Source organism: Hippopotamus amphibius, chromosome 17, assembly GCF_030028045.1.
Source record: "Hippopotamus amphibius kiboko isolate mHipAmp2 chromosome 17, mHipAmp2.hap2, whole genome shotgun sequence".
NCBI lineage: Eukaryota > Metazoa > Chordata > Mammalia > Artiodactyla > Hippopotamidae > Hippopotamus > Hippopotamus amphibius.
The window spans coordinates 50320293-50608650 of record NC_080202.1 but is presented as its reverse complement, the minus strand read 5'-3'; the positions used below and the strand labels follow the sequence as shown (position 1 = coordinate 50608650).

The 288358-nt window shown below is 44.7% G+C and overlaps 4 protein-coding genes across 8 annotated transcripts; 2 read left to right on the top strand and 2 right to left on the bottom strand.

The window, feature by feature from the left end:
* Positions 1-19524: 19524 nt before the first annotated feature.
* Positions 19525-38919, bottom strand: WNT9B (Wnt family member 9B). Its single transcript, XM_057716817.1, has 4 exons — positions 38796-38919; positions 22608-22864; positions 20827-21092; positions 19525-19998 (listed from the first exon to the last, which is right to left on the bottom strand). The coding sequence occupies exons 1-4, from the start codon at positions 38873-38875 to the stop codon at positions 19525-19527; spliced, it is 1077 nt and encodes a 358-aa protein (XP_057572800.1). The 5' UTR covers positions 38876-38919.
* A 25792-nt stretch (positions 38920-64711) lies between these two features.
* Positions 64712-115737, top strand: WNT3 (Wnt family member 3). 2 transcript variants are annotated; one of them, XM_057716208.1, is made up of 5 exons: positions 64712-65085; positions 104916-105157; positions 108737-109002; positions 109583-110070; positions 113605-113739. In XM_057716208.1, exons 1-4 carry the CDS (start codon positions 64712-64714, stop codon positions 110060-110062), a joined length of 1362 nt encoding a protein of 453 aa, XP_057572191.1. In that variant the 3' UTR covers positions 110063-110070; positions 113605-113739. The 2 variants fall into 2 exon arrangements, with proteins under 2 accessions (XP_057572191.1, XP_057572192.1); XM_057716209.1 differs by having other exon boundaries at positions 64864-65085; positions 109583-110058; positions 113605-115737.
* A 3175-nt stretch (positions 115738-118912) lies between these two features.
* On the bottom strand, positions 118913-262030 carry NSF (N-ethylmaleimide sensitive factor, vesicle fusing ATPase). 2 transcript variants are annotated; one of them, XM_057715741.1, is made up of 21 exons: positions 261901-262030; positions 237019-237104; positions 235060-235159; positions 232719-232758; positions 223441-223607; positions 220621-220728; positions 220078-220153; positions 217624-217779; positions 183219-183418; positions 169932-170097; positions 169039-169113; positions 168665-168852; positions 162159-162254; positions 158076-158232; positions 155137-155270; positions 146775-146841; positions 144618-144697; positions 125484-125618; positions 124124-124237; positions 121035-121090; positions 118913-120585 (listed from the first exon to the last, which is right to left on the bottom strand). In XM_057715741.1, exons 1-21 carry the CDS (start codon positions 261910-261912, stop codon positions 120546-120548), a joined length of 2253 nt encoding a protein of 750 aa, XP_057571724.1. In that variant the 5' UTR covers positions 261913-262030; the 3' UTR covers positions 118913-120545. The 2 variants fall into 2 exon arrangements, with proteins under 2 accessions (XP_057571724.1, XP_057571725.1); XM_057715742.1 differs by lacking the exon at positions 261901-262030 and adding an exon at positions 257272-257393.
* Positions 262031-271058: 9028 nt separating this feature from the next.
* Positions 271059-287278, top strand: LOC130840720 (ADP-ribosylation factor 2). Of its 3 annotated transcripts, XM_057716483.1 has the most exons (6): positions 271127-271177; positions 272014-272090; positions 273243-273409; positions 276206-276316; positions 282308-282432; positions 284332-287278. In XM_057716483.1, exons 3-6 carry the CDS (start codon positions 273262-273264, stop codon positions 284491-284493), a joined length of 546 nt encoding a protein of 181 aa, XP_057572466.1. In that variant the 5' UTR covers positions 271127-271177; positions 272014-272090; positions 273243-273261; the 3' UTR covers positions 284494-287278. The 3 variants fall into 3 exon arrangements, with proteins under 3 accessions (XP_057572465.1, XP_057572466.1, XP_057572467.1); XM_057716482.1 differs by lacking the exon at positions 272014-272090 and having other exon boundaries at positions 271059-271177; XM_057716484.1 differs by lacking the exons at positions 271127-271177; positions 272014-272090 and adding an exon at positions 273039-273060.
* The last annotated feature ends 1080 nt before the right edge of the window (positions 287279-288358 follow it).

Here is a 288358-nt window from a genome sequence, read left to right as displayed (position 1 = left end):
TCAGGACCTCGCCTTTCTTACTCCCCCTTGTCACCTTAGGTTCAGTCACCCTGGCCTTCTTTCTGTTCTTTCAGTGTGCCAGGCTTGTTCTCTCTACCTCAAGTGCCGTCCCCCTATCTTAGCTCAGAAGCCAGCTTTTCAGAGAAACCTTCCTTGAACACCTATATAAGGAAGTCCCTTCCACCTTTGTTTGATTTACTATAATTGCATTATAACTGATCAGAAAATATATTCTTTATAGATTCACTTCTTTCTTATCTTCCTGCCCCCACTAGAATAGAAGCCCTCTGAGGGCCAGACCCTGGACTGTCTTTGTCCCTGGAACACAGAACTTGACTTGCAGATAGTCAACAATGAATGAATTAGGGACTTCCCTGGTGGCACAGTGGTTAAGAATCTGCCTGCCAATACAGGGGACAAGGGTTCGACCCCTGGTCCTTCAGGAAGATCCCACATGCAGCGGAGCAACAAAGCCTAAGCACCACAACTACTGAGCCCACGCGCCTAGACCCTGTGCTCTGGAACAAGAGAAGCCACTGCATTGAGAAGCCCGTGCATTGCAACAAAGAATAGCCCCCACTAGCAACAACTAGAGAAAGCCCACGTGCAGCAACAGAGACCCAAAGCAGTCCAAACAAACAAAAAACAAACAAAACAAAACAAACAAATAAAAAACCCAATGAATAAGTTAATGATGTCTCCAGCCCAGACCACTTTTCTGAGATGAAATGAAAAAACAAAACCAAAGACAGCAAGAAAAAAGAATAAATGTAAATCTTCTTCCAAAGTGCCTGATAGAAATTCGCTACAACTGCAGTCACCCCACCCTGCAATGCTGATCACTCAGGAGGGAGTTGACGGAGAAAAGCAGGTGTTAAGACTCTCTCATAAGTGCATCTCCTTCTCCTCTAAGTGTGACTGAACTTCAGGGGGCTTGAGAAATAGAAAATGATGGGAGAACTGTGTGAAGGAAGCATCTCTAATAGTGGTGATGCCTATGCACTCCAGGCACTGTGCTGTGTGCATAACATACAGATCAGTGTGCCCATTTTACAGATGAGAACTCCGAGTCTCATGAAGCTTGAGAGACTTGTTCAAGGTCCTTGAACTAGTAGAAGGTGGAGTTGCTGTTGTACATTAGCAATCACTCCCATTCCGTCTTCCCTCTAGTCCTCAGCCACCCTGCTCTATTTCTTGCCTCTGTGGTTTTCTCGATCCTGGCCATTTCATATAAATGGAATCATACAATTTTGTATTTTGTGACACCACCTGGATTCTTCTACTCAGCAGGATATTTTCAAGGCTCACCATGTTGTAGCAAGCACTGGAACTTTTTTTCTTTTGATGGCCTATTAATATTTCATCATACGGATGGACCATGTTCGTTTATCCATTCACCAGTTGGTGGACTCTGAGTTGTTTCTAGCTCTCCACTATTATGAATAATGCTGCTAGAACATTCTCGTACAAGTTTTTGCATAGACATGTGTTTCAGTTCTCTTGGGTAAACACCCAGGAGTGTAATTGCTGAGTCATATGGTAGCTCTATGTTTAACATTTTGAGGAATTATCAAAGTGTTTTCCAAAGCAGCTGCACCATTTTATGTTCCCACCAGCAGTGTAGGAGGGTTACAGTACATGAAGGATGCTAGATGCTGTTATTATTACTGTTGAAACACACAATTGACTAGAGCCTCCTGAATTTTGAGGTTCCACAAGGTAAGAACACCCAGCACGACTATTATTTTTGTGCAGTTGTCTCTCCCCTTCACCTGCCTTCTTACTTTCCTCTGTGCCCTAATCTCTAACTCTCCTCCAATCCTTTTGTCTCCACGGTTCTCGCCTGTGCCCTGCTCACACACCATGGGGTGACTGAAGGCCCTGGTGGACCAGAGATGAGGCCAGGTTTCATGAGAACAGCCATGGGCACAGGCCATGGCCAGAGTCGGGGGAGAGCAGCTGAGTAGTCCATTTCCTGGTGAACCCTTGAACTTGGCAGTGGAAACCCTTGGGAGTAGCAGGCCAAGGCACCTGATGCGAATTTTATTTAAAATGTACAATTTTAAAATCAATATTACTAAGATTTCAGTTAAGAGCTTGAATCTTTTGCTGTGTACATTTGTGATATTTTGAAGCTGTGTATTTGTTGGCTGGGGACAGTGGGGATGTGGAAAGAGAAAAGTCCTATCCCACATTTTCCCTGGGATATCTCAGCAAGGTCGCAGTACTGTCCAAGGCTGAAAAGTGTGGAGAAGTGTTAGCCCTGGGGTGGGTGGGATGGAGAGGGTGTGATTTAGAGAGGCCCTGGCCCCAGTGACCAGTTCCTGATAATGTTCTGCTCCATCGCTGGGACATGAACGCTGCCTCCTCCAGGAAGTCCTTTGAGCCTACTCCCGAGAGTACTTTCTGGAAAAAGAGGGGACTACATTAGGAGGTCACACACTCCCTCCTTCGCTGAACAGGCCCCACTCAGGGATGGACAATGGGTGTGCGGGATTGACCGCTGTGACACATGCCACCTCTTTTTTTCCCTGTGGAAAGTTCACAGTGAGAATCCAGGACCCAGAGAGTCCTGGGTAGGCAAGGAGCCCTTCAGTTCAGGCAGTGGAAGACATGGCCCAGGAGCGTCCTGGATATTTCATTGCCCAGCAGAGTCAGTAAAGGGAAATATTCCCAGAGCCTATTTGAGGGAAGTGCCAACAGGAGCTTACTACAAATGTCCTCAATCCAATGTGCGTCCCAGGATGGACGACACATTGGTGACCCCATTGCTCCACATGCTGGCTCACGGTGGCTCTAGAGGTCTACTTTACGGCAGCCCTGGGTGGGCCCTTCTGGGGTTCTAGGTGCCTGTGTGCTGTGGGTCTATGTGGCTCCAGGTGTCAACAGCACCAGGCAAAGGTAGCCCTGGGTTTCTAGGTGACGATGACCTTGGCTAATGGTAACCTCTGAGTCTGGGCATCAGTGGCCCTGTTTAGGACCCTGGGAGGCGGTGGCTCCAGACGTTGGTAGCCCTGGGCAATCTGTGGCGTTGGTGATGGAGGCCGCATGGTTCTAGGTGCTGCAGCCTCTGGCACTAGGAGACTACTGAGTCTGTGGGCATTAGCCTGGACTGGTCACAGAAGAAGGGAAGAGGAGCTTAGCCAGAATTGTCCCATGCTCCTAGCGGGGGCAGCTCCTGAGCCTACATGGTTAAGGTCTCGGCCGCAGATACCTCTGAGCTGAGCGATCTGGAAGCACTTCTTAAGGGACCGGCCCCGCGCACAAGTTAGTTATTATAAGTCACTGAGGGGCGGGGCCGGGGGGGATCCCAGCCAGCAGCCTCTGCACTGACCGGTGGCTGAACCCAGGCTGGGCTCCCTGCCCTGGAAGCAGGGCGATGCCTGGGGATGGATGGCCCCGTGTCCTCTCGGCCTGGCCCCGTGGGAGCCTGAGGCTACCTCCCAGTGGGCTCTGTCGAGGTACAGGAAGGGGCTGCCGCGGAGGAAGGTGGGATCCAGCAGGTCTGGGCAGGTCTGCTCTGCCGAGGCCGGGCGCTGTCCCGGGTGGCTGGGGCGCCCCAGAGCGGGCGGGCGAGCACGTCCCGAGCACAGGCCCCTGCCCGGGAGGCCCGGCTAATGACCCCGCGCATTCCGGCCTGCATGGGCCCGAGAATTGGCTGAGGGCAGCCCTCTTAGCTGGAATTCTCCCAATGCTCACACATCAGAGCGGAGCGGGGGGAGAAGTGAAAAGTTGAAAAAGAGCTAATTATCGCTTTTATCAGAGCGGGTGGGTTGATGGGTCCTGCCCGAGGGCAGCTGGGGCTGCATTAAAGATTAAACGCCAGGTAGGGGGGAGCGGGGCTCGTCATTCCGCAGGAGGGAGGCCGGCGGGCCGCCCTATGGAGACCCGGTGGCAGGCGGCAGCCTTAGATCTGTCAGCCAAGCCCTCTGCCCCCGCGCCCACCGTGGCCACATTCCACCAGGGCACCCCCGCGGCGCCCCGCGCTTCCGCCCACCTCTGTGAGGAGGGCAGCTGAGGTCCACGTCTGCTCCCTCAAGGGATGAGGGGTCGGGGCGAGCCTAATTATCCAATTGGTAGGTTTCCTGGCACCTGTCTTAGGGGGACTTCAATGATTCCTGCACGTCACCCAGTGACCTTAAGTGCAGAACCTACATTGGAATTACATGAGGCCTGGCAAGGACTCGGGGTCAAGAAGTCTGATGCTCTCTGCTATCACAGAGCAGGAGCCCAAGGCCCAGAGAAGGAAAGGGACTCGGTCAGTCAGGTTGCCGTGTGGTTAGTTCCATGTGGTTGTAAGACCCTTGAGGATGGAGGCTGCATCTAGAATTCTTCTCTTCATACCTAAAGTATTGATGTTAAGGGAACTGGGGTTATTAGCTTACAGTAATCAAGGCCAGGGGGATGACCTTGTATGGATGATAAAAAGTTTGCACCTGAGAAGCATAATGATCATTTGGACATTCTGCAAACCCTGGGAACCAATTCGCTGGCCGTGCAGAATGGGTGTAGGTGGGTACCATGGTCTGGAGTCACCAGGACAAACCCAGGCACAGGTGGGGGCTGGGTAGCTGAGTGCCACACGCAGACTGACTGTAGGCAGGTGGTGTCAAGGAATCCAGCTGTGCCAGTCCGGCTGTGCTCGTCTTCACGTTGCGTGTCTTGACAGAGATGTCCACTAAGCCATCTCCACCCCCACAGAGGCCCTGGAATCATGACGTCCCCTATCTGGCCCCACTAGGGATCCACAGCCCTGTTTGGCCAACTGGGCTCTGAGGATCTGCTCTTGCCCAGGAGAATAAATTAGTCTCCTTGTTCTCTCTTTCCTCCCAGCCTCTAGAAGCCAGAGCCTCTCCATTGGGTTCCATAGGCTTCTAACCTCAGCTCTAAATTTGCTGCTGTTCTCATCTCTCCCCACAGTGAGCAAATCTCACAAACAACATGTAGGTAGAGACCTGTTCAAGTCAAAGAGGCTCTGGCCTTCCCAGCATTCCCCATATACTGCCCCACTGATCTGGTCTAGACCAGGCTAGTAGATCCTCTAGAAAGCGCCTGTTGTGGGGGAATGAATGAGCCTGAGCAAGAATAGATGGAAAGGATCTGGAATTCATAAAGGTCCACAAGCTGAAACTGCACTGGCCACATGGATGTTCTGAGAGTCAGGCCAACAGGATACTGGATTGCTAGGAAAGATTTGAGGGTAGCAACCTGCTCTTCACCATCAGCTCCTTCTTAAGAAAGCTCAGATAGTTCTGGCCCGTAGAACCCAGTATGCATCTTTTTTTTTTTTTTTTAAAGGTTTTCTTTTCTTTTTTTTTTAAATAAATTTATTTATTTATTTATTGGCTGCATGGGGTCTTTGTTGCTGCACATGGGCTTTCTCCAGTTGCAGTGAGCAGAGGCTACTCTTTGTTGTGGTATGTGGGTTTCTCATTGTGGTGGCTTCTCTTGTTGCAGAGCACAAGCTCTAGGTGTGTGGGCTTCAGTAGTTGTGGCACATGGGCTCAATAGTTGTGGCTCACAGGCTCTAGAGCGCAGGCTCAGCAGTTGTGGCACACAGGCTTACTTGCTCTGTGGCATGTGGGATCTTCCTGGACCAGGGATCGAACCCCTGTCACCTCACTGGCAGGTGGATTCTTAATCACTGCGCCACCAGGGAAGCCCCCAGCATGCATCTTCAACAGACCATTTAACCACAGTGCTAATCAATCTTTTGACTAATTGTATGAGTATTTGATTATCTATCTACATCCTCCACTAAATTGTAAACTCCATGACTACTAGGACTATGTCTTTTTGCTCACTCCTGAACCCCAGCACCTGGCTTGACATGTTGCAAGACTGAATATATATGTATCGAAGGAGAGAGGAGAGGAGAGAGGGAGGGAAGAAGGAAGGAAGAAGGGGAAGAACTTTTTCAGGAACTGAGGTGGATGAGAGTCAGGCCGTGTGTACAAGAAGCTCCCAGTCCAGTGAGGGAGAGAGAGAGGGGTGGACCCACAGATGCCCACCATGCAGGGTGGTTGGTGCAAATGGAAAAGAAAAAACAGTCTGATGATGGGGGCTCAGAGAAGAGTGAATCACTCTGGGGAGTGTTGGAAGTTTTCTATAATTGAGTCTCTAATTGCTGAGCAGGACTGAGTCAGGTGGACACAGGGAGGAGAGGCGTTCCCAGCAAGACTGGATGGCAAAGGCACAGAGGTGGGAAAATGGGCCATGCTCAAGGGGAGGTGAAGCGGCTCAGCCGAAAGTGATGTGGGGCGCTTTGAGCAGGGCCCGGAGACGTGGACCAGGAGGGCGGGGAAGGCTGAGGAGCTCGCCTGGAGATAAACAGCCAAGGTTTTCAAGCAGGGGTGTGACATGTCCAGCCACCAAGAAGTGTAAAGGGAGAGACTTTGAAACTTGGAGGACTGAAATTAAACTTCATTAAAAACAGAGACCATTTCTTTTAGAGCCAGGAAATCTCTGGGGTCCCGGAAGCCCCTGCAGAGAGTGGCCTGCTTGAGCAAAGCACAAAGAAGGACTGGGACCTGGTGGCAGGGCGAGATGGGGCCACCTGTGAGGGTGTTTCTGGCAGGAAGGCTGTTGGGATGGGTGGAATGGGAGACATTTCCCGGCAATCATTCCCCCGGTGTTGTCTGTTGACATCCTCCCAACTGAACCGATGGACTGGGACAGGAGAAGTTTTCAGGGGCCCAGACAAGATCCCACTCCCACTTGGGTACCCACAGGAAGCCTCTCAGCACTCAGGACACTCCGGAAGAAGAGCCATGGAAGATGCTTTGTAAATGGGAACGTCCTGCACAAAAACCAGCTGCGATCATGAACACATCACACCTGAGTCACAGAGCGGGGACGACACAGACACGGAAGGTCAGGGCTCTGTACCCAGATCTGCTAGGGGCTGGGGCTAGCCAGAGGGAGCCCCCAAGTCTGCTGGGGTCCTCCTTCTGTCTCTCCTCATCAGATGCTCTGCAATGGAGACCGACCAACCTGAATTGCCATCCTGCTTTTCCCCTTCTAGCTGCGTGACCTTGAGCAGGGCACTTCATATCTTTGCACCTCCGTTTTCTCACCTGTGCAGCCCTGACAGGAGAGTCTACCACAGGGGGCGGTTGTGGGAAACAAGAGGAAGCCCGCAAAGGCCCAGCACGCTGCTGGCGCTGAAGGCCTTCACCAAAGTGGTCATTTGTCTTCTTCCCCTCCTCACACTCAACCCCCTCCCATTCCTCTGCTCCCACGTTTGTCTCTTCCCGGGAGCCTCCCCAGGGTTCCCGAGGGCTCCCAGTGGCTAGGGAGATCCCCGGAGCTTGGGCCTGAGGAAGGCAGGCTTGTGATGAGGTCTGAGCAGAGAAGCCACACCTGTGGCGGAAGGAGCTGGACTCCAGCAGGAGGGCTGGGCCCGGTGGTATTGCCAGGAGCCCCCCAGGTACAGAATTCCACGACTCGGGACTCTTCTCAGACTGAGCGACCAAGACACCGTCCTCAGTGTGGTTCCACCTGTCATGGACACTGGGCTGGGAATCTACCCCAGGGCAACGAGGCCGACATCCTAAGACCTCCAATTCCCTGGTGTCCTGAGTGCAGCTCACGGAGGGGTCGGTCCTCCTGGTGTCCGCCCCCTCCCAACGCCAGCCCCATCTCTAATGGGCAGGAATCCAGGAAAGCTCACCTGGGGAACTCACAGACACACATTCTTCCTCCTGGAGCTTCCTCCAGCTGGGCAGCCCCTCATGGAGCACTTAGGCAGAGCTGAGAAACCACAAAAATGTTAAGCTGAGATGAAGGCACGTAATGGGCTCTAATCTGAATTGACAGTAGCATTATTAGCCAGCCGAGGGCCACAGGAGCAGCAGGATAGCAGGAGGGAAGGGGAGAGAAGAGAAGGAGGAACGGGGCCAAGACGGAGAGCAGACACAGACGGCCAGAGTGAGGCAGGGCCTTGGGGATGGAGACTCCAGCAGGGCTGCAGTGGTGTGAGACAGGCTGCCCGGGAGCCCAGGGGACAGTCTTATAACAATAGCAATGATAATAATAATAATAATATACTAGTAATAATAATAGCAGCTAATGCTTCAGACAAGATTGGGAGCGTTCAGGGTGCTGTGCTTCTTTAGAGCGGCAATGGACCAGACTCTGTTCCAAGTTCTCGTATTAATAAACGTAATCCTCACGGTGTAGGTGTTGGTATTATTACTACCCTGTTTTACAGATGATTAGAAATTATGGAACAGAGAGGTCCATCAGTAAAGAACACCCATCCTAATTGCAAGGCTGGGGTCTGGCTGCTCACAGAGGCCTTCTTCTCCTGCCTAAAGGTCAAAAGTCAAAGGCCTAGCTCAGAAATCAGTGAGATGCTAGGCTGTGTGGGGTCTCCCTGTCCAGGGTTTGGAATAGAAAAAAGGACATGTGGTCATAACCACCACCCCGGCCTGACTGATGGGGGCCACGTGAGTGCCAGGGAGAGGAGGGACCAGGAACCCAGAGGTCAGAGGTCTTCATTAGCCCTTAGGAGTTAGAGGTCAGAGGTCCATGTAGCCAACCAGAAGCTGGAGGCCGTGACCAGTTACTGCTGGCTGAACTCTGCTGAGGCCGTGACAAAGCAGTGGGTTAAGATGTGACTCCCACTTTCTACCGAGGAGAGAGGGGACATGGTCTCCAGCACGGCTTCCCTGGGGTCAAGGCGCTTCCTCTCTGGCCCCCAGCCACCAGGAGACATGCTGAGCCCCCTCCCGAGGGAAGCACTTCCTGTCGGGCTGAGGCTGTCCGGCCCCACAGGGCCTGATTCGGACGGGAACACCTCTAAGTGAGAGGTGCACCCCCACCCCATCCTGCATCGAGGTGGCGTCAGCTCCCGACCATCCGGCCTCCCTGGAAATCAGATGTCGACAATCTTATGGATGTCATCGTGGCTTCTACGTCCAGGACACAGAGAAGGTTTCAGTTATGCTTAGTGGGCTCTACTGAGTTGGAGGAAATGGTTTTCTTCCTGTTGCAGGGAGGCGAAGTAGGGCAAGCAGAGAAAATCTGAGATAGAGAGCTCTGCTCAGGGCCAGTAAGTGGCTAAGAGGCCACCTGGGGTCAAAAGCCTGATCACATGACCTCACGAAGGTTCCTTAACCCTTGCACGCCTCAGCATCCTCACCTGTCAGATGGAGGTAGTCATCACAGTGCCTCCCTCCTGGGAGGGCGGTTGTGAGGATGAGGCGTTAGTGCATCATCCATGCTCACAACACTGGTTCTTGTTTGCTGTGCCAGGTACCGCCTCGAGCTGTGGCTGGGAGGGGATCCTGTCCCTTCTCTTCCCAGCCTGGGGAGGTTTCTTGGTCTGTGACATGAGACGAAATAACCTGGGCAGCTGTGCCCTGCGTCGGACAGTCCGGGCTCGTTCAGTCCGGGCTTGTTTTGGTGCTGTGTCTGAAGGGGAACAGATTCTAGACGAGCCAAGGCCTCCCTCTGAACAAGGCGGTGCCCTGAGCTTAGGCCTTCTCCCTGACTTCCTGCCCCTGGGGCTGCGTCCTCGTGAACCACAACATGCTGCAGCAGTGCCAGGAGATCCTGTCGCCATGGGACCCCTAGATGCCCGGGAACACATCCGAGTCAGTGGCAGCATGAGGGCTCCCTCTCCCCAGCCCCTGCCAGAGGCAGCAGTCATAACTGGGGCTACCAGGCTACATCCTCTGTGCCGGGCACTTTCTAGAGATGCCCTCTGATGCACCCCATGACCCTGCAAGGTTGGTTTTATCACCCCATTCGGTAACCTTCCCACGGACACCTGCATCCACTCCCCCTCAAGCCCCTCCCCTGGCCAAGACCCCATTAAGCTTCAGGCTGAAGCTGGGCTATCCCTCCTCTGGGGAGCCGGGTCTCACTTCCCCTCGGCCAGGTCTGCTCACACCCCCGACACAGCGTCCCCACCAGCAGCCTGTACTTACCCATTGTTAACCCTCATCACCCTTTATTGATATCTTATTTTCAATTTTATTTATTTGAGCGGTAAGCGATGCATTCAAGTGATTCAAAATCGCAGAGCCATAACCAGGGATACAGTGGACAGCCGTCCTGCTCTCCCACCCCTGTTCCCCCGCCACAGCGTTCAGCCGCCTGAGGCCCAGGGCTGTCAGTTTCATCACACCGAACAGTGATGACTTGTTTATCTGTCTTCTGTCCTTTAGGAGCAGGGACAGGGCCTGCCTTGTTAACTGCTTCATCCCCAGGGCCTGGCACAGTGCCTGGCATATAGAAGTTCTGTGTATGTGATCTCTCTTTCTAAGAGACATCTGTACAGAGTTTTTTGTTGTTTTGATGAATGAGGCTCAGAGAAGAAAATTAACTTGGCTGCTTGCCTCTAACTCCCCAGACTGTGCTCACCCAGGGACTCTGTTTAACCTGACTTTTGTTTGTTTGTTTGTGTCTCACCGAGTGGCTTATGGGGTTTTAGTTCTGTGAGCAGGGATCGAACCCGAGCCCTCGGTAGTGAGAGCTCAGAGTCCTAACCGCTGGACTGGACTGCCAGGGAATTCCCTGTTTATCTGATTTTAAAGGCAACCTGTCCCTTCTTCTTGGACATTTGGCCACCCTCTGAAATGATTTCCTTTTGTTAAGTTTAGTTTTTTAATTGAAACAGAACTAGTACACCTCAATAAATTATCACAAAGCAAAGAGCTATGGTTCAGGAAACAGAGCATCATCACACTTCAGAAGTCCCCCTGGTCCTGTCCAATCCTGGCTCCAGTGTTGCAGCCCCAGGATGTGATCGCCGCTGAGGCTGCTCACGTTGGGCCTCAGCCTCCTCATCTGTAAAATGGGAAGGGGCTCATTAGGTCTGAAGTTCTATGGATCGTTTAGGTCTTCTCTATCTTTACCCCTTCCGGATGGTGCTGCTCTATCCCGACACTAAAGGAAATGATAGCTGTGAAAGCCTTTTGATTAAAGTTAATATCTGATACCAAGGCAACGAGTGCATGATGTGGGACAGTTTTCTTCTCACCAGCCAACCTGGCCATTGGCCTTAGCTCTGGCCCAGGTCAAGGGTCAAGCACACACAGCCATAGGTCCTCTGGAGAGCTGGAGGGAGAGGCAGGAGGGAGAAATTCATCCTGGAGAACAGGTGGAGCTGAGTGGTGAGGACCACCACGGGGAGGTTGTGTTGGCCCACGCACCATCTTTACCATGGGGCCAGTAGGCTGCTTTCCAGCCAGGGTAGCTCATTCCCTGCCTGGGGATTCAGCAAGCAGCCCTCTTGTTGTGAAAGCTCCAGGTTCAGGCTTCTGCATGGCCTTGTTCCTGGTAGCTGAGGCAGCCAGGGAGTCTGGGGGTTGGGGTGGGGAGACAAGAGGGAATGAGGGGAAGGAAAGGAGGAGAGAAAGTGGCAGGAAGCATGGTTAGTGAAGAGCCATTGTGTCAGGGAGGGACATGGTTCCAGGAAGCTTGCTGTGGTAGGGCGCTGCTGGGGAGGGCAACGGAGATGAGGGAACAGGACGGAGAGCACATCGATTCATTTGTTCATCTTTTCATTCATTCATCCAATAAAAGGAAGGATGTCAATGTTGCGATAATTGCTAATCAAGATACAGGTATATGCAAAATGCTAAGAAAAGTTAAAGAAGGAGCAAGTAATTCTTTGGTGGGTTGCAGGAGTGGGAAGTTAGGGGAGCAGGCAAGTTTCACGGAGGATATTTAGGTCAAGCCATGAAACAAGCGAAGGAGAAATCAGCCCCCAGTCCTCCCCAGGTCTGTGGCCCATCTCTTTCCAGACCTCCATATCCCAGTCCGGCTATTGCCCTCACTGGGTCTGAGTCTGAGCTCTGCTGCGTGCTCGCTGTGTGACCTCGGGTAAGTGATCTGACCTCTCGGAGCCTCTGTGTTCTCAGCTGTAAAGCGGGGACGACACCGACTTGGAGGGCTGTCGTGAGAGTCACATATGATGGTGGCGCACGGCGGCCACTCTGCGGGTGCCTGGCCCCTGTACGGAACATGCCCACGATGACCCCCCGTTGACGCTGTCAGCACCAGCAGCGGCAGCGGCTTCATCCCCCCCAGTCAGGGCCTCGGTCTTCGGGCAGAGAGGAGAGCGGACGCTGTCCCCATCAGCCCCCATCTCTGGCCCCCCCGGCCCTTGGGGAAACATGAGAAGCAGAGCTTGAGGCTCTAATGTGCGCCCCCTCCACGCCCCCTAATCCCTCCTGAACTTGGGGGGTTGGGTGCAGGCTGGGGGCGGCACCGCTGTAGCACCTGCACGGCTCTGACATCTCCTGCCTCTGGGCAGAGAAAGCAATTTCAGAAATGACATGTTGCCAACAAGCAGAAATCAGCTTCTGAATTAAAATGTGCCGGCGTCAGGTGACCCCGGGCTTGGAGGGCTGGCTGCACGAAGACAGCTGAGATTAGGGCCTGTCAGCCGGGGGAGGGGCGGTGCGGGAAGGGGTGCGGGGACCCCAGGGGCTACCGTTGGCCGCCCTGGACTTGTTCGGACAGAGGGGCTGGAATTCGGACACTGGGTCAGGTTCTCCCGGGGCTCGGAACGGCCACCACCTCGCAACTGTCCTCTCTCCCCGAGGTGGGGGGCGGGGCGGGAGAGTCCAGGCTCCCCTGGGATGGCTCCAGCGTAAACACACTAATGGGCCCGAGAGAGCCAGGGAGGAATGTGGGCCCCACAGCCCCTGGGGACTCGAGGACGGATGGGAGTAGAGGGGATAAGACACCCAAGAGGCTGTCAACCTCAGCTCTGCAGGTATGCAGGGAGGAGAGAGAGGGAGAGGGAAGGAGAGGAAGATGAGGAGGAGGAGGCCCGAGGGAGAGGGAGGAAGATGCCACCGGCCACACTGAACCCTTGCAATTCCCTGATGCCGCCTTCTCCCTGGTGTCCAGGCCTTTGCACAAGCCGTGCCCTACACTGAGGGGGGAGACGTGTGAAGAGGCTGTTTAATTTCCAGCCCTGCTGTTTATTGTAGGGCTTTGGGCATGGCAGGGAGCCTCTCTGAGCTTTAGTTTCCTTCTCTATAAAATGGGATAGTGGTTGTACGTACCCCTAGGGTTGCCATAGCAGTTATATGAGACGATCCAGGGAGATGGTACCAGCGTTTCGGGGCAGTCGGTCACCTCCCACGGTGCTTAACCCTTAGGGCTCTCTTTCCTTGTCTGTCTCCTAGGTCTTGTCACCACGGCACCCCGGTACGTGCCTGGCACACTGTAGGTGGCCAGTCAGTGTACGCTGAGCCAGCAGTTCCATGAAGGGCCCAGGTGTGAGATGTGTAAGTAAAGAGTGAGAAATGAAAGGGAAGAGTCGGGGTAGGCAGGGGACCCCACTGCCACTGTCCCTCCAGAATGTCCCCACTCTGATCACAGGTCGTCCCCCTGGCCTTTCTTCTAGAGCAGTGCTTAGGCAGGGTACACTTGCTGGCCAGACGGTGACCATACCTCCCCACTGGAGATCAGATGTAGGAGTCATTGGGCAGTCATCAACCTTGGCTCATCTGAGGAGCTCCAGGACTTGGGGTCACCACAGTCATCTTCCAACAGTGCCAGGAACTCAGCAAAGACCGGGGCTGGCAGGGGTGGGGGGCCCTCAGGGGCAGCAAAGAGGGAGGTTGACGCATTGCTGAGCCTCTAAGGTGGGAGGCAAACGGGGAGGCTGGAGCAAGGCTGTCCCATGATTTTAAGAGAGGAAATCTCCCTCCCTGCTCCACCACCAGGGCTGCTCTAAACTCCTTTACCACTTGCCACAGGAATTCTACCAGGAGAAGGCATGGCTTCTCCCCCCTTGCTCAGAGCTAAGTCATCAGAGAAGAAACCCAGGCATTGGAGAAGATTCTAGAAAGCAGTGGGTATAAGCTCAGGCACAACAAAGGCCTGAGTTTGAACCCTAGCTCTGCCACTCACTCAGTGAATGTTTTAAGCTCCCTGAACCTCAGTTTCCTCATCTGTAAAATGGAGGTAGCGATTCTTACCCAGTAGGGTGATTGTGAAAATTAAAAGGAATAGTATGGGATTAACAGAGAAGGAAAAGCTCTTCTTTGTAGAAGAATGCTAACTAAAAAATAGTCAAGGAATGATGGAATTAAAAAATCACCATTTGTGGGACTTCCCTGGTGGTCCAGTGGTTAAGATTCCACACTCCCAACGCAAGGGTCACAGGTTCAATCCCTGATCGGGGAATGAGATCCCACGTGCCGCAACTAGGAGCCTGCATGCCGTGTCAAAGATCTCACATGGGGCAAGTAAGACCCAGCACAGCCAAATAAATAAGTAAATAAATACATATTTTTTAAAAATCACCATTTGCAATTGATTTGGGTGAGGATCTCCAATGGGTGCTGAAACGACTGGGTAAAACGTTGCTGGGCAACAGAATGGTCCCAGAGTCTCCAAGCATCACCCCACAGATGACTCATGAACCACAAAGGGAAAAAGGTAACTTTACATGGGAGAGAGCTGGGGGAAACCACCTTAACCAAGTGATGAAATTCAGCATCACTGGTAACGTTGACAAACCGTGGCTGATGACAGCACACACAGAGAAGGGCACACGCCACCAAGTAGACCTCTTGTCAAAATGTTTAACCAGGATCTAATCACAAGGAAACAATCAGACAAATCTCGGTTGAGAGACGTTCTACAAGATATCTGGCCCGAACCCTTCAAAATATCAATGTTGTGAAAGCAAAGAAGGTGAGGAGGCTGTACTAGATTAGAGGAGGCTAGAGAGACATGACAGCAAATTCAATGCCCAGTTCTCGAGAGGATCCTGGATCAGGAAAAAGCTATGAAGGATATTTTGAGGCACAATTAGGGAAGTTTGAATAGGTAGTGTGTAGTAGATAATACTGTGTCAGTGTTAAATCTCTCAGATGTGATGACCGCCTTGTGATTCTTCTGGAGAATGTTCCTGTTCTTAGGAGACCGGTGATCAAGTATTTGTGTCTTAGTGTCTGCAATGTTCTCACAAATGGATCAACAAAATCTGCATGTATTTCTCTCTCTCTCTCTCCCCGTATCTATATAGGTATAGATATCTGCTGTGTCTTGGCACTTCTGCCACTGCTCGGAACCAGCCATCTCCGGGCCCAGGAACACAGGGTAGAAGGAATGTGTCAGAGCAGGCATGCAGGTGGAGATGCAGGAGCCCTCGTGGTTGGACTGCAGACCTCCCTCTGCCTCCTTCCCTGGGGGCCCCGTGTGGGTCCTAACAGGCTGAAGAGCCAGGGCAGGGCAGGGACAAGCCTTCTCTGCTGACCTTTGCTCCAAAAGGGGCCTCCTCCCCCATCAGACCCCCCCAGGAACAGCTGGTTGAGGACATCACTTGCACTTCCCAAAGCATGCGGGGAAGGCAGTGGCCAGGGAGGGACTCTGGGGCTGACGCGTAAATGACCGAAATCATTGCCTGGCTGTGTGTCTCATTTCTCCTATGGGACCATAAGTCCCTGAAGGCTCCTGCTATGCCTTAACTTGCCCCCACCCCAACCTGCATGGCCGGCCATAGGATGTGGGCGCTAGAAACACTTATCTCCAGGTGGGGACCCAGGCTCTGGCCTGGTCCTGCTTGGTGTATAACCTTTGGTGGGTCACCTCCTTCCTCTGGGCCTCCGCTTACGCAGAATCCATAAATCCATGTACTACCTACCTCTGAGGGGAGGCAGCAGTGCAGAGAAGCAAGAACTCATACTGTGGAGGCCAGCAGCTCTGTGTTCTAATCCTGACACTGTTGCTTGCTGTTGGAGCCTTCACACCTCATAGCCTCCATTTCCTTGAGCATGAGAGGGGGGTGGTTGTGTGCAAAACGCAGGGTTATCGCAACAAAGTGAGACAAAATAGGTACAAATAGCTGACGTGGTTTATTGGTTTATTGTCTCTCTCTCCCAACTGAATGGCAGCCTCACGAGGGAGGGACTTGGTCTCCTTCACTGCAGGACCCCAGCACCCAGGGGGATGCCTGGCGCCCAGTAGGAGCTTCCTAAACCGTGGTTGACTGAATGGATGAACAGAACAGGTGCGCAACATACAATAGCTCTCGTTGTGATTCTAAAATGTGCGGAGACAAAAGCATTTGAAGTTCGTGGTTGTTGAGAAAAGAAATTCTAGGAAGCAAGAAATAATCTTCGGGGCTGGCATGGGTGCGTCTGTCGCTCTGTCGGCCAGTGGAGGACACCAGGGAAGCTGGGTTTATCTGGACCAGGGGCAGACATGATGTGCCCATGAGAGCCAGGCGGCAACACACGTGAGTGAGGTGGTGGGGTACTTGGCAACCTGGGGAGCCCCCATGCATCCTGTCTGACAGCTGACTGTGGCCAAGGTGGGAATGCAGGACCAATTTGCCAGTGCAACTGATTTAACAAGAGAAGCCAGAAATGCGATGGAAAACAAATCATTTTTCAAAGAAAAACACAAATGAGAGCAAACAACACCCATCTGCGGGCTGGGGTGATGTAGCCCAACCCTCTCAGACGGTGTGAGCAGAAGGAGGGAGGGCCCGGTGGTGGGAACCCTGGAGCAGCCTCCACGGAGCCCTCATCTCTCCAGGCCTCTCAGGCAATCCCAGTCTCTGAGACACAGGAAATGCTGACGTGCTGCCCAGATCCAGAGGGCAGGGTAGCAGCCACTTCACTGGGTTCTTGGACTCAAGGTGGATGCAGACTTGGGGCTCCCAGGCTCTGGATAATTTGGCTCCCACAACCCGGCCCATGTTCAAGTTCAGTAAATATTCAGTGGAAGAACCTCTTCAGTGTGACTTTGAGCACAGCCCTCCATCTCTGGGCCGCATCTGTAAAATGGGTACAATATGTAGCCACACCTACCTCACAGGAATAATTGGAAATGAAGTGAGATTAAAGGGACAAAAATGTTTCTGAAGGTCAAAAGTGCTTTACAAATGCAAAGTGTGGTCATCCTTGTTATCAGTATTGTCATGAGCAAGACAGTTTTGCCAGAGCAGAAGAGGGGGCCTGGGACCCGGAAAAGCAGAGAATGTATAACAATGTCGCAAGGAGGACCCGGATCAAGCCCATCACAGCTCATGTGCAGAGGTGACGCTGCTCACTAGCTCTGGGACAGACCTGACCAAGGGACACGAAGCGCGCAAGACCTCCTCCTCAGCCACCTGGTGTCCAGCTCAGTGGGGGACCCAGGCAGGCCAGCTGTATCTCCCCAGATAGACGGCTTCCAGCAGAATACACAAGCCCCACAGCTGTTGCCCATAAAATATAGAAACTATATAAATAACATAAATATTTTCTCATATATCTTAGCTATATAAATTATTCTCTTTTGCCCTAAAAACTATATACGCGAGGTAGACAAAAAAATACCCTGTGAGTGTTTCCCTTAAAGCTGTAGAATGAGGGGTCAGTGGTCACTGGTCCCAGGGGCCCCAGCAGGGGTGAGGTGGACCTTTGGGGGCAATTGGAAGAGAAAGGGGTAGGAACAGGGAAGGAGAAGAGGGGAGAGGTATGGACAGGGAAGACCACACAAGCCAAGGGGCTCTCAAAGCCTGACCCATGCCCTTGGCCTGGTCAGTGTTAGTGGCCAGCCATGGCCTCAGTCCCTCAGAGTCTACGCTTTATCTTCCTGCCACCCCAGCACTGCCGGCCATGGACTTGGAATGCAGACGGCATGTCGGTGGGTCAGGCCCCCTCTTCCTGCTGCCTTATGCCTAGGGCTGAGCCAGGGAGGAGGCAGAGTTGGGATCTCAGAGGAGGAGGATGGAGCGGGCTGGCAGAGAGAAAGTCTCCTTGCAATGGGGGAGTGGAAGAAACTAGGGAAACAGCCCTCTATCCTTTTTCTCTTCCCACCAAGATGTGGGCCAGCTGCTTGGGTCGGCAGAGTCACTCTGGGGAGGGGTCTCAGGTCAGTTTGGCTTCTCATCAGAGCTTCTGCAGCCAAAGATCCTTTCAGCCTCCCTCAGGAGGCTGCCCGATCCACCCAAGACAAGGCAGCTTCTCCTCACCCTTGCAGAGCACAGGGAGCCCCGGGGGCTTCTTCCTGGGGCTTGCACAGATGGTTTCTCAGCATTCAGCTGATTCTGAAGTTTCCTGTCTCAGCAAAGGGTCAGCAACTCTGGGTTCAGGGAGAAAGGAAGCTGACAGAGGGCGCGGCAGGGCCAGCAAAGCAGCCAAGGGCGTCCCAAAGGAGGTCACTTCCTCCCAGCTGGCATCGGGCCCTGCTCTGGGAAAGCACACAGCTTCCAGCAAAGTGACCCCTGCGAGGGCTTGATCCTGAACCAGAGAGGTATGTGCCGCTGAATGAGAGCCCTCAGCCTGGCAGGTCCAAGGGGTGCGCATGCATGTGGTGGGGGGGGAGTTGCCTGTGTGCACCCGTGGATAGGTACCAGCTTCTCTCTCCTCCCTCCCAGGGCCTCAGTAGGCAGCACTGGAAATGTCCACAGGATCAGAGGGAATTAGCAGTCACTTCTCTTCCTCAGGTAAGAGCCAAAGTGGGGGGCCATTAGTAAATAAAGGGGGCCCCCAAGGAGCCCAGCTTAGCAAAGACTTTCCCACGCCTATAACTCCAGCCCAGGCAAAAACCTTAATTAGGTGAGTAGCCGTAAGAGTACAAATGTAACCGAATCAGAACTCATTAACCAACTCTCCTGTATCACGAGTGCCAGCTGTGCTGGGGCATCACAGCACAGGTGGACCCCGGCCACAGGGAGTAGACCAAAGTGGGCTCAAGGGGGAGCTGAGAAACTGAGTGGTCACCGTCTCCCTGGGCGACCTCGGTGTGCTATCTGAGCCCCACCCTGGGGACTGGCTTTTCCTACTGGTCTTGCGTCCACTGGTGTTTTTACTGAGGAGGGCTGGGTGAGTGGATAACTCAGCTCTTGGGATAAGAATAAGGGCTCTGTGCAGGCATGTTCTAAAAACCAAATTGAGGGCACAAGGATACAGGGCATGTATCTGACTTAAGCTTTCCTTTCTCCAGACCAACAGCTGCTACCACCTGGCCTCTCTTTCCATCTATAGCACAGCAGAGCCATGGGTGGGGGGAGGATGAAGGTGCATGGCTCCCCGAGTTCACTGTGACCTGAGCAGGGCTCAAGGGCTGGACTGACCCATCCCAGCCAGACTCCAGCCTTTGCTTCCAGCTGACCCTGCTTCCCCGGGCCTTCTTGGTCCAGAAGCTCACCTCCCAGCATCTTGCTGGCTTTAGGCCACTAATCCCAGGAATCAAGATGGCGGGATGTACCCCCTCTCCTCTCTGAACGTTCAGTCCTGCCCTCCTCTTGGTCTCCCCTATTTCCCTCCACATCCTTTCCACTCTGCCCTCCTGCTCCACGTCCTCAACAAGGCTGGGGGCCCTCGGGTTCAGGGCTGGGGCCCCCACTTCTCGCGGCTGAGCGTTGAGGGAGGGGAAGGCTGCTGGGACCCAGTGGGGAGAGGAGCACGTGCGCCCTGGCACACACACATGGGTGAGCGCACACACGCTGCGTGCACCTGCCCGGGGCGGGGGCTGGACAGCTGGGTGGCCTCAAGGCGGCCCGGTGCCGTGGGAGGTCCTGGCAGCGCCCGGCTGGCACGCTGGGCAGCGGGCCTAGTGCTTACAGGTGTACACGAGCTCCTCCTGCACGCACTGCTGGCACTCCACATAGCAGCACCACTGCACCTGGCAGTGGCAGGAGAAGGCCACCAGGCGGCTCTGGGTGTCATAGCCCCGCCCGCAGCACAGGCTGCTGCAGCTGGCCTCCCGGGAGCACAGCCTGCCCGCCGTGCCGGGCGAGTACTTGCTGGGCCGGCAGAAACTGGGTGAGTCCTCCATGTAGACCAGGTCCCCAGGCCTCGGGGCCGGGCCCTTGGTGGGGCTGCCGGGCCTGGCAGGTGCCCACAGCTCCAGGTGGCCCAAGGCCTCGTTGGTGGCACTGGACACCTTGACGGCTGAGTCGTAGCGCAGCTTCAACACCTGGCCCGTGTCTCGGAAAGGGGAGAGCTGCTTCCAGCAGGTGCGCACGGCACAGGAGCCCGACACGCCGTGGCACTTACATGTGGTCCTGAGGCCACTCTTCACGGCCTGCGAGGAGAAGCCGAAGGGAGGCACAGTTAGAGACCTGGGCCCGCAGCGCAGACGCTGGTCGGGGAGCGGCAGGAAGATGGAAAGAGACAGGGGAAGGTCCCCATGAGGGGAGCAGATAAGACTCAAGCTGGCCCGTGTGACACCTTAGCGCAAACTAGCCCTAGGCGCCTGAGAGCAGTGTGGGCGGGATCTCAACCCCAGCTCCTCCTCTCGCCCAAAGCTCTTGTGCAGTAGACAGTTTGCACAACTGAACACAGCAGCCCTGGCTTACACCAACTCACTGATGAGGACACACAACACAGAACTCCATTTCTTAAAGAAATGGAGTTCTAGCCTCTCCCAGCTTTCTCGTCCCAATAGGCCTAGGGAGTTTTTACCCTCAGCCCTCCCACTGCTGTGTGACCTCAGCCAAGTCCCTTCTCCTCTCTGGGCCTCCTCTGTCTTCCCTTCTAGAAAATGGAGGAGGGCAAGGGGTTGTACCAGATCAGTTTTCAAACTACATTGTCTTCTAGGACCTCCAGGAAGGCCGGTGCTTGGAATAGAGACCCTTCTCCAAACACGTTCCTGCCTCACCATCCTGAGCCAGGCTCCCACCTGCTGCTCAGCTGCCAACGATGCCCGAATCCTTCCCTGCTTCCTGGTACCTGGTAATGGTCCAGAGTGGATGCCCAGAGTGTAATATCAGTTGAAAGGATGAGGTTGATCCTGGGCCGGCTCGGTGTGTGTGCGCCCAGGGGCAGGGCGGGTACTGGCCTCCTAGATACCTCACTCCCCAGCCCTGTACCCTGGCTGGGAAGGGCTTGGGTCACCCCAGAACATGCTCACCTTGATGCCCACGTGGGTGTTGTGGGCGTCTACCCGCGCCCGCAGGTCTTTGCTTCCTCTCTTGGGCCCCAGGAAGTTGTTCAGGAACTTGGTGCTGTACTTGAGGTTGTCACCGCACACGCCCCACTGCCAGGCCTGCCGGCTCTCCAGGCCCGGAGAGTCATCACAGGTGCAACGCTCCATGCGCCCGGCGCTGCAGGCCCGGGCCAGAGTGTGCGTGAGGGCGGCCGAGGACACCGCGTACAGGAAGGCTGTCTCCTTGAAACCTGGGCCGGGCCCCGGGGGGATCGGGAGGGAGGAGGAAAGTGGGTTCAGGGGCTGTCCACTGCCCTCTGAGGATAGAGGGGGTGATGGGGCCACCGTGGGGAGCAGGACAAGGGGGCGCGTGAACCTGAGGATACCGTTTGGGGCAGCCTCCCTGCTACCTGCCCCTTACACTCAGGCTGCGAGGTGCTGCCTAAATGGAACTTCCAATTCCCTAGGGAGTGTGTGCCCGGGTTCTGAGGGCGGCAGGGCAGGGGCTGTGCCCTCTGCTAAACAGGTGAGAGCACCGGTGCAGAGAAAAGTGACTTAGGCACCCGGAAAGCAGTGAGGCTGGGTTAAGCCATTGACCTTGACTCCAAGCCGATGTGTGAGCACATTGGACCAACCTGTTTCTGAGCCCCTGATCCTCTGAAAGATGCCCTGTGGGCTTCCTGTGCTTCCTGGTGCCTCTCAAATATCACGCTCTGCTACCTACTGGGGAGCAGACCCAGTGGTACAGTGACCTCGGGCCTCCCGCCTGACTGGTCCCAGACCCACCATCCACGCACTTCCAGGATAATCACAGCACGTGCACTGTGGGGTGCAGCCCAGACCTGGCCTCCCCGGTGAGCTTGCTGCCTTCTGCCTGCTCACCTGGGGTGCTGGGGACACCGAGTGGGGGGGCAGCAGCTCTCCCCCAGAGCCTCCCAGCCACAGGGAGCCGTGGCCTAAAAGAGGGCTGGCTGCTCCGATCCGTCATCCCTGCCTTTTGTAAAAGCCGCTTGCTGCTTGGTGATAGAGTCACAGGACGACCTTTCTCCCCCTTGGGCTGAATGCTTTCTGAGGGCGGATGGGGTCTTGTTGGGCTTTGGATCTGCAGCATCCAGCACAGTGCCTGGCTCACCAACAGCCTCACCGGGTGCTTAGTGAAGGGATGGCCGAGCGGAGACGTGGAGGGAAGCAGCGAGGGAGGGAAGGAGGGAGGGTGGGAGTGGAAGGGAAGGAGGGAATGATGGACTGGTACACGTGATGAACAAAGAAACAGGTGAGTGAATGAACAAACGAGGTCTGTTGTTGGCCTGTCTCGTGTCACTTGGCCGGCTCTTAACTGCCATCCATCCTTATCGGCTCTCATACCTTTGTGAGTGTGTGTGTATGTGACTGTGTGTGTGTGTGTGTGTGTAGGAGGCTGAGGGAAGGGACTGGGGGACCACTCATCTCATCTGTGGGCTCTTCCAGGAATGAGTTGTGCTCCTCCCTTCCTCTCGTGTGTCCTCCTTGCTCCCCTGCTCCCCACAAACAGGGAAAATCTGGGCCTTGTTAACTCCCAGGACCCTTCTCACTCAGGACTGTGCTAGGCTCATAAGGGCAGTGTGGCCTGGGCACAGGGGCCTGAGCAGTGGGAGAGGCAGCCTCCTCCTCCCCAACCCTCCAGCTCCCCGCCCTCCTCCTCCTCCGTCCTCCTCCTCCTCCTCAGTCCTCCTCCTCCCAGCCGTCCTCCTCCCAGCCGTCCTCCTCCCCCCAGCCCTCCTCACTACCTCTCTTGAGCAGCCCTGTCCTCCCCTCCAGGCTGCAGTTCCAGCGCTCATGCCGGAACTGAAACTGGCACTCAAGCAGGCTGAGGTGTGCGGCGTCCTGCAGGGTCTCGGCCAGGCCTGGCTCCCTCCGGCAGAGCTGCTTCTGCCGACGGGACAGCTTCAGGAGGTCGCACTGCTTCAGGTGGGCCCCACTCTGCGCCGGGGAGGTGGCGGGGCCCAGCCCCGGGAAGGGTGTCAGGACCTCCCGCCCAGTCAGGCTAGAGGGGGCAAGAGAGAAGGGAGACCAGTGACTCTTGGGGGTCGTGATGGGGAAGGATGACAGATGACAGTCCCTAAGGATGTGGGGCAGGTGAGGAGAAAAGCCTTCCTGGGGGCTGCATTATTTGCCCTCCTGGGATGGGAGGCTGGCCCCCTGGGGTCATACCCCCATTTTACAGAGTAGGAAAGCAAGGTGCTTATAACAAGGGCTGATGCAAGATCACAAACCCACATTTCCCAGAAGCCAAAGTCTCTGCTCTTCTTATCCACCTTATTTCCCAAACTTATATAATTGGGAAAATCATCTGGGGTGCTTATTAAAAATACATATGCCCTGGATCTATACTTAGCAATTCTGCTTCTCCTGATCTGGAATAGGACCTGGGAATCTGTATATTTTCCACATTCCCTGGGCAGCTTTGAGAATCAGCGCAGTATGGGAAATATTGCGTGTAGCTTTGGCTGCTGCCCGGAGGGGAAAGCCATGTTCCTAAGAAGGGGCAGGAAGAGAGATGTAGACATTGAGAAGACGTCCAGCCAATTTCCCTCGTATCCCTCTCTCCCTTCCGTTAGGTTGCTGCCCAAGTAACGCCATGCCAGCCTAACTTGTTTCCATAATCCCCAGATAGGTCTTTAACCATCTGGCTACTCCATGCCTGTTACAAAGAGATACTTAGGGACTACCTGAATGGATGAAAGGTGGAAGGATGGAGAGATGAAGGAAGGGAGGAAGGATGGGTGGATGGACTGACAGGTGGATGAAGATGAAGGAGCTGCATTTCCATCAGGCCTCAGCTCCAGACTCCTTGTTCCATTGTATCTGAAATCCATGGAGTCAGGCTTTCACGTTCCAGTGGCCTGTCACTTCCTAGCTGTGTAACCTAGAAGCATTAATTTTCTCCTCTGGAAAATGGAAAGAGTGATCCTCTCTACCTCCTGGGGCTGCTGGGAGGATTATATGAAAAGTTATTAACCACAGGGCATGGGACATGCTGCTTCACTTTCCTGCTAGCTGGAGTTTCTCAAAACTCTTTCCTCTTGCAAGATGCTTTACTCTCTAACCTGGGCAGAGTCCTCTCTGTCCAGATAAGGAAACAAATGTTTTACAAAGAAGCAGTGACTAACTTGAGTCTTACAGCAGACCAGCAGCATGGTGGGGACTACATTGATTTTTTTTTTTTTTTTTTGGCTGTACCCTGCAGCATCTTAGTTCCCAACCAGGGATCGAACCCGTGTCCCTGAAGAGGAAGCTCAGAGTCTTAACCACTGGACTGCCAGGGAAGTCCCAAGGTGGGGACGACAAATAGAGCTCACCTTCCCTCCCCCCAGAAACGATCCATGAGCTGTTTCTGCCAGTTCAAAATATCTGCTGTTCTGTACCTTGGTGGCCTTCAGTGTGGGTGGAATATACATCATCCTGGCACCCAGGCTGGAGGAAGCAGCCCCTTTCTGGAATTTGCCAGCCTTCTGGCCACGGTAAAAGATCAAAGGTGGCACCAGGTGATGGCTCTTAGAGCTCCTGCTTGGATGTGGCCCTTGTCCCTCGTGCTTAAGTGCCACCACCCAAGGCAAGCCCTGTGGCCAAGCCCTGAGTGCTCAGAGAGGCCCACATCCCACAGAGCCAAAGGCACAGCTCTCCTGTTTGGAGCCACCTGCCCCAGCCAGGACGTCTGGCTGGGTGCCACACCCTCCCTGTCTGCCCCGGGGAGGGTGCGGGTCCTGGCCAGGCCCAGGTGCCCCAGAAAGCGCCTGCAGATTCCACATCCATCAGGTGCAGCCAACCCCGTGTGGAGAAAATCTCCGAACCCCCCCGAGCAGAGACAGATGCTATCAGGCTCCCCCTGGCCCAGCCTGGCCCTGGGCTCCCCTCTCAGACAGGGTGAGGGCAGGGACCCGTTAATCATTAATCTGGGGGCAAATGGGTAAATTTCCAGTCCACCAGGTCTGCACCCAAACCCCTCCCTGGGGTCTGGCAGGAAACCCTTAGCGCTTGACCCTCGGCAGGTCCAGAGCAGAACCTGATGTCAACTCCAGCCCAGGAGGCCCCACCCTGACTGGCCTCCAGTGCGGAGGGCAGCTTGGGGGCTACAGGAGCCAGGGGTGCCGCAGCCATCTAGCCGCTCAGATGTCTCCCTCCTCACCCCAGGGGCTGGTGTGAGGGGCAACTTCTGTCCATGCAATTCTCATGTTTCAGAAATTGGGACCTCCCTTGTAGAAGTAATTGACAGATGAGAGAACCAGCAGGGAATGATGAAAATTTTGGCCAACAAGGCTGCACCCCCTTCAAGGCCTGTCTCAAATGCCATTGTAAGAACAAAAGCTATTATTTTTATATCATTACAGCTATATGATATGTTATATAATATGTAATTTATATTCTATTATATAATATTATCTACAATGTTTTTTGGGGGGTTTTGGGTTTTTTTTTTTTTTTTTTTGGCTGTGCCACTTGGCTTGTGGGATCTTAGTCCCCCGACCAGGGATTGAACCTGGACCCAGCAGTGAAAGTGCTTATTCCTAACCACTGAACCACCAGAAAATTCCCTTACCTACCACGTTTTGAGTGCTTATTACTAAGCCCCTTAAATTACTCTTTCAGACACCTGTTGGGTTGGTTGCCTACCTGTTCCTTCTATCTATATGGTTACCCCATTGGCCATTTGATACCATATGATCTTGTCACTCTGGCCTGTTGATTGGACCACCGAAGGATCACATGACCCAAATTGGGCCAATAGGTACTTTCTCTGGGAATTTGGAATTTGACTTAAGAACGCATACAGTTGTTTTCTTTCTTTGGGCTTGTAACTCAGGAGATAAAAAGAGAAAGCTGGTCCAAAGAGAGAGAAAAAGAGTGAACCAAACACAAAGAGAGAAGCAGAAGTGAGAATGGGAAGGAGAATTTGGGTGGCTTTTCAGCCCCCGGCCCCAGAGCCTTCCTGTGGTCATCAGGTCGAGACCCTCCCACCTGTAGAACTGGGTCAAGGCTGGGAGTCAGTTTGTCTAATCAAGGGTGCCGTGCCTGATCACCACCTTCTGACAGCTGTGGAGAACCAGCACACTCTAGGCTGCATCTGTGAGCCAGGCTCGGCAAACACCGTTTCCCCCGTCAACAGGCCCCCTTCTTTTTGAATTTCATGGAATAGACCCTGTGATTGACGGCCCCAGGAGTCCAGTATAAAGTCGGTTAATTTTATTAGCAGTAATGACACTTAGTAGCGATTAATGGTCAGGAAAGGCAGCCAACCGCACAGGAACTTCAGGCCACGCTGGGCCCTGGTCTGCCCCTGCCCAGGGCTCCTCTCAAAAAAGGTCCCTTCACACTGCCTCAAGGGCCCCCACAGGGCCCAGGAAGACAACTGAGAGACATACCAGAACCCAGTTTCCCTTTCAGTTTTCTATGTTGCAGTGTATGATCCTTTTTCCTTTGAAGAAATACTGCCATGATATCAAACTTAGAAAATACCTCAACTGATTTCCTTAAACAGTGCTAGTAAATGCTCTGACACACACCCTACAGATGCCATGGCATCTGCTAGAGACGGTTTCTTCTTGGATCTCAGAAGAATTCTAGGTGTTGCAGGTTCCAATCTGTTCCAGGGTCCGTGGGCATCATCGGTTCCCCTTGAAGAAACCCTTCTCTCTGGCACCCCAGGCCTGAGAACCCCACCCACCAGGCCCTTCGGCAAAAATCTCCATTACCCACGTGTTGGCTGAGCATCTTGAGGGTAAGATGTGCAACCAGAGAAGATCGAGTGAGCTTCGTGAGTCTAATGAATGCAGACAAAATCTGGGGCTTTAATGAAGATACTGCCCCACGGTCAGGTCAGATGCTGTCAGCCAAGCAAGTGACCAGTGTTCTGAACTGAAGAGCAGAGGATGGATAATCTGTGAACTTGCTAATTGCACTTCTGGGCTGAGGGATAAGAGCACCTTCAGGCCCCTGCCTGACTCAAGTGCCCCTGAGTCACCTGGGACCAAACCACCCCCCCACTATCAGTTGCAACTGCTTGGGCCCAGCTGGTCGCCCCCATTCCTGTTTCCTGTCGGACTCTCCCAGGCTGACTCCCAGCCTCTCATCCCATTAGGGAAGCAACAACCCCACATGACCAGCTCCATTCTCCTCCCTTCTTTGCCCCCAGCCTCTGCCCCTCTACCCTTTGCATGCTAAGCCCATGGCCCTTGGTGGTCAGGTTGATAAGACTGGAAGCCCCCACTGCCACACAATGAGATGTCTTTGGCTTTAACCCCAGAGCCTCCCCAGCCACTTCCCAGGCCACCTTTTTTCCCTCCAAAGGGGGAAAAGTCAAGGGTGACCCTCAGGACTTCATCTCACAACCCACCCCCCCAGGCCCCCTCTATCCATGCCTGGTCTTTCCCACCCCTGTCTTCTTTCACCCTGCCCAAGGCTCACCCTACCTACAGTTTTGGTTAAAGTTGCCCCATTTGGGATGACTTTGAGGGAAGCAAAAGTAGGTTCTCCCAGGTTTGGGGAAGCCTCCCAGGAGATTGCTTTGGTCTATCGTCAACAGGACTCCAGGGACCACAAACCGCCTGAGCAGAACTAGAGTTCACCCTGGAATGACCACCTGCCACCTACTAGAGTGTGAGGACTCAAGGACCTCAGGTCCCCAAGACTGTTCTGGCCTGGGTAGTCTGGTCCCACGTCTGCCCTCACTCACTGGTGACCCTGGGAAGGTCCACGCACCCCCTAAGCACATTCTATCTAACAAACACACCTTGACTCATAGGAGAGCATGACTGGAGCCAGACTGACTCCGTTCAAATCCCATCTCCACCCCTTACTAGCTGTGCTACCTTGGGCAAGGCACGTCACCTCTCTGTGCCTCATCTGTGAAATGCAGAAAATCACAGGACCTATTTCACTTGGTTATTGTGAGGATTAACTGAGTTAACAACTGTAGAGCTCTTAGAACAGTGTCAGGCACACAGTAAGCTCCAGGTAAGTGTCATTCTTAAGCATCTACCACATGCCAGGTGCTGTGCTGGGTGCTGGGACACACGCTCATAACCTCAAGGAGCGCACAGTCTGGAGGGAACTTGGCTGGATTCAGGAGCACTGCAGACTCTCCCCAGGCCCCAAGGGGCAGGGAACGAAAGGCTATGCACCAGCCCAGCTCCTAGAAGAACAATCAGGAGCTGCTCAGGGACCCGGATCAGATCTGCTAACAAACACCATGTGAGTAAGAACCTGACCTCAGCCAGTCCCCTCCTGCCTGCAGTGGGAGGCCCGGGGTGGAGAGGGGGCAGAAGGAAGCTCTTGGGAGCTCTCTTGGGAAGGCCTGGCAGGTGTAGAGCACTTCCCATCACCTGAGGGTACCCCAGCTCTGTTCTTCCCCCACCCCCAGCCTTGTTTCTGCTCGAAAGGGTCTGATGGTTCCAGAGGAGGCCGCTTCCAGGATGTGGGTGGGTGAGCAGGTGGGTGGCACAGGACAGAACTGGCGGTTCCCAGGGCACCAGGTAATGCCAGCCTGTCTGGACCCTTAGCTGGAGGGACCAGGAGCTGTGCCTGGCACCAGGGCCAGTGCCAACTGCAGGCAGCTACCTGGGAACCAGGAAAACCTTACCCTGGAGCACTGGCCTTGGCCCCGCAAAACCCTATTAGATGCTCTGATAACAGGCTTCCGCTGTAGGGCCATTTGCATGGTAAGTGTGCCTTTTGTGCTTTCATCTCAAATATCTTAGCCCACCTCTCCAGCCTTCACTAAATCCCCCTACACACACACACACACACACACACACACACACACACTCTCTCTCTCTCTCTCTCTCACATTGACACATATACTCACACTCCCCACCCCCACCCGCCCTCTCAGCTCTCCACCTCTTCCCAGCAGGGGAGAGTTAGTGAGGCCAGTGCCTGGCCCAGGAAGAGAGGACACGTGGCTCCGGGCAGTCCTTTTTCAGAGGGGGGGCCCCCTCCGCATCCCTGGCCCTCCTCCCCTCCTCTCGTCATCTGATGGGCCCTGGGGTTTCGCTGCTGAGAAGCACATCCCTCCCTCCATCCTTCAGACTCCTCTCTCCCTGACAAGACCCGCTGTCACCTCGTATTTCCTCCAACAAGATGTCCTTAGTGAGAAGCCTTAATGGCAAGTTTGGCAGGTACCGTTTCCCACCTTTACTCCAAGTCCTCCTCCCTCCTCCTTTCACTCACTCATTTATTTAAATATCAATACTGAGCATCAGCTTCAGGCCAAAGAAGACCAAGACAAACCAGACTGTTCACTACATCCCTGTTTGGGTCCCAGCCTTCCTTTCCTCCCCAGCTCTTAGCCTCAAAACCCACCTCGAAGACTGAATCAGCACACGTCCCCCCCACCCCCGGACCAGCTCGCCCCAGAGCCTCGTCCCCCACCCCACGCCTGGCTCAGAGAGGAAAGAGCCTGGCCCAGCTGTGGGCTTTGTCTCTCCAAGAACAGCTCCACTTCCTGTTTTGCAGCCGCCTGACTGGGCTGCCTGCTGAGGACGGCACCATGGAGAGTGTGCGCTCACGAGCTAAGTGGGCAGTGAGCAACCCACCCAACCAGCTCGCTTTGCATCTCAACAATCTTGGGTATTTAGAGCGTAGCTGGTGAAACATCTGTGGAGGAAATGCTTCCCCCTTCCTCCTCCTGTCTCCCTCCCACTCCACTCAGGCTCGGGCTGACGCTGAGGAGGGGAAGACTTTGTCCCTGGCATGTATGGATCAGGTGTCTAAAACTCAGTTTCTTTTCAGTCAAGAGTCAGAAATAAAGCTTAAAGATGTGGCCTGCCGATTCATACTAAAGTGTGAGAGTCTGATATAATAATGCCAGTGCCTGAGAACATACTTTGCTAGCAGAGGAAGCTCAAAGGAGAGAGTCTGGGATCATGAAGAGAAGAGAGAAAGGGGAAGCCTGGGGAGAGGAAGAGAAGAGGAAGAGAAAAGAGGGGCTGGAAGTCTTAAGATAAGCGTCCCCAAACTCTTGGGTTCACAGGCCCAGCCCTGACCCAGCAGAGGACTAGTTCAGGGGGCATGTGGTGGGGACAACAGGGAAAGGCAAGTAGTCGCTGAGGCTGCATCATCTTCGGGCAAGCAACACCCCCACTCAGTTCTGCCCCAACCATGGAATCCTGGCTCAGGGGCTGGGTCACTTTGGCCAAGTTTTTTTAACCATGGTAATTTGACCAACTAACCAGCTTGGCAGGCTCTTGAGCTGTCAGTCTCATCCCTGTGGACAGGCAGGCTCGGGCTGGGCTGTGGGCCCCGGAAGGGCCTTGCCCCTGGTCAATGCCTTGTGTGTGATCACCCTGTGATGTGGACAATTCCATTGTTTGCAGCTGCTCTGGGAGGAAATATCCCATGCTGCAGATTCCATTTGTCCTCTTGCAGGTCCCAGGGATGGCCCACATCCCTCCTTCCCCCTCCCCTCAGCTCTAAGGATAGCAGCAACCTCCAGCCTGGCAAGGAGCCATTCCCTGAATATGCCTGGTGAGGGCCCCACGTGGTCAGGACAGCCCCAGAGGATAGATGGAGTTGTAAGGGGCTTCCTTCGGAATCTTCAGGGCAGGACCAGAACAACGTCCCACGTCGGACTGTCCTGGAGGCAGAGCCAACCAGGGTTGTAGCAAAGGGCCCCTCCGCTCATGCCAGGTCAGCTCTTCCTTGTCTTCCTGCCTTGGCTAACTCAGTTCAACCTCCGTGCCTCTCTTAGTGCTGTAACCGCTACCTGGGTTGCCTTTCCCAGGCTAAAAGCCCTCATGGATCCCCGCACTCTTATAACTACAGACTTTTTCAACACTTGACTCAAAATGCAGGGAATGGGAAAGGTGATCCTGAGACCTTATGCAGCTCTAGTGGCCTAAGATGTTTGTCTGACTCTTCCAGGAAGTCCTCCTTACTTGCCAGCCCCATCCCACTCTAAGCATCCAACTTCTTTGTCTTCTCCCAGTTTTTCGGATGCGGTACCATTAGTTCTGCACGGTTCACTTTTTTCGTTCCTCCTCAGGGCTGTATAGACCATCTCTTCAAGTAGCCTGTAAACCCCTTGGCAGAGGTCCTGGTTTCTCAACCTCTGAGGCACCCCCATCCCCAGCCCAGACACCAGCTGACTCCACACATCCCTCAGATATTAACGCCAGGCAGAGTATAGCTCTCCCCCAGTCTCCTCCACCCCTTGGGCCCAAACCACTGGACCCTCTGCTGTCTCTCTCCCAGGCTGCAAGGGGTCACTTAATGTCCCCCACCCCCACCACCAAATCTTCCCAAGCTCAAGCCCAGCAGGCTCTGGAAGGGCGTGGCTCTAGAGGGACGTGGCTCTGGGGAACGTCCCTGTGGCCACGCCCTCCCAGGCCCTCAGACTGGGATCCGGAGCAAGCCCTCCCCGGTGCCAGAACTCAGGGCAGTCTGCCCTCAGTCAGTCAGACCCTGACTCCTCCGACCAGCTCAGCCTTTATGGGGACAGGGAGAGCCAGGCTGTTTCCCTCTCAACCTGTTTCTGGGGACAGGCTGTGCTTAGGCAGCCAGAGCCTCCCTTTGATACACAGTGAGAACTTGGCCCAGGTCTTTCTTTAAAACTCAAGGTGCACAGCCTCTTGTGTTGACACGTGCTGAAAGTTTACTGCAGGTTCACAAAATTTTATCCACGACTCTGGACTCTAGAAAGCTCAGACAACTACAATTTTGGGGTACAGTTGTGGTGAACTCGTATGGCAGCAAGACTTGACCTGAACCGAAGTGAGAATATTGATGGTCTATATTTAGCCCAACACGGAAATGTTCTTCTGCAAAAATAATGGTGTCCGATTACTGGGTGCTGTCCTATACCTTGCTAGGGATGTTATGTTATACATGGTATACATATTATATTATCTTTCTAACGTTTGAAAACTCTTGAAATCTGAAACATATCTGGCCTCAAAGGGATTGTCACTATGGGGAAAGCAGACCTTGTCTGCTTTTGCCCTAAAACTAGTCTTTTTGGAATTTCCAAGACTGAACATGGTGATTCAATTTTCTCTTGGCTCTTTGAGACTCTTTGGTCTCTCCAGCAAGAGGGTCTGGGCTTGAGGTGTCTGCCCCACCCCCAGTCATCTCCGCTGCCCCCAGGATTCCCACGGAAGGTCAGGTGTGGCTGGTTTCCGGAGTCTGATGGGGGCAAGCGCCTCCTCTCGGCTCTGCTTCCCATTCCTATCCTGACAGAGGCCAGGTCACGGCCAAGCAGCATGTGCCCGAGAGGCCCATACAGAAAGAGCAAACACGATGGGGCAGAGAGGGAGGTTCTGGGGGCCAGGAAGGGTCAGCAAAAGGGAGAGGGGGCTGCCCGCCCCGACACTCACTGTGGACCAGGAGACAACGCTAGGGACTGTGGGGGACATGGACCAACAACGGGGCCCCAAGACTTCCGTTTAACGGGTGCAGTGCAAGAATCTGAGACAGGAGAACATAAAAAATTAGGTAACAAACCAAGAGTTGAAGACACGCAGGGCGAGAGATACCTACGACATATGCCAAGTGAAAGGTGTAGGCTACAGGATGGAGGGCTCAGAGGTCAGAGCTGCCCAGGGGAAGGCAGGCCTCAGCTGGGAGTCAACAGGTGGCAGGAGGAAGGGATGAAGAGGTTGACTCCAGATTCTGACAGACTAGAATTCAAATCTAGGTGCTGGCAACCACTGGCTCTGTGACTTTGGGCAAGGCACTTGGCCTCTCTGAGCTTTCCCCCCCACTCACCTGTAAATGAGGATAATTCCACCAGCACCTACCTCCTGGGATGTCACAATGGTTAAATGAGATTATACACATAAAGGGCTGAGCATAGGAAGCATTCAGATTATACAGTGACTGGGATAAAGATGGAAGAGAGGAAGGAACAGATGTCAAAAAGATAGTCCTTAACTTGGGATACTCTAAACAGGCCGCTAGATTTCTTGGACTCCATATATGTGGATAGCACTATGTATATGTGGATAATACGTAAAACCCTCACAACAACCCTATGAGGTAAGGATTAGCCCATTTTATAGATGGGAAAACTGAGGTCAGAGCAGTTAACTGACTTGCTCTGGGTCACAGTTAGTAAGTGGTTGGCTGGAGGATTTGAACTCGATCTGTGTGGCTCCAAGTCCAGTTCTCCTTATACTATGGGCCTTAGGCTGCCTCCCATTCTGCTCAGGCTGATTCCAGGGTGAGGAGTCCCCCCACCCCCAACTTCTCTTTTCTCTCTCCTCTGTTTTCCCCCTCAGCCTCAGAAACTCCACCACCATCCCCTGAGGAGGCTGGTTTGATCCCGACTCTAGAGCCCAACTCCTCAGGGGTTACAGCTGAGCCAGAGACAAGCTAGCCTAAATTCCTTCCCCTGATACAATGATTCTTATCAGGGATGTTTGGCTTGCAATCTACCACCCCAAAGCAGTGAAATTTCTTTTATCCTTTCCTCCCTCCAATCCTGTTTTTCTCAGGACCCAGTCAATTCCTAAAACTGTTTTTAAAAAACATCCATGGACTTCCCTGGTAGTCCAGAGGTTGAGACTTTGCCTTCCAGTGCAGGGGGTGCGGGTTCGATCCCTGGTCGGGGAGCTAAGATCCCACCTGCCTTGCGGCCAAAACAGACAAACAAAACAAACAAACAAAAAACCCCAATACATAAAACACTTAGGAGTAATTTTTTAAATGTTTGTAAGACCTGTATACTGAAAATTACAAAACACTGCTGAAAGAAATGTTAAAAGTTCCCAAAGGGGAGATATAGCCGGTTTATAAACCTGTAGACTCAATATCGTTAGAATGCCAATCGTCTATAAACTGATTTCTAGATGCATTGCAATCCCAATCAAAATCCCAGCAGTCCTTCCTGCAGATATTGACAAGTTTATACTAAAATTTATGTGGAAATAGGAAGGATCTAGAGTAGCCAAAACAATTTTGAAAAAGGACAGAACTTATAGTACTTGGTTTCAAGACTTACCACACGGCTACAGTAATTAAGACTGTGGTATTGGCCTAAAGATAAGCTAATGGAATAGAATAGAGAGTCCAGAAATAAGCCTTCATATATTGGGTCAATTAATTTGCAACAAAGATGACAGTGAAGGAAGGGTCATTTTTGTGACAAATTGTGCTGGAACAAGTGGATATCTACATGGGAAACAATAAACTTCAACCCTTACCTCACACTATCCACACAAATTAACCCCAAAAGAATCATAGACCTAAGTGTAAAAGCTAAAACTATGAAGTTTCTAAAAGAAAACACAGGAGGAAACCTTTGCAACATCTAATAGGCAGAGATTTCTTGGATGAAACACACAAAAAGCACAAACCACACAAGAAGAAGTTCAAAAGTTGCACTTCATCACAATTAAAAACTTCTGTTCTTCGTAAGACAACAATAAGAAAATGAAAAGGCAAGCTACAGACAGGGAAAAAACATTGCCAATACTTTCTGACAAAGGACTTATATCCAAAACATGTAAAGAACTCTTACAACTCAATAATAAGAAGACAAATAACCCAATGCAAAAGACATTCAAATGACCATATGATCCAAAAATCCGGTCCTAGATGTGTATCCAAGAGAAATTAAAAATATATGTCCACAAAAAGGATGTTCATGAATGTTCATAGCAGCCTTATTAGGAACAGCCCCAAACTGGAAACAACCCAAATGGCCATCAACTGGTGAATGAATAAACAAACTGTGGTACATCCACACAATGGAATACTACTCAGCAAGAAAAAAGGAACGTGCTACTGATATATGCAACAACATGGATGAATCTCAAAAACAATATTTTGGGCAAAAGAATTCACATGCAAAAGGCTATATACCATATGATTCCATTTATATGAAATTCTACAATGGGCAAAACTAATCTGAAGTGACAGAAAGCAGGGAAGTGGTGATGGGGAGCTGGTGACTGCAGAAGAGCACAAGGGATCCTTTGGGATGATGGCACTGTCCCCTACAGTAATTGTGGTGGTGGTTACATGGGGTATACATTTGTTAAAACCCAAACCATGCACTTAGAATGCATGCCTTTTATTATATGTAATGTTGATTTGGAAAAAAAAATTAAGGTTGTGTTTTGCTTCTTCACAATGATGACACTTCCACAACCCAAGAAGATGGTTAGAACTCCAGCAACCACCAAACGTGAGCCTGCACTGAGCACTTAATATGTGCCAGGCACCCTTTCAGGCCCTTTCATGCATTGTCTCAATTGTCTCATACCAGCCTTTAGGATGGGTATTATCTTCACCCAAAGCTCAGAAAGATTGACATGTGCCTGAAGTCACACAGCTAGCAAGAGGTAAAACCAGGATTCAAACTAAGGGCTAGATGACTCAAAAACTTGTGCTTTCATAAACTGATTTGTACCATCCCTAGATAGGAAGGAAACCCAAACAATGCAGAGGTCACACATTTAAAAAATACCACCAAAGTCAACTACGATTTTAAAAGTTGCATCCACAGGAACTATTTCTAGATACAGAATTCAGTGGGATGACAAAGACTGCATTGGATGACAAACCTAACATATACCCAGCTCATCACATAATACAGTGAGTGTTCATTTATAAAACACCACAGAAGTTAATATTTGCAGAATTCCCAAGCCATCTGAGTCAAAACATGAGTTCTTGAGTAATCCTAGACTTCTAAGCCAGGACAAGCTGATTAGGGAAACTTGGGCCCTCCAGGTGCTAAATACCTCAGAAGCAAGTGATTTGACTGTGGACAACACTGAGAGTGGTCCAGAGCCAGGACAAACCTGGTCCACTTCACATCCCCCTGTCATTATGCCATCCTCTGGGAGCCCACCTGATACCCGAGCAGGGCTCAGTGCATCCTGTCTCATTGCTGAAGACAGAGAAGAATGTTGTGGCCCCATCCGTCCACTACAGCCAAGAGAGTCTAACAGAGTTAACCAAGTAGGAAGCAACCCTCTACCCCCTCACCCTCTGCAGCTCCTTTGCACCTGCAGCTCTCCTGGATGACTACACAGTATTAACGCTAGTGGCTAATACTCTCTGTAGAACAAAGAGCCCAGATTGGCAGTGGGACCTGGTTTCTATCCTGCCTCTCCCACTAGCTTGCTGTGTGACATAGGGTGAGTCACTAAAATTTTCTGACCCTCAGTTTCCTTTTGGGAACTGTTTATACCCATCCTGTATATCTCAAGAATGGGACTGAGGATCAGATGACAGAGGGGCTGAACAAGAAAATTATTTGTAAACCACAGTACTAGTTATGTTATTAACAGCATCACCAGTATTAGGGGCTAGGCTCATGTAAAAGCACCAGAAGCAGTTGCTGGCTCACTGATATGGGGATGATGGTCCTTTCATCTAAAAAATGGGAGTAATACATGACCTGCTTGAAGCAAGGAGTTAGACCAGAGAAACTTTGGGGGTCACTTCCAACTCTTCCAAGTCTGATTCTACGATTTCAACAACCCCAAGAAGATTGGCCTCACCTGCTCCCCTGATATTTGAATTTTCTTTTATCAGAATGCCGAAACACTTGATCTTAGAATCAGAAATGAGACTTCAAATGCAAATGACTTAGAGAAGGGAGAAGCACATTGGCTTGCATTTTCACTACAGTGTGAATGACTGATATAGAGTCTTTCTAGAGAGCAAATTTGGATAGGAAAATGGAAAACCTGGCCTGCCTGAGTCACAACAGGGCTTCCTCGGTGATAATTCAGGCTGAATTCTGTCTGTTCTCTGAGACCAAACGCATAACAGCACGAAGCCCCAGTTTTAGCTTATTCTCTGAGCATTTGTCCTCCTCCCCAGACTGGGGTGGTGGTGGCTTGAGTGTATCTTGCCAGCTCTGTCCAGGAGGAGGTTTTCACTCCTTGAAAGAGGTGGCTCATACTCACGTGATCCTTCTCAGCCCCAACCCATGCCTGATCCACCATCTCCCTTTTCATTTCCAAGACTGCCCCCTTGCTCACAGCCCTCAAATTCTAACCCTGTGCACTGCCGCAAACTCCTTTCCCTTCCAACCACACCAGCCTGGTGGTCCCAGCTTCCTGGAGACCCTCTCCTCCCATCCTCCCATCTTGGGGAGGATGGGCCCCATCCTCAACCCCCAAACCCAAGCAAACAAAAGGATTGTGAAAATGAGCTGAATCCAAGAGGATGCAGGCACCATTTGTCTACCCACCCCTCATCCCTGCACTCTCCATGCCAGCTTAGAAACCCCTGTCAGGGCTGGAATGTCAAGACACTGTACCTGGTCTCCTTAATAATCAGTAACATTAGTTGAGCATTTACTGTGTGCCAGACCCTGTTCTAAGTGCTTTACATGTACTAACTCACATGATCCTCATATGAAATAAGCACTATTACCCTCATTTTACAGATAAGAAACTGAGATACAGAGAGGTTAAGTGACTTGGCCAAGAGCACACAGCTAGCAAGTGTATGGATTGGGGATTGAGCCCAGACTGTGTGTCCTAACCATTTTATCCTGTCTGCTGAGACAGCAGCAGTGCCTTTTCAAGGCTGAAATCATTGGGAAACAAACATGAATGCACAGTGCTCTTGAAGTGGATAGAGAGGCTCAGTCACATCGAGTTCAGCCCCTTCTTGGTACAAAAGGGGATACTGAGGCCAGAGACTAAGTGGTCTTCCCAGGTCACCAGCAAGCTGAGCCCAGAGCTAGGGTCTGGGCTGACACCACCCCCACCCACCTCTTATATATTTCAGGAGAGGCCATTGCCCACAACCAAGGCATGTTTTAACCAGGGGTCATGACCTGGAAATTAGCCCACAGCCCTTATTCCAGTCTGTGTGGGACCTCTCAGACCCTCTCAGACCCTTCTTTGCCCCTCCCTGCCAGGTCCTTAAGCGCCGTCTCTGGTGGGTCACTTGATTGGTGGTTTATGTTTTTTGGGTTTTGTTTGTTTGTTTGTTTTTGCCTTTGCTGGGGTCAGACCATAAACCTCACCTTAATTTGGGGTGAGGATCACAAAAGGTGGCATGATTTAAAGTAAAAGACTGTATATATTTAGAACAGGCTTTGGGTAGAGGTCAGGAAAGTCCCTTCACACTCAGGACCCCATTTCCCACCCCAAGTCCCTGCAATTCCGGGTCAGAAAAGGAGAGAGAACTGCCCTGTAACTTGCTCTCCAAACACTGCCCGCTCCCAACCATTCTCTCCCCAGATGTCACCCCCAACCAACTCTGATCCTTCTTTTCCAATCATGTACACCGCCTCCCCTCTTACTCTCTTCTTCGTCCTCCTGAGAATTCACCCGACCCCAGGTCTGAGATTTGGTTGGGTTTCCCCCAGGGACGGTTCCCTCCCGCTCTCCAGCTGACACTCCCCACGGTCCGCAGGTTCCTGCATCCCTCTTGGATCGGCGCGATCCCCTCCGCCGGCCTCCGTACAACCCACCCCACCCATCCAGGCAGCCCTCCGGGTCTCCGCTCATCCGGGCAAAGGCAGAGGGTGGGGAGGGAGCCCCAGGCAAGGACTGGCGGCTGGACAGAGCCCAGGATGGGGGCGGACAGGGCACCAAGTGAGGATCAGAGAGGGCATCCGAGCGCGGGAGGGACTCCTTGCAGGGTCAGGGCGCGCCAGGGCGGACGGGTGCAAGGTTCGAGACGCCTGCAGAGTCGGCGAGCTTGGGCCGGGGTCCGAGACCCGGTGGAGTGGGAGGGATGAGGTCTCGGACAGGGCAGGATAAGAAGAGCCGCAGTGAAGGGGACCAGAGCTCCGACGCTACAAGGTGCGGTACAAGCCTGAGTCGGGGAAGCCAGAGAAGGAACTCTGGGCGCGAACTCCGACAGCGAGATGGGGCTGGGTACCACCGGGGCTAAGGTCTGAGTTCGAGATCCCTCCAGGGCTGGGGCCCGCGGGAGGGAAAAGTTGGCGGTGCTGCAGCGGGAGGAGGGGGAGGCAGGCGGGCCGCGGCGCGGCGGGCACTGACCCGAAGTAGGCGGCGGCGGCGGCGGCGGGCAGCGCCAGCAGGCAGAGCGCGGCCAGGGCCAGCGCGGGCGGCGGGCGCATGATGCCGGCGGCGCGGCGCCCTGTCGCATCTCCTCGCGCCGCTCTGCGCTCGCAGCGCCGCCACCAGCCACCCGCGGGGCTTTAAACCCGGGAGGGGCGGAGCGGGGTGGGGGGTGGGGCGGGAGCGGCGCTGCAGGCTCACCCCTCCCGGGCGGCGAGCCCCCCGCCTCATTGGCCCCGCGGGCTTTCCCCGCCCCGTCGCGGGTGGGGCCATCGCACCGGGACCGCCCCTTCCCCGCCCCCAGCTCCTCCTCCCACCCGCCCCAGGTGAGCGCTCACCTGACGCAGGGCGGGCCGGGAACGCGGCGGCTAAACGTGAAGGCCCCCGGGCCTGGAGAGGCGAGGATGCGGGTACGAGTCGGAGACCCGGGAGTTTTTGCCTGTCCGGGAGGGGTGGAGGGGCCCGCAGGATACCTTCCCCCAGGGAACAAGGGGGCGTAGACAGAGGGGGGCGCCTGAAGTCTGAGGAGAAGTCCTGTCTCGTCCGCTCTCCAGCCGGGCGAGTGCGGGTCCCTCTGCCCAGGCTCCGCGACTCTGAAGGCAGGGCCGGCTGTGGACGCAGAAATGCACGTCTAACGCCAAAGAGAGGCTGGGGGCGCGGGGCGGGGGCGGTAGTCCCTTGGTCAGAGCATAGTGGGGGGAAGGGAGCCCAGTTTCTAAACAGGACACTGTCTGTTCAGGGAGGAGGTCTCAGTGAGCATTTACTGATATTCATGGAATAAAAATCCAGATTCTCTGCTCAGCGGGGCAGGCAGAGCCAGCGTAGGTGTGGGGAGGAATCTGCTTTCCAAAGTGCGTAATGTCAGAATTTCTGTCAGACAGGATGGAAATGTCCAGTGTTGGGCTACAAAGCTCTGTTTAACCCCATTCCTGCAGCGAAGGTACAGTGAATCAAGGCAGTGAGTGGCACCCATCTAGGAAGGAGACATACAGCAAATCACCCAAGCAAGATTTAATATGTTTTTGAGAGTCTTGAACATTGGGTTAAATCAAGCAAATCAAAATATAACTTGCACTGAATGTCAAGATCTGCATGTAAAGTTTCCAAAAAATCAACCATGCGTGCAGAACATCAGGTGACAGCGACCTTGGCTTTGTGGACACAAAGGCGCTGGGAGACTGGTGGGAGGATGGGAGCTGCAGTGTTAATAAAGGAAGCCCCTGGCCATAGTGAGCCTCTCTGAGCTCAGTTTCCCTGTCCAATGAGGAGAGTGATTAGCTAATCAATGATCTTTAACAACTCTGCCAGCGCTATCACATCTCATGGTTCTGTTTATTGAGGCACACGGTCCAGTGTGGTGGGCAGAGACCTGAAGCCAAATCATGTAAATTATGAACCTCAGATATGAAATGGGGGTGATGACAAATATCTGACAGGATTTTTGTGCAAATAAGAGTAATGCCGTGGGAATTCCCTGGAGGTCCAGTGGTTAGGATTCCCCACTTTCACTGCTGAGGGCACGGGTTCAATCTCTGGTCAGGAACTACGATCCTGCAAGCAGCGCAGAACGGCCAAAAAATAAAATAAAAAGAGCAATGCCAAATGCCTAGCAGGCAGGTGCTGGCACTCAGTACCAGGGGTTGTTAGAACTGCAGGCAGGACCAGTAGTGCACCACTTTGTGGGGTGGGTGGGAGTTTGCAGATTCCCATGCTGCAAATATTGCCACCGTGGCTAATTTCAAGCTACCAATGTGGCATCATCCTTGATGTAAGGAGTTAGGAAGAGATTTGCACCGGTGGCTCTGCAAGCCAGTCTGAACCGGCTCCAGCCCACCACTGGCAAGACCTTGAACCAGACTCAATGAGCCTCAGAGGAGGGGAAGCCAAGCTGGGCCAGTGGGAGTCAGAGAGGAGGAAGAGCCCCCAGCACCAGGCTCCAGCCACCCCAACGGGCACCTGAGTTCGGATGGGTGAAGAGGGAGCTGCCCCAGCTGCCCCTCCTGCCCTCGTGCCCATGAGCGGGTGCTATACATGTAAGCACACACAAGCACACACGTGCCTGGACAGGGCGGGGGAGGGGAGACACATTCTCCTAAAGGGAAACATATCCCCGTTTCATAAAAGTTACATGTTGGCATCTGGTAGTTAAGGCTGTGATGCAGGGAAATTGGAGAAAACACCAAAGATTCACCAGGGAAATCAGTGGTTGAACAGTGAGATACACATGGAAATATCCAGAAAGAGGGTTTTTTTTTTAAATTTATTTTATTGAAGTATAGTTGATTTACAATGTTGTGTTAATTTCTGCTGTACAGCAAAGTGATTCAGTTGTACATATATATATACACATACATTCTTTTTCATATTCTTTTCCATTATGATTTATCACAGGATATTGAATATCCTGTGCTATCCAGTAGGACCTTGTTGTTTATCCTTTCTGTATGTACCAGTTTGCATCTGCTCATCCCAAACTCAGAAGGAAGTTCTTGAGCCTCTACCAGCCAATAGCGTGCACCCCACTCTTGGGTTAGTATGTCTCACTGAAGCCTCAGGTTTCCTGTGAGGTTAGGGTGATCATTACACCCATTGCACAGATGAGTTAACTGAGGCTCAGGAAGCTTAAGTAGCTGGTACACGTGACCCAACTGTAAGTAGTGAAAGCAGGAGTTAAGCCCAGCCCAGTGGGTCTGTCACACTGGTTGTGGCTCACGACTGGTCACGGCTGGCTAAGAGCTGCCCAGGCGTACCCCGACTCACAGTGGCCTTTACATAATTCATCTTTACAGAGCTTCATGTACCTCCTAAGTGCTGATCATTAAGGGGCTCCCATCTGGAGGAGGAGGCGGTGGTGAAAAGAGATCCTCTCCAGAGTTGTGATATTGGGACACCAAGGAAGGACAGGAGGGTCGGCCCTTGGGACTTACAGAGTGGGCCATAATGATTTGTTCCTCATACCTCCCCCCTCTGCCCTGTGAGCTCCTCAACAGGGGGCCTGAGTTTTACTTCTTACTGTATCTCCAGGGCCTGGCACAGGGCCCAGCACATAGTACGTACTCAGGTAATATATGTTGTTGCCAGCTTGTAACTTAGGTCTATGGCCTTTTTATGGGGCTGCAGAGATACTATCATTCTGACACAATGCATGTTCACAGAAGCAGCCCCTCCCATGCCCAGACACATGCTCCATCACACACACACACACACACACACACACACACATACACACACACACACACAAAACCCTTGACACTCTACAACACAATTCCAGGCATTCAGTGACACACAGACTCCCCCACACCTCCCCCATGGCTGTCTAAATTCCTAGGCAGACCCACAGCTGCTCCCAGACCTACACGTTCACACAGGTATGCAAGAGAAGCATTCTTAGACATCCACATGCAGCTACCTGTCTCCATGAACCAGCCCAAGGCAGCCACGACTTGGGAATGGAGTTCTCCTGGGCCCCTGCACGTGCAGGCGCACAGACACACACACCACGGAGGTCACAAATGAGTGATCCGAAAGGCTTGTGCAGGCTGTATCAAATCCAGCTCCAGGCCTCTTCGTCCTCCCCCCAGCCCTGCCCCCAGACCAGGCCACCCTGACTGAAGCAAAGCCCCAGGAGCCATTCATCCTTGTCTGGCCCCAGGTTCTCCAGGGCTGCAAAGCCAAGCCCAGGCCCCAGGCAGAGCCCAGCGCCCACACAATCCTCTAGCTCACCACCAGGCCTGAGCTAGTGGAAATGAGGTATTCCAGGCTGGTTATCTCCCTCTAATCGCCCTCAGGGCTGCACCAGAAATGGACTCAACAGGAAGTGGGGCAAATAATGCCCAGTGGCTGGGAGGGAAGGCACCAGAGCCCAGGCCAAGCCCAAGGCCTGCTCAAGAGAGCTGGTCCTGGGGAGGACCCAACCGGACTGCTGTGGGTGTGCTCATTTGTCCCTCTGCCTGGGCTCCTCCACTCCCTGCGACCCAGCCTTCTGTGCTATGGCCACGTTGCAACCAGTTCTGTTCTGACCACTCGCATCCGTCCTACCCCTGCCACATTTGAACTGGCCTTAACTCTTACTCTTTCTCTGATGTGGCTCCAGGGTGCTGCGAGGTATCACATTGGGCACTGCTGTCCCCACTCTGCAGACAGGACACTGAAGTTCAGAAGGTAAGTAACTTCCTCAACATCGTGGAACTCACTGGCACTTGGTGGCTGGGTATTTGATCTTTCCAGGACATCAGGCTGAAATAGGACTGCAGCTAAGTGGGGAAAGTGGGCCACAGAATCCCACACGTGGGAGACTAACAGCTATGTTTGAAAACAACGAAAAAATCGGAGAGAAAGATACCAAGATATTTTGTAAAAAGTGGGTGCCTTGGAGGTTGAGAGTGTGTTAAAAATGTTTTTATCTTATTTGTATTTTTCAAATTCTCTATCGCAAGCGTATTTAACATTTACAATGAAAAATTTTTTTCTTAAAAGGGGGAGGGGACAAAGGTACAAGAATAAATCTCTGATGGTAAAACTTTAAGCACTGGAAGGAAAAATATTTGGGACAGGACAGGGAAAGTATTCCTGGACATCCTTCTATGGCATCCATCCACCTATTCTTCTTTTTTATATACATAAATTTATTTATTTATTTATTTGTTTGTTTATTTATTTATTTATATTGGCTGTGTTGAGTTTTCATTGCTGCGCTCAGGCTTTCTCCAGTTGCAGCGAGCGGGGGCTACTCTTTGTTGTGTTGCTTGTGGTTCTTATTGCAGTGGCTTCTCTTGTTCCAGAGCATGGGCTCTAGGACATGTGGCTCAGTAGTTGTGGCTCATAGGCTCTAGAGCACGAGCTCACTAGTTGTGGTGCACAGGCTTAGTTTCTCCGCAGCATGTGCGATCTTCCCAGACCAGGGATCGAATACGTTCCCTGCATTGGCAGGCAGATTCTTAACCACTGCACCACCAGGGAAGTCCCCCACCTATTCTTCTGTAGAAAGACTCCTGTCCTCTCTTGGGGAGCTTGTGCTACAGCTGGCAGAACACACCCCACCCACGGCAATTCCAACTTGAGGCCTTCTTGCCTCTGTTCCTCTCTCCCTTCCTCCCCTTCTTTGCTCCTGAACAATGCTCTGAGTGGAGGCTGTGTTGTATGGAAGGTGATATGACGCTTCCCTGCCCCTCTGCCTGCCTCAGGCTCTTCTCCAGCCTTGATATAACAGCATTTTTTTTTTTTTTTGGCCACACCATGCGGCATGTAGGATCTCAGTTCCCTGACCAGGAATCGAATCCGTGCCCCCTGCAATGGGAGCATGGATTCTTAACCACTGGACCACCAGGGAAGTCCCACAGCAGCATGTTTGAGCTTAGCCAAGGAAGGCTGAATGTGCAGGTAGGTAGTGAAACGGCAATTTGGGTGGACAACTCCAATTTCAAACAGCTTGCTCCACTGTCCCCATCAGTCAGCTCAGAACTGTCAGGTGACACACATGTCCGTGTTCTGCCTGGGCACTGGGCTCACCATGAATATATATACCTGCCCCCTGGGTTCCCACTTCCAGAAGCATTAGAACACAGTGACATGACCGGGCAAGGAGCACCAAGCAGCATGCATTCCCCCTTTGACTATTGAGAATCCCCTCTAGAGCCATCCTACTGGCAAAGTACTAATAAAAGCCTCTACATTCATGCATTTTATAACAGAAAGGTGTTCCAGACAAGCCACGGCTACTAACATGGCTAAAGAAAAAGGGGAAAAAAGAAAAGAAAACAAGGAAGAAAGTAAGAGTAGAAGGAGAGCAAGAAAAACAACTTTCTTAGGAAGTAGAAATGAGAAATCATCCAGAATTTACTATCAATAACATTCTGAAGATTTGACTCTGAACAGAGGCACATTTCATGTATTCTTGTTACGTAGTATGTTTTCATCCACATAACTTCTTGCTTCTGAGAGGGAAGGGTGAGAGGAAAGGATTCCCATCTTAAAGTTCAGAATATTCAGCTGGTACCTGGAGGAATGCAATCCCTTGCATAGTTCTAGAAGGTGCCCATCACAGACCACTTCCTCCAGGTCACCTTTGCACAACTGCAGGTACAAATAAGTTTGCAGGAAGTGCTCATTAACAAAGCCTTGACTAGTAGATAGTTGGACCACAGCATGTTTTCCCCAAACTCAACCTGCCGTCCAGCGGCCCAGCCCGAGGTCTTTCTTTATACTGGGAGAGACTCAAATCTTCATTTATCTCTGGGAAACAGTAAGCTCAGGCTTAACTCCTCACCCACCCACCCACCCACACACACAAAATGACTAATTCCATTTTACTACAAAATTTCCTTTTCATAGAAAATATGATTTTATGCTATTCAATTTAACAAACTTTTAGCATCTGGTGCTAAACCTCGGAGTAAGAGATGATGAACCAGGTCCTGTCCTTGAGGAGCACAGAGTTTGGTTGGGAAAGATGTGTCTATAAGTACATAGAGCATTTTGACATTTCTATATTAGTATAAGCTAGTTATTGAGTACTTGCTATATGCCAAGCATTATTCTAAGTCCTAGAGGAATGTTAACTCATTTCATCCTCACAACATTTTACAGATGAAGAAACTGAGGCACAGAGAGGTTAAGTAACTGCCCAGTTAGTAAATTTGAGATTAGAACCCAAGGAGCCGGTGTGTGTTTCATCACTGAGCTTCAGTAAAGAGAGAAAAGAGCTGGGAATTCCCTGTGGTCCAGGGGTTAGGACTCAGTGCTTTCACTATCAAGTGGGATCAATCACTGGTTGGGGGACTAAGATCCAAATGTGATGGTGAGAGGACAAGCCATTCACTGTTCCAGGGAAGGTGTGTCTGGGACCATCCTGAGACGTAGTGATATTTGATCAGGATCTTGCAGAGTGACTTTTTTTCAGTCCACCTCTCTTCACTTTGCCAAATGGCAGAATCCATCCTAATTTTCCATATAAATATTTGAGAAGGAATCAAGTTTTACCACTGGTTGTCATTATAATCCCAAGAGATGATCCTACAGAGCATCCCTTTGCTATACCGAGTTCACGTTTGGAGTGAGAAGTAGATTGAAAGGGTGTTGGGGACTTTAGAATTGGAAATGCCTATGAGACTTGCTGAACCTTGTCACTCTGTTATTGACTCTGGAACCTCATGGTTAGCTCCCAGCTCCGATGTCAAGGTCTACCCCCGTCTCTCCCTCTCTGGATTTTGCACCCACCTTGTGCCTACATGTCTCCTTACGATTAGGCCTTGTGTCTATGACCTGGATGTAATATCAGGTCTCCAATAGGGGTCGCTGATTACAACGGGATGGACACCTATAGTTGAACGGAGAGAACCCTGGGTCCTAACTTAACCTTGTCCTGTGACCTCGGTTTCCTCAACCGTAAAATGGGTATAACACTCCCTATCTGCCTTCCTCACACAACAGTGATGAGAAATGTGAGGATGAAGGAGGACAGCTTCCAGTGTGATTCAGAAGAGGCAACTCCCGTCTGACTTTCTCACAGGTCCTGTCTAGATGATTTCAAAAACCCAATCATACCACAACTACCTGTTGAGCCTCACTCATTGTGCCAGGAGCCGTACATAATCCAGAAGCCATTTCTACCTTTGCCTAAAAGGACTTTGAGTAAAAGTTTAAAGCAAACTCTAACACTGACGGTGAGGGGGTGGCTCTGGTTCTCCCCGGTGGGCAGTAAAATCAATATCCCATCATAACGGGGTGTGAAATGGTAGGACATCTACTTGTCCTGGACACCTATTGTGGTTGGACATCTCTCCCACCCGATAACTCACCTCTTCCTCCCATCACCCAGAAAACAGAGGCACAGACAAGGGAAGTGACCTGCCCCCCAGCCTGGATTCCAGGAACCTCCCCGCCAGCTAATCCCAGAAAGTGGGGTGGGAAAGGGCAGTGCGGGAAGGCGAGTGACCCGAGCGGGCTGGGAGGGACCGAGGAGGGAGGACCTTCCTGTTCTGACACCCTGGCCAGGCAGACGGAGCTGAGGGCGGCCGCGGCGGCCAGCCTTCTGCAGGAGCGCCCCCTGCTGGTCACCGGTGCCGCCGGTTGGGGAGGCTGCTCGTGGAGGCGGATGCTCAGCGCTGGAGGGGCTGTTCTCTAGGCGAGCCCGAGATTCCCCCAGAGTAGAACAGTGGGGGCCCAGAGGAGTCGCCCCGATGTCTTCACTTTGCACATGGCAAATGCGAAGCTCGGAGGAGGAAGTGACTTGCTCAAGGGCTCTCAGCGAGCCAGCAGGATGAGGGTCTCTTAGATGCCCTGCCTGACACCGCAAGAGCCCTCCATCTCCTCTCCCCTCCTGCTCTGCTTTCCTGAGCCCAGGGGCCCCTTCCTCCGTGCACTGCACCTGGCAAGCCCCCATTCCTCCTCTCCAGTCCCTACCCGAGCCCACAAGCCTATCTCCTCCAGGAACCTTCCAGCACTGCAGCCCCAGAGCTCTCCCTTTTCTGAAGACTTATTGCCTCCAGGGGGCCGCGATGGCTTTCAATTCTGAGACACAGCTTTGTCAGGCAGTTGGGACCGTCTTGAGAACCACAGACGAGGCCTCTTTCTTTGGAATTCTCCACTTAACCCACCCAGCCTTTCCCCACCCAGAGGTGCTTGGTATAGGGCCGAACTCACTGGTGCTGAGTATTAATGAATGTCTTTTTCTTCTTCCCACTGCAAAGCAGCTCAGCAGTGTCTATAGCCCTGGGCAGCTAGGATGCCTGTGCCTGGCATTGGAGCTCTCCTTCTGAGCCAATGACCTTGGGCAAGTCACTTAAAACCTCTCAGAGCCCTGGTTTCCCTGACTGTAAAATCAGGGATAAAGCTACTCTCTGGGCTGGTTGTGAGGATTAAACGAGATAATGTGTACAAGGTGCCTGGAACATTGTAGGTGCTCTATAATCAGCAAGGTTGATTAGTCAGGCTTCCAAGGAGCCTTCGGCTGGTCTCTCTGGCCTCATCCATCTCCTAGTTGGCATCCTCTTTCCTAGATGTGAACCTTCCAAACCTAAGCCTCCCCACCCCCTGCCTTCTGTTGAAAGCAGCATCAGGAAGGGAACACACAGTGGCTATGGAAGGGTCATAGGAAAGGAGGATGCTGTTAGAAGACAGAAGAGGCTACACAGTGGAGGGTAATCAAGTCACGCTGCCAGGCTGATGCTTCTACCAACAAGGCTCTCAGGTACCTGGGTCTTCCTCTCTCGTTCCCCTCTTTGTGCTGGCCTCCTCCCCCTAAATGTGTCTTTCTGCTTCCGCTTCTATTAACTCCTGGTTCCTGCTGCTCTCAGAACTTACAGCCTGCATGTGGCCCATCATGGCTGCTGTGACACCCCCATGATGCCACGGCCCTTCAGCCCTGGGGCCCCATGTATCCTAACACATGTCTGAGGGAAAACGGGGACCCCACACTGGCACTTCCGGGACCTGTCAAAGGCTGTGGCCAGTTGTGAACTGGCCGCCCAAGGGTCAGGGGGCCACACCTGGTCCAACTGGCTGCGGTCGTAGGGACAGGGTAACTGTTTCAAGCATGGCCACAAACATAGTTGCATGTCTAATGGAATAAATATTCAATAAGCACTGTTATTAATAATAATAACAAAAACAATACTAGAAACTCATGGAAATTCATTTGAAATTCATTAGTAAAGGAAACAACCTCTTGTGAGCTGTTCTATGTGGTGAATAATCCCCTCTATCTGTACAGACTTCATGGCAAATTATCTGTGTCGCACACCCAGATTTTTATGGGCCGCATCTGCTGCTGGAAGCTTGATATACTCACATTCTTATTACAGCAAATACTGCTCCAGGAAACAGTCCCAGGGTCCCCAAACTTGACTGAGGCTATTGAGAAAAGAACTTTCTCCTTTCCCCAAATGATCTTTTTGATGTTATTTTAAAAATGAATTTGTGACATGAAAAAAAAAAGGCAGCCCCTGCTCTGCATCTTCCCTTCAGCTCACCCATAGGGCTCCAGACTCTTCCTCTCCTCTCCCTTCTTCCTCTCTTCCTTCCTCCTCAGTTATGAGGTCCTGCCCCAGCAAGGAGAGCAAAAGCCTGAACCTTCAGCTAGGAACCTCTGAGAGGAAACAGCTGGACAGGGGGACAGTGAAGGCTTTTGTCCCCTTTTGCCCCTCTGATGACTGCTGGGAGCAGTGAGATGGGGCAGAAAATGTTCCTCCACTCCCAACATCTGCTCACTCCCTTGGGCAGAGGTCTCAAGGAAGATGCAATGTACATGTGGGAAAGGCTGGTAGGGCACTGGCCACCCACCATGAAGCCCCCCTGAATGATTTAGAAACAGTTATCTCCTCCTCCAGACACTTTATTTCCAACTGTCAGAAACAGTCACTGCAGATATGCCTGTGATGCGGATGTGCCCTCCTATGTGGGGTACCCTTTTGCAGTGCACAACCTGAGCAGTTGTACACAGCAATCCTAACGGTGTCTACCGGGTTATCCTCTGCCCCATGAATGGGAAACTGAGTCTTGCTGACCATTAGACAGCTAACCTTCTCTCATGCCTATTCCCAGCAGGGTCACCACCACATTTCTGTGTACCCACCCCAGCCCTTTGGAGTCACCCGTCACTCCCTGGCTTCAGAGTGAGGTAGGCCTGGATGCACATCCCAGTTCCAGCACTTACTAGGACAGTGACCTTGGCTAGGTCACACAGCCTCCCTGGGCCACAAGTCCCTTATTTGTTGTCATTGTTTTGGCCACACTGTGTGGCTTGTGGGATCTTACTTCCCCGACCAGTGATCGAACCCAGGCCTGGCAGTGAAAGCACGGAGTCCTAACCACTGGACCACCAGGGAATTCCCACAAGTCCCTTATTTGTGAAGTGAGAGCAATGCCAGCTCTCATGTGGGGCTTTACTGAGGATTAGATGGGAAAGCAAATGAAACCCACAAAGACAAGGGTCTGGTGCCTGCTGAGTCTGCAACATCAGTCCCATCCCCCAAATTTTCCCATTTATACTCCAGACTCTGCCCAAGGAAGGAGCATCCGTATCAGGCTACATGGATAGGTTATCTCTGCAGCCCTGTCATTGCCGGTGGAGTTTGATTATACAAGTTAAGGGGTGTAAGGGTAAAATAGACAATATGTGAAATACTTGGAAGAGTCTTAGACTGGGTTCTTCCTGAAGTGAAGGGTTATTTGGCAAACTGAAATCTTACCTCTGGATTTCTGTATTTGCACATCTCACTTTTTATGTATCCCAAGGAGTTACTGAGCAGCACAGCCCCATGTTAGAAGGACACAGGTCAGTGGGTTGCTTCCAACCAAGACATCACCCTGTGGCCCTGGGCACCTCTGCTCCTCTCCAGCCTGGCTCACCAGGGAGGCTGATGACTCTCTACCGTGGGTTTCCTTTTATCAAGGATTTGCCATAACGTATGGAGTGTTTATCAGGTGTCAGGCACTGTGCTAATTCATTTCACTATCTTATTTATTCCTTCCAATTTCTCCAGAAATTGACGTTACAGTGATCACCTGGACTGTTTTTAATCATTGACATTTGCAGTATTACATTTCTTCCTCTCATGGAGGCAATGCAACACAAAGATAATACAAAGCGTGTCCTTGTTCTTTGCCCTCAAAACCATTCCACTTAGAAATGCAAAGAACAGGGACTTTCCTGGTGGCACAATGGTTAAGAATCCACCTGCCAATGCAGGAGACACGGGTTCGATCCCTGCTGCGGGAAGATCTCACATGCCGCAGAGTAACTAAGTCCATGTGCCACAACTACTGAGCCCGTGTGCCGCAAATACTGAAGCCTGTGTGCCTAGAGCCTATGCTCCACAACAAGCGAAGCCATGCAATGAGAAGCCCATGCACTGCAACAAAGAGTAGCCCCTGCTCTCCGCAACTAGAGAAAGCCCAAGCTCAGCAATGAAGACCCAATGCAGCCATAAATAAATAAATATAAATAAATAATAAATAAAAAGAAATGCAAAGAACAATCTCAGACTTCCTCTGGGTACATCCCTAGAAATCAGACGCTGTGAATGACATTCAGAAAATACCACCGATTCTGAGGAATGCAGCTCATGTCCCTGGGAGCCCCAGGAGGAATTCCGACGGCCCCATTCCCTGGGCATCTTCGTGTGCTTCCCTCCTGGGAAGGGGATGAGGGTTTAATATCTGAGGCCAATTTCAAGATCTGCCATGAGATGTTACTAATTGCCCTTAACTCGGCCCCCACACTCATTGTCTGCATCTCCCCAGCTGCTGTTCCTAGAAGCCCCAGCAGGTGTCACTGTGACCCTGACCATCCTCACAAGCCCCTGTTCTGGGTCCATGCACACAATGTGTTTGTGGCCTGGGGGACTCTCAGAGGTGGGACCTCACCACTAAGGAGTCCCACAGGGAGGATCTTGTCCCAGAGAGAAGGGCCTTGTCTCTGCTTCACTCTCTCCCAGGACCATTTTAGGGAAGGGCTGTGGTTCAGTGAAGGTTCAGCCTCATGGTCAAGGGGCTGAGGGTGAGGGAGGTGGATAGCGAAGGGGGCAGAGGGGATCTAGACCCTCTTCCCCTACCTCCAACTCAGCTGGACCTCTTCTTCCATTGTATTTGGAGAGTGTCCCCCCCACACCCCCCCCCCCCCAATTCTCCTTCAACACCCCCTGAGCACCAGCCCCGAGGTTTGGGGACAAATCTTGGTGACTGCTGAGGACCACTCAGGGTCAAGAATCACTACATTGATGAGGAGCCAGAAGGCACAAAGAGGGCTGTAAATCAGGGAGGCTTCCTGGAGGAGGTGAGTGTGGACCCAAGAGATTAATTCATGGCTCTGCCCCCCATTGAGAACAAGGGAAATGAGGAGCCAATCTAGGGGGTTCAGTACTGTCTTGGGGGAGGAATGCTGATGGGTGAGTTCATCAGTGGCCATTTGGGGAGATGTTTCTGGGGTCAGGGTGGGCTTCCAGGGACTCTTCCCCCACAAATCAGAGAAGCAGGAGCCACAGAATAAGAGAGAGTGAGGGGATGGGAGGAGCAGGCCAGGAGTTATAAGGGTAAAACAGGATGCTGAGCTGTGAAAGGGGAGGGGGAGACTTTCCTTCCAGGCTAAAATTGGGTCCTCTGAATGGAGGAGGGGTGTGAGAGCCTGGGGATGGGGAGGAGCAGGGAGGAAGGACCCAACTCTCTGCCCAGCCTTCAGAACAGCGCTGAGCCACCAGGTGTGTTTGCTTCCTTGTGCCCTTGGCCATTTTTTTTTTTTTAATAAATTTACTTATTTATTTATTTTTATTTTTATTTATTGGCTGTGTTTGGTCTTTGTTGCTGCACGTGGGTTTTCTCTAGTTGTGGGAGCAGGGGCTACTCTTCCCTGCAGTGTGCGGGCTTCTCATTGCTGTGTCTTCTCTTGTTGCAGAGCACAGGCTCTAGGTGTGTGGGATTCAGTAGTTGTGGCACATGGGCTTAGTTGCTCCGAGGCATGTGGGATCTTCCCGGAGCAGGGATTGAACCCGTGTCACCTGCATTGACAAGCAGATTCTTAACCACTGCGCCACCAGGGAAGCCACTTGGCCTTTCTTGGGATAAAAATTCAGTGACAAGCCAGGGAGACAGGTTTTTCCACGAAAGACCCTCAACACCTCCTGTTTTAAAGCCCAACCAAACCTGAGAGGGCCCCGGCAGAATTTCCTGTTCCCTAATGGCCCATCTCTCCACCCCTCACAGAGCCCTGCTGCCTCCCCCTGCCCAGCCAGCCCGCCCTCCTCCAGAGACCTTCAGGCAATCATTACCAGTCACCACCCACCCTTCCAGCCACTGCACAGGACACCACCCCGCCCCCTACACCCACACCCCATTCTCCCCTCTGAGAGTTGGCAAGTTTGCCCTTTTGGTTATCACCTCATGGAGATTTGGCTCTTCTGGAAGTACATCTTGACACCTGGGGTGGGGCCTGGCCCCGGATGGATGGGGACAGGAAAGAACACAACTAGTAGAAACACACACTTCAGAAGGAACAAGATGCAAAAGAAGTTGGAGGAAAGCAAGCCTTCGCAACAGGAGCTGCAGACAGACAGCTTCTAGTGGGCAGTCTCACACGCCTGCTTCCTCCAGGAGTCCCGTTCTCCTGGACACAGGCTCGCGTGGAAAACATCTCAATGCACACACATCTGCAGAGTAAGAGATTTCTTAGAAGATACAACTGACGTCTCCATTTTGTCCAGAACTGGCCTCTGCTGAGCTATTTCACTCCCTCATTCACTCCTCTAGCCAGCCCTGGCGGGGCAGCGGGAGGGTGGGGGGCATGGGCGGGGAGGGGGTGGGCAGTGGCGGGAAAGAGGTGTTCGAGCCCAGGCCAGCCTTCAGCAGTGCCTCTGGAGTTGAAGCAGAACTACCCAGACGACCAGCTGGGAAGCTGGGGTGGGCTGGCTGGCTGTGTCTTTCCAATGCTAACACTTTGATGCTTCGAAGGGGCTTGGGAATGCTCACAGGACTAGAACTCAGACCTTAGTGGCTTCCAGAGGAGCAGAAGAAACTGCTTTTTCTCTAACTGGACTACTACACAAAGCAACAGATGTGGCAGCCTGTTTTCAGCGGGGCAGAAGAACACAGTGTTGAAGGAGCCCTTATACCATGGAGCTCACACTCAAGTCCGATATGACCCGTCAGGGCTCCAGCCCAGCCGCCAGGCACACCTAGCAGAGGATGGCCTGGTCTAGTTTACTGACAGCCCCTCGGCTGAGTGCACGGTGCACGATCCCATGGTTGACCTCTGTCAGTTGACAGCCAAGGCCTGGGACACCGGAGTCCTTGTGTTATCAACAGCCCTCACCCTCCATCTACCGCTGTGTTTGCGTGGCAGACTCCTTGTGGAAACAGATGCAGGCACCGACTGACCAGGCTGCAAAGACACTGTCCCCAGGGGCTAAGGCACCACCCAGGGCAGCCTGTTCCCACCATGGGAACTGTGACAAGGACCAAGTGGCCAGAGTGCAGGCTGGGGGACTTGTCAGCTCCACAGCTCACCCTTCTAAGTCCCCTGTTGAGGATTTCTGGAAACCTGGACATCCCCAGGCGCTGGTGGCCCAACCTGAGCCAACAGAATACTCTGACCAGCACCCCCACCCCGATGCTGCTGGCCTTGCCAACGTCCTGGGGCCCCCGGCTGGTGAACAGCACCCCAGAGGTGGCTGCGGTATTTTGATGGCCAGGGCCACCGCTTTCCTGAGTCCTTTTCCATGGCTCTGTAGCCCAGTCGCATTCATCCATAACCCTCAGGAGCAGGGGGCAGGGCTGGGGGCGAAGGGGCTCTCTCCAGGCAGTGGTGGGGGCGGGGCCGGGAGCTCCCCTAACTGCAGAGGCCAGCCTTACACACCCAGCAACACATGTCCCCCTTTACGGACAGGGCTTTCTCTCCTTGCTTAAAGGCAACTGTGAAAAGAGCAGGGCTGATTCTGGCTGCCTAGCCGTCTCCTGGCAACAGGCCTGGCAGGAGGTCTTTCTTTCTCCACCCCCCCACCTCCCTTCTCTCCTCCACCACCCCCCTCTTTCCTTTCCCCCCTGTGTCTTGTGTTGTGTATCATTAAAACTTCCCTCCCAGCCACTTCGCAGCCAACAACCAGGCCCTTCTGGGGCCAGTTCCCTTGGGGACAGCTCAGCCAGTCGGCCCTGGGGGTGGGGGCTCCGAGGGGTCAAGCCCCCAGAGATGAGGCTTTGTGTTCTGGAACCAAGGCTTAAACTCAGTGTGGCAACCTTCGGCCTGTTCAGGAGGGCAGCCACTAGAACCACCCCAACCCAGGCACCTCTTCCTTCTCTCCCCCCACCTCCTTCCCTCCCAGGTCCCCGTCTCTTCTGTTAGTGCCTTAAGCCTACCAATAGAGCCCCTGGGCACTACCCAGCCCTCCTAGAGCCTCACCGGGCTGGACACCAACAATCCCTCACCTAGGACAGCCCCAGCTACACGTCTGCAGCCAGCTCTGGCCAGTGTCCTGGTCTGCCCTGAAAGGGGCGGGAGCACAGAGGGTGGTGGTCACCGGGAGAGTGGGGAGGTGGACTATCCAATCCATGATGTCGGGGCCAGGAGGACTGCTCACTTGGCCACTGTAATCTAGAGGGACACTGAGACCCAGAGAGGGTAAGTGCCTTGCCAAGGACACACAGCCAGCTGGGAGATAGCTGGGGCTGAAACCCCGGTTTCTGGTCTCCCTCTTCTGTGGCTCTTTACACACCTTACAGGAGGGACACAGGTGGCTCTCTGAGGCCGGTGCACCTTCTGGGCCTTGACCTGCCCTCCTCCAAGTCCCTCCGCCTTCCCCATGTGGAAAGCATCTGTCAGGCCTGGACCGGAGACTCGGCTTCCTCCTCCACCCCTCCCCTGACAGGAGTATCTGGGTCACCCTCTCATCCAACACATTCGTAAGGCTGGAGGGCTGGCCCCAGGGCTCCTATCTGATACCTCAAAGCAGGGAGGATGCTGGGGTGAGTCTCAGCTCATGGCCAGGGTGGCTGTCAGTTACAACTCCAGTGCCCTGCCGTTCTGCCAGCTTCTGGAGCTAGGTCACCACCGGGGCCCTGGCCAATCAGCAGGTGCCAGCCCCCAAGAGGTCCTGACCCACCCAGTGGAACGTGCAGGGCACCCTGACTGCAAGCACTCAGCTCTGCTCTCCCCGCGATCCGGTGTGTCCAGACTCCAGGCATTTCCACGCCACTTCCATGTCATAGGTGTTCTGCTAGTAACACCTTTCTTTAAAGTGATTTGCTTTCCATTTCTTTCTTTATTTGTTTGTTTATTTTTGGCTGCGTTGGATCTTCGTTGCTGTGGGGGGGCTTTCTCTAGTTGTGGAGAGCGGGGGCTACTCTTCGTTGTGGTACACGGGCTTCTGAGTGCGATGGCTTCTCTTGTGGTGGAGCTCCGGCTCTAGGCGCACGGGCTTCCGTAGTTGTAGCTCACGGGCTCAGTAGTTGTGGCACGCAGGCCCTAGAGCGCAGGCTCAGTAGCTGTGGCCCTCGGGCTTAGTTGCTCTGCTGCGTGTGGCATCTTCCCGGACCAGGGCTCAAACCTGTATCCCCTGCATTGGCAGGTGTATTCTTAGCCGCTGTGCCACCAGGGAAGTCCTGCTTTCCTTTTAATAACTGCAATTACAGAGTAAATTTTAGATGGCTATGATTTTCAACAATTTCTATCTAGATACTATGCCCCTCCAAAGACTGTGTGACCTTCTCTCTCTATTACAAAGAGAGCTTAGTGTTGTATCAGCACCAAACAGACTTTCTCCTCCCTCAACAATACTCAGGAGGAAGGAAGGGAACTAGAATAGGAAATATAAATAAATGAGCTTTCTCACGCGTGACTCCACGTGATTTAACACCACACTTCATCTCATGGGGCATCCATGGTCCTCTCCAGCCTCTGAGAAACATTACCATTAGCCATAAAAATGCTCTCGAAATTCTAACCTTTGGCCAAACTATATTTCAGACTCTCTTAAATTCTGGAGCAGAAAACAAAAAGATAAAAGAAAAGAAAGTAAAAGAAAAATATTTTGGTTATGCCACAGTCTCTGGTTTGGGTTTCAGAAAATGATTTCTCCTCTTAGCACTACCCCCTTAAATGTGTAGAACAAAAGGCAGAGAGGGCCTGGGGAAGGTCAAGGTCGGGATAGGTGAGGAGGATGAGGGGAAGGGTGTCTTCTGGGCCACGCAAAGCAGGAAAGCTAGCAACATCATCATGGCCACCACTGGCCTTCAATCATGAGACAGTCTGGTCAAGATTTTGCCATTTGTTTGGTCACAAGTTAATAATTAATAATAAGTCGTGGGGAACCAGCATTTGTTGTCGACTATATGCCCCAAGCTCTTGGGGTAAGTTATGCCATTTGACCCTGTGAGCTGTGGAGTTAGTACATGTACCCATTTGCCAGATGAGGAAACAGGCACTCAGAAGTCTAAATAACTTGCCCAAAGTCACAGCTAAGCAGTGGAGCCAGGGCTGGAAATTGCCCTGTCTGATCACAGAGCCCATGCACCGCCACAGTATTATCCTGACACCCTCCCCCCAACCCCAGGCCATCTGGCCAGTGGGGACAGACCTGAGGAGATCCTGGCCCCTCAGATAAAAGGGTGAGGCTGATGTGCAGAGGCCTGAAAACGGTGGGTAGAAAGCAGAACTCAGTCCTCTGTTCCCGGAGGAGCCTTCCACCTGCCCCTCCGAGCTGCAGACTCAGAAAGTGGTGTGGATGTGTGGGAGGCAGAGTCTGAGGAGGCCAGTGACTGCAGGGCTGAGATCACAGGTGGAGGGGAGAGTGTGGAAGGAAGGCAGGGGAGTTGCTGCCGCTTGTTTTTCTTTTTTTAAAAAATGAAGATACTATTTGCACACCATGAAATCCACCATTTTACAGTGTACCAGCCAGTGGTTTTTGGTATATTCAATAAGTTGTGCAACCATCACCATTATCTAATTCCAAAACATTAGAGGTATCACCTCTAAAAGATACCCTACACCCATTAGCAGTCAAGCTGCAGTTTCATAAGGAAAAGGAAAAGGCAACACCAGGTGGATTAATCGTAAGCCCCACCTCAACCCTACACCCTCCTTTTTGTTGTTTCCTTCTTTTCCCAAGCCGTCTCAAAGTGAGTCTCCCAGCTCCAGGCTCCAGCTGCAACCTCATTCCCAACCAGACTAAACCCCAAACCAAGAAAAAGAAAACTAACCAGCCCTAAAATTCAAGCAACTCAATATGTAAAGTCAATCAGCTACACTTTATCTAACTGCCCTATCCTGGACACTATGGGCAAGAGAATACAGAATTCAGTTAGGAGGACTTTGGCTGCAAGTAACAGCCAGCAGTAGCCTAAACAACAAGGAAAATGTATTATTTCACATAAGAATTTCCAAAGCAGGACTCCCCTGAGGTCTGCTAATATTTCAGCAATGGTTTCAGAGACCCAGTTTCCTTCTCTCTTTTTATTCTGTTCTTCCTCTGCTAGTCAGCCTCCTCCTCAGGCAGCTTCCCTCATGGCACAGGATGGCTGCTGCACCTCCAGGCATCACACCCAGACACAATAACATCCAAAAACAGGAAAAAGGGACATGTCTTAGTATCATTTTAAGAGCCCCAAAAAACTTAAGGCAGAAAAGTTTTTGTACCCTCCAGCAGACCTCCTCTCATATCTCATTAGCCTAAACTGGGCCCCACGCCTACCCTTAAATGAATCCCTGGCAAGGGGATGGGTTTCCATGATTAGCCTTAGACTAATCAGAATTTATCTCTGAGCCACGTTGGGGAGCCAGAACAAACTGGGGACCCCTGCCAGCCTGGAGGAAGAGGCCACCAGCAGTATGAGCTACACTACAACCTAAATAGAAGTCTTTGCCCTCGAGAGGCTCAAGAAAGAGCAGCTGACTGTCATAAAGGAATGAAAGGGGCACTTACCCATCCCTTAACATGTCCCAGGTGCCATTTCTGACACTTCAGAAATCACTTCACTGAACAAGCAACAGCCCTTTGAAGCAATACCCATTTGAGGAAACAGGCTCAGAGAGGGTAGGTAATGTGCCCAGTGTCACACAGTAAGAGGCAGCACTGGGATTAATTGGGGTTGTGGCAGTGACGTGAGATTTGGGCTGTAAGACAAACACTCAGACAGAGGGTCTCTCCAGCCAGATATAGGAAACTCCATTTAGGCCTTACCTGAAAGCCAAGGCGAATGAGCAGAGGAAATGTGCTATGCCAGGTGTGGGACAATGCCAGACAGGTGCCCCTGGTCTGCCCAAGGACTCCCCTACACCTGTGCCAGCCATAGCCACCTGTTCCTGGGCACCTGCTAGTGAAGCAGCTCCGACCCCACTGCCAGCCCACTGGGTCCACATCCATGTGTCTAGGCTCCCTGGAGCCAGAGCCAACGGTTGGGCCCAGGTGAGTTTCCAGCTGCTGCTCGCTGCACAGGTTTGTGGGGAAAATAATTAGCTGGCAGAACTCTGGAGGGTGCAAAGCAGGATTTGACCAGGAATTTCTGCACCATCTCCAAGGATAATATTAGGCTTGTTCTATCCCATCTCCCTAATGTGCCCCCACAAAAGGCTCCCCCACAAGACCCCTGAGATGAGAAGAAACTTCACAGCTCTTGGTTTAAAGGAAACATTTACTTGATTGTCTGTTGGATGACTGTCTCCCCCACAGATGGCAAGGCCAAAGCCTGGATAGTTTTTGGTCATCAGCGCGCACCCTGTGCTCTATGAAAATGTGTTGAATGAATGAGCCACCCTCTCCCCCCCCCCCCCCGTGCACATAGAGCACCTACTGTGCTCCTAGAGTCCCCTTGAGGATGCACCATTCCTCCCCCAGAGCTCAGCCCCACGCTTTGCCCACGTACACACATTTGTGGGTGATGGGAAGAACAGAAACACTTTCCTGCCCTGGAGCCCAGGTGAGAGGGGGCCTCAGCTTGGCTGAGGTTGGAGACAGAAGAAAGCAGAGGTGGCTCTGGGGTGGCAGCTGGGGCTCCTCTTCCTGGTTATGTCCCACCCACTGGGGAGTGGAAGGAAAACTGGGAGCAATGGTCCTGACACGCACAGACAGGCACGCAGAGGTCCGGCTTGAATTCCCCTGGGAAGCAGCACTTCCCTGGGCAGGAACTGACCTTGGGTTAGGGCCCCGAGGCCTCGGGCAGGCCAGTCATGTCTGGCTGGGGGTTCAGGGCTCCGAGACAGAGGCAGGACCAAGAAGGATGGAAAAAGACTGAAGAGCTGGAAGAAAGGGAAAGTGAGGGAGCGAAAGAGGGGCGGGTGGGGGGGAGGCTGGTATCATGAGGCCCACTAAACCCCAGGTGTCCTCTGTGGTGGCAACTTCCTGACAGGCTGCCAGCCCCTGATCTTGGCCCACTTGGGGCAGTGCAGGTGTCATCTGAGAAGGGAGTAGGAGCCAAAAACCAGAGTGGGGAAGCTGGGGTGGGTGGGGAGCCAAGATCTACTCAAGATGGGGACCCCAAAGGGCCATTAGGACCTCAGACAATGGTCCCCCCATCTGAGGCCTCAGCCTCTGCCTCCTCCCTCCCTCCCTCGGCCAGTCATCAGCAATGTTTATAAGGGGCCTGCTCTGTGCCAGGTTCTGCTCCGCGTGTTGGGGATTCAGCAAGCTGAGATTTTAGAGGAGGAAAGAGACAGCATCAAGTGGGCAACTTAACATGCACATTCGATATGGACTATATGGAATACAAGGTCAGTGTTTAGGGCTATGCAGAAAAATAAAGCGGAATAAGAGGCCCAAAGGGACAAGGTGGGGGAACAGCTAGTAGTATGGAGCGGACGTCTCACTAAAGAGGAGATTTTGAGGTGGGTCTCAAGCTGGGATGTCAGACAAGACCTTCTTGAATAAATCCTTCTGGAAGAGGCTCCTGGGCACCTGAGGAGCTGCTTAGCTGAGGCTGACACGAGCAGAAGGAGCCACCCGAGACAGCTGCCTATTCCTCAGCCCCTAAGAGGAGAAGAAAGAAACCCAACATTTATTATTCACCATCCGCGGTCTGGCATTCTGTCAGCAGGGTTCTCATTTAACGCTGACAACCCCCTACGAGATATAAAGTATTATCTCCACCTGGGATGGCACAGAGGAGGCTCAGAGGTAACAGAGAGCTGGCCAGTGGTGACCCCCACCCCATTTTTCCATGGCTCCCTCCCTTCTAAAGGATTTTGACCCCAAATCTCTTTCCAAAATGCCCTTGGTTAATTAGAGATGACTAAGACAGGTGGAACTACTGGGACAGGGAAAACCCCTTGTGGCCCCACAGGTGGCACCTGTGATCTTGGGGTGCTGGTGGGCCAGACCAGGAAGGATTTAGTGACATCACCCTGCCGTTTGCAGCCTCCCATATCTTGACACAAGGTTGAGGCAGCCGCACGGTCCCCGCCTAATGGTGACCAGGAGTGGGAACGCCGGGGCTTCACATCACCTTGGCTCGCCCTGGTCCTGCATCTGGGGCGCGGTCCGCTCTCCCAGGGGAGCCACCTGGGTGGGGAGGAGAGGGGAGCCTGAAGCCACGCACACTTTATCCCCAGCTAAGCTTGGGGATTGAGAAGTAGATTAAAGGCATTCACTCACAAGGATGCCTACTTAACCGGGATCCCCAAAGATCCGGGCTGCTCACCAACAAAGGCTCCGGCTCCCAGCCCGCGGGTGCCGGCGCGGGGCGGGGCCGCCGTCCTGCTTTATTATCAGCACCGCCGCCAGGGGGCGCGCCAGGGCCGGGCGACGGATAGGCTGGCGGGCTCCGGGGCGCCTTTGTGCGTCCGGTTGGCATCTGTTGCTCACCCACGTGCTTGCCCTGAGCAGGCTTCCAGCATTTCCAGGACGCTGCCTCTACACTGGGCAGTTTAAAGAAATCTTGTGCGGTTAATTCCTGCGCCCACCACCCACGCCGTGGGCCACCTGCCTCCAGGTTGCCCTCTCCCGTTGTCTAGCTTTCCAGCGGCCTCCAAGGAGAACCTTGCTTGAAACCGTTCTGTGGCTCCTGTAGCTCTCGGGGTAAAGTTAAAAGCCCCTTTCTCTGTCGGAGACCGTGGAAGGAGTCCCCGTGAGCCCCCTTCTTGCGGTTCCCCGCGGGAGTCGCGAGGTTGCAGGCTTTCCACCCTTGCTGCTTCCCCCGCCCGCATCTTTCCCAGCCTGGTCTGGGCCCCAGGAGCCTTCGGGCATGTTCCAAGCCAAAGTGAAGCGCACAGCGCTGGATCGAAGATGTCCTCCTCCCTCCCCGCGATAGACGGGTAGCCCCCTGCGGGCGGGCGGGCGGGCGGGCGGGCAGGCTGGGTCCAGACCGCCCGCTCCTTTGTCTCGGCAGTGCCTCCGCAGGGCATCCGGCCTAACGGCGCGGAATACACAGCGGCCGGCGCGGAATACACAGCGGCCGAGGGCGAGTCCCGGGGGAGCGCACGTCAGAGGGAACCTCGGGGCAGCTAGAAGGGTGGGGGTGGGATGGAGATGGGCAGTCACTCGGCAGGTCTAGGTCCCCGACACTCACACACACAACACAGAGTGCTTCCCACGTGCCACCCCTCAGCCCCCAGGCCCCTTTCAAGAGGCCACCCTCCCACTCAGGCGGAGGTCTCGGGGTCCAACGCCCGGACGCCTCCACCTTACCCAGCCTGGCTGGCCTTAGAGTGAAAATTTAACCCTTTCCCCATCGCGTGCAACCCATCGTGCTGTTCGGGTGCCCATGAGAGAGAGAGTGTTTCCGTTCATGACATGTGGCTCGGGGGTGCCCTCCCCCTCCCGGGCAGGGACCATTCCTGCGTTCCCACCGGCAGCGTTGGGCAGGCAGGAGGAAGGAAATTAAGCCTGTGTTGAAGGAAGGACACCTGGCAGGGGAGGGGAAAGGGCTCAGGAATCCCCTCCTCTGGGGAGCTTTCAAGTGGGGGGAAATCCCCACACAGCTTCCATTCTCCAGGGCGCCTTGCCCGGCGGCTAGCAGGTTCCCACATCGCCCCCTCCAGTCCTCTCCTTCCCTTCCTCAGGCGGCGAGGCCAGGAAAAGTCCGGGACTCCACCCTACCACCCACTTGTGTCCCTGTCTTTCTTCCACTCCCTGCCCCTTGCTCACCAGCGAGCCGGGCCTCCCGGTGCTCCCAGGCTGCCTGCAGGAGGCATCAGATACTTGCACCCCTTCAGGGAATGGTCAGCCTTGCCTACACAGCCCAGGACCGCTGGCCAGGCAAGCCAACCCCCCACCCCACCTGCAGTCTCAGGGATCTCCTGCCCCCACCTCCCAGGCTGGCACCTATGGAATCTTGGGACCCAGAAATGACCCCCCAAATGTCATCTAGTCCACCTGCCCCCCGCCTGCCTCCTGGCCACCCTGAATCCACAGTGGTGTCTTGGTGGCCAGGGAAGGGTAGCCCCCCTCAGCTCTCAGAAAGATGACTGTGGGGCTTCAGACCCCCCCAAGCTGTCAGGTGGGATTGGAGTTCCAGCAGGCACATCTCATCAGAAAACCAGCTGAGAGCCCCCATGGGGGAGGACAGAGGTCCGGGGAGGACAGAGGTCCGGGGAGGACAGAGCTCCGGGGAGGATGCAGCGGGCCGCGAAGGGTGTGTGTGGAGGGCTCTCTACCCCTAGAGTCGGGGCCCTGGGGTTCCGCGGTCAGGGAGAATGGCAAATCCTCTGCAACCCCCTTTCCAGGTGAATCAGAACTATGGCACCCCAGAATCAGCCCGCCATGGGGCCATCTCTAAAGTTCCCCATCTCTGCAGCCTCCACCCCATCCACTGTCCTGGGCAGGTTGGGGCGTTCTCTTCGCCTTGTTCATCCTTCCCCATCTCTGCCTCTCCCTCCCTCTTTCTTCCTCTTCTTTCTCCTTGGGCTCCCTCAGCTAGTCTCCCCTCCCTCTCCTCTCTCTCTCTTTCTCTCTCAGGCCCTCACTGGTGCTTGCTCTCTTTTTTTCACTACTCTGTCTCTTCCTTTTCTCCCCTTCCCTCCCCTCCTCTCTTTCATCTCCCCCCACAACCCCCTCCAGTCGAGCACCAGGCTAGGAACGCGGCAGAAGCCGTGACAAGCCCAGGCGGCTCTCCCGACCCTTGATGCCCCGGGGCCAGTTTTCCAAGCTCCCCGCGCCCATCACAGCCTTATGTGGAGAGGGCTCTCAGGATGGGCAGGGGCAGTGGGTTCAAGCTATGGGCACGGGGCCCAGATCAAAGGCCAGGAATGTCTGGCCCCCTGGTGTGGACATCCTCCAACCATGCCCCCACCTGGTGGAGAGCCTGCCATTCCCGGCCTTGCAGCACTGGAGGGCAAGCTGTCTGAGGCCCCTTCTGCTGCAGCTCTGGGAGTCACTGCCCTCAACCCCTCTTACTGGCCTTGCTTTCATTGCCCCAGACCCAGGGATGCTCCAGCCGGAGGGCCTCTGGGGGCCTTGAGTAGCCTGGGAGCAGGGTTGGGAGGTAGGCGCCCAGATGACAGGGGTCAAGGTCCCCCAAATCTGGCTTCAATCTCAGCATCACTCAAGGCAGACCTAATTCCTTGACCCTGGAGAGGAAGAGGAGAGAGAGAACCCAGGGAAGCCTTGGAAGGACTTTTCTCCTATGGCGAGGGGTGGAGTGTTTGGATGCATTTGGTGTCCACACAGGAAAGGGGGCATTATCACCAAACCCCAGGTTGGCGTCCAGGACCTCAGGCAGGGGATTTGGCAGGGAAGGGGGTCTGGATGGCAACGAGGTCCTCTGAGGACCCCAGTTGCTCCCTATTGGGGCTATTGCGTTTCACGCGCCCCAAACGGTTCACCCACAGGATCCAGATAGGACTGCGGGTCGTCCTTCTGACCTGAGCTTGAGGCCGGGCCTGAACCCCTCGAGGAGGAGAAAGTGACCCGGCTCCGCGCGCAGGAAATGCAACTGGCCGCTGGTGTCAGTTGCAGGAAATGCAAAGGCAGCAGGAGGTCCCGATACCGATCTGATCCCTGACAAAAGACTCAAATGACACTCGGCTCTGTACCCCGGCGCCGCCCGCAGCCAGACCTTCGAGCCTCCGCGGACCCTTCTGCGCGCCTCTTGGACACCCGGGAAGCGACCTCCCGCGGCCGGGGCGAGTGGCCAGCCCGCTCGCGGGCTCGGGCTGTTGGGAGGGGTTGCATTTCCCAGCCTCCTCCGAGACCCTCGGATCCTGTCCTGCCCCAGCGAAGCTTCTGGAAACATCCCCGTGCTTTCTACTCTCGATTCCCCACGAGCCCAAGTCCCAAGAGGTCACGGTCTCCCGAGAGAAAAGGAGCCACCCATCAATACCCACGCCAAACCGGCACCACGTGAACGCCCCAGTCACAGCCCCGGCTCCCTAAACCTGGCTGACGGGGGGCCGCGGCGGTCCCGGGCCAGCAGAGGGTCCAATGTGCCGTGTCCCCCCAAGTTTCCACTGTGTCCGGGGCGCGGGCTTTGCCCAAGTTTGCTGGGCGATGCCCTTCCCGGAGCTCGACTCGTGGGCCGGGCGGGAGGGGCGCGTGATTGACAGGCTGAACTACAGACTCATCTCTTACCTTAGGCCGCGGGCGCTGATTGGCTGCTCGCTGACATCCTCAAACCCGGCTGCTCCGCGCTGGGCTCGGGAGGGGGGCAGCTGCGGGTGGAGGTGCGCTTCTGACAAGCCCGAAAGTCATTTCCAATCTCAAGTGGACTTTGTTCCAACTATTGGGGGCGTCGCTCCCCCTCTTCATGGTCGCGGGCAAACTTCCTCCTCGGCGCCGCTTCTAATGGAGCCCCACCTGCTCGGGCCGCTCCTCGGCCTCCTGCTCTGTGGCACCAGGGTCCTCGCCGGCTACCCAATTTGGTGGTAAGACTCGCCTCTTATCTGCCCGCGGCCCGATCTCTCCGCGGAGCCTCAGGGAGGTGGGGGGGCGCCAGCTGGGGGTGGGCTGCGGCAGGGCTGGGGCTCCTTTCTTCTTCCCTCCCTCCAGCCCCCCACTCGCCCACCCATCTGGATTTTCTGCTGGTGTCGCCTTCAGAATCCAACTCCTGGCTTCTCTGATAATCACCATTTTCCCTGCTACTGGCTGCAGAGGCTGGAGGACTTTCCCCGTCTCAGAAGGTCTCTTATTCTTAGATTCTAACCCTCCACCCGTCCCAATCTGGGGGCCCCAAAGACCCTCCACTTGCTTGCAGTTGGGTTTCTGGAAATCCAGCGATGTCCCTGGGGCCCAGCCACTCCTCTTCTCCATTTTGGGGTCTTCATGGGCAAAATCATCCTGTTCCTTGATAGCCACCCCCACCTCCTCTGGCGCCTCCATCTAGAGATTTCCCCACAATACCCCCCCTGTGCCTTCATATTTTAGACCCCAATGGCTTCAGGGATCCCTGGGGCAGGGTGGTGGGGGGGGTGGATTTCATCAGATTCTCCCCACTCTGCTCTAGATTAATCTTGAGCCTCAGAAGTGAACATGGTATTTGCTGATCCGAGATGCCATTGAATTCGGATTTAATTCATTTCTTGCTTGTCCATCCTGGCAAAAGCGGGGCTTCTTGAAAATGTAGTTGTTTGGGAGGGGGTGGGTTTGTTCTTTGACCAAAAACCCAATTCTCCATGTCAAATTCGTTCCTTTTGGAAAAACCGAGGACCGAGGAGAAAGGGAGAGAGGGAGAGGAGGATTCCGTCCCCGAGAAATGCGGATACAAAAGACATTTTTAGTAAATAAGGCTGGGAAACCAGGCGCGGTGTTTTGGGGGGGTTGTGTGTGTATGGGGGAACTGGCCGTGGAATAAACAGCCCTTTGGGAGCCCCAGTTCCAGGGAGTCCCCTTGTTTTCCAAGCGGCCTCATCGCCACCCGGCAGGTCTCAGAGGCCAGAGGGGAAAGACACACGGAAACCAGTTCTCTAAATTACACCCCGCCTCTCCTCAGTCTCCAGCCCCCTGCATTCCGGAAAACTTTAATTAAAGAATCTTCCCCTCCTGGATGTAGGAGAGCCTTGGCCAGGGGTGGGGGGTGGAAGGTGAGGAGGAGGAATTTGGGATCTGTGAGCCAGCAGGACTGTGGCCCCGGAATTAAAGTCAGAGAGGAGTGCCACCTGCGTGTCCCCCTTTCCCCGCCTTAACCACCCCTTGCCCAGCTCGGGATAGAGGGAGCAGAGCCAGGAGATTTGGGGGCCACACCCCAAGTCTGCCTCCAGCTGTTTGGGGGTGGCAGCATCATTTGTGTCTGGGGGTTTGGCGGCGGGGGCGGGGGGGGGGGGTGGTCAGGATAGGAGTATGAGCAGAGCATGGCCAAGGGTCTCCATTTAAAGGATACTGAGAGTTGCTCCTAGGACAGACACCCAAGCCGAAGTCTTTCTTCTGCCCGGCCTTTCCTTCCCGTGGCGGTGGGCTGGCCTGAGGCCTCCTGTACATAAAGAAGTCCCCGGGGTGGCTGGGACAGCCAGGGATTCCAGGTTGGGGGCTTTGCCAGCCGGGGGGAAGGCTGCTCCAGAAACCAGTCCTGCCCCACTGGCCCTTCCTGACCCTTTTCTCATCCCCTGCCCAAGGCCATGCTGTTCTCTGCTTTCACAGGGACCTTGGGGGTGGGCGGGGAGGGTGGGAAGAGAAGGCTTGGAGCCCCATGGGCTGCAGGAATCAAGGGGGAAGGACCAGCTTCCCCTGTCGTAGGAACTGGACGAGGGCACTTCCTGGGGCAGTGCTGGTGGGAAGGGGGTGAGGGGTCTGCTGTGTAATGGTGTATTGGGAAGCATCCAGATAAGGACCACCCAATAGGAAGATGTTGGAAAAACCTGGAAAGCCAGGACATTGGCCCTAACGTAATGCTGGACACATGGCTTGTTTGGGGTTAGGGGCCACAGGGATGCTGCTTTGTCTGAGCATAGGGTGTGTGTGTGTTGGGGGTGTGTGTGTGGGGGTGTGTGTGCTTAGGTTTTTGACCCTAAGGAGTGTCATCTGTACACCAGTGTGCCTCTGTGTGAAGGAGTCTGTGCCTGCAACCGGGTGACTGCGGACGTGAACTTGTGTGAGATGTGCCTGAGGGTTCCATGGCCCATGACAGTAACTGTGTGCTGTGTATCTGCACACAAGTGTCAGCAAGCGGCTGATTCTATGGTGTGTGTGTGTGTGTGTGTGAGAGAGAGACAGTCCAGAAGTATCTATGCCCATGTAGAGGTCAGCACCTGTGTCTGCTTACGACACTGTGTGACTGTGTTCATGACCGGGCATGTGAGTGGTGTGTGTGTGCGTGTGTGCATGCGCGTGTGCACATCTTCATGACCGTATAAGGGGAAAGCTCCCCAGATGTCTTTGTGCATGGATATCAGTGCTTATGGCCATGGCCTGATTGTGAGTAGAGCGGTGAAGGCTGTGTCTGGGTTTGCCTGTGACCCTGTCTTCAAGTGCCAGGGACCATGGCTGGGCCCACGGCAATGGGTATGTTTGCAGACACATGACCTGTAAGTGTGAGTGACTTCCCAAACTTGGGTGCTTGGTGGGCATCCATGACGGTCCTGGAGGGACAGCCCAGCGGACCCAGACAAGGGTCTACCGCGGAAGCTGCAGGGGGCACAGTGACCTGGGATCTGAGGCTGGCAGCATGCCGAATGGGGGGGGTGGGGCAGAGCCTTCCTCGGCACAAGCTCATCCTGTCTGTCTGAGGACTGTGGTCACCAGCCCTCGCCTCTTAGGCCGTTTGTCTTTGGTACTGGAGCTAGGGTGGAGGGTGTCATGTTCTCAGGGCCAGGCAGGGGGCCAGGGCCGGGACAGGGACAGTGGAGTAGATGGGCCTCAGATTCCTGTTCCTACTCTGCCCCCAGGGCAGCCAGATTCCAATTCTTTAGCCCATCACGGCCTGCCCTCTCTGGCCCACCCAGCTCACACATTCCCTAGGAGGGACTTTAAGGGGAAATCATTCAGCTGGGATTTCTGCCCGTGCCACCCCTCCGGGAGGGCACTCCACCCCCAGCGTTCTGCACGGCTCAGGCCCCAGCCCTGAGAGGAGGTAGACCAGAAGGCCAAGCGACAAGGGGCAAGAGGCTCATGGAGGGAAGAGACCTGTTCCAGGGCTTCGCAGCCAGGTAGCAGCTGAGCGAGGAGAGGAACAGTGGCAGCAGCACTGATGTCTATATTCTTCTTGTCAGTCCCAGTTAGCGCCTGGTGGAGGAACTTGTCTTTCTTCTCCTTCTTCGGGAAAGCATGAAAACATGAACGATCTTATGAGGGCCCAGCCTGCTGCATTCCAGAGGCAGGGGCCCGGATGGAAGGGGTCTGTGCTGGAGGTCTGGAGCCCGCCTCTGTGGGACACAGCCCTCTGGGCCTCTGTTTCCTCACTCAGGAGTCGCCAGCCTGCCCTGCTTCACAGCTTGGGCGAAAGTGCTCAGCAGAAGTCAAGGGCAGTGAGCTGGGAAATAAGAACAGCTGAGTCCTCTCTCCACCGTCCTGGGAGCCATTTCCCCACTCAAGCACCTGCCCTAAGCCCTGCCTCAGTTTCCCCATCTGTCAGATGTCCCGCTGCCTCCCCCACCCACTCCCACCTCTACCTGCCTTTCAGAGGCTTGCGAACATGTTCAGTCAAACCCCGTGGGGGTCAGTGGGCTGGGCCCAGGGAGGCACCTGGAGACTGCGGGGGAGGAAGGCCCCAGGCCAGGTGGTAACACTTGTATCAGGCAGGAGTTACAGCTGGCTGGGGCTGGGGCTGGCGGAGAGCTGAGCTGGCTGGAGGCTGTTGATCCCACAGACAGACAGACAGACAGACAGACAGACGGGCAGATACCAGATCGGATGGCCAGGCTTTAACAGGGTGGTCTCTCCCTTCCAGGGCAGGCCTTCCCCTGGGGGGGTGTGATGGGGAAATTAATCCACGTCTCTTAGAAGTGAGTTAACAGCCCTCCTGCCCCACCCCCACCCCCTTTGTGGGCGGGGCTTGCTGTCCAAAGGGAGCAAAATTGGTTTCTGATCTGTTTGTCTTCTGACGGGACTACCTTTTGCTTAAAACACAAAAACAAAAACTAAACAACCAAACAAACAGCAGCAACAACAAAACCTGGGTCAAATGTTCTTATAATACCAGGAGGCTGGAGCTGAGGTATGTTCTTGGAAGAACCTGCTTTAATTTGTGGGGGGAAGGTATGGGGGAAGGGGTAGCAGTCAGGGAAAGTTCTCCCAGAATCTCAGAGTGTTTATCAACAGCTCTGGGGGCCATGAGGTGAGTGACGGGTGGTATCTGGCCCTCAGCATCACCCTTACTCGGCATCCCGAGAGCCTCTGGTCTGGGAAGGGTCTGCGACAGCTGCCTGGTGGGAAGAACTTTGGGGGGAGGTCAAAAGAGGCAGGAACTGGGCCGTGGTGCCAAGTCCTTCAGCAGGCATGTGACCCTCCCTCCCTGCAGCTTTCCCAGTGGCAACTCTGCCCGACCCCACCACCCTCTACACCCTCTGGCGTCTGGGTGCTTGCTTAATCACTGGCGCAGGTGGAGAAACTGAGGCGGACAGAAATGGCTCTAGGTGGAAATCCCCAAAGAGGAGATTCAGCCAAGCAAGCATCTCCCATCCTGCCTGCTACAGAACCTAATCCTTATAAACGTGAATGGCACTTGGGCAAATGGAGAATGGAGAAGATGCTACGGACATGAGGTGGGGGAAGGGAGCTATGAGCTTGGGGTTTTCTCTAGACTCTGACTAGGTCTCTCCTGGGTCTGGGCAGGAAACAAGGAGCTTGGGGTTGGGGCAAGAGAGCTGGCTCTTCTCAGAGGAGTATGTAGCTAACGGACCATACCAGGGAGCGTGGGAAAAAGGAAGACCCATCTGACCGCAGAACGTGGCCAGCCCAGGGGCTGAGGAGGACCTATTCTTCTAAATTTTTCTGTCCACCCTGCCATGAGCCATAGAATCCTTCTAAAGCCACCAAGGAGGGAAAGGACCTTCTCTACCCCTTATCCCTAGTTGGGGGAGGAGGTTAGCCTAACCCCTTCCTCCAGGATTAATGCCATCCTGATGCTATGTCTACACATTCATGCTACTTGTGTGCCAGGAAGTGGGCAGGGCTTGAGTAGAGAGACCTGTGTCTGAGTGCAGAGTTTACCACTGACTGGCTATGTGACCTAGGATGCGTCCCTTTCCTTTCCTGCGCTTTAAGCCCTGCCCTCCCTCTGGGCTTCATTTTTCTTGACCAGCCTGAGGGATCCCTTCTGCCTCTTGGAGACTACAGGACTGTGACAGGGACTTGATTCATGGCTGTGAAGCAGGGAGCTCCAGGTGGCCCCAGTGCCACTCCTCCCCGGCCATTCAGACAGTCAGAGCCTGCCTTAGGTAGCCCAGCCCTTTCGTTCTGCAGCCCCATCTAACCTCAGTCCCCAAGCTGGCTGCTCCACCACGGCCAAGCCTGCCTGCTCGCACCTCCAAACCTCATTTTCCCCAAACACTCACGTTCCTCTGGTGCCAGGCTGCCTATATTCACATTCATGTAGTACCTGGGTAACCTAGGGCCTCAGTTTCTCCATCTGTAAAATGAGAACAGTGACTGTTTCTCCCTCATAGGGCTGTTGTGAAGATTAAATGAGTGGATACACGTAAAGCTCTCTGAATAATGCCTGGCATACCAGAAGTACTATATACGTGTTATTTTCACTCCCTGTCTGCAAGCTATTTTGACTCCTTGAAGTCCGGGATCTAAACTTGCCTCTTCCAAGAAATCCTCCCCGGTTGGCCCCACCTGGCTCTGTTTTCTCCTTATCCTTAGAGCCAACTTGCCCCACTATACGTGGTACTGGTGACCACGAGCCTGTGGCTTTATACTTAACTTGAAGAAGCTAGGCTAGGCTAGCCTAAGCTCAGCTGCTTGCCTGCCCGGGAAGGGGTGGGTCGAGAGGGCACTGTTCGTCTCCCCTGACCCTCCTCCCATCCTACAGTGTGCCGGCCTCTTGCAGACACTGCCACTTCCAGCTGAGACCTGGGGCCCCCTTGGGCTGGGCCAGGGAGGGGTGGGGGAGGCAGGTTCACGGCGGGGGGGAGTGGCACTAGGGCCGCCTGGAGCAGCCCGAGCAGAAGTGACGCCTCCAGGAGCTGAGGGATGATTCAGAAGGTGATTTATAGACGGAAGGCAGAAAGCTTGGCTCCTGGCAGAGGCCTGCTGCTTAATTACATTCTTTGGGGGGTGGAGGTCTGAGTGGGGTAGCAGCAGGGGAGTGCCTTCCACCCCCTCCCCCTGCAGATCCTGTCCCTGTAGCTGCCCCAGCTCCAAGCAGGGTCCCGCGGTCTCGTGCTGCGGGGAAGGGAATTCCCTGTTCTCAGTGAGAGACTAGGCTGGGGAGCAGGAAGAGCTTCTGGGGGTCGAGAGGGTGGAGAAGAAGGGAAACGGCCAGAGTCCCAGCTGCTGGGACTCCTGCAGGGGAGTCTGGGATGCAGAGGGGGCTGGGAAACAGGACTGCCTGGGGAAGACCACTTGGTCTCCTTCCTGCTCCTGAGCAGGTGAATAGCTACCCCACCTAGGCAGAGGGTTTCTACAGTCTTCCTGAGGGTGCAACCCATACTTTCCCTCCAGGGGCCTATCCTACAGCTGCTTCTGGGGTCTTCCTTCAGGCTGACTCCTTCTCAGTGGGCTGGGGGCTGGGGGCTGGGGACCTGGCTCTGTGCTCAGAGGTCGAAACCCCGTTCTTCGGCTTTAAGCAACCCGTGGTACGTGGCACAGTGGTCCCTTCAGACCCAGAAGGTTCTCCAGGCAGGGTCAGCCTTTCATCGGAGGGAGAGAAACTTTCCTATCCTCACATTAACCTAATGTCTCAAGGAGTCGCCACAATTCAACTGCTGAAGCTAAAATCCCTTCTGTGCTACTGAGAAGCAGCCCCCGTTTTGTCGGTTACCGGCTGTGGTGACATCCGTATTCGCTCTGTGGACACTGACCCGTGCGGCAACCAGCCTGACATCTCTCCACTGGTTCTTAGTTCCAATGCAGCCTCCATCCCAGCTTTGAAACCCCCAAACTCCGCCTCTAGTTCTTGAGGCTAGCAAGGTGTGTCAGGGGCAGGGGTAGGGAAGCCCAGGCCTCGGGAGTCTATTCAGTGTGTACAGCCGGGAGGAGTTGGCAGGGGTCAGGATGGGGACACTAGACAGCTCTCTGGTTCCCCCTGAGGCGGGCCTTCTCAAAATGGCCTCATTATGTGTGTGGAGTGAATTCCAGAAATGTCAGGCACACCCATGCATCCAGGGGAAGTATGTTGGGAGACAAGAGGGGGCAGTGTGGGGTGGTGGGAGGGTTTCTGGGCAGAGTCAGGGGACCTCGGACCTGGCTCTGCCACTGGTTGGCGTGTGACATTAGGCAAGTCCCTTCGCTGTTCTGGGACTCAGTAAATAGGGGAGTCGGATGAGCTACGGGCCTTGGGCTTCCAGCTATTTGGGACATCTGTGTCTGCTGGGTGGGGGGGAGGTGTCACTGAGAGGGCAGGGTGGGGAGTACTGAGCATGAAACATACTCAAACAGCTGTGAGAGCACGGAGGAGTCTCTAACCTCCCCAGGCCTCAGTTTTCTCATCTGCAAAATGGGTGATGATAAGGAGGCCACTTGCCCTGCCTACCTGCAGGGCTGTTAAGAGCTTCAGAAGGAATAATCTTATGAAGCCCTTGAGAAGCATCAAGTTCTTTCCGGAGAAGCTCTCTATGATTGCTGATCCTACCAGAAAGGAGGAGTGAGAGCCAGTCCCTGGTTAAAGTGTGCTAAGGATGGACCTGGCAGGACTCTCTGAGTCTTTGAGCTTGAGATTTGGTATTTCCAGCAGAGAAGAAAGGACTGGGACCTGGACAGGGGAGTTCTCAGCCCCTTCCCGTGGGGGTCTTGAGGCTCAGTGGAGAACACTGAGGGGAGGAAGCAGAGGCCAGAGGTCAAATGGCCACAGGGCACACCCAGGTTCACCTGAACTAGTGCAGAGATGGCAGGCCTGACCTGGGCTCAGCCAGGCATGGGATTTCTCAGCCGGGACACAGAGGTGGGAGATGCAAGTAGCGGTGAGGAGGGGTAAGGGTAGAGGGCGAGGAGCTGGAAGGCGCTCTTCTGAGGCCCGTGGCCGTTGGGAAATCCTATCACCTGGATGCGGACAAGCAAACTGGGAGACCATTCACTTAAGCTCGGCTGGAAAAACAGGAAGGACCGTGTGTGTGTGTGTGTGTGTGTGTGTGTGTGTGTGTGTGTGTGTGTGTGTGTGTGTGTGTGCGTGCGCGCGCGCGCGCGCGCGCGTGTGCGTATGTGTGTCTTGGGGGTGGCGAGGTGGATGGGAGCAACAGGACCAAGCGCCCTGCCCCTGGGCACAGAGTCCCACTTATCTGCCAGAGCCAGCTGGGCCGGCGAGGAAAACCAATCTCTCCTCGCAGGGCCCATTAGGAATGCAAACAGGGGCTGTGGCGGCGGGGACAGCCAGCCTCCTGCATCCTGTCCAGCTGCTTACCTCGTGTCTTCCTAACCTGGCTTTCTGAGGCTCTCTCTCCTCCGCTCTAAAACCTCCCATGGCTCCCCACTTCTTGTCGGGCACCGAGGCTCCCTAGGCTTGGCCTCTATCTCAGTTGTACCTTTCCTAAACCCCCACGATCTCCCCAACATCCCTCTGGGCGTGCTCATGGAAATACCTCTCTACCTCCTCTCTCGCCTCCCCACACTCAACTGCTGAAATTCCATCTTGCCTTCGAGACCGGCATCAAAACCCTCTTCCTTTGGGAAGTCCTCGTAGATTCTGGAACCGCTGCCCCGCAAGCAGGAGATAGGTCCTCATTCTCGTCCCTTCCCAATGTCCCGCCCGCCCCCACCCCCCAGGACAGCCATGCCATAGGTTCCCACTGCCTTCTCCCATGGGCTGTGGGCGTCTTCTGCTCCTCTGCTAGACTGCAGGTAACTTTTAGTCACCTCGTGCTGCCCTCCCCCAGGGCCAAGCATATGGTGGGGTCAGTAAACAAAAACACAGCTCTGTGCTGCCGGTAATACACTCACACTCTGTAAAGGCGTGTGGGCAAAAGAGGTTCCTAAGAGTGCCAGGAGCACACCTGAACCACCACAGTGTCATGAGCAGACGGAAAGAGCAGATCGAATGATAACCTCATCCCTGGGCGTGACCCCGGGGCTCGGAGCACGTTGCTTCTGCTGACTTTGAAAAGCAGCTGAACCTGCTTCCTGTTGCTCGGCTCAGGCCCCACGTGGCCAACAGCGCCGGGGAGCTTCAGGGGGCACCCGAGAGGATGGGACCCCTGATCTGAGTAGGCTGCTATCACAGAAGCTGAGCTGAGCCTTGTCTCCATGGTCTCCATTCCCCTGAGACTGTTTTTTCCATCCCAGCGCCATTTGCAAATATTTCCTATCAGTGTCCTACAGCTCACACAGTGCTTAGGTGTCTGAGTCTTTAGTTTAAAAATCCCGTTTGGCGGGACTTGTTTCCCCATCCAGGAGTGGGTCAGTGTGTTTTGTTGATGGTGTGTATGTGCCAGTCCCTATACACACATCATGATTTAGAACGAAACTCTGCCCATTCTACAGATGAGGACTCAGGTCATAAAGCCTATGCTCTGTTGGGCCCAAGGCTTTTTCCTTCTACCATCATTCAGACTCAAAAGTGGACATCTTGGGAATTTACTGGGGGTCCAGTGTTTAGGACTCCGTGCTTCCACTGCAGGGGCCCCAGATTCCATCCCTAGTCGGGGAACTAAAATTCCTCAAGACGCGAGGCAAGGCAAAAAAAAAAAAGTGACTGATTACATGGGGCACGAATTTTCTTATTGGTATTCTACGTTGATCCTCAGAGGATGGCTTTGAGTCAAGATTACATTTGACCTTCAACTTGAAAGCTGCTGCTTTGGGTTTGTTGATACTGTTTCTGAACCCCTGGGAGGTCTCTTATTTGGGGATGTGTACAAGTCACTGGTAAGCTTTCCGCACGTATAAAGCTGGCAGTTGTGGCCCTAGTGACTGTTTCATTGCCTGGGTCGGGGTGGAGGGTGGGTGGCCTTGGGCAAGTCACTGCTTCCTGGGCCTTTGTTTTCTCAGCTGTGAAAGCGGAAGAAGGTAGAGTCATAACCTGTCACATTACTTCCAGCTATGAGTTCTCATTCTAAAAAGAAAAGAGATTTCTCATTCTACTTAATCCTTTTGCATCCAGCCCCCATCACACAGACCAGAAAACAATCAAACAGAATCCTCTTCCTTGCCCACAGAAATTCTTGTGTTGGTATCTCTGATATAGATGAGTTTTCACTTGACCTTTATAATTCAATATTCACCTTCATTTCTCCCTGAGGAACTAGCATGATCTTTCCTTGCAGTTAAAGTGTGTTTCTCTTTATGTCCTGACTGTTAGAGTCAAACGTGAGCTCAATCCTTGCACCTGTATTGACCTCGACTTGGCGTGTTTGTCTTCTCCACCTTGATCCTGATTTTCTATTTTCATTTTGTTATTCGAGCCCATATGTTTTGTGTTATAAGCTCCTTGAGGTCAGGCACTGTCTCCCACACCGCTGTCTTCTCTGTGCCTGACAAGTACATAGTAGATGCTCAGTAAATATTTGTTGTCTTTGGAATGAATATTTGCTGTCAGGCACCTCACATCCTTCTGGAATGAGGCAAGGCATACACCAATTTTTTTTAAAATCTTGCTATATCGCAGGTTGGCCCTGACCAGATAGTTCTGGGTTGCAGGAATTCTGATCAGTTTCTGTTTCTTTATCATCAGCGCGTCCCCCGAATCTATGAAAGCTTTGTCTTTGGGGAAGTCACCATCTTTTCTTTTCTTCATGATCATCTTCGTTCTAAACGTGAAGTTGGTACATCTTTTTCCTCTTGGGAAGCTCTCTTGTTTCCGGCCAATAATTGTGCTTTCCTCTCTACCTGGCTCCCTTCACATCTGGTTCCTCCCACCTTCCCTTGCCCTGGAAGCCAGCCAGTGCTATTGCAGTGGCCATTCTGCAGGTGACAGGATGCCCTGGTAGCATCCACCCTGTCTCTCCAGCTGAGCCACTCCCCCCCCACCCCCACCCCCAGCCATCACGTCACTGTGGGCACAGGTGGGAAGGAAGAGGGAAGCCCGGCCGAGCATCACACAGGACAAGCGCCAGGGTCCCTCACTGCCAGCCAGGCCCTTCCCATCAGCAAAACCCCAGAGGGGCACTGGCTTGACTTGGGAGATGCCAAGCCCTCATCTGTGGGATGGAGCCTCAAAGAGAGCATGCCTGGTGAAGGCAGCCAGGCTGGCCTCACCCATCCGCCAGCAAGGTGTCCTCTCAGCCTCGCACCTCCTCTCTGCTTCTGCACCACTGGAGACCACCCTCCTCAGCCCCCAGACTTCAGGAGGGAGAATGGCGAACCACAGGCTGGGTGGTCCTCCATCTTAACGGAAGCTTCTGCGGAGAGATTCTGGAGCCTTCCTTAGCTATGATAAGGATGGAGTCTATGACCTCGGCACTGTCCTCGAAGCTGAAAGAGCCCCATGAGACCGGCATCTTCATCCCCATTTCATCTTTGAGAAAATCGAGGCTCCAGAGCCCAAGCGAGGAGCTGGGAAGTAAGTGAGGGAGGCAGGATTTAGCGGTCAGCTAATAACGCACCGTGTATGGCGTGTGCTGAGGAAACACAGCACACACACGAACTCATCATCCCAACGGCCTCAAGAGGCAGATACTCTTGTCATCCCCATTCTACAGATGTGGAAGCTGAGGTCCTGAGGAACCCAATTCATTGCCCAAAGCTCCACAGCTGGCAAACCCCAGAGCTCCAAACACTACACCAACTGCCTGAAGCCAGGCCTGCCAGGCTTCACAGCCCTTTTAGTGAAGCCACATCTCAACAGCCAGGAAGTTCGTCTTTAGGTCTGACTGCAGTCTTTCCTGACTTAGTCCAAGCCCAGATTCTGTCATTTGGTCTCCTGGAGTCATGAGCATCATGGGTGACTTTCAGCTTGACTCAAGGACCAGGGTGCATTTCTCCCTGAGTCTTCCTTTTTCCAGAACAATCCCTCCCAGATGACCCAGTCTCCTGCACACCTTTAACCATCTTGTTCTCCTTCTGATCTCTCTCCAGCTTCCCTACGTCCCTTTGCAAGTGCTGTGACTCACAGCACTGCTGTTAGACCAGGGCAAAGGGGTCCTGCCCGGCCCTTCAATTTACAGGGCTCCGCTCTGGAGCCCTAAGGCTGCGCCCCTCCCCACAGGGCAAGGAATCTGGGGTCCACGGGGTCATACCCACAACACCTCACCCCCAGCCATGCTCTGGCTACTCAGAAGTATCCCCGAGGTACCCTGAAATGCCGAGCTTCAGTGGCTGTGAATTTACTTCTGGGCTGGGCACACCTCTGCCTGGAATTCATCCTATCAGGGTAGGCCATGCTGCTGGCGTGTGTGCCTCTAGGGACCAGAGTGGTCACGGGGAGGCCGTTTGCAGGGCCTGTGAATGGAGCCTGGAGCTTCAGTCAGGGTGTCCAGTGTGGGACGGAGCAGGGACGAGCAAGCTATGGGCTGGGGGCTGGGGGTGGCTCTCTCCATGTCACTTTCTAGCTCAGAACACCGTGGAGCACCTAGCTTTCCAGGTGGTGAATAAGATGGAGTTTTTTAGCTTATAATTGAAGAATATCTAAAGGAAAGTACATGAATTATAAGTGTACAGCTCATTGAGTTGCATAGAATATATATATATTTTTATTGACGTATAATTACAATGTTGTGTTAGTTTCAAGCATATAGCAAAGTGATTAGTTATACATATGTGTGTGTGTATATATATATATATATATATACATATTCTTTTTCAGATTCTTTTCCATTACAGGTTATTACAAGATATTGAGTATAATTCCCTGTGCTAGACAGTAGGTCCTTATTGTTTACCTACTTTATACATAGAAAATTTATTTAACAGTTTGTTAACCTGACATGAAACTTTTAAATATAGGGCACCTGGTGGATGAGGCTTCAATCAGTACTCTCACCCCAGGCCCTGTAAGTCTTCCAGGCCTGGGGACTTGGATGGGAAACGGGGTTCCGCAGGGTCTGGAAGAAGCTCTGCTTTCTCCGTCTTTGCATCATCTTACATTCCCACCTTAGTAGGCCAACTTCCTTCTGCTTCAGCAACACTCCCAGCTCCCTTGCGGTCTCCGGTCATCCCTTACCTTCAAGTCCCTTTTGGGAAACTGGGACTTTGTCTTACCCACTCTTGGCCTCTAAGGGTTTTCTTTCCTATTTGGTCGGTTTTGTCATTTTTTAATGGCTCCACAGAAGACCATTCAGCCAGCAGCTCTGACTGTGATGTTCCTCCCTCTCTTTTTTCTTTTTACATTAAAATTTTTTTTACTTCTTTAAAAAATTTTTTTATTGAAATATAGTTGATTTACAATGCTGTGTTAGTTTCAGGTGGTATTCCACCCTCTTTAGCACGGCCTCTGAAACCCAGAATGATCTAGCCCCTTCCTGACTCTCTGCCTTAACTCACCTCCCACCCCCACATTCTCACCCAATGACCTACTTTCACCTGCACAGGGAAGAGCGTGGACTTTGGTTACCAGCAGTCCTGGGCTCTAGATGGGTCTACCTTTAATATCTGATGACCTGAACCTGTCTGAGCCTCAGCTTTCTCTCTGTAAAATGAGGAGTAAAGGCCATAACACATGAGAGACTTAGCATAGGGTCTGGTGTCCACACTTTGCCATCAACGTTGCTTTATCGTTTGGGTTGTTCTTACACTACCTCACATCTCCAGGCCTTAGCATTTGTCCGACCTTTGGAATGACTTCTGTGAACTCCTGTTGATTCCTCAAAGCACAGTCCAGGCACCACCTTCTCTGTGCTGCCTTCTTTCACATCTGGTCCCAGCTCAGCCCCTTCTGGGTGGATCCATTTCACTCATTAGATGGTGAGCACCCTGCAGGCAGGACCCGGTCTCCATCACCTCTGCGCCCATTTCTCAAAGATAGCGTAGGGCACACATCTCATCCTCTAAGACGTTTGGTAGGAAGAAGGGACACCGTTGAGAATCACCTGCCAGTCACAGGCTCAGTCTGCAGCCCTAGCTAGATTCCCATTGCCTCTGTGAGGCCCTCCCGGAAAGACCTGGGGCCCCTTGAGAGCAGGATTCTGCTCTGTATGTCTTCACATCCTTAGTGAGCCCCACATGTCATCCTGAATATTGCAGGAGCACAGCTGGTAATGGTGTTGGTTGGTTGGCCAATGCACTGGGCTCCTTCCTAGGCAAGCTCGCATCCAGGCTCAGCTGGTTCCTACTCTCTGGGACAGCTTTTTCCTTCACTCTGTGATTTCCCAGACAGTCCAGCTCTGAGCTTCTAGCCTCTGTGCCAGAGGCAGCATGGTGTTCCAGAAAGAGGAGTCAAACCCGCCTTGGTGTGAATCTTAGAAGTGCTACTTAATGCCCTGGAACTTTGTTCATCTGTAAAATGGGAGTGAAATTCCAATATTGGGACTTCCCTGGTGGTGCAGTGGTTAAGAATCTGCCTGCCAATGAGGGGACATGGGTTAAATCCCTGGTCTGGGAGGATCCCATGTGCCACAGAGCAACTAAGCCCGTGAGCCACAACTACTGAGCCCACATGCTGCAACTACTGAAACCCATGTGCCTAGAGCTGTGCTCCGCAACAAGAGAAGCCACCACAATGCGAAGCCCATGCACTGCAATGAAGAGTAGCCCCCACTCACCACAACTAGAGAAAGCCCACATGCAGCAGTGAAGCCCAATTAATCAATCAATTAATTAATTTTTAAAAATTCCAATCTCAGGGCAGTTGTGAGGGTGAAATTAAATAACACTCAGGAACTGAGTTAAAGATGAAGAAGTATTAAATGAATTAAGGATGTTCTGAAGGTCATTCAAGGGTCATCAAATAGTCTATCCCAGACCAAGCTTCTTTGAAATAGAAAGATCTGAATTCCTTCCAAAACAGAAAAGGCCATACTCAGGGAAAGTTGTTGGCTTTATGTTGGTTTGTCTCAACTAATTAACCTGTTTGAAGAAAGAAGTTGGGGAGTGGGAGTTCCCTGCGGCCTAATGGTTAGGATTCTGGGCTCTTACTGCCATGGCCTGGGGTTAAATCCCTGGTCAGGCAACTGAGATCCTACAAGCTGCGAGGTGTGGCCAGAAAAAAAAAAGGGGGGTGATGGGCATGTAGCAGAAGTCTGTGACGCAGTGGACCCAAGACAGTGTAGACTCTGGCCTGACCTCGTATTCTGGTGTCCTGTTCTGGCAATATACTTACAAAGGCCTCCAGATCTCAGGAAGGGAATGGTCAATCACATGTGGTGGCTGTTGGGGTTTTTTGGGAGTTCCAAGGACTGGTCTGCATAGGTTTAACATGGCCCTAGTTAATGGCTAGACACTGGCCATTTCAGCCCTGCTAATCACAGAGAGTAAGTTTGACTGGGGTACCAGGTGGTCTGGGTGGGATGCAGGCTGACCCAGGGATAGCAGTCACTGTGCACTTCCAACCTTTAGGGACGAGAGCCTGCTGGACCATAGGAAGGAAGGTGAGGAAACTGAGGCAAAGAGAGGCCATGTAATGCTTTTTGTTCTTGAAAACATTTTTGATTGCAGATTGATAAAAAAAGTCTTTTATTATGTGATGCTTAATGCACATGAGAGAGTAAACATACCATAAATACAGGATATAATAACAAGATGAAAACCTGGGCCTGGCCACACCCCTGAAGAACCAGAATATGATCAAGATCATTGCGTCTATCTGTGGGCTTCTCCCAGTCCCATTCCCCCCATCTCCCTCCACGTGTGATCACATCCTGAATTTTGCATATTTATTCCATCACTTTAAAATAATAGTTTTGCCAGCTAGGAATGCCTAAACAATACATATTTTTTTGTTTATTTTATTAAAAATTTTATTATATCTATATAGTCTTTTTCAGATCCTTTTCCCATATAGGATTATTACAAAATATTGAGTATAGTTCTCTGTGCTATACAGTAGGTCCTTGTTGTTTATTTTATATATGGTAGTATGTATATGTTACTCCCAAATTCCTCATTTATCCCTCCCCTCCCCCCCGCTGACTTTTTGTTTTATTTTTGTTTGGGTTTTTTTTGCATTTTTTTTAAATTTATTTATTATTTTTGGGGGGTACACCAAGTTCAATCATCTGTTATTTTTGTTTTATTTTTATTTTGGCCACACTCATGTCTTGTGGGATCTTAGTTCCCCGACCAGGGGATTTTTTTTTTTTTTAATATTTATTTATTTGGCTGCACTGGGTCTTACTTGCCACGTGCAGGATCCTTAGCTGCGGCACGCGGGATCCTTTTTTTTTTTTTTTTCAGTTGTGGCATGTGGGATCTAGTTCCCTGACCAGGGATCGGACCCAGGCCCCCTGCATTGGGAGCACAGTCTTACCCACTGGACCACCAGGGAAGTCCCTGTTTATTTTTAAACATTATAAAAATGGTGTTATACTATATACCTTCTCTTCTGAGATTTAATTTTTCTCCCTCTGCATTATGTTTCCAAGTTTCAACCTATGTTATGGGATATTACTGGAGAGCCTTCATTTTCACAGCTGTGTGATAGTCCAGCATCAGAATGTACCACAATTTGTTCCATCTCCTCTCAGTGGGAGAGTGTCTTGAGGTGCATGTGAGGGAGGGAGAGTAGCTCTCGGTGCAGGGGGTGAGGGGTCCCCACCCAGAAGTGGAACTTTGGGGCTGCAGGGTGTGTGAAAGTTCTGCTTTGCAAGTTGATGCTAAACTGTTTTCCTAAGAGGCTGAGCCCATCTGCACTCTCCTCCTCGCTCTACATTTTCATTGACACTTGAACTCGAGTGAGTTCACTCTTGTCAATCTGGTAGCTGTAGAATGTGGTCTGGGGTCTTCATTGGCACAGGTGGGACTGCTTTAAGTTCCCAGAGCTGGGAGAAGCAGAGGCAAGGCTGGGACCCTGGTGTCCATGTTGACACATAAAATGTGCATTTGGGGGAATTCCTTGGTTGTCCAGTGGTTAGGACTCAGTGCTTCCACTGCGGAGGGCCCAGGGTTCAATCCCTGGTCAAGGAACTAAGATCCCACAAGATGCACAGTGCAGCCAAAAAAAAAAAAAAAAAAGTGCATTTGGAGGAACATATGGCCGTGTCTGGTGTGTCTGGTGGACATTCTCCCCAGCCTCTAGCTCCTCACGTTGTGTGCCCAAGGGCCAGAGTGCACCAGTGGCCATTTGATTTCGGGGCAAAAGTAGCTAATGGAGCCCCAGGCTTCTCTTCCCTAGCTCACCTCTTCATTCCACCATCTTCCCCTTCGTACCCTCACCTGGGTGTGAATGCCTTGCCCAATATCCAGAGATAAGCCACTCCTCCCAGGAGTCCCCATCCCATCAGCCCCACCAGAACCAGGGCACATTTCCCTCCTGGCCCCCTCCCTGCTCTTCTATCCCAAAGGTCCACCCTGCCTGAGTTACAGCAATAACATCTCTCAGGTGCCACTTCAGGGAAGACCAGAAGCTGACTTCCTTCCCCTAAGCCTTTATCCACATGCTGAGACTCCCTCCTTCTGGAAGAAAAGCCATGAGCTCCTCAGCGTACATCAGAAAACAGAGGCGGCTGCCATCACCTGCTGGCATCTCTGTCCTCACTGCTTGGTTCTTATTTACCCTCCCTTCCTGCCCTCAGGTCTCCACTATAAAGGGGACTTTCCTGACCAAAAAAACTCTTTTCTATCACTCCTCCAGCTGGCCATGACTTTCCTGGAAGTTTTCAAAATCCCATTCAGAGTTGTCATCTTCCGGGAACCTTCCCAGTCCAACCTCCACCCTCTCTCCCAGCTCTCCTGCACACATTCTGGGTCAGAGCAGGAGGCTGCACGCTGTGCTTCTCACACCAGTCCCACAGAATCTTGCTGAGAAGAGCTTTCGGGGTCAAATAAGTTCGGGAAGTGCCACCTGCTACTTCCAGCCTCGTGGTGCTTATGATGCTCATTAGCATATTACCACCTTATTAGCATATTACCATCTTATTAGCAAATTAGCGACACAGAGAGGCCCGCAGGGGTGACCCTTGTTTTCATTTGTTTAGTCTGTTTTCCAAAACTATTTACTCTCTCAAGTAATAACGTATTGCCTCTTTGGAAAATGTGATCTAGGAGTTTCTCCTGCCCCTTTCACCTGTCAGTTTGTCCTTGTGGTCTTATTCTTCTCAGCAATTGGGCTGTGAGTCCTCTGACTTTTAAAAATCATCCTATATGAACTAGTTCAGTCCAGAGCACCCATCCCAGAGGGTCTTGAGTTGAATGAATGCAGGCATGCACGAATGAATGAATGATGCAATCAGCCAATCACCTGGTCAATTTAGCTGAATCCCTTTCCTGTGAGGCTGGCAGAAACCAGGCCCAGCTGGTCTTTGTACCCTGCGGACACGGGTCTCTCTGGCCAGTGTCAGGCCCTTTCCACAGTATTTCTACAAAGCCTAACCCCTGGTAGAATGCATCTCTCCTATAATTTTCTCTTTTAGGCATCTGCCTCCCTATGAATCTGGGAGCCTTTGCAGGGCAAGGACCATGTCACACTCCCCTTCATGTATTCCCATAAGCAGGTGCTCAGCCCCCACCTGTTGCCGGGGACTTGACAGATGAGATGATGAATCTCTCCACCGACTCCTTCCAGAGAACTGGTAGAGCACTGTGGTTAAGCCTGAAGGCTCTGGAGTCAGACTAGATGTGCCCCAAACTACCTGGGTAAGCTCAGGCAAACTACTTCATCTCTGCACTTCGATTTCCCTACCCCAATGAGGATGATGTAACAGCACCTTCCTCACAGGGTCGCTGGGAGGATTAAATGAGTTAATACGGGTAAAGCACATGAAACAGCACCTGGCATGGAGAATGGCAGTGGTCTGTGTTAGCACTTCTAACAATAGCAACTACCATCTATTTTGCCAGGGAGTGTGATAGGGGCTTTACCTACAGCCTTTCATTTACACCTCCCTCCAGCCTCTTTAAAGTAGGTGATGTTTGGGAATTACCTGGCGGTCCAGTGGTTAGGACGCTGCGCTTCCTCTGCACGGGGCACGGGTTCGATCTCTGGTGGGGGAACTAAGATCCCCGCATCCGCAGGGCGCGGCCAAAAAATTAAAAAAAATTAAGGAGGTGATGTTTACAGTTTTCCGATTTGAAAGCTAAGTCCTCCCAAGAGGACACAACATGATGGCAGCAATGGGACCAGGACTCAGGTCAGCCAGTTCAGCCCGTGGTAGGCGGCGCTGCTCACCACTCAGGGATTGGGCAGCTCCTCTACCTGTTTTAACCTCAAATTACCCCAAGGAGAACCTGAGCTATCCTCTACCCTCCCCAATAAGGTGTAAGTCCATGGAAGGGCTGGGTTTTACGTGTACGCACGCGCATAACGGAGAGCCAGAACGTAAGGACGAGTTGAGAGGCCGGAGTTGTTGCCAGCGCCGTCGTGGCAGACCCAGAAAGACCGTTACTGAGGCAGGACTTTAAGAATACACGGCAGAAAGATCACCCGTGGGCCAGCAGTGCTGCCCAAGAGGCAGAGAGATCCTGGAATTGCTTGGTATCACCGCCCCCAGGACCTTGCCTGGGGCCGCGCGTGAGCCCGGGAAATGTCTGCAGGCCGGACACCTGTGGTCGCCTTTACCCAGGTAGGTTATCCCGGTGAAAGCTGGAAAGATCCCTGAGGTTAGCAGCCGCGGATTAGGGAGGGGTATAAAGGGGCATCCGAATTTGGGGGGGCGTATCTCCCCAACTTCTGAGATGAACAATGTGGAATCCCTATCCCTCCTTGTCCGCTGGCCTTCGCAGATGGGGTTGACTGTCCTCTTCTTTACGTACTGGCCAGGGCTTTATTCTGGCACCTTCCGTGGTCTGACCACACAACAGAAGTGAGATGTGGGGGCCTTGGGAGAGGGGCTGAAGGTGGTGATGTGAAGGTAGGAGGTTTAAGACGCGCATGTCCGAGTCTGTTTCTCTTGAAGCAGAGAAGGTTGGGGCTTCGTTCCAGGCGGGTGAGCGGCTGCTGCCCCAGCACCTGAGCACAGGCCACGGGGCCCCTGTGGCGGCTGGAGGGCTGGCTGTGCGCTGGGCAGGGGAGATCTCCCGCCAGGTGTCACGAGGCAAAGGCCCCCACCAGTGGAAGCAGCCAGTGAATCTGCGGGGGTGGGGGGGGTTGCTAAGATCTTCCCGGCCTGGAAGGAAGAGGGCGTTCCCAGGAATCCCTCTGCTGATGGGGCTGGCAAAAGCTTGAATTTGGTAAGGTGTCAACTTTTAGGTTTTTATCCCCGCCACGTGGTGCAGTGTGTTTGTTCTGTGAACAAAGGAGAATCTGAATTCCCTAAAGACTAGGAAGCACCCTCCCCCTTCCCCCAGGTGGCTGAGTTGTCCAGCCCCTCAGCCCCATGGGATCCCAAACGAGCTCCCCACCCGGGGCGTGGACCCTCCTGTGGGCCTCTGTTTTGTGCCAGCTGACCCCCAGCGTTCCTTCCAGCTCTGAGGGGCTGTTTTCCTGCGGACGGGGCAGCCCTGTGTAGGGCCTGGGCCTCTTTCAGGCCCACAGGTGGTCCCCACTTCACTGCCTATGGGATCTAAACTCTTCAGCTGGGACCTCAAGCCCTGGCCTCCTCCTTCTTTGCTCCTTGGGTTGTGGTGTTTTGAGTCACATCACAGGCCCAGAAGTGCCCTTCCTCTTCCTTTTCTCTCATAAAGATCCCCCAGAGCACAGCCATTTGAGATCTTACGGATTATCCAACCGTCCTGCTCTGGGTCTTCCTTCACCTGGTCTCCTTGGCTTCACCTGGTCTCCTTGGCTCCACCAGGCCGGTCTGTGAGCTGGCTGGTCCTCTGTTGCTGTGCACGTGGCCTGCCCATTCCGTCTTACCCTCCTTCAGGTTAAGGACACGACACTGTCCTGTGCCCAGTTCCACGCAGAGCACACAGTGGGTGCTGAATAAATGCCTTCCGCTCGGATGAACTGTTTATCACCAGCGGGCAGGATCTAGACAGCGTAGCAAAACAGCAGCAGGACAGGATTTGGAGTCAGACAGGTGGGGGTCAAACCCCACCGCCGCTTACCGGCTTGTAAGTTTCCTCATTTGTAAAGAGACAGTATTAACCTCAGGGCTGTTACGAGGATTCACTGAGGTGCCACTGATGCTTTGCAAACTGGAAGGTGCTAGAACGTTTGTCATCTACCCTGACCTCTCTTGGAAGAGGTCGTGAAGTCACATGTCCTGCTCACACACGAACCCCTCCAGCCCTCAGATGGAGGTGTCCTCCCCCTGGGGAGGCCTCGAGTGCGGGTCTGGCCTTGTCTGAGATACAGAGAAGTAAACCTCGAGTGTGGAAGATCCATAACAGCATTCAAAAGAAAAAACGGTCGGTAGGCAGGGGCCCCAGCATGTGAGTTTACAGGGCTGTAAATCCAGAGAGCAGCCTGAGTAGCGGGACAGACCTGAGTGTTACCCTCCCACCAGCCCTCCGCCAGCATGCTCCATACACACCTTGTCCTAATGTCTCACCTCTTTGCTTTATTGGCCATTTCAGTGCCACCATTTCCTAGCTGTGTGACCCCAGACAAGTTACTTAGCCACTCTGAACCCATGTCATATGGGGATGATAACAAGCTCATAGAGTTCTTTGGTAAATTTAAAGATGTGTTCTATGGAAAGTGCTTTTACATGGCTCCTGGCACTAGTCAGGGCTCAATAAATGTTCGCTCTTATTAGTAACAATACTAACTGTTCTGAGGGCCCCAGTAAATTCGTCCTTTAGTAAATCTTTTCCTCATGCCCTTGTTAACCACTCTCTACCCAGATAAATATGCTCACATTGTCTCATGCACTATTGGGTATGCACCTGTGAAAGCCTTCCCCTTAGCCTCATCTACAGCTCTGCGTGTCCCCGTTACTTCATCTCCTCCTGTGCTTTGTAGCCACCTTCTCTTGTGTCTGGTACTCAGGCCTTCTCTTAGGCCAGGTGATTTATGAGGGACCCTTAACTGCAGCTAATATGCTATGATATTGTGCCCCTCATTTTGAACACATCCTATTAGTAGAGAAATTGGTAATTAATTTTTATTTTTACTTTAAATGTTTGCTCTATGTGTGTGTGTGAGAGAGATTTTCTTTCTGTCCAAAGTGTATTTCCCCTGGAAGAAATACTTTTGTAACGAATGTGACCAGAACACAGGACTAAAAATATGGAAATTGGGACTTCCTAGGTGGCGCAGTGGATAAGAGTCCGCCTGCCAATGCAGGGGACACGGGTTTGATCCCTGTCCCAGGGAGATCCCACATGCCGCGGAGCAACTAAGCCCATGCGCCACAACTACTGAGCCTGTGCTCTATGGCCCGTGAGCCACAACTATTGAGTCCATGTCCCGCAACTACTGCAGCTCATGTGCCTAGAGCCCATGCTCCACAACGAGAGAAGCCACTGTAATGAGAAGCCCGTGCACTGCAACAAAGAGTAGCCCCCGCTCACTGCAACTAGAGAAAGCCCGTGTGCAGAAATGAAGACCCAACGTAGCCAATAAATAAATAAATAAATAAATTTATATAAGGAAAAAGAAAATATGGAAATTGCCTGTAGCACCAGCACAGGGGACTCGTGCAGGGATGCAGCTGGTCTGGTGGGACAACGGTGTATGCGGTGAGTGGAGGTGAAGGAGCGGGAAGTGAGAACAGACCGAGAGGAGATGGGTGGACAGGAGGGCTCCACCATGGACGTGTGGAGAGAAAGCTCTTCCGGTGAGAGAGAAGTAGGGAACTTGAAATCCTAGACAAAAACAAAGTAGCTGTGGGCAAGAACCAAGAAAGATGGGGAAGAAAGGAGAGAGGCCTTGGTACCTTGAACCCAAAGGGTGTTTGGTGGTGTCGTGGATTTCTGCAAAGAGAATTTCCACTTAAGAAACATGTAACAACAGTAGTCCCTGCCCCCGGGCCCCACCCCCCACTGCAAGGCTAAGAAAAGTAAGTTGGAAATCAGGAAGAGGGGAAAAACAGGGGCAGGGAAAACCAGAGGACACAGGATTGAAGGCTTGGGGTGGGGGGTGGGGGGGCGGTCACCCAATTAGGCTGTAGGAGGAAATGATTTCTTTTGAAATATACTTCCTCTCTCGTCTTTTTCCAGTGCATGTTAGCGTGTGTTCTGTAATGCATCCAGAACGTGAGCCCGGTGGCTGGCTGGCGAGTGAGTTAGACCGGAGTGTATGTAAATGGAGGGGCATGCCCAAACACTTTTTACTGATGTGCTGCTGGATCAAAAACGTTTTGCTTCCGTTCCCATAAAGATGGAGATTTGTTGAGAGGCCAGGAGAGAGACGATGAGGGAGAGCTATTTCATGAAAGGACGTGGACAAAACCGTGGTTGCAAAGGATAGGCTGGTGCCCGGAGCAAGAAGAGGTGGCGGGTGGATGGCAGAGGGCTGAGGAGGCCCAGCTCTGCCCCCACCCGCCCCCTGGTGACCGTGGGCAGGTTCTGAGCCTTGTCTGTGCTGAGCCTTGCCTCTTCCTCTCTCTCTTTTTTAATCCCCGAGCAGGGATCAAACCGGTGCCCTTAACCACTGGACAGCCGGGGAAGTCTCTTGCCTCTTCCTCTTATAATGGAGGAAGGGAGGCTACCACAGAGAGGAGGGGGCACCCAGGCCAGTTAAATTCGTTTCTCTGGGGATGGACCCCCAGCATCAGTAGTTTTAAACTCCCCCCGGGGCCATTCGACCGTGCAGCCAAGCTTAAGAGCCAGTGACCCACCCCTGAGTGCCAGAACATTTAGAGGTCCTGCGTGGGTCTCCGAGGGAGCCGAATACAGCTGCTTATAGGTGCTGAGTAGATGTTTGTAAAACCCAGGCGCCTGTGGCGAGGGGGCCCTTGAGAAGAAGGGACAGGGGAGTGAATGCCACGGACCCTGCAGAGGAATTGGCGGCGGGACTCCGGGACTGATGAATTTGGAGGGGCGCAGAGGAAGATGCTGAGGCTCGCTCAGGCTGCCTCGCCTGCGGATGGGGATGGGGCCGCGAGGGAGCGGCAGCCACAGCTTTGAACTTGCGTGGAGCCTCCCTAAACAGAGCGGGGCGGGGGTGGAGGGGGGGGGAGTCCAGGTGCCGGGCAGGGCTGTTTTCACCTGCGCCTGCTCAGCGCCGTGGGGGGACTGGGCACAAGGAAGCGCTCCCGGGGACGCGCTGGAAATACCCGCCCTGAGCGCCCCGCGATTGCGCAGCGCCGCCCGCTCCTGCCCCCGCCCCCGCCCGGCCGGGCGCACCTGCCGCTGCCGGGGCCACGGCGGTCCCGAGACTCGGCCGCCCTCCGTGCTCCTGCGGGCAAGGCCAGGGGCGAGCCCCGCGCGGTGCCGACCAGCAGTCCCCACGAGCTGGTTTCAATTTAGGTTCCTTCTGTTTTCTTGTGAAAATTGGTAATCAGGAGACCAGAAAACAGCCATTCAAGGAGCACGCGTATGCACGCCTCCTAGTTCAGGTGTTTTACATTTGGTCATAATTTCTCCCCGCCCCCTACCTCCCCACCTCCTACACAGTGTTTGGTTTGCCGAACCATTTCAAAGTAAGTTATAGTCATCATGACCCTTCACCCCTGCATTTTAAAGTGTAAGGATGACCCCTATGACCACATACCATTAACACACTTGACACAATTATTAATGATTCCTAACGATTCAGATTTCCCCAGTTATCCTCAAAATGCCTTCATGGCTAGGATTTTCAAACCAGTTTCCAATTATTTGATTGTTCGGTCTCATAAGTTTATTTTAATCTAAAATATCCCTCCTCTCCTTCCCCCCAAACACACACACATGCACACACACGTGCACACACACTTTTTAAAAGTGACTTGGACTGTTGGAGAGTTGAGCCGGTAGGTAGCCTTGTGAATTTGTCTGGTGGCTTCCCCACAGTGTCCTTTGGTTTGTTCTTCTATCCCTGGTGTTTCCCAACGGCTGAAAGTTACTTCGAAAGGCTTGCAGAGATTAGGTTAAACATCTTTGGCCAAAGCACTTTCTAGGGTATGCCGGATACTTTGTATTGCATCATCTTACACCGTGCTGTTGTCACACTCTGGGGGAGGTTTTTAACGATCCAGTTTCCTGGACTCCTCCCCAGAGAGTCTGATTCAGCAGGGCTGGCTTTGGAGCCCAGCTGTCTGTATTTTTCAAAACCACCCCAAGTGGTGTGAGTGCCATAGTGCCATGGCCTGCACCCCGGAATAGCCACCAGCTGGTAAAATCATGTTCTTGGTCCTCCGAAATGCATGGTGTGAGGGAGTGGGTGGGACGGCGGAGCAAGGTGACGTCCTCGGGGCCCCAGCCCTCACCAGGACAGGTGGTCAGTGCTGTCTGGGTGTGAGGCAGGGTGGGTGGGCATCCCGGCCCCAGTCAGGGAGGAACATGGCTACCTGGGGGTGGCTCCCAGGCTCAGCTGGGAGTTCTTGCAACACCAGGGGTGCCCTCTGCACCTCTGTGTGTTCCCAGTGCCTAGCACAGGGCCTGGCCTACCGTGAATGTTTGTTGAGTTGAGGACACAGGGCTTTCAGAGGAGCCCTAGGGAGCCGCCGTGAGAGTGAACTCCCAGCCAAGCAGCTGTGCTTTCCGTGCTCCCTCCTGGGCTTCTTTCTAAGATTCAATAAAAGATTTCCAGGCTGCGGAAGCAGCAGCTGTGTGATAAGGCCCAGAGAACCCGTGGGGCCATCATCTGCCCTGTTTGTCCTGGTGGCAGCCTGTGGCATCTGGGGAGGCGAGGACAGTGGTTGGGGAAATGAGGTGGAGCCACTCAGCGTGGCAGGAGGAGCAGGTGTGCTGGGCCTGTTGGTGTACGAAGCACTCTGCCTGGCATACAAAAATGAAAGAAATGGTTCTTCCTCTCAAAAAACGGCTTTAGTGGAAAAACAGAGAGTCAATGGACAACTCAATGGAACGTGTTTAAGATTCCCCTGGAGGTATATATAAGAACTGGGAAATACCCAGAGGGAACAGTTTAAACTGGACACATAAAGAGGGGATTTCAAAATTGGACCTTGGTGGATGAATAGGAGCCCAAAGTGAATGAGAGGGCTGGGCAGGCTATGTCTTATCTTTTACCAGAACTGGGCTTGAAGGGTAAAGCAGTCGAGGAATCCAGCAAAATCCCAGCCTGGGAACCAGCAGGCTTGCCTTCTTAGAGCGAGCAACCTAACCCTGTAAGGCCTTGATTTTTCCATCTGTAAAATGGGAAGCTCACTCCTGCCATATATAACTTAGGGGCTGGAGGAGTTGGGCAGGGGAGAAGTGTTATATAACTAAAATGAGCTAAAGAGGCAAACATGGTTTAGGAAAAGTTTAAATGAGAATTCTCATTGGTGGAGTCGGCGATGAAGAAAAATGGCAGTGGTCCAGGCGTGAAAGATGTCCAGGCCAAAGTTACCTTTAAGGCCCAGCTCAAAGGTTGCCCCTTTGAAGGCATATCCCCCGCTTTTTTCTGTCTCCCTCCCCTCAGCCCTCCCATTCCTCCCGGTGTCCACCCCATGCAGTGAGATGGGATTTCTCACACTCTGCTGCTGGCTGTGCTCACCTGTGGGAAGGTCTCTCTGGCACTAGGGTGGGGGCCTCTAAGGAGGGTGGAAGTTGTGTTTATACACACCAGACACGTGATACACGTGATACACGTGTACTGAATGAAGCCCCAGCCCTTGGACCAGAGCCTTCGAGCAGGAACTGTGTGGTGGAAGAGAGGCAGAGTTGTGGCTGGCAGGATCACAAGGCCTGGGCTGTACTCCCTGCCCTGCCTCCAACCACGGAGGCATCCTGGACAGGTCTGGGTGCCCAGGGAACTGGACTAGATAATGGCCAAGGTCCCACCGACTTGGACGTTGTATGGCCTGATACTGTGATAGAATAACTAATGCTTGTGGCTGTTCACAGGAGGCTTTAAAGCCTCTCTAGGGTGTCCCATGTCCTCCCCCGCCACCATATCCTGCAACTAACAAGAGACAGACTGGCAGGGGAACCTTCTCAGGCTGACACTTTATTTTTTAAATTTATTTATCTATTTATTTATTTTAAAGCTGTGTTGGGTCTTTGTTGCTGTGCATGGGCTTTCTCTAGTTGTGGTGAGCAGGGACCACTCTTCATTGTGGTGCACGGGTTTCTCATTGCAGTGGCTTTTCTTGTTGCGAGGCACAGGCTCTAGCATGTGGGTTTCAGTAGTTGTGGCACATGGGCTCAGTAGTTGTGGCTCACGGGCTCTAGAGCACAGGCTCAGTAGTTGTGGGCATGGGCTTAGTGGCTCCTCAGCATGTGGGACCTTCCCTGACCAGGGATTGAACCCATGTCCGCTGCATTGGCAGGTGGATTCTTAACCACTGCGCCACAGGGGAGTCCCCTCCTGGTCTCAGGACTTAACGAAGGCTCAGGGTTTTGACATCTCATCACAGAAAGAATTCAGTGAGAGACAAAGTGATAGGTAAGAAGTGGATTTATTTAGAGAGAAACACACTCCGCCGAGTGTGGGCCGTCTCAGAAGGCGAGAGCAGCCTCAGGCTGACACTTTCATCCTCCAGGCTTTTATTATTTACCTTTGTACCCAGTGAGCGCTCAGACACCCCTGGTCCCACCACGGTTTCTAGAATGTGCAGCATCTTGCAAGTTAAGACTGGACTCGTTCGGAGAGAACCCATTTGGCAGAAGCATCCTGAACCCCAAGCCAGTCACTTAACATCTTCAGGCCCCAGGTGCCTCCATCTGTGAAACAGCGTAACCACCCTGTGTGGGTCTGGAGTCAGAGGCTGGGCCGCAGGTTCCAGTTCGGAAGGGTCAGGACTCAACTGAACAAGTGTGCAGTGCGTGGTTTAAAGGGCTCCCCTGTGAGTTCCAAGTGCTCAGCAAAGCGTCCCCTTGTGGTCACCTGGGGTCTTGCTGCCCCTCAGGAGACGCTTTGGGGGTCTGAGGAGTGAGGCCCTGGGCCTGGCCCCCTTTCACTTCCCTCCGGACACCCACCTGGGCTCAGGCCCAGTCTCCCTGGGCTAATAGCTGCCTGAAGGAAGACACCTCGAGCTCTTGTGTCCTCTTTTGGTGCTCAGGGAGGACACAGCCCTGAGGACCCAAGCTGGAGCCGCTGACAGTCCAGAGAGGCAGGGACACCCACCCTCCCCTGTCTTGCCTCCCTCCCCTCCCCCTTCTCCAAGGCCTCTGGCCCCCCTGCTTCCTCCCAGTTCTCACCCTCTTTTCCTCCTCCCCAGGTCTGTCCATCCTCCTCTGTGCCCACACCCCCACCCCCGCATTTGGCTGAAGGGGACAATCCTTCTCTCCTACCCCCTCCCTTCTCCACTCCTATCAACTCCACTTTCCTATGAAATTGAGAAGGAGAGAAAAAAAAAAAACCCTCATGCTCACAACACAACAAAAAACAGGTTTAAACATTTTACAGGTTTCAACATTTTTCAGGCTGCCTTGTCACATCTTATCAGATCAGCCAGGAGCCTCAGGCCAGGCGCTCTGGGAGCTGCTTTGGAGAACAGAAGCTGTAACATTCCAGCCGAGGCCCTGCCCCACCCTCCGCACCCCTCTCTTCCCTCCCCTCCCTCTTCTCCCCAAAGAAACATCCCACAGGGCCCGCCCCTCCCTCTTACTGGGACCTCTGCAAGACCCTTGGCTTTGAGCGCCCCCCCACACCCTGCTCTCCCTCCCACAGCTGTGGCCTCTCTGGGCTCTCAGGGGGTCTGAGGTGCCCACTTGGTCCTGAAAGGTGGCTTCTATAAGTCGGGGAGCAGAGGGGAGTCGTCAAAGCCACTCACAATGTACAAGAGGCCACTTGGCCAATATGGCCCGGAGTTGTGTTGGAGAGTTCGGGAAGGAGAGGAAGATGCAGAGACACCCTCAGACCTGGCTCCTGTGGCCAGTCCTCAGGGGCTGCGGCCAATGGAAGGAACGGCTTTTCACTTTGGTTCCATTTTGCGGGGTGGGGGTGGGGGGTTGTCACCCATGGCGATGCGGACGGCTGGCCTGGAATACCCCCTTTCCCTCACGTTCACCCCAGGCCCCCACCTCCTCGTTCCTGCCACACCCATGGTGACCTCGGTCACACAGTGCAGAGTGACAGGCCCAGGAAGCGCTGACCAAAGCCCAAAGGCCCAGATTTCAACCAAGACAACCTGAGGGAGAGGCCCGGATCCTGGGTCCCAGGGCAAGAGGGACCAGCTCCCAGGTGGGGGTCGGGCTGGAAGGTCCCACGGTGAGCACAGAGAGGCCCCCCCACCTCCGCAGGAGGACACCCAGCGAGGAGAGGAGAGACAGAAGGGAAGAGGGAAAGAGCAGAGGAAAGGAAGGGCGTGGCGCCTCTCTGTCCACGTCTGCTGGCTGTGTGTCTCCTGGTCAGGAACACCAGGAAGCAAAACAGACCCTGGCGCTGGGTGTCATGCATGTTCACTGAGCCAGGCCCGACCAGCCTGCCTCCTGCGGGGTTTCTGGAAAGCCCTCCCCACCTCTTGGCCTGAAGTTCTAGCTCCACACCCACCAGGGGAGGTCCCCGGCCCCCTCCTCGTGCCCTCCCTCCCTCGGCACGTGGCGTCCAGGGCCCCTACCACGAGGCTCCCTGATTGTCTCACCCTTTTTCCCGGTGCCCCCGGGGGAGCCATGGCCTCAAGTATCGTTGACTGTTAGCTCCAGGACAGATTCCCGGATCTGAACGTCTAGCCTTTCTCTTTCTTTTGGGCCCCAACTTCGCACCTCTGGCACTGTCTGGACCTGGGTGCCTGCAGGTCTCACGGGCCCCATAAACTTCCTCTGTCTTTTTTCCCCAAACTGCTCTGCCTCTTACGTTCCTTTTCTTGGTTGACAGTATCTCCGTCTTTCTGGTCATCCTGGCTCAAAATCTTGGTCATCCTTCCCTCCTTCCTGTTTCCACGTGACCCAGCCTTACTCACTGCTTCCTCTCTGCTCGTAAGGCCACTGTCCTGAGACCTGCAGCCACAGGCCCCGCTAACCTGGATGGGAGGTGCTCACCCCAGACCCCTGAAACCTGTCCCCCAGGGGATCATAATGCATGGACAGGTCTGAGACTCTCCTTAGCGTAAACTGTCACCCCAGCCCCACCCCAGCCCCACCACCATCCTACTCCTTTCCCAGCCTGGGTCTCTTCGTGCCCACCCCCTGGCCCCATCCTGCAGCTAGACGTTGTCTAACAATCAATATTCCAAAGCCCAGCTCAGGAACCTCCAGTGGCCGCACAGGTCGCCAGAGTAAAGCTTGGCACTCAGGGCCCCCGTCCCTCCTCTGCTCCTCTGTAAGGTCCCTGGACTCCAGCTGGGGTGGACCCGCTGCGGTTCCCTCTCCCACCTCTTGCCTGGAGCTCTCCCCTGGCACCCCAGCTCCCCCGAGGGGGCCCCAGCCATCCGCCCACTCAGTGCCCGCTCCTCCATTGTGCCGTCCCGGTCCCCACTGCCTGGGACCGGCTCGCCTCTCTTCCAGGATGCCCCTGCTCTTACCATGTGTTCTCTGGCATGAGGGTTACTTGGGTGCTAAGCTACAGGTGCCTGGGGACCGTCTGTCACGCGTTCATGGCACCCAGACCTAGTAGGTGCTGGAAGATGCTCGTTGGCCTGTAATTGACAGATGCCTCCTGGTCTGGGCGCCTGTGGGTGTGGCTCAGTTCATCTCCATGTTTCCATTGCTTGGCACTCTGCCTGATTCAGTCATCACTTTAATGTGTGTTGAGTGACTAGGTGGGGAATGAATTTGTTTACCAAGGGAAGACTTGAACCTCCTCTCCCAAGGGCAGGCACCTCCATGCACTCCACGTGTTTGTTGCTTGTGGGCCCCCAGGCTGGATGGCTGGGGCTCCGTCAAGACAGGAAACCCAGCAGGAGGCCCGGGCCTCCCAGGATCCCAGGCTCTTGCAGTTGCTTCTTCAATGACTCCTCTCTGGACCCTGGGTCCCAGCTCAGTGTGAGAACCCTTTCTACCCTCACCCTCTCTTTCTGTATATAAACGAGGGTGGTCCTGTAGCCCTTCTGGGGACACGTGAAAACCAGAAGAGCCATCCATGCCTGGTGAGTGAATGAACCAGCTGCTGATGGGAAAGGTCCAGGGAGACCTTGATGCAAGGTATCAGCTGGGGTACCTAGGCCTGCTTTGAGGACCATGGGACCATGTGAGCTCCCTGGACTCAGAAGCAAGTCCCTCCCATTGGCTCACACTGAGGTGGGTTCAGGGTTGGGCTGGGAGGGCACAGAGCTGTGCTCAGCACCTGCAGGGCCCATGTGTGCCCTAGGGAGGACGAGCAGGTGTGGAAAAGTGCAGTAGCTTGTGACTCTTGACTTGGGTCCCTCCTCTCGCTTTGTCACAAGCTTCCTGCCAAAGCACCAGGGTGAGTGGCCCTTGCCACTTGGGCTTAAGCTCTTTGGAATCTGCAGGAGTTGGGTGCATCAGGGCCCAGCAGGCCCTGCCCCGCCCCACCCCACTGGGTACATGTGCCCCTGAACTTGTCAGGCTCCCCTCATGATGTCCACCAGCCCTGAGTGGCCTCTTGAGCTAACTAGAAAGGGAGTGGCCTTGAGTTCCAAGGCCGATGCTGGATCTTTACTTCTGCCCACTTTCAAGACTTTGTTTCCCTTTCTGGAAGTTTCCATCTTGCCCCAGGCGAGGGCTGAGCCCCTCTGGACCGAGGGACATCTGTTCAGGACTGTCCAGGAGCCATCAGGTAGAGCACCAAGCCCTGGGCTATTGTAGAGTTTCCAGAAACATGATGGTGACTCTGGAGGAGAGAGACAAAGGACCACAGAAAAGGTGGCTTTGACGCTTCCCTTTTTCCATGTCCCTCCCTTGGCAGTCAGTTTAAGAGGCACCGGTTCTTCGGGTCAGAATCTGAAGGTGCCCTGTCTGGGGCCAGCAGGGATGCTTAGTCTTCGCCATTGAGAAAGGTGAGCCCAAGGGGACCATGACTCCAAGCAAGGCATGCCTGGGGGAGGCTTGGCCACGGAGCTCACCCCGAGACTGCCGCGTCAAGCAGGGACACTGGAGCCTTTCTCTGGGCTGCACCTTGGGTCCGCCTTCCACAGCCCCGCCCACAGGTGGCTGTGTGACCTGGGAAAACTCAGTCTTCCCATCCAGAGAAGGAAGGGATTAGACTAGACCAGGGGTTCTCAGATTGCATCCTGCAGAGGGGCCATAGGTGGGGGCGAGGGGAAGGTCGAGGGATTGGCTTCTGGGCTCCTGACCTTCTTCTTTTCTTTTTTTTCAGTTTAACCCTCTTTTTTTTTTAAAATAAATATATATGTATATATATTTTATTGGCTGTGGTGGGTCTTCGTTGCTGCACATGGGCTTTCTCTAGTTGCGGCGAGTGGGGGCTACTCTTCATTGTGGTGCATGGGCTCCTCATTGTGGTGGCTTCTCTTGTTGCAGAGCACAGGCTCTAGGCATGTGGGCTTCAGTAGTTGCGGCACATGGGCTCAATAGTTGTGGCTCTCGGGCTCTAGAGCGCAGGCTCAATAGTTGTGGCGCATGGGCTTAGATGCTCCGTGGCATGTGGGAGCTTCCTGGGGCAGGGATTGAACCCAGGTTTCTGAACCCGGGTTTCCTGCATTGGCAGGCGGATTCTTAACCACTGGTCTACCTAGGTGGGCCCACCTAGGAAGTCCTTCAATTTAACCATTTTTACGTGTACAATTCAGTGACATCAAGTCGGCTTGCAGTGTTATCCAACCATCACCACTGTCTGTTTTCAGAACTTTTCATCATCCCAAATAGAAATTCTACTCATTAAGCTATAACTTCCCCTCCCAGCCCCCAGCTACCTCTAATCTACTTTTGGTCAGTATGCATTTGCCTGTTCTTGGAACCTCACGTAAGTGGAATCATACTATATCTGTCTTTCTGTGTCTGGCTTATTTCACCTGGTGTGACGTTGTCAGGGTTCATCCATGTTGTAGCACGTAGCAGAGCGTCATTCCTTTTTGGGGCTGAGTAATAGTCCACTGTATGGATTTACCACGTTTTTCATCCATTCATCTGCTGATGGACACTCCGGTGGTTCCCACCTTTCGGCCGCTGTGAATGGCGCTGCCGTGAACCCTGGTGTGCAGGTATCTGCTTGAGTCTCTGCTTTCGCTTCTCCTGGGTCTGTGTCTAGGAGTGGAATCCTGGGTCATATGGTGATTCTACATTTAGCTTTTTGAGAAACAGTCCCTCTTTTTATCTGTTTTGTGTACTGGATGGGGGGAGGTTGAATATTAGGAAAAAATGGTTAACAGGTAAGAAACACCCTAAATTAGATGACTCCTGAGGCCCCTCCCATCTCTCAAATACTATAATGTTGGAAGGATCTAAGGTCAAAAATGTAGGAAAAACAAAATGTAGGAAAGTTTGAGTGCAGGGGAGGCCACCCGGGTGCAGGGGCCCCAACTCCCATAGCTCGTTAAGGGAAGCAGGGCGAGGAGAGCACTGTGTGCCCCGTCCCTGCAGCACGTAGTCCCTGCGGGCAGCTGGCAGCGGCCAGGTCATTGCTGGTGGACGGCAGGGTCTGTGGGTCCGCAGGGCCACCATCCTGGAACAGGCCGCACTGCATGGGGCCCTTGTAGGCCTCTCACTGTGCGCTGTGTGCACAGGCAGGTCCAGCATCCAGGCAGCCCTGCGCGCACCACGCGGGCCCACCTCCAGCTTCTGGCCGCTGAGGCCGCTGTGGGTGATGGGGAATGACGGGGTGGGGGTGGCACAGCATTTAAGCCTGGCCCCTTCGGAGAGGGGGTTTCATCCTCAGAGGTCAACATCGGGGCCTCTGGAGCAGCCTGTCGCCTGCCAGCACCGGCTGCCCAGCCACCTGGCTGCCTGTGTCTGTCCTCAGCCCAGCTGGGCAGTGGGTGGTTGGGGTGGAGGATGAGCTGTCCTTAGGGCAGGGTGGCAGGGTCCTTGGGCCGGGCAGGGCCAGGAGCTGGGTATAAATAGCCCCTGCCCCGCTGGGAAGACCTGGCAGTGCCCTCCGCCCTCCCCCTCACCAGCTGCCGGTGCCGGGCAGGTCCCCACCTCCCTTGGGAGCCCAGCCGTTGTCTCGGGTCTTAAACGTAGGAACTTCCTCAGCGGAACCGAGGAGTCTTGTCCTGTGTGTAGGTGGAAGCTCCGGATGCCTGGAGGCCTGGGGAGTGGGGCCGAGGGGCTGCAAGATGGGGGCGTGGATCAGACCGGCCTTTTGGGAAGGAGTTGTTCTTTAATTTCTCTCCTGGAGAATCAGCGAGTATCTGGCATGGGCCAGGCCACCCGTTGGTGGGCCAAGTGTGCTTGTGTGTGTGTGTGTGTGTGTGTGTGTGTGTGTGTGTCTGGTATGGTGGAAGGTGTTGGAGGAGACTGGGAGGAGACACAACCTCTATCCTCAGGGAACTCACACTAGCACAGCCAGATGGAATTGGAAACAAGTCATTTCAGTCCTTTGAGATAAGGTCTGAGTGAAGCAGAGGGAAAACACAGAGGGAGGAGAGGTGACTTCTGTCTGGGAGCCCCTGAAAGTCTTCAGCATGGAGGCGACCTAGGAATCGGAGCTTGAAGGATGGGGAAGATGTTGGCTGGGGGCTTGGGCAGTGGAGAGGTGCTCTGGGCAGGGGCTCCTGGTCATCCGGCGGGCCGGACACATCCGCTAGAGACCACTCACGCGTTGGTACGAAGAACTGAGGAGGGTGAGGCTCACCGCGTGACCTCCTCCAGGGGAACGTGCACTGCACTGATGGGGACGTGGAGCTGTGAGTCACGTTAATGCCTCTGTGGCGGTGGAATCTCAGACGTGAGCGTGTGTGGGTAGGAGGCTCAGGGGCCGGGTGGCAGCGTGTTTGGGGGAGGGCAGCTATCCTGCAGAAATCAGTCCCCCGGCCCCAGCCCGTGGCGCTGAAGCCCCATCCCCAGAGCCCCATGCTCATTACCTGCAGGATGTCCGGGTCTGCGCTGAAATCCTTGCGTGGAGCATCCCGGAAAGGTCCCTATGCCCTTGCCCTCTGGGTTACCTTTAACACTCAGCCAGGTCACAGGTGTCTGTTCAGCTACCCTGGTGAGGACTGAGCTGCCGGAAAAGGGGCCAGCTTTGCATCCTTCCCCGTGATGGATGGGAAGGGGCCCTAAATTCTGACGTGTTCTGTCAAGTCAGGGATGGGAGGGCTGAGGAATGAGGCTGATCACGTAGCAGGGGACAGAGTGCTGGGGACAGTCCCTAAACACGTGGTAACCACCACGACCGCCATGACTTGAGGGCTTCCTGCGTGCCAGGAGCTTTCTATCCTTCATCCCTCCCATTATGTCTATTTTATAGATGAAGAAACCGAGGCACGAGGGGGTAAGTAAGCTGCTTGAGATCAGCAGCTTGGAAACAGCAGAGCTGGATTTGAACGCAGACAGCCTGGCGCGATGGACCTGCACAGCAAGAATGAGACAGGGTTTGGTGGGAGGAGGGAAAAGAACTCATCCCCTCTGAGGCTGGGGGGTTGTTCTTGGAGGACATCTCCCCTGGAGTCAGACAAACCTATGGTTGCCCAGCTTCTCTGCCCCGGTTTCCTCATCTGTAAAACTTAGATGACAGCACCCATGTCACAGAGCTTTCCTTGAGGATCAAGTGACATGATATCTGTAAAGTGCCTGGCATATAAGTGCTAAAGACATGGTTGTCGTTATGATTGATAGTGTCGAACGTGACCGCAGAGGAAAGAGGAAATCTGCTCGGTCAGAGGAGAGACTGCAGCTGTCCAGGAGCAAGGATGCACCATCAGGGGCTTGGTGCCCGCAGGGGCGCGCAGGGCACCGTGGCAGCTCCCTACCGGGAGATGTTTGGGGGGCATTCCTGGCCTTTGCAGCCAACCAAGCCCTGCCAGCCAGTGCATAGGGCTCGGGCGTTCTGCTGGGCCGGGCAGGCCCGCCTGGGACCCACTGGGGTCGGGAGATTGGTGACATGAAGGAGCAGGGAGCCCCTCGGAGGGCTGGGGCGAGGAGCAGTCTCCCTGAGTGGAAATGAAGAGCCAGCCGGGGCTTCCCCACTCCCCGGCCCCCGCTTCCCTGCAGCGGCAGCCGGCCTCACCTGGCTCCGTGGGTCCGGCTGCGTGGCCTTGGGCAAGCCGCTTCTTTCTTGTGTGGGCCTCTGCTTTCTCATCCGTATAACGGGCTTTATGCTCTCTAAAGGCATCTCTTCTAGGTTTTTATTCTGACCCAGCCTAGCTTGAGGGCGGCCAGGCCTGCAGAGGTGCCAATACGTGTAGGGCAAATGCCGGGACAGGGCGAGGAAGGAGGAGAGGAAGGATGGGGAGGGTTAAGGAAGGAGTCTTGGGGCCCTGGTGTGGTTGGTGAGCAGACCAATAAATGGGGGACGACGTGGGACGCAGCTCCCTGGTGCCGGAGGTGATCGTGACACAGGCCTGCCCAGGTCAGAGTTTGCAGTGGGGCCAGGATGTTGAAGGAGTGCGTGGGCACCACGAGGCCAGCCCACCCCTCCAGGGATAGGCATGGACGGAGGTGCCTGGGGTTGGGGCGAGACTGGGGAGGGCTCTGGCCGAAGGGGAGGGACACGGAGACCGGGCAGCGGGCGCCAGGTCTCCTTATGGTGCTTTGGGACAGTCGGGAACCAGGCCAGGGTATGAGAAAGGGGCAAAGAATCGCTATATTCCTTTAGAGGGGCACTCATGGCCCCACACTCAGAACCAAACCCAGGTGAGGCCATGGGTGTGGTGGCATCCTCCATCTGGCCTCCGCTCCCCTCTCCAGCTGTCTGCATACAGGGCTTCGGGGCCTGAATGTCAGAGGAGGGAGTGGGAAAGGCCTGGCCTTCTTCCTGGGGGACCTCGCTCCTGAGTCTTCCTCCCAGGACGGCCTGATGCTGAGTCATCTGCACTGAACCCTGGTTTCTCTGTCCAGTGATTGCGGCGCTGCTGGGGCAGCTGCAGCGCAGGGCTGGATGTGCTGGTTAAGAGCATGTGCAGAGGCCGCCTGAGCTGGGGGTGAGGCTCAGCTCTGACGTTGCACAGTCCTGCACAGCTGGGCAGTTTACGTAGCTCCTGGCCTCAGTTTCCCTGTCTGTGAAATGGGATGAGGACGATGATAATGAAACTTTTTTTTTTAATTTACTTTTTTGTTAGTCAGCTATTTTATACTTATTAGTGTATATACGTCAACTCCAGTCACCCCATCAGGAGGACGTGCTGCGAGGTTCCCATAAGCTGAGAGACGTGAGCCCTCAGAACCCGCCCAGCACATAATAAATGACCATTATTATCACAGTAACCAGTTGATAGCTAAACAGGGCAGGGGCAGGAGAGGGCGACCTGCAAAGCCCCGTCACATGCTGTGTGTCGTGGTGCCCGTCGGGGGCCTCTGGGCTAACCTGCTCTATCGCTCGGGTCCAGTCTTGAGGCCCAGGGTGCAGACGGGCCAGCCCTGCGGTCACGCGCACCCCTCAGGACCCCGGCAGGCACTGCCCAAAAGGCAGGGTGGTGCGTGGTTGGCCCCACGCACTCTGGAGTCAGGTGGCCAGGTTCCAACGCGCAGCTCCTTAGTGGCTCTGTGGTCTGGGCTGGCTGCTCAGCCTGTGAGGCCAAGCCATCGGCAGCGGGGCTGCTGCAACGACCCTCCTGTGCCATAGGGTTGTTTCAAGGATTCAATGAAGCAAACCCGAGGAAGAGGCTCCGCCCAGTGTGGGGCACGGCGGAAGCCAGTAATTAGCCATTCTCAGGGGTAAGTCAGGCCTGCAGGGTGCCCCTTCCTTCTCTTTGAAAGGGCTCGGCACCCAAGATCTGGAAATGTCTGGTACACATTACTATCCAGGCTCCCAGACCTGGTGCTGCAGTCCCTCCCCAATAGAAAAATGAGCGCCCACCTCTCTCTGACCATAGAGCCCAGAGCCAGCCCCAGGTGGAGGGCACCACGCCCTCCATGGTGCCCATCACGAGCACATGGGAAGAGCTGTTAAATGGCAGACATTGGGATCATGCCTGTGTCTGGTCCAGAAAGCTCTTCAGTGCTTTTTCCTGATCTGCCTCTGGGGTCTTAAGGACCTTCTTCCCAAGGCTTCTGTCTTCATTTTGCGTGGGGGACTTGACAGAGGCCACTGCCGGACCAGAGCCTGGTCAGAGCTGTATATAAAGAGAGAGGAGGGACGTCCCTGGTGGAGTAGTGGTTAAGAATCTGCCTGCCAATGCAGGGGACACAGGTTCGAGCCCTGGTCTGGGGAGATCCCACATGCCGAGGAACAACTAAACCCATGCGCCACAACTCCTGAGCCCATGTGCCACAACTGCTAAAGCTGCGTGCCTGGAGCCTGTGCTCCACAACAAGAGAAGCCGCCACAATGAGAATCCCATGCACCGCAATGAACAGTGGCCCCCGCTTGCCGCAACTAGAGAAAGTCTGAGCACAGCAATGAAGACCCAACTCAGCCAACAATAAACAAACAAATAAATAAATTTTTTAAAAAAAGAAATATTGGAAATATAAGAAAAATAACAAATTTCAATTACTAATCTTAAAAAAAAAAAAATAGAGAGGAGATGGGCCCCAATGCCCAGCTTCTTCCAACTCATGCTGGCCCTGATCACAGGGCTAATTTCAACTGGCCTTGAATTCTAAGACCATGGGTCGTTTTCTCAGCTTTTCTCACAACATGTCATTCCTGCTGTTCCTGTGCTGGGGGAGAGAGTGGAAGAGGAACACCTGTTTTTTCTAGTATTTTAAACTGTTGTCCTCCTTCTCTGGCTCCTATAAGACCTTTCCTCTGTTTACTCTTTTTTTCCCCTTGCTTTTCTTTTATTTTTTGTCTTTATTTTCTTTCTCCCTCCCTCCCTCCCTTCCTTCCTTCCTTTCTTTCTCTCTCTCTTTTTTGTTTTTCTTTTCCCCTGTTCACTCTTTATAAAACCTGAGAGGTTGACAGACTATTGATTGAAAAATGAGGGACATTAGAGTGACATGATTTGAGCAAGGTCACTTGTGTTGGATGGGGGAGTACCATCTGACGTCTTCTCCCTCCTGACCCTGAGCTAAACTTCCATGAAACAAAGCCAAGCTCCAATCTCTGCTCAGAAAAGAGATGGCACTCCAGAAACTTCCAGGGAGCTGCAAAGATGGTCACAGAGGCCCTGGTGGACAAAGGACAGAGGACCTGGGGAGAGACACTGGGAGGCTCTGGGCTGGGCATGCATCGTCCTAGGGAGGAGGCTGATGGGTGGTGCACACGTGTGTGTGTGTGTGTGTGTGTGTGTGTGTGTGTATCTATGTATGTGTGCAAGCTCCCTGCTGGGACTGAGGCTTCTCTACTTTCTGCTTTTTTTGAGATGTGACAGGGGTCAAGCCAGCTCCTGCCATCTTCCTCTCTGTAGATTTTGCATCCTTCTGATGGAAGCTTCCATGTGGCCCTAGAAACCAGAACTCCCAGCCTGACCCCTCCCCATCAGGGAAACTGGCCCAGAGCCGGGGAGGGACTTGACCTGGGCCCAAAGACCATCTTTCCATCCAGGGTTCTTTTCATAGTATTGCATTGCCCCAGGTGCCCCTGCAAGCTGGAAATGCCCATGGCAGAGGGCCGACTCCCTGGATCAGAGCTCGGCCCTTCAAGGGACAGTGTACACCCAAGGTCAGAGGCAGCACATTCAGATGCCAGGTTTCTCGGGGCCGTGGCTTCAGGCTTACCGGCCCCCCATGGCTCCCCCCACCCTGAGTGCTCGTGGAGAAGAAACGATGCCCACAATGGGCCGCGTGCTTTGTGCCTGCAGCGCCGCTGCCCTCTGTCTGCCCGCAGGTCCCTGGCCCTGGGCCAGCAGTACACATCCCTGGGCTCCCAGCCCCTACTCTGCGGCTCCATCCCAGGCCTGGTCCCCAAGCAACTGCGTTTCTGCCGCAATTACATCGAAATCATGCCCAGCGTGGCCGAGGGCGTGAAGCTGGGCATCCAGGAGTGCCAGCACCAGTTCCGGGGCCGCCGCTGGAACTGCACCACCATCGACGACAGCCTGGCCATCTTCGGGCCCGTCCTCGACAAAGGTACCGTCACTGGGCAGGATAGGAGGTGTGAGAGGAGGTGGGGGGAGGGCATCAGGACACGGTCACTCTTCCGCAATCGGGGTCTCAGCTCTGAGCCCAGGGTCCCCAGAGGAGGGCGATAAAGCTGGTCACGACCCACGGCCTCTACAGAAAGTGGGCCAGGTCCCTCTCTGGCCTGACCCAGACTGCCACACCTTCTTCCCAGGTGCTGCTGGGGGCTGGGCAACCTTGAGATCCTAGGGCAGGCTAGGAGGCTGCAGCCTTCCTTCCCTCCTGGCTGGCACAGTGGGTGGCCCCAGGCTTTGATGTGGACTTTTGTGACGTTTTCCCAAAGCTGTGTTAAGTGCTATGCAAATCTAGCTTTGGGGTGGGGTGAGAGCATTGCCACCCCTAGGTCCCTCCCATATAGAAAATTCTGGAGCTGAGGAAACTGCCTTGTGGTGGTGGCATTGCATTGCCCCCAGGAACTTCCGTGAGAAGCTTCTGCTGGTCCCCATGCCCCTGCAGGCTGGACATGCCCATAGGTTGTGGTGGGGCTAGAGGGTGTGCTGGCCTCTGGGTAACTTGCATCTTGCAGCCTGGGAGTCTTATCTACTGTGTCTCAAATAAATGGGATTCACATAACTTAACTTTGAACATGAAGGCACTGAGAGAGAGGGATGGGGCAGGGGGCCGGGGTGGGGGTGGGGGGGCAACTGCTCTCAAGAAGGGGACTTTGGGGCTGGTGAGTTCTGGGCTGAAGATGGACAACCCTTTGAGCAGCTGCAGTGTCTAGGAACGGAATGACCCAGCTAGCCTCCCAGGAGCTACCATTCCTTTTCTGCAGCAACGTGAACCCTCCCGGCCCCTGCCAGGGCTTTGGGTGCACCTGGTCTTCCCTCCTTTCAGAAGAGCTGCATTTACAGCTAGCAAGATAAGGAATCTGAGACCCAGCGGGACCCGGGGAAGAGTTGGGGGGGGAGTGGCAGCGAATGAGTGGGGGGAGCCGATCCCCGTTTTAGAGTGAAGCCTCCCTTTACCTGTGCCTCTGGTGCCCCTTGTAAGGCTGCCTTACAGACTATTGTCCTGGGACAGAAGGGCAATTAGCAAATCAATGGATGATGATTCTGTTTACGCTTCTATTACCAAAGCTAATTACTCCTTGTTTACATAAAAGGGTTGGCCTCTAATTGCGGCCAAGTGGCGGCGGTTTGCATTTCAGACCCGATCTTGCCGGTGTGTCAGTCTCCCCGCCTTCCGGTGCCCCACCTCGGGCCAGGCAGCGCTTCATCACACAGCCTGGCGTCTAGACGCGCTCCCCAAAGCAGGACTCCCCTTCTGATGGCTCTTCCCCGCGCGGGACGTTAGCCTGTGAGAACTGGGTCTCTGAGCTTATTATCCCGTCACGGCTGTGTTTAACGTTTTAAACCACCGTTGCAGGTCTAGGACTTGCCTACATCTGGAGATTGCAAGAGGGCAGTTTTGTGTCGGGGCGGCGGGGGTGGGGTGGTGGTTAGAGGTCAGAGACCCAGGGAATCCGAGGGGAGCTCAGCGCCCTCCGGGAGCGGGGCCCACGCACGCGCGCGCCCCAGCGCCCGGGGCCCCGCGGGCCCGGGTTCCAGCCCCGCCTCGGGCGAGCCCCCCCCCTCCCCCGCCGTGGGGGCCGCGGGGCAGACCTCCGCCCACGGCCTGGAGCCCCAGGGCGGCAGGGAGGCGGCCTTGTCCCGGGGCGCGCATCCTGCGCGGGCGCCGGGGACCGACTCCCCGGGGCTGGCGAGCCCGGGGCGGGGGGCGCGAGGGTGCGGGCGGCCGGGTTTCTCGGTCCCCGGGCGGGGCGGGGCGGCCCGGAGGGGCTCCGGCGGCTTGAAAGGGGCCCGAGCGCCGCCCCCCACCGCGCGGCCCGGCCCCGCGCCCGCTGCGGCCGCCGCGCCATTCACACGCCCTCTGGCCGCTGGGCGCGGCGCGGGGGCGGGGGGCGCCGCCTCAATGGGGATTTCGCGGGCCGGCGCCGGGGCCGGGGGCGCGGCCCGGCCGCGGGAGCCGCCCGTTGCTACGCGGTGGCGGCCGGCCCGGCGGCCCGGGCCCGGCGGCCGCATTATGCGGGTAATGCGGTGTGACACCGCGCGAACAAAGGCGGATTGAGCGGCCCAGCGGGCCCCGCCGGACGGGGACCGGCACAGCGGGGCCGTCAGCGCCGCTCCCAGGCTAATCCCCGCCCCGCCCCCGCCGCCCCCGCGGCCCCGGGGCTGGGAACCGAGCCGGCCCGGGGCCCGGGCGCCGCCGCCGCCGCCGCCGCCGCCGCGAGAGGCCTCGGGCCGGCCGGAAGCGAGGCGGGCGCCCCCGGCCCCCGGGGCGCTGAGGGGTGCGCGGCCGGGGTCGGAGCCGGGGCGCAGCGCCTCAGGCCTCGGCCGCCCCCCCCCCCGTCGCAGTCGGCCCCGGCTACGCGGGTCCTGAGTCCAGGCGGGGCCGCCCCCGCTCCCCGCCAGCCCAGGCAGGGGGACCACCCTCCTCTGCTGGGGGCCTCTGAAGAGGCGGCAGTGGCTCCATCGTCCGCCGAGCGGCCCTCAGCGCCCAGGACCAGAGCCAGGGCCCAGGAGAGGAGGCATCCAGGCCAGCTGCCCAGCACTTTGCAACCTGCCTGGCCTTCGGCAGGTCACCTCCCTGCTCTGGGTTCCTCACCAGTGAGGAGAGAGATGGGTGGACTGCAGGTCGTTCAGGCCTCTGCCTCCCTAGTCATCCATGTCTGTGTCTGCCAAATGGGCCTGTGATAGGACCTTCTTCCTCACAGGGGTAGGAGGACTAAGCGTGAAGGGCAGAACCTGGCAGCACTCCACGGCGGTTATCACCGTGAGGGTGGAGGGCCGTCCTGAGAATCTCTTCCTTCCCTTCGCTGGACCCAGGGCCGGGAGCAGGGGACGCGCCCTGTGTCCCCCCACCCTCCCAGGAGGGGCTTGGCCTTCCCAGTCCCAAACCTTGGCTTTGTCTGGGTGGAGGACGGGAGGGTGGGAGGGGGAGGCTGAGACGCTGAGCACCGCTCTCCTGGTCAGGAACTCTGGTGGCAGAGGGGAGCTGTACCCATTTTACAAAGAGGGCAGCTGAGGCTCAGAAAAGGAAAGGGTCTGCCCAAGTGTGTCCAGGTGGGGAATGGGTGGACTCGGGTCGCTTTAGGCTGTAGGTTCCCAGGCCTCCCTCCCAACAGACCTCAGGCTCTCTAGGAGTGGGAGAGCCCAGACCTGTGCTGGGATTTCCAGTTTAGGAAGGTGGAGGACAGGGGGGCCTTGGGGCCAGGACAGATCAGGGCCACCTTATCTCTTTAGCAACCTGCCAGAGTGGTCTTTCCACCCCTGTTTCTAACAGGCTGCCCTCCACCAGCTGTTGAAGCCCTGGGTTGATGAGTCAGCGGGCTCTGGGCCTCAGTTCGCTCATCTGTAAAGTTGGGGTATCCACTAGGCGCTGGGCCAGCCAAAGAGGGAAAGGCACCTTGGTTCCGTCTTTTTCCCTTGGGCCTGGCGATCCCCTTTCTCCAGCTGGGGAAATCAGGCAGGGTGGCCGCGTCCCAGTACGTGGCCTGAGCAGTGCCTCCCCACACCTTCCCCGCAGCCACCCGCGAATCGGCCTTCGTGCACGCCATTGCCTCAGCCGGTGTGGCCTTTGCGGTCACACGCTCCTGTGCTGAGGGCACCTCCACCATCTGTGGCTGCGACTCGCATCATAAGGGGCCTCCTGGGGAGGGCTGGAAGTGGGGCGGCTGCAGTGAGGATGCCGACTTCGGGGTGCTCGTGTCCCGGGAGTTCGCAGACGCTCGTGAGAACAGGCCAGATGCGCGCTCCGCCATGAACAAGCACAACAACGAGGCTGGACGCACGGTGAGCCGCAGCTGCCCTCACCCCAGCCCTGTCTGAGCTCCTTTCCCGGACCTGCCCCTGTCCCTCCCTGCTCCTCCCTGTGGCCCTCGTGCATTCCAGTCTCCCTGCTCTCCTCTTTCCTCCTCCTTTCTCCTCGGACTGTTCCCCGGTCCCTACCTGCACCCCCGCCCTGGGGATGCACCCCATCCTGTGCACTTCAGCTGCCTGTGTAGGGTTGTGAGACCCTTGGGCCTGGCTTTGAATTCAGCCTCCATCCTTTGCTATGGTTGCTTGACCTAGGGTGAGTCATTTAAGCTCCCAGCCTCAGCGTCTCCATCTGTTAAATGGGCATAACAGTCCTTATTTCCCAGGGTTTTGAGAAATGGATGTGATTTCTGCCAATGCTTGGAGTATGAAGGGGAGGGAAACAGTGGTCACCATTCTTTAGGTCTGATCCTCAGTCCCCTGTCCGTTCTCATCCTGGCATAGGGTAGGAATAGAGAAGGCTTCAGTGATGGGGGTGGGTGGGGCAGAGTGGGAGGGCCTGGGTGTGCTCCCAGGTGAGGTCAGTCTGGGGACCAGCTGCTACTCCTCTTCTCAGACCATCCTGGACCACATGCACCTCAAGTGCAAGTGCCACGGGCTGTCAGGCAGCTGCGAGGTCAAGACCTGCTGGTGGGCCCAGCCTGACTTCCGCGCCATCGGTGACTTCCTCAAGGACAAGTATGACAGCGCCTCGGAGATGGTGGTGGAGAAGCACCGGGAGTCCCGTGGCTGGGTGGAGACCCTCCGCGCCAAGTACGCGCTCTTCAAGCCGCCCACCGAGAGGGACCTGGTCTACTACGAGAACTCCCCCAACTTTTGCGAGCCCAACCCTGAGACGGGCTCCTTTGGCACCAGGGACCGGACTTGCAATGTCACCTCCCACGGCATCGATGGTTGCGACCTGCTCTGCTGCGGCCGTGGCCACAACACAAGGACGGAGAAGCGGAAGGAGAAATGCCACTGCATCTTCCACTGGTGCTGCTATGTGAGCTGCCAGGAGTGTATCCGCATCTACGATGTGCACACCTGCAAGTAGGGAGCCAGGTAGGGTGGCCGGGTGGGGAGGCTGGGGGCCTCGGTGCAGGGCACTGGGTTTACCTGTCTCCTCTTCTTGACGACTCTGTTCTGTTTCTGAGCAATCCAGGACACACACGTTTCCACAGCCAAGGCAGGAAGCCAGATTTCCCAAGTTCGGTGGGAATGGTCCTTGGGCCGTGTCTTGGTGGATTACACAAAGCACAGATGATAACCGAGTGTGTGCACACGAGGCTGCAGGCAATTGATTAAATTCGTGTACAAGTTAGTTATGAGCCAGGTCAGTTTTTCACACAGCCGTTAGCTATCATTATTGAGCATCCGTGGAGCCAGAGGTGGGACCAGGGGGTTGGAAGCTGGGACACCTGACTTCTGGTCTTGACTGCGCTCCCAACGTCCTGTTCTTTCACTTCTCTGGGCCTCAGGTTTCTTTACTATAAAGTGAGGGGGTTAAAATACTTGAAATAGCAGGCCCCAACGTCTCTTGTACCCCTGGGGCAGAGTCGTTCTGCATCCACCTTGAACTCAGAGGGCAGGTTTTTGCACAAGCACAACTCCTACCACCCTCGAGGAGGCGGGTGGGGGGAAGCGGTGTATAAGCCCATATCCCGGCAGATCTGAAGCTTGGGTGGAGCGGGGCGCACTCTCACTGGGTTTATGGACGGTGATGGGGAGGAGGAGAGAGTCAAGTTCAGAGTGATGGTGGTGAGTAATCAAGGGATCAAAGGCTGGTGGATTATGTTCCCAAGCTTCCCAGAGGTGGCCTGCGTGGGAGACACTGTTGCCTGGCCCTCGGGTACAAAGGTCCCCAGGACAGGTCAAGATAGGCGTGTGGTGGTCCTGGTCTTGGAGGGTTTCTAAGGCCCTTGTGCCGTTTCTCCCTTTTCTCTGCCCTAAGAAGGGGACTAGTCTATAGGGGTCTGAGCTCTGGTCCAGCTTCTACCACTTGCCAACCCTGTGACCCAAACAAGACTGTCTCCTCATCTGTCATCCTCCCCAGAGGTGCTATGAGGGACAAAGTGAAGGCCACTGGAGACTGTGCGTTCATTGCGAAGGACTCGCCTGTCCGGGTCATCGCTGCCTGGGGCTGTGTCAGTGAGGGCACCCCACTGCATGATGCGGTTCCACACAGGATGGGACCTGGGGGACGGGTCGGGCTTCTCTGCAGCATGAGGACCCTCACATGCTGGGGAGAGCTCTGCTTGCAGGGTGACTCAGCCCAGCTGGGAAGCCCCTCTGTGTAACTCAAGTTCTGTCCTGGCAGGGACAGAGTCCAGGAAGACAGCAGGAGGCACCACTTTTCTTGGTGTGTGAATAAAAGCAGTGTGGGAAGTGGAAAGAGGACACAGGTGGTTCTATCTCCACCACTTCCCAGCTGGAATCCGTTTCCTCATCTGCACAGTGGTGGTGATGATGGGAGCCTAGCAGAATTTGCACGTGGTTCAAGCAAGCCAGCAGATGTGAATGCTTGTCTGAACATAGCGCTAACAGAAAGTGATAAAGGCCACGAGAGTCATGACACGAGGGCAGTCATTGTGCAAGGAATTGGTGCCATCCCTTGGGAAATTTCATTTACTGCTTTTCAAAACGGTGGAAGAGACGTCTGAATAAGAGAGAGCTCCCAGGCTCACTGTGGCTTGTCAGGTGGAAGGAGTGTTTGAAAATTACAGTGCCTCCTTCCTCTGATGTCCACTCTGCCAGCAGCAAGTGTCCCCGCTGTCAAGCAGGACACAGCTCTGGCCATTCTGAGAGGAGGCTGGGAGGAAATCAGTATTTCAGAACACTAGCCCTGGAAGGGGCATGGAGGGCCGTTCGTCTAGCCTGCCCATTGCACAGATAGGGACACTGCGCCCAGGGCTCTGCCTGCAGAAAGCCCCGCACGTGGGTCCTGCAGAGGGCGCAGCAGCAGCAGCCCAGGCCCTGGCAGTGGCTCTGGGGAGCTCCAGGGTGTCACAGCTCTTCCAGCACCTCCCCTCCCCTCCCCTCTGTGAGCAGCCATCTGCCAAGTGGGAAGGAGGTGCTGGCTTGGCCCTCAGTGTCCAGAAAAATCCCTGTGATCTGATACTGATCACAAGAAGAGTGATCACTTCCCGTCAGCCTTCTGCTCCCCATTTCTGAAACAGGATGGCATTTCCCCCAATCTTGTGGAAAGTACGACGTGGACGTGGTTTCAAGGTGGATGGTGGCGCCCAGGCTCCTCATATATGGACACTCTGGAGCCCTCGCTCTGGGACAGGTGGAGAATTGTCCCCTAACGTGCTGCCCTTTTGACGCTCAGTTTGTTGAGTGATTTGGGGCAAGTTGTTTTGCCTCTCTGAGCCCCCGTTTCCTCATCTGAACTGAGAACCGTGATGCTTGCAGGGTTGTTGTGTGGACTAGAGGTCGTGCACACAGACAGCCCTGGAGGCAGCAAAGATTCCAAGGCCAAGTGGCACTGCCCTCCGAGGGCGACTTTGCCCCAGGCCTGCTGCTGGCCTGGAGCCACAGGCTGAGACCAGTTACCTTTCCTATCGTCTCATCCACACCAACACTCTGCAGGCAAGATGGGAACTTTCAAGACAGGCTGGCAGGGACCGCACGGAACTGAGCCTGCAGCCTTGCTCTTGGCTGCACTGTCTCCAGTGCAGGTGGGAGAGAGAAGGGCGTCCCAGAGCAAGACATGTGCCCTTCACACGCTCGGGGAGGAGCCCCAGTCAAGATGCTGTGTGCCACAGGAACGCCACACTCCTGGGCCTTCCTTGTGGGGAAAACCTCTTTCCATTGCTTGTAGATTTTGTCCGGTGTCTCAGGCTAACCACCGATTTCCTACCTTACGAGTCCCAGGTTTCTTCCTTGTTATTCAGATGCTGTGAGCACAGTAAGCTGGGAAGGGCTCTGCACAAGCGTCAGGTGGCTGGCCTTGGCTGACCCCAAGCCCTGGGTCTGTCACCAGCTTGCTGTGAGACTTCGGACATGTCCTCTTGCTGAGTCTGTTTGTAAAAGTCTGGCCAAGGAGTTGGGGGTTGATTGGGAATGCCTGTCAGAGCCCTCTGGGCTGCAAATCCTTTGCAACAGGTAAATACATATACAAATGAAGAAAATGTACACATTGGTGCTCCCCTGAGAAGGAATTATTCATAATGCAATAGACTTTCTTCTGTTTGGACAGCTTGATACAGAAACACAGTGTACAGGAAGCTACGAAGTTGGGAACCGGGCCCTAGACCTGCTAGGTTTCTCCCAGACTCTACGCAAGACAGGTTCCTGTATCAGGCTGGTTACCTGTGACTGGGCTTCCTGTTGTCCAAGCCCCAGCTAGAAAGTGGGGAGGTAGGATTTGGATCGCAGGGTGTAGACGCTGAAGTCCTGCTGTTCTGTAGCCCACACGCCCTTCCTCAGCGGTAGACCCCAGGCAGAGGAGGGAGCGTGGGACGGCCACTGGACTCCCCGTTACCTCCAGGTTCAGGAGAAATGCTGAGCCGTCTGCCTCTGAGCTTTGTACCCTGTGGGTGGTCTCTCTGGGAAAATAATCATGTTCCTAATTCTCCCTTTTACTTTCCAAAGGGCACCGGGAACGGGTGACGTGTGTGGCTGGGCAGATTCACCGAAGTCCTACGGGCAGCGGGACCCAGAGCTGGGCTCAGCCCTCAGCATCAGACAGCAAGGAATCCGGACTGTTGCCCGATGCACGTGTGGTAAATTACCTGGACCCAACCTGCCCGCTGCCTGGGAGGCCTCCCTCCCTTCTCTCTCATCTTAAGTTTCTCACCCTACTCTGGATGGTGTATGGTTTTTGAAGAAGGGGCTTTCTTTTCAGTTCTCTAGGGTCTGATAGGAACAGACCTGAGGCTTATCTTTGCACGTTAAAGAAAATAAAAATGGAAAAAAAAAAAAAGCCACTTCTACTCCAACAGAACAGGCTGGGCTCATGTGAGCGCTCTGCCTGGTAGTAAAGGCATCGATGTGGGCAAGATTGCTTCCCAACTGCTTCTCCTGGTGACATTCCAAGATGCCTGCGAGGTGCGAGTGAGGAAGTAGGACAAAGCCCTGCAGTCTCCTTCTCTCTGTCGACTCCCATTCAAATCTGATAGACTTTCACATTCCGATAAAAGCCATAGGTTTAGCTGGGATCAAGTGGTAGGGAGGCCCAAGGCAATCGTTAGAGTCGGGTTTTGAGTTTGAAGAACCGAGAGTTCCGGGCGGCCTGGTAAAGCTGTTTGAAGAGCAGCTGTATGTTCTTCTCAGTCCCATTTTCTCTGTAACCCTGTTCTGCACGAGAGGCTCTTGTGAACTGCAGTCAGATCTCAAAAATCCTTTCCTACCATTCTGCAGTTTCCACCATTAACGCAGTTCGTTCTTTTTTTTTTTTCCTGTAGTGAACGTTGTAAATAGGCTGTGTGTGGGGGGGGTGAGCCTTCTGCAGCGCAGAGGGCTTCCTGAAGAAAGTGGTATCTTTAAAGGGGCCATTCTGTCCCTCCCAGCCTTGCTCACCTGCAGATTCTCCATAAAAACAAACTCCAGATCGAGCAGTTGGACTGTAGGTCACCTTGGTATAAATTAGACAAAGGGTCAGAGGGAGGGAGAGTAGCAACCTAGTCCTAAAGTTCCCATGTTGTGGCCAGTAGACGGGGAGGACACAGATGGTTCCTTCGTTTCCTCTCCTATAAGGACATGTCGTCCTGCATCCTTGTCTTTCATTGGCCTGTGTGAGGAAACAGAAATGCAGAGGTCCTTCACACAGGTCTTCCGGCCTCACCTGCACGCTGATAGCATCAATCCACACAGTCACCAAGGATCAGGGTTAGGTGTTCAAAGAGGGGCAGGCCGTCACTCGCTCCCTGGGGTAAAGCATCTCACAGCTGATTTCTCCTTTATCCACACGGGTCCTCTGGACCGTCCTAGAGGAGGCGAGCACGGTGGAGGCAAACAGATCTGATAGTGTGAATCAGTGCAACAGCTCTGCCTCAGGAGAATCAGAAAGAAGAGGTGCGGCAGGGACACAGGCTGGAACACAGTGCTTTCTTCCTCTTCCCCCTTCTCTCTCTGGTCTACCTAACAGTGACCTAAGGTTCCGGGTCAAGCCATCTTCCTACGTGCTCAGGCAGGTTCGCCAAGATGATCACCTAGAAGTCATGCCTGCACTCTTGAATCTGTTGGCCACGAGCCCTCCTGAAGATACACATCCCATCCGCTCTAGAGAGTCTGAAATGCCCCTCCCCATCTCACCTTAGACTGAAGTTTTAAATCATGTCAACCAGATAATGCTTGCTTTATGTGAGAATTCTTTCAGCAGAATGGATACAAATTTTCAAAACAGTCTTTTCATATCTATGTATTCTATATTAAAAGTGATAAAGTCATGTTTCTGGGACGTATTCAAGTAGCTGACAAGTAATTATTTAATAATAGTACATTGAGTGCATTGTAATTATTCTCGCCGTAGTCAGGTAATAGTATCCAACAGAAATTTCCTACCAACCTGCTGTATCCAAAGTTTTGTAAAAAGTTGTAGAAGTTGTTGATCTTTTTGATTTTATATTCAAAAAGTCTCTTTTTATAAATATTATTTATTATACAATGTATATACCTTTGAGTTAACTAAGATTATATATTATATAAATATATATATATTTGGAGAAAATATATTTCATCATGCAATTTTTTTCTGTTAAGTCATTAAAGAGAAGGTAAACTTAAAACGGATACATTGTACAATGTGTGGAGTTTCCAGATTAATGCTCAGGTCAAGAATATCAGATTCTGAATGTGGTAGCTTCCACTTTCACTCTGAAATTAGTGGCCCAAATTAAGGTCATTTCCTCTGTTTTCTAAGCAAGATCAACTGAGACGTCATAGACAGTAGGTCTGATCTACCAAAGGGCTTTCTTTGTTCTAAATCAGCTTCTAACAAGGAATTTCCAGTTTTACAAATCAGCAATTTGGGCAGTAATTCATCTCATAGACTCCAGCACTTCCAATGCACAAATTAATGTCACAGACACTCAGAGATACGGCTCGAGGCCAACAGACCCCTGGGCTAGCCACCGACTTAATCCCTTTCTAACCCGTGTTTTCAACTCCATTTGTTGGGAAAACAGGATTTGCTCTACTGAAAATGAAACGAGTGAAAATGGCTCTCCCCTGCTAGCTCCACTTGAGAGCTAAGCTTTGGAGGGGGTAGCTTGGTGGGAAAGAAGAAATGGTGTGCCCTGGGTTCTGGAACAGGTGCCATTTGAAGGTTTAGATCGGTTTGGGCAGAACAGACCCACCAGTGGGCATGCTCTTGGGAAGGGCATTCTCTCCTTGGACTGAGGCTTCAAAAGGATTCACCTGAAGTTTACAGGTAACGCCTTTTCAACAAGGCTGTAACTCAGTTTTATGACCACAGACAATCCTTTGGTCTTCAGACCTACCCATAAAATGTCACCTTTGGTTTATTTGGAACAGCAAAAATGTTTTCTCTTTTTCTTTCTGCTGATTTACCTTTATTGGGAATAAGTAAATTCACTTCACAGAAAAAACAATAGAAAAATAGAGGGGTCTGCCTTGTGCAGTGGAGATGGGCTGCCAGTGCTTAACCTTAGGTTACAGATGGCTGCTAGAAGTTCATGAACTTTCTTTTGCTCACAACATGTCTTTATTTAGTGCCTGAAAAGCTTAAACCACAAAGATGGTGGTTTCGGCTGTGCAATGAATCGGATGTGGGAAGGATACAGATCTTGTCTCTCGGAACTGCTTATCTTTGTATTTCACTTTTACATGAAGCTAACACTCACCCACCCCAGTATTTTGGGTACTTTTTTTTTTTTGGGGGGGTACACCAGGTTCAATCATCTGTTTTTATACACATATCCCCGTATTCCCTCCCTTCTTTGTGGGTACTTTTTTTTTAACCTATAAAATTGCCAAATATTTAAATGGTCCCTGGTCACGCTCACCAAGGCCATTTGTAATCCTTTCTATGATTAATTATATTCTATGATTAAAGAGAATAGTTTATAGCAGTGCTTGAACATTTAGTTTCTCCATAAGCATAAATACTATTAAACATCTAAAAACAAGAGGAAGATCCCCCCCACCCCCCAGAAAAACCCAAAAGAAAGAAAAGAGATAACATAACGAGAAGCATTATTATCTTTCAAAGCAGTATTAGTTTATGGAGAAAGAAGGAAAGGGAAGTGTGTGAGAGAGTTTAAGGGTGAGGGGATGAGGTCCAAATAAAGGCAGAAGGAAGAAGCAAAGCGAGGGGAACGGTGATGGTGAGATTATTCTAGGTGGGTCCGATGATGGCGTCCAACGAGCTAGCGGCGCATCCACGCTAGCCCTGGGGATGTGGTGCCAGTGTGCACGGCTGACCTACACATACACATATGAAGTTACTTCAGCAAAATGTTGGCTGCTATGGTGTCATCATTTCTCCTAGTTCAACAGAGAACTTTCTAGGAGGCAAAAAATTATCTTACCATCAATCTTATCCTCCCAAAATGGAGTGACAGAGGCAGCTGTGTGGAGACTGTATGCTGGGAAAATTTCAAACCCGTGTCCTCCTTGCAAACTGTCTCGGTTCCTTGGGATTCTTGCTGATCGCAGGCGCCATCTCCTGCATCTTAATGTCACAGTGTCCGCACAGCACATGCCCTCCGTGGGCCCAGCTCCAGGACCCAGTCTCGGCACTGCTTGCCAGCTGAAGAGAAACTTTGGATCATTTTGCAGTAACTTCTGAAATTTACATGCTTTTTTGAACTCTCGTACACACCTTTCCCAGTCAATTCTTTGAAGAGGCTTATGGGTCAAGTTGCCAGGCAAGGGAAATGAAATCTTGCTTTAACCTTCTGTGTTTGGGCTGGGTCGGTTGATTATAGCTGACTCAGTGCTTCGACAGGTCTGTTTACCAGGATTTGATTATTATACACACTTGAGTCTACTTCAGGACTTGTTGCTGAAACTTAGGGAGGTTGTTCACTGTAATTTTTAGGATAAGAGAGAGCCTTAAAGCAAAACATATTTTAGGTTTAACCACCATTGTCCAGGTTTTCTGTATTACATTAAAAAAGCGTTTCAGGGAGGTTGTACAACTTTAGAAAGGATAAAAGAAACTTTTTCTGAGGTTTTAATTACAGCTTCTGATAAAAAATAGCCTGTTAACAGTTCATCCATAGAAGAAGATATCTAAGGCAGAGGCTAGTGGAGTCTCCTTTGCTTTATCACCAGGCTGTGCCTTAATCTCGAATGCTCTCTGCCCAGCATCGGCTTTGAAGAATTCTGGGATGGCTTTAAGACTACCTTCCCAAGGCTATGCAGGGACCAGGTGACCTCAGGGTCCTCCTCCCAGGAGGGTGTGAACAGCTGTTGGGGAAAAGTTCTGAGGTTGACCTCTCCCCACAAGCCTTGTGGCTTTTAGTCCTAACCTGAGCCACCTCTAAGGATCAGGATTTAGGCTAAAAGATCTGATAGCTCAAAAACATGCAAAATGGATGAAGAATACCAGAACGAACCACGTGAGGAAATCTCACGAGAGTGTTGGAGTCTGATCTGTATGTGTCATAGGAAGGGGTAATTCTACTTGAGAAACAATTTCCCTTTCTGGTTTACTACTAACTTGCCAATGGCTTTGGTACACTTCAGTTTTTCAATAAGGGAAAATAAGTAAAAGAGGTATAAAGATTCTTGTTGTGCACTAACTTTATAAAATATGCTATCGGTCTGTATTTTAAATTAACTATTTTCTAAATAATCAAAATCAGAGATTTTAAAATAAAAATCATCCATCTTCTTACACTAGTTAAAACAAGCAGGGGCTTTTCTGAGCCCCTTCTTCATACACTCATATCAGTTAAATATGTTGCTTTGCACAAAATATTGGTCTACAGAATGTTTTCAAGTATATGTACTCTTTATTGCATTCCTTCATTTGCATTAAACAATATAATATTTATATTTTTTCAATATAGTTTTGGACAAAACACAAAGACATTAACCTTATTTAACAAGAGACATAAGTTAATACAATGTGTGCTACTTTCATGGGAAGAGAAAGAAGAGGCAAGATCTGAAACAGATAAGGGAATCCCAGATACTGGCCACTGGAAATCACAGAATTTCACAATATAATCCACTTAAAAAAAAAAAAAAAAAGCCACAAAATAAGCTAGGGATGAAAACCCGAAAGAAAGTAGATGTGACATACAAGTGTACCAAAAATATACAGAGAGCAAGATCTGCAGCTAATTTACCTTCTACCATGGGGACAGATGACACAGCTACCCCCAGGTACCACTGTGGTGACACCCAAGTACCACTATGGTGACAAGCCTTACTGGTGGCGTTAAATACCCTCGGATGGCTCCTGATTGCTTGTCCTCGAAGTTTAAGCAGCAACAAGGAGAGAGTGGCATGTTCCACAAGTCTCCTCACCAAACATGATGACCTGATTAAATTTCTTTGCACTCAGCTTAAACCACCGTTCTCCTTCCCTTTGGAAGAAGTGTGTAGAGGGGAAAGGAAATGTCTTCAGTGTACTGGTATGGATGTTAAAGGGCTGAGGGGAGAGGGCTAGAAAGTGGTTTATTTTTTCTGGAAAATAGTGTTTCATTTAGATGCTAGGCAGTACAGAAAATGAAGGATACATTCTAAGTAAGTCATTAAGCTAAGGAAAAAAGAAAAGTGATGATACTAAATAAGCCTTTAATATTATACTAAGGGATTGACCCATTTAGAGTTGGACACTAATGAGTGCTGAGAGGGTTGTACATTACTTTAATGACTACTTTCTGTTTAGAGGGTGTGTGCTTTTTCCATACACATCTCTCACAAGCTGTTAACAGCATCTACCAAGTGGTAATGATTAGCATATCTCGTACCACAGAGCAAATTACTTACATTAAGGAAATGTCACAGCCAACGTGGTAATAATCTGACTTTCTATTAAGAAAGATCTCCTGATTGCAACTTGGAAACATCTCTGAAAATGACTGAGAACAGCATCTTAGAAATTCAAAGCCTTGTTTCTTCAGGCAAAGACAACCAGCCTTCTGGGAGAACCTTTACCCAAATAACCTTTAGTGTTAGGACAGGGAAGTTACAAGGTAATCCCTTTGCACCCATAGCTCTATTCACTGCTCCTGGTTTACACGTAGAAAGCCTTCCTTCTACTAGACCAGCTGTTATTTGGCAGCATGATTACGTTTATTGAGAATTTTGGGGGGGATGGTGGTGGTGGTAGGGAGTTTAGAATGTGTAGTGTTCACAAGTACAGTATGTTTCCCACATTTAAAGACTGAGCAAGAGGGAATCAGCTTGCATGGAAAGGTGAGCACAGCATTCTAAAGCAAATTTATACCTTCCACAAGACAGAATATCTCAATAAGCACAAGGAAGGGAGTTTCATTGCATTAATCATGCAGAGAGAGCACGTGTTGAAGGCAGGGAACATTTCACTTTGTCCAGTATCTTGAGTAAGCTGAGGGAAGATCCCAGGCCATCTTCACTTTGGTCACTTTCCTTGGTCACTTTGTGTCCGAAAATAGTTCAAAGTCGTGGGGGCTACTGAAAATGAAATATCCAAAATACAAAAAACAGATGAGGGTCTGCAAAAAGCTGTCATCACAAAACCACACTGAAAGCTTCTTAGTGGTTTTCCACATTTGCACTATGCATGTGCTATCAGACAGGCATTTCACAGAAGAAAATGGTTACGCTCCATGCATTTACAAGCAGGTTCCAATAAATATGTACCATTGAGCTTTTTCCTGCCTTGTGACAAGGAAGTTTTGCGAAGCAGGACAGGGAGAGCAAACCAACAGTACAACCCATTTCCTTGCTTGGTCTCCTAGACCTACAACACAGCGAAGAATTCTAATAAATGGAAACAAAGTTGTCCAAGAGAGGTTGAGAATTCAAATTCACATGCACGGTACAGCAACTCTCAGAATAGGCACATGGATTTCAAAGAGTGGGAAGTCCGGCTGGCAGTCTGAAGTGTCCTAAGTACTTACGCTCCTTCTTCTCTTAGGAGGGCCAAGAATTTCCTCACACGGTATTCAGGATCCATCTAAATGCATCAGAAATAAAGAAGACAGGTTAGTGGTGCCTTCTAATAACAATGCACTTGCTTCGTGCCAAGAAAATGTTCGGTTTTATACTTCCTTAGTGCTCTGCTGAGTCACAGAAATGTGCTACCTGCTCCTTGACCAGTATTCTGATACACAGCAAAGCAGACTGTCACTCAAGGGAAGTGAATGGGATTCTCAGCTCAGAGACTCGCCATGCACGAGGTTCCAAATGACCCAGCTGGTCACCCGCAGGCACCACAGTCGAGCACTCCCTTAGCTAGCGGGTGGGAAGGCAGCTCTGAGAGGCACCAAGTATGAGACCAGGGCTGGCCATTCATGGGGTGCAAATGGCATCCAATTCATAGGGTTCATCTAAGGCATAAAAGTGAGACCCAAACTGAAGAAACCAACTGGTGTTGATTCAGCAACTAAAAAATAGCTTATTGACTGTATATGATGGACACGAGCTTTTCTTAGCCTTGCTCTGCCTTGCATAGTTTCTTCTTTGCAATTAATGGAAAAAAAATTGTGCTGAAACTAAAAAAAAGAACAGTGGGGCTGATTTCCATGACATGCTCTCTGGATGATCCAGGGCCCCTGTGACTGAGGACAGACAGCATTGTGAGTCTAAAAAACGATCGGTGGGGGGGGGGGGGGGGGGGTTAGTTCTGGCTCAGGCTGTAGGTTCAGGTTGTTATTAATTATCCCTACTCGTTTTCATTTCATGTTCATATTTCTACTAATTTGTTTAATTATATTTTATGCTCATTGGTCCACCAGAGATGTGAAGTTATCTAAAAAACGATCATTAAAAACATCTTTAATTCCTTACGATGAATTTTTATTGTAAGAAACACACCTAACTTTTAAAAAATGTTCCAGGGCAGGAGTCTGTTTCCCAAGAGGGAACTCCCTGCCCTCCAGGAATAGCTTTCAAATGCTCTGTGCAGCTGTGGGTAAATGTGCAATTGGATTCCCCCTCCAGCCACTTTTAAAAAAAATTTTTTTTTAAGTTTTCTTCTCTTCTCTCCCAGAAAAACATCCAACAGAAGTTTCAAACATATCAAAGTTAAGAGGTCAGACTACAAAGGACTAACAAAAAGTGTGAATAGTTAACAAGAGAAACATTTTTCCTCTTTGGGAATAGAATTACATATGAATCAATTGTCAAGTTCTTTAAAAAAAAAAAAAAAAAAAAAAAGGAACTGGCTGGAGCTCTGCTGTAGTCAGTACTTGCAAGTCTTTGCCCATTAAATATATTTAATATGTGTGAGCAACGACTTACTGACTTGCCTGTAGCCATGGAATTAAAAGTCAAGAGAAAGGGAGGAAAAAAGTAATCTAGATAAATGACTTTATTCCCTCAGGTGACATCCAGTCAGAGCAGATCCTCGGGACTATGCAAGTTTTAACAGAATTGTGTATAGTGAACAGAGAGGTAACATGACTTATATTTTGCTAAACTACATGCCTCTTCACTTAGGCTCGGGCTCTCTAAGGCAGATCTAAAGAGAATTCACTCAGCTGCACGAAATCCATTTGACGTGAAGGGGTTCAGACTCACAGGCCTATGAAGTGTCAGTCGCTGAAAATTAGGCCTGAGTGCCCCACTCTCACTTTCCACCCCACATACAGAGGAGGCATTAACTTGATCACTGACCTGCGGGCATCAAAGGAAGAGGAAGGGGTAGGGATTGGGAAGAAAAACCCACACAGTTTCTTCTATGCAATTATTGAAAAAAAAATTGTGCTGAAACTCAAAAAATGAAGTGTAGAGCTGACTACCTGACAGATTTATCTTTTCCAAGCCAAGGAAAGAGCCAATGTATGTGCACCTTTACCAAGAATAATCCTAAGCAAAGTGATTTGTCTATAGCTTTAATTTACTGCTCATAATGAAAAATAAATAAATTGGCTTAAAAATAGTCCAGCTGAAAGTTCAGTGAATTAAACTTTAGGCTTCTGAAAGCCATGATTTTATTTTAAAATAAATTTACCAGCAAAGATTAAAAAGCATTCACTTCGTGATTCCAATTTGTTATCGGTTCAAGAGCCTATTTCGGAAGTAAGTGAAACTGGAATTTCACCTCTGCCACCCACAGCTCACACTGCTGGAATAGCAGGACTGAGCACAATACATGACGCTCAGAAAGCAGCCAGCCTGTCCACCTAGGACCCAGGAGAGATTCATTCAACACAAATTTACTGAGTGCCCGATTACGTGTCCAGTTCCGTTCCAGGGGCAGTGGATTTAACAGTGAGTGAGAGCCAAGGTCCCTGAACGCACAGAGCTTGGAAGAGATACATTTATTAACTAACTAGTATGCCAGATAAGGACAAAAAGACACAGGATGTGCACACAGAGGGGTGGAGCTACAAAAAGAAGAAAGGTAAGCTGCCAGTAGACGTGAGAAAGTCCCAAAGAAGTTTCATCTGTTTTTGCCCAGGCAGTAGCCTGGGGCTTAGTTTTCTATGTGATCCTGGACGCTTCAACCCCATAGTAGTTTCCATGAAATTTCTAGGAGCCCTGCCAGGGGAGAATATACACAGCCGAAGTCTAATCTGTACACTCAAGTACCTTGTCCCTTGAAACAGTCTCCCAGGCCCCTTTTGGTGTCTGTGCGTCGCTTCCGGACCTCTGATGGACCACGCTATCCCTGCCCCCTGTCAATAACTGGCTGTGACCTTGGATAGCTCACTGACAACTGGTGGGACACTCAGGACCCTCACCTCTAAAATGAAACAATTGTTTCTTTAACTCCTTTCTAGTTCTAAGACCCAGTGGCTCCCTAAATTAAAACTTAAAGTAACTTCATAATCTTTTCTTCTATTTCTGAACTTTAAGAAGTAGGAAAGAAAAGTACCAATAAGTTACTGTTTGATCTCAGAAGCAGGCTACGAACATCAACCTGATTCTGGAAATAATATAAGAGAATTATAACTGAAAACCTTCACGGGACGAAGTGATAAACCTCTTGGGATATGCAGTGAAGCTTCTATGTCTGAACCACATGGAGAAGGAAGCACCTCACCTGCAGGGACATCTCGATCAACATTAGTAACTTCTTGATTCCTATCCAGACCGTCCTCCCTTTGACTTGCTGTGCAATTGTGGTGCGTTCTTTATCCTTGAAGTTGCCCAATAGCTACAAAAACAATAAAAATAATGAACACACTTTTATAAGTGCATCAACAACATTAGTTAATTCCCACATTTACCCATAAAAGAACAGTGATAAGAACTATTTGACTGGTTCAAGCTGAGGAATTCTCTCATATTTTAAAATCCAACCTGATTTCCTGAAATCCATTAGGTGCAACTATGAAAATGAAAACTGGTGTCCTAAACCCTGTTTTCTTATGGACCTTCATTATAATTTAGAGATATATTTGCTGGGGGAAAAACAGCTCTAATCCACAATAAATATCAGTTAAAATTTTTAACATTCCTTTCTAGGAATAATCTGTATGTGTCAAAGCAGGCTAAATTTAATTCTCTTACTCAACCCCAGCACAAAAACCGCTCCGACAGGTAAGCTGCGAACATCTATCACCCAGAGAGTTCCTATCTTACTGGGAGTGTGAACCACTCCGACAGCTGAGCTGTGAACATGTACCACCCAGAGAGTTCCTATCTTACTGGGAGTGTGAACCGCTCCGACAGGTAAGCTGCGAACATCTATCACCCAGAGAGTTCCTATCTTACTGGGAGTGTGAACCGCCCCGACTGTGTGGGTCTTGAGGGTCTAAGAAGCCTTCCTGACTTCCTGACTCCACCACTGCTGAACAAGTCACCAGATAATATTTTCTAACAGCTTATCAAGTCATTTGTGCACACTGATAATAACCAAAAGCTTAATAAAGGATATATATACTTTTTTTAAATTAAAGACTATGTCATCCTCAAAAAAGAGTAAGAAAACATTTCCATATTATGAACTTGTTAATAAAGGGGTTCCCTTTACTTCTATAGCTTTTTTCAAATTTCTAAGCCTTTAACCATTGCTCCAATTTATGACATGCAAGCAAATGGGCTGAAAGCTACCATGAATAACTGGATTTTCTATATATTGATTATTTTACTCCCCTCTCCCCATTCCAAGTTTTCGGTCCACGTAACCTACGTGCATTAGTCATGCTGGGCAAAAAGTAATTCATTCCTGGCAGTTTGTATGCTGCTTCTACCGAGGAATGAAGAATCACCTCACTCTCACTTCTATTTACCTCTTCTTCCTCTAATTCCTGAAAACGACTGGAGGTGTATCCCAGGTCCCGTGTTCTAGGTTAACATGGAAACTAAACACCCAGTGTGATGTCTGGGGCACGCTTAGCGTTAATTCCGGCCTCGGCTCCTTTCTTTCAACCGTGTGCACTCCACTGACTCATTCTCACCTCCAAAGCCTCGAGCAGCTGCTCTCCTGTGGCAATGTTGGGCACGTGGATGGTGGTGCTGAAGGCGTTAAGCATTTCCATCTCCTGGAGGACATCTTTGCGGCTCGTGGTCCCAATGATAAGAAGCTTGCGGCCCTGAGCGCAGGGAGAAAATGTGTTAAAACACATAGGAAAAGACTGATTAGGAAACTAGAGTAAGCCTGAACAATATCCATTTATTTAATTGCAGGAATGCAAATGATTAGGCAAAAGAGAAGGAAAAAGATTCAGAACTGTCCTCTTGAAAATCTTTTTTTTCTTCTTTTTTTGGCCATGCTGCACGGCATGTGGGATCTTAGTTCCCTGACCTGCAGTGGAAATGTGGAATCTTAACCACTGGTTAAGTGGTTTCAAGTCCCTTGAAAATCTTAAAAAAATATATCAACGACATGATTATGAAAGAGCAACACCTTCTTCAGCAGGTGGTTCAGAAAGAGGCAACTGCTCTTTCTCCTCATCCACATCAATAACATCATGGGCCAGTACATCAGGAAGATACACAAACCAAATAGAAAGATACCTTCATATATGCTTGTAACTCATTTCTCACATCCAACATAGTATCAATATATGTATGGTTGGGAAAAAAAATGAAATGAATGAATGGAAAGTCCATGCCACCTACCTGGCAAGGCTTTGTTATGTTTTTTAGGAGAGGTAGGGTAATAATAATAGTTCACATTTATGCAGCAGTTAACTGTGAAAGGCATAGTGCTAAATGCTTTACATAATGGTCTCATTTAATATTTTTAATTTCATTTTAATTTTTAACCCCAAAATAATCAAGGAATGTTTAAAAACTATACCAGGCTTATTTAGGCCACGATTCCTGATTCCTTCCCTCCAGAAGCAACCATTATCTACTCTCTTAGTTTTTCTTCTTGTATTTACTTCTTTATCTTTAAATACCAATGGTACACTATTATTTTTAGATTTTTCTTTTCAGCTTTAAATATTATTTCCTGAATTCCTATTATGGATGATGGAGATTTAGTATTAATTTTGCATTATCCCTCCACTCCCAATATGTCCTTTATCTCATCCTTCCAATATAGTTATTTTACAGTCTTTGGTTAAATCTATATTCAGTATTTATTATGATTTTATAAATATGATTTGTGGCTGAGCCATGTAGTGTCCTATTAAATTTCCTTTCTTGGGCAACGTTTTGTTTTTACTACAGTTAATAACTGCCATTTCCCCCCTTTGCTAAGTTTATCAGGTACTTACCACAAGTTCATCCCCAAACAAATATAGCCACGACTATCATGCCAATATGTTCAAACATGTTAGGGAATTTTAAAGTTTTGCATGTTTTTTCTCGAAGACATTCCCCTCCTGGAGTCCTCTGTTCTCAGAGCTCAATCTGAACTGATTGTTCTCTAGGCCTGATGCACAGCTGTGGCTCTAGAAATTTCCTCTCCTCTGTTAGATCCCCTGTCTCCTAGCCTTCCTTTTTTTTTTTCTTTCCCATTTATTTCCTCTCTTCCATGGTATATATGCTTCAAGTTTCCTAAGAAAGGGTGTATGGGAAGTAAAAATTTTAAAACCTGGAAATGCCTTTATTCCACCCTTAATATTGTACACTTTATACTTGAGAACAAGGTTAAAAATAATTTTCCCCTAAGAATTTTCAAGGCATTGTTCTATTGTCTTTTAATTTTCGGTGCTGCTGACCGGGAGAATGACCCCATTCTGACTTTCTGGCTCACTGTCTCTAACTTTTAAAAAAATATAATTTTAAAAGAAACTTTTCCTTATCCCTATATTCTACAAGTTATGAACCTTGAGATAAGTCACTCTTTCTTGTTTACCGAATGCTTCTTTTGTTCTTTTTTTTTAAATTACATCCTATTGGGGACTTCCCTGGTGGCACAGTGGATAAGACTCCAAGCTCCCAATGCAGGAGGCCCAGGTTCGAGCCCTGGTCAGGGAATTAGATCCCACATGCACACCACAACTAAGAGCTCACGGGCCACAACTAAGGAGCTAGTGAGCTGCAACTAAGAAGCAGGCAAGCCACAAATAAAGGAGCCCTCCTGCCGCAACAAAGGAGCCCGCCTGCCACAACTAAGACCTGGCGAAACCAGATAGATAGATAGATAGATAGATAGATAGATAGATAGATAGATAGATAGATAAAAAACAATTACATCCTATTATATATCATGAATACTACCTTATTTTTGATCTCTGTGGATACTACATATTTTTTAAAATGTTTTCTTTTTCTCTGCTTTGCTTCCTCTGAGTTCCATTTTTTTCTTTTTCTTATTTGTTCACTGGTGGTTTTCTTCAAGTGTCTGGTGATTGTTGGATGACTATTTATATTTAAGAGTTAAACTAATGACTTGGAAGCTCTGAGTCTGAGGGTTTCATGATAGGATAAGACTTGGCTGATTACTGGGGGTCCCTCAAAGGTCAGGATGTGTACATTTCCCCTGGAGAATCTTCCAGTCTCCTTCCTGAGGGCTATCCAGCCTAGTTTCTAACACACTATATGGGAGTTGATGTGGGAAGGGGTCTGGGTACCTCACCACTCAATATGGAGACTTCCATTTACTCCCGTTTGCAATATGGCACCTCTTTAGATCAATCTCTCATTCAGTGTCCACTATAATCCTAAGAATTACGTATCAGTATTATCTCTGCTTTACTGATGAAGCTATTGAGTCTTGTAGATTTAACTGATTTGTTCAAGGTCTAATAACTAATACATGATGGAGCCAGGAATGGAAACGAGATCCAGGATCCAAAATTGTATACTGCCTTTTTTCACGAAGAAAAACACATTTTAAAAATGTTTACTTGGAAAATGGAAGAGGAATGGATTTTAAACTATGTCACTAGATTTATGATACACACTCATTCCACAGATAAGCCTTTAATACAATCATTAAACCTATTCGCAGACCTTAGAAACTCAGGGCACTAAAATAAATGAGAAAATTAAAAGATTACTATGTGAAAATTAAATTAAATGTAGGAAAAGACTTTAAGAAATTGAAGATCAGATGCCAAAACAATTTCAATTTGGGCTTTGTAAATGTGAAACCACTACTGCTAATAAGGCACGCTAGCCTTTCTCAGTCTCACCGATTGTTTTTGTCCATCTACGGTGCCAAGAATGGATGACGCACCAACATAAGCAAAGGCCGACCAAAGAAACAAAGGTGAGGCTTTTTGGTATAATTAGTAATTGGCATATCAAATGCCTGTGCGAAGACTGGGAGAGAGAAGTATATCTATGAAGTATACAGATTAAAGGGTAATCATCGTTATTATTCAAGAAATCAACTAGCTAAAAATCAAACACGCTGTCAACAGACTTTTACCAAGCTCCTGGATGAACACAGAATAGACCTTGTATATACTGAGTGACAGATACAAAAGAGATAATTATAATACAATATGGAAAGGTATTGCACATAGGATGTCATGGTAGCGGGAAGAAACGTGTGGCAGAGAAATATCTCCTTTTTCTCCGGAGGAGACAATATATGAACTGAGTCTTAAGGACTGAGTGGGTTGATTAGGAGATGAAGGGGAAAGACATTCCAAGCCACAAGGAGCAGAAATAGATAGATCCAAAGGCAAAATAACAAAACCAAAAAAACAAAAACTGGGGTGTTGGGGTAAATATGAACACATGAAGACATAGAGACTTTTATTAAGTAACAGGAACGTGGTGCTTTTACACTCAAACTATTTTTCAACATTAAATTCTGGTTGTAAACTTAGGAACATATTCCTGAAGACTCACAGATGCCAAAAGCCACACAGGCTGGTACATCTTCATTACAATTAAAGATAACTGTTACTTTGCTTTTTTCCTTAAGCTGTTAATGTTCCATAGTTCATAACTGAACCCCCCTCATCTAGCTCCTCTCTTACAGAGGACAACATTGGCCCTAGCAGGATGGCTTCTTACCCATTCCAGAAAGCTGGAATTGCCATTTTCCTAGTGAAACTTTGTCTTACGTTACCAGTGACTATGCTCTTCAGAGTGTTGAAAGACTGGGAAATGTAGAGCAACTTACAATGGAGACGCTAATTTATGTTTTGCTTTTCTTCTTGTTTAACAAGACTGCAAACACTGCAAAGAGGTCATGACCAAGGCAAGTTCAGGCCTTGACTTGTAAGCATCATCTTTAAAAAAACACTGAAAAACATTACTAAATAATTAAATTGTGCTGGGTCATTCTGTATATTAATTAGTGGTAATACTCATGAGGAAGCTTTATCATGAAAAACCAGCTCTGAGTATATTAATATCATAAATCACATGGGAGAACATTTTGGAGAAAAGATTGCCAGCAGCATGAAATGAGAAGGTCAGCTTTAAAAATAAAAGTAGAGCTTAGCCCAAAAGAGAAATCCAACTTGTTAATGTGTGGTTTCTAGTCTGAGTCTATAGCCCCAAAACATGCCCCTTGATGGAAAGAAAAAAAGCAGAGCGGTAACTTACTTGGAAAAAAATGTTCTCAGCATACTCTTCACTGAGATTTTCTAAAGAAAAGGCCTAAATAAAATGACTATCTGCCAATCCCATTACGATAAACATTGTTCCAAGGTTAAATAAGTATTAGTTAACTAATTCTTAGTTCCATAAGAAGCAACTCAGGTGAAAACATTACCATGAAAAAGGCAGGGCTCAGTCAGGTGTTGATCCTTCAAAAAAACACTTCTTTACATGATGAAGAAAGAGCCAAGTACTAAGCAGTATCTAAGCCTTTTGCCACACAAAGGACTAACCAGATAATCCACACCCTTTCATAGGTCCTGCCCATTGATTGGCCCCAATAAACTGATGTGTAACAAAAGTTCATGCGGAAGAAAGCTTTTTTTCTCTCTCTTAAATAAAAATGCCACCAATATAATACTGCAGTGAAATGGAAGGACTGATTTTAACCTGCTAACAAAAGTAAAGTCAGTTATGCAGCAAAGAAAGGCCAATTCTTTCCATATCATTCAATGCCGAGCAAGGGCAATACGCCCTTGGTAAGAAGAATGAACTGTGGACAACTGGAAACCCTGAAATGGATTAAGAAGTGAGTGTGCTGGGGGCCTTAAACTTTATTTTCTGGCTGTTAGAATTTGAGGCTTTTGTAAACAAAAGTGAAATTTTTCAGAATTTAGAATTTATAAGCCCGGTAAGTTAAAGATAAAATAATTAGTTGATCAGACCATTAACATGAATTGACGCTAGGTATTTATGAAATTATGAGATGCGGTTTGTGCCTCCAAAGTGAGTACAATCTAGCTGGGGAGAGCAAGTAAACATTCAGGGACCACAGCCAAGTAACATACCAGCAAACACAAACGAATAATGGCTGAGGGGATACAGCATGTGAGGACAGCTTCATTGGCATGGGGTCATCTGGGAAGATTCCTATAGAATCACAGAGACACTGATGAAGAGGAGGCCCTGGAGGAGAAGGGACAGGTCTCCAATGCTCCTAAATCCCATGTAGGTGGTGGAGGCAGCTGAGCCAGGGCACTAAGGGCTGCAAACTAAGTCTTTTTAGAGAGTTGTGGAGTAGGCAGCCAATAAAAGGAAGACTCAGAATGCCAAACTAAGGAAGGAGATTTAGTATAAAAAGCAACAGGAAACTAAAAGAAGGTGCTGGAGGAGGAAGAACTGTGATGAAGAGAAAGATGATCCCAGCAGCTTCATGCCAGGTGGTCCAGCGGCCTACAAGAGGGCTGCTGCGAGAATGACATCTCTGAGAAAGGGTCTCAGAGTGAGTGTGCCCAGGAAGGACCTGCACCTTTTCCTCAGTGATGCACACACACGCTTTCCTTTTCCAGGCAAACCCAGGGCGGGCAGAAAGCAAGGGAGGAGCGGCAAGTCCCCTGATGGATAGGTGGCTTGGTGTCACAGAAAAAGTACAGGCTCCAGCATTCACAGCTGGGTGATTTGGGCTAGATTAGTGAACTCAGCACCTGTCTCCTCCTCAGCCTTAGAAATGGGATTAAAAATCCTACCTACCTGTCAGAGTAGAGCAGGAGGTGAAGAATGCCTGGGGGAGGGAAGCCTTTGCCATCACTGTCAGAGGAGGCAAATGAGAGGAAGCGAGAGCCTGAACGATGGTCTTGAGAGGAACCTGAAAAATCGTCCTCTGTCTGGGATGTAGGAATCTATGACAGGCTGGGTGGGTGAGCAGTGGGGCACCTGAGAATTCCTCTCTTCCCAACAATGCAGGGCACTGGCCACAAACGATGCTGAGAAAGTGCACTCTCCCAGAGGGCCAAGATTCACTCTGTGTTAGGGGGAGATGAGCGCTCCATTCTTCAGCTTAACTATGGTTAAGGCAAGGCCCAGACGAGGCCTGAAGGGAAAGATCTAACACCCCTCGGAAGGAGCCGTGGTGGCGGGTGAGAGTGAGGGGCCTCGGTGAGAGGCAGGGACTCGAGAGAGACATCAGCTCAGGGCAGAGGGTGTGAAGCTTTTCTGGTAAGAGGTGTTTCAGTTGGCCCACTTACATTACCTTCATTCTTGAAATGGGAGTAATGTCTCATATTTTAACTTAGTTTGTTATTATTCAAAGCAGATTAAAAAAAAATTCTATCTATTGTAGAGCTTGTACAACTTTACCACTGCATTTGTTTGCAAGTCTGAATCTTGTTTCTAGCCTGTCAGCTCCCTGGGGGCAGGACCATGTTTTATTCATCTCTCCTTGCAGGTCTCAGCACAGCATGCCTGGCACACAGAAGATACTCCCATGTTCCCTCTGCCTAGAATGCTCTTCACTTACATATACATCCACGTGGTTCTCTGCCTCAAAGCCAGGGCTGCGCTTGAGAGTCACCTTTCCCACAAGGCCTACCCCCTCCTCCCCATCTCCCTCTATCCTACTCTTTCCCCCCACAGCAGGGATCACCTATTAACATACTATATACTTTACTCATTTACTGTCTTTACTTATTTATTCTGTTTATTGCTGGTCTTCCCTCATGAGGACAGGACTTGTGTCTGTTTGGTTGGATCTAGGGCTAGCACAGTGCCTTGAACCTAGTGACTAGTTAATACGTTTGTGTTGAATGAATGCCGATCTCAGTGTAGGTTTCAAGGGCCGCAGATCACACCTTCCTTGTTACATTTTCTCTTCTGGCCCAGGAATAATGCACACTATACCAAATGTTCGACAGCAAAATAAGTACCATTTCAGAGTCTATACCTCTGAGCCCCAAGTGTTGAATACTAATAACAAGTCAACAAGTTTTAAAGAAAACAATCTAGAATGATCAGCTTCATTTACAATATAAGTAGATGCAAAGGATGTTGTACCGCTTTCTTTTAGCTAATCAATTGATTGTCAACAGTTAAGCTATTCATACCCATCCATAACACAGACTTCTCTAACAGAGAAAAGATGAGACTCATGAGAAGCCATTAATTTAAGCTGGCGAGATAAGTATTATTAAGCATCTCCTACAACTCTTGGTTTCCCCAAATCAAGAGGACAATTTGACTGCTATTAGAAACAACCAAGAGCCTGGACAGTGAAAGGAGAGGAATGGGGCCTCTTTGCATACCCTGCATGCATTTGATTTCTCTTGCTTGAATGTCTGTAACTTCTTTTTTTGGTAGTTAAATGTTTAAGTTGAATGCCAAAGGAAGGATGTTTCAAATAAATCATGCTACAGCTAGGCAGACAACTACATTTAAACTCTCCATTAGATTTTACCCTGAAGCAAATTCTTGGTCTACTGTCTTTGTAACCATCCTCCTGGTGCTGCAAGCAGGGCAGAGGACAATAAGGAGAGGGAATTCATAACGCAGACTGAGTATGAAGTGAGAAAATTCATCCCAAATAATTTTAAATAATTACTATAGGCAAGAGCAGATCACTTTGAGATATTAAAGAATATTTTAGTACCAGTTTGTGAAAAAGACATGGAATCATCAGATTTTATACTCAGAGCAGCTCTGAAATCTTGTCTAGTTCTCTTCTCCTCCCTCTCCTCTCCTGGCTATTTTGTAGGTGAGAAACTGGGGTAAGCTTTTACTTCCAGGGAGGGAGCTGAAACTAGAGTTCAGGTCTCACTGATATTCCCAATATGCTTTGCTGTCCATTCTTATCTGTGTAATTTTTAACTTACATCAGCAATGGCTGATCTTTTAATTATGAGTTAGACAGATATATCACCCTGAAATTATGACTGCTGAGCTCTTAGGAGAAAAAGTTAAATAAATTAAGAAAATAAAGATGTACTAACCATGACACAGTATTCTTATTGGCCAAAGGAACAGTTTTGGAGGTGCTCTCTCATTGGAAACTTAACTAAGATGATCACTGATTCATCAGCAAATCCAAACTCCTCTACCTGGCATCCACAGTAGACCTTCCCTCCCTCCCTCTGCTTTTAGCTTGAGATGCCGTAAAATGACTTCTGTGCTCTAATCAGGTCAATTCTCTTCTTCTTTCTCATTTAATGGCTACCTCTGTGATTTTTATCCATAGCATTTCTCTTTATTAAAATACTTTCCAGAGTTTTCTACCAGTTTGCAATTATCTCATATTCAAGATATTTCAAAACTTGCCTTCTCTCCACACTCTGCCCTCATTTAACCCTACACAACCCAGTCTACTCCTTTAGGCTCCAACCTCTCACAGCATGGATTCAACGTGCTCAGTAAAAGCACCTCATTTATCTGGAGGCCAATTTGCTGAACAATTTTAGCTATCTAGAACATAGCCGAGAACCAAGAAATACGTGAAATTCTCTAACTTCTAGAACTGAACAAACAAAATAAATGAGGTTCAAGTGACTTTACTCACAGGTAGGGCCAACTTATCCACTAGGTACAGTGGGCACAGGGGCAAGGGCCCACAAAAATATTCTAATTTCTTCTAAAATAGAAGAAAAAGAAAAGAACTTTCAGGTCCAGGAAAATGTTTTAAATACTAACAGTTGGAAGATAAAAGTTTAACATTTTTTTTCACAAAGAAAGGGACCCACGGAGTTCGCAATGTGGCCCTGCTGACAGGAAAGGTCCTCCAGCTCTCATCAGAGCCTAGTTACTCTTACTTTACAGACAACTCCAGGGTCCTAGAGGTTGCCTTTCTTAGTTCACAGCTGACAAGAAGCGGCAAGTTAGAGGAGGGGGAACTGTCAGAGGCAGGCAGACTGACACAACTCGCTTGAATTCTGCAAGTAAAAGCTGACAGCAAAACCATTAAAAACATTAAGAAAAAGTACAACCAACTCAAACAAACAGAGCCCACTGGGCCTACTTAGTGACCACCAGGGCCGAGTCCGCCACCTTCCAATGGTTCTCACATAATCGCCACGTGACTATGGTTTGTAATGATGAGATCCTTATTCACTAACACAGTGCTGATGGCACTTTGCTTTAGACACCAAAGATGTATGCAGCCATTTCTTTCCTCTTAAAAAAAGGCTAAAGTATAACAACGGCTGATACTTAAAGAGGTTAAGCTTCGGTCATTTTGGAAAAATGAAGCCTTTGATTTCTTATGAATTCCTATTCTTCCCTCCAGTGAAACTGAATTTGCCATATGAAGCCCTTAAGATAAGTAACTGTACACAAACGTATCCTTAAATTCCCAAGCATCAGTTAGCATGTACATAATAAAAATGTGCTAGTTCTGGCGCAGGCATACCCTTCACCACCTCTGCCCGCTGCTGCAGAGCTGGGATTCCTCAGCACAGCACAATGGTCCTGATCAATCTCCCTTTCACTCATTTTTCAAGACCAGGATCAAGAACTACTATTTGTGAAACATCTGCAGATCTTCTCGGTAAAATGGACCATACTTTCCTTTATAGCCCACTGGAACCCACATAACTTGTAAAACCTAACTGTACACATCATCGTGTTTACACATCTCCCTCCCTCACTGGACTGTGGCAGAGACACCAGTTAGGCTGCATATAAATGAGAGAAAAATACCCCTCCCAGGGGGATGAATTAGAAAAGAAGCAGTCATCTAGGTTTATGTAGTCACCCTTGTCCCCATCTCCTAAAGCCCCAGTACCTAGTAGGAGTAAAAAGGCACCTCTTTTCCTCTCCCTTAGGGCTAGGGTTGCCAGATAAAGCCCTCAGTATATGTATGTCCCAAACAATGCATGGGATATACTTACACTAAAAGATTATTTGGTGTCTTTCTGAAATTCAAATTTAACTCATCATTCTATATTCTTGTCTATTAAATGTGGCAACCCTCCTCAGGTGGGTGGTAACAGCCCACACCAGGGCAACAAGGCTCACAGGGTGAGCAGAGAGTGTGGGCAGGACGTTAACCCCCACTTGCCAGGTGACCTTGTGCACAGCTTGTGCCCAAACTGCACGACTGAGTAGGTGGTCCTGGATTATGAGCTCTTTGAGGGCAGGTACCATGTCTTATTCATCTTTGTTATTTCTATGGTGTAGAACAAAAGTTCATTAAATGTACATCCTAATGAAAGCATATATTCCCTAAAGAAATATTTCAAATTTGTATTTCAAAAGAAATATTTTTGGATAGAAAAGAAACTTTTCATCTCCCTTCCAGGAAGCTTAGTATAAGTGTCACCATCTACCTTGGTCAACCTCGGTCACATTGGCTTTCAGCCATCATAAGTTCAGCCTGGAAGCACAGCACTGAGCTGAGTGCCAGGTGGGTGTCCAAGGACAGCTGTGAGAGTCAGGAGGCGCATACTTCTACTCTCAGGACCACAGGGTGTCTTACAGGCCAGACCTTAAGTTCAATCAGCCTTAAAAGAAAAAACAAGGCTAACAAAATGTACTGCAGACAGACAAGTGTAGATACAAAGGTACATTCATTTAACTGTTACTGCTAGTCAAGCAGCAAATTAGTAGCCAAGGATTGAAATTTTGACAGTTATATTGCTGAGTTAAAAATGAAAACAACTGTATACACACACATTAAGTTTCTATTTTTTCCTGATTATAAAGTAACAAATGCTTACTGTAGAAAATGTATAAAATATAAGAGCTAATAATAACACAGAAAAATCCACCTATAATCTACCATCTAAGAGCAGTTGTCTTTAAGACAGGCAGGCAGTTTCTGACACTGGCCCATTTACAGAGGTAATGGGTCACTAGTAGGGCGGCCGCTGAGCTTTTCATCTTCCTGCTCTGGTTGGTATTTCTCCCTGTCCTCCCTTCCATTACTGTTCCTTACTCGAGGAACCTGCACCCTTCTTCCACCTGCTCCAGGGCTGGCCCTGCTGACATTTCTAGGGCTGGCTTCTGCAGCAGCCACCTGAAGCCTAGCTCCTTTGATATGGGTTGGTTACTTTGTTGATTTTCTAAATTTTTTGTGTGTGGAAAGACAGAGTTAGAGTTTTCTTTAAAGTGAATAATTAACAATTGAGTTGTCATTTGCAGTTTACAAAGGACTATAATCAACATTTATTTAATTCTCACGACCCAAATATTAGTTAAATATTATTACTGTTCCTGTTTTACAATGAGAAAACTGGGGCTCAGAAATTAAGTGACTGGATTCAAATTCAAGTATTCTACCTTCTGAGCTCTTATTTACACTGCCAATGCCAGTTCTATGTGTAGTTAAGATTCACGATCTTCAAGATATCCATTCAACAAATATTATCATCTATATAGCCTAAATAGGTCTGGAAAGAGAGAGAGAGGGAGGGAGGGAGAGACAGGGAGGGAAGAAGAGGAAGAGAGGGAGGGAGGGAAGGAAAGAGAGAAAGAGAAAGAAAGAAAGTAAGAATGAAAGGAAGGGAGGGTCTAAGCAGATTGTCTGGAGCTTTCCTTGTGAAAAGCACTCTTGCCATTCCCCATTGTGAGAGGTAAGTAAGATTGTCAAGAGGAAAACATGGTTACAGACCAAGCTGTGACTGAAAAAGATCAAGGCCTTGTTCCATCTACATTCCAATAACTATCAAGAATATTTATAGATTGTTCTGGACTCTTCTTATCCAACAGTTGTTATGCCATATAGTATAAACCCCTAGGAATCTCCAAAGATCTGTGTATTTGTTTGGGGGATAGGAAGGTAGGAGAGAAGCTGTGAAATGCTATTCTGTTCCACCACAGATTAGGAAAAAGGGGGAACTTTAGTCGCAAGCAACAGGTGGCCACAGGGAAAGAGGAAGTGGGGGGCCAGTCCCTGGAGGCTCAGGACAGGTGTAATGGGTAGTGGCCTCGGGACCCAACAGTGGCCAAAATCTCTGGCCCCTCTACTCCTCACACTGTTGAACTCTACAATTCCTGCTTCTACTTCATTCTCTCTTTTATAACAGGGATCTCCAATCCCCAAACCAGAGTGTTTGTCTTAGGACTCCAAAAGCTTCTAAATTTCAGTGAATGGGAGATAGGGAGGCAGGGTGTCCCTATTTCTTTTCCCAGTATTGCAAATGAGAGAAGTTGAACCTGGGCATTCCAACTTGGACCTCTGAACTCACTTTCCATGGAAATTTGCTATATACAGCAGTTGCCTTCTTTAGTTTTCCTATCTCACATGCTGAAAAGGTTCTGTGGACTATCTAAAGGCGCTCCTTTTCTTAAACAATAACAACTGGGAAATACATTTCTAGTTCTATACAACAGCCTTAATAAAATACAAAACCCCTAAGAACGCTGAAACTGTAAGAAAACAGGAAGAAACAGAATCTTAGATGTCAACCCCTAGGCTCCAAGCATTGGGAACATTCAAATCATGCAAGAGAGACATTCATCCTTTTTTAAGGATAGGACTTTATAAACTGATTCTTTACAAATAAGATTCTCTGTGGAAAACAGTACACTCCTACTTCTCAGTAACTCTATGCTTTTCGCAATAAGGCATATATAACTTATACACCAATACACCTTATATACCAATATACCTTATATACCAATATACCTTATATCTGTGCAGCCCACAGGTTTATATCAAACTTACATTATGTTAGTTGGCTATCAATGCAGTAGGTAAGGAGGAATTATCTCCATTTTACAGATGAAGAAATAGACACAAAGGTATTAAGGGACTAGTTCAAGACTATAAAGTCAGATGTCTGTGCTAAGACTCAAACTTTTCTGACTCCAAGTCCAATACAATGAGTAAGTTGTGTGAAGGGTATTCATAACTAGATTCATGGCCCCATGCAGCATTAGGATGGTATAATCACTTTTCTAACACTGATGTCATGTATGGTAATATATTTAAGACAGGGAGAGAATATGTTGTCTCAGCACCATTAGCATTTTTCTATGATTAAAATTTAGATATTTAGAGTTACCTGAAAATGGTGTGTGTGTATGTATATATCTTATAATTTTTGTATTACTTAATATGTATTTATTTAACATGTATTTTAGATGTGCTCTGCTGAAAAACAAAACAAAAAAAACCCTATTTTGAAAACATGCTTTTATTTAGCAGATGTTTGTAGCAATGTTTTATAAGGACTCATCAAATTCCTTTCACTGTTTTTTGATGAACTTGAAATTGTTCTACAGACATATATATACATATGTATACATATATTCAATTTACATAGAACTTTCTGAGATAATGTGGTAAGCAAAGTATACTTTTAGAGGATTTTATAAACTACAGAAGCCATCTAACATCACTGACCTAACAAATGGAAAAGCTGGGCTACTAACATGTCAATCATCACACAGATGCTTTTCAACAAAGAAGTCCAATGCAAAAGTCACCACATTAGTGATTACAATTAATGTGTCTGGCAAAATGACTAAACCTCTTTCCTGAAGTGGTTATATATCTTATTGAGTCATGCTGTAGTCATTAGCCAGAGTTAATTCTGAACAGGTAGAGAGATAGTCATGTTTAGGCCTGAGTGATTGGAGTCTCTTCCATTATTTGCTTATTTTGCTAAAGCAACCCCAAGCCTGAAGAGTTGCTTAATATCACCAAGACTTCCTAATAACGTATCTGAAGTAAGACTGCACTGAGATGTCATATAAAGATTACAGAAAAAGCAATCTTGTCTAGAGACTGGTGATCTTAAATGAACCCCATGGAGAAACAAATACGTCTGCCTGAGTTCCCATCAGGAGTTTACTAAATCTTATTGGTTCACACATTACATCCTTGCCAGCTCTAAGCCCTACTTCTTTCTTATCAGGTAATATTCCTAGTGCCGGAGCAGTGAGGAAGTAATTTTTTTTCAATAACTTTATTTTTTAGCTAAAATTCTAACAATGGTCAGGTCTGAGTTCTACTTCAGTAATACTGCTATTAATTTGGAGTCATCTTCTTTTGTAAAAGTTTATAGTTTCCAAAGAGTTTTCCAGCTGGTATGCAGTGAATGAATTACAAGTGTTCTAAGAGATCAATTCTCGTCAGCACTTGGGAAGGCTGGGTGGCACTTGCCATGGCTGCACCTCTGGCCAGCTGTGAGTGGCCTCATCCACTTACCCAAGTGTATCATCAGATGTTATCATTTTCTATATGCCATGATATAGAAAAAGGCTGGGAAGCCCTGATGTAAACAAGGAGTGGTTCTCTATAAGTTATAAGGTTATTCTGGTACATACAGATGAGGTCTTCCAAACTGATTTGCAAAAGTGTCAGATAAACACTAAAGCAGTCAGATTAATGGGCTTAGCTACTCTCACACTTGTTGAGGAAACTGGAAGTCATGTCATTTTACAGCTGAGGAGTTCCTTTTCAGGCACTCTCTCTCCCAAAAAGAAAAAAAAAGAAGGTGCCAGAAGAGATCTATGAGGAAAATCACAAAGCCACTGGTGCTGCAGTTTGCAGGAAGATTTACCTGGCCTTACTGCTTTACTACTGCCTCTTCCTTGACATGAAGACTAAGGCTTTCATCCTCCTGATCCTGAAAAGCACATTCCCCCCAACTTCCATAAATCTGCAAAACTTGAAAAGAGACGGCTTTAGGAATCTCACTGGAAGGAGGGGTGTCTTCAAGCCTCTCACTGCTAAGCCGGACATTTCCTAACACTGGACAAATTGTACATCCAGCTCAGGGAGGGTGAACTGCAGTGGTCTTTTACCCTCCAAGCCAATTGTTAGCTTTTCACAGGAATCAGCAGGGAAGCACATGTGAAACCTCTGTGGTGACGGTGAGCACCCCCATGCCTTGTGTGACTCTGCATGTAGATGAAGCAGGCTGGAGCTTTCTTAGCTACTGCTGCTGAGTTCTCAGAGCAGCCCTTTTCTCCGGCGTGGCTCCCTGCTGGGACAGCCCTTTTCAATTTTTCTATCCCCCCTCGATCTCTTCTCCTGCAGAACACAGGGAAACTTGATTGAAATAAAGACCTAGGGAACATGTTTTATTTTCTCCTGTTCAATCCATTTTAGAAAAGCTTTTAATTGGTTTTAAAAAGATGCTAAACAAAATGTGATGATGTTTTTCAGTCTTCATGAACTACAGATACCACTTTTTATACTTTCAAAGGGCTAATAAATCAATCATGAAATTAACTCTCCAGCTAAATTTAAAGCAAATCCACTGAATACTAGCTTCATTAAAAATCTATGCATTTACTTAGAAAAATTTAAAATTCAAAGAAAATTATCCTAGTAACTGAAATCTGACTTGAATTTTTAGTCCTACACTGAAAATCCAAGACCAAAGCAATCACAAAGGGAAAAAAGGAAGGCTTGTGAACCAGTTTTAATAAGCCAATTTACAATGAGGGAGGGGAGATGGGGGAGGGGGAGAAGTAGAAAAGAGAATATCTTGATACATAACAACATAGTGCCCCTGAAGGGACTCTTTTATTTGAGTGTGTGCACACATGCACACACAATTTTTCTATGTGAAAGCTGAATTACAACAAATGCAAAATTAAGGATTCTGTGACTGATATAATTATTGTATTGTATGCATGTACAGTTCCTCTTTTTAAAGAAAAACGCCTACAACTTTTCTGTTTTCTTGACAGTGATAAAATAATAGCTTTCTACCAGTCTATGCATCTCTACAACATTCAGATTCATACACTTTTAATATTTAATTGAAAACATCTGAAACACCTCCATGATAATAGTTTGGTAAGGTGAATGCTTCTACTTTAGAATGACAAATAGTCTCGACACTGGATCATTCTGAAAAAATTTCCCTTATTTTCCGGAGAGAATACAAACTAATTTTAAAAAGCAAGGTGGTACAGAGATAGCATGTTTTTATTTTGTTAAATATATACCAACTAGATATATTTTAAACATTAACTTCTGCCACTGATTCACTTATACAGCAGGTCATCTAGCAGTCCAGGTCAGAGTCACCAAATTCTGATTGAGGATAGGCTGGTATTCTCTTAAAAGAGAATCTGCACCATTTCCAATCACTAAGGCAATCAGATCTATCTTTTACTTCTTACATGCTCCTATATGCTTCCTTTCCAATCCTTAGAGGAATTCATTCCACATCCCTTTTTAATGATTCAACTCCTGTTTCTAAGATTTCTCCCAAGCCAGGCCATGTACCTGTGTGCTCACTCTTCACATCTAGCTCTGCAAAGAGCCCTCCTTTTGTCATTTAAGCTTCTGAAACGATCTACCTACCTACCGTAACGATTTTATTAAGATGTATCTCATACAGCACATAGTTCACTGATTTAAAGTGGATGATTCAATGGTTTTTAGCAGACTGCAAGGTATGTGCAACTATCAACGGAATCAATTTTAGAACATACTCATCATCCCCCAGAGAAACCCCAAACCCATGAGCAGTCACCTCTCACTCTCCCTATTCACCCCTCCAGTCCTAGGCAACCACTGATCTGTTCTCCGTCTCTATAGATTTGCCAATTCTGGAGATTTCATATAAATGGAATCATACAATATGTGGTCTTTTGCCACTGGCTTCTTTTGTTCAGCATGTTTTGAAGGTTCATCTATAATCCAATGTTATAGCATGTATCAGCACCCCATTTCTTTTAAATGCCAAATAATACTCCACTGTATGTATATACCATAGCTCATTTCATTTGATGAACGTTTGTGTTGTTTCCACTTTTTGGCTGTTGGGAATAATGCTGCTACGAACATTCATGTACAAGCTTTTGTGTGGATGTATATTTTCATTTCTTTGGGGTATATACCTAGAAACAGAATTGCTGGGTCATATGGTAACTCTATCTTTAACCTTTTGAGTGCTAGACTGTTTTTCAAAGGTTGCACAATTTACCTGTTCCCACCAGTAGTGTAAAAGGATTCCAATTTCTCCATATGCATGTCAACACGTGTTATTATCTGACTTTTTGATTATGGTAATCCTAGCTGATATAAAGTGACATCTCGTTGTGGCTTTGATTTGCATTTCCCTGGTGGCTAATGATGTTGAGTACCTTTCTGTGTGCTTATTGGCCATTTGAACTTTACTTATTTTTGAATGTTTTCACTTTAGTCATATCTTGCCAAATATAAACTACAGCAATACTAAATACTTGATCCCACCAAAATGACAGGACACTCAAAAAATACTTAAAAGAATAAGTTATATATTTATTTTGTTGAATAATTTATTTATTTGTATAAACCTCTGTGCCAGATGCTATAAGATTTAAAAGCATAAGATAATGGTCCTTTTGTCAAGGGTCTTACAATTATTTTTATAAAACAAAAATAGTTATTCCTAAATCTTTATTCAAGATTTTGCAAGTCATTTGCTAATATGTTCTATTTATTTCTATTAGTATCGATTTTGGATTATAAATAATTATCAGGGGATATCTCTGTTTAAATCAATGTGTATAGTATTTAACAATGTAGAGGGATAAGCAGTTAAAAAAAAAAACCATTGAAAAATTATTCATCCTTCTCTCATGGCTTGTAGCATAAATCATTTTTAGCTAAAAACCTGGATATTATAAGAAGTAAGTTTAAATGCCTGGGAAAAGTCTCCCAATCTTATAATTTTTGAAATGCTGATTTCATAAAAAAGGATTTTGTTGTATGTGATATATTTATTTTTAAAATTTATTTATTGGGGTTATTTTTATTCTAGAAACTTTAGATATAGCCATATATGTATTTATGGAAGGAATTAGAGAAGGAAAAAAATACTCACTTCTCTAATTGCAGCTTTAACATAAGCTAAAACTCCAACTACTGTAAGTAATAGTTTACAGAAAAATGATTTAAAAAATCCTTTCACAGTTCAAATATGTAGTAAATTTTCAAGGTTGTTGTAGGTTATGTTTCTTTTCACTAGTTTAGGGGAAAAAAAAAAAATCCTAGAAAATTAAGACAAGTCCTTTACCTTTGGGTCTAACACATCCACATATATAACTTTAACTGTTAAATTAAATATTAGATTCATCAGCTTAACATTAAATAGTTTCCATACAGCTTAGTTTATATTTCTAACTGCAAATATGAGATTCCCATACAGACATTAAGATTTTTTTAAGTTAGTTCTTCACCTCTTTGTATCTGCCTTTGATTGGCATTTCTTCAAGGTTACAACATGCAGAATCAACCAAGAGAATTCACGTCTTGTGTCATAGCCAAACATGCTCTGGCAGCCTCTACATAATTAACATATTTAACCAACCCTCATAGGTTAGTTTAAATGTGTTAACCTATCAAAATCACCAGTCTCCAACAGCCACATCAGTAAAAATGCAACTACACGAACCAAGATTCTGGCTGTAAACTCACTCTTCAGAAGTGCCATTCTTTACGAGAAAAATAACTCAAGCTCATCTGTAAAAACTAAAAACAAAACAAAACAAAACAAAACTCCCTTCAGGACATAAATTTCCCCAAATACAAATTCCTAGGAAAATTTATGAAATGAAAAACGAAACAAATGGGAACATGTGTTTAATCACTTCCACATTAATATCATGTATTAATATCTCTCAGGGGAGACGGAGGGGGATAGGGATGTGTAATATGGTGGTGAACTTATAAAACAACAAAACAATACTAATTGAAACTAGGATTTTGAGATCTTCAGAAAAAGAATGGAAAACTTCTCTGATTAAGAAAAGTGATTAAGAAAATCATTTACCTTAAGACAGAAGGCCAGACCACAAGACCTTTCAAAATCCCTTCAAGAAAATTTTGTATGTTTATGACAATCTGCTTATTCAGAGAGTGTACCATCGTATAATTTACTGGAAAAACTCTGTGAAAATGTTTCTTATATTATTTTTACCTGAGGAGGTGCCTTTTTCAGTAACACCAGAAGAGCCTGTAATACCAGATTAGAAAATCGAGGGCCAATAGGGACATAATCTGGAAGAGAAACATTGCTATGTTTAGGGATTCGATATACATATGCACATATTGCAAACATTCAGATTTTTCTGCATCAAGAGCAAACACAGTCCTAAGTAAGTCATGTAACTAATGATAACAAGAAAAAAATCTCCAGTAATTTAAATGCTTAAAATAGTACATAAAAACTCTTCTCTGTAAATTTTTTTAAAAGCTTCTAAATATCCATTTTGAGTTCGAGTAGATATCTTTGTCTGATATTCAGAGACAGTTTTTTTTTTTTTTGGAGAGGAAAACAAAAACTCCCCAGGTGTATTTACTAAACATTTCCAAGAAGTTACTGCAAATCATGGCGATTAAGTGAGTACACAGGCAGCAAAACATGATACTAGAAAATGGGTGGAGGGGGAAATGGCAGGTAATAATAATGTAAGTAAGGTACTTCAATACAACTGAAATGATGGTAAAGCCACTAAGACTGGTCCACAGATGGTGAAGAACAGTGAACTTCTCAAAGAACTTCCTACCTGTTAAACTTCTACCCACCCTTCAAGATTCAGCACAAAGGCCACCTTCTTTGCTTCCTCTGCAGGTTGCACGTGCACCCCTTGCCCTGTGCTTAGAGCTGCCTCCAGGCATCAGCCCTCTGAAGTCAAAAGTGATCCTTACCTTTTCTGAATATCCAGAACACATGCCACATTCTACTTTGTATTAATTTTTGCCAATGTATGTCATAATGATAGCATCTTACTACTTATTTTTCTGAAAGCCTGATAATTCCAGCACAGTGGTAAGGGCTCGGCAAATGCTTACTGAATAGATGAACAAACAAGTACAGATAATAACTATTCATGCAAGTGAAAATATACTCAGAGGGCACACATTCCTGACATAGTACTGTTGCTATGACCACACATCTCAATTGTGTTTAGATAAAGGAATTTACACAGAGCTATGAGTATGTGCCTAAAAGCTTTTAAAGAAATAATCCCAGAAACTGAGCTGAAATGTATCAAAAATAGCAGACCCAAAACCCAGGTCACCAGATAAAACTATTGATTTAAGAAGACCTCATAGATATACCTGCTTTGCTTTATAACAAACACTGCCTTAGGAAATAGGAAACTAAAGAAATAATAGCGGACGTAAAGCAAGTCTGAAAATCATGGGAAAAATGTAGTAAGAACAGTTAACATGAAATCATTACTACACCATTATGGACCCCTTAATGAAGACGGGGTTAGTTAACCAGGTGTTGGTAGTGTTTTCAGATATTTAAGTTACCAGGTGGGTTCAATTTCAATGAAGTTTATTATAGCATCCTGAGCCACTGTTATAATGAATTTATTCCAGATTTATCTACTTTTTTGCAATGAAATAAAATGTCACAACACTGTTCTGGCATTTATTTGTAGAATGCATCTTATAAGCAGAGTACAGGGACTGTTCTATTCATCTCTGTATTCTACAGGAGTGCACTCATAGATGTTTAATAGGTATTTTTAAAAATTACTATAGAGCACTTTTAACTTTCAGAATGTTTTTAACTTTCACAACATCATCTCATTTTTGTCTTTATAATTACTCTGTGGGATAAGTAAGGAAGAGACTCCAGTCTCTGTTTTATACGAGCAAAAACTGAGGTACAGAGAGCTTACAACTTCTGCCCCAAGTGTTATAACTAACCTGTATATTTCACTCTAACCCTTAACCCTTCTTTCCTCAGTTCTGTCAAAGTTCACAAATGGAACCTCTGAGCTACAGGCAGCTCGGAGATAGTATACAACAAATATATCCATCAACGAAAATTACTAATCATTTCTTATGGGCAGGGAAATCTGTGCAAGATACAAAATAATATGAGACATTGGCCCTTATAGGAAAGTAGTTTATAATGTAGTTATGGTCATAAGGCATATTTAACATGAATACCATTGTTGACTTCAGATATAAGAGATAATGTTGTATTTCCTTATTAGACAAAGTTATTTCTATTGCCCTGTAGATTATAAACACCTGTATTTTTCTCTTATAATTTGTGAGCCATTAGCTGTAATGTGGCAAGGATAGTACAATGGCAAAAGTTATGACTCACCAAGCAGTCTCTCAATGTCATCCACAACCACACAACTGAGCTGAGATTTGTAGGCATCATCAAAGATCTAGAAGAAAGCAAAACCATTTATTACCTCACTGCCCTCCATAATTACCACAATTTCCAAGGAGAAAAAATTTAGCTAATTCTTGACCATGCCTAAACAAAACACAGTAAAACACCCAATATTTCTGACTACACAAAATTAGAATTTAACAGATAATAGGACTTCAGAACTTGAAGAGTGCTTACAATTTAAAAGTGAGGAAACTGAGGCCCAAAGCAGTTGAATGACTTGCCCCAGACGTCACAGCTGGATCATGCTGAGCAAGGGGCAAGGTAATGCGGCTTTCAGCTCCAAGAGCTGGATGCGTCACACTGGGGCGTGCTGAGGAACAGCTGGAATTAATCAACTGACATATCCATCAAGTTTATCACAACAGCCTCTCCCATCTATGTCAGAGGCATGACTTCAGTGTTGTGACTCAAGAGCTAGATGGAGCCACAGGGATGCGCAAGGTAGAACTGAATATCATTTTATTACCTGTAAGAATTGTGGCCCTGTCAACCAGGAGTAACATTGAAAGCAGAGAATCCTGTCAACTCAAATCAGATCATAACAGCCAAAGTGTTTACAAAAGAACTGAAGTTAGGTATAAAGGATCAGAGAGATGTATCGTTAGAACTAGACCAAAGGTAGTAATAGCACATTATTTTAAGATAGCCAAAGAAATGCAAATTAAGCAAGCAGTGAAGGGAGTTGTTATATGCTGGCAAGGATGTAGCAATTTCAAGCCAGACAGAAGAATTAACTCATGTGTAAGTTGAATATAAGTGCTCAAGGTCTTGAGACCAGCCTTTCTGTAAATGTTGGAGATTCCAGTGACCATAACTGGGGCTCAGTGTACCCCACTGGTGTCACCTGTAAGAATCTTCAAGGAGAAATGGTAGAAGAAAAAAGGGCTAAGGACTGAGTCTTGGAGTGCTGTTCTATTCATTCATTAAACAAATATTTTTCAGTTCCTATTATGTGTCAAGCACTAACGAAGGCAATGGAAAGAGCAGTGAGCAAGTTCACATGTAACTAAAATAAAGCGTGGCAGCATGATGTTAGAGGAAATACAAGGTGATGTGGTGGTATACAGCATGGGAGCTGTGGTATCCTCGGGGATACCACACACATCCTGGTTCTTTCTGGCACGTGGAAGGAGAAAATTCAGAGCACTACTGGAACTAACATACGGTCAGTAAGAATTAAAATGAGAAGGTGTCGATGTTGGTACTGTGTGTATGGGGAGTGATGGGTGAGAGATGAAGCAGAAGAGAAACGGAAGAGACAATGGAAAAGTTTAGAAGCAGTTTCACCGTGGTTCTTTGCTCTTTTTTGAAAACTGGACCAATATAGCAGTCAATGTGGTATTCTGCAGACCCAGGTGATTTCAAGTAATATTCAAGACATATTCACTGAAAACAAAGGTTGGCTCTTTGAAACATCTGTTCAGTATTCTACTAAGGGCTCTGATGCAAGCATATCATTCTGTCTGACAGGCTGTAATATTGTGGATTAGAGCCACAGGGGCCCAGGACATCATGGACTGGCTACTTGCAGTAGTTCTACACTTTCCCTGAATCAGCCCCTCTCCCTTCTCAAAGCTTATAGAGTTTACAGGGCTACAGCAACCTTACGTAGGACACTGCTGGGGTCTAAACTGATGATAAATTTGTACACAGTCTTACCAATTTATAACATTTTAGAAGAAAAATACCTACAGCAGTCTTCAATGTAGTTTTTTTTATGGACAGCTCTTAATGTACTAATTACTACCATGGGGATAAGAGTACTCACAGCTAACTCTCTTAACAACATACTAACCATGACAAACGCTATGCAATTCCAGGTGTAATCTGACCAGTTTCAATTGACTCTGTTTTAATTTAAATACACACACACCTTTCACTTCTTACACACACATTCTTTTCCTTATGTAGTCACAAGTGTAATATAAGGTCATCACTCTTCCCCTGAATCCATGTTTCTGCCCAGTCTCCTCAGCCTCTTCCATTCTTGGCTTCCTGGCCCAGTGCTAAATAAGGAGATACTCAGATTCCACTGGCAAGTACATGCGATTAGCTGCCAGACTAAAATCCAAGTGAGATATTTACATACTGAGCTGGGAAGTTCTACCATAACTTTTGGTAGATAAACCCAAAAAGGAGGAGAGGTACTAGAAGGAAAGATGCAGAAGAAGTAAAATTATACAAAGTGCCCCAGCTCGAATTCAATAACTAAAGTGCCAAACTTGCCGTCAGTAACAGCACACAACAAAAATATACAATACCTGCTCCAGACCAAACACCAAAACGCCATTTAAGCCAGGTGGGCTGAAGCTGGGCCTATGGTGGTATCTTACAGACTCTTTAAAAAATTAACTTAATGAATCTCAAGTTATTTCCTGCTGGAGAGGATATCAGAAGTGGATCACAGAAGACATCATGCAAAGCAGGACACCTGAAAGGGGGAGCTGTGAATAGTCACGCTGGAACAGGTAAAAACCATGCGTGCACAAGGCAAAGCAGAGTGGTATGGTCATCCTAGTTCTGTCAGGGAGTTTCCCATAGAGCAGGTACAATTATCAGAATATATAGATTCTTAGAGTCAGGTGAGAAGTCGGAAAGAGAAGTCTAAAGAAAAAGCATGGGAAGAATGGAAGAAAGAAAAAATGTGGAAAAGGGGCAACAGTCAACAGGGAAAAAATGAGCGGTCTATTCTAGCAGATGAAGAACATCTCTAGAAAACAGAGAATTCCACAGTCTACTTCCAGCTGTGGACATAATGAGATGGTCATCATTAAACTCTCCGGTGCCGCCTCTCTTGCGTGCAAAGGCCGGTGGTGGGTCACGAGAGACAACCTAAAATGTGGGGAGCCTGGGCTTGCGGCAAGGGCATGCTGGAGGCACTGTGAAAGGAGGTGTGGAGCTCCTGCCACCAAGGGCTTAGGGGCAAGTCTGATTATGGTCCTCAAGGACACTGCAAGCTCTCGAGGCATGGAGCCCACTCCTGGAACTTCAGAGAAGCTGGGAGCCACCTGTGTGCAGGGGCGGGGCAGCAGCGGCAGACGCTGGAGTCTACATGAATACAAATGGGAACACGCCAGCATTAGCTCCGCGTTAATCCCAGCCTTTCAGAATCACAAAGCACAGCAAAGCGTGTTCTAAGGAGATTCTGTCCTCCATTTCCTATCACCTCTTTAGTGCTCTGAGGTAAGTGAAGCCAAATTCTCTGCTTCTTTGGGGGCTGAAAGAGTTCATCTCAATTCTGAAGTGGTTGGCATGAAGTACCTAGTTAGCAGGAATCTGATGACAGTAGGAATTTGATGACTTAGAAAATCCCTAATGTAGTAAATCTGTCAGCAATTAGTTGAGAGCATACTCATCATATTTGGTAGCATATAAAAACGTAAATGAGCAAATTCAAATCGGTGCTATCAGTAATAATCTCTAGCTTCTAAAAATAACTTGGGAGTAGACCAAGCAAACATTAGCTGTCTTCTAATGAAACTGCCTCAGGAAGTGGACCTAAACTTCTGGCAAAGCACTCAAGCTTCCTGGAATGACCTTAAAATCCCTTATTTGTTCTCCCTGCTTTTCAGGAAAAATTCTTAAATTTTCACATGACATGAGCAACAGAGTGTGGTATCTTTAATAATATAAAAAGTCACAAGGTCTGAAAGTTAAATTCTACTAAAGAGCTGCACCATCCTCCTTTGTGTGCAAACAGATACAAACGTCAAAAGACAGAGTGTATTAAACAAAAACAAGTGCTCGCCCCTGAGCAGTACAGGGACCTATAGTCACTTCCGGGGTGTCCACTTCTCTCAGCTGATGCATGCACAATCTTCAACAAATCAGCTACATGATATATTAGGATGTTAACCAAAAACATCCAAATTCTGTTGCTTAGTAACTGCTGTCAAAAGATCCAATTTCCAGCTCTGCTCTTTGTATGGACTAAACCATGAAAAGAGGAGGATTAGGCACCATGATTCTGTTCTGTGCAGACTACAATTTGCAGTGGGATTTACAGGAGGAGATTCAAAGAAGATTATTTCTTTCTTGCAAAGCTAGTGGAAAGGAAAATTTCTTCCATTAATTTTCAGATCTTTTAGAAACAAGACTACATTACATTAATGTAATAATATTACATTATTGATGGGTATAGTTTTATAAATCACTAATTTTTTACTCAATTTTGTTCAAACAACGTAGTCACATCAGATTGTTCTATTTCACCTCTGTACTGATTGTATACTCAGAAAGCACCAAGATTAGGTAATTAGTTAAAATCAAATTCTACTGCTTTGTGCTTTTGTCCATTTAATGCCATTAATAGAACTAGTAAAATAGGGGTTTTTTTTTTAAAGTATAGATGCAAAAATGGATAAAGGAATTAACATTTTTAAATAGAATAAAGTTGGGAAAACAAAAATAAAATGGGGGAGAAGAGAAAGATCTGTGAATACTTCAAATATCTTAATGCAACATATAGTATCCCCCCCTAGCATGTGAGGCTAATACCTCATACAGACTTTGCTAGCATTGAGGAATTTATCTATGGAGAGAGGGTTTATTAAGCAGATTAAGAGAAGTACAAGGTGAATTTTAAATTAATTGAGAACTACTTTCATATATTTCAGCACCATCTGGATGTGAATAAGAAGCAACAGCTTAATTGCAATGAAATCTTAGATACTCACTAAGGCAAGCCTAATCGTCCTCTCTACTGACAAAAACTCTTCTCTCTTGGTTTAATAAAATGGTATACAAAGATATTCTATGAATTAAGTATTCAGACCACCTCTCTTTAAGAAAAATTAATGTTATAATATTTCTGAGTTTCACAAACTATTGCCATTGCAAAACATTTTGAAAAATCTTTAAAACTGAGCATCTACTCATTAAAATGTAGCTGAATAAATGATTTTAATGTCATCTTTTACCTATCAAATTTGCAAAAAATATTTTAACAACATCAAATGCAGGCAAGAGCCCAAGGAAACTGACATTCTTATATGATGGGACTGCAAGTGTAAACTGGCACAACTTTCTTAAGAGGTAGGCTTTATAAACATTAGTATTTTTACATAAGTTTTAATAGCAATACTTATAAAAATTTGAAAACCACTAGTATTTTTACCTTAGAAATCTCAATTCTGAGAATTTATCCTAAGGAAATAACCAGAAATGTATGTGAAAGAATAATGATAAAGAAAAACAACCATTATACTTTACTGAGCACATATATCCCTAGGCATTGTGCGATACTGCACATAAATCCCCATCTCATTTAATGCTCACAACAACCCTATGAGGCAGCTATTAATATTATCTTCATTGGACAGATGAGAAAACAGAGGCTTGCACATTAAGTGACTATAAGAGCTGGTAAGTGCAGTGGAGCTGGGATTCAAATTCAGGTCTATTTGAAACCTAAGTCCAAATTCTCAGCCAGTAAATTAGCATGCTACTCTCAGAAAAATGTAATAAGAAAATGGGGGCAGTGACTGGGAGTTCTGCAGAATATTGTTTATAATTGTGAAAAAAAACTGGAAACAATGTACATGTTCAACAAAAAAGCAATGTTTAAATGGATATTATACAGCTATTAATTTAACATAATGTTGAGATACATTTTAATGACAATGAAAAAATTTCAATATTAAGTGAAAAAAGCAGGTTTAAAACAGTATGTCCAATGTGACCCCCAATATAGGTGTGTGTATATGTGTGTCTGAGTAGAGAAGAAAATGGAAGGACAAATATGGACTTTATTCTCTTCTGTGTCCTTTTCTGCATTTTCTAAATTATTTCTGAAACTGGGAAAAGCTACATTTTGGGGGTGGGAGAGAAGCACTTAAAAGGAAAGAAATGTCTTCTCCAGAATGGTAAAGAATTATAAATTATTTGTACTTTGGGGAAAAAAAAATCTTTCCATCTTCACACTGAAAAAAATGAAAGGAAGAGAACAATGGTGGGAGGTAGACTAGAACTACTAAAGAATGGCATTTATATTTCATTTTCAAACGCAAACTAGAAGACTGAGCACCTTTAGATGGGTTTGAGCCCTCAGGCTTTTGTCAAGCTATCATTAGGCAACAATATGAAAACTATCTGCAGGGGAAGATTCTGCAGTATTTCGAATATATTTCTAAGACACCTATGCCTCATTCTTTTCTCGGTTCTGTTCTTTAGTCACAGGAAATAGCTTTTTTCCCCAAGGAAAATGCAAAAAGTCTTAACATGAATTTATTATACTGTTGAAGCAGAAATAATTTTGTAACTTTAAGGGTCCACGGATGACCCAGGCAGTGAATCATGAATCCAAATGACTTTAAGTCAGTCAGCTTGTACAGACACTTATTTTTATACTCCTCAGCCTTCCACTCATCTGAAACTCTATCTTGAAAGGCTTCAACAATTTAAAGATTAAATCATAAGTTATTAAGCCATTAATTTAACCATGTAAGCCTCTAAAATCAGCACATACTACCTTCCCCCCTCAAGTCAATTTGCAAGAGACTGAAATAATAAAAATGATAATATCTCACACTTACAAAACAGCTTTGATGTGCAGGAGCTTAAAATACTTAAAAAAAAAAACTTTATAGAAAAAACTAGGACCATCCACCCACATCTTAGAGTACATCTGAGGTAGAAGCTGGCAGCTGGTGAAAAGCAATGGAGTAATTTACTGTCTGCACAGAAGACTCCTACTTTCGAACAAGTATAAGGAATAGATGGAGTCAGGAAAAGAGCAATACGACCGGAATCAGCTGTTCAATTAAATGGTAAGTTCAATGGCCACGGATTCCAAGGGCTACTTAAATTTTCATCAAAAGAAGTGGTTTAAGGATTCCCTTTAGACGGAAAAATTCCAAAAAACAAAGAAAAGCAACCCCTACCTACATTAGGGAGGTTACTGGTCCCAGCGATTCTGTCCAGATTTTCCTGGGAAGGATAGATACTACTGGTTTCACCTCAGACACAGAATAAACAGACTATGATATTTAAGTTCTTTTTGTGTCTGGCAACGATTCCCTGGCTTTCACACTCAATTTCAAATACCTTATATAGAATATTTATCTTGATGTTTGGAATTCTGCTCCAAGCTCTGCCTCCTCCATCCATTCCAAGCAACCTACACAATTTTCTGCTACCTGCACAAACATGAGACTAACTTCTCAAACTTTTATTTTTTTGGAGTCTGCTTTTGAAAAAAAAAAGTGTTTTCCTCTTCAATCTCTTCCCTAAAGAAAAACTTAGGTAATTTTATCCTTTATCTGTATAAAGTGAAGGCCTAGGAACAAGGTAAAAGAACACCTGAGCTGTCTTTACTAGGTAGCAATCCCATTCTCAAGATTCTTTTCCCTTATTCTGACTTTCTCACATCTCCTTAACTTACACAGTCAGTCCTTATCTATAAAAGATCAAGCACGAAAAAAAGGATTAAAGTAAAAGAAATACTTCAACTAAATATATAAAAAATAATCCTTCTTCACTGTCTGGGAGTATGTAAAATCAGAATATCAATGAAAAGCAAGGGAGGTGAAACAGCCATTAAGTGTGTTCAGCAATGATTTTTGTCATTTTTGTTTTTAATGAGCAACCGCCTACTATCCTAGATGCCTTATATGGTACGTGCTTGAATGAACCAGATGATCTTCAAGTTCCTTCAGTGCTAGGATTCTATTCTCTGTTGTTCCAACTTTCACTGGTGGTTCAAAGCAGATGTGTTAAGGTGACAAAGGGCACTTGGAGAAAGGCAGAAAGATGAGGACCCACTAAGTCTGCCAAGCAGACTCTGATTATTATCTAATACGCCACCATCTTTCTGTAGGGGTTTTGACAATACCTTTCCAATGATACACCTCTGTTCGTTCCCAAACTATACAGTCAACTTAATTGACCTCAATCTGACTTTGTGCATTGATGGAAGAACTTAAAAAATCCTAAACGAATTTGGTCCACTCTATTTAAACACTCTTAACTGTGATCTTTCTTTCAATCAAGTCGATGCCAACTTAAGAAATGAAAACTAACCATAATACATACTAAACAAACCATAATTTGGAAGATAAAGGTACTCTAATAAAAATGCATTACAAAGTTAAATACTGTATCGAAAACTGTTGCTGTTTCCCACCACAATCTGCTGATAATTTAGTTCCACTTGAGAAGAACATAACTGCTATGACATATATAAATACACATATATATGTGCAAAGATATATATGTACATGTGTACATACACGCACGTGCACATCTAAGAGGCAGGAAATTAAAGTAAAAGTAAAAACCTTGATACCTTCTTCATGGCCTGACACTTGGCTGTCTCAGAAAAGCCAATCATCTTATCAGGAGAACAGATCTTGATGAAGGGGAAGTTGGACTCCTCTGCGATCTTTGCAGCTAAAGCAGTCTTCCCACTGTGAGGAGGGCCTGCATAACGATACGAGCAAGTCAGGGGAAAAAAGCCTACCTAAGCAAAGAGGAATAAAACAAGTTTAAACTTTTATCCACAATGTACTGAGGCCTCAACCAGCTGCTCATTAACATTTTCTGACACAATTTCATGGCAGACATGTTTTCTCTTATTTATTAGCAACTAAATTTAATGAACTGATTAGCATTTCTCAAAAGTATGATGAAATACATTCCTTCTTTCTTTCTCACATAACCTTAATCTTTCAAACTTCTGGCTAAATATATAAAATGCAAGGGTTTTGCTTCTTTAAAAAAAAAGAGAGAATGCATTCAAATGCATATCAGTATTTATGTTATTAGTTCTATAAAATCGTTTGACAAAAAAAAATAGTCTTCTTCGGAGATGATATTGGGAGCAGGGAGAACTGCCTGATTAGAAGTAGATGTGACTTAAAGAGCTAGAAAACTAAAGACTCAGGTCTTCTCATGAAGGCAACCAAACCTACAAACTTACCTGTATTTAGACATCTCCTCCTTCCCTTCTGTATAATAAAAGATGTGCTCCTCTTCCTCCCATAAACTGACCAATCATTCTTTCCCATCTTCTCAGGAACTTGACACTATTGACTGTACCCTCTCCCCCATATGTCCTACCTCTCCCTCTTCACTGGAGCCTTTCCAACAGCATTTAAACATGCTCTAGTCTACTGGCAGTTTAATAAACAAACTCTTTCTTGACTTCACTACTCTCAACACTACACTGCCTTCTCCCTTTGAAATGGAACCTTCCTAAATAATCATCTACGCCGGCTACCTTCACTCTTCACCTTCCATCCATCCTCAAACAAAGCCTAGGCTTCTGTTCCCATTACATGGGACAGGCTCCCATCAGCATCACCAACGACCTCCACATCACCAAATCCAACATGTTATCTGTGGGCCTCTTAGGAATATTTGATACAATCAATAACTCTCTTCTTCTTTAAATACCTTTCTTGTCTTCTGTGACAGCACATTTTCTTTTTGCCCCCTTACCTCAAACCTGCACGCCCTGCAATGCAATCACAGAGTCTTAACCACTGGACCACAGGGGAAGTCCCCCTCTCTGGTTATTCTTGCTCACTCTCCTTTGTCAACTCCTCCTGCCCTACTTAGTCCTTAAATGTTGATATACCTCAGAGATCAGTCCTAGGCACCCCCTCTCTTCTCAATCTACGCTTTCTGTAAGTGACTTCATCCACTCCCATGGATTCAATAACAGTCTACATACTGACAACTCATGAATGTATATTGCCAGCTAGACCGCTCTTCTGAGCACTAGACCCACATATGCAATGGGCTACTCAACATTTTCTATTCAATTATCCTATAGGAACCTTGAGCTTAATATGTCCAAAACTGAACTCGTGATCTTTCCTTCTGAAATGTACTTCTCCACTAGTATTCCTGTCTTAGTAAACAATACCATTTACCAGCTGTGAATACTAGAAACCTGGGGATCATGTTTGATACCTCTTCTCATATTGAATCTAGTTATTATTTCTAAGCTTCAGTTTCCTCAGCTATAAAAATAGCGATAACAGCAGAATCTACCCTCACAGGATTGAAGAGGGGTTTAAACGAGAGAATATGTGTAAAGTGCTAGTAGAGTAACCGGCAAATAGTTAAGAGTTCAAAGAATGTTACCTTAATTATGCTTAATAATTATCATAAAGTCTTTTTTATTCTACCTCCTAAATATTCCTCAAAATGGTCTACATAACTCCATCTCTCCTACCACTATGTTATTTCAAACCATAATCAGCTCTCATTAAGACGAATGCAACTGCTTCTCACCATTTGTCTCTCCCACATATTTTCGTCACTCCAACCCATTCTCTATCACAAAGCAGTCGTGAAGTTGTGAAAATATAAATCAGATCATGTCACTTCACTGCTTAAAATCCTACAAATGGCTCCCCATTGTCCCTCAGAGTTTAAATCTTTAACATGATTTACAAGGCTCTGCATGAACTGGCTCCTGTCTTCTACTTCAGCCTCCTGTCTTAGCCAATCTCCCTTTCTGTTCCAGTCTCCTTCTAGCCCAGGGCTGTTTCACATGCTGATCCCTCTGCTTAGAACATCTTCCCCAGTTACTGTGCCCGACCAGCTTCTCCTCATCCTTCAGGTCTTGGCTTAATGTGTTTCTCTCAGGCAGCCCCCACCCCTAGACCTTTAGAAGGGGCTGGATTCCCTTGTCATGTGGACTCACTGAACTTTTCTGTTGTTCTACTAATTATAACTATAAAAAATAATTGGTGAATAGAATGTCCTTCCTTTCTTGTCTACTTGGTAAAATCCTAACTGATCCTTCAAAGTCTAAAATGACCACCCTTGGGCAAAATGACTTGCATTCACAAACCTTTACACACATACACGCCAGCTAGGTATTGGTTCACATTGCTTTTTTCATGACCAGACTCAACTCTGTGAATATCTTTGTGTCTCCAGCAACCAGTTCAATGCCTAAAACATAGTAAGCACTCAGTGAACATGTATTTAATTGAATTGAATACTATGCGGAATCACAGAGTCTGTTAAGTAACATAGAAATTTAGATACAATTCTATAAGAAAACTAGCTGCTATCATTCATCAGTAACATTCTACCTCAAGAAAATTTAAATTTGTGCACAATTTAGAACACAGAATGGACTACTATTTTCAGATCATGAAAAGGTTTAGAACTGAAAATACTTTTTCTGGAATGTGCTAAATGGTTTTGTAAAAGCGTTTTTTGTTTTTTTTTAACTTTTGATGCCATCTCATCATTTTTTCTCACCTTCCAGAAGGACGCTAACCAGTGGTGTGCGGTCACTGTTTTTAGTCTGTTGCACCAGCAGTTCCCCATCTTCTAGAACTCGAGTAACTGGGTCACCCCATTTGATGATACCATTCATAATGTAACTTGCATAATCCTCTTGGTTTGTGCCAAATGCCTATGAAGGAAAAGGTAAGTTTAAAGCATTTTCAGCATTAGTATTAAAAATTAAATATTTATAAGATTAACATCTTTGATTATTAATTATAATATTGGCAAATATTTACAGGTTACTTATTTCGTACAAAGTGCTGTACTAAGTAAAAAATATAATTTACCTCCTTTAAACCTCACAACCACAGCACAATGTATTATTTTATTTTCCTCATTTAGAGTTGAGAAAACTAAGATTTGTAAAGGTCAAAGAACTTATCCAAGTTCACACAGGTCCAAAATGACAAAGCAGGGATCTGAGTTTAGGTCCTTCTGATAATGTCACAACCTTTTAACCAGTAGGCTAAGCTATCTATTTTATGAGTGTCTTTGATGGTACAGTGTTTGAAGGCCCAAAGATATGTAGGATTGTATATGCATATAGTATATATTGCATATATGTATACTATACATATTTCATTTCATTCAATTACAGAGAAAATTTATCAGTTACTTAGTATGTATATGACAGTTTTGTTATATCCTCTCATATACGTAACTATGAATATAACCTTTGACTTCAAGGAAAAAAATTAAATATTTAAAGGTATAAAGGATGAGTAATAATGCCTACATGCTAGTGCTATAGCAATATCCCATATTAACATAAAAAGTCTGAAAAGCAAAAAAACAAAAACCTGTTGTATAATTTCTCATTTAACTTTTTATCCAATTGGGACAAAAACTGCTTTATGTGACTTAATGGAATAAAAAACAGATTCTAAGCTCAGATTCTGCGAGAGCCCTAGCCCTCACAATCCCTGAAAAAGGGTATATTCCAACGTGCTTGTTTCTGTAAAAAGTAAATGGGTTGTGGTCTTCTGTCAAGAACGAGAGAATATGGATTTAGAAATTAGAAACAGTTGGTTCAGCACACAAAGATACTATCCTAACACTGACTATAGGTGTCCGATATGAAAATGGAAACACGGGAAGGTAGTGAGGAGATCCTGTCCCCATCAGCTTGGTGGGAGGGGACACAAGTTGATCTTACCCAAAGGTAAGTGTGTGTAAATGTAAGATTTAGAATGAGGTAGAGATGAGCAGAGGTGATGAAAGATTGAAGGGTTAGGGAAAGGAAAGAAAAAGCCATTGCTATATAGAATCATTTTATTTGTACTAGATATCGGGGCTTAAATCGCATCCCTCTTCATTTTCAACTTCTAATCTCAAATCCTAACTCCCAACAAACCAGCCACCAAAGTAGTTAAAAACTTCAGTACTTGTTTACTTAATTGAATAGCATTTCCATAAGGTTAACAGGAGAAGAAATGAGTAGGAAAATATAACTCAATGTAATGCAAAGGTCATAACGCTTGAGAATTTCGAATTGAAAAAAAATTATCACAACCCTCAAGTCAATTTTTCATTCCCCAATGTATGGAATAATTTTAACAGTTCATTAGAACATGTATCTCACAGAAAGTCATCCTTTGTAATACTGTCTATAAGCAGTATACAGTGGTCTCATCACTCTATTTCTTTGCTACCAAATCATCTTCAGGGCACTCTTTGCCTACAACAGGCTTTGATTCCTGAGTACAGAGTAAAGTCCTCATTCCCTCCCTGGTCTCGATATAGTAAATTCAGTGGCCGTGTGAAAAACGAAGAGCCTAATGAATACTGGTCGGAAGGCTGTTGCGGGAAATATGTAGATTGGCTGGCTTTTGTCTTTAATTATCCCAGTTACATATTCCAAGCCTCATAGCAGCGTTGAGACACCTGAACTAGAAAATAGTGACCCTCCCAAGCTACATAATATGTGTGAGTCATTCTTACTTAACCTGTCATTTCAGTTTTTGTTTCATCCCCCAGACCCTTGGAATAAATAAAAGTTACCGCTTACTTGACTAAGTTATCTTAGTTGCCTCTTCCTTGAAGCCAAATTATTTGTCTTTAAAAAATTTTAAGATAGATCGGTTAGGCTGCACTCTAATATTTTTGGTAACTATTACGAATAACAACAGCAAAAAGGTTAAACCATTTTCACTGCTGAGTAACTTCTGAAAGCAATTATTTTATATTTAAAAGTCAGAATTGTCATAAAAAAGCAGACAGGGCTAAAACAAGTTGATTTTTGTGTTTAAAGGAGATACTTGCAACAAATAATTACTGTCAAGAATATATAAAGAACTTAGATAAAATAAAAATAAATAATACAACAGAAAAATGGGCAAAAGATATGAACAGCATCTCACAGAAGATACTCAGACAGGCAATAAATATATGGAGAAATACTTAACTTCATAGGTAATCAGTGAAATGCAAATCAAGACCAAAATGAGATACCATTTTACATCCCATTGAATGGCAAAAATTAAGTCTGACAATACCCAGTGTTGTAGAGGATGTAGAAAACAGGATCTCTTTTACATTATTGGGGGAAGTGTTTATTGATTCAACCAATGAGAAAACAGCTTGAAATTCTTTGAAGTTGGACATTATTATACCCAACAACCCAACAATTTTATTACTAAATATATATCTAGGAGAAACTCATTCAAGAATGCTTTAGCAGCACTTGTTTGTAATAACAAAAAACTAGTAACGTTCCAGCTGTCCAGGAAAACAGACAAATTGTGGTAGCCACACAATGGAATATTATTCAGCAAGGAAAATAAATGAGGCACAGCATAGAAAATCATAGAGATGACTCGATAATACGTAATAAAACAGCAAGTCTCAGAAAACTAATATATTCTGTACTTTATTTTACAGATTGTAGACTAATGACAGTATGTCATGAATTAAAGATTAAGATTAATCCAATTCTGTGCACCCAAGGTCCATTTAAGAAAGAAAAACATACACACCTTTTTAAGAGGCCTTTCTACAATTTGTTTTTGTACTTGTATAGGACTCCAAACAATGGTTACTCAAACACGAGTGATTGTTTTATAGGAAAATGGGTTAATGACCTTATACTGTATTCTAAAACTCCAACTATGACTTGAGTTATGAGTATATTTTAAGAAAAGTGATACCTTTTTAATAAAGGGCACTGAGAATGGTTAAAAGTTTTGGAAACTATAGCAGTTAGAGGAACTAGAAGTATTGAGCAAGAAAAAAGGGATGCCTTGGAGAAGCCTGGGGAAAGACAGAGAGAAAGGAGAGGAGAATTTTAAATGTCATAATAACTAATATAAGAAGGATGGACAAATGAGGATGAGTTCAGGTTTCCGTGGTTTCAGACTATATAAGAACCAAGGAGAAAACTAATCCCAGTTCAAAACAATTTAAGAACGAATAACTAGAAAGTCTCAAAATTGAATGGTCTGCCTTATAAGATGATGAGTTCCCTTTCATGAGAAATATTTCAGTAAGTCTTGGTTAATTACCCAGCCATCAGAGTTACTGAAGAGATGTTTCTTATATTTCTTATACTGAAATTTAATTATTTTTTTAAAACTACATGAGATCATAACAGTGTAAAGCAATTATACTCCAATAAAGATCTGAAAAAAAAACCCAAAAAACAAAACCACATGTGATGGGGGGGCGGGGGGCGAAGGGGAAGCTGGGATGAAGTGAGAGAGTAGCATAGACATATATACACTACCAACTGTAAAACAGATAGCTAGTGGGAAGTTGCTGTATAACAAAGGGAGATCAACTCAATGATGGGTGATGCCTTAGAGGGCCAGGACAGGGAGAGTGGGAGGGAGTCACAGGAGGGAGAGGATACGGGGATATATGTATAAATAGAGCAGATTCACTTTGGTGTACCTCAAAAGCTGGTACAAGAGTGTAAAGCAATTATATTCCAATAATGAGCTTAAAAAAAAACTACACATGATATAACCTTCTAAAATACTGGGTAAAATGGCACTTATTTTTCTCCTAAATTATTATTATTTTTTGGCTTATACATCTCTCAGTATTCATACTCACTGGTTTGATATCATTCTCCAAAGAAGCAAGGAAGTCTCCTCTTGTCACCTGCAGGCTCTCTGCTTTCTCCATGTCCACTTCCACTTTAGTACTGGCCTAATTAGAAATGAAAACAAAACGTTAAGGACTTCCAAGATCTAAGAATATTTTCAGCCCAAGAATATAATACCTGAGGATTTAAAAAGCATATTTCCACAGGCAAAAAGATATCTCCCTCAAATTCACACACACACACACACACACACACACACACACACACACACACACACACACACACACACACACACACACACACACACACACACACCACCCTCTGCCTGAACAATTCAACTTCTAGGTGTTTATCCCATGAATATACTCACAATTGTGCACAAAGTTATATGTACCAGCATATCTACTACAGTAATCTGTAATAGCAGAAGACTGGAAGCAAATTAAATGTCCATGAAGAGGGTACCAGTTAAGTAAATTATCACACATCCGTACCAAAGAACACTGCATAGCCATTTTTTTCAAAATGAGGCACAAGGAGGAGAAAATATATAGAGAGGGTCCCTAAGAACAGCGGTTATTCACCCTTGGCTGCCTATCAGAATAACCCCTAGAGTCTTTAAAGGTACACACACACACATATATACATATATATATGTATACATATATATGCCCAGCCCCACCCTGCAGGGTTTTGATTTAACAGGTCCAGCAGAGGGTCCAGACATTTACATTTTTACAAAGTGCACAGGTGGTTCTGATGCTCAACCATGTTTGTGAACCATTATTCTAGGAGACCAAGGACCTACAACTTTGATTTTTACTCATACTTTGTGCTTGAGAATCTATGTGCCAGCTCCAAACATTCTGCTTACTGCACCTGGAGCTACCACTTAGAACAGACATCTGGAGAAGCATCAAGGCCTTTATCAGCACTTGGAGCTGCCTGGACCTGATGAGTGATTAAGATACCAACACACTTTTTAATGTGACTGGGCTCACTCCCAATAGCACAAGGCAAGTGAGTCTAATTTTTAAAATGGTACTATGGGTTAAAAAAAAAAAAAAACGTATCTTCAAAAAAATCTGACTATAAAATCAAAGTATGTTAAGCAATGTCAACCTTCCAAAGATTATTATGAAATATGAGTCATGTTCCTTTCAGAATGGACTGCTGAGACAAATAAAATCACAGACATTTCGTAAAAACTCAGCCTTATGGGATAAAAAGAACTCTGTCAGAAAACTGGATCAAGATGGCAAACAGATCACATTTATTTATCTCCCTTCCTGCCCCCAATCCCATAAAATGACAGAAAGAGAGAAAGGTTAAAAAGCATGGAACATGCATCCGGAAGTTTTAACACTGATCCAAGAGGAGTCTCAGAAGGAGAGAAGAGAAAGAATGATAGAGAAAAACAAACACACAAATGATAAAAGACAGAAGAAAAAAAAATTTCCCCAGCTGAAGAAAGGAGTATCTTTGCAGTTTAAAGGTTTCAGTGAGTGATGAGGGTAAATGAAAAGAAACCCTATGTCTGTCTAGACACACTGTTGTGAACTATCAGAGCATGAAAGGTGAAGAGAAATTTCTAGAACCTTTCTGAGAGACAAATACAGGTCACCTGTAAAAAGAACCAGAATAAATACTAGAAACTAGAAGACAATGTAACCGTGTCTTCAAAAATCCAGCTAACTACCCTAGAAAACGATTCTCATATGCACAAAGGGAGGCATAGGTAGGCATTTTCGTAACAGTGTTATGAAATATTATGATTTCCTCTTAGAGTGAACCTGAATTCAAATGACAGAAACACAAAGTAATACGAAGGGGAAATCTTGTCTATCTTACAGCATTTGCTGAAAAATATGATAGATTTCAGGACTGAAGCTGGTGTGAAACTTGTATTTTTACTACTAAGAAAGGACTCACCCAATGAATTAAAGTGAATTAAGATGGCTGGGGGCAGTTATTTTGGAACAAGTTGTTTTTAGACACTACAGGAACCTAAGTGCAAGTAATCAATATTACAATTATAAACCTTTCCCACCTATTCATTAAAATAAGTTGTCTAAGAACTTCTCTTGGCTAACTTCTATTATTTTGTCAAAATTGTAAAATGTTATTTTTTTAAAAATCTACCATTTTGAATCTTTACTCATTCAGAAAACATTTTCTCATTTGTTTGAATTAGTGAGATTTTTTTTCTGTATTTTATTTATAACAGCTAATCAATATAGAAGAGGCAACATCTTTCAGCTTATACTTGCAGAAACTAATAAACTTGTATTTCAACACTAGCAAATATCCAGTGGTCACACTTAAATTTCATAACCTTTTAAATCTGACCTTTCAAAGTTCTTATCATTCCTCTTAAATTAAGGGTAGAATGACCTTAATCAATCAAAATTCTACAGAAAATAAAAAATAATTTTATTGAAATTCTGCAAACACAAATCATCTTTGATTCAGTTGTAAAGTATGTCTGTGTGTGTCCTCAATTTATTTCCTCACAACAGATTAGAGCAGAAGAAATTTGGGTTATGAATCTTCTCTACCTGAAGCAGAAATTCCTTTCACGCTAAAAACAAGCAAATGTCACATGAATTTTAGTTGACCAGAAACATGGGTTCAAGCACAAATGACATGAACATCAGATGTTTATGACAGGATTTTCCAGTTGTTTCAGAAAACCTGAAAAAACTGTTTAACAGGGAAGACTTGTTTAGTTTATTCCACCTGACTTTGTTTAAGCCTAATTCTTTTGAAAAGGAAGAAAAATAACACTACTAATGGCTTTTTCTTTTTTCTTTTTTTTTTTCTGTCATGCCATGAGGCTTGCAGGATCTTAGTTCCCCAACCAGGGATTGAACCCAGGCCCTGGCAGGGAAAGCTCCAAGTCCTAACCACTGGACTGCCAGGGAATTCCCAATAATGGCTTTTTATAACACAAAGAAAGAACATCTTAATAAACAGATGAATGTTGTGTATAAGTTCTAAACCAAGTGTAAGTCATAAGTTTCAAATTAAATACTTATTCATCAGTCACTACTAATAAAGCTATGAATACGTACAGCAACGAGAATACTAAAAATTGTGTGCCTTTTGTTCAACTGAGGAAGAGTCTTGTTGGGAAAACAGTGTTTAAAGACCTGGACAGTGCAGATTTTTTAAATACAGAAAAGAAAGTAAATGTTAGTACTATTTCTTTTTTTTGGTAGTGAGATTGGTGTCTTAGATACCTCTCCCTTCCCTGAAGTACCTATGGAGTCCCTTGCATTAGACAGTCCACAGATACCGAAAAAAACCAAAAGCTGTTTGGTACAAAAGGTGTTGATCACAAGCCTATATGCATCACCTGAAGTTCAAATTAAAGATAATTCAACCACTTGGAAAAAGTGAGGGAAATAATGTCCACTATTTGCACTACTTCTTCCTTGCAAATCTAAAGGATAATATATTCTGTACAGTGGTGATGAACATTTTAGCTTTAAATTAGAAATATTTTAACTGCAAATCGTCAACAAAAATTAGAAACTCAGATATTGAAAAGGATGTATATAGTATCCTCTCAAATCAGCCAATAATAACATAAATGGAAACAACCACAAACATTTATATAGTTTGTAAGGCACTTCCACAAACAGTATTTGATTTCATTTTCACAAAACTTGATGAAATACGTAGTTATTTCCCCTCGACAAATCAGAAACAAATAAGTAGAAAGAACTGTAACACACAACCACGCCTTCTGACTACAAAACTGTGATTGTTCCACCATTTCTTGCTGTCTCATGTGTAAATAAATCCATTACATGCTTAAAGAAAGCATGTTTCTTGACAATGGCTTACAGACACTTTGGGATAAGATTATTGTGATAAAAAAAGACAAATGACTAAATAAGGTAAAAATCTAGTGGCGAATGCATATGAAAAATCTGATAACTAATCAATCAGCTATTGTCGATCACAGTATCAAGAAGCACTGATGTGGTCTGAGGTGAAAGATCCGTATAGTGGGTAGCAATTTTCACATCATTTCTACAATTTTTCTTAAAGTCACCATCACTTTTTCTATGACATTTCTCATGGCAAGGAGAAAGAATGGATGAATGAAATGAGTGGATCCATCCTGTAAAGGACCTAATACTATATTTCCCACACTATCCAGTCTTTTGGCATTCTTGTCGTATTGTTTTATTTATTTTTAAATGCAATAGTACTAGTATTCTCCTCCCCACTGGGTCTCCAGTATTTTAAAGAGATTTACCACCTTCTCTAAAGTGGCCTCTTCCATTATGGTATTCTTGAGCTAGAACAAAGTCAATTCTATTATGTAGGGGAATTATAACTTATGGATAGAGTTTGATTCAGAATACATATTTACTAATTTAAAAAATATTTAACTAAACAGCTACCATATTCTCAATATTAAGACCTATATAAGATACTGTGGTAGATTCAGAAATGAATAAGATATGGACTTAAAGTCTATAAATGGGGTTGACAAACTTTTTCCATAAAGGGCCAGATAGTAAATATTTTAGGCCTTGTGGGCCATGCAGTCTCTGTTGCAAATACTCAGCTCTGCCATTGCAGCATGAAAGCAGCCACAGACAATACATAAATGAACAGGTGTGGTTGTGTGCCCAAAAAACTTTATTTATAAAAACAGGTGGCTGGCTAGATACGACCCATGGGCCATAGTTTACCAATCCTTGGTTTAAAACCATTGCTAGGGTATATCCAGATAAAATATACTCAATCTGACTGTTCAGGCTTTTATCATTTCCTGTGTGAATTGTTATACAAGTTCCCCTCTCTTGTCTTATGTTGCCAACTTCACTCCCCTAAATACTCCACTCCGCACAGCTGCCAGAGTGAGCTTATGTTTTAACACTATGTCACTGCTATTCTTAAAACTCTTCAATGGCTTAGCACTACTCACAGAAAAGAAGTCCATACTTCTCAGCAGAGTATAAAAGGCTCTTTGTGTTCCATCCCCTGCTTTAGCCTCCTGACTTATCCCCCACCCCCCACTTCTCTCTCTACCTCCCGTTCCCTACCTTTTATGCTGAAGCAATACTGAATTACCCTAACACACCATGCTATTGTGCGTCTCTGTCCTTTTGCATATGTTGTTCTTTCTGCCTAAAATGCCTAACACCATCAGGAGACACACCCACCCAGAAATTTCTCTGTGAAGACCCCTCTCACCTGACAAACTGACCACACCTGACACCTTTTCACTTCCTTACCTTGCATGTACTTTCTATTACTGCTTGTGGAGGATTAGACTGTGAGCTGCTCAAGGGTAGGCAACTGGAGCATTAACTCCTAGCACAGTGTCTGGCATATAGCAGGCTAAATAAATCTATTGACCAAAAGTCAACAGAAGGTATCGTAAATGATACATTACTACTTCTTTCTTTTTTTGGCTGTGCCACGTGGCTTGCGGGATGTCGGTTCCCCGACCAGGGACTGAACCCGGGCCTCAGCAGTGAAACACCACCGAGTCCTAACCACGGGACCGCCAGGGAACTCCTGATACATTACTATTTGAAGAAGGAAGAGAACACATTCTTGAAAGGGAGAATCAGAAAAAGTTTGAAGAAAGTGGTGGTACATGAGCCAGGTATTGAAAAGATAAGTAAACACAGAGGGTAAAGATTCTCAGTGAAGCTAAAAAAAAAAAAAAAAAAAGGCAACAGCAGAGAAGTAGAAAAATACATTAATATCCAACGACAGCTAAATATTTCAGTTTGGCTAAAGGGGAATTTGGTTTTGGAATACTAAATTTGAGACCTGATAAAACATCCAGGTGCAGGTATTTGGTATAAAGCTGAAAGTAGGAGAAAGATACTTTCAAGCGATGACAAATCTGGTAGCCACCTACCTACCGCTGGTAAGTACAACCTGAAGAAAGGGATGGTAAAGGCGCAAATGCACTATATCAAGCTTTATTTACCAAAATAAAAGTATCCTTTGTATGTATTTCTACCAAAGTATCAATAACATGACTGTATTAATCTGCAAACATATCTATTTCCCTGACTCTCTATTCCTTGTGGGAAGAGGCTGTGGTTTGTTACTTTGTGTCTCCAGCTTAATATCCTGCAAATAGCAGGTATTCCATATATTTACTCAATGAAGCAGCCCCCATAATTCTAGCATGTAGAAAACCCCACTTCCTATGACATGTTACAAGTTAACAGAGCACAAATTTTTAAAAAATTCTTCAAAATCTTCATCTTCACATGTCTGTATCAAATGGTGGTAACATTAAGGTAAATGGGTCAGTGGTTACCATGGGGCAAATGCTACCATTATCTTTTATCCAACTACTCTGAAGATTTAGCAGTCAACAATTAATTCCTAAACCTTTTACCATGTCTAGTCTCCACCAAAAGTAGCATTACCCTAGCCCTTGGTATGCTTGAAAGGAAAGAGGAAGAATACTGGCACAGCATTTACAAGACTGCAGACTCCTAAACTGGTAGTTACTTTTACTGACCTTTATGTGTCTGTTCATAGCAGTGGACTGTGCTGCTCGCACCAGACCCTCCAGTTCAGCACCGCTGAAGTTCTTGGTCTCTATGGCCAGTTCTTTAATGTCCACGTCAGCAGAGAGTAGCTGATGCCCTCTCATCCTTGCTGTGTGGATGTGAAGGATCTGGAGTCGGCCTTTTTCATCTGGTAAGCCTGATAAAATTGAAAATAAAATAGAGATTATTATAATCCTAATGTTTTCTTACAGGTACTCTAGCATGTAATATCTGCCTCTCATGATATACAACTTTTCTAGGAAATATTAAGTTATATGACTTTGCTCCTGCTAATGAACTCTAATTACACTCCCCTCCCCCAATCGGTGACAGATCTATTTACCTATCTCCATTTTAACTTCCAGTCTTCCAGGTCGAAGGAGAGCCTCATCTATGAGATCTGGTCTGTTGGTCATTCCTGAGCACAGATGTTAAAACAAAACAACATACAAATTCTTAGAATTAAGGATAAGATAAAATGTCCCTTCAGTATATGCAAGAATAGTAATTTTTTCGACAAGCTAAGAGGCCACTTTATAAAAGTCAAGTAGAAAAGCAGTCATTTTCAAAAATATCATTTGTTCTTGACCTAATGAAAATACCTGGGGACTTTGCTTTAGTATTTCACTACTGTATGAGCCAGTGGAATATAAATGTAATGAAAGCTTCAAATATTTAAAAAGAAAATTTTAGGTTCAGAGAGGGTAAGCAACCTGTCAAAGTGAGAGAGGGGCAACGTGAACAGGATCTGTCTGACCCCAAAGTCCCTTCTCTTTTTTGTAGGCCAATGGTTTTCAACGTTCATAAACAGCAGAACTTCTGTTTTGTTTTCAAAGTCACCTTAAGAAGAACTTCAGTCCACAAAATAGTTTAAAAAAATAAGTTATATAGGGATGCATGATCTTCCAAAGCACAATCCCTTGCCTGCGCAGACCCTGAAGCACCTCCGAGGACCCTTGGGGGCCTATGGGACCCAGTTCGAAAACCACTGCATTACACTGTGCTGCTTTTTTCATCTGTTAACTCTAAGTTTAAAGCGATGAGTCACTAAAACCCATCTTTCACTTGTCCTATTAAGGCTAGACACTAAAATAGTGAAATTCTTCCATGTCACTTGATTCTTATTGGGAAACATTGGTAAAATATTGGTGAAAGCTACACAAATCTGAGTTCAGAAACTATGTACCTAATGTTTTTGAAATCATAGTACTTTTTTTTTTAACCACGCAAACATACCAATGACCAAGATGTTGTTCAGTTGCTCTACCCCATCAATTTTAGACAGCAACTGGTTGACGACAGTGTCATGAACTCCTGTGCTACCAGCCATGCTCCCTCTCTGCTTGCAGATGGCATCAATTTCATCAAAGATGATGATGTGCAAACCACTGTTAGCACCAAGCTGGTAAGAGAAGAAATTACATTAAAGGTCATAATTTGAATATATTATGAAACAAACTAAGCAAAAGGGCAAAACAAAGCTTTCTCTCCATTCGACTAATAAATATAGCAAGCATAATCATGGTTGCTGCCCTCTCAAAGGTGTTGGAACTGCAGTCTCAGAATTCTGCAAAATGGAAAGGCATTCCAGAAGCTCATATTTAATAGACATAAAATGAAAATACACATTATACAGTGATGAAAGTGATGAAAGTTCATCATAACTAACTATTCATTCACACACATTTCTTCTCACTCTCATTCTCTCACTCTGAAAAAATTCTCAAGCATTTCTTTGTTTTTTAAATTTATTGATTTATTTATTGGCTGGTTGGGTCTTTGTTGCTGCACACGGACTTTCTGTAGTTGTGGCGAGCGGGGTCTACTCTTCCTTGTGGTATGCGGGCTTCTCTTGTTGCGGAGCATGGGCTCTAGGTGTGTGGGCTCCAGCAGTTGCGGCACACAGGCTCAGCAGCTGTGGCTCACAGGCTCTAAAGAGCAGGCTCAATAGTTGTGGCACACGGGCCCAGTTGCTCCACAGCACATGGGATCCTCCCGGAGCAGGGAGCGAACCCACGTCCCCTGCATTGGCTGGCGGACTCCTAACCATTGTGCCACCTAGAAGTCCCTCAAGCATTTCTTAAGTCAATGAATGACAACTCCCTTCTATTTCCCCTGAGTTCAGGTGAGCAGATAGTCCCCAAAGCAGTAGGTTTAATGTTTGTCATATTACATAGCTAAAGAGTAGCTCCACCCAGAGATGGACTGGGAATTGGGCCAATGGGAGATGGTACTGAAATTGATTCATTCAGTTATATCATATGAAAATAGACTGCTTCTTCTGAACAGTAAAATGAGAACAGTTTATAAAAAGAACACAGTCAAGCGGGTGTTGTTTCTTCTACCTAGTGATTTCTGGTTTAGTTTATCTGATATAGAGTCATCATTGAAAGAAATCAGTTTATATATTTTGAACTTTTAATAGATGCAAATACTTTTAAATACTAATAATTCATTAGGTTAACATGGACTTTCTAGCAATTTATATTTAAGTAGTAATTAAGTCCCTTGTTAGGAACCAAATGGGGAAGTGCATTGTAGAGTGTTTTTTGTTGTTGGGTTTTTTTTTTTTTTTAACCAAAACCATTAGGGATTAGCAAAACACAACAGGTGAAAATGAACATAATCTAAATACGACAACATATGGATAATATAAAAGATGGGCATAATGAGATTCAAGATTAGATATGGTTGGTATTCACTAAATCTCTGGCAAGGATAGCATCCTTTTTTTTTTTAATATTTTTATTATGAAAGTATTAGGTGTTAACTGAGCAAAAGTTATAAAACAAATAGAAATAAGTTAAAAATAAACTATATGATACCACTTAAAGATAAATGCTGTTAACATTCTGGAGATTTATTTGTTTTAAATTTATTTTAATTGAAAAATTGGAAACTCACTGCATCTTGAATTCTCTTGAACTGTTTTTTAAAAACAATTTAAAATCGTTATTTTTGGTTCTAATGGCAAAATACATGATCACTTTAGAAAACTTGGAAATATACCAAAAAATGTAAAGAAATCACAAATCATCCAAAATTCAATTAACTAGAAATAACTGATATTATTAATTTGCTATTATGTAAAAAGTTGTGTCCCTTTTTTCAGTCCAGATATTATCTTAAGCCCTTTCCCACACCTATAAATAGCTATACATTACGATTTTTAATGGCTCCATAATATTCCATTGTATGACTGGTTTCACAGTTTAATTCCCCTACTCTACATTAATTTTTTACTGTCACATATTTAAATTTCTAAGTTTTCAGTATTACAAAAGTTGTTGCAATGAACATTTTTATACTTAAATCTTTGACAATATATATGATTACTCCATGAAGGTAAACTGTTAAGTTAAAGGGTGTGCTGAGTATTTTAATACTCTTGAAATAGCCTTTCAAATACTTTTCCAGAGAGCTTTTATCATTTTATAATAACCTTACCACAGTATATGTCAGGGCCTATCTTGTTTTATCCTTGCAAGTAATAAATACTAGAAAATTTTAAAAGTAGTTCCCAACTTGGTGAATGAATGATATTCTTCAATCATTTTTAATTGGTATTTGTCTAATTATTGACAAGGCTTGCACCTTTTAAAGTCATATTTTTTTTTTACCATTGGTAATGTTTCTCTTATTATTTGTTCACATCCTCTATACATTTTTATGTTGGGATTTAGTAATTTTTATTGATTTACTAAAAATTCTTCATATATTAAGGGTATTATTAGATTTGTTATAAATGTTTTATCCCAGTTTGCCATTTGTCTTAATTTTACTTATGGTATACATATATATATATATATTTATTTAAATTAATTTTTATTTATTGGCTGTGTTTGGTCTTCATTGCTGTGCACGGGCTTTCTGTAGTTGCAGAGGGCGGGGGCTACTCTTTGTTGTGGTGCGTGGGCTTCTCATTGCAGTGGCTTCTCTTGTTGCAGAGCACAGGCTCTAGAGCATGGGCTTCAGTGGTTGTGGAGCGTGGGCTCATTAGTTGTGGCTTGCAGGCTCTAGAGCGCAGGCTCAGTAGTTGTGGTGCATGGGCTTAGTTGCTCCACCGCATGTGGGATCTTCCCGGACCAGGGATTAAACCTGTGTCCCCTGCATCAGCAGAAGGATTCTTAACCACTGTGCTACCAGGGAAGCCCTATGCTATATTTTTGGTAAATGGAGGAGTTTTTAAAAATGTGTCTTTACTATTTCAAGTTTTTACTTTACATATAATTCTTTAATCTATCTGGAGTTTTATTTTTGTATATGGTACAAGTGAAGTAGGAATCCAAGTAATTCTTCAAATAATTAACTGATCCAACATTGTTGACTAAACAACCCTTTCTTCATTGGCTGAGACACCATTTCTATCAGGCTTTATATTTTTACATAGAGTATTTCCAGCCTATACTATGGACTACAGCAGTAGTTTGTGCAACTTCTTCCCCTCCACACATCCTTCTTCTTTATAATTGTCTTGGCTACTTTCAGCCATGTTTACTTCCTGATGATTATTAGAATCGTTCTACTAGAGTAAAAAACAACCTTGCCCAATTAAAAACAAACAAAAAGAGCAAAAAACAAACAAAAAAGCCAAGTTTTGATTGGAATTAGATTGAATCTCTAAAGTAGTTTAGGAAGTATTAACATGTTTACAGCATATTCACTTCTTAAGAATGTCTCTCCAATAACTCAAGTCTCTTACGTCTCCCAGTAAATTTTTGTACTTTTTGTCATATAAATTCCTTCATAAAGATTCTTAACTATTTATGTTTTTCAGTTGCAACTGTGAATGGAATTTTCCCATTATATTTCAGAAACAGTATATATGAAGAAATGATATTAATTTTCGTATATTTATTTTATATCTGGCTATTTTATTGGCTTACTTCTAACATCTAAGTTTTTTAGTTGATTCTTTTGAATTTTCTAGGTAGACAATCATTCTGTCCTCCAAAATAACAGGAATACTTGTTTTGGGGTATGAGAAATTATTCCTGAACAAAGACACATCGAAGGAGAAAGAGAGGGCCTAACACATAAGAATTTAGAAGCATGCAGGGCCACTTAAGCAAAAGGCTAAGAGGCAATCCAGGCCCTATAAAAGGGATAATAAAATTTACCTAACATGAGAAACAAAAGTAACAGTACTATCGTGACAGGGACTGAAATCCAGAAGCAGGTCTTTCTATTGAAAGAGAGAAAATCTCTCTCTCTCACACACACACACATACACAAAATTGCAAAAGCAGAATGGTCTTTATATAAGATGATTTTAGCCCCGACTTCAGGATGGAAGAGGAAAAATATGTAGTTGGAGGTCAGTGAGAAATAATGGTATGTAAATAAAGTAAACTATCTGTAAGAGTTTTGGTGATGGGAGTGGTGATGACTAAAAAACAAAGTCCTAGGTTTGGTTACCGCCTGCAAGTGGAAAGGGGAAGTAACAGCAAAGGTAAGAAATTATCCTGTAGTTATGATAAGAAAGCTGCAGAAGGGAAAAGATGGAAGGGAAAACATTTTTTTAAAAGTTTCTACCATGAGAAGATTAGAGATGACAGGGGGACTTCCCTGGTGGTCCAGTGGCTAAGAATCCGCCTTCCAATGCAGGGGATGTGGGTTCGATCCCTGGTCAGGGACCGTAGATCCCACATGCCGAGGGGCAACTAAGCCCAAGCATGGCAACCACTGAGCCTGGGCACTCTTGAGCCCACACACCATGACTAGAGAGACCACATGTCGCAACTACTGAGCCTGCATGCTCTGGAGCCCACGGACCACAACTACAGAGAAGCCCACGTGCTGCAACTAGAGAAGCCAACATGCCGCAATGAAGATCCTGAGTGCTGCAACTAAGACCCAACGCAGTCAAATAAATAAACATTAAAAAAAAAGAGTTAACAGGACATCTAATTTGAAATGTCCTCCAGAGAACAAGATATAAACTGAACAAAAGAGATGAGAAAGACAGATCTGAAAGTCATCTACAAATGGTAAAGAAGAGTATAGTAGCAAACTAGATTCCGTAAGAAGATGAATCATATAATTAAGCTGGAGGCATATAAAAGCAAGACAGATTCTGGGCTACAACACCAGAAGATGACTCCAATAAAGGCGACCCAAAGAAAAGAGGATCAAGAAAACACGACAAAGATGAAAGATGAAATGTTACATCAGAAGTACGAAGCAAAACAGTTCTAAAAATGACCTGAAGGAAACTGGATTGGATCTAAAACACATCTGAATATATATTAAAAAAAAAAGAAAACACAGATAAAACACTGTATGATCAAGTAATTCCACTCCTCGGTTTACAGCCGCTGTGCTCATAACTGCCCTAAATTAGAACCAACCCAAATGCCCTCTAGTGGGTGAGTGGATAAACAAACTATGGTACCTCCACATAATGGAATACTATTCAAGAGTAAAAAGGGATGTTTGTCACCCGTGACAACTTGAGTGACTCTCAAAGGCAATATATTGAGTGAAAGAAGTCAGTCTCAAAAGGCTTATGTGATCCCATTTATATAACACTCAAAAAGACAGAAGTATAGGGATGGAAAACAGATCAGTAGTTACCAGGAGCTTTTAGCAAAGGGACAACATGAAGGAATTTTGGGGGATGATGTAAATGTTCTGCATCTAGATTTTGGTGGTGGTTACGTGAAACTATACACATGTTAAAATCCAGAAAACGGTACACCAGGAAAGTTAGTTCTACTTCGTAATAGTAAGCAAAAAATCGATACGATATCTATAACACTTTCATTCTATTATTCATTATTTGGAGTACTGTTCATTCTTTAATGCATTCTTATGAGAGATGATAGTCATGTGTTCATCAAGGTTCCCAAAATTTAACTAAGTTTCATTATATTTTTTCCTGAATATAACTTACAAACTGTTCTCCTTCCACAGATGTTTTAAAACTAAATTAAAGTCTGAAAAAATTAACTTAATTTCTCAATTACTGTCATTTATTGAACAGGTGTCTGATGATAAATGATAGCCTGTTGCTTAAAAACATTGCAACATCAAAAACTATTCACCTTTCCATCTGTAGAGAAGACAGAGAATGAGGAACTGGAACTACAACCTTAGCCTTGCCAAACATTTCTATATAGTAGAGCATTAATGCTTGCTGTCTTCAATGAAAAACAAGGACACTCCTGTTTGTGACTGAAAAGCTGTGAGATTCTATATTATTTTTATAAAACATTTTTATTCAAAGTTGTCTGTCAATCCAGCATAAAACAAAAAGCTGTTATAATATATGAAGTTTGCTATCAATGTGCCTTATGTTACCACTGGAATCATGACTTCCTTCTCAGTCCAACCTCAGAAATCATCTACGTGGAAGGGAAGCCAGAGACAATAAGAACACTGTGCTTGATTTAATGATAACAGGAGCAATCTTCCCTAAACATAATTCAGTACAATTCTGACCTTTTCAGAACCTTGCTAATCTTGTGGCTTGTCATCAGGTCCCTTCCCCCAACCTAGTGAGTACAATAACATCAACTTCTACAGGTGTGTTACTTAAATAAAGGCAAGTTCTTGTTGCAATAAATTAGGAATCAGGTAAGGAAGATGTCAAGATTAATGTTCACAGATTAATATAGCTGAATCATCAATAAACCCTTTACCAAAGAGTTTAAAGTTCCACAATGCAATCCTCTTCACCTCACTGACTTCTCTGTTCTTACCATCTGCAAAGTCTTCCCCCATAGAAACAGAGCTGATGCCGTTGAGCCCCTGGCAACAGCCTTGGAAAATGGCTGTTCTATATTTAGCTAGTTTGACCTATATGCAAGTGTTCATCTTTGTCAGCCTGGACTGTCCAGAATCACAGGGGTGATGCTTTTCTTTATTACATAACACATATATACTCTCCATGGGGTCATTAGCTGAATATACCAAGCCATTTCTGGATTGAGAAAAGCATATCAGAAAAAGCTGGCTATGATTAATATCTACCTAGAAATTCTTTGCCAACTCAGTTTTATTATTAAGACTATTATACTTAAACTGTCTGCAAGTTTAAAAACAGCACCAAAGATACCTATGCAGCCATGTGGAAACTATCACAACAAATTTTATAAAGTGCTTCTCACCTGATGTTTAAACCTCAGTATACCATTAGGGTCCATTAGAAAAACAATTTCAGTTTTTAATTTTCTTTGTTAAGCAGTTTTAACTACTTATAAAGATTGATATTTCATGACTTTTTTTTTTCTAGAAGTCTTCCACAGGAACAAAAAGGAAAATATATTTTTTAAAAAACAGAAAAAAAAAGAAAAAGAAAACTCATTCTATCTTGCAATTACTGTATGGGTCCACTGGGTCTTTTTTATAAATCTAAGCTATATTATGCTATTTCAATATTCTAGAAATTATGTCATCATTACTCATCAATTATTCCTAACTATACTAAAAAAGATTAGAATAATAAGAAATGAAAGGACGGAAATGCTCCAAAGAATGATGCAACAGTGAAATAAACATCACGATGACATCAACTTTCAGCCTTTTTGCTGTGTTGCCCAAAGTACTGCGTCTTCTCTCAAGAAGGTATAAAAGAAGTCTAGACACCACCCACCATCTTTGTTGCCTTATTTTAGCTTTAACGGAATACAGTTGAGAATTCAGATTTTTGTTGTTGTTCTTCCCTGGCCATAATGGCAAAGAAAAGAAAATCAACAGAAGAAAATATTTCACAATTATTAGATGAATCTAAAGAGGAATGCAAAGAGTGAGATTAGCAGCACCTGAGACGCTAATGAAGCCGGTGAAACGGATCATTATAAGTAAAATCTCAGACTCTCTACCTTCAGATGATGGTATCCTACATAGATTTTCTCAAACTCAAAAATATTTGAATAATATATTTCTAAGGAAAAAGAGAAAATACAGCATTTTCATCCAGTTACTTACTCAACAGAAAGTCTTCATTGTGCAATATTTTTTGACCAGCTAGGCCATCTCATTTTTTCTAAAGGGACACATGACAATATTCTTTCATCTGTGCATCAGAATTTTCTTGATATGGTTTCTAGTAGGCAGATGCAGAAAGACAGCGAGATAACAAGAAGAAATAGATGATGTAGACATTAAAAAACTGGATTGGCCATTCTAAAAGGTGTATATAAATCTAAAAATAAAAATATTTTGCAATTACGGAGTGTCTGATGGCCATCCTCTCTTCAACAAAATTATAAGCTAAAGATTTTATAAAAAACTCTTCAAGCATTGTCTTGACAACACAGGTAGAAGAACCAGAAGTAATGATAAGCTATAATCTATTAGAGATGTATTTGAAATTTAGAATCAGTGTACAAATTCATGCATGACAATTGATGAACAGTTAGTTACATTCAGAGGCTCCTGACCATTTTGGATATATATCTATTAATCAATCAATAGATATGTTCAAAACCAGGAAAATATGGAATAAAAATTTGGTTTGCTATATTTAAGATCTTATTAAATACATTAATAGTCTCTACTTCCCTTTATTTTTATGTTTGTAAATGATCTGTAAATCAACTTAAAAATAATTTTTAAAAATGAGTTCTTTCAACCCAGATAGTAAATGGTAATGACTATTTTTCTTGGTATTCTGAGAGGTAAAAAGATATCTGAAGCAAAAAATATTGTAGTATTAGGGATAAATTGTAAAAGTGAATTGGTTCTTGCTGTCTGAAGAGTTGAGATCAATTAGACTTGCAAAAATATACCAGGGCCCAATGGAGCTGAGATGGCTAGAGATCTGAATATGAATAAGAACTTAATGGGATGTAGGGAAGCAGGGGAGAAAACCACCTTGTGTAAAACTGAAATGATTAAGCACCCAACAAGCAGATTTGAAGCAGTAGAAGGGTTGTTATAAAGGCAATGTTTAAAGTTTATTTTTACCATCAACAAAAATAAGAAAAAGTAGGAAATGACAGGATAAATTAGATTTAATAAAGCTTACTAGATTAAAAAAATAGACGCTATTATGTTTCTGGGTGTTATTCATATTGATCCATGTAAATCTGTTACTGATTTTAATGCCTAAGATGATATTCCATTTCCTACTGAGAAACCCACTTTCCATGTTTTTCCCGTATTTTAGTTCTATCCTAAAAAAAAAAATTATTATTATTTTGTACAGTGAATGCTTATTCAATTTACCTCTTTTAAACTTTTTTACTGTGAAATATGGCATACATAGAGGGGATGGTTCCCCAAATGTGAATGTATGCCTGAAGGAACTGTCACAAAATGAATATCCATGGGACCATAACAAGACCCAGAAGAGTGCCAGCACCCGGGCAGTGCTTCCTCACCACCCTTCCCCAACATCCCTCCCCCACTGAGCCCTAAAGGCAACCACAATCTGATTTTTAAGGTAATTATTTCTCACTTTCCTTTATAGTTTTACCAACTAAGAAGCATGCATCATTAAACACTATAGCTGAACTTCATATAAATGGAATCAAACAGTATATACGATGATCCTTTCTTGCCTGGTTCCTTTTGCTTAACATTTATTTGTTAGATTCACAACTGCGTATAGCCATAGTCTGTTTATTTTTATTACAATACAGTACTTTATTGTATATTTACATGACAATGTAAATTCTAAGTTGACAGTTATTCTCTTAAAAAATGGCATTTGACTGATTTCTGATTTTTGTCAATTCTGTTGAGAAGACAGCTGCCAGCTAATTGTTGCTTATTCGAAGGTAATCCTTTTTTTCCTCTCAAGCTGCTTTTAAGATTTCTCTCTCTCCTTTTTTTGTTTTCAGCCATTTAACAATGATTGTAAGTGTGGAATTCTTTGGTTTATCTCTCTTGCTTGCGGTTCATGTTGCTTCTGGAATGCATGGACTGAAGTTCTTCATCAGTTTGAGAAAGTTCTAAACCCTTTTCTCTTCAAATACTGCTTTTGCCCCATCCTCCTTCTCCTGACTTTTTGGAAATTTAAACTGTGCACTAGACCGTCTCGTGGTATTTCTCTCTCTTCATTCCTTTCATCTTTTGTGGCTATTTTTGTCTAACATCTTTCAGTTCACTAATTCTCTCTTCAGATGTGTCTAATCTGTTGTTTAAACTTGAATTAATTTACTGAATTTCTCATTTTCAGAATTTCCATTTGATTTTTTAAAAACAGTTTCCAGTGCTCTGCCAAAACTTTCAATTTTATTTCTCTTTGAATGTGATAAATACACTTATTTTAAAAGTCTATATCTGAGAATTCCAATATCTGGAGGCCCAATCTATATCATCTTTTGTTTCTCTTTCTTCATGTTGTTTATGTCTTTGTGTATCTGATTGCTTTTGATTATAAGCCAGGTATTGCATTTGCAAACTATAGAAATTGTTTATGGCTTTGCATGATACTACCTTCCACCAGGAAGGATCTACAATTCTGCCAAATGCCTGGGGCACTAGTGGTTTAGGAACCCTCGGCCTAATTTTAGAGAATGACATGACTCAAAGCTGATCCGTAGCCTCTGCACATCTGCTTCTGGTTAACACTTGCTCCTGTGGTGTAGCCCTTCAGAGTTCCACCTCAAAATGAGGCGTGTTCAGGCTTCCTAGGTGGCGCTGTGGTTAAGAATCCACCTGCCAATGCAGAGGACACGGGTTTGATCCCTGCTCCAGGAAGATCCCACATGCCGTGGAGCAACTAAGCCCATGCGCCAAAAAAAAAAAAAAAAAAAGAGGCGTGTTCATCAGATGTCCCCTCTTTGTGGGCCATAGGCTTGAATCTCTATCCCCCTTACACCCACTAGCCAGTCAAAACAGCTGCATAGCTGTTTAGCAGCTCCCTCCAGAAATGGCTGAGGAACAGTGGCCAGAGGAACAGTGACCCATACACTGGGACCTTTCCTTCTAGGCCTCCATTCTCCCCCTAGATCTTGTAAGCTCTTTGATGCCTCCAAGCACAAAAAAAAAAAAAAAAACCACAAAAAAAGAAAGAAAGAAAGAAAAAATTTTGTTGAGCTTTTCCAGTAGTCTTCAGTGGCAGGCATGATTCCAATTACCTAATCTGCCACTACCAGAAATAGAAATTCCAGATTTTATTTACATTGTCATCAATTTCATCGCTCATCATTGTTTCCTGCATCCACTGGTTCCTTCTGGGTTCAATTTTCTTTAATCTCAAGTGCATCCTGCTTCACATTCTTCCAACAAGCTTCTGTGACTAGTTGATTCTATTAAGACTTTGCCTGAAAAAATACCTCATTTCATCTTATTCCTGAATGAGAATTAAGCTGGGTATAAAATTTTAAGTTGACAGTTACTTTTACTTAGCTCTGTGAAGATACTCTTCTACTGTTTCCTGGTCTCTCTTGCTGTTGTTAAAAGTTTACTGTCAATATAATGGATATCCCTTTGGATGTCATCATTATGTCTTTTTTGTTGATACTAAGATGTTTCTCTCTTTCTTTGGCATTCTCTAGTTTCACTACAATGCATCTAGATATAAGTTAATTTTTACTTATCCCATTTGGGCTTATGGTGCTATCTGAATCAATTTATTTTATTTTTTTTTATCAATTCTAGAACATCCTCAGCCATTCTATCTCTGAATATTGCCTCTACACTACTCTATTTGGACCTCTCATTTTAACTCTGTCATCTCAATTTTTCTTTCACATTTTCCATCTCTTATCTCTCTGTCCCACATTCTGGGTGATTTCTTTAGATCTATTCTACTGTTTATCACTTCTCTCCTCAGCTGAAACTACTGCTTAAGTTTAAAATTTTAAACTAGTTGCTGAGTTTAAAATTTTGATGATGACATTTTCCATTTATTGGAGCTATTTTAGCTTCCCCTGTGAGAATCTCTTGTGGCCTGGGTTTGCTGGAGTATCCCTTGGGGTATGCTTACATCTAACAGACCTATGTGGCATCACTGGCCCAGGATTCATTTTTAAATTAATTTCTCAATTTGGGGGCCCAAGACTACATAGATGGGGTTGTTTATGTGTGTATTTTTTTTTTTTCAAATCATAAGCATGAGTTAAAGATCTGTGGTTTAGAATTCCCATGGGAGATTCCTCACATCCTGCCTTAGAACACAGGAAAATAGTTAAAAGGTTTTGTTATTTCTCTGTGCTGGTAGGGAAATACTTTCTAGTTATTCTTTTCATTGATGACGGAGCAACTTTGAAGCTTCCAGTTCCTAGTCCACACCTTAAATAAGTTCAAGGACTCATTTTATGCCCCCTAGTGGATGCTAAAACCCAATGCACACATTATCAGAACCAAAAGCTGCAGCTTGTTATCTTTACCACTCTAATTTCCAGTTTTCTTTTAATTTCTGAAGACTTCCTTTTCTTTCATGAGAGCTTAATTGTGCATTTGAAATTATTTTAATTATTATTTTACCCAGCATTTGAAGATTTTTGTAGAAGGAAGGTTTTCAGTTACCTAGTCTACTGTATTGCCAGAACCAGAAATCCCACTGCATTGTTTCTAAACTTTCCTTTAATGAAACAAATATGTTAATACTAGTATATTAGTCATATATACATACACACACACTAGATCTAGATTTAGACCTAGAATCAATCAATCTATCTATCAATTAATTGTAAGAAGCTGGGTAACATAATTATGGGGGCTGACAGATCCCAAGTTCTGCAGTTGGCCAACTGGAGATGCAGGAGAGCCGATGGTGTGGTTCCAGTCCAAAGGCCTGCAAGCTTGAGAGCCAGGAAAAGCAGGTGTTTCAGTTTGAGTCTGAAGGCAGGAAAAAACTGATGTCCCAGCTCAGGCAGTAGGAAATTCCCTTTTATTCAAGGGAGGGTAAGCCTTTTGTTCTATTCAGGCCTTCAACTGACTGGACGGCATATTAGGGAGGACAACTGCTTTACTCGGTCTACAGATTCAAATGGTAAACACAACCCATGCACAATAATGCTTAACCTACATCTGGCAAATTAGCATAAAATTGATTTTTTTTTTTTTTTTTTTTACAAATTAGCACAAAATTAACCATCATAATTAGTAAACTCTGGTTTGATTTTTAATTGATTTTATTTTCTTCTAAGATCCAAATCAAGCTTTCCTTTGAGACGTAACAACTTATATCTGTCACTCTACTGCTGAGTTGACTTGGTGGTAAGTAAACTAGCTTTCTGTACATGAATCTTACAAACACATAGTTGTACAAGTCCCTTTATGGATTTAATTTCTCTCTTTTAGGAAAAATGAGTTCAAGTCTCTGGAAGTAATGTGGAATAAAAATTTCACTTAAAAATATATTCACGATCTGTTTTTGCAAAACCTTTGGCTTATATAATCATCGGTCTTTGTATTATGAACATGTGGATACTGATATCTGGTCACAACGTGTACATCTCCCATAATCCCAGTTCAGTGACATAACTCGGTTCTAAATAAATTTTACCTGCAATTTCTTCAAAATATAAATCATGGCAACAAGTTTTCCACCATAACTCTGGGTTTCCATCATCATAAAAGTGATAACAAACTTTTACTAAATTATACTTATGTTAACATTACCCTCCTTTGCTCCTCTTCAGCATCAGCAAAGAGTTTACGAATGTTAGCCTCTGATTCTCCCACGTATTTGTTGAGGATTTCCGGCCCATTGACTACTTTAGGCTCCCTTGCATTCAACATCTTGCCAATCTGTCGAGCCAAGAGAGTCTTACCACAACCTGGAGGCCCATATAACAGGATGCCTTTAACATGTTTGCAACCTAAAAAGGAAAAGAAAACAGTCTTACATCAACTAACTAAAATCCAAGTAAGACATCAAAGCTTTCTTTCTTTCTTCACATGCAAGTTGGGAAAAATACAGCAATGGTATTAACATACATTAATATCCAGGTGCCATAAACACAACAAGAATGAACTGAAGCTCTTTTTAAAATAGAAAATCTACAAATAATTCCTATACCAGTACCAAGAGTTGAGGGGGAAAGCTGTCAATTAAAGGTCTTTGGAAAAGTATATTTGAACTATCACTTGGAACAAATACTTATAATTCTGAAAATGTCTCTTTGACCTAAATACCTAATTAGGAACTATTACTTCTTTTTCATTATCCTTTACTTTAAAGCCAGGGGTAAAAAACAGATCTGTTTTTAGGCAAGTTTAACCCAACACAAATCTATTATGATACAATAAGCTATGGAAACTATATCTTAGTCATAGAAATTACAGGTCTACCTGTCAATACAAGCACTTGAAGAAAGAGCAGACGTGTCTGAGTTGGGTGGGTATAGAGCAATCCACAGGATCCGGATGGATGTTACAGACTTTGTGGATAAAGCTGAATGCCCTATTTCAGGTGACTATGCCAAGCGAGAAACATGTTTTCTCAGAGCCACCAGGATGAAAATAAAAATGAAGCTTCAAAAGAATGGTATTCAATTCTTTTCCAGGCAACCATTGCTAAATGCCTTAAAGGTATCCTTAACAATAGCAAAATAGCAAGACTGATGATTTAGACTCCCTGGGATTTCTTTAGCCCACTCTGTACAAGCATTTCTTAAGATTAAGACGACTTTGGTTCTGTTTACTCACTCTAGGAATTTTCACCTATCTAGCAGTTTCACACTTAAAGATGCATGACTCTTTTCTTATCAGTTTTTAATTTATACTACACCAAAAAAAGCACTCTATGAAATAATGAATTCTTAGATTTCAAGTGTTACACTCAAAAACTACAGGTGAATAAGAAAATTTCTGGAAATGGAATACAGTGTGTTTTTATGGAAAATGTCCTCATTTGGAACAAAAGCCTTAAAAAATTATATCTTTAAGAAATTATGACAACACATTTAATGACTCACATAAAGGAAACCATAGATTCAACCAACTCTACTAGAAATTTTAGATTCTGAGGAGGAAGATACTTTGGGTTGCCAGTACAGCCACTGTTTCTATCTTTATTTCAAAAAAAGACCCCTCCCCTTTTTAAAAAAATGTTTATTTATTTGGTTGCACCGGGTCTTGGTTGCAGCATGTGGGCTCCTTAGTTGTGGCATGTGAACTCTTAGTTGCGGCATGCATGTGGGATCTACTTCCCTGACCAGGGATTGAACCCAGGCCTCCTGCATTGGGAGTGCAGAGTCTTATCCACTGTGCCACTAGGGAAGTCCCCAATACTCCCTTTTAAATCCTTGAAAGTAATGAGATCTGTGCTTACAGTCAGACTTTTAGAGACAAGGGCAACTTAGTGGAAACCCTTGAAGGCTTAGATTCTTAACCCTTCTCACCACAGAGTAAATTCTTGTCCTAAGAACTGTGGTCAATAAAATGTCTTTGCCCTTGTCTCACCCCTAGGGCATGAGGGATAAGGAGATAAGGGGATGAGCCTTGAGCTTCTCTTAGAGGCCAACACCACCAGGCACTGTCAGCAACCAAACCACTGGTTCCTAACCATCCTCTCCAAGCTAACTGATACTATCATGATTTGAAACTATTTGTATAACCATAGCAGAGCCAGGTGGTGGTGGTGGGAGTGAAACAGGCACATGGAGAGCAGAGCCAGAAAGGAGAAAATGAAGACTTGCTGAGTAACTACAAAGTACCAGACCTTAGCCCCATCTCCAATCTCTTAACCTTCTCCAAGTTTATCAACTTCCTTCTAACCACACTTCCTTCCATATTAAGCCATACTTTCTTTCAAGGACTCTCACCCCCCTCAGCATTCTTACACTTCTGTTATACCCACCCCATGAGCCCTGAACACAATATGGCTTTATTACACCTAAACACTGGCTACAGAGCATGGCCAGAGAAAATTACACCACTGGGCTGACTGATATCCTAACAGTTTCATGCTATTCTATTTCAGTTCTACTCTCACTCCTTTCTCTATATTGCATGCCACCCCTTACTTGTTTTTGTTCCTCTCCCATTCTCCTTAGTAATTATCCAGATCTTCATTGTTCTTTTCTCAAGCACTACCCATGCCATTCATTCTTAGAGATGATCTAGTCTCCTAGTTTGCATATTTAAAAAAAAAAAAAAAAAGACCATCAGGTATGAACTCCCTTCAGCTCTCTGCTTCTTTGTTTGGCCACATTTTTTTTGCCCCCCACCCCCTTTTTAAAAAACACTGCAAATTATTATTTCACAGTTCTTTAAGTGAGAAGTTTAGGTGGGTTTGGGTGACTCTGCTCCATTTTTCATTAGACTGAAATCAAGGTGTGGGCCAATGGGGCTCTGGGAAGAATCCATTTCCAAATTTATGTGGGTTGTTGACAGAATCTATTTTCTTGTGACTAATAAGACTGAGATCCCTGCTTCTGTGCTGGCTGTCAGCTAGGGGTTGGGATGATCTTTTCTCTTAGAAGCTGCCTACTTCCTTTTGATGCTTTCCATGTGGTCCCCCTCCAGCAAGTGACTGAGTTTCTCTTATGCTTCAGTTTGCTTCAGCTTCTCTTTCTGACACATCTCTCTGTCTCTTCTGCCTTAAACTACCTTATGTGATTATGTTGGGCCCACCCAGATAATTCAGGTTAATCTCCCTATCTTTTGATGAGGTTATTAGTAACCTTAATTACATCTCCAAACCGCTTTCACATCCCTGCCTCTTTATCCACAAATTTATCTGCAGCCATCTCTATTCTCAACCTCAGCATCAGTTCTCAAGGGAGGAGTTTCCTTCCTCTTCTCCAAGATTCAAATTGCAATTTTTTGTTTATATACTTTCTTCTCTACTAGACTGTGAACTATTCAAGGGCAGGTACTGTCTCATCAATCCTGAATTGCAAACACCCAGCCTAATGCCTAGCACATAATATATACTCAATAAATGGCTGATTAAGTAAGTTGCTGACTCTCTTCCCACAAAACTCAGAGAGAATGAGAGAAAAGATGGTTTTTTAAAAATTACGTGAAGCTCTTAAATTATGAACAATATTTACTTTCCTGGCAGAACTAATTTAAACACCTAAAAAACATCTTTACAATGACTGGAACTTTACAAATTCAGCAAGAGAAATTATATAATATATAAATACTAGGTTCTTAACTCTGTAACTCCGTTTCTGTATGTGGGAAATGCTCAATTTAATGTTTTGAATTAAATTGCCTGAGATGTTATAAGATAAATAACCCACAAAATATTACCATGAAGTTTGAGAGAAAGAGATAAAATGCACATCCGTGGAACTTATATATAATACAGATGTGTGCAATTACAGAATCTATTCAATATAGCATCAATAGGAATGTCACAGAAGCTCTAGTCTGCATTAGAACCATAATTCTTTTAGGATATCAAGAAAGCACATCAAAAATATACACTGACATGTGAAGATTTTCAAAATTCACTTCCACAAAGGAAGCTATTCCTTGAATAAGCAGTGGAATGGGACTTTGTTATTACTATTATTATCATAGCCTTTTCTGACTTATTAAATAAGCATCGGTCTCTAATTTTAAATGAGTCATAAAAACCCTTCATAAGTAATTCCATTCAACAAAAGTGTATTGAGCTCCTGTTTGGACTAGGCATGAAACTAGGTGTTTGGGATACAGACATGAAAAAGGCAGTCCCCTATCTGCAGGCCATTTCTGATTTAGTAGGAGAGACAGAAATAAAAATAGGTTATCTACAATATAATATGACATTATCAGAGATGTGTATGAAATGTTTTTGGAACCTAGCCAAGAGAGACTGATTCTGCCAGAGTGATGGCAGAAAATGAGGGATGGACACAAAGGGAGAGGTACCATACAGTCTGAGCCTTGAAGGACAGTTCGAGGTTCACGGTTGGGCAAGGAAGGGAAATGGCACCCTGAAGAGAGAGATTAGCATTAGATTAGGTATAGCGGTATGGATCTAGAAGCCGTCCTCTTGAAACAGCCAGTCATCATCTTCTGTGGCTGAGAGCCTTGGAGGTGAGTGTCTGAGTAAGGGGCTGACAGACAGGTTCCCAACTAAGGAAGGCCTTGACGCCATGCCCAGGAGTTTTTAATTTGTTTCATAAAAACCCGGAGGTTTTTAATCAGGGAGGATACACGAGATGTGTGTTTAAAAACTAACTCTCGCGGTAGAGAACAGGAAGGACTAGAGAACAAAGATCAGAGGGTGGGAGTCTAGTTGGAGGAATGTTCTTAACCTTTTCCTGAGGACACTGCCTCACTGGCTGGCTCTGGATTTTTGCCAATTAAGCTTTCTTATCCCTCGAAGTCCTTTGGAAGCACATGAACAACTGGGTCCAGAGGCCTCAAAGGCCTCCTCCCTACTGATGCCCAGCTTTCCCCTGAGCTTCTCCAGGACATTAAGGCCTAGCTCTGATGCTGGGGAGCCTCTGATCTCTGGCTGCTGGACTGTCTGACTGCCGAGCTGTACTGATTGCTGTTGCTTTTCTTTTCCCCCTTTATGTCTTACATGCCCCCTCACTATTCACAGATCAGTTCCCTGGTTTGGGAACTACATAGCAAAGGGCAGACATAGAAGAAGGAGAAATCAGTGGAACTGACTTGTGTAAAATGTCATATTCTCTCATTCTATCTGTTACTTTCTTTCCCATGGAATAGCCTAATGGATCTCTCCAGAAAAATGCCCAGGTACAAAAATTTGCATGCAATTTTGAGAAGATTCTTAGATCCTCTGAGGTCCAATCACGGAGTTCAAATTGAAAATCCCTGTATGTACTACTGAAATAATCGAGACAAGAGACGAGGAATGGAAAGAGGTAATAATCATAAGAAATAGTAGTAAGCAAAGAATGGAAGATAGGGGAGATAGTCATCAGAGCTTAGAGACCAAACGAAAATAAGAGAAAGAGGAAGAGTCAAGGACAACCTTAAGGTATCTAGCCTGGGCACATGGGAAAAATGACAGTAATCTCAGAAAATAACCAAGAAAGTTAGCAAGAGGAAATCATAAAACTTTGTTTTTCGCTATAAGGCATTTGAGATCTGGGCAGTAATGGCCATCAAAAAAGACTTGTTGAAAGCTCAGAAAAGATATCAGAATTACTGGTTCAATTTTGAATGCCTGCCCTGGGCACATGAAAACGCTCAAAAAGCTTTAAGCAGAGGAATGCGACAACAAGGACAAATGCTCCAGAGACAGAGGATGAGGCCCGGAAAGAGAACATTAGATTTAAATATCAGAAAGTTCATGCTGATCTGGGTCAGATCATTTTGGGTTGAGGTAGAAGAAGGAAGCTAAGTAGTATAAGCAGGAACAGACAGAGATCACACTTTCAGAAACTCTGGCAACAAAGAGGAGAGATTTAAGGAGATAGTTGCAAGGAAACCTCTTCTGAGACTAGTTAAGTAATGAGAAAAGGACGTAAGCTGAGGTTATGTCTCTTGGGTTTCGTTTACTATGTGAAGCAGAGGCTCAGGTCATCTACAAAGTGCAGGATGAGATGATATTGGGAAAGATGGTAAAGGTTTGGAAAGAATGTGGGGAATTGGTAAAATGTGTGGGGAAATGTGCTTGAGCAGACAGATGCCATAGGGAAGTGAACTCAGCATATAAAATTCAGGTCACTGAAGGAGTCTCCTCTTTGTTGTAATTATATAAGCAACTTAAAGTGTTAGGTAAGGTGTAGGTTCTTACTCAATTCCATAAATATAAGTTTTTATAATTTGTAAGAATCTTGACTTTTTTGGTTTTAACCATCTCTTTTTTTCAAAACTAAATCTTAAAGTTTAGCAACACAAGGTAAATAAAAGTATTAAGTTAATTTAATTTAAAGTCTATTATCTAATTTTCAAGTCTGTTATCTAATTTTAGCTCAAGTCTATTATCTAATTTTCTATCAAAAAAAAAAATCCAAAACTATCACATGGTCTGTTCTCAACATTCTCCCTCCATTTTCCACAAAGTTTGAGGCTTTAATCTTCATTTCTAAGTCACTCTCACCTTTTCTCCTTTCTCCATAACTTACATAAGTAAAAACTAACATGGGCTAGTAGTATAATCAAATATGGTGCCAAAGCATTTCTTCTCTTCATTTCCTGAGTTCGGTTATTTAACTGCTCATTTTATTAACTGCTCTTGTTAATCATCTTCCTAAAAATACCTAATTTTTATCTGGATGAGACACAAACATAACACCTCTTAGTTACAATAACATAAAAAAAGGTGGTAGTGAAAAGCATAATTCAAAATGGCCAAAAATGGCTTTATATACTTGGTTTTGGAATATAAGTTGTTAATTATATTGGAATATAGGAGTAAATGAAGTTCTATGATATCATGTTCTTTGATTCAGTCAACAAATGCTACATTTGGAGGTTCTCTTCTGATTATTTCTATTTTCTCAGTGAAATAAAGATTCCAGCTCATCAGCTGCTGGCGAGGATGGAAGGAAGGAAGAGGTGGTGCTGAATATTTGAGAAGAATGGAGACAAACTAGTCATCTCAGAGGGCAGGGGAGGAAACAGATGAGACTAAGGAAACACAACCCTTCTTGGCCTTTTGGCTAAGATCAAGTGTAGACTAAGGAAATGTAGAAGGAATACCAGGAAATACTGATTCCAAGAAATACTGAGGGCTCGCTTGAGATTTGGTTCTTAAATTTAAAGTGAGATCAAACACCATGGTTTTGTATATTTCTTAAGCCAGGTAGGTGAGAAACACTTGACACACACAGAGAATGAGGAGCAAGGCTGTTAAGGGTGGATGTGAGGAGGGTAAAGGTGATAGGCCATGGAATCTAAGCTGGGTAAAGGTGACAAAAAGGCTGGGAAGTGACAGAGTACATTAACTGGACGGTCTCATGAGATCAGACTTGCTGGAGGTGGGGGAAGGGGTATGCTAGAAGAAAGCAAGGAGAAACTGGGAGGTGGCTAGAGAGCAAGATGCTTATAACTGAGATCCCCAAAGTGGTGGTTATTGGTAAACGGTGCGGTCTTGGGTATGACCAACAAGTGAGCGGCTGAAACGGAGTGAAAGAAAAGTTAAATGGAAATGAGGACTCCAAAGAACTGTGAAGATAGACTGTTGAACAAATCACCAACAAGAATACTAAAGTCACCAATGACACATGGATAAATAAAACAATGAAGATTACAGTTGAGGAGCAAGTAAGCCAGACAACTTATTTATCTGGCTCCCCTGTTCATTCTTCTCTAGCACGGTTTCTCTTGTTCTCTTCCATTTTGTTCTCCATATGTTAGGGACAAAGAAAAGTATTAATGTCTATTAATATATCACTATGTAACAGGCATTAATAACGGTACAAATAATATAAAATGCCAAGGAAATAAACACAGCAAATGGTAATGCCATTGTTCACTAAGGATTTAAGTGAACATGACACTGGAACCTCACTATAAGACCACATTCTGTAAATAATTAGTATAGGGCTTGTTCGTATCTCATTCTAGAGCCCTTGTCATAAAGTATTTTTAATGATTTCCTAGAATATGAACCGCAAAGCTGCATTTCAATTATATTTCACAACAGATGTTTGTCAAATGGATGAAAGCACGACTTGTGGCACCTGCCAGATAGGTGAGGATTGACTGGATTAAGTGCATTAGGAAATAAATCAAGTGAAAAAATCTCTAAAGAACATTAAAAATTACTGAGAGTCCCATTTTTCTGACCCATGATTCTTAGACTTAGATTTCCAAAACTAGCTAAACAACTTCTTCTTTTAAAAAAAACTGGAGATTGGTGTTGTCATTGGGTTGCTTAGTTTTTATTTTGCAAGGTAAAGGTTTCTTAAACAAACAAACAAAAAATCAAACCTGACATCTTCTATCACCACCATTTCATATAAAAAAATATACTGTAATATCAAAAGGCAGGATGGACATAATCTCAGAATAAAGGACAGTTTTTTGTATTAAATCAACTCAAGAGTGGGGGCTCTGGAGTCAGTTTGGCTGGATTCAAGTCCTGGTTCTTCCACTTACTAGCTGGAAATAATAATAGCAACTATTTCAGAAGATAATTATTAGGAAGATTAAGTATAATGCATATAAGGCACTTAAATTACTTCCTGGCACATAGGAAGAGCTCATATATATTGGCTTAACTAATATTAGCTTATTTTTTATCACCTTGCTATAGAGGAATAATGAAATGGAACCAGACTCCCAACTCTTATGAGAATTAGATCATTGTTAGGTAACTGAAAAGCTTGAAAATAAATGACAATCTTGCTTGTGAAATTCTTTCTGAGACTATTGTGACCATATGGCTCCTTAAACACTTTATCCTAAACATGACGGTCGAACATCACAAATTATAGTACCCATTCCATTGATGAATCTCAAACTCCAAATTAACACTGTAGTAAATGAGCTGTAACACAGTAGTTTCACAAAGATTTTACCAGTGTTCAGTAGGGCAGGATTCTCTGTAGCTTGAGTCTCTCTCTTCCCCAAGGGATTAGTATCAGTCAGTCCTGCCTGCTTCTCTTATGCCTTAGGCAGAATTCAATTCATACCTATTTCTCAAGCCTTTCAACCTCACTTAGGGTCAATACGTAGCTGTATCCATAAAAACCAAGCTACCATGACTATCAGTTCCACATGTACACATCCTTCTATCATCTTTCTCCCCAACCCGTTCTATTACAATTAATATGTTTCTTTTCCAAAGTTCCCCTTATCTTCCCAATTGCACCCACTTTCATAGTCCTTAGCTACCAGATATTAGAAAGCTGCCACTCCTCTTTCTTAGAGGGGCACACACCTTACTCTGCTGGCACTCCCCTGGGATGATCTGGTTCTACTGAGAGGAACTGGGGCTATTTCTGGGTTCTTCACTCAAAAGGGTATTTGCAATGCTAGATTACCACTGCCCATCCTTTGCCTCTTAGTTTGAGGTAGATTAGTATGATATGCACTTCTCACTTTAATTCTAACTACCACTCTCTCAGTTGAATTAGCAATTCTCCAACAATGTGTAAATTTGCAATACTGTTTCAGCCCCAGGTATTGATATGCAGCAATTTTAATCATACAAATTTTGGTGGGGAGAATTTTAAGAGGCTCTAAGGTGTGTGCTATGAATAGCTTGAAATGACTTTTGATCTAAAACTCTAAATAGAATAAGACCTTATCCATTATAATAAGGCTTATGTAGCTCCTCTGATAAAAAATAATACATGAAAATATGTGTAAGAGATCTAATGTACTAATTGTAATCCTTCTTAAAACAGCTCAGTGAAAAATAAGTAGCCTATTTCTGCAGTAAAATGAATAAAGAGTAAAGTTTAACATTTATAATCTTTCAAATATTATCCATAAAAGTGACAAATTTATATTTGCTAATCTCTTCAATTTTAAAATGCACTGAATTTTCTTTGTTTTCCTGAGATTATATCAGAGGCAAGCTGCACTGAGGGAAAAATGTCAGACAACTTTTAGGTAGCCAAAAGAAAAACTTATAGCAAACACTAATTTTACACAAGAGTAAGCAGAATGATAATAAATTAGGAGTGATCTCTATCAAATTTGCATCAGGAAAAAGACTTTAATTTATTCTGTGGGAAACATTACCTATAAAGAGAGAGAAGTGTGAAGTGGGTTTTGTGATGTTTAAAGGGGAATCCCAAGTAGCTTCCAGCTCAAATGCAGACAGATTCACCCTGTTTGCCAAAATAGGGAGGCTATCAACACACTAGCGGCAAGTCAGGACATATTTACAAATCTTGCAAGCGTCTCTCTGCAGTTGCGCAAACCAGATTTGAATCCTTATTTTTAAATCATGCATGCACTTGCAGCAAATATGATCACAAGTTAACATTAACATTTTATCTTTTAAAGTCTGCATAATTCTAACTTCTCCTAGAATTATGAATATTTTCTTAGTTCTATTCAACTTATTTTAGTAGTACAATATGATTATTTATGCTAAGAAACAGTTTTGAATTTTCCAACCATGCAGTGAGGACTTGGAGCATAACTTCCATCAACTTTTTGTTTGTGTCGAAGTTTGGCAACCAACCTCTAAAACAAGTTATCTACATTTGCTTAGCTGGGCACTTAGCAAATCTTTAAGAAAAGGAAATACTTAAGACTAAAAACACAACTTCTGACCCCATTCGGGCAGTCAGGTCTTTGATCACCCATTCTCTGGGTATCATTTTGTCTAGTAGAGAACTGCTGTTGCCCCATCAACTTTAAAATGCCAAGGGCACCTTGAGTTCCGTTATGATAAAGTTTAAAAGGCCTGTGCCCTGAGCACTAAGCAGCTATGCAGGATGCCTACCACCTGACTGGTCTAGATCCAAATTAGTCACCTGAGATTCAATAGATCTTCTCATTAGATAGCCTAGAACTAAAGATGGGGCATGTGTAGCAACTCTTCAAACTAACCTTTGCTGACACCCCCACCCTTTTATACTCCCTCAGAGGGTGTGACCTGGTATTTCACAAATTCTTGATGAAAGATCATGCTTCCACTGCAGCAGGTCCTGCCTTGCTGCCATCTGGCAGGATGTATCCTTACTAGTTTCAGAATTTTACAGCCTTTTCTTTCTTCTTTTTTCCCCCTCTGTCCCTTAGCTTTAAACTCATTTTGCTTGCTATTCTATAAGGTCTCTGCTTCAGACTAGCAAATATCTTGTTTTCTCTAGCAGAAAACTTAGTCTTTCTTCTCCTACACCTGGAACTTCTACTGTATCAGTAAATGTTCTTCTGTTCCTCAGAAGTCACTTCCTTAATGAATGCCACCTAACTCTGAGCACATCTAAGTCTGTTTAACATTACTGAGCTCTAACCACATCTTTGGGTTCTATGCTTAAATACTTACAGTAGCAGCTGTCAAACTTTAACATGCATCAACCTCCAATGGAGCTTCTTAAAAATGCAGATTTCCAAGCTCTACTCTTAGAAATCTGAATTCATTAAATCTGGAGTGGAGCTGGGGAAGCTATTTAACAAGCACCCTTCAGGTGATTCTAATGTGGACCAGAGGACACCGAGAAATATCATTCATAGTCATAACTGACACTACATTAGGCTGAGTTCCTACGTTTTTATTTTATTTAGTGTACATGTTCTATAGCCTCAGTTAAATCATAAGCTAATAAGGATACCTTTTTTATTCCTTGACAAGTTGCAGCTGTAGAAGAGCAAAGAGCTATTCTAATAAGATAAAAGTTATCAAGAATAAATGTAAGGAACTTCCCTGGTGGTCTACTGGTTAAGACTCTGTGCTTCCACTGCAGCGGGCACAGGTTTGATCCCTGGTCAGGGAACTAAGATTCCACTATGCTGTGTGGCTCGGCCAGAAAATTAAAAAAAAAAAAAAAAAAAAAAAAAGAATAAATGTAAGATTTCTATACTTGAGTACAGCTGGGGGAGATACAGTTTTGTGAGAGATGACTTGTGGGTTTTACTCAACAATAAATTTGGTATGAGTCAAGATAGAATGTGGATGTTAAAAATGTTAACGCAATTTCAGTCTGCATTAAAAGAAGATAGATGTTTTGAACAAAGGCTGGATAGTTCTGGTCTACTATATAACAGGGACCACATGTGCAGTACTCCAAGTACTCCACTGATTTTTGAGTTTCACAACTTAAGGCAAACATACACAGATGTTAAAGTTCAGAGAAATGAGAACAGACTTGTAGAAGGCTAAGCAACAAGTTATAAAAGGATTTACTAAAAGAACCAATCAAGCTGGGAGTCTTAGCCTAGAGAAAACATGAATCTGAGAAGAGTTTAGGTCTGGACAGAACAGCTTTCTTCACATACTTAAAGGGCTTTCATAGGGAAGCAGGATTATCCTTGTTCTATACAGTCTTAGGGGGAGAACTCGAGTTTGCAGCAGAAGCTATGAGGACATATGTCTCATCGTAAGTTAAGGAAAATTCAAACCAACAGTTGCCCACAAAATGGAAAACAGTGTTCAGAGAGAATGAGTTTCCTGTCACTAAAGGAATTCAAGCTTAGCCTAAGGAAATTGGCAGAAGTTATTCAGAAATGGAGAGAAAATTTAAACAAAAGACAAGTATGTGAATTAAATTACTTTTAAGATCCCTTGCAATGCTGAGATTCTATAATTCCTTTGATATTCTCTGATAGGATCAGCTAATTTTGCAAAGACAGTAAGATCTGAAATAAATATTCCAGATGGGAACCAAGAAGGAGACCAAAGACTAGGAAGATAATAAAGAGGCTGCTGTTATAATTCAAGTGTAATTTACTGAAGGTTTAAAAATGGTAAGAGGAATGATCCAAAAAACAAAGCAGAACAAAATTAGGAAAAGTTAATCATGGATTTGAAAATTAGGAGTAGTCAATAATGGCACACATGAGTACAGCCAACTGATCTTTGACAAAGAATCAAAGGCAGGGACTTCCTAGGTGGCGCAGTGGTTAAGAATCCGCTTGCCAATGCAGGGGACATGGGTTCGAGCCCTGCTCCAGGAAGATCCCACATGCCGCAGAGCAACTAAGCCCACGTACCACAACTACTGAGCCTGCGCTTTAGAGCCCATGAGCCACAACTACTGAAGCCCATGTGCCTAGAGCCCTTGCTCTGCAACAAGAGAAGCCAGAGCAATGAGGACCCGTGCACCACAATGAAGAGCAGCCCACACTTGCCGCAACTAGACAAAGCCTGTGTGCAGCAATGAAGACCCAACACAGCCAATAAATTAATTAATTAAAAAAAAGAATCAAAGGCAATACAGTGGAGCAAAAATAGTCTTTTCAAAAAAATTGTGCTAGAACAACTGGACATCAACACGCAAAAAAAAAAAAAAAAATAGATCTAGACACAGACTTTACACTCTTCACAAAAATTAATGCAAAATCAATCACAGACAAATGTAAAACACAAAACTATAAAAGTCCTAAAAGATAACACAGGAAAAAACCTAGACGACCTCGGATATGGCAGCTGCTTTTTAGATAGAACACCAAAGGCATGATCCCGAAAGAAAGAATTGATAAGCTGGATTTCATTAAAAGTAAAAACTTCTGCTCTGTTAAAGACAAGGTCAAGAGAGTGAGAACACAAGCCAGAGAATGAGAGAAAATATTTGTAAAAGACTCATCTGATAAAGCATCATTATCCAAAATACACAAAGAACTCTTAAAACTCAATAAGAAAGCTACCCAATTTAAAAATGGGCCAAAGACCTTAACAGACACTTTACCAAATAAGATAAACAGATGGCAAATAAGCATATGAAAAGATGCTCTACATAACAGCTTATCACAGAAATGCAAATCAAAACAACAGTGAGATTTCACTACATACCTATTAGAATGGCCAAAACCCTGAAGATTGACAACACAAATGCTGGTAAGGATATGGAGCATGGAATTTTCATTCATTGTTGGTGGGAATGCAAAATAGTACAGGCACTTCGGAAGATACTTTGGCAGGTTCTTATAAACCTAAACATACTCTTTCCATTTGATCCAGCAATTGCACTCCTTGGTATTTACCCAAAGGTGTTGAACATTTATCTCTAAATGAAAACCTGCACATGGATGTTTACAGGAGCTTTATTCATAACTGCAAAACTTGGAAGCAACCACGATGTCCCTCAGTATGTGAATGAATAAACAAACTGTGCAACATCCAGACAATGGAATATTATTCAAGACTAAAAAAAATGAAGTATCAAGCGACAAAAAGGCATGGAGAAACTTAAATGCATATTACTAATCTGAAAAGGCTACTATACGACATTCTGAAAAAGACAAAACTATGGAGACAGTAAAAACATCAGTGGTTGCCAGGGATGGGTGGGGGTGGCACAGAGTATTTTTAGGGCAATGAAAATACTCTGTATGATACCATAATGATGGATACACATCATTATATCAAAACATTTGTTCAGACTCAGAGAATGTACAACACCAAGAGTAAACTGTAATGTAAACTATGGACTGTGTGATTATGACATGTCAAAGTAGGTTCATCGATTGTAACAAAGGTACCACTCCGGTGGAGGCTGGTGATAGTGGGGGAGGCTGTGCATGTGTGGGAACAGGGAGTATACAGGAAATCTCTGTACCTGCCCCTCAATTTTCCTGTGAGCCTAAAACTGCTCTAAAAAAAAGTCAATTAAGAAATGCATGCAAAGCACAAATGATATGATTGCTAAACGATTAATATCCAACATATATAAATACCTCATACAACTCAACATCAAAAAAACAAACAACCCCATGGAAAAATGGACAGAAGAACTGAATAGACATTTTTCCATAGAGCAATAAATGCAGATGGCCAACGGTCACATGAAAAGATGCTCAACATTGCTAATCATCAGGGAAATGCAAATGAGAACCACAAGAGATATCACCTCCTACCTGTCAGAACGGCTATCAACAAAAAGTACACAAATAACATGTTGCCAAGGACGCAGAGAAAAGGGAATCCTTGTACACCACTGGTGGGAATGTAAATTGGTGCAGCCACTGTGGAAAACAGTCTGGTGGTTTCTCAAAAAACTAAAAATAGAACTACCATATGACCCAGCAACTCCACTCCTGGGTGTATATTCAAAAAAAATGAGAACACCAATTTGAAAAGATAAATGCACCCCAGTGTTCCTAGCAGCATTATTTACAACTGCCACCTAAGTGCTCGTCAAGATGAATGGATAAAGATGTGTGCGCGCGCACGTGTGTGTATGTATATACACACACATACACAATGGACTATGACTCAGCCATAAAAAAAGAACAAAATTTTGCCATTTGCAGCAACATGGATGGGCTTAGAGGGCATGATGCTAAGTGATATCAGTCAGATTGAGAAAGACATACTGTATGATATCACTTATATGTGGAATTTAAAAAATACAACTAGTGAATATAACAAAAAAGAAGCAGACTCACAGATACAGAGAACAAACTACTGGTTCCCAGCGTGGGGGAAGGGGAGGGAAGGGGCAATATAGGGACGGGGGAGTGGGAGGTACAAACTATCGGGTATAAGACAGGTTCAAGGACGTATTATACAACATGGGGAATAAAAGGAATCCAAATTGGAAAAGAAGACAAATTGTCACTCTTTGCAGATGACATGATATTATATATAGAAAACCCTAAAGACTCTACCAGAAAACTGCTAGCACTAATCGATGAATTTAGTAAAGTAGCAGGATACAAAACTAATGCGCAGAAGTCTCTTGCATTCCTATACACTAACAATGAAAAAGCAGAAAGAGAAATTAAGGAAACTCTCCCATTTACCATTGCAACAAAAAGAATAAAATACCTAGGCACAAACCTGCTTAAGGAGGCAAAAGACCTATATGCAGAAAACTGTAAGACACTGATGAAAGAAATCAAAGACAATACAAACAGATGGAGAGACGTACCATATTCTTGGATTGGAAGAATCAACATCGTGAAAATGACTGTACTACTCAAAGCAATTTACAGATTCAACGCAATCCCTAGCAAATTATCAATGGCATTTTTCACAGAACTAGAACAAGAAATCTTACGATTTGTATGGAAACGCAAAAGATCCCGAATAGCCAAAGCAATCTTGAGAAGGAAAGATGGAGTTGGTGGAATAGGCTTCCTGACTTCAAACTATACTACAAGGCCACATTGATCAAGACAGTATGGTACTGGCACAAAAACAGAAAGGACGATCAATGGAACAGAATAGAGAACTCAGAGGTAAGCCCAAGCACATATGGACACCTTATCTTTGACAAAGGAGGCAAGAATATACAATGGAAAAAAGACAGCCTCTTCAATAAGTGGTGCTGGGAAAATTGGACAGCAACATGTAAAAGAATGAAATTAGAACACTTCCTAACACCATACACAAAAATCAACTCCAAATGGATTAAAGACCTACATGTAAGGCCAGACACGATAAAACTCCTAGAGGAAAACATAGGCAGAACACTCTTTGACATACATCAAAGCAACATCCTTTTTGACCCACCTCCTAGAATCATGGAAATAAAATCAAGAATAAACGAATGGGACCTCATGAAACTTAAAAGCTTTTGCACAGCAAAAGAAACCATAAACAAGACTAAAAGGCAACCCTCAGAATGGGAAAAAATAATTGCCTATGAAACAACGGACAAAGGATTAACCTCCAAAATATACAAGCAGCTCATGCAGCTTCATACCAAAAAAGCAAATAACCCAATCCACAAATGGGCAGAAGACCTAAATAGACATTTCTCCAAAGAAGACATACAGATGGCCAACAAACACATGAAAAGATGCTCAACATCACTCATCATCAGAGAAATGCAAGTCAAAGCCACAATGAGGTATCACCTCACACCAATCAGAATGGCCATCATCACAAAGTCTGGAAACAACAAATGTTGGAGAGGGTGTGGAGAAAAGGGAACTCTCCTGCACTGTTGGTGGGACTGTAAGTTGGTACAGCCACTATGGAAAACAATTTGGAGGTTCCTTAAAAAACTACAAATAGAACTACCATATGATCCAGTCATCCCACTCCTGGGCATATACCCAAAGAAAACCATAATCCCAAAAGAAACTTGTACCATCATGTTTATTGCAGCACTCTTTACAATAGCCAGTACATGGAAGCAACCTAAATGCCCATCAACAAATGAATGGATACAGAAGATGTGGCATATATATACAATGGAATATTACTCAGCTATAAAAAGGGATGAGATGGAGCTATATGTAATGAGGTGGATAGAACTACAATCTGTCATACAGAGTGAAGTAAGTCAGAAAGAGAAGGACAAATATTGTATGCTAACTCACATATACGGAATCTAAAAATGGTACTGATGAACTCAGTGACAAGAACAAGGACGCAGATACAGAGAATGGACTGGAGAACTCGAGGTATGGGAGGGGGCGGGGGGTGAAGGGGAAACTGAGAAGAAGCGAGAGAGTAGCACAGACATATATATACTACCAACTGTAAAATAGCCAGTGGGAAGTTGTTGTATAACAAAGGGAGTCCAACTCGAGGATGGAAGATGCCTTAGAGGACTGGGGCAGGGAGGGTGGGGGGGACTCGAGGGGGGGGGCGTCAAGGAAGGGAGGGAATATGGGGATATGTGTATAAAAACAGTTGATTGAACCTGGTGTACCCCCAAAAAAATAAAATAAAATAATAATAAAAAAAAAAAAATAAAAAAAACTACAAATAGAACTACCATATGATCCAGTAATCCCCCTATTGGGCATATACCCAGAGAAAACCATAATCCAAAAAGAAACATGTATCATAATGTTCATTGTAGTACTATTTACAATAGCCAGGACATGGAAGCAACCTAAATGCCCATCAACAAATGAATGGATAAAGAAGATGTGGCATATATATACAATGGAATATTACTCAGCTATAAAAAGCAATGAGATGGAGCTATATGTAATGAGGTGGATAGACCTAGTCTGTCATACAGAGTGAAGTAAGCCAGAAAGAGAAAAACAAATATTGTATGCTAACTCATATATAAGGAATCTAAAAAAAATGGTACTGATGAACCCAGTGACAGGACAAGAATAAGGATACAGATGCAGAGAATGGACTGGAGGACATGGGGTTGGGGGGGGGTGGGGGGGCGAAGGGGAAGCTGGAATGAAGTGAGAGAGTAGCACGGACATATATATACTGCCAACTGTAAAATAGAGAAGTTGCTGTATAACAAAGGGAGATCAACTCGATGATAGGAGATGCCTTAGAGGGCTGGGACGGGGACGGTGGGGGGGGGAGTTTCAGGGGGGAGTTGCGGGAGGGAGCGGATATGGGGATATGTGTATAAATACAGCTGATTCACTGTGGTGTACCTCATAAGCTGGTACAAGAGTGTAAAGCAATTATATTCCAATAAAGAGCTTTAAAAAATAAATAAAATAAAATAAAATAAAATAAAATAAAATAAAATAAAATAAAATAAAAGCTCAAGTTGAAGACCTAAAAAAACAAAACAAAACCAAACCATGGGGAATATAGCCAATGTTTTGTAATTATTGTAAATGGAAAGTAACCTTTAAAATTATAGTAAAAAAGTAGAAAAAAGAAAAATTAAAAAAAAAAAAGCATGCAAAGCAAAGATAAAAGGGAAGAAAACATGACTCCAAGGGACTAGAGAATAAAGGTGACTGGGAAGAGAGAATTATTTGTGGGGTGGCAAAAAAAATGTTTAATAAATGTAACAAAGTTCTGAACATTTCAAGAATTCATTTCAGTAAGAATTCTAACGGGAGATGTTGAAAGTATTTGGAGATACAGTCATACGTTACATGCAGTAAAGGTGATCTAAAAATCACCACTAAATGCTTGGGCAAAAGGAAATCAGCCCCCAGAAAATAGTGAAGCTGATTCTAGAGAATGGGTAGGGTGGCTTTATATCCAAGTTGTGAAATCTAGAAAAAAAAACCCAATAATAAATCAACTCATTTGAAATGCTGACTCAAGAAGCCTAAAGAGCACCAGACTGGGAGTAAGGCAACCTGCATCCTAGCCCCTACTTAAATAAATTGTTTACCCTCCTGGGGCCCCAATGTCCTCATCTACGAAATAAGAATGACAAGCTTTTAAATAACCTTTTCTCAAACTGGTGTTCCTTGAAACATTAATAGTTGTATCTTTATGTAAGCATGTTTGTAAAGTAACGTTAAGTAAATTTGGAAAATGTCAGAATAGATAATTTCTACAGTCTCCTACTTGGTCTGATTTTGATTCAAATTAATGTATTTAAATCTAATATATCTACAGGTATATGATCTACTTTTGATTATCTCAGAGAGAGAAGTATCAAACAATGCAAAATGGGTGACAATCCTTTTGAGAAAATTTCATACCTTGACAATGGCAACTGAGAGCAGAAAGCAAAGGGTCTAGTAGCAAGAGGGGCAAAAACTGAGAAAGGAGTGGATAATTAAAGTAATAAATGTAAATAATGTCTTTCATTCTGTTTGTCTATCCTTCTAAATGACCTTTTCCTTCAAATTCTTAGACAAGTTGCTAAAAATAGAAATACTCAACTACAAGTCAACCTATTTGATTTTTTTAAAACTCATTTTTAGGCAAAATGGAGAAAAGGATTCAATCTTTTGACTCTGGCAATAAACTTTATTTATGTTACACAGTGCCTACCTGGAGTCATTACTATATATAAGACGGATATGAATTTTGAACAGCTGAGTTCTATCTCATTTAGTACGACACATGATCAGCTTTCTGTAGCCAGATAAAGAAAGATCAGACTACAGAGAATTTGTGACATAGTAAAGTGGGTCTTCCTATCTCCCTTTTTCTAAGCTCTTCACAGCCACAGTTGGTTGCCTAAATGAAGAGTTAGAGAGGAAGTCAAAGTAACGAACTAGCAGACAAAAAAAGCAAGAAGAACCAATAAAGAGAAGTTTTGTAGAAAAAGTGCAGTAACACAAGAAATGTGTCAGGCAAAAAAGTAGTAGTTGTGGGTCACCATGGAAATGTCCCCGGAATGCACTAATAATCTGCAATTTGGGTAATTCTTCTATGTATATGTGAGATTTGACTGAATATATCTAATGTGTGGATTAGCAGCAAACTAATTATAGGTTTATCCTATAGTAACCACTCATTATCAAAAGGCTCTTAAGCCTTGCTAAGTTTTCTCTCTCATGACATGATTCTAGGTAGATTTTAAAAAAATCAAAGCACTTCTAAAAAATTATATCATGGATAAATTCAAGTAAATACATGTATAAACAATACATAAGTTCAAGCTACGGGTGTGTGTACCTTTATATATAAGTTTTCAGTCACTCTGGAATAAGAACAGGACTCAAACTATTACTTGCCCAGAGAAAAGATACTGTAATTAAAACCAGGGGAATTAGTGAAGAACTCAAAGAAATAAATCTTTGCGTACTGGACTCATTAAATACAACTTTCAATGTCGAATTTTAACACTATTAGTGAAACGGTACATGGAAGGGATTTACTGTTGTCTAATTTCTTTGAAAAATCTGAAAGAACATTACGTTATTTATTTAAAATGCAAAAGCAAAACCCAAGGGGGTTCCCTGGTGGTGCAGTGATTAAGAATTCGCCTGCCAATGCAGGGGACGTGGGTTCGATCCCTGGTCCGGGAAGATCCCATATGCCAATGAGCAACTAAGCCCGTGCACCACAACTACTGAGCCTGCGCTCTGGAGCCCGTGAGCCGCAATTACAGAGCCCATGTGCCACAAATACTGAAGCCCACGTGCCTAGAGCCCGTGCTCTGCAATAAGAGAAGCCACCACGAGAGGCCTGAGCACCACAACAAAGAGTAGCCCCCACTCACTGCAACTAGAGAAAGCCCGCATACAGCAACAAAGACCCAACACAGCAAATAAATAAATAAATAAATCAATTTTAAAAAAAGCAAAACCTAAATTTCCTGCAGGTTTTTTTTTTTTTAATTATGAACATATTATCAAAGGTAGATTGCTCAAGGTAAAAAACTACATGGAACTCTGAGAAAAGTCTTGTTTGAATCATGACAGAAGTACTCTCCTAAACAGTAACGTGTTATGTTCTGGGTGGTTTTTTGTTAACTTTATTGTTAATTCTTTCTTCCACTTCCCTCCTACAACAACCTCTTCTCTATCGTGTCTATCAAGATGGTGGTTGTTTTTCAAGTCAGTATACCACATACAAGATTTATATAAGAAAGTGATACAGCATTTAATAGCTCTTCTCTGATGGAACGTGATAAAAAGTAAATATAAATCAGCCAAAGTATGAGATCACAAAGAAAACATATTTCTAGGTGTCCCCTTGACTACCTTATCAACAAACACTGTTCAAAATGGGTAATTACAAAATAGCATAAGAGGATAATCTAAGGCGTAAACAATTTTGAACAGCAACCAAAGTTTAAGGAGATATATCTAAACACGTGATTAAAGGGAAGAGATTAAAGATTTCTGTCTATTATAAAAGTACTTTTTGGCAATATAATCATACCAACTACCATCTACGTAGTGTTTCACAGTGAGCAAGGTACTATGTTAGAAAATTTATACACATTGATGCCATACTGACAATAAACCTACAAAGTAAATAATTTTGCAGGTGAGGGTACCAAGACCTAGAGTTTCGGGCCCAGGGCCATACAAGTGATAAGTGGTAATAATGGCAGACTCAAAGTGAGCCTTGTTGGTGTGCCCAAGAGTCTTCTTAATGTTGAGGAAGAGATGCCAATTTACCAGTACAGGGCTTATCTAGATACAATTTTGCTAATACTATTTATCTTAAAAAAAAAAAAAAATTTATCTGCATGTTCTTGCTTGGAAAAAATCCCAAGAAAGGCCACAGAACAATGACTAGTGTGATCCTATTTAAACAGAAAAATAACCTATACGTGAGTACAGACAGTCAAAAATACATATGTGTATAAATGCCTAAGCAAAATACTTTCCCCCTTCTTATTTCTATAGTCTAGTTCCATTTGGGGCCAATACAAGAGGCCTTTCCCAGATTAGGAAGGAACCTAAGATGATCAACATAGATTTAGTAACTTTTAAAGACATGGCTCAAGTCTTTACTCCTTTAATGCATCTGCCCCTTCCTCATACTGCCTGCTTTGCTAATTTGGTGCACAATGTACCTGATACTTCACACAGTATTGCTCTGGGATGTGCAGGTATAGTCTTAGTCCCAAATACACTATAAGCATCTTGAGGGCAACACCTGGGTCTAACTATCTAAGTGTTCTACAACTGAGATTAATCACGTTCTTGGCGTTTATTCATTTCCTGAAAACTTATACCATAAGCCAGGCACCAGCACAGGAGCATGACAGACACGAGTAACCAAATAAGCAAGGTCTCTTCCTCACTGAATTTATATTATGCTCATGGGGGGTAGGGGCATGGGTGGGGGAGGGGCTGGAATATATGTAATAAGCAATTATGCAAAAATGTCATAATGCATAAAAAACATAGGGAATTACTGGAACACCTAGGAGGAGCACTCAAGTCAAGGCATTCTGAAAAAAGTGAGATCAAAGCTGAGGCCTAAAGGATGAACAGGAGTTGGATAAAAAGGTGGTGAAAACGTACCCTCAGATATAGCGGTAAGAGACAGTAGCATGGCAAATTAGAGGAACCGAAAATAGCACAGGTTGGTTGGAACCCAGACCATGGGGGAGGGGGCACCGGCTGAGAGAGGGGGCGGGAACACTTGGCAGGGGCCAGACCACATAGGGCTTGTAAGCCACGGAAGGAGTTAAGGAGAGCTACTAAAGAGTTTCAACCAGCGGAGTGACAGGATCAGACTTGCCTTTTTATAAAAATCGCTCCAGTTACAGTGTGGAGAATGGATTAGAGAAGGGCAAGGCTGAAGGCTTAAGGCAGCAATTCAGGCAAGAGATAATGGTGGCCTGAAGGAGGGCAGTGGTGGGGGAGATGGGGAGAACTGGACAGACCTGAGATTCTGAGGAGACTGCAGCTCTGACAGGAAATGGGAGGTGAGGGAAAGAGACGCATTAAAGGGGGTGCCCAGGTTCTCAGCTAGAGCATCGCCTGAGCTAGAAAACAGAAGTACGTTTGGGGAGGATGGCGGAGCAGCTGAATAAGTTTGCCTGAATTTACTGTATGACCATGAGACAGCCAAGAGGTTATGCTGCTAAAAATCCAGAGCTCTAATTTAAGACTGTGATGGAATATGTATATTTGAGAGTTAATGGCATGAAGATGCTGACTGAACCTAAGGAAATGGATGTGATCAATTTGGGGGAGAACAGTTAAGAGTGAGGAAAAGAGTAGCTCTAAGAAGACTCCTGAGGAACTCCACTGTAAAGGACACAAAAGAGACTGAGAAGGGACAGCCAGAGAGGTAAAAGGAAGATCAGAAATCCTTGGAGGGAGAGAAACCAAGTAATGAGGTTATTTCAAGAAAGAGTAGTCCACAGTGTGTTTCTTAAAGTGTGTAGATTGACTGCAGCTCGTCTTCAGTAAATAAAAGTGTCAGTAATTCTTCCTTTCTATCCTCAATTCAGCTTCCAGTTTCTTTTTTTCCTCAATATATATTTTTTTAATTTTTAAATTTTATTTATTTTTTGGCTGTGCTGGGTCTTCTTTGCTGCACGTGGGCTTTCTTTGTTGTGGTGAGTGGGGGCTACTCTTCATTGCGGTGCACAGACTTCTCACTGCGGTGGCTTCTTTTGTTGCAGAGCACAGGCTCCAGGAGTGAGGGCTTCAGTAGTTGCAGCACGTGGGCTCAGTAGCTGTGGCTCACGGGCTCTGGAGTGCAGGCTTAACAGTTGTGGTACTTGGGCTTAGCTGCTCTGCAGCATGTGGGATCTCCGCAGACCAGGGATTGAACCCTTGTCCCCTGCATTGGCAGGCGGATTCTTAAGCACTGTGTCTCCAGGGAAGTCCCACCTAGTTTCTTTTTGTGGTGATGAAAATACATGCAATGACTATTCTCTACTCCCCCAAAATGAGGTCCTCCTGATTTTCTTATTTCTAACATTTTTTCACTGAGACCTGAGTCTCACCTCCAATTCTGTCACCACAGTAACTAAGGACCAAACTCAGCCAATTTCATCTTTGTAACTGTTTTCACATCTTTTCTTCCCTTTCCATTACTACTGTCACCATCCTAGTCCAGGTTCTAAGCACCACATAACTGAACAATTATGGTCTACTGGTCTCCCACTATTCCATCTTTCACCTCTGCTCTAGAACAATGCTTTTCACACAGAATAACTATATTAATTATCTAAAATATTAACTTTAATTGCTTTATTCCACTGCTGAAAATTCCCCAAAGATTTTCCATTATAATTGTTCAAAACTTTCATTCATTTAGCAAATATTTTTTTTATCCCCCGCCAATCCTCCTCGCTTTCCCCACTTGGTGTCCATGTGTTTGTTCTCTACACCTGTGTCTCTATTTCTGCCTTGCATTTCCTCTTTCACAGTTGTTAGCATTTGCCTTAAGTATTGAGGTGCTCCTACACTGGGTGCATATATATTTATAATGGTTATCTCCTCTTCTTGGATGGATCCCTTGATCTTTATGTAATGTCCTTTCCTGTCTCTTGTAACATTTTTTATTTTGAAGTCTATTTTATCTGATATGACTGTTGCTATTCCAGCTTTCTTTTGATTTTCACTTGCGTGGAATATCTTTTTCCACCCCCTCACTTTCAGTCTGTATGAGTCCCTAGGTCTGAAGTGGGTATCTTGTAGACAGCATATATATGGGTCTTGTTTTTGTATTCATTCAGCCAGTCTGTGCCTTTTGGTTGATGCATTTAGTCCATTTACATTCAAGGTAGTTATTGATATATATGTTCCTATTACCATTTTCTTAATTGTTTTGGTTTTGTTTTTATAGGTCCTTTTCTTCTCTTATGTTTCCTGCTTAGAGAAGTTCCTTTAGCATTTGTTGTAGGGCTGGTTTGGTGGTGCTGAATTCTCTGAGCTGTTGCTTGTCTGTAAAGCTTTTGATTTCTCCATCGAATCTGAATGAGATCCTTGCTGGGTAGAGTATTCTTGGTTATAGGTTCTTCCCTTTCATCACTTGAAATATATCATGCCACTTCCTTCTGGCTTGCAGGGTTTCTGCTGAGAAATCAGCTGTTAACCTTATGGGAGTTCCCTTGTATGTTATTTGTTGTTTTTCCCTTGTTGCTTTTAATAACATTTCTCTGTCTTTACTGTTTGTCAATTTGACTACTAAATGTCTTGGCGTGTTTCTCCTTGGGTTTATCCTGCCTGGGACTCTCTGTGCTTCCTGGACTTGGGTAGCTATTTCCTTTCCCGTGTTAGGGAAGTTTTCAACTATAATCTCTTCCAATATTTTCTCGGGTCCTCTCTCTCTCTCTTCTCCTTCTGGGACCCCTACAATGTGAATGTTGGTGCCGTTTAACATTGTCCCAGAGGTATCTTAGGCTGTCTTCAGTTCTTTTCATTCTTTTTTCCTTATTCTTTTCCACATCAGTGATTTTCACCATTCTGTCTTCCAGGTCACTTATTCGTCCTTCTGCCTCAGTTAATCTGCTGTTGGTTCCTTCTAGTGTATTTTTCATTTCAGTTATTGTGTTGCATATCTCTGTTTGTTTGCTCTTTAGTTCTTCTAGGTCTTTGGTAAACTTCTTGATCTTTGCCTCCAGTCTTTTGTCAAAGTCCTGAATCATCTTCACCATCATTATTCTGAATTCTTTCTCTGTAAGGGTGCCTATCTCCTCTTCATTTAGTTGTTTTTCTGGGTTTTTATCTTGTCCCTTCATCTGGTACAAAGTCCTCTGCTTTTTCATTTTCTCTCTCTTCCTGTGGCTGTGGTTTTCAGTTCCACAGGAGGAAATACTGCTGATACTGCTTGATACTGCTGTGTGCCCTCTTGTGGAGGAAGCTATCTGGGAGGCTCGTGTGTGCTTCCTGATGGGAGAGACTCCATTTAGCAAATATTTATGTAGGGCAGTACTTCTCAAACTCTCTATGCTAAGATCCAGTTTTGTTTTTTTTTCCTTCTAAGTTTTCAACCCATTGCAGACCAATATTTTTGTAAAATACAATAAAAAATGTGGTACTGTTAAATTAATAAAAAAAAGTTTCTAAATTCTTATTCTCAATTTTGATATTTATCTTATCATGGACTGATAACAATGGTTCATGGTCCAGTAATGATCTATAGACGATATTCCAAACAGCCCAGATGTTGATACCACATGGATAAAAAAAAACATTACAGTTGTGCCTTCAATGCATAGGCTCAATGCAGAGCAATTTTGCCATTTAGGGGAGACATTTTTGATTGTCACATGGGAGAAGGAGGGAACTACTGGCATTGAGTGGACAGAGGTCACAGATGCTGCTAAATATCCTATAATGAACAGGACAGACCCTCCCCCACCCCCCACCCCAAGAATTATCCAGCCAAAAATGTCAAAAATGCCAAGGTTGAAAAACTCTGTTTTACAAGTGTAATGCAAATGAATAATTAGAAGACATTAAGAACAGAGCTATACTCTAAATATATACAAGGTGCAGGGGACGCATAAGAGAAGCATCTGAGTCTGCCTGGACGGTTAAATGGACAGTACTTACTGAAGAAAGTCCTCATCTCCCGATTCATAGCTTTCCACATCCCAACCACAGCCTAACTTTTAAATCTAATTTCTGCTTCTTCCCAAAAACATCATTGCTAGACGGGTCAAAGTTGTGAATTCCATACCTTGTGTACTGTCACTCTTGCCAGGATATGGACAACCATCCCTTTGCCTCCTCCTATCCAAAATCACTCAGCATTTAAGGCCTCACTCAAGTGCTGACTCCTCCATGAAGTTTTCTGTGATCCTTTCTTTCAAAATTCCTAAGACTTACCACCTATACCACTCATTTATCACTTTATCACATACCAGCTTCTGATACTACTTGTTAGGTTATGTTGTTTAACTTCTAAATGATTGCTTGATGTTGACATTTATGTGCCATCTCTAAGTTGACAGTTCACTTAAGACAGAGTTTCTGACACACCCATAGCAACCACTTGCTTCCTGTATTATGCTACAATAGGTGCTAAAAAACATATGGAAAAAGTGGACTAGAGGGACTTCCCTGGTGGCACAGTGGCTAAGAATCCGCCTGCCAATGCAGGGGACACGGGTTCAATCCCTGGTCTGGAAAGATCCCACATGCCGTGGAGCAACTAAGCCCGTGCGCCACAACTACTGAGCCCATATGCTGCAACTACTGAAGCCCGCGTGCCTAGAGCCCATGCTCTGCAACAAGAGAAGCCACCGTAATGAGGAGTCTGTGCAATGCAATGAAGAATAGCCCCTGCTCGCCGCAATCAGAGAAAAGCCTGTGTGCAGCAATGAAGACCCAACACAGCCAAAAATAAGTAAATAAACCACTAGAAAGAAAGGAAGGAAGGAAGGAAGGAAGGAAGGAAGGAAGGAAGGAAGGAAGGAAGGAAGGAAGGAAGGACGATAAAGAAAGAAAGAAAAACAGAAAGAGAGAAAAGAAAGTGGACTAGAGTTACTAGGTATTAGACATTACAGTCCTACCACTAATTCTTCATGTCTCTTGAGCTCATGACAATTTGAATATATCCGGTTACTAGAAAAGCAGTTTATGTATAAACTTTAGTGTCTTAGAGAGTTTATTGACTCATATACTGAGCACTTATACTTCTTAGTCCAGGCCAAGATAAGTCCATGGAGTTTTGCCACATTCAACTTCCAGAAAATCTACCAGAAATAAGAAAATTAAGGAATCCCAATTGAGACAGTTTCTCCACTCAAATTTTAAAAACCAAACAGATAAAGAGATTTATACTTTCAGTCAATACACTCACTGTCTTGACAAAAATATGAGATTTTATAAAATACCTCTACTCAAAAAGAAAAAAGGGGCAGGGGAGAAGGGGGAGGAGCAGGAAGGAGGAAAAGAGGAGGAGGAGAAGGAGATGAAAAGGAGGATGATGAAGAGGAAGGAGGAGGAGGTCAACTCTTTAGCAGAGGAAGAGAGGCCAGAAGAGTTTAAACAGATGTTTGATATCTAAATGCAAAGGTCAGATTTCTGTAGTTATTAACTATCTCTATGTATACTCAATACGTAGAATTCTACCAAATCATTAAAGTACTGGATAATTTCTGAATTCGAAGGCTGTCATTTATAAGTCCGTATAGGAAATGGCAGGGGGTGAGGCCAGACCTACAGATCTTCAGTGTTATAATAATTCCTCTCTTCCTTTTCAACCCCCAAACCTACTAGGTCCACGTTCTCACCTTTACATACATGGAAAGCTCTGTAAACAATTTCCTTGAGAATTAATTCAGGAAGAAAGGCAAATGTGGAACATATGTATTCCTCAGAGGATATTCTCTGACATAAAATTCAAGGCTTTATTGACTACTTTTAGCTTCATCTCTTCACTATCCGGAGAGGCAGTTCAGAATATGGACTCCGGAACCAGGCATCCTGATTTCCAGTCCCAGCTCTGCCAGTTACTAGTTGTACAAACTTAGTGAGTCATTTCCTTTTCCTCTTTTTCCTTCTGGTTCCTGGCCCAGGAGAACCAAGTTCTTAGTCCTACTTCTGCCTGTGACTTGCTTAGTGACTTTGGGCCACAGTTTCTGCATCTGTAAAGAGAAGGAGCCAGGGGACTTGTACTAGATCAGTGGTTCTCAACCAGGGGTGATTTTGCCCCCAGGAGAAGTTTGACAATGTCTGAAGATATTTCTGGTTGTCACCATTGGGGGTGAGATGGGGAGTGCTGCTTGGCATCTAGTGGGTAAAGGCCAGTGATGCTGCTAAACATCCTACAATGCACAGGACAGCCAGCAGCCCCAACAAACAATTACCCGGCTCAAAATGTCAACGGTGCCACAGTTAAAAAACCCTTGGCTCCAGCTCCTCAAAGACCACCTCAGAGGTCCCCAAGAAGTGGGGCTGAGCAAGCCCACTTTAACAGTTTTATATTATGGGCTTTCATGAGAAAAGAATGTAAGAGTTAACGGCATGGACTCTGAAGCCAGACTGCCTGAGTTCAAATTAGACTTTACCACTTACTAGCTATATGTCTTGGACCAACTACTCAACCTTTCTGAGACTCAGTTTCCTTCTCCATAAAATGGGGACAATACAGTATCTACCTCATAAGGTTATCGTGAGGATTAAATAAGTTAATAGATGTAAAGCATTTAGAACAGTGCCTGGCCCTATATAAGTATTAGCTAACATCATCACCCCACCTAAATAGGGAAGTAAAATGAAAAAATAAAAAACCCCAACCATCTCACTTTAGGAGTCACGTGAGTTCGGTTCTCAGTGGAAAGGTTTTGAAGACTAAACAAATTCAAGCTCAGCTCCTCACATGGCAGAAACTGCTCTCCCTCTTTCCCTTCTCCCACTCTTTCCTCTCTAATGCTTCTACAGCTGATTAAAGCCTCGGATGCAAATGTTCTCCCGGTTTGGAGGGAACACAAACTACTTGTACCCATTCTGTAATGCAAAAAGTAACTGGAGGAAGTAGTTTGTTACACATCAAGAACCTGGTTTTATTTTTCAGAAGAAAAGGACAGGCACATCTCCTATGCTCGGTAAGGGGCTACCATCAAAGCCCTTGGAATCCAGGCCTTACCCCTGAGCTCTTCTCCTCCACAGAAACTTCATGAAGGGAGTGGGACACATCTGTCCCTGTGCTCCCTTGCTGTGCTGTCAGGGGAGCTGCCATGAGATGGAAACAGCCCGTGATAGTATCTTTTTGTTTGTTTTTTAATTACATGAGTAGAAATATAATACCACAGTCAAACATTCAGAGAAGAGGTACAGAGGGAAGAAACAAAAATCTCCCTCTATTTCCCATTCTAACTTCCCTTTCACAGAAGTAAACAATTGCTTTTCAATTTAATGTGAGTCCATATGGACTTCTGTAATGCATTTATTTCAGAATTTTGTTAATTATTAAAATGTATCTGTACATCTAGACCTATATTATCTTAAGATTTGTTTCACTGTATCCCATAAAGAGGATGGGAGGATGCAGCATAGTTTAATCATTTCCTTACTGGTGGGCGTTTAGGTAAAAACTTAGACTTCAGCTTCATAGTGATCCGACTATTGATTTGTAAGCAACTTAACTGTAGTTGCCAGCAAACCTAACCCACTGGTGATTACACAGCCAGCTCTGCCCCCCCCCCAAAGAAAATCATTCTAGAAGTCTGTTTATAAATAAAAAATGCCAACTGAATTTCCATATAACTTGACTCTGAGATATAAGCACAATTACATTATTTCTATTCAAATGTAAGGAAATTTAACCTGGAAAATTAAAACCAATGGAAAAATTAATTCAAGGTTAAAATTTTCAGTTTATAAAAAGACACCCATAGTATTTTCTTAGGGTGTCTACTTTATATCCTGCTCTAGAGATTTTAGAAATCACACAGTCATAAGGCCATTTTCTTCTTCTAATTAAAAAAAAGATAAATTTCCCAACCTTAAGTTAGAATTAGTAAATTATTAAATTCTTCATATGCAAGTATCATCTACAAGTACTCTGTGGAAAAGCAGAGGGGTAAGTTTTGCATCTCTATGAGCAAGTGCTTTCTTTTCCTTTCCTAATAAATTATAGGCAGACTTGAACAGATGTCAGGTTGGCATTCAAAACCTAAAATATAGCTGAAAAGCAAGTTATGACTAATACAAGGAAAAAAGATGAATGTCAGAAAAGCTTCATTTTTTTTTTTTTTTTTTTTTCAAATTTCAGATAAGCTCTTTAGCCTTAGGGTTCCTTTTACAGAGCCCTGGAGTTTGGTGAGATGTCTTAACCCCCATTTAAACTGCAATCTCTCCTCATGAGTGGGGGTGTGAAAATGCATTTTAAGAGTGTCCGTGTTTATGTTAATCTTAGCAAGAACTCCCTCTCTCCCAAATACGGCATGCACAAAACCTTAGTGCCCTTTCTTCCACTGTATTTTATTTGCACTGTTCTTAGCATGTGAAAGATGTCTGCATGTGATTGAAAGGCTCCTTATCTTCTCGACAGCTCTACTTCTAGAGTAACTGCAGTTTCACTTGTGATATCAGAAATGAGTTGCTTTCCTCTAGACTTTCAAAAGAAACCTTCAAAATACAGATTGAAAATGGGCTTAGAGAGGGAGGCACAGAAAGGGGGGACCAAAAAGAACACCGTGTCAGTTTCAAAGGAAGGGGGTACAAAACCCTAACCAGTGGCTTTCCTTCCCACTGGGCAGCCTGCATATCTACAAGGTATAGGTGCACTCAAAGACAGGACAAGGCTTGAGGCCTTTAAGTCTCTACACCCTTTTCCTTTCGGCTCTAAAACAGATAACTCCTACCAAAGTTATTTCCTTGGATACATGTGAAACTAGTCCTAAAATTATATTTAAGAGACAGTAATTCTTTAACAACCATTCCACTGTTCTTTGAAAAAAAAAAACTTGTTTTTGCTCTGACATTTACAGTTTAGAAGTAACTGCCAGGGATGCCAAAAAATGAAGTTTCTTTGTAGAAAGTACTTTTCCAACAAAGAGCTATCATGAGAACTGAGGTAATCAGTGATTTATCCAGCATAAGCATGGTGAATGTCTGAACAGGAGCACACGCGTGTGCCACTGACACCTGAGTGTGCCCAAGGACTGCTGAATTTCTTCACCCATGCTTCCAGATGCTGGTTTTTGATGCCCACGTTTCTATCCTGGGACCCAAAAGGTGCTTCCAATATTCCACAAAGTAAGGATTTAAGGTCTTTCCTAAAGAAATGGCTATCATTGTAGGCACTGGTAGATATTCTAACTAAATAGCTGTTGGGTACCCGCTAAGTGCAACGTTTAGGTCTAGTTTTCCTTGTTAATGCTTTCATATGCTTTTAAGGAAGAGCTGCCCCATGTGGGTTTGGGTGAGTCCAACTGCTCCAGACAAGGAAAAAGTAAATAGTTACACTGATTAAAACAAGAACAACAAAAGTCTAAACTAATATCCCTCCCAAGTAATCCCTTTTCATATTTCTACATAACACCTTTCTTCCACTCTCTGCAGGGCTAGCTATATATGACTTCCTTTCCCCTTTAAGGCCTTCCTTGACTTTAATTCTATAAAAATGTTTTATAACAAAAATCCAGAAGGTGTATACTATGTACTTGAAAGTGTTTCAAGAGAGAAACTAACATAGTGGAAACTCTAGGGTACTTATTTCATGTGTATTACCTTATCTGATCCCTGTTTTTTCTACTGTGCCTCTGGTTAGTCCTTCTGTCTCTCTGTACCTCATTGGCAAAATTCAGTATGTATCTAAACTGTATCTGCAATTTTCAAAAGCAACATGAAGTTTTACAAGCAAAAGGAAAGAACTCTATTACCTAGAAGCATAATTATCAGTCTCATAAATACAATGACAGAAGAGAATTCTAAATTTATCACTTTATGAACTTGAAACTTTGATATATAGGCAAAAAGATCCATTTAGTTAAGATTCCTATTTACAAAGCAGACATAACTCTAGACTCTATGGTAAAAACAATGATTTGGTCTCAAGCCAAAAGTAAAAACGTTCTTTGCTTAAACAAAACAAAATAGTCCCATAACCTAAATTAATTATTCTTTTCTAGCCCCTATTTTTTTTCCATGTGAATTGATTTCACCAATCATTTCCAGTGTCCAGTGAGATAGACTTATTGTCCTTTAAATCAAATTGGTAACACATGCTTCTTGATGGCGACAAGCCATACAGAGAAAAAAAAAGACTACTTAAAAAAAAAACACTCATTTATGCCTAACTAAATCAGTATAAAAATATTAGAAAAATAAATTCATAAAAAAGGTTCTGGGTAGTAGTACTCACAAACAAAACTGAAATTCAAGGTCTTTGGTCAAAAAGCACATTAGCAATAACAAAAAAGCATACTACGTAATTCAATTAATTTCAATACCGATTGCAGAAACAGATTAAAGTCACTCAAAAATTCCAAATCTGTTTTGATTTAATTTCAAACTCATCAACAGCTGGCAGGGACACAGATTGACCGATACGAGTTTACGCCTTTACGCATCTTCTCAACCTCGGATGGAGGCTCTAATGAGCAGGGTTTGGGTGATGCACAAACAGGAAATCAGTATCTGAATAACTGAATCCTCAAAAGTTTCTAAACCGTGAGAAAATATTTATACTATAGTTAAAAGATATAACTTATAGAAGCAGTTATTTTTCTGCTTGTTGGCCGGGAGTATATATGTTCAAAGAAACAATCATTAGACTCTTTCTATATGGGGCTCAGGCTTGAAAACTGGTAAAAACATTCCACAAGAATAACTTAGAACATTTAGAATCACCCTTTAATCTCTGCTTATAACCCAAATATACACAACATTATTTCCATGTCTTTAGTTAAAAGTTTTATGGACTTATTGTGCCTCAAAATACACATTACCAAGATAGGGAACTACCTCGTTTGTAACTATTTTCCAAATTAAAATTCTTTTTTTTATGGACTTGGCCTTCGTATCTTTCAGATAAAAAAGTATGTTATTGCCATTTCAAGGTGTATAAAACTCAGGTGATGAGGGTCTCTGTCATTTTCTCTTAATCCAATTCCAAACTCGACCTTTAGCCAGTGAACAGGTGTGTGCTGTGCCCGTAATTTATCAGAGGGAGCGACCAGGCAGAAAACCTACCAACAAAAGGAGGTTGATAGAACCAAGCACTTAGTGCCTAGAAGGTAGTTCTTATCCCCACCATGATGAATATACTTTTATCTCCCAGTAGCAATTTAAAGATAAAGAATGATGGAGGTGAAGGGAGTAATATATTTGTATTCCTTCAGTTTTTTTGGATACTGTTTTTAATACTAACAGTCTGCCAGAAGATGTTGTGTTATAAATTCCTTTCTCAGATATTCTGTTGCTCACATTCCAAACCAACCTATGATATGAATATGAAACCAGTCATGACAGCATTTCCACCAGGGCAAATAAAGTCATTTCACACACAGATAAATTAACCTTTCAAGAAAAAAGTGATAAATGACTAGTGCATTTCTTTGTATGCAATATGGAAATTCCTATGTATATCCTGCATTTGTCCTTGTGCACAAACTTAAAATATGTCAAGTATCCATTTACTAGGTATGAAGATGTACTAACTGGGTAATACAACAGTACAATAAAAAGCAGCAACAGCTAATATTAGAACAATGCCCACAGTCTAATAGATAGTGACTATTCAGAGGCTAAATGTGACCTCTAGTGAATCTCTAGAGTCAGGTGAGATTAAAAAATTAACAAATATATAAATAAAATGAAATTTCTAAAAATGTCCTATAGAAAAATATACTTGAATAAATAAAATCAAGCAACCACAAATATTTCTATGATTTCCCCATAAAATTAAAATGTAATTTAAAAAATCCTAATACTTCTAAGTTTCTTTTCCGAGAAGAAATTAAAAATACTTTGTCAGGTCTGAAAAATAATTTCAAAACATTACTGAAAAGAGACTTCATCACATCCTTTTTTAAAAAAATATATATATATATAAGATTTTATCAAATTTTCTTCTTTCACTCACCCATCTGCTCCACAATCTCTGGAGGAAATACTCGGGAAGCAAATGCTCGTCGAAAAATATCTGAAAATTCCTTGTCCAGACCTCCTATTCCCATTTTTTCAAAGTTCCAGTCAGGATTGATGATAGACTGGCGATTTTCCTTGGTTTTAGCTTTGCCTATGTCAAACAAAGATAATCAAATGTGAGACAAGAACTTCATCACTAAGTGTAAAAAGATGGGCAGAACTCCCTGGGCATCCTCAGTGAATAAAGAAAAGCCACCCTTATACAAAGATGAACAACATGCTCTTGGCTGATATTCTGAGAAGGATGAGTTTTGCTATATTCACTTCGTCTGGTCCCCATTTAGGGTCAGTAAAACAATTTCAAAATGACTAGCTAAACTCATGCTGTAGTGAATCCAGGGAGTTTGGTCTTCTTAACCTCTAATCCTAACCAAGTTAACTAACTTGGTTGATTAGAAGAAACACCATGTGCATATGTGATGAAGAAAACACTAGTTGCCAGAAATGCAGCTGAAATCTAGTAGTCTCTCAAGGCTCCTAAAGCAAGATTTAAAAATACATATATTTATCTAGATTAAGTATGTAATTGGGACTATAATCCCTCAGCCTGAAAAGATGCACTGTTTGGTGTCTTATTTGCTTTTTCTTCATTTGCACACAGAAGTCTAAAATCATCTGAAAGTCTTTCATGATTTCAAAATTCATGGTTTCAAATTCTTTCGCAAAGATGAAAATTATGTAACTTAAATGTCATAGTGCCCCCTAAAGTAATTCAAGAGAAGCACACTATATCAACACAAAGAATAAAAGTGCCTTAGTACATTCCACTAGAAACCAAAAAAGAAAGTAATATTTTTGTTTTTTTTTTTAAATTAGGGAATAAAAGGTCACATCAGAAAAAGTTTACCCTAGATGGTAATTTTATGGTTAGAGTTTTGTGGACTTAGTTCCTTTTTGAAGCTGTCAAAAATATTTTTCTTACACTTTACTGCCCTCTTGTGGCCAAATTTACTGCATGTTAAATCACTCCACAATTTTATTTTTCAATGGGAAAAAAACTATCACACCTTTGCATGAATTACTTAGAAATATTCACATCGTACGAAAGTCATGCAGCTCTCTTGGGATAACATACCTTAACAACATGTGTACAAAATATACAAAGTAATCATTCCAGAAATGTATTGGATCAGTAATAGGAGATTATGATATATCCTACACCATAAAACAGTATATGTAGTTATTAAAAACTATATTGTAGAAGTGTATTTAACAACATGCTTGAAATATGTTAAGCAAAAAGAACAAATCATAAAACAGGATGAAAATATAATCAAATTTGAAAACTTTAGTGTGTGGGTTGTTTTTGAGTGAGTGCCTATCCATATTGCATGAAATAATTTTATAATTAAGAAAAAACAATAAGAGCAATGATAATTTATGGATTAAAATAAAAGGCCACACATTCAAAGCTAAATGACTTTGGATATACTGTTGTGCAACCATTGAAAATCCTCTACCTTGTACTGGGGGTAGACATCAGCATAGTTAAGCCAACCAAAAATAGGAATTACTATACAATTAACAGCATCACTTAACAGCGTCATTATTCTGGTGAGTTACTATTTTTAGAGACCAATCTGCATTATTTTATTTTATAATAAAAGTACAGCTAACGTACAAGAGTAGGACTGAACTATGAATGCGCTGGAAAGTCTCTCTTTACCTGCACATTCATCATTTAATTCAATCAGTAATAGAAGTGAGGCTAGTATCACATTTAACACACAATCAGCTGAGGGACATCCTACAAAATAACTGACCAGCTCTCAAGGCCATGAAAGACAATGAAAGTCTGAAGAACTGTCAGACACTGGAGAAGACTATGGAGACTAACCCACTAAATGCAGTGTGGAATCCCAAGTTAGATCCTGGAACAGAAAAAGGACATAATGAAAAACCTGGTGAAATCCAAATAAAGTCTGCAGTTTAGTTAGTAGCAAGGGAACCATGTTAATTTAGTTTTGGTAACTGTACTATGGTTATTTAAGATCTAACATCAGCGGAAGCTGGTGAAGGGTATACAGGAACTTTCTGAACTATTTTTTATGAATTTTCTGTAAGTCTAAACTTACCTCAATATTAAACATTTAAAAATTAATTTTACCTGTATCTTTTATTTTTAGTGTAGTTACTAGGAAATTAAAAATGACATACATGACTCACATTATATTTCTATAGGACAACCCTGACCTAGTGAAGGTTTTAAATTCTTTTCTACATCATCACACCTGACAGATATGAAATACTCCATGATTTTGTGATAAGCCTTCTCAAGGGAGGTGTCCCTGTTCTCCCTCCCTGCTTAAAAATCACTGTAGTCGAGTCACATGTTATTACAGAGATAGTCCCCCTTTACTCAGAATCTTCTAAAAACTGTAAATCTTACCAATAAGATTGAGTGATGAATTTTCCGCTTTTTCAAATGTAACTTGACTGTTTCCAATAACCAGTCCTACTTCAATCTGTATAGAGAGACAATAATTAGCAGTTAGTCTAAGAGCGGACTTCTGGACTTCTTAAAGCAAAGCCAACTACAAAGGGGAAAAGAGGTCTCTCTGAGCAAAGTAAATCTTCCAAACTATCAACTAAGTTACATTTACTTCTGTCATAAGTATCTTCTACTATTCTTATTTTGTTTCAATGCATGTATTTTTGGTAATATGTCATTATTTATTTACAATAAATATCACTTGCATTCAACCAGAATTACAAGTACATATACAAATTTCAAATTACCATTAGATCTGCAAATAAGTATACTTTACACTATATTTTAATAATTATGCTGACTAGAAAAGCAATTTTTCCCCTACTATCTTAAAAGAAAGCACACATAATATAAAATAAATCACTGAGGGAGAGAATGGCTAGGAAAATTATATTAATTTGCACAATGCACAGCATAAAGATTATTAAAAATAAAACATACCTTCTGCCTTTTACCCGTCGCAGGCTCTCCCTTCAGGATGCTAGGATCCATGGCTTCAATGTCTTTTACCAGCAAGCCAAAAAGCTTTTCATTGAAGCTAAACACAAGCTATGTAGAAAACAAGTAAGGGGAGAAAAATCACTTCATGAACAGCTTGATTCTCACATCACCACCAATGTTTTCCAAATGCAGGCAAGCAGCTTTCTCTTGTATATCACTACAAGCAAACTACCCATATAACCAATGAGAGGAAAAAGGAACTAACATTTATTATCTGCTGTCTGCCAAAAAAACACTACAGGGGGTTCTATAATTAATATTCACAAACTCTCTTGCAAACAGAAATTATTCCTCAGTTTTACTACTAAGGAAGCTGAGCTCCAGAGAGGGGTTAAACAATGGGACCCAGAGTCACAGTAAATGACGGTGCCAGGGCTCAAGCCTGGGTATGTGACCCTAAAATCATGCTTTTCTACAGCCAATACAAAGCGCCTGGCATTCAAGGGGAGAGACACCTTCTGCTCATTCGTTTACCAAGTATCTACTGAGTACCTTCCACAAGCTAGGCCCCCTTCTAGGTACAGGGGTATAACAAAAATACAAAAAACAAAGCTGACTGTCAATCCTGCCACGACTAATTACGATGGATGAGAATAAATACGAGGAAGAATGATTTGGAGCAAGATATTTATTTCTCCTCTGTATCACAGAGGATTTTCTTTCATGGGTTTATAGACATCTGCATGTTACTGGGTTTTAAATTATTACAAATACCAAAGGATTTTCTATTAAAATACAAAAGCTAAAGGAGAAGGTAAAAGCAATGACATTTACTTAGGCAATCTGAGCACAACTATCAGTCAGAAAGTGTAGGAATCCAGAAAGACTATATACTAAAGCCCAAAGAGCAATGGACAGGTACGTCGACAAGTGATGGGCTACCTGTTATCCTGGGGAGACCCCTCAATCCCTCTAATCCAAAGTAGCAACCCAGTGGCTCTCTAGTGCATCATCCCATTTTACTGACATCAAAGTACTAAACAGTACATGGCATTTTTTTCTTATTTTCTGTCTTTCCCAACTAGAAAGTAAGCTCATGAGGGTAGGAATTCTGTCTGTTTTGTTCACTGCAGATCCAGGGCCTAAAATAGTATTTGTTGAACACATACTAGGTGTTCAATAAGTATTTAATTAATTGATCTACTGACTAGCGGGTTCTTGTCTCAGCTACACTCTGGCTGCGTAGCCTGGGCATGTCACGGACCTTCTCTGGACCTAAATAAAATTCCTCATTTGCAAAATGAGGAGGGTAGACAAGACAACCTCTGAGGTTCATTCCAATTCCAGTACTCTTAAAAACAATAATAAGGGCTCTGTATCCTTTTCCTGTCTCTACCAGTAATTCAGTTTCCACTTGCGAAAGTTTGATATTATGATGTGGATTTTCCAAATCCTTAGAGTCTCATTTTTCCAGGTAATGACACTCCATTCACTCCCACAGGTCTTTCCTTCTACCACTTCTCTCATTCTCCACCTTACAGGCCTTTCCACATGAGAGACGCAAGGACAGTCTACGTAACTCATTAGCAATCGGAATGCTATAAGCTGGGATACTCAAACTTTTTGGTCTCAGGGTCCCGTTACATGCCTAAACATTTTTGAGTACCCCCCCCCCAAATTCTGTTTATATGGATTATATCTCTTGATATTCACTGTATTAGAAACTAGAACAAGAAACTTTATTAATTTTTAAAAAACAATAAATACATTATGTGTTACCATAACCTATTTTTTAATTTGTTAAAAAAAAATCCCTCCATTTTCCAAAATAAAAAAACAAAAGTGGGAAGAGTGGTACTGTGACATCTTCGCAAATCTCTTTAATTTCTAGCTTAATGGAGACCGCTGGACGCGCGTGTCTGCTTCATCAGTCAGTGTGCTATGCTAGCACCCATCACGTAGTCAGCAAGACTCCACTGTGTGCTTGTGAGAGAATAAGAGGAAAAGGGGCACATAACATCTTGATATTATTATGAAAATAGTTTTGACTTCACAAATCCCCTGAAAGGGCCTCGGGGACCCCCAGGGGTCTCCAGACCACAGTCTGAAAACAGCTGCTGTGGAGCTACGGTAGGAGGAAGGAGTTAGGAATGACTTAGGAAAGTCACAGAGAAAGACAAGTGTAATGGTGAGGTCAAAAGAGCAATGATTATTTACGTGTACAAATAGCAATTTAGGAACTCACACATTTTTTAACTAAAATTTTAAAAGAAAAGAACTCCTTCCTAAAAGGTTAAACACTATGATATTAACTGAAGTCCAAAACAGGGAGCAATGTAAACAATGTCATTTTCAGGAAAAGAAAATCTGGGTTTCAAGAGCTCCATGAAAAAAACTAAATACGTATATACATATTTCTAAGCATAATTTTCTTAGGATTTTCAAAGTTCACAACCAAAAAAGTTAAGAATTACTTTTCTACAGAAATATATCAGCAAAAGAGAAAGACATCCAGAGACAAATGTCCCACAATAAGAAAAGAAATGTGAGACACAGGTATTTACAGTGTTTCCAAATTTACAGAAAGAAAAGTTGCTTTAATTATATATCACACTGTAGCCTAAGAGCTACTTTAGAATTTTTCTGAATGGACTGCTAGAGGTTCAGCAAATATATTTCCCTCACTTTTTATAACTCATCTTAGATACAGCTGTTCATATGCAAAGCTCTTCTCAGTTTTTAAAAAACAGAATTAATTTCCACAACTGCAGAGATTAGAATGCTTATCAATGAAAGACATGAAAGAAAATTTAAAACTACCTGTTGTCCCACTGAGAATGCCTGGTTGTTGAACTGTTGGATAAATTCTGCGGCCATTTTGTCAGTATCATAAGGGTTAGAGTCGATACTTTTTTTCTGCAGGAAATCAATCTCAATGGTCATCGTGCCAATACATTGTTTGGCTTTGTCAAATGTATATAAGGACACTAGAGAGAAAAGAAGCATTTTTTTTTTAAATCACAGAGACACAAAATACTTGCTGTGCTTCCAGTAACTAAAAGTTTCACATAAACGAATTATAACAGAACTTGACCAAAAGGGGATTTTTACATCGCCTTCATTGGAGGGACACATAGGCACAGATTTTTTACAATAATGGTAACCACTAGAGATGTTCTTCCCCCTGACTTAATTAGAACATACTGAACAGCACTCTCCTGTACTTTTATCCCTAACCCAACTCTTCTAGGGAAATCACAGCCCTCCCCAGACAGCCTCTGCATCTTCGTCCTTCTCATTAAACACAGGACAAAATGACAGTATGCAAAGTCCCAGTGGAGTTGGCATAACATGCTGATTCCAAACAAGATTTTGGTTTGACACAAGAAAGAGCTGAGGTGAGAGGTGTGTGGGCTCTTCTGCCCTAACAAATCAGAATGCAGGACAACCAAAAAAAAAAAAAAAAAAAAATCTTGAGAAAATAAAATGTTTACTAGAGGGATTTCCTCCAGAGCAACACAGAGTCTCACATTTCTTTTTTTAATACTACAAAAATATTTACTGAGCACCTATGATATCCAGGGAACTACAGTAAGTAAGTTCTACTTGTATAACAGGACAAAGACCAGGTTTTTAGCTTATCTTTGTATTAAAAGCGCCTAACAGTATCTGTAGGATGCTTAATATATTCATGAACTGTTTAAATGAAACAACAGCAGCAAAATGCCTATAGTCTCCATGCTAACAACAAAGGAGGCAAGACAAAGGGACTCTGGCGTCTGTGTGTTTCAATAGAGTCTGTTAGTAACTAGAAGAGTCTAAGTAAATCATCCAGTTCTCTGTGCCTTGATTTATCAGTAAAATAAGACTGGCTAGATAAATCTTTATGGTCCTTTCATACTCAATTTCTGTTCTAAACTTATTTCTTATGGTCTAGCCACTTGAATTATGTACAAGTATTTTCTGTAAATCCTCTGAATGAAATTGCTTGAGTAATCATGTTTTTATATTTTGGTTTGCCATCATAAAGGGGACACACATATTTTAAAGATAAACATTTTCAAAAGCAAAATAACAAAAAAAGCCAGGGTGAGGGTTGGAAAATTCACTGAAGACTGAAGAATAAGTCCCAATCTCAGCTGTAAGTTTCAGAATACTCTTTGGCCTCCACTTCTGGGTGTTTTGTTCTTTAACATTTCCCACAAAGGGGACTTCCCTAGTGGTGCAGTGGTTAAGAATCCACCTGCCAATGCAGGGGACACCGGTTCGATCCTTGGGCCAGGAAGATCCCACATGCTGTGGAGCAACTAAGCCCGTGTGCCACAACTACTAAGCCCATGTGCCACAACTACTGAAGCCCGTGTGCCTAGAGCCTGTGCTCTGCAACAAGAGAAGCCACTGCAATGAGAAGTCTGCACCCTGCAATGAAGAGTGGCTCCCATTCACCACAACTAGAGAAAGCCCGCATGCAGCAATGAAGACCCAATGCAGCCAATAAATAAATAAATAATTTTATATATAAAAAAATTTCCTAGACAGTACACGTTACATTCTGAGTAACTTTCATAAGCAAGAGAGCTTAGCTGTTTCCCCACAAAATGAAGATACTTATGGGAAGAAATATTAACTTGAAAATGAGTAAGTTGATTTGGCAATTCCATTTCTGGGTGTCTGTCCCAGGAAGACTCTTGAACATTTGTCTAAAAAGAAATTCATAGGGAGGTTCACTGCAGCATTATTTCTAACAGTCAAATGTTTAGAAACTGCTGACCAGTGGTGGATGATAAGTAAATGCGGCATATTCCTCAAGTGGAATAATGTGCAGCGATTAAAATTAAAACTTGGTGTATATTTAATAAAGATGGTCTAAAACATTAAAACATAATATTCTGTGAAAACAGCATACTTCAGAAAGATCTGCACAGTATGATACCATTTTGTGCATTCAAAACTCCAAGACAATTCCACAATGTCATCATGTATACATATATGTATGTGTATATATACATGTATACAGGTACACATGGATAAATATACATGTGTGAATCACCCTTATATCAAGAAATTTGAATAAGTTATTAAAATGGCATCATCACTGACTATAGTTTTCAAATGCATTTTAATTTAAGGTCAGTGTTTCTAAATAGAAAAGACCCAGCTGTTACAACAGCAAACGCTAGGGCAGAACCATGGACAGTTCCACAGGCAGCACCATGGTCAGCACCATCGCTAGCCCCAAAGGGACAGATGCCCTGAAAGTTTCAACCAGGAGCAAAGGGCCAGAAGGTTCAGAAAGTTCTTATTTTATGAGTAATAGCAATTAAAAGCCAAAGATTAATAAAAAAAATTTTATAAACAAAAAAATTATAGCCAATGCTTTGAATAAACAGGCATTACAAAGACAGGTAATGACCAAAAAACATGTGCTAACTGAACATGAGTCTGCAATACTTAAAATATGGCATTTCCAGATAGAGAGAAAACTAAATGATTCTTCTAGAAGATTTAGTCTTAGGACTAAAATCACCGACTAGCCTAAAAAATTCTCTCCTTACAGACAAAACCCCTTATCAGAATCTTTGAATTAGCATTCCCCTTCATACCAAACCTCCTATCCTTTCTTTGCCTACATCTCTACTTACACTGAACCAGCTTTCTACCTATATACACATCATGACATCACTCAGGCCCCCAAACCCTTCCCTGCCTCACACTTACTCCACCTTAGTTCCATCTGAACACTTAGTTTTATAATTTTTCCCATTAGGTCTGTTTGATTTGCCTTTTAAAGAACTAATTTTACATTGAAGAGAAGCATTTCTCATAGCAGGAGAATGCTTTAAACACAATTTAGGCCACAAAACACATTTTTCATTTCATCTTGAATGTTCACTTCTTCACAATAGAATTTATCTGCATTTAAAGTTAAATTTAGGAACTTCCTAGGTGGCACAGCAGTTAAGAATCCACCTGCCACTGCAGGGGACATGGGTTTGATCCTTGCTCCAGGAAGATCCCACATGCAGCAGAGCAAACTAAGCCTGTGTGCCACAACTATTGAGTCTGCATTCTAGAGCCCATGAGCCACAACTATTGAGCTCATGTGCCGCAACTACTGAAGCCCACATGCCTAGAGCCCGTGCTCCGCAACAATAGAAGCCACCGACATGAAGAGCCCGCACACCGCAATGAAGAGTAGCCCCCTCCTGCTGCAACTAGAGAAAGCCATGTGCAGCAACGAAGACCCAACACAGCCAATAAATTTAAGATTAATAAATTAATTTTTTAAAAAGCTAAATTTAAGTACACTCTGAACCCTATATTTAGAAAAGTAAGTTTAAGGAAATTAGAAACCTAAGCTACATACACACCCATTTTCTCAGTAGATTTAACAAGTGTTTTTATTTCTGCCAGTGTCTGCAAATAGGGACCCCTGGCTTCATGCACTGACCTACTTCCCTTTGGTGCTGAACTCCTCCTCTGTCTTAGCTTCACACTACGCTTCAGGTGAGGAGGTGATAGTTAAGGGAATCACTTATGTCACTGTCTCTAAAAATGTGGCTGGTAAGAGCTACTTAAGGGTGATCGTTAAAAACAGATTCATGAATCAGATTCCCCAAAGGAGGGGCCTGGAAATATATATATATATTTTTTAAAAACACACTCCCCAGGTGGTTCTTTGAGGTAACTTTAGAAAGCACTAATTATGCAAACTTCCCTACCAGCTACCTATATCTAAAGTAATTTCCTTTATTTCCCTAGTCAAAAAATTTTTCTCTCTCATCCTACTTCCACAAAGAAAAGGCCAAATAAAGATAATCCCAATATTTAAGTTCTCTCTAACTCAGGAAAAAAAAAAAAAAGAGTATAAGTTGTCATGTTCCTAATCGAGGAACAGAGTATTCTCGCCTTCCACTTTACCAACTTCGCTTCTTAGGCATCTCAACTACAGACTAGGCTCATATGTGTTCCAGGTAACTGCTTTAAGTATTTGTTTTCTTTCAACCAGTTTAACATTAATGTATCTTTGAACATCTTCAAAAGCATTGGATCTACAGGATCTGAATGTGACTCTGAACATTCCCACACCTCCTAAAACCCTGTCATAACAAGGAGAACAAATAATGCTACAATCTTCAGCATTACTAGGAGACAGAGAATACCATAAAACTCAAATTACTTGAAAGTAGAGAAATATGTAACAAAATTAGACAGAGCTCCCTTTGTGGAAAAAAAGAAGGGAGAGCAGTACACAGAGAAAATATAGACTTTCTCTTTTGAGTGAGATTTTGTCTAACACCAAAAGCCAAAACACTACACACAGGTTTGTGACTTGGTAGTCCATGACTGCACGTACAGGGAAAGGACCTGAGAGTAAGCAGGACTGGAAGTGGCAGTATCGGAGAATCACTGAAGAGAGCCAGGTAAACAGAGAAGGGATGGCGCCCTTCGAGATGTGGCGATGAAGGAAAGAAGGCAGTAAGAGAGGAAAATCAAGGATAATGCAGAAACCAAAGAGAAATAAGCTATGCCAACCAACCTCTCGACCTCCCCCTCACCATTATTACTTACTAAAAAAACTGTGCTTCTCTACACTGACAGAAAAAATGTTCTTGCACTAACAATTTTGCCTATAAAATCATGTGAAACAAAAATAACTCCACAAAGTTACGGTGAAGAAAGCATAACAAATAACAAAATATTGCAGCATTTCAGCTAATGAAGTGTCTTCCCTAAAAAGATCAACTATGAAATAGAAAATATATACAAAATAACATTTTAAACTAAATTAAGTATCCTCAAACAAGTACTGAGACATATAACAAAACACCTAAAAGTAGATTAAAAACTAAGAACAGGAATAGACAAATAAAAGAAATGCAATGACAGTTTATCAAACACAGGAAAGAAACTGAGGGAAAAAAACTATTCAGAAATGAATAACAAGTGCCCATGGGAGAACAGATTCAAATTAATATTCAATAAGAGGCAGTGAATAAAGACAGGAAAACAACCAAGACAGAGAAAGTAGTTGAAATGGAAGACAGGCAGATAAGGCCTAGAACACATACATAATTGGAACCCCTGAGAAGAACATCAAAACAACTGGAACTGCAACTAGTACTTAAAACCATAATCCAAGAAAATTTTCTGGAAATACAGAAAATTTAAATCCACATATTAAAACAAAGAATTGTATACCTGGGTTGTTGGCCCAGGATGATCAATTCCAAGAAACACCTTAATAAAGATATTAGAATTTAAAGACAGAAAAATCCTCAGGGCTCCCAGGCAGAAAAATCAAATTACTTATAAAGGTAAGAAAATTAGACTGGCATCAGACTTCTCAAGAGTATCACACAAAGCAAGGCAATGTGATGCAGTATTTCCAAGAAATTCAAGGAAAGAAAACAAGCCAAGAATTTTATATTCAGCCAAGCTGCCCTTAAGATATCAAAGATACAAAAAAATAGTTTGAATGTTCAAGAACTTAGGAAACACGGTACACATATATACTTCCTGGAGAAATCTACTAGAGGATAGGTTTTATCCAACCAAGTAGAAAGGACTGATAGTGATTGTTTAAGAGATTTAACTGTAGAGTTCAGACTAATACAAATGTGGGATCACAGTGTGGAAGAACAGCATGTAAATACCGTGCTCTTACAAAGTAGAAAGAAATCAACTGACACATACAGCTTGGTGACTACAGTTAGTAACGCTGTATGGCAAATTTGAATGTTGCTAGGAGAGTAGATCTTACAAGTTCTCATCACAAGAAAAAAAATTTTTGTCACTGTGTAAGGTGAGAGACGTTAACTAGACTTGTGAGCATTTCGCAAATGTGTACAACATATCGAATCGTTATGTTGTATACTTGAAACTAATGTCATATGTCAATTATATCTCAATTTTTAAAAATTTGTTTCTTCCACTGAAACAAAAAAAGATTCGAAACTTGAGGGAAAAAAAAGAAAGCAATTAACAAAATGGGAGGAGAAAGGGGAAGGCAGAATATGATGATTACCTGTTGTACAGGTAATAAATGAGAGTCAAAGTATCATTTAGAACGACAAGACAGTTTTTTGAAAAGGTTAAGTATGAAAAAAAAGGAGTACTAAGTGCACTATGAGAAATATAAATGCAGAACTAATCACTAAAATAAAAATATAAACATTCCTAAATACCAAAATAAAATTTTAAAAATAGCAAAGAAGACAAGCCACATAGAGAAATACAACTAAAGCATAAAATCATGGAATTGAGATCAACATAGCAGTCATATCAATAACTGAATGGGCTTAACAGACCTATTAAAAGAAAAAGATATTCAAATTAGCTCATAAAGCAAAATCCAGCTCTATGTTGTATACAACAGACACATCTAAAACAGTGATTTAAAAAGGCTAGAAGTCAAGAGACGGGAAAGGATATTGTGAGCAAATTAAAAACAAGAAAGCAGGGATTATGATCCTAATATCAAAATATAACTGAAAACACATTAAACAAGATAAAAAGGATACTTTATAATGCAAAAAGGCATAATTCATAACAAAAATATAGCAGCTATGAATATCTACATACCAAATAACACAGAAACTACTGTGTAAAGTAGAAACTACAGGAGGTGCAAGGAAAAATAGAAAAAAACTAATAACAGTAGATTTTAACACACCACTCTCAATACAAGACAGGTCAAGTGACCAAAAATAAGAATACAGAAGATCTAAACAGCATAATCAATAAAGTAGAGCTTATGGATACATAGCAAACACTACACCCGGATAACAGAGAATATATTTCCTTCTCAGTGCATGAACCATCTTTGTGTGTGTGTGTGTGTGTATATGTGTGTGTGCATGCGCATGCGCAATGAGAACACTTAAGATCTACCCTCTCAGCAAATTTTAAGTATCCAATACAGTATCGTTAACTACTGTCATCATGCTGTAACTAGATCTTCAGAACTAATTTACCTTGCAAAATTGAAACTTTGTTCCCTGTGACCAACAACTCCCCATTATATAAAGGTATTCTTCAAAAATGTCACCATCGTGAAAGGAAAAAAACCTCTGAAGATAAGAGAAATGATGACCAAATGCAAACCACGATCCTGAACTGGATCGCACACTGAAGGGGAAAAAATAGTATAAAAGAGATAATTGGGACAATTAACAAAATTGGAATATGAAGTATAGATTAAAGTTTCAATGTTTAATTTCCTAAATTTGATTACTATTACCAGTACATCTTTGTTCTTAAGGAATACACACTAAAGTAGTAGAGGTAAAGAGGAATGATTTCTGCAACCTAACCTCAAATGTTCATAAAAGAAATGGGTGTGTGTGTGTGTGTGTGTGTGTGTGTAGAAAGAAAAAAATGATTTAAAAAAATGACAATTAGTGAATCTGGGTAAAAGCAGTGTACAGGAATTCTCTGTATTATTTTTGTAACTTTTCCATAAATATCACACTTTTTTAGGTCTTAAAAGCTGGCAGGGGCTCCCTAGGTGGCGCAATAGTTAAGAATCCACCTGCCAGTGCAGGGGACACGGGTTAGGTCCCTGCTCCAGGAAGATCCCACATGCCGTGGAGCAACTAAGCCCGTGCACCACAACTACTGAGTCTGCGCTTTAGAGCCCGTGATCCACAACCACTGAGCCCATGTGCTGCAACTACTGAAGCCCACGCGCCTAGAGCCTATGCTCCACAACAAGAGAAGCTACAGCAATGAGGAGCCTGCGCACCACAACAAAGAGTAGCCCCCACTCACTGCAGCTAAAAGAAAGTCCGTGCACAGCAAAGACCCAACACAGCCAATAAAATAAATAAATAAATAAATAAATATAATAATTTTTTTTAAAAAGCTGTCAGGAAAAAAAAAGCTGACTTAATTACACTTGCATTTTCTTTTCTCCCCCTACTGAACCCATTAGTTGACATGAAATTACCTGACAAAATGACTCATATTCCATTTTCCCAACTTTGCCACAATGACTAACAATGCCAGTTTTTACTTATTAGCTTATAGTTTATACTTATTAGTTTATAAACCACAAGTGGCTTAGCCTTTTTCCCCCCTGAAGTCGTAAGCTGCTTCTTATGCCCTTCCCTAATGGACTATGATGACTGTATAACATGTTTCGTTTTTAAAAGTACATCATTTTCTTAAGTACTGCCACCCTTTCTTCTCCTTACCCTAAATATGATTTATCTTTCCAAAGACATTAGGAAACATATCTCAGTATACAGTAAAATGGAATCACCACGTAATCCCAATTATTCCTCTTCAACATAACTTCGACTTTTAAAAAATTTGTCCATAGCCATAATTTCACAAAGTTATATTCACCTTAATTCTAGGCAAGTCAAATAACCTCCTAGCTATTTTCCTTCACTCCTGAATTCTCCCCACTCCTCACTATACAATGACATTAGAATTCTTTTCTAAAGGTAGGATTTTGATGGGCTCATTCAGAAATTCTCAGGAGCTCTGTGTGAAATCCAGAAATTTCAGTATGTACTTCTACTAACTGCACACTTCACTCTCATCACTTACTACAATCCATTCAGGCAAGTCCTTTCAATCAGACAAACATGTGTGAGCGCTGCCTATGATGTGCTTGCTCCCATCTCAATGCCTTTTATTTATATTATTTCTCATCTTAAGAGTTTCTTCCTTGTCTCTACCATGTCATGCTTTCCCTCTACTTCATAATCATGCTCAAAACTCCAGTGCCTAGAAAGAGTTCTCTGGCTAATTTTCCAATCAATTCATCCACTCCTGTTCTATCTCAGCATTTTTACGCAGAGTTCCTAAAGGTAATATTTGTACACAAATTTACCTTGTACATTTTCTGTGAGCTATGAACATGTGGATACTCCTTTTCCCCACTAGATTGTAATGTCCAGGCAGACTAACAAGTAGATAAAGAAGTAGGTTCCATAACTATTTACTTTCCATTCTCATAGACCTAACTGTAATATGGATAAAAGTTTAATGGCCTGACAACCAGTAACAGAAAATTGCACATATCTCCATAACTATGAGAAAATCATAACAAAAATCTACCTCAGGTAGCTAAAAAATTTACCTACCTTCTATTTCTTGCCCAATAGAAAGTCCAGCCCATTTTCGCTGTAAAATAAGAGAAAAAAGACACAACACCAAATCAATCAAAATTAGAGAAATGAGGAAAAGAGGATTTCTTTGAATTCCATGAACACATTCCAAGACCAAAACATGGCTGTTAAGTGTTGAACTGTGTCCCACAAAAAGATATGTTGAAGTCTTAGCCCCTGATACCTGTGAATATGACCATATTTGGAAATAGGGTCTTTGCAGATGATATCAAGGTAGGATGAGGTTATACTGAATTAAGGCAGACCCTAAGCCAACATGGCTTCATTATAAGAAAAGAGACACACAGTCACACGGGGAAGAACTCATGTGATGATGAAGGCAGAGACTGAAGTGGTACATCTACCAGTCAATGAACACCAAGGGTTGTCCACAACACCAGAAGCTAAGCGTGGAACAGATTTTTCCCTAGTACCTTCAGAGACAGCGTGGCCCTGCTGACACCCTGATTTCAGATTTCCGGCCTCCAGAACTGTGAGAGAATAAATTTCTGCTGTTTTAAGCCACCCAGTTTGTGGTACTTTGTTACAGCCACCCTAGGAAACATATGCTATAGTTTATTTACATCTGAATATCTACCCTCAAAACATATAAAGCTTGCCTTTTTGCTGTAAAGCTGGCACCACTACATAGGATGCTCCTTTGCATAACATAATGCTCCTGAAAACTTCGGGTATCAGATATTTCAGCGTTCTAAGTGTACGGTGGAGAGTTATACTGTTTGATAACAGTAGCATAAAAAGAAAGATGCTCAATTCATGAAAACTAAATTAAAGCTCATCAGATAATCGATACTGAAACCCAAGCAGGGATTCAAATCATTAGATGGTCACGACCATTCCTTGTGTTCTAGGCATAGGAGTATCAGGCATCTGGCTTTAGCTTCTCCCCAGGTACTGACTGGCAAGAATGTACAGAGGCAGTGTGTTCAGGCAGAAATTCAGGACTCAAAATTAGATTCAAAATCAGTAATTACTGCCAAAATTCCAAAGAACTTTTTGGCTGAAAATCAAAAGTTTGTTTGTGGTGGGTAGTTAAGAAGATGCTGCATTTTGAATATGTGCAACAAGTGCTCCCCCTTTCAGCTTTCTCACCTCTTCTCCACCCTTCACCTCTCTCTTCTGCAATACCCCATCCCACTTCCGGCCAACCAGCAATTTAGTAGCAGACTGGTTAAGCCCAGACTTTGGGTCACAAAGCAGCCACATTTAGGTTCTATACCCAGAGACAGCCTCAAGGATGGCAATAATAGTATCTATCATTTGGGGTTGTTGAGAGAGTTAAGCGAGTGAACACATGCAAAAGCATTTAGAATAGCACTTGGCCTATAGTAAATGCTGGGGGAAATTTTTTTGAAGCAGAGACGAGGAAGAATATTTAGAAATCCCATTTCTGGCCAGCAGAGTCTCAAATATAGCTCTGTAAAAGCTGATAAACTCTAGAAAATTCCAAACCTTTGATCTATAGAAACAAATGCGAAGAGTAGTCCTGATTTTGGAGAGGCATCCAAACAGAGAAAAAGGGAATAGTGAGTGAAGATTTCCCATAATTTTTGAGGGATTCAAGAGATCTTTAATAGTTCCCTAACGAGTGTTTGATCTCTTTTACTGAACCTCCAGGGGTGGGAGGGCAGAAATCAATGCTTATTAGCATACTACAAGGAGGTAAGGATTGCATTTGCATTGTTTAGGACTGGGAAGCAGCAGCACGAGTAAAATGACAAGGGGGGAAAGGATACAGATTAGTACTTGCGATGCTCCTACATTATATATTATGTGCCTGCAACAGTGCCAGGCAATATTCTGTGGAGGTTCCCCTCCACAGAATCCACCATCAGTTACAAACGTAATCATAATCCTTTCACTTATTACAGAAGCCCAGCAAGTTAGGCTGTAATTTGAAATAACAACTGCTCATATCATATTCTTTAGTCTAACATCATTGCATTTTAAAATCACTATTAGGTGTTAATTTTAGAAGTAAATGCTATTTTTATATATTTTACACATTTTCTGTTACCCTGTGAGTTGACATTAAAATAACTTGACACTTAGTCTCATAGCCAACCGATATCACTGCAGAATTTTCTTTTAATTAGGGGAAAAAAGTCAAGGCAATAAAAAACAGACATAGTAAAAACTGGCAATTAAGAATATATCTTTAAATTCCTTACATAACACCGAGATGGTTTTCCTCAATATGAATCAAGACAGTTACAGGGTGATACAGCTTGCTTTAAATGAACTGATTCTCTACGACTTTCAAGAATAGAAGAGAATAAATTCACATCTGAGTTACCTGAGGTAAGCTGAATGCAATGCTCCCTGGAACCACAGATGGATGGGTCCTCAGTGTAAATGTGTACCTGTGGTTGGGGGAGGTCCTCACAATCACATGTCTAAAAGACAGAAACACAGTCAATACTCCATGTCAAAAGAAATAAAGAACATCAACTTCAAATGTTGCTTGATGAGTTCCAGGTGGAAACTTGGCATTATATGAGTCCTGAAGAAACAGGACCATAAATTTCATTTCCAAAAACTGTCAGCAATTCAAAATGTTTTCCAGGCATAAGGACCACCTTGGGCCAAACAGACATCAAACAGAATCAGGACCAAGTTCAAGAAAGCACATACTATCCAAAACATCAACCTCATTACATTTCCAGTTTACATAAAACTGAAGACAGCAATTTACTTGATATTAAGTTAAAATTAGATGAATTTCCTCTCCTGAGAATTATTTCACATCCTAACTAGACCAAAGGAAAGAGAATCAAAGACAGAACAGAGCCAGGATATAGCAGTCAAAAAAGAGCTAGTTTTTAGGACTATTCATTAAATCTCTTTGCAGATTCCCTCAACAGGTTGAAACAATAGCAGCCTGTAAAATTTAAAAGGTGATAAAAATGAAAAATTTTCACAAAATATATCACCTTCCATATAGATATCAATATTTACTATTTCAAACCATTTTGTGCTAATTCACTCTGCTTAGAAGTTACCTGTAAACAGATGAAATATAGTTATCTCATGGTAACCTCCTATACCAAGAAACTACCAAGGAGTATGTGTGAGACAGAAGCTTCAAACTCCGTTACAGCCTATCTTTTTAAAAATTATCTTTTAGAATGCTATAATTTTTTAAAGATTAATGGTTAATGTTTCTATACATATCATTTTGTCAGTAGCTCACAAGTTCCTTATATCTACTATATTTTAAGTAGCCCCAGCAAGTGTACAGTGAACATTTGACATGTAAAAGAATTCCATAAGCAAATTCTCACACTGATATCTATAGTCCAGTTTATATGTAGAAAGTCCTGTGTTCAACTTAGCATCAGAGAACTTTTAGGACTGGAAATAATGTTAATACAATTATGTAGTACAGCCCTTTACTCTGACGTGGAAACCCACAGATGATTAGCAATTCTAACTCTGTGAAACTCATGTATTTCACAGACAGCTTTAAAAACAGAAAAAGGCTCAGTTAAAATGCCACTTCCTTCCTCATTTCCCTCATCTGCCTTCTGCAACAGCCCCTTCATGTCCTTATCTCTACCAAACTTAGAAGCACATGGATGGCTTGGAACTCAGCAGCAGGGTATTTAGAAGCTCTGGCAGTGGGTGATGTGAATCAGTTAAAATAAATGACAGTGAAAAGCGCTTGTAAAGATTCTACAATTGTTATGCATCTTTCAATGCACAGCATCTTTTCATGTCTCTTGGATTATCACAGTAATAATTATCAAAACAGCTAATACTTATTGAGGACTTATTAATGTGGTAGACTTTGTTCTAAGTGTTTTATTTGTGTAACTCAATATTCACAAATACCCTGAGGAAGATGGTATAATCATCCCCATTTTACAGATGAGCACAGTCAGGGCAAATAACTTACCCACGGTCACCCAGATTATAACTGGCAGAACCAGGATCCAAACTCAGACAATCTGACTCCAGAGCCAAAAACCTAATGACTACCCTATATATGATTCATATAACCAGTATGTTTAGTTCTGCTAAGAAAACCAATGGAAAAATAAAGTTATATATAAAAAACTATGTATGATTTAGAAAACATATTTATCAAAATTTAATACAGTAAATACACAACTCTTCCTCATCTCTTCCATTTTCAGCAAGAGGAATTAAAAAATTATACTCAGACATTTCTAAAAATAAGTAAATAAGGACTCTCTAGAAGTTTCTAAAATACCATTTAGCAGGTTAGAAGAAAATAAAATCAGATACTCACTGGCCAGACTGAAAATCCTTTTCATTCACAACTGCACAGTTAGTTAAAGATAATTCATCTGTAGGACATCTTGCAGCTTGCATACTCTGTAAGAATCAATGATTAGGAAAATAAAATTAAGTCATCTTCTATTTTCTTAAAGAATATTTTACGCCTTCCTGTCCTCTTCCTCATGACCGTTGGTAAACACTTATTGTTTTTGTCTGCCAGCACCCCTTACTCTGTGGTAATAGCAAACCCTGCCTTTCAGAAACTGTTCCTTCCCCATACCATGTGCTTTTGGGGCCTGCCAATCACAGCACACATGCAATTACATAGAGTCCTATTCCATCCATGGGATTTTATATAGACAGGCGCTAGAAGAAAGGCATTCTCCGTTGCATCACCACCACATGAAATAAGACTTTCTGCTCTAAAAGAATAAAACTATAGCAGAGAAAGCAAAGGTGACAGAGACACGGACAAACAGACACCTTGAAACTCAGACCTGACAACGATGTTAAAACCCTTGAGACCAGTTCTGAAAGTTGACTGAGTCAATAAACTCTCTTTTTTGCTCAAGCTTATTTGAGTTGGTTTTCCATTTCTTAAGAAAAAAAAAAAAAAAAAAAGGATTTTGACTGATAAAAATGCAATGACATAAATTCAATATATTTGATAAAGTATATAATGAAAAAGTATCTCTTCATGAGAGATCTCAAGTGGCTATGAACCATTTCTCCTGCACACTAAGAAAAGCTACCTTCCAAATACCTCCCAACAAAAATAATTACAGGTATGTTTAAAATAAAATAGCAATTAACAGTCCTTTTGATCAACATTGATCAACCAGTAAAACATTCCTTCATATAATGTGTGTAACCAATAATTCTTCCACCATCCTCTAGGGTTTCCTAGTTAGTGAAATATGACACCTGTAGTCTGTTTACGACTAAAGTGCTCATTCTTCAAACCTCAAGCCAAAGCTGACTCTTAAATTTGTCTCCCAAACACAAATTTATAGAGGAAAATAAATTACTCTTTGTTTTGCTTGTGCTTAAAAAAAAAAGAAGGCGTCTAGTTTCAATATAGCTATGCCAGTTGTTCAGAGCAGTGGTCTCTAAAGTGGGATATGTGTACCTGAAGGGTTTGCAGGATAATCCTTTGGGGTATAAAAAGAAAATATTAGTTCTTCTATTTATATTTATTTTATACCCATTTTTATTAAAGATGAACCCCATGCTAAGTGTATATTCTGCCTTAAGATATAACCTAATGACAGTCTTCATAATCTGCCAGGCCTTTAAAAATTCAGTATTCACAACAAGAGAGAAACTTCTATAATTTTTCCACCTATGTTTAAAGTCACATGCTATTGAATCTAGCAATTCACAACACTATTAAAGTTAAGTAACTGTTGAAACTGCTAAGCTTTCCTGAGAGAAAAGACAAGAAGCTATGACCATAGTAAAAATGACTGAAATGATACATGGAAAATAAAATGGTGACAAACTAGTATTCTTTTATTGGTAAATATAATCAAAATCTCTTGGAAAACCCTAAAGAGTCAAAGATAGGACAAATTATAGAGTATGGGAGGTATGCTATATAGTTGAATCAAAAATACAGACATTTCTTTCACCTTAGAGGATTTACTAGGTAATTGCAAAACACAGGAACTACAATTTTGTGAGTCACTGAGGAAAGATGTACTGAAAAGGATACAGTCTAAACTATAAAGGAAACAATGTACTTTATGGGAAAACTGTAACCACTGATGGAATGGCTGCTTTTACTGGAATAAAAATAATTCCAGAATAAAATTACAAAGACAGCATCTTAAGTGAAAGTTGTTCATTGCTTCATTCACTGATAAACTGTTGCTGCATGTAAGTCAGAGCCAAATGCACACACATGTGCTTCAGGATCTCACTGAGGCTAACTTTATCAAAACAAGGCCCTTACAATACACAATCTTTCCTACACTCTGTAGAAGGCTAGGAAGCAGTGTCAAATCTTTTTTCTTTTAAACCATACAGGAATTCACTGGTTACTAAAAGGTAAAGGTGCTACCAAGAAGATATTTAAAAAAAAAAAAGAAAGAAAGAAAAAGAAAAATTCACTTTGCTCTTACAAGATAAAAATGAACAAGAACAAAAAGTAAAAAATACCTTGTGCTAATGAATAGAGCATTTCAAAAACCATTACTTAGAAACACATTGCCATTGCTAACTGGTTCTGCTATTGAAAACAGTGTATATTACCTAAAAACAAACAAAAAATAAAACTCTCATATCTGCATGCTTTAAAAAGTTAAAAAATGTTCTAATCTTTAAGAAAATCATTTTTTGGTGATTTTTGAACCTGTTTATTACTATAAAAGTACACTACATTCTGATTAGTCTGCAAGAAAAACTAATAGATAGATGGAAATCTACCAGACATATTTCACACATTTCAATAAAACATTTCCACAAATGGCAGATAAATCTGGGGGAAAAAAATCATGATTTCAAAAGTAAAGCTAAATTCCCCCCATTTTTATCTATATTCCCCCATCTTTATCTATTTAATGGCTTTGATGGCCATTAACATCAAGTATCAAAAAAAACCTGAATTTAGAAATAGATCTCTGAATAGTTGTATCACAAAATATTAAACCAAGATTTTAAAGAACAGTAAAGCATCACTCTGCTTTCTGTATTATTAATGAATAAAATTAAGAGCATTTTCCACAGTTTAACTTTAGCTCATCCTTTTTCCTTTTTGTATATGTTTTACTATGAATATAAACTATTAGTGCATCACTTATAAATAAACAGGAATATATATTGGGGATACAGGATCAAAACATTTTTTGCTTACGGGATTTATGATAAAATGTCTGGAAATCACTAATTGAGAACATGACACAAATAAGGTCTAGGTCATAAGTTTGCTTTCTGAATGAGACAGTATTTTGCCCACAGTCACAGGTTAGCCACCTGACCAAAATATACAGAACTTTGTTTCCCACGTACCCATGGATCTCTCTCACCTACAAGCTTCTTTCTCTTGTATTCGTCTCTCTTCCCTAACTCTGAGCCCCTTATCTAGCCAACTCCTACTTATTCTACAATTTCTCAGCTCAGACGTAACATTTTCTAGAAGAGGTTCCTAGACACTTTCCCCTCCTGATAAGATAAATGTCAAATGGGGGAACTTAACTGTATTTTTACTGTCTGTTTACACTGCGTAAAAGACATAAGCTTGTCAAGGACTAAGACTATATCTTGCTCGCCTCTATGGTTCCCAGAGCCTGGCATGCAGTCAGTGCTCATCAAACATCTGTTAAATACATGAACTTGGGCATCAGTACAATCTACCTCAACTACAGAATACACAATTCAAAGGACACGGACAAAGGGACACTGCAAGGTTATTTAGGAAGTGATATAATTTAAATAAAAATATCTAACAGTTCAAAATTACACAGAATTGACATAGCCAAAGTTATTAAAAAATTTACAAAATGGTAAGTTAACCTTTTCATTTGCAAACTTGTTTACTTGTCAAAGAGTTGGGTGTCCTTTAAAAAAGAGTGAAAAAATCTGCAGAAGTCATCTGGCTGGCCAACTGAAACAGATGCTGTGAGCAAAAGGCCTCCTTACTGGAATCTAGAAGCATTTGTGTTTTTATGGTAAGCTAAGCAGGGTATCTCATTTTCTCATCAAAATACGTCTCTATAAATAGTAGTTGTTTACTTATCACAATAATGCCAAGGGAAAATTCCACAATTTTTCTAACATTGACCTTGCCTCTAGGAAACAATGATAAAAGCCCAGCCACGGCCACACAGCTACTAGGAAATGAAAATACAAACTGGCAGGTAAATTTATATAAGTTTAGTTATCTGAGTTACTAGAACATTTAACTGTCTGAAGACTATAAAATGTTTTTGTTAACAACTTGAAATGTAAAAAATTATTAACTCATTGCTACTCAAAAGAATGAAAATCTCAACAAATCTTAAATGGAAACGTTAGCAGAAGTAATTTTATCTCACTTATGTGAGAGCCTTTAAAGTGCAGAAAGAGAATTGGCTTCTCATTAAAAAAAAAAAAAGGGGGGGGGTTGGGTGGGTAACCAGGATTCCTCTGGGTAGTTTTCAAATTTAAATAACATACTTTCATCCAAAAGTCCACTTTAAAAATTAGATTTTTTAAAACTATATGCTTTATTGTTTACCAAAAAACCTAGTAGGGCAAAATAAACAGAAAAAAAACAACGCATGTAATACCTGACTTAAAGACCTCATTACTAACAGCTGCAATACTCATGAATCCATTGGTCTTCTCTGCGGTGCCCTGGGCCTAGGTTACATCTCTCATAGGACACGAATTCCCTCACAGGAAAGGAAAGTAGGACAGAAAATATGAACTTGCCCTAGAGCCAGCTCAGCTAAGTCTCATTCAATTATGTCTTTCCTGAAAAGAGAGAAATGAAAACATAGAGCCTCACCACGACCTGTACACAAATGTTCACAGCAACTTTATTTATAATAGTCAAAAACTGAAATAACACAAAGATCTACCAACAGGTTTTTTTGGTTTTTTATCTTTTTTTCTCTTTACTGCAGTATAATTGCTTTACGGTATTGTGTTAGTTTCTGCTGTGCAAAAAGTGACTCAGCTATATGTATACATATATCCCCATATCCCCTCCCTCTTGAGCCTCCCCCCACCCTCCCTAGCCCACCCCTTTAGGTCGTCACAGAGCATGGAGCTGATTTCCCTGTGCTCTGTAGCAGCCTCCCACTAGCTATCCATCTCACATTTGGTAGTGTGTATATGTCAATGCTACTCTCACTACGGCCCAGCTGCCCCTTCCCACTCCCCACCCCTGTGTCCTCAAGTCTATTCTCTTGGAAATACATGGAAATAAAAACAAAAATAAACAAATAGGACCTAATGAAACTTAAAAGCTTTTGCACAGCAAAGGAAACCATAAATAAGACAAAAAGATAACCCTCAGAATGGGAGAAAATATTTGTAAATGATGCAACTGACAAAGGATTAATTTCCAAAATACACAAGCAGCTCATGTAGCTCAGTATCAAAAAAACAACCCAAACCGAAAATGGGTGGAAGACCTAAATATACATTTCTCCAAGGAAGACATACACATTGCCAACAAACACACGCAAAGATGCTCAACATCAATAATCATTAGAGAAATGCAAATCAAAACCACAATGAGGTATCACCAACAGGTTTTTTAATTGATGGGTAGTATTCCATTGCATGGCTGTACCACAATTTGTTTATCCACTCAACTGTTAGTAGATATTTGTGCTGGCTTTACTCAGCGAAACAGAGTTCATCCTATACTATTATGCCTCATCTTATAATTAGATGAAATCCTAGAAGAGAAAAAATTAATCTAGAGTAACAATCACACACACACACAAATCAGTGATTGACTGGGGTGGGGATGAAATGGACAGCAAAAAAGCACAAAGTAATTTTTTGAGATAATGAGATAATAGAAATGTTCTATATCTTGACTGTATTTTATTGGATATAGGTTATATCTCAATAAAGTTGAGAAATGATGGTCTGATTTTTTAATGGCTGGGCAATCTCCAATAATTCCCATTTGCAAAGATGGTATAAATGTTCAAACTAGAAAATATAGTTTAGGTACAAGGTACCTACACTCATGAAACGAAGACCTAGACCTTCATATGTCTGTACTCAGGTAGGCCTACTGGAAGAGAGAGCTAATTAGGTCTGCAGAACAGACTCAGTTCACTCCCAACCAGTTCTCATCCCAGCTGTAGGAATAAAAGAACTAGAAGAATAGCCAGATCTGCCTCTAAAAGAGCAGTCTAAGGTTGCTGACCACACTGGCCTGCTAGTCCTGGGCACAGGATGTGAAAAGAAGCAGTAAAAAACCTACGAATCCTGGCGTGAATGTCCCATACTAACCATCAGATTGGCAATTCTTCCTCCTGAGAAGAACAAGATGTTTCCCCCACTGTAATAATTCTTCCATTAAGAGGCAAGGGAATTTGGTTTAAAGTTCTACTCTTCCTATGGGCAGGAATGGAAATGTAAGGACATAGGAAGAAATACACACCCACCCAAACACACATAAGAGGATTAAATGAGATATTCTCATTTACTTGAGCCAGAACAAATACTCAACAAATCTCAGCTATTATTATGACAATCATAGGGATATTCAGTAAAGAATTATTTGTAATAGCAAAAAATAAAAATAAAAATCACAATCTAAAGCTAAATAAATGCCATGAATAGGAGCATGGTTAAAAGCATCACAACTATGCAGTCATTTAAAAGGTCAAGGTACCTCTCTGTATGTACTGACAAGGAAAATATCCACAATATAGTGCTAAGTTTTAAAAAAGATATATAATAGTATTATAAAACAGTATGTAGAGAAAGTTTTTTAATAAAAAAAGATACACACTAAATTGTTAACAGTAGTTATCACTGAGGTGAAACAACAACCTGTAAGTGAAACACCTTCGCATTTCACAATTCTGAATGGTTGGAACTGTTTTTACAATACATAACACTTATCTTAGAAAAATAATTTTAAATATAGAAAACTTTTATGTACAAAGTTGTCCTCTACAGCATTACTTTAACAGTGATTAGAAGCAAATTAGAAGTCCTATTTCAAAGTGATGGTTATGTAAACTAAAACAAAGCCACTTAAATATCATATCCTTATAATATTCAAATCACAGGATAGTAATATGTACACATGTATATATTATATATACATATATATAAATTTTACTTTACAGTTTGATTTTTTTTAAGTATAGCAAAGCAATTAAATAAAAACACACATCAAAATGTAAAAAACAATTGTGACCAGATAATGGGACTATGAGTGATTTAATTTATTTTCTTCTTTTTGCATTTTCCAACTTAAAAAATATAGATAGGTATTACTTTACAAGCCAAATTAAAATTTTTGTATTAAAGTTAATTGACATTTAATTTGAGATGTTTGTTTCTGTATAGGAAGTGATGACTTCACACATTAAGAAAATAACTGGAAGACGTCATTATTCATGAAATACAAGGACATTGTCATTATTCATGAAATACAAGACATGGTCTCATAATTTATGTGTGCTTTTTCTTCACAATTAAACCATGTTGGTTAAATCTAATTCTCTTTGACTATAGTGTGACAAGGATTTTTGTATATAAATTAAGAAAACATACTTTTAATAAACTCAGAAATTACAAAATATGGTCTGAAGCACGGAATATTTTGATAAATATACAAAGAGTTAAAATTTTATTTTTACTGGTCAGATTAACCAATGACTCAGCATCAAAATGAACACCAAATCACAAGCCAGTTAACTGAGTCCTTGGCTCTGTGAATAATTTCCTCTCCAAGACTGCATTAATTTGGGAAAGTTCATCGATGCCTCAAAATACACTATTTTAAAATTTGGAGAAGTATCCGGAACAATATTTAGCACATAACAGGCATTCAATAAATATTTGCTGAATTTTTTAAATTTTTGGACAAATATATCTGGAAAGTTGAAGAAAATGAATGATAGATAAATATATGTATAGTTGACCCTTGAAAAACACCGGAGTTAGGGGTACCAATACACCTTCCCCAGCCCAAACCAGTTCTGCACCTTCAGACTCAACTAGATAAATATATGTATAAATATATGTATATATATACATATATATAAATATACGTATAGTTGACCCTTGAAAAACTCCGGAGTTAGGGGTTCTAATACACCTTCCCCAGTCCAAACCAGTTCTGCACCTTCAGACTCAACTAACTGAGGCTGGTGTGGTATGTATTTATTGAAAAAAATCCGCAATCCACGTATAAGTGGACCCAAGCAGTGCAGTTCAAACCCAATGTTTTTCAAGGGTCAACTGTAATAAAAAAAAACCTTGCTATAAATAAGAAATAGACAACAGATTCCATTTACAACAGAACCAAAAAAAAAATTTTTAAGCACAGAAAAAGTTTAGCAAAAATTTATAAGACCCATATAGAGAAAATCAACAGAAGCACATAAAAGAATATCCAAATAAATGTAGAGATATATGACGTCATTCTATGCGATGACTCAATACTGTAAGGATATCAACTCCAAATTAATCTATAAATTTAATGTAATTATAAAAAAATCCCAATTGGACTTTAGCAAATTCAATCTAGACTGTAACTGGCAAAGTAAACGTAGTAGGCAAAATAAGAGAACACATTTTTTTTTAATTTGTGAAAGTAGCCAAGAAAAATCTCAGAAAGAATGAGACTGGCCCTGTTAGACATCAAAACCTGCCACACGCAGTAATTAACACAATGTAGTATTAGTACAGAAACAGTCCAACAGAGTAGAACAAACAATCCAGAAATAGAACCAGGTGAGAACTTAACATGCGAGATTTAGTATCAGTGGAGGAAAGCTGAACTACTCAATAAATGGCAATAACACAACTGACTAGCCACTTGGTGGCTGGTAGAGGTGGGGCGGGGGGGGCAGTGAGTGTCGATAATAATAGCTAATGTGTTTTGAGAGCTTATTACATGCCAGGCACTGTTTTAAGAGCTTTCCACACCTGCAAGCACCCCAGCCCACAATTCTCATTCCTCCTGCCAAAATCTAAATAACATTATTTGCCTCATTCTAGCTAACATTTTTGTTTTCTCATAACACAAGAAAATTACTTATCTCTAAATGATTTTTTAAACATGACTCATTCTGAATTTTGTACACTTCGAAGAGGAAAAAAGAATCTAAATTTAAGGTGAATAAACTAAAGATTGTGTTTTAAATCCTATAGCTACCTCTAATTTGATTCAAGCATGTAATGTAGTTCCATTTGGTCACATTCAAGGATCACAGCATTCAATTCTTAACCTTACAGAAACATCTTAAGGCACACATCTCAAATGCACAGGGAGGTAGAATCCCTCACCTGTAGGTTTGATCGCAACCTGCTTATCCAACCTTTGCTTTTTCACCTCTTGGGTCACTGCCAGTAAGTCCTCTCTTTCCAGAGGCAGGTCCACACCCTCTCATAGAGACCAAAAAGCAAAAGTCCCTTAATTCTTTTACCTCAGATTATCAAGCTTTTTCTCTTCACTTTACGACCAACCTTCTCAAGTCTCCCTTCCTTACCTCCCACTTTCTCATCCTTCAGCAATCTTTGAAATCCTCTCCAGCAACCACTCTACTGCAATGGTTCTATCTTCCAAGTCACCAATGACTTTCTAAATGCCAAATTCAGTGGTATCTCCCTCTCCTCAGTACTCACTTTTATTTGTTTCTCTGGCTGTCCTAACACCATCATTATCCTTTCAATTCATTCAAATTCCCAATTTCAAAGTCATTCTTCCGTTTATCATCTAATACACACACGTGCGCGCGCACACACACAAATTGGGGCCAAAAGCTGTTAATTATACTTCTGCACTGTTGCTTGTACTTGATTCCTCCCTTCCATCCTCACAACTGTTGATCTCATTCGGCCCACATCACCTCTCCTGAAAAAACTGCAATGACCTAATCGGTTTCCCTGACTCTAATTTCTTTTCTCCGGTTCAGTCTTCCCTCTGCCACCAGACATGACCTAAAGGTCAAAATGTTATTCCTAAATAATAAAGCCCGTGTCCTTCATATTCCTAACAGCACACCTTTGTTTTACACTACCGCTTTTGCCTGAATTGCCTATTTCAAAACCTTCCACCCATGGAAATCTTATCCATCTTACAAAGCCAAGTTTATAAAACTCCCTGGTCCCTAGTAAGACTGAATACCTCCCATATCTCTATTATACGTGCTTCTCTAACAGTCTTATCACTAACTTATCACCTTAGTTGAGCACCACAATTCCAAGCTCTGGCAGGCCTGTGCCACCCAGTGTATGCAACATGTTAGCTGAAGTGTTTATTAGCATTTTTTGAGATATACTTCTGCTATGGTCTGAATGTTTGTTTTCCCAAAATTCATATGTTGAAAAACTAGTGTCCAAGGCATACTATTGTATTAGAAGGTGAGGCCTTGGGGAGGTGATTAGGTCATGAGGGCAGAACTCTCATGAATGGAATTAGCGCCTTTATAAAAGAGGGTCCCCCCAAAAAAATAAAAAAAAATAAAAATAAATTTAAAAATAGATAAAAAAAAAAAAAAAAAAAAGAGGGCCCAGAGAGCTAGCTTATCCCTTCCAGCACGTGAGGATACAACGAGAAGTCTGTGACCCAGAAGAGGGCCCTCACTCAACCATGCTGGCACCCTGATCTTGGACTTCCAGCCTCTAAAACTGTGAGAAATAAATTTCTGTTGTTTATAAGCTACCCAGTCTCTGGTATTTTGTTACAGCAGCCTAAACAGACTAAGACAACTTCATATAATATGAAATTCATCATTTTAAAGTGTGCACTTCAGTGGTTTTTAGTATATTCACTACCTTGTGCAATCATCACCACCATCTAATTCAAGAACACTTCCAGCCCTCCAAAAAGAAACCCTGTACCTATTAGCAGTCCCAATTTTTCCCTCCCTCATCCCTTGGCAACCACTAATCTACTTTCTATCTCTATGGATTTGCCTATTCTGAACATTTCATATAAATAGAATCATACAATCTGTCATCTTTGTGACTGGCTTCTTTCACTTAGCATAATGTTTTCAAGATCATCTATGCTGTAGCATGTGACAGCACTCCATTCCTTTTTGTGGCTCGATCATATTCCATTGTACAGATAACCCATGTTTGTTTTATCTATTCATTAGCTGATGGACATTGTGTTGTTTCCACTTTTTGGCTATTATGAATAATGCTGCTACGAACATTCACGTACAAGTTTATGTATGAACATGTAATTTCAACTCACTTGGCTATGTAGCTAGGAGAATTGCTGGATCATTCTATGTTTAACTTCCTGAAGAACTGCCAAACTGTATCCCACAACGGCTGCACCACTTTACATTCCCACCAGCAGTGTATGAGGGTCCCGAATTCTCTACATTGTCACCAACTATTTTTTTTTTTAACAATAGCCATCCTAGTGGGTGTGAAATAGTACTTCATTGTGGTTTTGATTTATATTTCTCTAATGACTATGATGTTGAACATCTTTTCATGTGCTTATTGGTCATTTTCACATCTATTTTGGAGAAATATCTATTCAAATCCTCTGCTCATTTTAAAACAGTGTTTCTTTTTATTGTTGAGTTGTAAAGGTTCTTTATATATTCTGGATACTAAACCATTACCAGACATATGATTTGTAAATATTTCTCCCATTCCTTGGGTTGTCTCTTCACTTTGATAGTGTCCTTTGATGCAGGAAAATTTTAAATTCTGATGAAGCCCAATTTATCTACTTTTTCCTTGGGTTGCTTGTGCTTTTTGTGTCATTCTCTTCAAAAAAAATTATTGTTGGGCTTCCTAGGTGGCACAGTGGTTAAGAATCCGCCTGCCAATGCAGAGGACACGGGTTCGATCCCTGCTCCAGGAAGATCCCACATGCCGCGGAGCAACTAAGCCTGTGCGCCACACTATTGAGTCTGCGCTCTAGAGCCCGTGAGCCACAACTATTGAGCTCATGTGCTGCAACTACTGAAGCCCACGCGCCTAGAGTCCGTGCTCCGCAACAAGAGAAGCCACAGCAATGAGGAGCCCGCACACACCGCAACTAGAAGCCCGCGCACAGCAAAAAAGACCCAACACAGCCAATAAAATAAACAAACTTTTTAAAAAAATCATTGTTTAATCCAAGGTCATGCAAATTTACACCTGTTTCCTTCTAAGAATTTTATAGATTTAGATCTTTGATCCACATTGAGTTCATTTTTGTATGTGGTATAAGGTACGGGTCCCAGTTCATTTTTTTTTTTAAGATCTTTATTGGAATATAATTGCTTTCCACTCTTGTACCAGCTTTTGAGGTACACCAAAGTGAATCAGCTGTATTTATACATATATGCCCATACCCCTCCCTCCCGCGACTCCCTCCCACCCTCCCTGTCCTGGACTCTAAGGCATCCCCATCAAGTTGATCTCCCTTTGTTATACAGCAACTTCCCACTAGCTATCTATTTTACAGTTGGTAGTATATATATGTCTGTGCTACTCTCTCACTTCGTCCCAGCTTCCCCTTCGCCCCCCGCCCCACAACCCCATGTCCTCCAGTCCTTTCTCTGCATCCTTATTCTTGCCCTGTCACTGGGTTCATCGGTACCATTTTTTTTTTTTAAGATTCCAACCAGTTCATTCTTTTGCATGTAGCGATCCAGTTGTTTCAGCATCATTTGTTACAAAAACTATTCTTTCCCCATTGAATGGTCTTGGCACTCAGTCGAAAATTAACTAACCATGAATGTATGGGTTTTTTCTGGACTCTCAACTCTACTCCATTGGTTTACACGACTAGCTGACTACACTTATGCCACTGCTACATCATCTTGATTACTGTGGCTCTGCAGTGAGTTCTGAAATCAGGAAGTGTGTCCTCCAACTTTCTTCTTTATCTTCTCCAAATTGTTGTGGCTAAAATGGCTCTGCCACTCCATATGAATTTTAGGACCAGCTTGTCCACTTCTGGGAAAAAGGCAGCTGGAATTTTGAAAGGGGTTGTACTGAATTTATAGATCAATTTGGGGAGTACTGCTATATTAAAGTATTAAGTCTTCCAATCCAGGAACAGGTTTTCACCTACGTTTCCTTCAAAGATGATGTCTTACCATGTATTTTAGATCTTTAATTTCTTTCAACGTGTTTTATAGTTTTCAGTGCACAAATCTTACACTTCTTTGGTTAAATTTAGTCATAGGTATTTTGTTCTTTTTTGATGCTATTATAAATGGAACTTTCTTATTTTCAGATTGTTCATTGCTAGTGTACAGAAATGCAACCGATTTTTGTATATTGATCTTGTATCCTGCAACTTTATAGACTCACTTTTTAGCTCTAAATTTTTTTCTTGTAAATTCTTTCATCTGTATATAGATGTAATTTTCTTTCTTTCTAATTTGAATGCCTTTTTTCCCCTTTTCCTTGCTTAATTGCGCTACCTAGAACCTCCAAAATAGTGCTGAATAGAAGTGGTAAGAGAGCAGACGTCCTTATCTTGATCCTGATCTTAAAGGGGAAAGCCTTCAGTGTTCACCAGTAAATATGATGTTAGCTGAAGGTTTCTGTGTTACTTGAAATTTATTTGAACTGAATTTTCAGAGTGCCAACTCATAAGGCTGCTCTGAGAATCTAACAAGAAAAGATTTGTGAAGGTGTTTTCAAAACTGTAAAACACCATTCATTCTATTTAAGATATTCTTATTTCGTAACTGAGTACTCTTACTCTGAAAAGTTTACTCCAAACATTCTTAAAGAAATCAAAACAATGCTTATGAAGCTTTTTTTTTTTTTTAATTCCCAACATTCTGATGAATCTTGGGCACCTACGTTCTTTGGAAGGGTGAAGAAGGAGAGAAGAATTTTTGGAGAAGGAATCAGGACAAGGATCCCAGGCCTAGAGCCCCTCCCCAGTCCCAACCCCGTACCTGCCATTATTTCTGTTTTTATGAAGTTTATTTCTCTTAGTACAATGACTCTCAAAGTGAAGCCTTTGTAAGTCCCATACCTATAGGCTCTTCCCTTAGCGAGACACAGGGCATTCAGGAAAGCAGAAAGTAGAGATGCAAGACAGGCAGGAAGCAAGAGGCAGCATGGTAAGAAGGTAGAACACACGTTTTAGTAGAAAAAGTTAGCTGTGATTCCAGTTGTTCAGGAAAAAAAAAATGAAAAAAAAGTGAGACATCTGAAAATATTAGAAGGTCTAATAAATTTCACATCTTCAAAGCTCCAAAATCTATTTACATCCATATTAATCTAAATTGCTGATGTTAATCTGAGTCACTATAATTAAACATGCTAACAATTCATGACAAAAGTGCTTGTGATACTGAGAGGTTTCTCAGTTTAATAAACTCAGCTTGATAGTAAGTATAAGAATAATATAATAGTATTATTTATCTTTTTATTATTTATAAATAATTATTTATAAATAATTGAGTAAAAGATTGGCTGTCAAAAGGCAAAAAGGAATTACTAGCTTACTTTTGTTCAATGGAACAAATATTTAACGAATATCTATAATGCTGCAGGCACTGTGCTCTGTGCAAGAGATGCTCAATTAACAATGAAGTAGGGCTTCCTAAGTAGCACAGTGGTTAGGAATCCGCCTGCCAATGCAGGGGGCACAGGTTTGATCCCTGCTCCAAGAAGATCCCACATACTGCGGAGCAACTAAGCCCATGCGCCACAACTATTAAGCCTGCACTCTAGAGCCCGTGAGCCACAACTATTGAGCCCATGTGCTGCAACTACTGAAGCCCATGCGCCTAGAGCCCATGCTGTGCTCCACAACAAGAGAAGCCACCGCAATGAGGAGCTCACGCACCACAGTGAAGAGTAGCCCACTCTCACCGCAACTAAAGAAAGCCTGCGCACAGCAAAAAAAGACCCAACACAGCCAATAAAATAAATAAATTTATTTTTTAAAAAAATGAAGTAGTGACTGTTTTTAATATTTTTGGAATACTGAATTAAAATAAAATATTCATTAAAAATGTAAGATATAAAATACCAAGAAACAAACACCATGTACCTACCACCTTGTTTAAGAAAAAGAACATTACCATTTCTTTAAATCAACTTTTTCTTAAAGAAAACATACATATAGAAAAGTACAGACATTGTGTTTGGCTCAATGAATTTCTACAAAGTGAACACGCCCAGGGTAACCAACACCCAGTCAAAGAAAGAGAACATTAAAACATCCCCTAATGCCCCCTCCTAGTCACTAGTCCTTCACCCCCAACCACAGATAACCTCTACCAGAGATAGAAATCAGATGAGATTAGCCTGTCGAAAACTTTATATAAATGGAATCATATAGCATGTATTATTTCGTGTCTGACTTCTACCCATCAATATTATGATTGTAAGACTCATCCATGTTGTTGCATGTAGCAACAGTTCATTTTCCTCACTTTTTATAGCATATAATTATATGAATATACCACCATTATTTATCCATGAGTTGTTTCCAGTTTCTAATTAGGAATACTGTTGCTAATAACATGTCCATACATCTCTTGAATAATATATGTATGCATTTCTCTTTGATATCTATATTCCCTGCCCCCCACCCCCACATACAACCCCTCCAGAAGAACTGCTGGATCACAGGCTTACATGCACATGTTCAGCTTTAGGGAACTCTGCCTAAAGTATACAAAGTGGTGTTTTGATATAATTATACTTTGTGTAATGATTACCACAGCAAGCTAACTAACATATCCATCACCTCACAAAGTTACCACTTCATGTGGGGGGGTGGGAGTAAGAACACTTAAGATCTACTGTCTTAGCACACTTCCCTGGTGGTCCAGTGGTTAAGACGCTGCACTTCCAACACAGGTGGTGCGGGTTTGATCCCTGATCCGGAACTAAAATCCTGCAAGCCCCGCAACAGAAAAAAAAAAAAAAAGAAAAGAAAGACCTGCTATCTCAGCAAATTTCAAGAATGTAATATCTTTTCATTAACTATAGTTGCCACGCTATCTAGCATTTCAAATATTTTCCATGGAAAGGTCAGTCAAGGTACTTAATTCTCTACACTGCAGGAAATAACTTATGCTTTCTTAAATGTCTGAAAATTGGATATAGGTGAAGGTATTAAAGGAAAGACAAGACAATAACAGTGAAATCTAGAAATAACAAGGTTGAGTATACATTTGGAAGGAAATCCGGGGAAAAAAATCTTCAACAATTTATAAGAAACTAAATTGGAAAGCTCAAAATCCTAAGTCAATGGTCCTCAACTTTAGCATACACCAGGAGCACCTGGAGAACTGTTAAGGGGCTGCAGGCGCCCCACCTCCAGAGTTTCTAATTTAATCAACCTGGGTGGGGCCCGAGACGCTGCCCATATAACAAGTTCTCAGGTGATGTTGATTAGCTGGTCTGCAGACTCCACTTTGAGAATCATTCTACTAAAAGAAATAAACTTCATAAAAACAGAAATAATGGCAGGTTCATTTCCTTCTACAATAGAAGAGAAGAAAATATGGAAAAGAGGCTTCAATAATGTTCTCGGTCCATTTCATCCTTTAACTTGGTAGAAGTTTATGATTAAGTTTATTTTGATGCTGGATAGGTGCATCCAATTGATTGGAAGTCCATGTAAACAAAAGTTATCAGACTCAATATCTGCAGATTAAGAGAAACGACAGTATCAGAGGCCAGCAGCTATTTAAAGCTAGATCTATGCTATGTTATTAACGACTTGGATAACAGAATAAACAACAGTTGAGTATTCAATAGTTGGCAGAGAACATAACATTAAAATCCAACCACAAACACTGTCCAAAATGATAACTAAGGTACTCAGAAATAAACGGTCATTCATCCATTCAACAATCATCTACTACGTAACACTTCTATGCCAGGTTCTGTTCTAAACAGTGGGATGTAAGTCTGCTATCATCTCACAAAATTTTGTCAAGATTATTCTCTAGGAGAAAAGTAACTAGGATAACTAAATTGTTTTAATCTCCCCACACAGATGTTTTTTGGAAGACCCAAAATTAGTGATAATTTTTATTTTCAATGCTTGTGAAACTAAGTAAGAAAATGTTTGTTCATATGCACATAACACTAAAAACACTTTACACTTTTAAAAAATCACCAGTGATGGGAATTCCCTGCCGGTCCAAGGGTTAGATCTCTGCGCTTTCACTGCCGAGGACCTAGGTTCAATCTCTGGTAGGGGAACTAAGATCCCTCAAGCTACCAGGGTCAAAAATAAATTAATGAAAAGTAAATAAATAATCCACCAGTGAACTCCTAAAATTATCTTTAATATTTAGTGATTTTAAAAAGTGAATGTTGGATTTCAAAAATTACAACTTATTTCTTACTTTATAATTTTCACACATTCTCCATTACCAAAGATCTACATAGCTGTGCAAAATACATCAGAACTTTAGCACTTCATTCCAAATTTAGCAAAAGACTAAAACACGCTGCATTACTCATAAACAGCTGATGCTAATTCGTTTGATTCCAAATCTATGGAGCACAAAGTTGCAATAAATTATTAGCACTCTTTGGCTTAATGGCAAAAAATAGGAAGGAAGGAAGGAAGGAAGGGAGGGAGAGAGGGAGGGAAGAAAATCAGCTTCTCAGCTTCCTAGAGTAATTCAGCTAAATTATTGAAATAATCTTTGTATCTGTCCTTATAAAATACTATAAGGAAAAAATGTAGGTCAAAATCAATGGCAAGAGATAAATTTAAATATAATTTTTTTTAAAGGAAAAGGGATTATGTTGCTCCTAAAATTCATATGGAAAAGGGCTAAGAAATGCCAAATGAAAAAAAATGAGGGGGCTAACCCTACCAGATAGCAGGAATAATTTTAAAAGTATGGTAATTAAAACAGTGGTATCGGGGACTTCCCTGGTAGTGCAGTGGTTAAGGATCTGCCTGCCAACGCAGGTAACATGGGTTTAATCCCTGCTCCACATGCCACAGAGCAACTAAGCCCGTGTGCCACAAACTACTGAGCCTGAGCTCCTAGAGCCCATGCTCCGCAACAAGAAGCCACCGCAATGAGAAGCCCAAGCACCGCAACGAAGAGTAGCCCCCACTTGCCACAACTAGAGAAAGCCCGCACGCAGCAACGAAGACCCAACACAGCCAAAACCAAAACAAACCAAAAACCACCACCACCAACAAAAAAACTGTGGAATTGGTGCACAAAGAGACAAACAGAATAGAGTCCAGACTTAGAGTGGATATAAAACAGAGGCAGCATTACAAACAGTGGGAGAAAGAATGGACTCAATACATGATACTGGGACAACTGGTTACACATATAGAAAAGATAAAATTAGCTTCCTAATTCACACCAAACAAAAATAAATTGCAGATGAATCAAACACCAAAATGTGAAAAGTAAACTACTAAACCTTTTAAAAGAAACTTTTTCTAACTTCAAGGTGGGAAAAGATTTCTTTTAAAACATACAAGTACACTAATCATAGAGGTTAAAAAAATGTGTAGTTATAACTACAATAAAATTTAAATCTAAAACTCTACAAACATGAAAAGATCTCCACTGAACAGCCCAAAAGAAAAAAATGGGCAAAGGATATGCAAAGGTAATTCACAGAAGAGTAAACTCCAATGACCAAATATGAAAAATGCTTAATCTCACTAGTAATCAGGGAAAAACGCAAATTAAACAATATTATTTTGCACTTATCACATCATAAAAATTAAACTGTCTGCAATATTAAGTGCTGGAGAGGACATGAGTAACAGGTACTCATACACTCCTGGTAAGACTGCAAACTGGTATAACCAGGTAAAGATAAAGGTAACTGATCACCTAGCAATTCTATGTAGCAACTCTACATGGGGTATATGTCCACGTCTCTAGACATATATCCTAAAGAAATGCTCACACACATACGTAAGGAGACATATACAAGAATGTGTGCGCCAGGAGAAATAAAATTGAAAACACCTAAATTGTCCTCCAATAAGAAAAAGAGATAATCGTGGTATATTTCCAAATAGACTACTACACAATAAACAGAATTAACTAGCTCTATGTAATATCAACATAATTAAACCTCAATCACAATTTTAAATGAAAAAATGCAGGTTGCAGAAGGAAATATACAGTATGACACCACTATATACATTTTTAAAACACACAAAATATATTAGTTATGGGCATAAACATACATAGATGTGAACAAAAAGGATTTATACAACTTCAGGGTAGTGGTTATTTCTGGGAAAGGTTAGTGGAATCAAGAAGGAATACAAAGGAAATTCAATTGGCTCTGCAAGGTTTTATTTCTAAAAGTTAGGATATAAAGCAAACATCACAATACGTAAACACTTTTACAATCTGGATGGTGAGCACATGGATATACCTGTACTATTTGCTGTACTTTTCAGCATGCTTGAAATCTCTTAAGGCATATATGAATTATTCTTGTTTAAAATGCATAGAGCTAGAAATATAGTCACACAAGGAATATTTACTTTGCATCATAAAAAAATAAGTTGGAAATTATGAGTTTAAATCACTAGGAAGTTGAAGGCAGTGTAAGGTAGGTCTCAGAGCCCATTCAAGGGCATTAATACTGAAGTATGATAAAGGACCTCATCAAGAGATTGTTACCTAATACACCATACCCAGAATATGGACCCTTAAGAATAGCATTATAGCAAGTGACTAGTGTAATGCCAATGTAGCTGTTTCCAAGGATTAGCTGTTCTACCAATTAAAGAATTTTCAACAGTAAAACAATATACTTTCACCTTACACCTCTGCACCCTGACTTAAATACTTGAAAAAAGAATACATTCATCTTAAACATAAATTCCCCTGGGTTTCAGAAAGAAGAAGCTATTTGACAGTGCTTAAAGAATTCAGTTTTATTTTCTAAAATGTACTGCATTTGAAGATACGTTATAAAATCTCCAGTAGAGTGATACACAAAAACAATAACTACTGCATACAAGATTGCAGAAAGCTGGTATGCTCTGGACAGCAAAACTCTGATTTAGGAAATGGGACCACAAAACATTTTATATTATCTGTTTTGACTTGTGGTACTGCCCATGAGCTGTCCCCAACTTAGGACTTGTGTTCCAATGTGCAGGTTGGTTACTTGGTAAAGATGTCATTCACCCATAAAAATGTAGTAAACAGTTAGGTTTCTGGACTAGGCTACAAAAGCTTTTTCAATATACTGATACTAAATACACTAGCCTGACCTAGACAAAAGCCAGATTAGGTAAATTTTACCTCTAACATCTTTCTAAACCCCTTTCAAACACCTAAGAGAATTCTCTCCCTTAGATTTCTATTTAACATCACCTTAGTCCTATTTCTTAAAACAAATTACCTCCACCAGATGTAAGAATTTACGAAGAAAGTGCTCCATTGGTTTTATTTGCATTAATCTATGTGTATTTTCAGAAAGGGACTGCTAAATCTCCAGTAAGTGAGAATTCTAGCAATTTTAAAAGACAGAATACAAAAAAGTTCAGGCAATGTGGAAAGCCTATCTTTTTCTCTTTCCTTTTTCTTTAGGAGTGGGGTGACAGTGGTAGTCTAAGGGGCCTGGGAAGCAACACCATACAGAGTAGCTTTACTAAGGAGCCTCTCCCTACCTAGAGGAAGTGCTCCTCAGCTATTAGGGCTACATTTCATATTTTTTCCTCTGCTTCTGATTCCATGCTTCCAGAGCAGCTGCAGCATGAGAGTTCTGAAAGGTGGTGTGGGGGCCTGGGGCAGTGGCAGCCATCTGTACATGGAGGTCATTTGTAAATAAGCATCTATATTCAATGTAAGTAATAAGAATAACTTAAGAATCGCATTTATTACTAGCAAAAACTTAAAACAGCTGAGAAAACCTATTACCTAATCGAATCTTTTGAAAGGCCAAAAGGAACCAGATACGTTTAATTGATCATATTATAAAATGTATCCAACTTGTCAGTCCATATTTTTCTCATATAATAAATACGCTAAAACAATAATGACAAAAATTATTTTCTTTTAGGTTCTTCACTTTTAAGATTAGGGGCTTCAAAGTATTTTAGGGATTAACCAAGTTCTGATGACCTAGATGCTATATATTGAATAACACCACAGTTTATTCTTCAGTTTCCCAGATGGGCTAAATACGATGCTTTCTTTTTTGGCCAGGAAAAGCAAAGGACAAGACAAACAGTTACTAACGCTATCATCAGCAACACTGACACAACAGATCTACAATTACAGAGTGAACATAAATACCGTTTACAAGATGATGTCAGAATGCCAAAATTAGCTAAACCCATCAAAAGCAGTAATAACTCAAAATAGCTTTTCTCCCATAAAAAGGAAATACAGAACCCATTTTAAGAGAATTACAAGGCTGACTATTTGTTAAACATGGATAGGTAGTTGTCAGACAATTATGGCTATAGGAAGAAAAGATAAGACAACTGGAGATGGGCCAAAGGTGTTTAAATTTTCTGAAAGGTAGAAGCTAGTTTTTGAAAATCAAACTTTGACAGCAGGCTCTAAAAAGTTCCAGGTAAGGTAAATCTACTCTTCTTTATATCCTTGCAACTAAGTTGGTGAACCGACCAGAGTTCAAATGCTAACCCTGCTGCTTCTTGGCTGTGAATGTGGAAAGTTACTAAATTCCTCTCTCTGAGTAAAACAAAGTTAATACTACCTACCATGCAAGGGTGGTTTTGTGAGGATTAAGCGAGATATATTTGTAGTTAAGCAATGGTACCCAAAGCACACTGATGTGTGCCAGCTGAGAGGAGAGTCCCTAGCAGCAAGCTCAAGAGCTATTTCTGACCCCATCTTATTCTACCTTTTATCAATGGCTAGAATGGAGACACAGAAATCATGATTATTAAACCTACAGATGAAACAAAACTGGAAGAGAGCACTACTATGTTGCATAACGTGAAAGAATCAAGGAAACCTTCAACAGGTAGCAGAAATGGACCAAAAAAAAGGGAATTGTAAAGAGGAATAAATGTAAGGTCTTATACTTAGGTTCAATAAAACAACTGCACAATGCCTAGAATGCAGGGGAGGGGGGCTGATTCTAAAAGAACATGAGAGGTGTAACTGAAGGTTCACTATGGGCCAAGAGTGTGATTTACTGCAGAAAAAAGCAAATACAATTTTAGCCTGTATTAATAATGGTAGTGTACAGCTTAAGAGAATAATAGCTCAAGGATATTCTTCACTGATCACTGTGTTAGCCTCTTGAGCACATTTTAGAAGAAACACTGACAAAACAGAACATTTCCGAAGGAAGATAACCTAAACGATGAAGGGTTTGGAATATCGGATATCTGAGGAATTGGGGATGTTTAACTTGCAAAAGAGAAAATCTGAGGGAATATGTAACCTGTTTTCAAACAGCGAAGGAGCTATCATGTGGAAAAGGAACTGTGTTTAGTTCTACGCAGCTCTAAACAGCAGCAATGATATGTATAAAAATTACACGGAACCCCATATAAAAACGGCCTTTCTAACATGACATTAAAATGGGCTAGCCTTATGGCGATGCACCCTCTATCACTAGAGTATTCAAACACAGATTAGATTCATTTCCAACAAAAATGTACTGAGCACCTAGGCCCCAGACAGGTGCAAAGCACTGATGATGATAGTTAAAAACATGGTCTCTGCTTTCATGGAAAGTAAAGTCTAGTGGTATCGGCAAATAATCACACTAATAAATTTTAAATGACAGAGAGAAAAATCTCTAAGGAAAGGAAGACAGTTCTCCAAGGGCATATTAACAAAGGATCTTGACTTAGTGTGGGATCAGAACAAGCCTCCCTTGAGTAGCTGAGTGATCTATGAGTAGGAGGTAAATGGTTGGGAGCAGAACATCACAAAGAAAGGAAACAGCACATGCAAAGATCTTGTGGGAAGAGGTTCAAGGAATTGAAAGGCTTATATAACCTGAGCATAGAGAGCGAGGCGGTGAGTAGAGTTGCAGGAGCAGAACCACAAGGGCCCTTAAGCGCCCAGTTAAGGATTTGGTCTTCTCCCAAAAGTAATGAGATGCTACTGAGGGAGGGGTTTAAGTAGCAATGAGCATGAGAGGGAATAATCAATGTGGTGAATGGCATAAGGAGGCCACCTGGGAGCTTCCCGCAGTAGTCCAGGCCAGAAACAGCAGTAGTTTGGGAAAAGGAGGTGGAAATGAAGATGTAGAGAGGTGGACAGACTGGAGAGAGATTTAGGATGTTAAAATGAGAGAACCCATGTGACTAGTCCAGTGGGTGTTTTGGATATGGTTTAAAGCAGCAATGACCAAGCCAGAGTCTTTGGCCCTAATAATCAATAATACAATTTTCGGGGGGGGGGGGGGGGACAGAACTCAGTGATGAATTTTACTTGGGAGCAGATGATATGCTGAGAGAGAAGTATAAAGAATGATCCACTCCCCCTGTCCCCCCCACCCCCAGGTTTCCAGCCTACATAAGTGGATGGATTGTAATGTCCTTCACTGAAATAGGAAACGTTGTAAAAATACTAATTAGGTGCGCTAAGACCACGGGTTTGATTTTGAACAAGTTGAGTCTGAGGTGCCTTGGTTTTAGTCAGTTTGCCATCCTGATCTGGAACTTAAAGGATAGCTCTGGACGGGCAGTAAAATACTAAGAATCGTTGGCATATAGATAGTAGTTGAAGCTGGGCTTAGAAAAGATTGTCTGGGGAGAAAACAGAGAGTCAGGAGACAGCCTTGAGGAATATCTGCATTGAATAACAGAGTAGAGGAGGGTGAGTCTGCAAAAGAGCGGTCTGACAAAAAAAAAAAAAAAAGGAGGGAAGCTGAAGCCAAGGGAAGAGCGTTTTCCATGAAGAAGGCAGCAGTCAACAATGTCAAACGCTGTTGAGACATCAAGGAAGACAAGGAATGAAAAATGTCAATTAAGTTTAGGGGCACGTTTCATTGGGATGATAGGGCCAGAAATTAGGCTGCAGCGGGTTGAGGGGCGAGGAGGTGGAGAGCAAATGGGAGACAAATAAATGGAGACAACTCTATCAAGATTTCTGGCTGTAAAGTGTGAAGAGAAACGGTGAGAGCTGTGGGGGTGGGGGGAGGGTTTAAGGTGGGAAAAGCCTGAGTTTGTTCTTAAGAGGGAGCAGGTGAATGCCTAGGAATGGGGTTTCTTGGGGCGGGGGGAGGGGGGGTGGAGACAGAATCTGAAGCACAGGTGGAGGGAGTAGTTGTAGATAAAAGGTGAGGCTGTGGGGAAAAGAAGAGAAAGAGGCCTAATTAAATGACCTTTAAGGTCTCTTCTCACTCCAGAATCTCCTGACTTACAATTTCCTTTAGGGAGAATATTTGCGTGTATGTATAATCTATGCAAACTTATTCAAATATTCCAGCAGAAGTAAATCAGTCAAGCACATCCTTATCCCCTAATGACGCAGTTAACGTCCCCAGGTTTATGACCAGGGTAATCTCTGGGCAGGATCCATCCCTCAGAGAGGTTTTTGCTCCACGCACACTGCAGTACAGCACAGAATCAGCCCTATCTCCCCTCGCCAAACCCATACTACACCGCGATCTCAGAGGCTAAAGGAGGAAGTAAAATTTAAAACCCTGAAATTACACCATACCCTGCTGCATTCGAAACGACTGTCATTCATAAAAGCAAAACGCGACTCCCAAATCCAACCCCACTCCAAACTCAAGGCATCTGTGCCTGAGCCGGCAGTGACACGTCCCCCAGATGGCCGGGGTTTAACACTCAGAGTCATTTGCACCCCCTCCTCCGCTCCCAAGACCGTTTACTGTGAAGAACCAGAAACGGGTTCCTAATGGTCCCTGTCACAGCCCTTGCCCCAATGCAGCAGACGGATCCCCCGCCGTTATCCCAGAGGCGGCACCTAATAAGCCCTCGCAAGAGGGTGCGGAGAAACCCCTCGAGCCCTCAGAGCCGGCTGGGACGGCCCCGAGCCTGCGGCTATCCTGAGGCGAGGGGAACAAGCCCCAAGAGATGGAAAGGGAGAATTAAGGGAGACCTAGGAGACCCGGGTAGCGAGGGAGGTCTCCTCCCCTGGAGCTTCTAAGGGGGATGGAGTTTCTGAGGAGGGCTAATCCCCCTCCACCGCTGCCCCTTCCCACCCTCTGTGGCCTGCCGCCCTCTCCAATGCCCCCCATTAGCTCAGGCTCACTCCCCTCCCCGAGGCCGTCTGGACCTCCAGTTGCCCGCGAGCCCGGCACCCCCGCCTCGAGCCGCGACTCCGGGGCCGGCACTCACCCGGCCCGCCATCTTCGCGGACACGTCCGGCTCCGCCGCTGCAGCTCGGCGCTCGGAAGAGCCCGCCCCCGCCGCGCGCGCCCGCTGCCCGCCCTCGCGCAGGCGCGCAGCCGCCTTGACGCCGCCCGCGCGCCCCGCCGCGGCCCCGGCGCTTCGGCCCCGCAGTGCACGCGCGGGCTCGACTGCAGCCAGGGGCGGGGCGGCGGCGCCATTTTGAACGCGAGCTGCTAGGGGCCGGGGGGCTGCGGGGCTGCGGGGCTGCGGGGCTGCGGGGCTGCGGGGCTGCGGGGCTGCGGGGCTGCCGGGCTGCCGGGCTGCCGGGCTGCCGGGCTGCGGGGCTGCGGGGCTGCGGGGCTGCCGGGCTACCGGGCGGGGGGCCTGGGGGCTGGGACTCTTTCCAGTACGTGTCCGCTGGAGACTTTCTCCAAGGTTCCTTTTGCAAATCTCATCAAAACTGGCAGTTTGCGCCGAATTTTATAGCAAGGACTTTTGATACTTTTAATCACTGAGCTCCTGCTTATCTCTGTTTGCCCTTTAATGGCCTTTTAACTTGATGCTTCCAGACCCACTTAAGTAAATGAAATGAAAATGTACGTAAGAGCACCCAGCGTGGGTACTGGCCTTCCCCTTGGGAAGATTAATAATATGTAGTTGGTTCTGAATTCAAGTTCTGAGTGAATTCAGGTTTTTCTTTGTAGGCGGACTTGTTTCCTAGCCCCTGGAAGTGATGAACCGTGGCTTTTACATTTAGCTTTTGTGTAGCCTGGAACACTCAGGTTAAGATTTTCTTCAAATATATGAGTGAATTGTGATTGTATATCTTTATATATATTATATTAGTTTATTATTAAATACATTTATTTATAAAGATAATTTGTATCTCTGACAACCTTTGTCATTCCCCAGTGTTCGTTTTAGACGATCTATACACGGTGGAATTTGAATAAACTATGCCCTAAATTCGGCCTTTTTTGGGGGGGAGGGGTAGGAATTTTATTTATTTATTTATTGAACGTGTAAATATTTATTTATTTATTTATTTATGGCTACCTTGGGTCTTTTTTGCTGCCCCCGCGGGCTTTCTCTAGTTCTGGCGAGCAGGGGCTTCTCGTTGCAGTTGACTTCTCTTGTTGTTGGGCCTTTTTTTCTTTTTTTAACCTTGATATTTCCTTTCTACCATACCATTTCCTCAGAATAGAAAATAGTAACAGCTCTCTGCAAGGAGAGAGGTTCTCCCAAATAGGGGCTCTGATGCTTTTATTGCCTCCACTATCTAATATTTCTCTTTATATTTACAGAAGATAAGAATTAAGATGTGTTACCTTTTTCACAGTTAATTAGAAAAAATAGTTTTTTCCAACATGAGGAAAGCAAAGAAAGGATTAGAAGAGCTGGGCATGCTTTAGCGATTTAAAATGGAGAACTAATAACAAGTGACCTGAAGATGGGTGGAGGGGCAGGAGAGAAAAATCAGGTGAGTTAAATTCTCACACTGTCCCTGAGAACCAGAGTGTGCTGTTGAATAAATCAGATGTTAACTAAATCATCTATGAATCAGAGATTTTATCAGGAAGGACACGGACTAGTTGAACTCTGATCTATTAACTTGGAAAGATGTAAAAATAATTAGAATAGATTGGGGAGTCAGAAGGCTTAGATTCTTGTCCTTTTCCTTGCTCTGCTGTGACTCGCTCACCACCTCCCTTCACCTCTCTGAACCCCAGTTTCCTTATGTGAGAAGCAAGAGGTGTAATTGGATGAGCTTAACAGGTTGTCTTACATTTTTTGATACTTTGAATTTGAATCTATAAATCAAAGAGATTTTGCCCAAATAATTACCAGATCCAGAAGATGACATTGGCTCTCAGTACGATGATCTGATGTTATTTTCAAGGCCAGAGAACAAGCAAATGCATTGATCTCTACCACTGCTTTGTGTCTTGTTTTGCTAGGTAAGCTAAATTGCAAGTGAAAATGTCTTCAGTCTCTCTGACAAGGAGGAATGTTTATCATCTAGGAAAGCCAGGTTTGCTGGGTGCTGGAGAGGCTCCACTATGTCTGTTTACAAGCATATCTACCCATGATAAGGGGCTCTTTGTATCCTCTCACAAATGGTCTAAATTCATTAGAATCAAATGCACAGCCCTCTGCAGGGTCCACCAAAGAAATAATAGGCAGACAGGAGCTCCTGTCCTTGAGGTGCTTAGCACCCAGCTGGAGGGGAAGGATTCTGAGACATTACTCCAGGTTGCCACATGTCTGTGCGTCATCCCATCTGTGCCTCGCTCTAGTATTCAAGGTCGTCTTAGAAACAGTGGAACTGATTCTGCATCACCTTCTGAGCAATCGTTGCAGTTATGGTTGATAGACAACAAATATTTTTTTTCTGCCCCAAATCCATTCCTGTTTTTTTTGGTCACAGCTACCCCAGTTCATGCAGCCTTAAAAGCACTGTCAGACAAGGCACCTTGCCCTCCCATGGCCCAGGAGGGAGCATAGAATCCAGGCTCAGTCAATCAGATGCTCTCTCTCTCAAGCAACTGCAAACTGGACCATCCTGAGGAAGAAAGAAAATAGCAAGAACTGATTTACCCCAATGGTGATATCCTGAAAAGAGCATCCACTAATTATCTAGACTGGAATTTACGTGATTTCTGTCTTTGGCAAAATCTGGCTGTCTCTCTTTGTCTTGATTTCTGTCACTTAGTGTTTCCTCAAAAACAAAACAAACAAAACCTCAGCTTATCATTGATCCCTGAAGTCCTTTTAATATGCTTTCCTCTCATAGTGAGAAAATAGGTAAGACAGCTTACAATGATTTAAATTTAACCTAAAGTATAAATGTCTAAGGTCATTTCCTAAGGTCTGGAGGGCTTTTTGTGGGGAGAGGAGGTGGGTGATGTGGGACTAGGGATAGGCTTAGAGAGGAAGAGGGACTAGGTACCTGAAACGTAGGAGAGAAGATGATAACGTGATGAAACGGAGGTAGCAGTTCCAGGATGAAGAACAGTGAGGCATGTGGGGAGGGGGGTAAGGGTTTGACCAAGGTCAGCTCTTGCTGATTATAGCTACTCTGGGACCCACTGTGATGGTGTTAACCTGGCTGGGCCATGGTGCCCAGATACTTGGTCAAACATCATTGTGGATGTTTCCATGAGGGTATTTGGGGATAAGATTTACATTTAAATCAATGGACTTTGAGTCAAGCAGATTGCTCTTCATAATGTGGGTGGGCTTCATCTAATTGGCTGAAGGCCTGAATTGAACAAAAGGCTCATCTTTGCAGAGCAAGAGGGAATTCTCCAGCAGACCGCCTTTGGACTTGAACTGCAGGTCTTTCCTGAATCTCCAGCTTGCCAGTGTCCCCCATCAGATTTTTGGACTTGCCAAGCCTCCACAATCACATGAGTCAATTTCTTAAAATAAGTCTCTCTATATATACACATCCTGTTGGTTCTGTTTCTCTGGAGAACCCTGACTAATACCCTGTGTTTCCTGTCAGTAACAAGGAAGTGATTCCAGGCTTTCACCTAGTGAAACTTTGTACCACCTGTTGCTCGCTGATAGGTAACCAGCAGCTACAGGTGGAGGCCCAACTCAAAGTCTAGGACACCCCGTGGATATAATTCTATTAATATGTTCAAATTAGTTCTGATTAAACATCACTCAGTACGTGCTCCATTAGAATGGGGCTGAGTAACTTTTGGACATTTTGGTTGTAACAGGGAGGCTTAACTAGGGGGAAATAAATGTCTGTGTTTTGAGGAGTGAGAGCAATAGCAAGCTACATAAAAGTGAACTGATTGACTGTTATCCAGCTGATTTAACAAAGCAATGTGATGTTTTGCTGATTTCCACATTAGTCAAAGGAAAACTAACTTTAGTCTGTGGGAGCCTAGGGTTAAACAAATGGCACTGGGGACAGAAAGGAGTTTTTAGTCGCGTCAATGTGTGGGTTTCAAAGATCTTCATGCAGGAGTTTCGGGGAACAGCGCTGTGCATTGAATTCACTGCATTGTGACTATCAGAGGGCATCCTCCAGGGGTGTGTGTGTGTGTGTGTGTGTGTGTGTGACAAAGACCTGCACCACCCCCTTGCAGAAGACATCCTTGTGAAGCAGACAAAAGCAGTCTTAATAAATCCTTTGATATCCTTTCCTCTGCACCTCCTCCTCTCTTTCCCAAGTTTTTTCACCATTAATAACAATATATTACTCTTTCCAGGAGTATGCAATTTAAGAGAATATTGCTGGGAGAGCAATAAAAAAACAAATCTCTAAGGGCAAAATTTCAGAGACTGGGACAACTCTATGTGGATAGTGACCCTTATTCTTGCCCTTCCAATCATAACCCACAGGTCAGCCACCATGTCCTCAGCCCAGGCTTTCAGAGAGCCTTGTTGAAAACGATATTATGGTCCCATCACAGCCAGTTTTAGGAAGATAAAGTTGCCATCTGTTTGTTTTCTGTCAGAGAAACCTATTTTCCAAAAGGATGGATAAGGCTAGAGAATAGAGCAAAATGGAGAAAATATAGAGTTTAAAAAAAAAAAAAAGGAAGACCAGCTGATGCAATGCAGCATTTTAGCTGCAGTCAGGTTTTTTATTGTTGGGTTTTGTTTTGTTTTTTTTATGAATATATCTTTTCTCTTTGGAGGACCAAGGACAAACACCTATAGTCACAAAAATCAATTCATTCTGGAAAGTCTGAGTGGGCAGGAGAGATGATAGAATCTTCCATGGAAAGGAAAGAATGTTGCTATGGAAACCAGCTGATCCTTTAGTACAAGCCCCAATGCACTTGTCAGGCTGCCTAACCCTGCATAATAACATCGTGGGTCCAGAGAGCTGCCTGCATCTCTTTGAAAAACAAACATTCAGACACTGGTCTGATGAGCTTTTATGCATCTTGAGCAAAGGAAGTCACAGTCTCCTGGGAGGGGCTGAGTTGCCTAGAACCTCATGACACCAGAAGCCCACATTGGGGATGACTATATTTTCTCCAGAGTGCTCCTGAGAAAAAGTGAAGGTGTGTCTTAAGGTTTCTCTTAAGGGCAAATTTACTGGAGAGGTTTGTTTCTAGGGCAAGGAATATGTATAGCAGGACTTTCCAAGGGAGGGAAAAGACATCTCTCAAGCAGGAGCATGGCCAGAATAGAGGGATAAGTTTAGTGATAGTTGAGGGAAGGTGGTCTCAATATACTGTGTTATATTTAAACTCTCTAAACTTAAATCTTTTCATGTGAGAATTAGATAATTATCATACAGTACCTAATACATTCAGCACCTGATCCAGCAGTTATAAAGTAGATATGAACTACCACTACCAAGAGTGCTATAACTAATACTGATAACACTATTAACCAATTTTAAAGCCTAACTCAGAGCAGGAGGAGCTATCTCCAAGTAAGATGTTTCTCAGGATGAAATTATCTCTCTGCTTCTCCCAAGAGTACCTTGTACTTTCCATGCTGTACGAATAACATTATATTGATGAGAAGTGTTTTCTATTAAGAATAAAAAAACCCAATCAATATCACCATAAGCAATTTGTGTTTATAGAGTTGTCAGAGTATGTGCTTGTTAAATTTCCCCTGAGCAGCAATTATGAGTTCTATTACACTTCCTTCTTAATTGTTAAAATTTTGTATGTTTTCAAAAAATAAATTGTTTTGCATCATAAAGTTAGTACAACATTTTCTCTCAATCACTTAAAGAAAATCACCACCTCAGCTCCTGAATATAGTCACTAGTAAGTCAGGTCTCTTTTCCTTTAAGCCTCCTCCCATGCATTCCTCCAGGGATACTCTTTTTTTTTTTTTTTTTGGCCACTTGTGGGATCTCAGTTCCCCAATCAGGGATTGAGCCCAGGCCCCTGGCAGTGAAAGCGCTGAATCCTAACCACTACATCACCAGGGAACTCCCCCCGCCCATTGCATATTCTTATTTAAAAAAAGACAGCTCTTCCTCAACTAACAATGTGGTTACGTCTGGATAAACCCATCACAAATTGAAAATATCATAAGTTGAAAATGCAATTAACACTCCTTATCTACCAAACATCATAGCTTAGCCTAGCCTACTTTAAACATGCTCAGAACACTTAGCCTACATTTGGGCAAAAGCATCTCACATGAAGCGTATTTTGAAATAGGGTGTTTAATAGCTCATGTAATTTACTGGATACTGTACTGTAAGTGAAAAACAGACTGGTTGTATGGGGACAGAATGGTTTTAAGTGTATCAGTTGTTTACCCTTGTGAACATGTGGCTGACCCACAGACCTTGTGGGAGCTGTGTGGCTTCGTGTTAGATGATTTTGCCCAAATGTATGTCTTATCACTGCCCAGGAAAAGATCAAAATCCAAAATCTGACGTATGGTTTCTACTGAACGCGTGCTGTTTCCTCACCATCGTAAAGTTGAAAAATCGTAAGTCAAAATTGTAAGCTGGGGACCATCTGTTTATATATATGAAATATATATGTGTGTATGAAACATATATAATATTTATAAATATATGTGTATGTATGTATCTATGTAGTTGTAATCCTTTAGCAACTGAGTGCCATACGGACTGGGACTTTGTTTTATTCACAGGCTCGATGCAGCTCTTGTGAAAATGATGCATATTCTCAGGTTGTGAGGGTTGGAAGCAAAAATCTCTCTTATTATCAGCCTAAACATTCCTTCTGTAGGCACAAACGATGGTGGGTAAAAAAATTTTTATCTTTGCTATTTCACTTTTTTTTCAGGTTATGATGACTACATTCAAACAAACTTACTTCACATTTGCTGGCAAAACCCACTTTACATCTTTTCTTGCACATCATCAGGACACAAGTAGATTATTCATACTACAGGGAATAAAAACACTAGTAAATATTTGGGGAAAATAAAACAAGTAATCAAAGAATTGAAAATTAAACCAACATAAGATACTTTTTTTTTGGATTATCAAATTAGTAAACAAAACAAAAACACTAAAAACCCTCTTTTTAAAAAGAGCTTACCAAATGATGAGGTAAGTTTGGCTTTCATTTGGTTGATGGGAATGGAAATTTGTATAATCTACTCAGAAAATAATTTGGTAAATAATATGTATCAAGAGCCTTAAAAAATCTTAATGTTTTGACCTAGTGATTGCACTTTTGGAATTCTTTTTTTTTTTTTTTTTAGCAAGGAATGCAGGATGCAGGAAGGGAAAAAAAAGCCGCAGTATAATTCATAAGAGAAAAATTTTAAAAATCTAAATATTGAACTATGATGAAATAAAAATTCATATTCTAAGGCAAGTCAAGAAAAATTTAAACATAAAAATATCTTCTCAGGAATTCCCTGGCAGTCCAATGGTTAGGACTCTGAGCTTTCGCTGCTGAGGGCCCAGGTTTGATCCTGGGTTGGGGAACTGATATCCCGCAAGCCGCATGGTGCCGCCCCCAATTTTTTTTTTCTCTGCCCTTTGGCCTCCTCTCTCCCTTCTACTAGGGACTGTGTATCTGCATTACACATTCACCAGATCTACCTATCAGCAGAAATACCTGCTCAACCATAAATAGCAACATTCTCCTAGCATCACTAAGACGGCTCCTTAGAAGATAACCTTTCTCAATTTTGTAAGGGGCCATGGTAACCCATGACCCACTACTCACTTTGTCCACGTAGATCTAACTGTGTAAACTGTCAATAATATGTCTGTCTCAAAAAGTTTATATAACAGTGCTTTGACCTTTAACAGGCAGAACAATTCTTGGCGTTTTCTGAGAGGCTGGTTTTGGGTTATGATCCTCATTTGGCTCTAATAAAATTTTCCATCTTTCTTAGATCAACTGATTAATTTTTTTCGTTGACAACTACATGAAAATGATTAAGGATATATTCGTATGATGGGTTATCACATAGCTATCAAAAATGTAAGAAAAATGTTAAATAATCTGGAAAATGTTCAAATTAAAATATTAAGTGAAAAAGGTGAAATTGTACATACTCATATCTGAACTATGTGAAAATTTGATGGAAAAATGACTGGAAAGGAATAAATCAAAAAGGTAACAGTGATTGCTTCTGGATAATAGGACGATGGGTGATCTTTTTTTTTCCCTCCTCCTCCTCTTTCTCCTCCTCCTCTCCTCCCCCCCCTCCCCCGGTGGGAAATGTCTTTTTTTTTTTTCATTATACTTTAAAAAATGACTATAGTTTTTATAGTTAGGAAAAATATTATAATTTTAAAGGAGTCATGTAGAGAAACCTCTCATACGTACTTACATTTACCCTCATATATACAGTCGTGATCAGGAAAGCATTTGGTTAAAAAGATTAAGGTGTCAGACAGACCTAGGCTTAAAACTGCTCGGCTACCTAATTTTCTCCTCTGTGAAATGGGAATTATAGTAGATTCCAACTAACGGGGCTTTATGGTCATGCAGGTCAAGTCCTTGACATATTCCCTGGCGCACATCATGTTCAATACATGTTAGTTTTCCTGATTATGTACAATTAGGAACAGTTATATACCATTTACGGGCGTTTGTAAACTTTTTAGTGAACCAATCTGGCATTAAAGGGCTGAGTCACTGAGAGCATTTCTCAGGAAGTGAGGACTTGTTCTGTGCGCGTGAACGAAGGTGCAGGTGGTTAGTATTTTCCCCAACTGTTGAAAATCTGTTCGGAAGCAGGGCGGCTGTCTAGCTTCAGACTGAACAGGAAACATTCCTTATGCCTCATTTCGGTGTCTGTGTCTGGATGTTTCCCACACAGGACAACGCCCCAAACTAGTTTCTACTTTTAGCTCAACCATGGCAACTTTCCTTAAATATCACTATGAATTTGGCCCCGCCCACATGCCCCTGCCCAGTTGGTCCGAAAGCTCCCGGGGTTAGTTCAATCCGCGGAATTTTTCCGAGTTGATTGGCGGAGCAAATGGGAAATCTTTTTACTTTTTTGATTGGTCGCGCGCCGCCTAGGGGCGGGGAACATGGGCGTGTCTCGCCAGGATGCGGTGAGCTGTCATTGGAAGACGAAGCCGGCATTTCCAGAGCTTCGTGCCGTCGCCTAGGTCGCGAGGGACGGGGCTCCTCCCTCCCAGACCCTTATTGTCCTCTCCATTGGCCAGACTTGTTGTTACTCGCGGAACCTCGAGTTCATTGGTACAAAAGCTGCAAGAGGCGATGTGTGATTGGTTGGATTACTGTTCCCGCCCCAAACCTGTCGCCATTTTGCAGACGCGAATCAGAAATCCTAAAGGCAGCGGTATTGGTACTGGTGGCCGGTTTGGGGACAGGTGAGTCGCGGGCTGGGGCGAGAGGGCTGCGGCACTCAAAGCCTGGCTCGATTTCTGCCCCTTCAGAGGTCGGGAAGCTAGAGAGCAGCGGGTGGCTTGCAGAAAGGCGTTGGTCTCCCTGTCCCTAAGCCGCCCTCTGTAGGGCAGGGGCTGCGGGGATCGAGAGAGGCTTGGCTCGTCCGCCACGGGGCCCTCAGCTCTCCCGAGGGCCCGCAGGTGGAGAGCAAGCGGCCTGGCGGCTGCGCAGAAAGGACACTCGGACGCCGTCCCCGGGGACCGTGCGCGCGTGCCCGGCCTCTGCGCACGCCCCCTTGGCCGCTCGCTCTGGTTCGTGTCCTGGAGATCTCCCCTCAGTTCTCCCTGATGGACAGTTGGTGCTTGTGGCAGGGGAGGGGGAGGGGGAGCGTGCCAAAGAGGCGCCAGGGTCGGCGGCGTCTTTCAGAGGGTCTCTAGCGGCGCAGCGGGCTCTGGGCGCCTCTGGCAGGTGAGTAGGAAAAAGAGAAGCAGGAGGGAGAACCTAGGAGGTGTACTGTGCGGTTGGGAGGAGGAATCGAGTATTTGCTTCATAGGACATCTAAGTGGGCATTCCGTCCCCCAGAATGTTCCTCACGGTGTTTTCTCATCTGTGAGATTTATCTTTTTTTTCGGAAACAAGACAAGGAATCTTCAGTTTTGTCGTCCAACAAGATTTTGAGTGCCGTCGCGCATTGGACTTCTGTATACTTTCTATATGGCCCTTCTGAGAATGATTAAAACATCCATCATCATTTTTTGGTTGTAGCAGTTCCCCTGTGCCTAATTTACGTACTAGTTAAACGCTCTGCTCCTTTTCTCAGGTCGTAGAATGAAATGGCGTGTGCTTGGGCATCATCCGTGAAGTTAAGCTACTGTAGGACACAGCTGAATTTCAGAGGTGGGGGACTCTGGAATTTGGTGACCTCCCCTCTGCGGTCCCTGGGGTCCCCAACGAATGGGAGATGGGCCGTCCTTGTTCTTTCTTAACTGTGCTCTGCCCAGGAGTAAAGTTTTCCTATGGTTAGCAGTTTAAAGGGAAACAAGGATTTTTTTATTTCTCTTTGAAGAATCTTTGTAGACTTCCAGGAGAAAGGTTAGAGTAGACAGTACTACTTTCAAGTCTTTAAGTAGAATGCCAGGCTCACACTTCAGATACGCTGATCTGTTAAAATTAAAGACGTGGAGTAAATTTCTGCAAAGTTAATCTGTCTTTACTGTTGCCTTCCTTTATAGAATCTATCATGCACGCTACTGAAAAATAAAATATCAAACATTTATGCAGTTAGACATCAATATAGTGATTACCTTTAGCGGAGTAGTGATTGGGAAGGGACACGAGGAGATCTGTTCCCTGGTAATCATCTTTTTTTGATTTGGTTCTTGATATTTCACTGAACTGTACGTTATCATGTATATTTATATCTGTGTGTAAATTACGTTCCTAAAAAAGCTAAAAAAAATTAATTAAGAGTAAGGTGACGGTCAGCACTGGATGCTATGGTATCTCCTCCACTCTTTGCCCAGTTTATTTCTGTTAGCAGTGCAGTTTCCCAGTGTGGTATTTCCTCACCTCTGAAACCTTTTCGGTTCCTTTCTGCGTCTTGATACTGTCTGCTAACCAAAGGCAACTACTGAATTTCTAAGAGGTGTTGATAATCTGCCTTAAAGACTTTACTTCACATTGTGTAAAATAAACTGGTTCTCCACTTCTTCAGTTCTCATTTCAGAAGTACTGGTTGTATCTGTTGTGGCATTGCTTCCATACTTAAGATGACTAAAGCCTGCCACCATTGAGACCGTGCTTCACATATCCTACTTGGATGCTTCAGTGGAAAAGAGAATTTTTTGGCAAGGCATCAAAAAGCTTAGTTGAGTTTCCCTTTGAAAACAAGATACTCTGCTCCTTACTGGCCAGACTATACTTAAAATTGTTCAGCTTTTACTGCAAGCCACCTCTAACGGAGACTTATATTTCATGTATATATCTTGTATTTATGTTTCTATATCTCTGCAAAGAACGATTACTTGACTTGTCTTTCTTTTCCTTCAGGTCACAGAATTCAATTACAATGGGGAACGTTTTTGAAAAACTGTTTAAAAGTCTGTTTGGGAAAAAAGAGATGCGGATTCTTATGGTGGGTTTGGATGCCGCTGGAAAAACCACCATCTTGTATAAATTGAAGCTGGGAGAGATTGTGACTACCATCCCTACAATAGGTATGTTAGTGACCTGTGACAAGACCAGTTTACGCTTTACTGTGTTATGCTTTTACATACCTCTTACATTATTGAATGTTTTTTTTTGGAAAATCTTGTCCACCCCAAGAGCGGTTTTGAGGCCAGAACCAGGTAATATACAATTCCCTAATTGCTCCCTGGCATCTCTGACACATTGCTAAGTTTACAGGAGAGTCATATGAACATATTTAGGTGGAACAAGTTTAACCCTATCTGCTTGGCAAAATAGAAAATGATTATTAAGATCAATCCTTCTTCCAGCTGGCCTTTCTAAGTGGAAGTATCTCTCCATATCAAGTATGGTCCTAGCGTTTAAAGATGTAGTGTGATTTTTTTTTTTCCTTCACTTTGGCTCATTCCAGTTACTTGAGCTGATGGTCAACTGAAGAATCTGATTTGTTCCAATGCTGGAGGACAGTCTGGCAGTGTAGTTATTCCTGCAAACAAGCACTGCGTTTTGTCGGTTATTGAAGGCTTTTGCAAAGGCAGTTTTGACAGAACTTAGCCTGTGCCTCGTCAACTGCCTCCAGATCCAAACTCCTGAGCAAGAATAGGCTCCCCAGGATGGCATGTGGATGTCAGTAGTGTTCTGAAGGTTGGATTAGGCACAGGAACCAACCGATCATCTTCCAGCTTGGGCAGTAGCTTCAGAGATTGCAGCATCTAAAGGAGGAGGAAATCAGATGGAGAAAATGTTCATACCCATAATTTAAAAAATGTTATTAGTCCAAAATGAAAATAGCATAACTGCTTTGTTTTCTCCAATTATAAAAATAATTCATGCTTCCATAGTGCATGCATACAGAAAAAAATACAAACAAGTGTTAAAAAACTGTGATTTTGGTGAATATCTTTGTGACGTCCTATGCATGCTGTCTTCCAACTTACTGTGCATTCAACAATGTGTTTGGATCTCTTTCTATGTCACTTCCTCTCTGTGGAATGCCTTCCTGCCTTCTTCCCTACCCCCCTCCCTGCTTTGTGTAGCTGATGCCAGCTCGTTCTTTCGGTCTCAGTTTAAGCATCATTTCTCAACGATGCCTTTCCTGATCCCTTGGACTGGTTTTCCCTTGTTGTAAGTTTCCATAGCAGCCTGAACTTCTCAGTAATTCTTAGCACATTTGTCATTGCTCGCTCACCGTCTCTCTTCCAAAAGTGTAGATGAGAGCAAGAATTATGTCTGCCTTGATTCACCACTGTCCCCAAGTGCCTAGCAGAATGCCTGGCACATGGTTGAATGTCCAGTAAATGTTTGGTGAATGAATTGAATACCGATTTGGTAGATTGTTAAACTAATGACCCGCAATGAATCATGCCCCTCAGTAGCCACACCCCTGTGCAGTCTCCTTCCACAGTAATGCTGAGCTTGGCCCTGTGACTTGCTTTGGCCAGGGGCACATCAGCAAGTGTGATTCACACAAAGATTTGATAAGTGTTTGTGCCTTGGGGTTTGCCCTTTCGAAGCACTACCACCACTACGTGAGGAAGCTCGGTGCTCCTTGAGAATAAAAAGACCACCTGGATGCGTTGTGATGACCTAGAGGGGTGGGATGGGGAGGGTGAGAGGGAGGCTCAAGAGGGAGGGGATATGGGGATATATGTATACATATAGCTGATTGACTTCGTTGTACAGCAGAAACTAACACAACAGTGTAAAGCAATTATGCTCCGATAAAGATGTATTTAAAAAAAAAAGACCACTTGGAGAGAGAAGTCCAGCCTAGCCCCCAAAGGATTCAGTAGCTGAATTTATCTACAAGAGGAAGCCCAGGCAACCCACAGAATTACATAGCGGGGAGAATCATTGTTTTAAGCCGCTATGTTTGGGGGCTTAAATAATAACCGATACAGATCAACGTCAAATTTTAGTAACTAGATAGCATTCCATTCTGTGGCTATATGTTTAACAAATTTCCACTGATGGATGATTAGGTTACGTACAATAGTTCTGTGTGAACGATGCTGAACTAAGCATCATTTATAGATTACTCAAATGTGGCTGAACTCACTGAGGAGATGGAGAAGGTACAGCCATAGAAACAGAAGGAAAATGGGAAGTCAGGCAAGAGTTTCAAGTAGGGAGTAAGCAGTAGTGTCAGATATAAAATCAAATCACATAAGAACTGGAGAGCATTTGTCGGATTTATTGACATTGTGACTTTGCTGACTTTGATGAAACCAGTGAAACATGGTGAAGCAAAACTAAGGTGTATTGGGTGAGAGGTGACGAAGTTGACACAGTGAAGGTAGCTAAACTTCTTAGAGAAGTTTGACTTTAAAAGGGAAAATAGAGGATGGTAGCACGTGAAGATGAATAGGTTGGCGATTTCGAAGGTTCCAGACAGCGTGGGTGGATTGGATCCAGCACTTGAGTGGATGGAATTGGCATTAGCTGGTTGCCCCCTTATATTGCTCCAAGAGGGAGGGAGAAAAGCGTGGGTGACGATGTAGGTGGGTTTCTACGGTGTGTGGTGGGAAGCGAAAGTAGTCCCATTGATAGCTTCGGTTTGCTCTGAAGTTCGCAGGAAGAGCTGCTGAGAGAGGGAGGGGAGGTGTGAGATGGGAGACTGGAGGTAGTGGAGAAGGTTTGAGACACCTGTCACGATGCACGGGGGAGCAAGCTGACTAACACATTCTGTTTTGTAAGCTATAGATCTTTGACTGGCAAGCTGCTTCGTAAATGAAAAATACTGTCCAAATGTTAGCTGAAATTATTTTGAATTGTTGAACCAGCAAAAGGCTTCATTAAACGCTTTCTCCACCTTCCCAATTTAGGTTTCAATGTGGAGACGGTAGAATATAAAAACATCAGCTTCACAGTCTGGGATGTCGGCGGCCAGGACAAAATCAGACCTTTGTGGCGACATTATTTCCAGAACACACAAGGTAAAGATTATCCAGTTTCTAGCCTTGCAGCCATTTCTGTTAAATGCACCTAAAGGTGGTTGCTTGAAGCAAAACCTTGTGGTGCTCTGCTTTCTTTGGACTGTCAGTCATTCCTTCTTTTCTGCTGACCCACTTACACTTACTGAGGAGGTTTCTTTTTGAGAAGTGGTCCCTGCCTTCCTTGAAAAAATACTTGGGCTTTAATGCCTTCCATAGGAATCTCCTTTTAATCCAGAACAGTTAGAAAATGGTTGCTCTAATGAATCTCATCTTTTGGTTAATTGGAAGTTGTATGTGCCTTAGATGAAGTACCAATTTTTTAATATATATTTATTTATTTTATTTGGGCTGTTCTGGGTCTTAGTTGTGGCATATGGACTTCTTATTTGTGGCGTTTGGACTCTTAGCTGCAGCATGATGTGGGATCTAGTTCCCCCACCAGGAATCAAACCCGGGCCCCCTGCATTGGAAGCATGGAGTCTTACCCACTGGACCACCAGGGAAGTCCTGAAGTACCAATTTTTGAAGAATTGAATTCAGTAAACTCTTTTAAGCCTGTTGAGAGTATCTGAAAATCATGCCTATGGAGAGAAAGAGATGAACAGGGATGGCTGGAACCCCAGACCCCAGCATCGTGTGTGGCCACAGTCCCTCCCTGCTTCCCTGTTATTCTACAAGTGCAGGAGTAGGCATGAATATCCCGGATCACTATCTTATTTCCTTATCACTGGTTTCTTAAAATTTGGGGTTTTAACATGCACCACTCCCCCATCAGTCTGAGTTTTTTCATTGATTATATTTTGGATAAATGATACCTTACAGAATATTGCCTATCAAGATATCTGTAAGCTGTTCACATAGTTTTTACACCCTGATTCTCATGTAGAATCATAACCATATGGCATCTACAAAGTCATTTTAGAATTTATTTGCACTCTTTTAATTTTGAAGACTCTACTACTGATGGTGTTTTTGTTGAATATTTTCTTAGTAAAGACTCATATTTGTCCAGCTTTTCAAACCAAACATCCAAGTTGACTACCCCTTTATATTTTGTATCATTATTTTAGTTATTACCTTTAATATTTAACTGTATTTGTAGTTATTTCCTCAGCCTATAGATTTAGAATGTCTTTCCTCAAAATAGTGCATTTATCTTTTCTCACTTTTGTTAGTGGAAAATTTAAAACAAAAAAGAAAGAGGATACATAATGAAACCCCATGTACCATTCACCCAGCTTCAGCAGTTAATCAGCGTTTTACCCAGAGTGTGTTACAGCAAATGCTGGACATGATGATGCCTTTTACTCATACATCCTTCAGTGTTTATTTCCAACGGATAAAGCCTTTTTGAAAACATAATCTCCATGCGTTATCACACTTCCAAAGTTAATATTCTTTCTTTAATATCTGATACTCAGTCCTTTGTCACATTTTTCTAGTTGTATCAAATATGTCCTTTCCACATTTGATTTGTTTGCCTCAAGGAATAAAAGTTTACACATTGCATTTCATTGTTATGTCTCTTTAGTCTCTTACTCTACAACAGTTTATCCCTCCATTATTTTCTGTCATTCTATCTGCATTTATTAGCTGAAATCCTTCTAAACAGAGAATCCCTTCATCAAATATTTGGTTTCTCTGAAATATAGTTTATATAAGAAAGGCAGGAAAAATATTTAACTCTTTCCCTTTATTGATTTTTTTAATAAATTTATTTATTTATTTATTATTTTATTGGCTGTGTTGGGTCTTTTTTGCTGTGCCCGAGCTTTCTTTTTAGTTGTGGTGAGTGGAGGCTGCTCTTCATTGTGGTGCGCAGGCTCCTCATTGCTGTGGCTTCTCTTGTTGTGGAGCATGGGCTCTAGGCGTGTGCGCTTCAGTAGTTGCAGCACATGGACTCAATGGTTGTGGCTCACGGGCTCTAAAGTGCAGGCTCAATAGTTGTGGCACACGGGCTTAGTTGTTCCGCAGCATGTGGGATCTTCTTGGAGCGGGGATCGAACCCGTGTTCCCTGCATTGGCAGGTGGATTCTCAACCACTGCGCCACCTAGGAAGCCCCCCTTTATTGATTTTTAGAGAAACAACTTGACACCCTAGCAATCTTCCATGATGACGCCTAGATTTTTGTCTTTGTGTTTCAATCCTTTACAGACAATATACTTTTTGATACTCAGAGTATCCATTTAACCTGGACTGGCACTTGCGATGTTGGTCAGACTATTGCAGTTCCTCACCAGTAATGAAAGTAGGAAATGTGGGTTTGAACCACAGCTCTGCTATGAAACCTTGGGAAAGTTAAGTAATCTTTCCTGTCTCAGTTTCCTTATCTATAAAATGAAGGTGATACCTACGGCGCCAGATCATTTGGCTTAAGTGAGATTCATTTTATAAAACGCCTCGTTATGTGGTTGGAAGGTCATGGGCACTCAGGAGCCTGTCTTAGTCTGGGTTCTCCAGAATAACAGAACCAATAGGGTGGATGGATGTACATACATAAATATTATATGCATACATAATATACACATATGTTTGTGTGTGTGTGTGTATAGGATTTATTATAAGGAATTGGCCTACATGGTTATGGAATAGTCCCAGGAGCTGATGGTATAAGTTCCAGTCCGAAGGCAGAAGACAGATATCCCAGCTCCAAGATAGAGTGAGTGAGTTCTCTCGTCCTCCTCTCTTTTGTTCTCTTCAGGCCTTCATGGGATTGGACTAGGGCACGTTGAGGAGTGCAATCCGCTTTACTCAGTGTGGTGATTCAGATGTTGTTTTCATCCAGAAACACCCTCAGAGACACACCCAGAATACTGTTTGACCAAACGTCTGGGCCTCCTGTGGCCTAGTCAGGTCGACACATAAAATCAACCTTCACAGAGCCCAGATTACTAGAGGTTTCATGTCATTCTCTGGCAGCGTTCCCTTTACCCACCCTATGAAGAGTGGTCACACTCATTCACCAAGTAGAAATGCCTTTTTGTTTTCAATCTTCTATTTATAACAAGACTAATTTTATTGAGTTTCAGTAACTACTGCTTTGATGGTGGGGAGCTGGCTGTATTCTTGGACCTTGGGGTGGGTGATTTAGACTCTTCATGAAATTAGCAAATGGGGACTGCTTGAAGAATGGATTTGCTGTCTGGTGGGTCCAGACATTTCAGCCATTAGTAATCTTGGATGTTGCCTCTATTTTTCCTCCCAACTTGCCAACAGTCAGGCTATCTTTTTTAATTTAAATTTTCTTCTTCATTAGTATGTTGAGTAGGACAGACTTAATGATAGCTTAGCCCTCTGTTAAGACACTTTTAACTGTGTATAGAATGGAATGTGATTTCTTAGTTGATTTATCATATAGAAGGCATAAAAGGGTCCATTAGTTCTGATGTAGAAAGATTTTTGTCCTTGATCGTGGGTGTAGTTATTTTAAGTTGCTAAATGGCAATATATTTGTATGGTTCAAAATTTACAAAGAAATAAAAGTATAGAGTGAAAAGTTACCATCTCATCCCTGCCCCCTAACCACGCAGTTCCCCTCCCGTAGACAACCACTTGTATTTCTTGTATATCTGTCAAAAGATATTTTATGCGTATACAACCTCTGCGGATGTATATTTCTCCCCACTTTTAAAAACAAATTACAGCATACTATTCATTTGTAAATTTGCCTTTTCTAGATTTTTTTAGTTCAGTAGTGTAGTCAGTCTGATGCTAGATTCTTTTGTTTCTTATGTAAGGATCTAAATAAAAACAGAGTAAATGGGAACTAATGTTTATAAACTTGTGTTTTTGTTAGGAATGGCAAAGGGATACTATGTAAGCCCCCCCCCCCCCCCCCCCGTGGGTTTTGCACCGGAGACTAAGAATCTCAAATTTCAGGATAACCTCCTTTGCTTAGTTGTGATCAGAGTCCAGGACTTTACTGGCAGCCTATCAAATCTTTGGGGGGAGTTTTGAATATCCTGCATTCTTTGGTTTGATGTGATATAACAGACATGACTTTGAGTCTCATGTAAGCCCCAGATGTTCAGAAGCCATGGGTGCCCCCGACCACCCACATGGGCTGCTCCAGACAGTTGGTCCGGCAGCTATTGGGTGGGCCTGGGAAGCACGGAGGGAAAGGGCTAAGGGCCAGCACGGATTTTTCCCTCCTAGACTTGGTGGTGAGATCTCAGTGTCAGAAGGAACCCAGAGGTCATCTCATCCCACTACCCTTTTCCCGCCAGCAGAGTCCCTTCTGCAGTGTCCCCACACGTTGCTGCTTAAGCTGGGCACTGGTATCACCAGTGACAGGGGCTCTCCCGAGGCAGCCCTGCACCTGCAGTTCTGTTGACTCTTTATCACCTTTACCTCCTGTAGTTTCACCCATGGATCTTCCATCTGCTTACAACAAATCGAACCTCTCTTGATGTCATAGCTTTTAGATATTTGAAAACAGCTCAGTTCCCTCGATGAATCTTTTCTCTAAGCAAAATATTCCCAGTTATAGAAATTGTTTTCCGTGTGACATGGTATCTGATTCCTTTGCCATCCCAGTCATTCTTTGTGCCTCCAGTTTGCCAGTGTCTTAGAGTGTGGCGTCCAGCACTGACCACGTAACAGTCCGGGGTGTTCTGACCGATGCGCTGTAGCACAGGCTTTTTGTTGCCCATAGTCTAGAAACGGAGCTGCTATCACTACTGTTGATGCAGCCTCAGATAAGTTAGTTCTTTTGGCAGCCACTTCCCATTTTCGTCTCACAGAGCAGGGGTCCCCAACCCCTGGTACTGGTCTGCGGCCTGTTAGGAATCAGGCCACACAGCAGGAGGTGAGTGGCAGGCAAGCACGTGAAGCTTCATCTGCCGCTCCCCATCGCTCGTATTACCGCCTGAACCACCCCCCCCATCGCTCGCATTACTCCCTAAACCACCCCCCTCCCCGTCTGTGAAAAAATTGTGTTCCATGAAACTGGTCCCTGGTGCCAAAAAAGTTGGGGACCGCTGTCACAGATGACTTACTGTCAGCTAACCACCCAGTGCTTATGACCATAAACATCACATGGACCACTGCTCAGAGAGTCCTCCCATCCTGTGGCTGCATCGTGTGCTGGATTCCTCCTGGGCGCCTCCTCTGGAGATCCTTTTGGCCCCACCCCTTCTTCCAGCCACAGTGGCAGTGACCAGGTCTGAGCAGGTTTCAGCCACCTTTGCTCGGATGCAATGTGGTGGTCCCTTTCTTCAACCAGTCTCTTGCTTCCTAGGATTTCTCTGCTGCTGTATAGTGTGGGATGCTGCAAAGACATCTGACACCAACTACCTGGGGCTGGGCCAGACTTCACAGGTTAAGGGCACAGGACTCCCTCACTTCAGATAGCTGCAAACTCAGGGGCTCCCCAGATCACCCTCACTTTTTTTCAGCTCTCCGCAAATTTGGCAGTTCCTACTATCCCCTCAGGCTCAACATTCATTAAAACAACTCACAGGACTCAGGAGAGCGCTATACTTGCAATTACAGTTCTGTTATAGCAAAAGGATACAAATGAACTGGCCAAAGGAAGAGATGCAGAGGGCGAGATCTGTAGGTACCACACACAAAGCTTGCGTCGTCCCCTTCCCATGGGGTCGGGGTCTGGATGCGTTACCCTTCTGGCACATCGACGTGTGACACACGCAGAGCATTGCCAACCAGGGAAGCTTATCTGAACTTGGATGTCCACAGATCTTTATTGGGTCTTCATCATGTAGGCATGATGTAGAAATGAAGTGATTAAAAATGAGCCTCACCTTTTCTCTCTCTGTTCTTGTTATTGTTAATCTGGTGAAGGGCTGTGGTGCCTCTGAAAAAGGCTAGTTGGGTGTACAGCAGGCTTCCCAACTCGAGAGATTATATATCCTGCCGTATTGATTGCTTTCAGTGAAACCACACACGTAAGCAGAGAGAAGCTGTAAGGACATATAAACAGCTGCCCTTCCCAGGTTCAGATTACTAACACGTTTGTGGTTTCTTCCTAGGTCTGATTTTCGTGGTTGACAGTAATGACAGAGAGCGGGTCAATGAAGCCCGAGAAGAACTAACTAGAATGTTAGCCGAAGATGAGCTCAGAGATGCCGTTTTATTGGTGTTTGTGAATAAACAGGTATGTGGCTGGCTTTCTCAATCCTGGGACTGAAAAGTACTGCCAGCTGCTCACTTAAAAATAGAGAGATTTAGCTAGCCGCCTGCCTCCTCTCCTGTCCCTCCTGTAGCCTTTCCCTCCACCTCCTTCTTAGCATATGTCTTATATTCATTCACTCGCTCAGCAAACATCAACTGAGCATTTACTAAGATCCAGGCATTGTTTTAGGGTATTGGTGATACAGCAGCAAACCAGACAGACAAAAATCCCTGTGTTCATGGAGTTTATGTTCTGGTGGGAGGAGGGTCAGTCAGTAAATAATATGTAATATGCCTGGGGGGAGTGTCATGGAGGAAGGGGCAGATGTGGGGTAGGACCAGAATGCCTCTCTGATAAGACGACATCTGATAAGATGACACCTGAAGGCCAGCAGGAAGGGAGCCAGGCTGTTCTAGGAAGAGCAAGGCAGCCAGTGCAGCCGGGACGGAGTGGCGGGTGAGGGAGCAAAGGAGGAGATGAGATTGGATCACACGGGGCCTATCCTTGGGGAAAACCAGCTTCTATGTAAATATAACCCAAAGCAGTAAAAAGGGAGTAGGAGGAGCAGGTAGAACCATCCAGCCTCAGGAAGCTGAACTAAGCGTGGAAAAGAAGGTAGAGTCCTGTGGAATGTACCAGCCTGAGATAAACCAGGGTCACGTTTTGATGTGTTCCCCCACTTTCTCCTCCATGAACACATTTGTTATGTAACCCAGAGCGTGCTGTTCTGACAGTGTTGCATCCTGTTTTGTCACTTCAGATTTATCGAAGGCATTTTCCCTTGTCATCTAGCTCTTTGTAAACATGATTTTAAAAGGTGGGTGGATCATCATTCACTCACCTGTTACCTTACCATTGGGTTCAATGTCAGTTTGAAGCTCACCAGTGAACATAACGGACTTTCGTAGAAGAAAATAACATTTGTTCTTTTTAATTATAAAAACAGAACATGCTCATGGTATAAATATGCAGACGGTTCACAATATCAGGTGAAACATTCTAAGCCCCAGTCTTCAGGGTGAAGCATTGTTTTCCAGAGAGAAAACTTTCTGCACCTATATAAGCAGTTATATGATTGTATGCATATTTAGATTCTGGAGATCATATCCTGCATTCTGTTTTGCAACCTGCTTCTTCACTTAGCATATCTTTGACCTCCTTCCAAATCATTGCATCTAGATCTACCTTGTTCTTTAATGCTAATTTATTCAAATTTGGTTTGAGCTTACCTGTGTGCCAGGCACAGTTCCAGGCATTTGAAATAATACATCAGAGAACAAGATAGGGATTCCTGCCCTGGTAAAGTTTGCATTCTAAGTCAGTCAGTTTTATAATATAGTAACTTGTGGTGAGGGCTCTAGTTACCTAGAGGTAACCTAGCAGGACAGTTAAGAGGGGTGGCAGGGACTTAGGTTGCGAAGGCCTTGCAGAGCATCATGAGGACCTGGGCTCTTACCCCAAGAGAGACGGTGCTGTCACAGGGTTTTGATAGAAGAATGACTTGACCTGACTTCAACGGACTGCCGGGTTGAGTTTAGACTTTGGGGGAGCAAGAGCAGAAGCGAGGAGACCAAATGGGAAGTAATTTCTGTAATCCAAGAAGCGATGGTGGTGGAATCAGGGTATAGCTGTGCAGGTGGTGAGAAGTGGTCAGGTTCTGGATATATTTTGAGGGCAGAGCTGCTGGGATTTCCTAGCGTGGAGTTGTGAGAGGAGAGAGAGAGAAAAAGAAATGAAGGATGATTTCAAGGTTTGGAGCCTGTGCCAGTGGGGGGCTAGAGAGAAGACTGTGGGTTAAGGGCGGACATTGGGGGGCGAGCATAGTGTTCCATTATGAGGAGAGAATGTTTATAAACTGACTTTTGAATATTCTCTTTCAAGGATCTTCCCAATGCTATGAACGCAGCAGAGATAACAGACAAGCTTGGCTTACATTCCCTCCGCCAGAGAAACTGGTACATTCAGGCTACTTGTGCCACCAGTGGAGACGGGCTTTATGAAGGCCTGGACTGGCTCTCCAACCAGCTCAAAAACCAGAAGTGACGAGAAGCGCTGTGTTCCCTGTGCATCGTGGCAAAGTCAGCTGGCCTCTTCTGTGTGCACGTGTGCGTGTGAGGAGCCGAGTGTGGGTGTGTGGCTGGCTGTGGGAGCAGCTTTCTCACATGGTGCCTTATACACGCTCTAAGGAAACCAGTCTTACATGTTACGAACAACCAGTGTTACATTGCATTTGCTACCTCCCATTTCAATAGCTTTGATGACCAGTTTTGCAGTCAATGCAGGAGTCCCGAGGGCTCACCGGTGCCCAATAGCCAGAGTGGTCTTCGTGGTGGGAAGGAGGGGGAGGGTGGGCCGTGGACTGACTTCATTTGTGTGGTCCTGGTCCAGGTCTTGGGCGGGGGTGGGGTCTCTGCACACCTGGGGGTCCTGTTAGATTTTGGCATCCTTTTGTAAAAAGGAAGGAACTGTCATTCTTTCCCATCACTGCCAGAGCTAGCAGCTCACTTTTCAGTGCTTTAAAGCAAATGATCCTCAAAGATAAAAGGCTCATGCTTGCTGCAGATGTGACGTTCAGATCTGAACTCAAGTTATATTCCAGCACAGATGTCCTGGTTTAATGTACTTCATTGAGAGGAATCAGTGATCTTTTTTCATTAGGAAAAAACCCCGTAACACTAGACCCTGTAACACTGGAAAGTCACCTAGTCCTTCCCTTCCTTGCCTCTTGTTTGCCAAATGGAGGCCCTTTGGGGTAGGAACCCAGTGCGGCCAAGGCTCTTTACTGGGGACACACCACCCCACGCCGGGCCAGGCCAAGGAGGGGAGATGCTGTTGTGTTTGTGTCCCCGTATCACCCTCTTCTGAGGCTGCTGCTCCCTCTGCTCTGCTCTGCGCTGAATGTTCTCTGCTCCAAGGAGGAGCTTCGCCCCCAGGAGGGAGTCATCACCTTGTACAGTATCTTAGTCCAACTTGCGGTTTGGGTTAGCTGCTGCTCCCAGAGCCACACACCCGTGAGTTCTGAGAGTTTGTGAGAGAATCAAGAGGTTAATTCAGGGGACGAGCCTCCCTGCAGCCGAGTTGGTTGGTGCTAAATTGTGCTACGAAGAAGGTCTCGTCCAGACCACTCTCCGTGGCACTGACTCCCTCTTCTGGTTGGCAGTAATGTCTTATGTGGAAACGTGCTTTATGTTGTCCTCAAAATAGTAGTAACAGTGGCCTGGAAGTGAGCTGGGTTAATGCAATAGTCTAGAGCTCTTTTGCCCAGACAGCTGTTGGCCAAATTTGTACCTAAGCTCTTCCACTACACCTTTTGAAATTCCTTTTTCAAAAAAAAAAAATCTTAATTTCAGATTGCAAAGGAGGAGAATGTAAGATGAATGCTAACAAAAGTAAATCTTGTTTATTGATAGCAATGAAGTTGCTGTTACTAGGAAGAAATTTCATGCCATGATAAATGTGGGATGTAACGTTTTTCTTGAAAACATTGACTTTAAAGAATGTTCCTTGCAATATTGGCAATGAAGTACAGATTTGATTTCTAACCATGGAATTAAGTCCTGAGAAATATTTAGATTGTATGCCTCAAATTGGCAGGGACTGTGTCTTACACTTCTGTGTTTATGCTTCGTACTGTGTGCCTGGTACAGTGCTGGGCCTCATTGAACACTTGTCGATGGGTTGGATAATAAAGAACTTGCTCTGGAAGGAGGAGAGGACAGCCATGTGCTTCTGGATATCTTGAGCTACTTTTTTTGTTTTGTTTTTTGACCATGTGTCCACACAGTCTGTTTCCTGACCAGGGATCGAACCTGCGCCCCCTGTAGTGGAAGCATGGAGTCTTAACCACTGGACCACCAGGGAAGCCCTTGAGCTATTTTAAAATCCCTTTCCCTCTCCATCTTAGCAGACTTGCTGTAGAAAACTCCCAGAGCACTTGTACAGAAGGCAGAACCCGCAGAGGTGCTGTCCTAGCCCTTCTGCCTTCAGCAGTGCTCCTCGTTCTTTCCTTATGTGACACTTTCAGCTACTGTCTTTCTATGAATTTGGAGCTGGTCATTTTGGAGTTAGTGGAGGCCACTTCAGTGTAGTGGCTTTGAGAAAAAATTTGGGTCCCTGAAAGCAATGTTCACATCCCAGCTGTGTCCTCGCTAGCTGCCCAGCCTCAGGCCTATTACTCTTTTGACACCCTATCTCTGAGCCTCAGTTTGCTTAACTGTTAAATGGGGATAATACCTACCTCATAGGGTTGTGAGGATTAAATGTCTCAGACCATGTGCCTTGCCTGTTGCTTCCCTGGGGGTATCTTGATGTCCAAGTGTGAACAGCAGTGCTGGCCACAAACTGATCAGTATTATTTATAGGAGAAGTGAAGAGGAGTAGGGTGGGAGGCTGTGTTTAATCTCTCCCACTAGTCGCCTTCTAATCCTGCTGAATCCTCTGTCCTTTTCTAACCGTGGGAAGTGCTAATAAGACCTGTTGGGATACTTGTTTAAAAAACCATATTGGACTTCCCTGGTGGTGCAATGGTTAAGAATCCGTCTGCCAATGCAGGGAATGTGGGTTTGAGTGCTCATCCAGGAAGAGCCCACATGCCGCAGAGCAACTGAGCCCGTGTGCCACGACTACTCAGCCTGCACTCTAGAGCTCGTGAGCCATGACTGCTGAGCCCATGTACCTAAAGCCCCGTGCTCTGCAACAAGAGAAGCCACCGCAATTAGAAGCCTGCGCACCACGACAAAGAGTAGTCCCTGCTCGCCACAACTAGGGAAAGCTTGTGCGTAGCAATGAAGACCCAACGCAGCCAAAAAATAAATTAAAAAATAAACAAAACCCATATTGCTGTGTCTTACGCTCACTTTTTTCTTTAAAAAAAAAATTATGGTTTTTAACGTATTCACAGAGTTGTGCTACCACCCTGCTAATTTTAGACCATGTTTATCACCCCCAAAAGAAACCATGGATCCATGAACATCCACTCCCTATTCTTTCCTTCGCATGGCCACCTCTCCACCACGCCCCCCCCCCCGCCCACTAATTTACTTCCTGTTTCTGTGGATTTGCCTCTTCTGGGCAGATAAGGAGCCTGGGGGACTGGTGGTTCTTCAGGAGGTGCTCAGGTGCTGTTGGTCTGAACACAGCATCAGCCCTGAGGCATCAGCCTGATGACAGATGAGGCAGAGCCCCAGCGAGAAGACTGCCCCCTAGTTAGGTGACTGGAATTTATTACCTTGAGAGGGAAAGAGGTGCTTCTGATAATTATGCAGGGGTATGCAGGGGTACGGGGCATAAAGGAGGATGTGCGGTCGCCCTATCAGAGTGGCTAGAGCTCTGAATCTGGAATCACAGGCCAAGGTGAAATTCGAGCTCCGCTCATTCGCTAGCTGGATTCAACTGGACTCAACTTCTGACCCCTGATATCCTCCCCTGGAAAGGAAGTTCCCAGGCTGACCTGGGCTACAGCTCTCTGTGACTACCAAGACCACGGGGGTAATGGGGAGGGGGTGTCCGTAGGTCAATTCTATATATTGCGGGTCATGCATTTTGACCTGTTTAAAATAATGCCTTCACAGGACTGAGAATATCTGCATGTGAGTTGCTCAAGACAGGTGACGTTATACTCCTGTGGAGGTAGGTTTCTAGTGAAATGGAGCCTGACATCTTGAGGCTACCTGAGACTTTCGTCCACGGGTGTCTGGTGCAGGTTGTTAACAGTACACAGAAAATATGCTCTGGAAATACTTTTTTCTTTTGAAAATGTTGATATTCTTTTCAGCCTTTTGGGCAGTAGCCTTACTGAGATATCCACATATCCATAACATTCACCCATTAAAGTTCACTGGTTTTAGTATCCTCCCAGATTTGTACAACCATCACTGCAGTTTTAGAGCATTTCCATCACCCTGAAAGG

What these genes read in the sequence shown, in the direction of transcription:
- WNT9B (XM_057716817.1), bottom strand. Translation starts at nt 38,875, where the DNA reads ATGCGCCCGCCGCCCGCGCTGGCCCTGGCCGCGCTCTGCCTGCTGGCG. An exon ending in GCCGCCGCCGCCTACTTCGG is followed by an intron (nt 22,865 to 38,795) that starts GTCAGTGCCCGC and finishes TGCCCCCTCTAG; the next exon opens with CCTGACTGGGCGGGAGGTCC. An exon ending in GACAGGGCTGCTCAAGAGAG is followed by an intron (nt 21,093 to 22,607) that starts GTAGTGAGGAGG and finishes GGCCCGGCCCAG; the next exon opens with GTTTCAAGGAGACAGCCTTC.
- WNT3 (XM_057716208.1), top strand. Translation starts at nt 64,712, where the DNA reads ATGCCCTTCCCGGAGCTCGACTCGTGGGCCGGGCGGGAGGGGCGCGTG. An exon ending in GCCGGCTACCCAATTTGGTG is followed by an intron (nt 65,086 to 104,915) that starts GTAAGACTCGCC and finishes GTCTGCCCGCAG; the next exon opens with GTCCCTGGCCCTGGGCCAGC. An exon ending in CGGGCCCGTCCTCGACAAAG is followed by an intron (nt 105,158 to 108,736) that starts GTACCGTCACTG and finishes CCTTCCCCGCAG; the next exon opens with CCACCCGCGAATCGGCCTTC.
- NSF (XM_057715741.1), bottom strand. An exon ending in CATTCTCAGTGGGACAACAG is followed by an intron (nt 220,729 to 223,440) that starts GTAGTTTTAAAT and finishes TTTTCTACATAG; the next exon opens with CTTGTGTTTAGCTTCAATGA. An exon ending in AGCTGCTCGAGGCTTTGGAG is followed by an intron (nt 124,238 to 125,483) that starts GTGAGAATGAGT and finishes TTGTTTTTGTAG; the next exon opens with CTATTGGGCAACTTCAAGGA.
- LOC130840720 (XM_057716482.1), top strand. Translation starts at nt 271,065, where the DNA reads ATGTGTGATTGGTTGGATTACTGTTCCCGCCCCAAACCTGTCGCCATT. An exon ending in GACTACCATCCCTACAATAG is followed by an intron (nt 273,410 to 276,205) that starts GTATGTTAGTGA and finishes TTCCCAATTTAG; the next exon opens with GTTTCAATGTGGAGACGGTA. An exon ending in TTATTTCCAGAACACACAAG is followed by an intron (nt 276,317 to 282,307) that starts GTAAAGATTATC and finishes GTTTCTTCCTAG; the next exon opens with GTCTGATTTTCGTGGTTGAC.